The sequence below is a fragment of the Ambystoma mexicanum genome, chromosome 8 (assembly GCF_040938575.1).
Source record: "Ambystoma mexicanum isolate Mex_15411 chromosome 8, UKY_AmexF1_1, whole genome shotgun sequence".
NCBI lineage: Eukaryota > Metazoa > Chordata > Amphibia > Caudata > Ambystomatidae > Ambystoma > Ambystoma mexicanum.
This window is the reverse complement of record NC_090929.1, coordinates 1,239,643,836-1,239,912,157: the sequence shown is the minus strand read 5'-3', so window position 1 is coordinate 1,239,912,157 and position 268,322 is coordinate 1,239,643,836. Positions and strand designations below refer to the sequence as shown.

The following is a 268,322-nucleotide window of genomic DNA, read 5'->3' as shown; positions in this document are numbered from 1 at the left end:
AGACACATCTGAGAAATCATTGTCCAGGAAGGAATATCGACCACATAAAGAGCCCTATAGGAAATCGAACGAAAGAGTTGAGGCGGCGGTGGAGCGCCAACTCACATATCGGGAAAAAAATCAAAGCCTCAGAAACTTCAAACTGGAGCAAACTGGAAAAAGTAGAGGTGGAACAGTTTTAAATAGGAAAAACGTGATGATATTGATCAACTTTATTCCTGACCTCCGCCAAGTCTGCACAGATGATATAAAGATTGTGGAGTTTGGACTTAGAGGGAGAACGAACTGTGTATACCTCCATATACCTTTGCCAGTGGTCAGGATGATGTTTGCAAAAGCCACAGAGAGCTTCCAAATGTTAGGCTTTGACCTAACAGAATATATCTTGAACGATACAGGATCAAAAGAACAAAGTCAAATTGACCACAGAGGCCCCGAAAGAAGAGGTTCTTCTACAAAATCAATTTCTAAACTTACTCAACCAAAGGAAAATAGGGACAGGAGTCCAACGGCTGGGAAAAAGGAGACTCAGGTTGAGAACCATAGAAAAAATAAACAAAAGGACAGAAAATGGAGGCTCTGGAAGAGGAAACAAAGCCTATCCATGTTGATCTCAAGATACAGTTTTATCAACAAAATGAAGACCTCAAATCTTATCAAGATCCGCTGAATATAGGACGCAAACCACAAGGCCCGCTTTCAAATCTAACAATCTCTGTCAAAACAGACAAACCATCTGTGGAAAAAGAAAATCGCAGGAAAAGTGTAACACAAACTCAAGTGCAAGAGATGTGGGCCTGGGTACCTGAAGCTTTAGCCACCACGTCTCGAAGATAGCAACCCACCGACTTGAAAGACAGACAAGGGCCCCAGCAGGTAGTGTCATGTACAACAAAATCAACTGATGTACTAATGCTGGGCTCATGGAATACAAGAGGTTTCACACACCTCTTAGCTCCAAGTGATGTAAACTTCGGAGAATTCGATATTTTATGTCTCCAGGAGAAAAAGACGTGCATGGATGGATATGAGATCTTTATTTCACCAACTGCAAAAGGTATCGCCGGTCGGCCATTTTCGGGACTCTTGACTCTGATACGCTCTGGCAGTGAGATCCACTATAAACAAACGTTGACATCAAGCCCATTTCTTCAAGTATTACACCTGAAGTGGGGTCAAGCGAAATCCACAAACACTGAGTCTGAGGGAGACGATATTGTATTATTTAACACCTACTGGAATCCGTTGGCAGTGAGTAACAAAGATTTCCTGGAACTGGTCGAGTCAACAATGGATGATGGTCTGGCGAACTTACAACCAAAGTATGTGATAATGTGTGGAGATCTGAACTTAACTTATCCGAAAGTCAGCAAAGTTGGTAGAAACCAAAATCAAGAATCGGTGTCACACCAAAGGGGAAAACCTTGGAAAGTGCTAATGACCCTGAGAGACCTGTTAAATCTCCATCTGAAAGTTAAAACTACAGAAGACCCTATTCCAACCTGGGAAAGAGATGGGAATTCGGCCATCATAGACCTTATATTTGTTTCAAGAGAGCTTCTTAAACACATCACAACATTTGCCACGCTGCAAACAACATATAGCGATCACAATTTATTGGTGATGAAATGGAATAAGAGATGTGTAGCAAAAGAGAAGATGGAAGCCACAACAGAACAATGTGGAGAAAGAACAGGTCTGAGGTTATCACCAACTGCAGTCAAAAATGTAACATCAACATACACCCCCACTGCCTTATTGAACGACGTTGGCGACGCCAAAAGGATTGATTATGAGCCCCATTTAAACATCTATCGAGTGAAAGGGAGGAACACGAGACACGATCAAGGGTACTCAAATTGACATTTATACGACAAAAAGGTCATCGTTGAAAAAAGAAGATTAAGAGCCTTGAAACGGCTCGCAAAAAAATTCTAAGACAACAGAGGCTTTAAAAAAGGCAGAAACGGCGCAACGAAAATACAAAACCTGGGTAAGATCATATCGCTAAAAACTATACCAAGCCGATGCAGATGCGATGCTGAAAGTGATCTGTGGGAGAAAACAGAGAGAATTCTGGTCACTTATTAAGTTAACATTGAAGGGGACAAAAAACGTCTTGCAAAATAGTGTGGGAGAAAATGTCTGGATAAAATATTTTACAGCTCTGTTTCAAAAACCCCCAGCTATTGGCCCAAAGCCCTCAGACAACATGCAGGAAAATGATTTGTCCCAACTTAACACAAAATGGGATATTTCCAGCGACAAAGAACTAATACTAGATAAAATCCGAAAGCTCAATACATCAAGGGCCCTGGGCCCAGACGGCCTGACAAATGCCCATCTGAAAGAAAATCCTACAGAAAGGGCCGCGTTCATCTCAGAGGTGGTTAAATAATCAATGAAATAAGAACCATACCAGCATCATAGAGAACAGCAACAGGGGTACCAATATTTAAGAACGGCCCAAGAGATAACCCAGTGAACTATCGACCAATAGCGTTGCTGGACGTTATTGGCTAGATTGTTAGTTCCCTGTTGCTGGAACGCTTTCAAGCATGGGCAAAGCTGAAAATTTGGCGGACCCGTTCCAATCTGGCTTTGTCAAAAATGCAGGCACTTCAGTATACATCATGTTCTTAAGCGCACTAAAAGATCATACAAAGACTCAGAACTCTTCTACATGGCATTTGTTGACCTGGTCCAGGCATTCGACAAGGTCAACCGGGAAACTCTCTGGAACAAGCTTGCATTAAAAAAATGCCCAAGAGAAATCTTGGAACCAATTCAATCTCTACACAAAGACACGCTTATGAAAGTAAGGCTGAACCAATAAGGAACCCTGTCTGACAAAATGTTTACTGCTACCCTCTTCTGCTCATATTTATGAGACTTTGCTGAATCAGAAGGTGATGTGAGAGCTTTTCCACCGACTATGGGAGGAACAAAAACATCCTGTCTGCTTTATGCGGACAATCTGATCTTGTTAGATCAGACTGCTATAGGTTTGCAGCGACAATTGGACAATCTAACTATATCAAGAACAACGATTTTGAGATAAACAAGAAAAAAACTAAAATCATGATTCTGGAGAAAAACCCAAGAAATAACGAGAAATCACAGTGGAATTTAGAAGGTGTAAAAATCCAGTGTGTGAAAGAATTTCAATATCTGGGGGCCATGCTGGGCAACAGTACAAAAGAAACTAACATGCAAGAGTCACTGATGGAGAAAACTAAGAAATTGATACTCCAAGCAAGAGCCATAGACAAAAAATTCTGCCGCTTCACCATGACTCCACTAATATGTTTCTACAAGGCAAAGGTAGTACCCTCCTTGACGTACGGGGCAGATGCAATGCCAAGGATCCCGGACACAACATGGCCGAAGCTAGAGGGGTCGTTCTGGCGCAGGGTGTTGAACTTGCCGACATCAACTCCACTTCCCCTGATACGCCAGGAACTGTGCACATTATCACTACAAGTTATGGTGGATAGAAGCAGTCTGATGCTTTATAGGAAAGTAATCATGACAGAACAAACATTTTTGAAATAATAAACAATGAGATGAAAGGAGGAAAAAACAGATTATTGTTGCAATGGGCCCAGAAAAGTCAAACAAAGCTGGAAGAAATAAACACTACAGAAGAAGAACTAAAGAAGAACCCAAACCAAAGTGAAATGAAACTGGAAGAAGGGGATTGGGTTGAAACTTTGGATAAAAGTGCTAAATATAAATTAACATCTCATCTTCCCCCGGCAACAAAATGATTTAATGATACTAGATCGTATTGGGGAAAATGTCGTGATAAAAACCTGTGAACAACTTTCAGGAGGGCAAGACTAAACCTCTTGCTGACGAATGAAATCAGCTTCATAAGAGGTCTGTCAAAATCTAACAAATGTCGATTGTGTACAAAGGAAAATCAAGTAGAGACTTTGAGACACTTAATCCTATCATGCGAGGGATTGAAATCAGAAAGAGACGTGTAATGAAGCAATAAAAGCACTCCCCAATGGGAAAGCTCTGTACGCAGATGGTCTGGGAGCCGAATTTTATAAAGAGTTTAGTCAAATATTAACACCTAGACTTCACGCCGTTTGGAGGGAGGCCCTGGACATAGGAGAACTCCCTGAAAGCACCAGGGAAGCAATAATAACACTCCTACGTAAGCCAGGCAAACCCCCCAGAGAGTGCCGATCGTATCGCCCATTATCATTAATAAATACCGATGCCAAGATCCTGGCAAAAATATTAGCAATAAGACTCACACCCTTTATGCCATACATGGTACATGAAGACCAGGCGGGGTTTATAATGGGTAGATCCACGGCCACAAATATAAGACGATGTCACCAGATAATGACCTCCATACCCACTACAACCCAGGGGGTAGCGGTCTCCCTAGATATGAGAAAAGCGTTTGACACAGTCTTGTGGCCCTTTCTCTTCGGAGTTCTACGAAACTATGGGTTCGGCCCGAAGTTCATAAAATGGATCCAGATATTATATACACGACCACATGCGAGGATTAGAGTGAATGGAGCCCTCACGGACATGCTGGAACTGTTGGGAGGCACCAGACAGGGGTGCCCACTCTCCCCTTTACTTTTTGCCTTGGTTGTAGAGCCATTAGCAGATATTCTCAGATCTCGGTACATCTCATTTGGGATACAGATCAAGGGCCAGCTGCAAATTATCACGCTATATGCAGACGATATTCTATTATATCCAAAAAACCCAGACCGCACGCTAGGCAAGGTCCTGGCAGAGGTGGGGAAGTTCGGTGAGTACTCAGGATTACGCCTCAACCCCCATAAATCAGAAATATTCCCACTCACGGACAACACCCCAAAGCCTCAAAATCTACATGGACTTATATGGAGTCCGATACACATTGTGTATCTGGGTGCCCACATAGCCAGAACGGCCCAATTATCCCGCGCATTGAACTACACTACGCTAGCGGAAACACTTTGTGCCAAGATGAGGAGATGGAGTGTGCTCCCGGTATCATTAGCGGGGCGGATAGCTCTAATCAAAATGGTGATACTTCCGAAGCTATTCTATCTTTTCAGCACGGTTTCGGTATGGCCAGGTCGCGCTCTATTCTCCAAAATTAACAGTGCCTGCATTGCATTTGTGTGGGGTGGACATCCTAGATTGAGCTGGAGAATATTACAGACACATATCCCAGGGGAGGGCTGATGGCACCGGACATGGAACTTTATTATTTGGCGGCGCAAGCACAACAAGCGGCTAGATGGGCCACATGCTTTCTTAACCCTGCCTCCACGATCCCAACATCGCAAGAACGGGAGGCAATGGTGGCGCTGCACAGGATAACTAGACCCGCCCGAAACAATACAACGCGATAAACCCCTCCAGGGTCACTATCACAGCATGGTCCAAAATCACTCACATATTCGGCGTCAGTAAACTTTATCATCCGAGTATGCCAATTTGGGGGGACCCACACACACCATTCAGAGCAGACAGCGAAATAGCAAAACACTGGAGCACTAGAGGCATTACACAGTGGGGTCAGCTGTTTCTAGACCAACACTTCCTTCAATGGGAGGACATTCAAGAGATGGTAGGTAATACAAACACGTACAAACAACAATATCATAGGGTAGCGGCCTACACACAACAAATCTACCCAACATTCCCAGATGAACCAGAAATAAACACTGCACTGGGCTATATATTTACAGGGGGAACCCAGAAGATTACAGCCTCTACACTCTACAAAACCATACTACAAACTCGCCCTGCTGTAACCCACACAGCTAAGGGCAAATGGGAACAAGACCTGGGACAACAGATTGAAGATCAAGAATGGAATCAGATCTGCACACTGACTAAAGGGGTATCTTGTAACTCGAGGTTTAAATTAATCCACTATAAAATAGTGCATAGGACACACTACACACCAGCAAGGCTTAAGCAGATATATCCCATGGTAGATGGAACCTGTCCGAGATGTAAATCTGAAAATGCCAATATATTTCATATGCTATGGGACTGTACGAAATTGAGACATTATTGGTCAGAGGTCTGCGGGGCTCTTGACAAAATGGCAGATCAACCGGTGATATGGACACCGTGGATCTGCATGTTAGGAGTAGTAGAAAGGAAAATTAATCCAACGTGGCGAAAACTTCTGAACCTGAGTCTACTAATAGCCAAGAGGGTCATATTAATGAGATGGAAAAATGTGCAACCCCCTACAATAGAAGACTGGAACAGAGATATGGTGTGGATTAATGATACCGAAGAAATGTATATCGATTCGGTCGTGCCACACAGTAGACCCAGAAACTTATGGGCATGATATAAGCAATATTTGACAGACTTAACCGATCCGGAAAACCAGAATTTAGAAGATAACTGAATTGTGTATACTGCATGCCTGTATAACCGAAAGTTGCTAATGTATGTGCATAACCTGTGAGCAAATATAAATAAAGTTAAAAAAAAAAAAAGAAAGAGACGTGTATATAGGCCCTCTATTCAAAAATACAAAAGCAGAACTGGAGGTCACATAAGTACAATAATATACAATAATGTACAATATTGTACAAAAATCACAAAAAGGTAAAATAATTTAATCCACACAATAACATTTTCCAAAATGTATATAAATACATGTTATATATTAAAAATGTTCTAGCAAAAATAAAAAAACTGTCTGATAGGGCACTGCTAAGTGTAATACATATAGCCACTGTGTATCTAAAACAGTGGGTAGAAGTCAGTGCAGAAGAATTATCAAAAAGTGCTAAGTGCCTACTACGAGTATCTCATTTACAAGATATCATCATGAGCATAGTTTCGACGACCAAAAACACAATCTAATGAAATACAAAAAAGGGAAAAAGAAAAAATCTGATAGTCGTCTTCATCAGGGCACCCTAATGACATAGCAGTTAATCTTTAGAAGGCCCACAACATTTTTTTTTTTTAAACTTTTCTTTGACGAGAAGTAGCAGCCGGCATAGCACAATGTACCCGCAAGATACACAATACATATTGAAGCGTGAATGACAAAACACAGGTTCTACAGAAGGTCACATGCAATCTAACAACAGTCAATTACAATATCGGCGTGTATCAAGTAGAGCGGTCCGCCCCCTGATCAGGAGAGGGAGGGGATGACAATAGCACAAGGTCCACCTTGCGGTTCAAGTAGCTACAGAACTCAGTCCATATGTTTTAGGGTGAGCATTGCTAGGCAGCAAGTTAACATAGTCCTCTTCACAGGATTGTGTCCAGGTGAAGGCCTTCAGCCACATCTCTAGGGAAGGGGGGGATCTGCGCTTCCAACATTGCAGAATGCATTTCTTGGCCACAATAGCCGCCACATTCAGAAACCTGGCTTCCCGTTTTGCTTCCGGCCCCTCCCACAGCCCAAACAGAAGAGACAGAGGTTCCGGGCCTACACAGAACCCCACTACCTCGGAGAGGGTTCCAAGCACCGCATTCCAGAACGGGGCCAGTGCCCCACAAAACCAGAACATGTGTGCGTGGTCCGCTTCAGTGGATCTACATCTTGGACAGGGGTGGGATTGATCCAGGGCAAATTTCCCAATTGCGAAGGGAGTGTAGTATAGGCGATTGAGGAGTTTGTATTGAATACATCTAGCTCGGGAGTTGAGAGAAACCTTGCGAGTATGAATACACATTTTGGACCACATAGCATCAGTAATGTCTAATCCCATATCCCGGCTCCAGGCATCACAAACCGAGCGGGGGGGTTCGGCCACGCGCGCCATCAACATTTTGTACAAGGAGGATATGATACCCCTACCACAAGCGGAATTGGCTATATAGCTGACCTCGGGGGACTCGGGGGGGTTCGTCCGGGTATGAAGGCCACATGTCTTGGATTGCCGCCCTGACACGGAAGTATTGCAGCAGCTCCAGTGGGGACCTGGAGTGCCCAGGCTTCCATGTGTCTGGGGTGATGAATTTCCCATCAGGGAACAGATCGGAGAATTATCTGTATCCCAGGTCTGACCAGTGATGCATGAGAAGCTTATCGTGTGTGGGGGTGAGGCCAGGGAAAGACCAGAGAGGAAGCCATTTGTAATACGGGGTGAGCCGGAGTCAGGCGCCAGAATCTGCCGCCAAGCCCTTATAGTGGAGGCCACTGGGTCCGCAGGGGCCTGCGATCGATACGAGTGGAAGAGGATCAATGACATGACGTTCACCTCCTCGGCGGCCAGGATTTCGAGTTTAACATGCTGGGGGGTTCCTGGTGCTGGTACCAGTACGTACCGTATTGAGCCTGGGCGGCTATCCAATACTGGGCGAGATCAGGTGCACTGAAGCCGCCTTTCTCTTAAGGCAGGGTCATATGCTGCCACTTTCTGCGCACAGCTCCTGAGTGCCAGAGGAAGCGGGCACACCCCGCATGCAAGTCCACAAAGTATTGTTTTCCGGGCCAAAGTGGAACGTTAGCGAATATGTACAGGAGTTTTGGGACTATTTTCATTTTTATTAGAGACATTCTTCCCGAGAGTGATAGGGGGAGGTTTCGCCATCTTTCCATCTTGGTGTGAGCATAATGTGCGGCAGCCCCATAGTTCTCAGACAATAAAGAGGGTCTAGAGAGGGCCACTTGGACCCCTAGGTATTTGATGCCTTCAGGTGCCCATTTGAGAGGGAACTCGCATGCAGGTTGGGGGGTTGCAAGGGTGAGGGGAAATATTTATGTTTTAGAGAAATTAATAGTGAAGCCTGAGAATGTGCCAATCTTGATAATTTCACGTCTGATCGGGTCGAAGTGAATTGAAGGGTCTCTAATATATAACAGCACGTCATCGTCGTAAAGTGAAATGATTTCGGGAGAATCCCGCAACCAAATCCCCTTGCGTATGTGGTTGTTACGTACACTGTCAGCCATGGGCTCGATGGCCATCGCGACCAACAACAAGGGAGAGAATGGGCAACCCTGTCGCGAGAGAAGGGGGCTGACAGGTTAGAGTTGACTAGGACTCTGGCTACAGGATTAGTGTATAACAATTTAATGCAGGACATCATATACGGGCCAATCCCCATCTTCTCCAGTACCGCCCATAAGTATTGCCACGAGACCATGTCGAATGCTTTTTGAGCGTCCAGCGTCACGGCCACCGCATTGGCTCGGGGGTCGATTCTAGAGATTACGTTAAAAAATCGCCGAATGTTTAAGGCAGTGGAACGGGCAGGGACAAAACCGCTCTGGTCTGGGTGGATCAAATATTTCATGATGGGGAGGAACCTATTTGCTATGATTTTGGCGAAGATTTTGGTATCAGTATTTATGAGGGAGAGGGGTCTATAAGAGCCACACTCATCTAGAGGTTTACCCGGTTTGGGAAGCACCGTAATAACGGCCTCGTGCAAGGAACAGGGGAGGGTAGTAAGACGCAGCGACTCCTCCCAGACCTCGTGCAGGCACGGGGCAAGAAGGGCAACATGTTCCTGATAGAACTCGGCGGTCAGGCCATCTGGACCAGGGGCTTTACCCTTAGGCAGGGCTGAGATGACAGCGGTAATCTCCTCAAGGGTGAAGGGAACATCAAGTTGTTCTTTGGTGGCTAGAGATATAAGGGACATTGGCATGCGGTCCAGGAGGTCATCAAGATCTTGCGGGCTGTGCTCTGGTTGCTGGGCATAAAGGGTTGTATAGAAGTCTGCAAAGGTCTCAAGAATGGGCTGGTCGGACCAATGCCTCACTCCACCACTATCTATGATGCTATCAACTCGAGCCCTGCCTCCCTCGGCCCGAGCGAGACTGGCAAGAGGACGGCCAGGCCTCTCTCCTTCACCATACTTACGGGCTGCAATGGGACGGGTGAGATATCTTATTTCGCTGTGGGCGAAGGACTCAAATGTGTCTAGTTCCTTTCTAATCTGAGCTAGCTTGGGCGGAGAGGGGGTGGCCGCATATTCACACTCTAGCTCACGGAGTCTGGACTCAGAGCGGCGCAGAGAGTTTCTAATGTCCTTCAGGACCCCAGCTTCCCTGGAGATACACATGCCCCTGATGAAAACCTTAAAGGCCTCCCACCTCACCCCATCCGTTGTATCGTGGCATTTGTTGTTATCGAAAAACGAGGTGATATCTGCAAGGATGTCAGCCTTGAAGACTATATCGTGTAGTGCGTCTGACTTAAACCGCCAGTGCGAGTGTGGAGGGAGGTTCGGGCTCAGGGTGATGTCTAACGTGATCGGGGAGTGATCGGAGAGTGTGCGAGATAGGATCTGTGTGGTATGTATTTTGCCCATGAGCCCCGCAGAGAGAAGGAAGAGATCGATCCTGGATTGACTGTCATGGACGGAGGAGTAAAATGTAAACTGTTTCGTCTTGGGGTGGAGTGCTCTCGAGGCATCCACCAGACCTGTAGTGAGCATGTGTGCATGGAGGCGGCGAGCGTGTTCTAGAGAGTGTTCTAGGTGCAACACCGGATCTGTCCAAGTCGGAGTCGAGGATGAGATTCATGTGTCCCCCCCAGATGATGGTGACCCCAACATAGCCAAGTAGAATGTCAAGGATGTGTTCGAAAAACTCGGGTACATCTGTATTAGCGAGGAAACAGTGAAGGATCACATATCTACCCTGGGCATCTACATGGCTGGTGCGAAGGGAGAACTGCAAGGATTTGTGAATCAAAGTGAGGACCCCTCTGGATTGTGATGAGAACACAGTATAATATCTGCTGGGGCCCCATGACGGGGCAAGAGAAGCCGATAGTTGTGCGAGGGCGTGAGTTTCCTGTAAGAGAAGTATTTTGACCCTGTGCCTCTGGGCGTAGGCCGTGATCCTGCGTGCCTTCGTAAAGTTGCTGAGCCCTCTGACATTCCAAGGCATCAGCCTAATAGCCATTCAGTAGCAATTTAGGGGGATCCCAGTAATGTGCGTCATATTTTGTCAAACTGGTGTCAGCAACTTGTACCGCTGCCAGATGTGTCATACCAAGCTACCACTGTCTCACCATTTTTATTGTTAAACCATCCCCCAACAACCCCACCCCCCTCCCTCACTGCCACCCCCAACATAGCAGTGCTCAAAAACCCACCCAAAGTCTCACGTCCGTTGTGCCGAGCCCAACGGGGCTGGGCCAGCCCCCAAACCAAACATGGGAGCACCCAAGGAACTAAACAAGCCAAACTCGGCGTTGCAACTGCAGCGGGGAAGCTGCTGCGTAAGCCCGATTAAGATTGTATAACGGTGAAATACACCAAATACCATACAGCGGCGGCGTAGTTAAACTTTAGAGGAGACAACACAGTAGGGCACAGTGAGCATGGGCTATAGGAATAGAGGATCCCAGTACAAGTGCAATATACCGTCAACCATACAGGAGTGACCCATGTTATGATTCATGAAATTTCTATGAGTTACAACAATAAGAGGGAGCATAAGGGGAAGAATACATGGGATTATAGGGAAGATGCAAATGACAGGTGTGGTATTAGTAACACAATAATTCAAGTAGCGCATGCAAGGCAAGTCGGCTCAACCCTCATCTACGGGGTCTCCTTCAGTGCCTGGGACAGGAATATGTGACTCGATGAACTTCACCGCTTTGTCAGGGACAGTGAAAAAGTACAGTTTGTTACGATGGGTGAGCTTCAGCCTTGCCGGGAACAACATGGCATATTCCACCTTCCTCTCCTGGAGCATTTCTTTTACGCCATTGAATTGTCTGCGCTCCATTTGGACGTTGACAGAGAAGTCAGGAAAGATGCAGATAGTTTGGGACTCAAGTCTAAGTTCCCCTTTCTCCCGGGCAAGCCGTAGGATGTGGTCACTATCTCTGAAGCTGAGAACCTTAGCTATAATTGGTCTGGGAACATCGCCCGGCTTGGGGCGTGGGGCCAGTGACCGATGTGCGCGCTCAATAGTGAAAAAAGGAGAGAGTTGAGGATCACCTAGGAGGTCTCTAAGAAGGGTCTCAACTGCCAGCTCCATTTTGCCTTTGAGGGCTCTCTCAGGAATCCCCACTATGCGGATATTATTCCTACGAGATCTGGACTCCAAATCATCGCACTTCGCCTTGACCTGCTTCATGTCACGCACCAATTCAGAGACCGTATTCTGGATCGTGGGTACCACGTCCTCAGTGGCCCCAATTCTGGTCTCGGCCTCCACCAGCCTAGTGCCATGCTGATCCAATTTGGTGCGTAGTGAGGCAACATTTGCATTTATGTCATCTAATTTTTCATGAAATGACGCAAAGTTTTTGGCCATGGATTCCATGATTGACGTAAGGTCCGGCTGAGGCGAGCATGGGGATATATCCGGGTTGTCTTGAATAAGGGCAGCCCTAGCCTGGTCTTGCTTGGCAAGCGATTTGGCAAACTTGTCCATTGCTCCAGCCTTGTTGGCCCCACGTGCTTTGCCGGACATTTTGGGGGGACTTTAAGAACCGTAGAGGGTGTATCGTTGAAAGACAGAAGCAGGAACCAGGGGGTTTATGGAGGAACTAGGTCCAACTCAACGGTGAGGCGGCATCCGCCCAGTGGGAAGGAGGTAGGAACCCCACCAACAGGCGTGTTATAGGGTGGTAAGCCCGCTCCGAGGGGCAAGCAAGGAGTCCCAGGGGCAGTGCAGTTCGGGGGGGACAGTATCTTGTGGCGCCCACCTCTGTGCCAAGAGGGTCTAGGCAGAGATGTCCAGTGTTGGAGGGCAGCGCTGACAGGGGTGCGTGATGCTCCCGGGGCGTAGCAAGAAGGTGCGCTGGCTAGGGAGAGGAGAATAGTAGACACCTACGGTGGCACCAGCACCGGGTGAGTGGTCCGGGGGGAAGCCCAGTGTGTGAGGGGGTCGCTATCCTGTGTAGAGTGGAGCAGGGACAGCCCGAGGCGCCCAGCTCCCCCAACCTCCTCACCTCGGGACTCCGCTGAGCGAAGTATGTGTAGCAGTTAGAGTAATAGCAGGTCTCCAATCAACAGCAGCGGATCCAGGCCGGAGCGGGGCTCAAGGCACCAGCCAGATCCCGGAGCCAGGAGGCCCCAGCACGGCCGCCCGCCACGGCCGTCTCACGGGACCCGCGGAGTCGGCAGCAGCGCCGCGAGGGAAGGTGCCGGGCTGATATCAGTGCGGGGGCCGCTCCGGCAGCCCCCGCCGGGTTCCAGCGTGATGTCTCCCGTCAGGGGGCGGCGCCGTCACTGCAGCGCCGGGAAGAAGTGCAGGGCAGATGTCCGTAGCAGCTGATGTCCATGCGGGGGGCCGCTCCGGCAGCCCACGCCGCACTCCTGAGTGATGCCACCTGACCGGGGGCCGCCGAGTAGAAGGAGGAGTGCTGGGCGGAATCGGTGCGGGGGCCGCTCCAGCAGCAGGAGTGCTGCCTTCTGTCAAGGGGCCGAGAGGTGGTGCGGGAAGGGCGCCGGGCTGATATCAGTGTGAGGGCCGCTCCAGCAGCCCCCACTGAGTTCCAGCGTTATGTCTCCCGTCAGGGGGCGACGCCGTCACCGCAGCGCAGGGGAAAGGTGCAAGGCAGATGTCCGTAGCACATGAGGCGGAGCGGGCCGGCAAGAGGGAACCAGCAGGCCGTGGGTGTAGCCCGGCCCCAAGGGAAGTGCGGGGGGCAGATGCCCGGGGCAAGCGGCCAGTGAGGAAGAGTCTCCGCGCCCGAGGCAGCCGCCCGCTCCGACAGCAACCCCAGACGGGGGGCGGCCGGTCGTCTCTGTACAGCAATGCACCGCAGGGGGATGGCGGGGGCAGGCCGCCGAGGAGCCGCACGGCCCGGAGGCCTCAGCCGGCAGGCGGCCTCCCCGAAGTCCAGATTCTCCCAAAAACAGTGCAGGTTGTAGCGGGGGCAATGGGCAGCAGGATGCGTGGGGTCTCGGCCTCAGTGTGTCCGTGAAACCGCTGATTGAGGCGGATATGCAGCGCTCGGGCCATGGAGCCTTAAAGCTAAGCGGCCATCTTGCTGGCTGCTCAACAGCGCCCCCAGCCCACAACATTTTTAACCTTTAATCTTAAAACAATATAATTCCCCAAGGCCTCGTGGTTCGGAATGAGCCTTGCCTTTTTATAGATGATGAAGAATATAAAACACTTTTTTCTGGTGTCGCGACTAAATGTAGCCGCGACTGTTGCTGACTATAAACACGGCTCTCAAAAAAAGTTCCGTTATAGGAGAAGATATAGACAAAGCGGAAATAGCGTTTGCTTTTGACACCACCATTATTAACATCAAGGAGAAACTTGAACTCATTGAAAAATATACTCAAGAGTTTGTCAAAATTACCACCAGCAAAAAAATTGACAAACTAAGAAAAGACATCCAAGCTTTTTCTAAAGAGGTGGCATATCCCTACCTTTCTTCATCTTATCTAGGCCCCGGCCATTGGCGGGACCCATAATATACAACAATTCAGATTTATTTTACCGCAAAAAAGAGTCACATTTTCTGATACTTCATCAGATGGCAGTGGCTCCCAACCTGGTAAAAACTTCAGGGGCCACCGAGGCCGCAATCGAAATAGGGGACATAACAGGGACAGGGGGAGACCATATTGGCATTATCAAAATTACACTCAACAACCTAATTTTGGCCTACTAAAACTGAACTTTGGCCAACAGGGGCCAAATATTGCTTCCCCCCAATCTCCCTTTTCCACCTCCAGACCAAGGGCCCCTCCAATACCCAATTACTTTGAAACTCGGAGACGGGCATACCGAAGGTAGTCAAACCTTCTGCTGTTTGTAATATCTCTAAAAGACCATTGAGTGAGAAAGAAATAACAATGTTAGAAAAGGGATTTTCTTTTGTTCCCAGAAAAAACTCCCACTAAAATGGAAGTTGAAATTGAGCTACATAGCCTCTTCCGTAAAACACGCCTAAGGGACTTTTTTGGTGATAAGGACTCTGCTGGCAGGAATGACGATCTACATACTCCATTCAAATGTAAGTCCTCGTTCACACCCACTCTTCAGATGGTTTCAGACAAAATTGCCATCTTCCAAAAAGTTGTACTCAGGGATTTTAATTCCATCTACAATGATCCCATGAATTAAGACAGGGGCCCTCATTACAACACCGGAGGTAACCAATGGCTCTAGTAGCACCATGGTTGCTGCCGGTATTGTAACGAGTCCGTCAAGGTGCAATGGGGAATTACCACCCCATTCCAAGGTTGGCGGGGCGGTAATTCCCCATGCACCATTGGCCCTTCCCCATTCCCATTTTTGCCCCATAGGGCTAAATGGGAATGGGGAAGGCGGTAATTACGGTACCGCAAATTGCGGTACCGTAATTACCTCCAAGGTCCCTTTGTGGGTCCCTACTTTAACGGCTGGTCCAGACCAGCCGTTAAGGTTGTGAGCCGCAAGGGAACCTCATAATTAGGCACTAAGGGGATAACGGCGCCGCAGCCTTTTACGGTGCCATTAACCCCTTAGCGCCAGGATCGTAATGAGGCCCAGGGACCCTGTTTTAATTTTACTAAACAAGAATGGCTTAGCTTACAAGAACTTAGACACGATCCTGCTATTGTAATCAAACAAGCTGATAAGGGGGGTGGTGTGGTTGTATTGGATCAATATGACGATGAAGTTATGCGCCAACTTAACAATGTAACATTTTACGGCAAATTAAGAGGCGACTCAACGGAAAGTACAAGGAAGGAAATTCGGTAAATTGCTTTGCGTGCCCGTGATGAAGAGGCCATTAATGAAAAGGAGTTCCTGTTTTTGAAGGCCAACGGCACCAGAACCCCTTTGATCTACATCTTGCCAAAAATTCACAAAGACTTAGCAAACCCGCCTGGACGCCCCATAGTGTCCCTTTGCAGTTCAGTGTTGGAAACCATTGGTCAATTTTTGGATTTTTTCCTTAAACCACTAGCAGCATCCACCGATACTTATCTTGCCGACACAACGGATGCCATTTCACACCTGGAAGGTCTACCTTTTGATTCCAACACAGACATTTTATTATCATTGGATGTGGAATCACTCTACTCCAATAAACCCCAGTTGCAATCCCTTCATGTCATCAAGGAATTTTTGGATCTCAGACCCGGGGGGCAACAAATTTTGAGTGACCTACTAATAGAGTTATTGGAAATAGCTTTATCTAAAAACTACTTCCGGTTTAAATCCACCTATTATTTACAAATCAAGGGTATGGCTATAGGGGCAGCTTTTGCCTCTAATTATGCCACTCTCTATATGTGGCACTTCGAAAAGCTATTTGTCCACACTGATACCAACCCTTTCAGATCTGCCATCAGACTTTACAAGCGGTACATTGATGATATCATCATTGTATAGGACACTTCCAAAGGCGACCATTTCGGGTTCCTTACATGGTTAAACACATTGAACATCAATCTTAAATTCACCATGTCTGCAAGCAATTCATCTTTACCATTCTTAGATCTTTTGGTTAAAGATGGAGGAGGACATATTATTATGGATCTGTATCGAAAAGAGACTGACAGCAACACTATTATTCAGTTTCCACCCTCAATTTCTGTGCGAAAGTATACCATATGGCCAGTTCTTGAGGGCCAGGAGAAATTGCTCCAGGACAGAAGACTATACCACACAGTCAGATATTATTCAAGACAGGCTATGTGCACGTGGATACCCTTCCCATCTACTGAGACAATCTTGCAAAAGGGCCAAATATCAACATCGGGAAACCCTTTTGTCTAAACCTAATCTAGATAACATTACCAAGGACAGAATAGTATGTGCTATGACATTCAATACGCATCATCATAAAATCAAGATAATTTCGAAACATTGGCACCTCCTTCAAATGAACATTCCCACAATGCCCCCTTTATGCATTTAAAAAGGACAAAAACTTAAAAAACGGGCTCACTAGAGCAGATAGAGCATGCATCGCTCCTACACAGAATACCCTGACAAGTTTATGGGGGGCCACTCCCGTCAGGGGCCACTTTCCATGTGATTCCTGTAACCAATGTACATATACTTCAGCTTGTTCTACTCTTACCATAAATGGCAAAATTTGGCATTTGAAGCAACATAGCACATGCAACACAAAAAATGTTATCTATGTTATATTTTGCCCTTGTCAAAAAACATATATTGGGAAAACATCGAGACCTATTAAGCTGAGGATCGGAGAACATAAATCAAAAATACAGACCAAGACTCTCACAGTTCCTTTAGTGACGCACTTCCTAGAGAATAATCACAGCTGTAACAATCTGACATGGTCGGTTCTTGAAAAAGTGTCAGGCGTAGATGCCACCAATACAGCATCCAGATTAGCACAACGCGAACAGTGGTGGATGTATAATACCCACAGTTATGATCTAGGCCTAAACCGTCAAGAAGAGAGGCTACATTGTATTCCATGAGAACCTCCATCACACCCCCAGCCAGGCTAGGTGATCAGGCTCATCTATCTACCTTAGTTCGAGCCTCTGGAATTGTAACATCCATTTTTTGCCAGTGAGACAATTATAACATCGATGCCTTCTGGCTCAGTTATGTATATGTATAAATTCTTCTCTTATTTCATCAATTTCTTTTAATTTTTTCTATCATCTCATTTGTTGGTTGTTCCATACAATTTATTTATTTTTTATTTATGTTTTCTTCTTTTTCTCTTATCTCAATTGTTGGTTGCTTTATATAACTTTCCTCTATTTATCATTTATATTTCTTCTGGATTGTAATTTCATCTTATTTACACTTATTGGCCACTACTCTCGATTATTGGCTGTAGATGCCATAGTCCTTTGTTTACCTTTATTACCAAGTTGAGGATTTTATGACCAGTCCTCTCTCTATGCTCACTATCTCGTGCTCATTGAAACGAAGCACGTACATCTTACGAGCTCGGGTTTCATTGAATGCAGACGGCTGAGAGCACACTCACCAACGCTGTTGAACACGTCCTCCATTTTGCGTTCCGTCCATGAGTTAAATACACGCTTTTCTCTCTGCCGTACGGTAAGCTCCTTTTCTAAGCATTTATGATGTTACTGGCTTCCATACGAATACCGTTTGCTTCGGATTCGGAATGTTTGACCCATCTCTCTGTTTTATATTGCAAGCCGGCACTCGCGTGACTCATTACTGCTTTCATTTTGGACTTGCCTTGTCTTTGGTATGAGCCGGCAATTGTAAGTCCAATTGAGAGTCATGTCCATACTTACGAGCCAAGCTAACGTAACCGCAAAAGGGCTTACACTATGTTACTTTACCGGGGCTGTCCCCTTTTTGATTTTAATTTTTGTTTGGATGGCTGTCGTTCACATCCATTGTGATGTTGCTCCCACACAATTGGAACATTTGGTTACTTTTCTTTCCATCTCGCTCCCCATTTGGGTTATGGGTCATTCCCCGCTTGACATGTGATGGCCATTCAAGATTAATATCGTAATAACTGCTCCGTTTGTTTGCCTGGTTTTCTATTACGGCTTTTTTACATGTACTTGCCTTTATTTAAAATAAATGTTGTTTATTTTAGAGGCAGTACCTGCGGCCGTACATTTCCACTATCGCGTGGACAGTGACTCCCTTGAGTTATTTGCACGAATTTGAACTTCACGAACTTGGCATAACTGACGGATATATGTTTGATCTTGTGACTTATGGACTCCATCCATTTTTACAAGGTTAGTGTGGGGTTTATAGATGCAGCCTTTTGCACTTTTCTTGTCAGTTGCTTAGTACAATTAGGTCAGGAATACAGGATTGTTTTCAAGTCTCCTTTTCTCTGCTTTTTGTCTCTACAGATGAATAACTACCGATTATCATCAGTATATTTTTGGGCAGCGTGAATGAAATAATTACTTTCTGCACCCCCTATGGACCCTTCAAGGTGAATTTGGTGAACTTGAATTTGGCAGTCCTATAAATTGAACTCTAATGGGTGATGGGTGTATGTAGAGTCATGGTCAGGCTTAGTCAAATGTATAAAAAAAAATGTTTCAATAAGAGGTTTGTTTACCTATTTTTTGTTTTTTGCAGCAGCATTTTACTAGAGGTCCAGATCTTCAATCAAAATTGAAAAACAATGTATCAACTATTAAGTGACCGTCTGGTGTATTGCTATTTTTTATGTTAAAAATGTTGTGGATTGTCTAAAGATTAACTGCTATGTCATTAGTGTTCCCTTTTTTTGTATTTAATTAGATTGTTTTTTTGAAAAGATCCAGAATGCCTGAACCGCATGGCCATCATAATATTGCAATTTATGAACAACCTACACTTCGGAATCAATTTATGAGACTTTTAGTGCAGAAGAGAGTACAGCTGAGAAATATTCCCTTATCTTGGCAATCGGCTTTATTGGTTCCCATTTTTAAAAAACGGCATTTGAAGTGACCCTAGTAACTTCAGGCTAATAGCGTTGCTCGATGCAAAGAGTACAATGTTTTATGAATACTATTAAAGAGATTAAAAACCTAGGGGGCAAGTAGCAACTTTTCTAACAAGGTAACAAAAATGTTTTTGGGAAAACTGTACCACAACTCATACTCTATTGATCTTTTATTGTTCAATTAAAAATGCTATGATGAAGGATCATCCACCCTTTTTCACTGCCTTCATGGATTTTACAGCGGTTTTTGATACAGTCTGCTTATGGAAAAAAATGGGAGAATGGGGTTTGAATCCAGACCTACTAGATTTAGTGAAATCTCTTTATGAGACCACTTCATTAAGAGGTGGGAAAAGATTATAATGGTGGTCTGACTGATAATTTGAAAACGGATGTTTAGTTAATGATTTCAAAGGTAAAGCCAGATCATGGGACTGGAGTAGGAAAATGGTGATTCTAGCAACTTAAAACATGACCACTCAATATTGTAGATTCCCTCTTAAATTCCAATATATATAACAGTATGTACACTGTTGTCCAGACTGATTGATGTGACACAGTTTCCTTAAATTTAGACTGAATCTTCTGGAAACCTTGGAGGTGTTGGGCCCTAATAAAACATCAATAGATAGAACAGAACATGTGAATTGTGTAAGAACTCTGGGATCATTGAGACTTTCAAGCATTTGTATATTTACTGCTTGACATTAGATGATATTAGAACAGATTGTTTTAGGTGAATCAGATAGGCATGGACGGGTATTAACTTGACCCCTAAAATGTGACTCTAACATAACAATCAATCGCTCAAGTTTATTTTGGATTGTTAATAGGGTGAAAACTAACCCCTTGTCTTGAAAGAGGGATGATAAATCCTGATTTACGGAAGTACCTTCCGAATTGTACAGAACCTCGAAGTGTCTCACTCGAACCTCCTCCAATGTGTGAACTTCATGGGCTGTCACAGATCCTGTGTCCAGCCCTTCACTGTTTCTTGCCACAAATTTCCAAAAGGCTTTTGATTCTGACATAGCTGCGGCATCACATAGTGATACCCAATGTATAATGGCAAGCTCTGTCATCTTTAACAACAAAGCCATTTGGCACTCATGGTGCTTGAGCTGGATTTCCTCTAGGTCCATTATTGGTCACTTTAAAGCCTTCAGGAGTGGGCGGTTCCTAGCCTTCCTGTCAACTGACAGCTATGAACGAGACATAGAATGCTCCTTACTGCTGGCTGAGAAAGTATTCCTAAAAATATTCTTGAAGATCATAATACATTTCTGAAAGGCAATTAAGGTAACTGACGAGTCTAGCCGGTAGTTTAGGCAGGCCATCGGCTTAGGTAGTGTGGCAACCACAATGTTTGACCTGAGTGAATTCCTGGTATTCCATGCAGAGCAATCCATCTCCGGACCCCCTAACAGTTGAAAATGAATATTCAGGAGAATGCTTATTCATACTCCAGTCCAAGGCCCAGGTAAGAGATAAGGGGTTGTGATCACTTTCTGACCTCCTAATGACTTCAAAATCCAATACAATCACTCTAATATAACACCTATTACGATGGTTAGAGACTCCCATAGTTCACTACATGCTGATATGCTGTTATCAATGACTGTTTCGTGTACTATTATCAGTCTCTATACACTTTCACCTTACATGCTAACTCACATTCTAGCCAGGAAAATCTGGAAGATATCACAATGCTGTGGCAAGAGAATAGTCATAGGGTTGACTGGGCAGGTCTCTAAACACTTGAAGAGGATGTTTGAGATTAATGTTGAGTTTGCCCCTGGCAAAACCCCTGGACTAGATGACCATACTTTGGATTTTATCATTTTTATTCACATCTCATTGCATATCAATTGCTGCAACTCTACAAACCCTCATTGCTGATAATGGTTTTGCCCTGCACAAATAAAAAAAACAATATGATTGTATTTTTTGTGCCTGATAAAGATGAGTTGTGTTCTTCACACAAACCACTGTCTTTGTTAAACATGCACAAAACAAATCTATCCAAAATCTTTCCATGCTCATAACATATGTGGTAAGTCGGACATAGGTGACAGACAAGAAGACATGTTTCAAATTGTCTCTGTTTTATTAAAGTAAAGAAATGCCTCATCTATCTCTATTTCTATGATGGGGCTGGTCAGGTCGTCTTACACAAATAAACCTTGTCCTCTGTTTATACCTATTCTATACTACTGACTGACCCTGCCACTAAAGATAAGGCAAAACATAACTTAGCCTAGAGAAGTGTTCTTATCCCCTTGGTTGGTACTGGTTGTTGCTTGCCACTACCTCAATTGTCTCTCAAATTCTCCTCTTGTTCGTTCAGGCCTCAGCCTGCTCGTACAGTTCAAAACACGTTTCTTTATTTTCTGTACCAGAAGGGACTTCTGACCCTTTTACCAAAGTATTGCTCAACTTAGAAAGTCTGTTTCCTAAATACAACACTTGGAATTGTAAGCTATTCCAATTTGCAACGTATGTCTCTTGCTCAGCTCTCCAGGGTGTTTCAATTTCTTTTGGGCAAAGGATTTTCTTGGTCCAGCATGGAACTTCTGGCTCTACTGCCAGTCTCAGTTTATTCTGATTTTCTACCCTCTGCGAGTGGCTTGGTTTCTCAGCCCAGCCTGGGCTCGCTGTTCCTTCAGACCTTTTGATTCTCTGGTGGCTATTACCCTCTCATGGGGTCTTTGTTTCGGTTCACCCTTCCAGGGTGCTGGTTTCTCAGCCCACATTTGGCTTTCTGGTCCTTTAGACCTTTTGATTCTCTGGTGACTATTACCCCCTCTCTGGGTCTTTGTTTCTGGTTCACTCTTCCCACGTGTTTATATTTCTATGAGGTCTCTAGTAGCCCCACATGGGCTCTCTTGCTCTTTAGTCTGTCTCAGTTTCTCGCTATTTAACAAGATAGCTGAAGGGTTTACCAAGCATAAAGCTTTGTGTTGTATATATCACATATCGTCTCTTTTTGCAAAGAGTTTCAAGGTTCTTGATCAGATCTCGTTCATTGGCCTTCCCTTTTAATTTTCCAAAATGGGAGGGTAATGCCAGATGTTCTGTTAACGGGAAGACCCACCCAATGATCTGGAGAAATGATGTAACCATCAGCTCCAGTACAGGTAGAGCTAGATTGCTATGATGTATGCTTAAATCAGTGCTGATGATCTATGAGGGTGTTAACTGATTCCTTCCCTTGGCTACACTTGAAATACAATTTACAACATTGCACTCTCCAAAGTGTAAATTGCAAGGTAATTTCCAGTTTGCATCTTATTGCTGCTATAGGTACCGACCTGCGAATCCTTAGGACACCCCTCCATAACTCAAGTTTATCTAACCATACAACATATTTCTCGTCTAAAACCTTTAGTCCATATAATATTGTAGGTATCACATTCTGTTTATAGATTTTAAAGAATCCTTCTAAGGAGTACCAACCCTTCCTCCCCATGAAATTCTTAATAATATTCCATTCACGTATTGCTTTATTCTGAAAGGCATTTTCATAGAAGGCTCTAGTCGGGAAATTAATAATGGGTACACCTAAGTAGAGACACATTTTAACCATTTCCAATTGGACGCCATTCAGTTCCCATTTAAACATATTTCTTTTATAGGTTTTCTCACCAACGACCATAAATTTGGTCTTACTAATGTTAATCTGAAGGTTATTTTTATTAGATTAGCATACTCATGTAAAGCATAACGTGATCTCTGAAGGACTATTGGAGTAAGATCAAGTAGCACAGAAAACTTACCTTGTGGTGTGGCGCAGCTCCATTATTTCTGAAGTCTGTTTTCTATGTTGATGATCGCAAAGTCATCAACAAGGAAATGGACTTCAGAAACTACGATGTGGCGACACGGCGCTTCGCAAGGTGAGTTTTCTTTTCTTTACATCAAACACTCTTATCGTCCTCGCATGAACTAGGCAGGTGCTAAGATGTGAGAGGGAACGAGGAAACCACCTTACCACCAATTGCGATCCTGTGGTAAAGCCACAGGACCAAGTGGCAGTAACGGTAACTGAGTTTGGCAGTAATTCAGAGCGATTTCTGGCTTAAAAAATGGAGGATTTACCTCCAGCATGATGCTGGAAGTAAATCCTCCACTTTAAGGCCAAACTTGGGATTTGGCAGAGTGGTAAAAACAGCTGTAATTCTGTTCCCGTCAAAACAAGTGGCAGCAACAGAATTGCCAACGCTTATTTACTGCTCCGCCAAACTCACCATGAGGCCCTTATTACTTTCTATGTCCTCATTGGGGATGACTGTGATAAGGGAGGGGTCCTGAAGTAATGTTCTACATTACTTCCAGTAATCATCAATATGCTGGACCTCATCTCAAGGATCTACATGATTTGTCCGCGGGTAAATTACCTGCGACGGAAATGTTTGCATCTGTGAAAGGTACAGTGAAAGGTACAGTGAGCAAAAAGTGTGTGCTGCAAACTCTCATCTCAGAACAGGTTATCATGCCATGTTCTTTCTGGAGAGGAGCGCCTGCTACCTTTTTTTAAATAAATGGCAAACTAAGTTTGTTTGTTTATTTATTTATTGTGCGCGCCGGACCCAGTGGTATCAGGGAAAAGGTGAAAAGAGTACTTACAGCTTAGTTACAGATGTTACGGAGCAAAGGTAAAAACAGTTTCCTCTGCGTTACAGGATGAGGGTAAAACAGTATAGTACATGTATAGAGGCATGCATATGTAGACAACATGTCATAATTAACGAACATTTACATATTAGCAAATCTATAAAAAGAAATACATTACATGCAGGCAAGGGCTAAGTTAGTGCAGTAGGAGAGTGTGGGTTACATATCTTTCTCTATGAGCCATTTAATTGTGTTCTTTCTGAATTTGATAAACGTTTGGTCAGATCTGAGTGTGTGTGGTAAGGAGTTCCACAGTTGTGCTGCCCTAACTGGGAAACTGGACCCTCCAATTGTGGACATTTTAAATATTGGCACTTGAAGACAATTGGGGTTGGCTATTCTTGGCGGACTGATGGGGTTTTTCTGATAAATCGTTCTGTTAGGTAACAAGGGGTTTTGTTATTTAAGCATTTGTGGATGAGGGAAGCCGATTTGAGATTAATTATTTCTTGGGTGGAGAGCCATTTGTGTTTCCTTCTTATTTCAGATATGTGTACTCTTCTAGGGATGCTTAAGGCAGCCCTAAGAGCATTATTTTAGAGCACTTGTATTCTGTTGATGGTTTGTTTGTTTGCCCCTATGTAGAGAGCATTACAATAATCAAGTTTTGATAGGATGAAGGCTCTAGATAGGATTAAGCAACTGTCAACTGACAGGAATTGATTTCCGGGACGTATTAATTTACATGTGTAGGCCGTAGAGGAAGCCAGTGAATTTACCTGTTTGGTAAAAGATAAGGTAGAGCAGGTCTGGCGACCTTGATAGTATTCCCATCAATAATGAATGCTGAGTAGTTAAGGTTGAGTTTTGAGATGCGAGCTGAGGTACCCAGGATGATGAGCTCTGTTTTGTCATTGTTCAGACACAGGCCATGGTTGGCCATCCATGCCTGAACGATGCTATATACTCTGTTCACCATAGCCAGATCTTCCCCATAATCCCCAGTAAGTGGTAGGAGAATCTGAGTATCGTCTGCGTAGTTGGTATAAGTGATACCCAGATTGTCAAGATCGTCAAAGAGTGGCTTGGTGAAGATATTGTAGAGTGTTGGCGAGACGCATGATCCCTAGGGCACTCCACAGGTATCGGGTCTGCTGCGGCTGATGGGGAGAAGACCCTCATAGTCCTGTCACTAAGGAAAGACTGTATCCAGACTATAGCTTCCTTTGAGAAGTGGGCTGCTGAGTCCAAGTGACTACACAGGACTTTATGGTCCACCAGGTCGAAGGCAGCTCAGAGGTCTAGTAGGAGGTGAAGTGCTAATTTTCCCTCATCTCTTAATGAATCTATTTGGGCCTTTAAATCGATAAGGGCTGTCTCTGTGCCATTTTATGGTCGAAAACCAGATTGGCGAGCGCCTAACAGTAGGTTCACCTCAAGGAAGTTTTGAATTTGGGTATATGCTATCTTATCTAAGATTTTTAGGAGAAATGGCACCGTGGTGATGGGCCTGTAGTTGGTGGGTATGTTAAAGTCCAGTGTTTGTTTTTTCAGGAGAGGGAGTACCCAGGATTCCTTTAGATTACGCGGGATGGTTGCAGTATTGAAGGAGGCGTTGATGAGTTTGGTGATGAAAGGGGCTAGATCTCTAGCAGCGTCTTTGATCAGTTGTGCTGGGCATTGGTCACCTTTGCAATTGGATGGTTTAAGCGCAAGAATTGTTTTCTCTACCTCAATAACTGAGACCTTAAAGAAGTTAAATTGAATATGTTCTTTGGGTTTAGACTTCGGTGTTTTGTTTGGGAAGTTTGAGTTTGAGCTGATAGTAAAGCTTTATTTAGAGCTATTTTGTTTTGGAGATTGCCCACTTTATTAGTTAGTGCAAACTGGATGTCAGTACACCAAGTTTTATCTTTAATAGAGTCATCCTGTACTGCAGTTGGGGTTTCCAATTCTTTTAGAATAGAGAAGAGCTCCTTCATGCTAGAGTTAGCTTGTGTAATCCTGTTGTTATACATTTCTTGTTTGGCCATGATGACATGCTTTTTGTATTGAGTTGAGATACTTATTAGATTGGTTTTATTTTCTATAGTGGGATGTAGATTCCATGCCGTTTCACATTTTCTTTTCTGTAATCTTAGGTTTTTTAGGTGGGGTGTTTTGATGGGTGGTCTCCAAGAAAGATTTGTCTTGGGCTTTTGGGGGGGGGCCTCTAAGATTGCATCTGCAAAATGAGACATCGGGACTGTGCTTTTAAAGAAATGTCTATAATGGAGCCGGTAAGATAGTTCAGTGGACTGAGCGCTCTTTCCGAGTTTGTTAAATGAGTACCTACTTCGGTTGGGTAATAATTGTATGTAAATATGTCCCATGTACAGAGCTACATAAATGACAAGTCATTATCATTAATGAAACTGACTGAACTACATATGTTCCTGTGTATTCTTCTTTATCAATAATTGGCTGCTCACACTGAAATCCATTTCTGCTTGGTTCAAATAGTTCTAATGAGATATTTACTTACGATGAACCTTTTTCACAATAGAGTACATGGTCATTTGAGCAAACTGGTCTCCACAAATGTCTTATTATTCGCAGACAGTGTCTTGACTCTTAAGCGCCTAGCGAAGGATATTCTGCAAACGATATTATTGCCTGCTAACTTCAAGGAAGGGTAATGCTGCCAGGCAACAAGCGAGGCCGGGTAACCCGTGCCCCATGGCAGCTAAATTAGGGAGAGGGGCGAGCAGCAGCCCAACAAACGGTACACGCTCCCCCTCTCCCCCACCACTGCCACAAGGCGACATGCAGTCGCCAGCCGGGATGACAAAAAGGAAGGGCGAGGTGTCAAACAACACCTTGCCCTTCCTTCCAAATAAGGTGCATAGCGCCCAGGATGTGCGGGAAGCAGGGAGGCAGGGCCACAACAAAGAGAAGCACCCCGGGTGCTGAGACAGTCGGCGCCTGCTTGTCTGGGGGCTGGCATCACAGCCCCCACACAAAACACAACAAGGACCCAGGGACAGCCCCTGGGTCCAATATAAGGAGCTGCTGTTGCAGCAGAAAACCAGAATCAGTTTGTGGTCCCTGCACGGGGACCCAAGCGATCCAGTTTGGGTCCCTGCACGGGGACCCAAACAAGAGAGTACTTTGCGTACGCAGAGTCTCTTCATTTTTCTTGAACATTGCTCTGTTCAAAGTTTATTTTCCCTGGCTGGAGTTTTCACTTACTCTGTCGTTAGAGGGGCAGCTGATATTGCAGAACCGAAGTGTTGCTGGGCACATCTACCCCAAAGCTATTTGGAGCTGAGCATGGTGTCGGAGGCCGAAAAGCAGAAAGAATCTGGCCGCATCTTCAAACGACTACAGCGCGGTCACTCCAACCAGCCCGAAGCAGGGAAATCCATTCCGAAGTCTTTATTGCCCGGCAGCGGTCCAGGGAGCTACACAAAACTGAGATACTGCAGCGCGACTTCGTGAAGGCGCCAGTGACCGTAGGTGGAGAAATTCTAGCTACATTGTAGCTGTTATGAAAACCCTGGTTGGGGTTACCGTGGCAACATTCTTGCACATCGCGGAAAAGAACGTTGGAAGCAGGAACACACAGAGTTTCTCTGTGGGAGAACTTTACAAGAAATCGCTACGATTGTAACATATTGATAAGGAATTTGTCTTGCTGGTGAAATGGGTAATTCAGGTGGGGCACATCGAAACAGTCAAAAACAAAGCCTTAACCAGAGCCCTATTTTTGAAACAATTTAAAGTGCAAGCAATACAAGCACGGGCAGTGTTTTATTTTTCCCTTACAAAATTGGCACAGCACGAGACAGCAAGCACAAAATAACAAGCAGAAGTCTAAATATTTTCCTGATCAGCACAAGGAAAATTGTGCAGCGCCACAAAGGTGCCTTGTTGCCGAGGTTATAGGAGCTGAATTACGCTAACCTGAAGGAACCTGTGGAAATCCACAGAGTGCTTCTAAATCCCACACATTTTTCAGGAGCCGCAACACTGGAGGGCCGGAGGAAGCCTGCGCAGCAGCGAAGGACTGGCAGCATAGGGGGAAAGTGAGCCGACAGCGAGTTCCAGCCGAAGAGAAACCACACAACCTTTTCAGGAGCCATTTGAACACCGGGGGACCAGGGAAAGCCTGCGCAGCAGCAAAAGGTGCTGGTAGCCTAAGCGTGGAGTGATCGACGAGCAATTTCCAGCTGAAGAGAGGCGGGGGATTTTGCATCCGCATTGTAACAGTTGCGAAGCCCCAGCCAGGGTAGCCAGGCTACGTGCGCACATAGCGGGGAGATCCCCATTGGACACCCCCACCTCCTTTGGTCAGTACAATAACACACTGAAATGAATACACAGACAACTTTTTTTTTTAAAGTTCTTTGGAAAACACAAGGTCACAGTTTATTAGGAGCAAGACAACTTGGGACGGTCCCAGCCACATCACAAAACAGTCAGACACGGGTGAACCAGGTCACCTCTTTAGCCACTGGCCAAACAGTCAGATGCGGGTGAACCATGTCACCTCTTTAGCCACTGGCCAAACAGTCAGATATGGGCGAACCATGTCACCTCTTTAGCCACTGGTCAAACTGACAAAACTGCTGGTTAATACCCAGCTACACTGGTACAACCAGCGGGACACTCAGGGGCACTGACCAGGAAGATTGTTGGCCCAGAGCCCTAAGGAAGTGAGTCAGTGCCCGTCGAGGGATCGGCTCGAGCCCGGCCAATCCCGAGCCGCTGCAGCTGCAGCGTGAAGTTCCTCATTGGCTAGGACCGCCCCGATACTCCGCCTGTAACAAGAGAAGAGAAATTAGGAACAAATCATACAACACACTAAACTTATTTTATCAATACTTCTACTATGTGCACCTTACTACTTATATTGATGATGCGAAAGCCTCACCCTGATCCTACTCTTACTACCGGTCTGCACGTATTAACTCCAACTCAGAATCTTACCGACCTTCAACTTGTTCGCCCCATTACTTTACTTATCAGGCGTGGGTGGGTGGGGATTCACACAAGGCGGGAGCTGCTGGGCAATGAGACTGATGGCTCGCAGCTCCCGCCCTTATAAATGTCCCCTAGGGAGACCCGACTGGAAGCCAGGTCCCCGGGGACGCCTCTTCCGCCTCGCTGGGGGGGGGGAAGAAGAGAGGCATGACCAGCAACCGGAAGGGGGTGGCCAGAGGGGACAGCCCGCTATGTAGGCCGTCCCTCTAGCGCCCCCTGCGGGGGCCGGTCAGCCTCTTAGCGGGGAGATCCCCATTGGACACCCCCACCTCCTTTGGTCAGTACAATAACACACTGAAATGAATACACAGACAACTTTTTTTTTTTAAAGTTCTTTGGAAAACACAAGGTCACAGTTTATTAGGAGCAAGACAACTTGGGACGGTCCCAGCCACATCACAAAACAGTCAGATACGGGTGAACCAGGTCACCTCTTTAGCCACTGGCCAAACAGTCAGATACGGGTGAACCATGTCACCTCTTTAGCCACTGGCCAAAGAGTCAGATACGGGTGAACCATGTCACCTCTTTAGCCACTGGCCAAACTGACAAAACTGCTGGTTAATACCCAGCTACACTGGTACAACCAGCGGGACACTCAGGGGCACTGACCAGGAAGATTGTTGGCCCAGAGCCCTAAGGAAATGAGTCAGTGCCCGTCGAGGGATCGGCTCGAGCCCGGCCAATCCCGAGCCGCTGCAGCTGCAGCGTGAAGTTCCGCATTGGCTAGGACCGCCCCGATACTCCGCCACGCTTTGATGGTGGCTCACGCTGCCATCAATGCCCCCAAACCTTCCGGCCTTACTTCTCTCTAAAAACTTTCCCTTAGCATCCACATTGTTGCCATACTCACCATTGGTTATCTGCAACCAGCCCTCCTTAGCTCATCAAGTGTAGCCGTCAGAAAAACATTGTTGCCTTTGTCAGATAGGTGGACCCCGTCTGCATCAAAATGGGAAGGCAAGGAGCTTAAGCAGCAATGCCCTACATACCCCAGGCCCTCTGCCTTGGTGAATTTCGCAACACTTCTGTTGAGGTGCTTCCTGTATTTTTCCATGCCGGCTCATGCTGCCATCAATGCCCCCAAACCTTCCGGCCTTACTTCTCTCTAAAAACTTTCACTTAGCATCCACATTGTTACCATACTCACCTTTGGTTATTTGCAACCAGCCCTCCTTAGCTCATCAAGTGTAGCCGTCAGAAAAACATTGTTGCCTTTGTCAGATAGGTGGACCCCGTCTGCATCAAAATGGGAAGGCAAGGAGCTTAAGCAGCAATGCCCTACATACCCCAGGCCCTCTGCCTTGGTGAATTTCGCAACACTTCTGTTGAGGCGCTTCCTGTATTTTTCCATGCCGGCTCACGCTGCCATCAATGCCCCCAAACCTTCCGGCCTTACTTCTCTCTAAAAACTTTCACTTAGCATCCACATTGTTACCATACTCACCATTGGTTATTTCCAACCAGCCCTCCTTAGCTCATCAAGTGTAGCCGTCAGAAAAACATTGTTGCCTTTGTCAGATAGGTGGACCCCGTCTGCATCAAAATGGGAACGCAAGGAGCTTAAGCAGCAATGCCCTGCATACCCCAGGCCCTCTGCCTTGGTGACTTTCGCAACACTTCTGTTCAGGCGCATCCTGGATTTTTCCATGCCGGGCAACATTCCGCAAGGGGGGGGCCTCATGTAAGCTATGTTATAACCTTTTCCTTGCTGGTCCGCTTTGTTTTTCCTTAACCATCTACTGACCCCTTCACCTGAGTTTTGTGGAACAGGGATACATCACCCAAAGCAATGGCCCTCCCAGATGTGTCTTTCTTGGATGCAGAAACTAGCTCACTAATCCTAAAGGCCCCAAAAAAGGCCCATGCGAACGCCAACCTGAATAGAGCCGTTTCGTATTCGCCGAAGCATATGCTAGGTAATATGGCCAACAACCTCACCAATAACCCAAAGTCAATTGGTTTGCGCACGTCCTCAGACCTTGGCTCCGAACGGGCCCAGCCTTTCAATGCCGAGCGCACCAAAAACCCCTTTGTGGGATCACCCCTTCCCTCCAACTTGGAGTGGAAGGCAACCGCCGCCAGGTGCGACGCCGCCCAATTCTTTGACAATCCTTCTGAGTGCGCCCAAACCACAAAAGTGGGTACCTGTTCCTCCGCGGTTTGTTTTTCGCACTGTAGATAAGAAATCACGCTCTTGAACTTACCATAACCTTGCTGGTATTTGCATCTTACTCCGGGCGTGAGTGAGCGCTCACTCAACTCTGCGAGTGCCCTGTCCACACCACCAACTGCCACCATTCCTTTTTGAACTGTGCTCCCTCAAGCTTGCCCTCCGGGTGGGCATTCCGGAACTTGGACCACTGAAAGCTAGAAAGAGCGTCAGCAGCAACATTTGCAGTGCCCGGCACATGTCGAGCCCTAAATTCAATGTTATGATATAAACATACTTCCACTAGTTTTCTGAGCAAGCTCAACATTGCTGGGCAAGAAGCAGACTGTAAGTTAATGGCTTGGACTACCGCATTGTTGACGGACCAAAAACGAATCCTCTTGTTGGCCAGAATCCTAGGTCACAACAACAATGCGACTACAATGGGGAACATCTCTAGGACCATTATGTTTTTTGTTCTGCCCTTCTTGTGCCATTGCTGCGGCCACTTCTGAGCACACCACTCAGGCCCTAGGATCACACCGAAACCTTCGCTTCCTGCAGCATCCGAAAACATCTGTAGCTCAGCGCTGGTTTCCCACGGGGTTCGCCATAACTGAACCCCATTGAAGCTATCTAAGAATCTGCACCACATCTTCAAGTCCTCTTTGAGGGCAGCGCTTAATCTAATGTGGTGCTGCTTCTGAGCCACACCAGCTGTTGCCTTGGCTAGCCTTCGTGCAAAGACCCTCCCTGCCGGGATGACTTTGGATGGTTTTGGCTTCATGAACATACACAAAAACAAATCAACAGTGACTGCCGCACAAGGTTGTGAACCTCGGTGCTGCACCAAATGGTCCCGAAAATCTGTGCCGCACCATTAACCACTGTGGCTGCAACCCTCAAAATAAATTAATTTAGCATTTATACAGCGCTACAAACCCTCCGGTATCTGAGCGCTGCTTATTATTGCCCAGTGTGTGGTGCTCATTTATCGACCTCGGAAGGATAAAAAGGATGAGTTTGTCCCTGCCGGGATCCATTGTCTTTCAGCCTTGAAGCCTGAAACCGTATTATCCCACAAAAGGTTCCTAATCTTTGACCTTAAACTTATGCTTTATGGCGGCAGCTCTGAGATCCCTCCGTTCCACCTTACATTATAAATTCCACTTCCATCTCTTTTGAAAGCTGAGGCTACGGCCGAAAGTAAAACGAAGGAAAGTAAAAACGAAGGAAGGAACCCTCTAGCGCCCCCTTCAGGGGCCGGTCAGCCTCTAAACTGAAAAAGCACATTGGAAACGGGACAACACGGAGCGTCTCCTTGAGAACTCTATAAAAGTACATTACGAGCATTTTAAATAATTTATCAAAAGCTGATACGTTAGGAGGGTTTATAACATCACGGGAGGGGAATATTGAGGCAGTCTGCGAAAATGAACGCTAAGCAGAAACAGCTCAAAGCGTTTGTGAATCTAAAGCAATACAAACGAGGCCAGCTCCTCTCACCACTAAAAAAAAAAAAACGGTTTCTTCACGAAACGAAAACAGCAAGCCCGCATAGCAAGACAAAAGACCAGATATTAAATGTTATTGCAGTATGCAAGACGACAAGGAGCTTTTGACATGAAAACTTTGCAAAAACAAAAGTTTACTCATTGGGGCAGACCAATAAATAGCAGCACATCTGGACAGACAGGGAAAGCAAAGCCTGAGACAACGTCCCAAACTGAATAAAAGTAATGTGGCGAAACTTGTCGATGCTAGTCTTAAGGTGCAGATGAGTTTATTCTGTCAGTTACATAACAAGGATCGGACTGGCAACGGGCATCAGGAGGTCCATAGGCCCCAATCTGATATTCCACCCTCCATAGGCTGAAAGACTAAGCCTGGAACAGAGCTCCGCCACACAGGAGTTATGAACTCAAAACCAGGAAAAAACTCAAGCACAAGTCAAATTAGTGAACAGCACAATTAGTACCCCGAACTAGGACAAATGTAACTACAGAGAAATCTATCCTGAGAAGGACGGACGAGCATGCCGGGGGCTAGAAGCAGCATTCAGATGCCAGAGGTTGCTGTAGCATTTTGCGGAAAAAATGTATATCGCGGAATGCAACAAAAAGAAGGGGGGTGGTCGACCATTGAGGCAGCAAACTGCACAAGCCAAGGGGCACCAGTCACCTGCTACAGCAGCATGTGTTATGCCATTCAACTAGAAGATATGCAGCAATAATGTGCACAAAGCAGCTACAACAACCGCAGCAAGAAGCTAAGCACGTTGAAATGCTTCTCCAGTTATCTAAGTGAAGCGGAAGCATTAACTTTTATCAGCCAGTCAACTAAGACGGCTAATAAAGGGAGAAACCCATCCACACAGCTATCCGAAGGGAGCATGGCAAACTATTTCTGTATACGCAGAATAAACAGAACCTTGAAAAAGGGTTTGGGAAACATAGCATACTATTTCTGTGAACGCAGAATGAACAACAGAACCCTGAAAACGGGGTTTGAATCACGGCATGTCCCACAACATAAGGAGAACCCGTACACGGGGGACCCATGTTACGGCATCCCTCCATAAGGAGGCAGCAGAATTAGGTTGCAAGCACAGAATGGGATGACACCAATCCGGCAAAGTTGCCCAGAAACAGACGGAACATGGCAGCAAACGGTTAGGAGCCATGAGAAGAAGGGGAGACGGCACCGAAACACAGAGGACAAGGTAAGCAAGAGGACACTCAAGGGGGAAATAGAAGGCACACAATGTGCAAAATGCCGACGTCGCCATAACCAGCAAGGGGCGCAAAAAATCACTCACTCAGGCAGGCAATAACCAGACCAGAAACAAATAACGAGAACGATTTTGACAACTAATCTGTCAAATAGCACAACAAGCAGAGCGTTCGTTTTTAACATCCGCTCAGAGACTGCAGATCCAGATTCCTGTCCGGCAGTACCAAACACAGCCCACCAGCCTTACAAGATTAAGGTATTCTCTGTCACATATTTTAAACCTGCACAGAAATACAGAACCGATCGATAGCACAGCGAGTAAAGCGCTTGTTTTGACATCTGTGTTGAACCTTCTGATGCAGGTTCGATTCCCAGCAAGGCCAAACCTAAGGTACAGAGCTCAGCCAGGTAGGACCAAACATCAACACACAGCTCAATCCCAAATATTTTAAAAATAAAACCCACGCATGGGCGGGTCACCCTAGGACAATAGGTAAATAAAAGTTTTAGCAGAGCCAGGACGGAGTATTTTCCCAGGGTGCAAGCACCAGCTGCACACATAACAAAGTGAGAGAGGAAAGATTAGAACAAACCCAAAACAAGGATGTCACAGAATTGAGAAGCGTTCCAGACAGTGGGAGTTCCCGCAGCATGCAGCAGGTAGTACATGGGATGGTGGCTAGTTTTTTCCAGCTTTTAGAGCGCGACAGACCACAGCAAGGGTTCAGAACAGGTTTGAGCCACTCAAGGAAGTACAGAAGCACGGTTTTCCTGTCAGCTGATTAAAACAGAGTGCCAGATACGAGTGTATCCAGTCGACGGGGTAAGAAGCAGCATCAACACAAGAAAGCAGGACAAACGAGCAAGAATCGGGCCAGAATAAAAGCCCAGGTTTGCCACAATGGGCAGCCAAAGTAACAGACATGGTGAGATATCTCTAAACAAAGACACCAATCCCGCCAAACTGTACAGAACAGAAAAGAGGGGGTAAACAGAAGGGGTGAAGGAACACTAAAAAGAATAAAGGTGTAAGTTTAAGCACAAAGATGGGCCATAGCCTATGCGCAACCCATCAACCTACCGCACTCAACGCACCATGCAGATTTAAAACAAACACTTGCGAAAGAGAAAAATCACAAGTCTTGCAGGTAGTACACAGGATGCTAGAGAATAGGGCGACACAGCCCACAAGGCAGCAAAAATACTCAGAGGAAATACGAGTAAGAAATAAAGCAAAAGGTCAATGCCCGAGGGCTGGGGCCAGAGAGCTGCAAGTAGCACTGCACCTGAAAACGGGTTCTACAAAATAATAATCAGTGGGAAAAATACCACGCAGCACAATATAACAGGCCAACGCCCGAGGGCCGGGTAGCACTGAACCTGAAAACAGGTTCTAAAAAATAATAAATTGTGGAAAACAGGGGTGGACTACCTCCACACCCTGGGTCTTTTGGGGGAGGTAAGCTAGTTTTCATAGGAAAAGGTTTGGGCTTGCTGAAAATATGTACCATGGGCCACTCTGAACAATTATTTCCAGGGCCCCCTTTTTGGTTCCCAGTCCACCGCTGATGGTAAAACACCAATCTGTTAAGGATTTCAATCAGGCAATACACCCGGGTCTCCGCCTAGCATGCAATGCACAAATGAAATACTTATTTATTGTGTCTATAGGTTCAATATTCTGAGTTATATACCAGTCATATCACACCCCTTCTCAAAATACCCCCAGGTCACAATGGACCAGGTATCAGGCTGGTTAGTAAAGGTAATATTTATTTATTTAAAATTCAAATCAAACATAGGTTTTAATATATGGGGCTGCAATCACCAATGTGGTGACAATACAAATCAGAAAGTAGGTAAGGCAGTTGAATTCACTTTTGAATAGAACAGAAGATAAAACACAGAGAAAAGAACAGTTTTGGCTTGTTGAAAAGATAGCGCTTAAGTTAAGATTTCCCCCTTGCAAATGTTTCAACTCACAAGGAATCAATCCTACACAGGTGTAAGTAAGCAGCAGGTATTCAGGGATATAGAACAATGTATAGGGTTTGAATACAATCTTCCCTCCCCAAACAAGAGAGAAAAACGTTTTTGGAAATTTTACACTTTTAAAATTCCTATGGAAGCAACATTGAAAAGATCCTAACAAACATAAACTATAATATGAGCAACAGTGCACACTTTGAATCAGAATGGAAGTTTGGAAATACTTCGGTTTTTATGTGTGGATGTAGCTAAAGGTCTTAGGTTTAAGTCAGAGTTGAAATTAAGTATCTAGCTTTTAAATTGAGGAAGTTATACAAGTTTGAATGAGAGGTGTTTTTAGAAAATATAACAGAGAAAAGCAGAAAATCGGTTTAAAATGACCGGTTGATTTTACTTAAACTAGATTAATGGCTAAGAAACAGAGAATGCCACCCATGTATCTCCACAGTTACGCACGGCCGCTTGTAAACCTTCATGTGGTGGATTCCCCTTTGTTCTTTATGGGAATTACTTTATTTAATCCAAATCTCTAATGATTAATGTTCAAGAAAAACAGAAATGAGAAAATAGACGCTAACACTAAGAATCACAGACACAGTTGCAAGAATGGTTCTGACAATATTATAGGTTTTTAAGTTACAGAGGGGATAGGTTCTAGATTGGGATAGGACAAGGCAAGGCAAATATAGTACGGGTTACTATGATCCCTATTGATACTTACAGTCCGCTTTAATTTAAGATTGGACCGTCAAGGGCTCTGGTCATCACGGATCGGGTCTACAGGCAGCAGGGCACTTCTGGCAGGATCGGTCATCTGGGCGGTTCTGGTCAATGGACTGGCACCTCAGACTGGACTGGATTGGATTGGCCCTTCTGGTTGCTGGACACTGTAGATCAGTGGGATGGTGAGTTTCAGCAAGCAAGCATTAATGGTATCAAGCCAAACTGGATCAAAATGATTTCCCTCAAGTTTTGGGATGGTTTCAGGGTTTGGGCCAGGCTGAAAAAGAGTTCAACAATACTGAGGCCTTGGCTTTTCTAAGAAATCTGGATCAGGAACAAGATGGAGAATTCAGGAACAGGGCGCCACAAGGAAATTGGGATGGAGTCAGGAATCAGTGTGTGTGTGTTGTGAGGTTCCCTTATTTATCCTGCCAAATGACATCACTAAGCTTATGGTAGGGGCAGACTTACAACCCACACACACAAGGCTGTGATTGGTCAAAGGCACAGTTCCCGCCTTGCTTTTTGCTGGTTGGATGACAGAAATGTTTGTCATGTTTTATGATGTGAACTGGAAACCTCCCATAGTTATTGGGACCAAAATGTAACTTTCCCACAAATACACATTCATATACGTATGCCCTCTAATAAAATCGGACACATAAATTACATATTTTGTGGGTTACATTTATATCCAACTCCCAAGTCGGTGAGACCTGGCTTTGTCTTTCTGTGGAATACTGTCACTTTTAATCATAAAGGTTTAGCCTAACAATTCCTAATTCGGTAGATATATGTACAATCACCCCTAGAACATGGGTACACAATATTAGATTCACAGCATTAATAGTTTCTGCGCAATTAGTCTTTTTGCATAACTTCAGTTCCTTACGCAGTAAGAAATCCTACCAAGTCTTCACATGTCTATCATAAATTCAATGTATGTACTTTTCATTCCTTTACTTATTTTTGCTGCCAAGTTAAATGTCTTGAAGCTCAGTGGCAAATAAGCAATTTAAATCCAAAATCACAAGTCTGTTTTTTTTGTTCTTTCCTTCCCAAGTGGGAGCAGATGGCCAGTCCTTTGAAGTTCACTGAGAACCCTCTCCCAGCATCCTGCCCCTCCCCTGGAAGGATGAGTGTCCAAGCCTTCTATTGTCTTTGCCTGGGGTAAAGACGAATGTCTAATGAGGTCCTTTGTTCTGAGTATGCGAGGCCCCCCACAGCAATTAGGCCTCCCTGCCAGCAGTGAAGTGTCAACCTTTCCCAGGGTGAGGAGTGTCAAGCAGAATTGTTTTTTTTAAATGGTTAATTAACTCTAAACTGGGTTACTTTAAGTTTCACCTAAATCTTTCATTAAAACATATAAAATGAACACAGTTTATAGGTGCATTTTTACATTAGAAATCCTTTGACATTTCTTAAAGAATTAGGCCTTTCAACAAAAACATGCTTTCAAAACAGGCGATTTTGCACTTTCTTCATGGAAAAACACATTAAACTGAGTTCTTTTTAATACGATTTTCCTATGCAGCACATGTATATTTTATTCATCATTCTTTCTTCCCTTGAGTGCTGGGATTGTTTGCAACCTGGATACATGTATCCAGCCTTTGTTTTGAGTTTCTGTCTATACAGCTGATTGTGTTATATGTTGCAATTTAGCTGCGTTTTTCCCCGTGGAACTGAAAACAAATGCTCCTGGGCTGCTTTTTCCTTAGATACATTTCATAAAGCTGTCAGTCAATGAGGCCCGGTTCCTCTGAGCCACACTGGATGATCCATGCATTGCAGTACCCTTTTAATTTCAATGATTCAATTGAAATAAAAGGATCTAGTGCCAAAAACAGCACTTTTGAAGGTTGCAAAGCTAACATTTTAAAAGGCATTTTCGGTTTTTAGCACAACTCTGCTGCTTTGCTCCATGTTGAATGTGGCATGCTCCTGCAGTGAGAACTCTATTTTTCACCCAACTAACTGTGTGTGGTGAGGTGTCCAAACAACTCTGGTTGTGACCCAACGCAGTTTTCAAGATTTTGGCGCGCACAGGAGTCAGCGCATCAATTTCCGGCTGTTTCTTTCCACATTTGTACAGTAAAGCAGTGGGGCACATCGGAGTGGGCCTAAATATCCCACAACGCAGCACAATATAACAGGCCAACGCTGCAAGGGCCGGTGCCATGAAAGCATAAAAAAGCATGATAACCGAAAACGGGTTGAAGTATGAGTAATACTGGGAAACGGGTAGCACGGGGGCTCCCCAGGAACAGGTGCAAACACTAGCCCAATGCGACAACCAAGCTAAGCCAGCCCCGCAGCGAATACAGTTTTAAAAAACCTACAGGCACAGCTGATGGGCCAGAAGGCCCCTCTGAGCACTGCTATATGTAAGTACTGCAGCAAGTAGATGAAATAGAAGGGGCCTCAGAACCAGTAAAACCGGAAGCGGTCAGAGCAAGAGCCACGCCATCCAAGGGGTAGACAAGGTTTAATTTTTCGTAAACAAACTACAGTTATTGGTTTACTAAAAAGAAACAAGATAGGCAGCCATGCAAGGGGAAATAAGAGGCCAACACATGCAGTAGGACCACACATAACTACAAGCAAGCAAAGAGCTGGCAAATAGCAGGGGCACATTTACAGCATTAATGCACCCCGTTAAGCATAAGAACAGGTAATGACAAAACCCTCACAGGGTCGAGTACCAGGCACGGTCAAGGGGCGAGCCCCAACTTAATGGACAGACAATCCAGTTAGGGGAAGAGAGGAGGAGCAACTTTTGGGGGAACCTGGACAGCCGGTAACCCATCCAGGTTGTGACGGCACGGGCAAGAGGGGGTAACCTCGGGACCTGATGCCCAAAAGTACAGCACATTATGGTTACTGTAATTATGATTTGTTTTGTTATGACCATAATTGTGCAATAAAATCTCACAGCCTTTTATTGCCAACACTCACCCAATGCTCTTGTGTACTACCTGGGGGGTAAGGGTATTGGTTTGTTACTCCCAGGTAATGTTATCAGTCTGCCTGAATATGGGCCCACTGGTTATGGGCAATGCTGCCAGGCACCAAGCGAGGCGGCGTAACCCGTGACCCATGGCAGCCAGGCTCGGGAGAGGGGCGAGCAGCAGCCCAACAAACAGGGTCGCGCGCCCCATCTCCCCCCCCCCCCCACTGCCACAAGGCGACTGGCAGTCGCCGGCCGGGATGACAAGAAGGAAGGGCGAGGTGTGAAACAACACCTCGCTCCACCTTCCAAATTAGGTGCAAAGCGCACAGGATACGCAGGAAGCAGGGAGGCAGGGCCACAACAAAGAGAAGCACCCCCGGGTGCTGAGACAGTCTGTGCCTGCCGGCCTGGGGGCTGGCACCACAGCCCCCACACACAACACAAGGACCCAGGGACAGCCCCTGAGTCCAATATAAGGAGCTGCTGTTGCAGCAGAAAACCAGAATCAGTTTGTGGTCCCTGCACGGGGACCCAAGCGATCCTGTTTGGGCCCCTCCACGGGGACCCAAACAAGAGAGTACTTTGCGTACGCAGAGTCTCTTCTTTTTCCCAGAACCCTCACACCCTAGAAAAAGGGCGAGGAGAAAGAGGAAGAAGACAGGTTACTGTGCGGTGACCACACACTGTCGTGGGACAAGAAGGGCAGCACGGGCCAGAGGGGGTAACCTCGGGACTTGATGCCCAAAAGTACAGCATATTATGGTTACTGTAATTATGATTATGTTTTGTTATGACCATAATTTTGCAATAAAATCTGACGGCCTTTTATTGGCAACACTCACTCAATGCTCTTGTGTACTACCTGGGGGGTAAGGGTATTGGTTTCTTACTCCCAGGTTATGTTATCAGTCTGCCTGCATATTGGTCCACTAGTTATTGCAAAAATGGGTGGGTGCGCGCATTTTCATCTTTGCAGGTTAGTCAGGGAGGGGATGGGGCGTTTGCTGTAATGCTGCAGATGGCCTTGCATTGATTTCGCTTGATGTCGGATGCTGACTCCGTAGTCCTGTTTCGCTTCCCCCTGCCTCGCGTAATGTGTAAGCAGGCACAAATCCCGAAGGACTGCAGGTTAAAGGGCTCCAGTGGAAAACACCGGCCCCCAACACAGTCTCCCCTCCCAGTCCCTGCACGGCATAACGTTGTTCTATTTTTGGTTGCACGGCGCAGGGGCCTCCCCCTGAAAGCAGCCAGCAGTGCGCTTTCTCAGTTACATCACAACTCAATCTACACTCCGTGTTCGGTGTTTATGTGGCGAGGCAAGTCTCCCCGCCGTGGTGTTTTTTTCATTCCTGTGAGCCTGTTGGATTTCCCCGCTCTTTGAAATCAACGCGCAGGTCTCTGAGGGGAGCTGCATGAGTGCATACACCCAGCTGCAGGTTCCTGTCAGCAGCTGAGGCAGAGCTCCAGGCGGCGGAGGAAGACCCCCGGCACCGTCACAGGCGAGGAAGCAGTGAGGGGGCGCACCGGCGGCGAGGAAGACACCCAGCGCCAGCAGCAGCCCCGTTCATGTGTGGTGACACTCCCGCCACTGGCCTGCAGCAGAGCGCACCGGCGGCATGGGGAAGGCGGGCAGCCCCTCCACCAGACTGGCCTACCACCTCCTCTGCCTCGCGCTCCTCCTGCTGCTGACTGACGGGAAGAGGCCGAAATGCCCCAGCGGCTGCACTTGCACCAAAGACAATGCCTTGTGCGAAAAGGCCAAATCCATCCCGACCAGCTTCCTCCCCGACATCATTTCTCTGTAAGGGCTGCGAGCGCGGGGTGGCTGAGCGGTGCGCGTGCGGTGGAAGCGAGCGGCTGCTGCCTGTGGCGCATTTAACATGCAGACCCAGGGAGGATGCTAACGGCAGCGTCTCGCGGGCCTATGCAGCCCGGGTACGGATGGGAGCGCTGCCTGCTGTGCGAGCCCGTGTGCTGTGAGATGGTGCGCTACGGTGTGGCGCTCTCCACACCACAGAGCTCTCTCCTCCATTGTCAGAATATGTCTCTTTCTTCCCTTCTTTTTAGATCCTTTGTGAGGTCGGGCTTTACTGAGATCCCAGAGGGCAGTTTTTTACACATCCCGTCTCTGCAGCTCCTGTAAGAAACCTTTTTCTCTAGAATTGTGTTCTGAGCTTGCGGGCACGGACGTGGGCTCCGGTGCCCATTTTAATGCATGCTGGCGTGTGCACGGCATGATGGACGCTCCCGTGTTTTGTGGCAGGCGTGCAGTGAGGTCCGTGCTCAGGTGCTGTGTTTGTGTGCCCATGTGTGATGTACTGTGTAATTTGATTTAATGGCACCATTTGGGGGAGAGGCTGTACACATTGCGGCTCGCCATCCCCGGGGGAGGATGCTACGCCCTGAGCATTGCAGCAACCCGTGCCAATGCACGACTGCTGCTGCACCTCCATGTGAGACATCATTCTCACTGCACACGAGTCTGTCCCGAATGAAGTGTTTTGGGCTCTCTCAGTGGATAGCGACAGGGTATTTTTCAGGAAATAATCACCTTTAGCCCACTGCTTTCGTCGCACATGTGTTTTTGGAAAGCTAGTCTTGCATATATCAAACGCTGCAATAATAACATCGATTATAATCATTATAATGTTTTGTATAGGCTTCACGCCGGATCCTCCGACTTCCAAGCGCTATGATAGGTGTCATAAGTAGCCATTGGAATGGCACAACATCATTTTGTGGTGGATGCTAACAGAAACCATTGTTTGACAGTGTGGGTGGCGAATAATATTATTTTCTAAGACCATTGAATGTCCAGATAGATGGGTATTGCTGCTTGAGTTGCGGTTACTTGCTACTGTATCTCGTCTGGGCCCCTGTTTCTTTTCAGCATCCAACAGTATTAGTTTTAAGAATTTCAGATAATCGACGCCCATAAGGGCACGTTGAAACTACAGCATTTTAATCAAATGTGAGTCTGTATCACAATACTCTCGTTGGCTATATTACTTTTGTAGTGGACCATTCTCCTGCAATTCCATGGTTCCATGGCACTTGCAGAATGCCTTTGGTCTTCATGATTAATGTGATTTCAACCCATGGCCACCACCTGCGGGGTGCGAACAAGTTCCGCAGGTGTTTGCATGGGGCTAGAACTCCCAATGGTGGCCTGAATTGCCAGCCGCAGGTCCAAACTTGCAGTGTGGTGCCTTCGTTTACCAGTCAGTGCACTTACTGTAAACTATACATGCCTGACCATAAAGCCAGGGTCACCTCTAGCCAGCCTGCCCAGAAGCATTGGCCCTCGTTAGATGCTGAGCTCCTGATTGTGGCATTAAGGGTTATCTGCTTCAGATTTTGTGATGCTGAACTTCAAGGGCTGGCAGCATTTGTACATGAAGAATTTGCATTTCCAGGCCAGGGTTTCAGGAAACTGCTTTTTGGATGTTTGAGTGTGGACAATGATCACCTTTTAGCAGATTATGTAAATGTTAGGTGGCTTTACTCCCAGGTTTTGAAAGCGTAGGCCTGAACAGTTTTAAAGATGATATTAATTTATATAAATGCACATTTCACAGGATTCTACACTATTTGTGGGGGATGGTCTCCATGCCATAAAACCCCAGAACTAAGGAAAGAGCACTTTGATATCGACGTCAAAAGAAAGAAAACTGAAATATCGAATTTCTTTTCAATACATTGATGGAAAATACCACCCATAGTGATTCCATTGGTGCTCTATGCATAAAATGGACGTTTGCCTTTTGCCCAATATGTGTACATACCACCCCTTTTCCGGGGGCTGTCTGCTCCCACCCCACTGCTGCACCACCACCCAAGCTAATTCCTTGTTTTGTGCACACTTTATTGTGGCATGCGGTACTTGATATTGTGCACGCTTTGTTTTTTCACTTTATTTTAGCATACAATACTCGATATTTTGCACTCTTTGTTTTTGACTCAATTTTTTTGATATTTACTGTGGGCTTCATCATATTTAGTGATGAATAAGCCTCAGACAGAAGCATCCCAGGCAGTATTATTAGTAATATAATGGCCTAGCTTTGTCATAATGCATTGTTATTAAAGGGATGCCGAATATTACCCGGGTGTATTCTGACATAACCTGATGATAAAACATCTCCCCCAAAACATTGTTGCTCCAAATGCACACTAGGGTGCGAGAAATCCAGCATTAGAGGGGAAATACAATGCCCAGCTGGATGCGGAGATGGGTAGAATAGTGGCTGGGTTCGTACGTTGTACCTCTTTCTGACCAGCCCTGGGCATTAGACAAATAGGTGTTTTGTCTTTTTCATTTAAAAAGTCTAAAAAGTCTTGGTGAAGCGAAGAAAAGTCCAAAGCTGCCTCACGGGACCCAGAGAATAACTTCTAAATGACTTTTTAAAGTGTGAGGTTTTGATTTGATGGCTGCTTCTGCTACAGTGTGCTCGCGGTCCAACGGAGGCAGTGCCCGTTTTGATGCAGCATAAGCACTGAGCTGCACTGCACCGCACCCTATGTGGATGCACTCGTCTGTCGGACGTGCCTGACTTAAAGATTCGGCGTGATGTTTGACAGAATAGATCCAGAATTTTCTAAATGGTCAATATTGTCTGAAAAGGCATTGAGAAGGTTGCATTACCTAGAAGTTAATCTCTGCGAAAGGCAAAAATTCCTGGCCCCGGCCCCCCACTCTCTCAGTTCGTGAACAACTGAACACACACGCCCCATCTTCAATGCTTTTGCTTAATAACCGCAAAACCACAAAAGCACCCCAATTGTGTTAAAGAAACAGGTCGACCATTTTGTAAACTTCTGTGAGAATAGAGGTTTAGAAGTAAACGTTGCAAATCTAAGCGATGTGTGAATTTGCGGGGCTGTCGCTCTGTCATGGCCCTGGATATCAAAGGCGAGACTGTTGAAGAAGTGAACAACTTGATTGTTTGGCCATCACAGTTTCTAATGATGCGAGATGGATTAAACATGTGACTCGGGCTGACGAACAATGAGTAGAAAGTGTAATGGCATCTTGCAACTAGTTAATAAAGCAAGACGTAACTGTGAAGCCAGCCGTAGAAGTGTGTAGAGCACAGGTATTGTCAGGGTCCCCATATGGATCAGAGATTTGGGGTACTGTAAATCTGGTGCTCTTGTGACCACAGAAAACAACTTTTAAAGCGTCTCCTACGCCTTCTGGGCCATTCTCCAAATATCCCTGTCCATGTGCAACTAGGGTCTCTTTTGTATCCAAGATTCCATTAGCATTAAACCTCTTGCTGTGGATTCACATCTGGTCCGGTGTAAATCATATGAAGCTTAGGGATGCACTAAAAGATCTACTGTCCTATAAAAATGTGTGCTCGCTTGAATGGTTTAGATATGTCAAGTCTCGTAACCAATTTAGGCATGGAGGATTTGTGGACCCAACCAGAGAATATTGATGGAAGGTGAAAAACCACCTTTGTGGACACCTATACTGAGTGTGTCTGGGGCGATTATGCAGAAAGGTGTCTAACCCTAACCATGGGATATGACTGTCATATGTGCAAAAGCTCTTACAAGATAGAGGATTATTTGATATTGATAAAAAAAATGAGACCCAAGCCTCCGTTTGTTGTTGAGTAACAGTGCAAGAGGTCTGTGTTGTATCCTACCCTCCACTGGCCACCATGCGCTGTTCTCCTTCTACAATATGGACCTCTGGGCAGCATCCATCCTCATTCTGTCCATTCTGCAGCCTCCCTGAGATTGAGTCTCTAAATCACTTGCTTGTACTATGCCCAGCCTTACTAAGTGTACGGATTGATTCCTAGGGAAATTTATCACTAGTCTTGCCTGTGTGAAATCTGCTTTTTTTGCACCCGTATCTTTTCGGCCTCTTTAACAGTCGAGGTTTTGCATTTCTTAAAGCATGTTAAGCATATTGACCATATAGGCTTTTATACAAACGGGGTATTGATATTTCAAATTTTAATGTAATAGAATGTTAAATTTAGTATTGTTATTTTTTATCATTTATTTCTTAATGATTCATGGTAAAATCATATTTTGTGGTATGTTGTATTTTATGGATGTTTACATGTATTTTTGAAAGGTTTAAATAAACCCAAAAAAATATATATATTGATAGACGATCCGAGGAAAAGGTCTTTTATGCAAAAATGAGACCTGCTCTTTTGCCCCTTGAAACTGTTAAAGCTAGGTGGTACCCAGATGTCTCTCCTATCTGCATGAATTACTGTATGAATACTAGAGAGAATCTGCAACATTTACTTTTTTACTGTCTGTTATATGGTATAATAAGGAAAATTAATGCAAAGCATTGCATTAATAATTGGGGAGTGAGGACAATAGACCTTGCTGAACAGCTATGCAAACAGGCAATAGCAATTGATGTAATTTTTGCTGTTTCAACATATCTAATATGCGCCTGGAAAAAAAGGGTTGACTTTATGAGATTTGTGCAATAACTTGTCACTTTTTGCTGTATTGATTTTTACTTGTGGGATTTTAATAATTTTTATTGTGATGGTCACTTTTATGTATTGTATTCTGGTTTGTAATATTTATGGAAGTAGTAATTTCCTAAATTAAAGTTGAACAACAAATATATATATATATATACACACACACACATTTTATTGACTGACTGATATGTAGTTGCTCCAAAAAAGACAAATTGATACCTTATTTAGGCTAACAAAGTCATTTATTTGCAAGCTTTTGTAATCTTTAGGTTACTTCATCAGGCATAGGAAGAATGAGGCTTTTGGACAAGCTGGGCAGCTCCAGGATTCACCTCTGGAATGTCTTATCTGTTTGTATCTGTTTCTGATTGGTTTCCTTCTTGAGGAGCCCTACACTTCAGAATTAACACCCCCCCCACGTATTCCAGTCAAAAAGATTTAAGTGGCGCACTGAACAACAACATACAAGCAGGCAAGAGAAAACGAAACAGTGCTGGGCTGCTCTCAGAGAGGCTTGAAGGAATGGGGTACTGTCAGACATAGCATGTGCATACCTACTGAATGCCGATAGACAGTCCACTGTGTGTCCATCTCCACTAAGCCAGCTGCCCACCATGCCCAGCCACGCCGAAGACTGGGACTGGAAACACAGTCACCCACTGGAAAAATGCATCTAGAAAATTATTCAGGCTATTCGTCACATGCTCAGCTTTGTGCTCCTACAAGGTCAATTAGTCATTTCATGTTTTGGCCCTTTGCCTTGTGAAGGCATGTGTGAAAAGGATACTGCCATATTGAGAATGTGTTTCTCTACATCTGGATAGGGGACAAAAAAACAAAACAGTTTGGCTTGGAACAGGAGCACTAACCAGCCTCTGGAAAGCTTGTGGAGCAGGGCTTTTCAAGAGCTGGGAGGGCTTGGACAGAAGTGAGTCCAGCAACATAATATTGCTTCAGAGAAGCAGATGGGATGGCAATGGGTCAGACAAGTGTCAGTAAAGAGCCATAGAAAATGTTATAGGAAAAATCAGGTCTATCTGTCTTGACCTCTGGTTCTTTATGGATGCAAATAATGGGAATTTGGTTTTTGGGCTAGTGACTCATGAATCCACAATGTCTAAACAATTTTCAGGTGTATTGAAAATCTCCATGCATTTGTATTCATATGTTTTTCACGCATTTCTTGTCTGAAAGTTCCCTTTCAGTTCTGCAATTTCGAAGTCATTGAGTGTGGGATTTGGTTCCAAAAAGGGCTGCCTGATAGCTGTGCCCTTCATCGCTTAAAGTTTGGTCTGTGTAAATTCATCTGCTTATGTAGTTGTGGGCCAGTTTTCCCAATATAGTAGCCTCTCAGGGGACATCTCATACACATAATCAAATACACAACATATCTGGATCCACATGTGAAACTTCCTGTAAATGTGTAATCCTGCACTATGTGTTGTATCTTGATTGTACCTGAACTATAGATATGTGGATGTATTGCTCTTCCCCAAAAAGTGCACGGAACAACCATAAATCACCAATGCAATTATAGAGCAAATACTTCAAACCATTAACAGACAGACACAATAACTCACAGCCACGCACTCTTTAGAAGATAATCATCTCTTTACGGCTATTTATTCAAAGATTAAAAGTACATAGAAATAACTCACAAAAATAATAAGGACATAGATCACAGAAGAAGTCAAAAAGAAATACATCACCGTGAGCGTAACAGAATTCCTCATCTCGTCCAGAAGTGGCTGGAAGACCCCAGAAACAGCCAGGCCGAGAGTACCACAGCTCACAGGAAGGCCAGACGTAAGCGTCCTTCTCTGGCTGAAGTCTCACCTGACCCCCTCGGGACTTCCGCATATATACACACTCCACAAAGGGGAATTAATTCTCAAACCTTCTGGAAATTGCACTTGCGCAGTTGAGGAACAGCCGTCGGTTGCCAGCTGGGTCAATCAAGAGCTCCCCCCAAGAAGCGCAGTGCCTCCCTTCTCTAAAAACACGCTCCACAGAGAACAGCAGCAAGCCATAACAACGTTAGCATTCCCAGCAGAAATGGCCTTGACCGCATATCAGGTTTGGAAAAGCATGTTTGTTTCAGCACTGTGAATCTAACACTCAGCAAAATGTGTGCAGCGTTTCACTGCGGTATGAAGTAAATATCCAACATGGCTCCGAGTGCTCCCAGAATGTATTGCGCACCCGCGCCATTTTGGATCAAGCATAAATCAAGCATAACAATTCCACCCTTTGGATATTTACCTTCCATATCCCGGTGGCACAGGAACCGGTCTCTGAAACCTACGAAAGGTTAGTACTAAATTGGGAATACATTGAATGCAACAACAACAAGCAATTATAATAGACAATATAATAAAAATGCAAGCAAAAATGTAACGTAGTGTACCCCCAATATCAGGTATCCATGAAAATAACCAATCTCACCAATTTCTATTACGATCTTGAGACACTTGAGAAATGAGATCCCTCAAACCTCGAATATGACTTTCAATAGCTCGTGAGTGGTCATTTAAATTGAAACAACACAAACCTTCAGAGTCATTACACCCTAAATTATGTTTTAGCAATAGGTAATCAACAGCAGCTCTGTTCTGCAAAGTTGCTTTTCTAATAACTTGACTATCAAGGAGTAATTCTTCTAAAGCCTGCGAAGTATGATTAAGACTTTTAACTACTAAACACGCTAATTTCATCAAAGATTTGTAACCTCCAGCAGCTAAACCCCAAACACCTACTAATGAAAGGGTTAATGCTAGAACCTCAGCTTCTGATAACAAATGTACCTGTGAATCACAGTCAGGAGATAGCCCTACAGATTTGAAAGTTGACCTTTCACCTCGAGTTATCGCTGAGTGTAAAGGAAACATCATTAGTCCTAATCGAGTTAAAGCACATGGACCTCCAGAAATGTTAGCTGGAATATAAGTATATGTAATGTTACCACATGAAAAGAGCCATCCTGTTGGAAGATTCACATGATTCAAATGACTAGCAGTTATCACTGTATGATTGCAGGACATAGTATTATTTACACTGGTGCATTTGCGTGACATTAGTGAACATAGTCGCCTCTTGAACATGGTGTTATTGTACTGATTGGTCAACTCTATTTGTCGGCATTTGCCAATTTCTTGTGCTTTGCACGTCATAATGTAACACACATCACCTTTAGTTATATTGTAAGTGATAACACGTGTCAAATTTCTCCATTTCCTGTCAGTCTCTTGGCAGAACCGACATTATTCGTAAACTGAAAATGATTGTCTAATGTCTGAGTCTTGAACTAAAGAATCATTATGTGTGACGCCGAAGATATGCTTTAAAACTGGAACAGGCGTCGGCACCACTACTAAACACGTAGCCAATAAAGCCTCAGCATTGGGCACATCAGTAAGACAAAAGTGTGATATGTTCAGTACTTGCTGTGCCAGATAAATCCAAATATTCTCCTCTTGGGTAATCATAGGAGAGTGTTTCCGTCTTCCTACGATTGCGGCTGGCACGGCTGGCATCATGGTTGTTTTCAATTGCTCTTGATGTGTTTGTCGCATTTCATGAATCCATGTCTTCGGTCTGGCGGGCTTTTCGGCACTGGCATAGGGCTGCTTGGGGACAACATTATTCATCACTATCAGTATCCCCTTGATCACTGGCACAGATGTGACATTTTTCGGTTGTAACAGCAGATCGTTTAATTTGCCCAAATGGAGTCCATTTAGTTCCACCAACCAGACCCAGGATCTACAAAGCAAACCCAGAAAAGAGATATCAGTGTTGCACATCACTCTCTCAGGTAACATTTGTCTGCAGGTACATATTGCCATTTCTTTCTACCAGGCTCCATAACTAAAACAACTTCATCTTTGCCTGATGCAATGACATCTGCGGGCACTGGTGGGCCACTCGGCTTTTCCACCCACACCTTTGCACCCGGTACCATACTGTCTGAAGAGCCAAAATCGCGATCCCCACGGGTAGTTAACACTGGAGGAGGCTCCCCTTTCTTAATCATGGACAATTTAATGGGAATGACTATCAATTGGGCCACTCAATCATCCTTGTGGATTGATAACAATTGATCCCCACTATTCATTAGGATGACTTTAATCTCGCCTTGGTAATCAGCATCAATTACCCCTCCCAACACTTGACTCCTGCTCCAACTCCTGCTGACTCTGGAGCTGCTCGATAGGGAGCTAAAGAACCTGGAGTGATTTCCCAGTATAATAGTGTTTCTCTGACTGAATTGGGTTGAACCTGCAAAGTAGGAGTCATTAATTGCATCAAAGGAGTTTCATGTTCATACACAGGCCTATTGTTTATCACTTGCACCGCATCAAACACACGATCACGCCAGCCTGCCAAACTGCCGTCTCCAGATTTGCGCAACTGTTCTTTCAGTAACCCATTCATTCGTTCAATTAACCCTGCCGCAGCTGAATGGTAGGGCACGTGGTAGATCCACTGAATGCTCTTTTCCTGACAAAATTCTTGGATTAATTTGCTTTGGAAATATGACCCATTGTCACTTTGAATCTGCAAAGCCACTCCATAATGTAATATGATCTGATCCAACAACCTGATGGTGTTCAATTGGGTTGCACGTTTGCACGGCAAAACCATCAAATATCCCGAGTAGGTATCCACAATAGTGCATGCATACTGACAACCTCTGCTGATTGGCATAGGACCGATATAATCAATCTGCCAAATTTGACCTGGTAATTTTCCCCTTCTCAATGTTCCTCGAACAATTTGAGGTATCGGTCTATGTAATTGGTGTTGGCACACGGGAAATTGCAAAATAATGGTTTTCACTACTTCTAAAGGAAGACTGATGTCTCGAGCTTGTGCCCACCTGATAGTAGCCTTTTCTCCAAGGTGCCCACATTTCTGATGGGCCCATTTGGCCAAACCCTCCATATCGTCTTCCCGACCCTCTGCATCCACTGAGGAAATCTTGGTGTGTTCATCTGCAACAGAATTAAACCAACGTTCTAATGAATCTGTGGCACAATGCGCGTCCACATGATATACAGTGACTTCACTTTGTAACAACATTTCTGCAATATCTTTCCACAGTTCTTTTCCCCACAACTCTTTTGAATGAATCTTCCATCCATTCTTTTGCCAAGTTGGCAACCACACTGCCAATCCATTCGCCACTGACCATGAATCTGTGTACACATAACATTGACCAGGGGTCTCTTGTTTTAACGCTTGGTAAACTGCATAAAGTTCTGCAAACTGACTACTCTTCCCTTTCCCTGTCGTTGTCAACATCTTTTTTGTTTTGGGATTGTACGACACTGCTTTCCAGTACCGCTCAGTTCCCACGTTTCGGGCTGAACCATCCGTGAACCAAGCATGCTCTGTTTGCTCCACGGTCAAATCACTGTAAGGGACTCCCCATTTCACGGGAGACTCACGTTTTTCAGGCACCTCCGGTGGTATGTAATCTGAGGGCGGTATGTTGGCTACTTGCTCATGTAATTTTGCCACTCCACCCTTTCCAGATTTGGCTCTGTCTTGAATATACCATTTCCACTTAATTATGCTGGCTTCTTGAGCATGTCCTATACGATGCATTTTAGGAGAGCTCAGTACCCACTGCATGATTGGTATTTCAGGTCGCATAAATACATCATGACCCACCGTCATCAACTCGGTATCAACAAGAGCCCAATAACATGCCAGAAATTGCTTCTCAAACGGAGTATATGAGTTACCAGCATCGGGCAACTTACGACTCCAAAACCCTAATGGCACACGTTTCCTGTCTTGTTTCTGCCACACACTCCAGTTAGCATAATTGTCTTGCACAGACACATTTAATTCCATTTCGCCTTCCTTCAAGGGCCATAAATCAAGCACCTGCTGCATGGTGTCTTTCGCCATCTCAAAGGCTCCCTGCTGCTCTTCCTCCCACTGAAACTCATATTTCTTTCATGTCACTTTGAAGAGGGGGGCCAATATCTGCCCTAAATGCGGAATGTGCTGTCTCCAAAAGCCAAACAGTCCTATAAACTGCTGAGCTTGCTTTTTGTTCGTTGGAGTAGTGAATTCAAGTATTTTCTGTCAAGCTTTTGGCACCATTTCTCGATGCCCATGATGGCAATGAATCCCTAGAAATATTGTTTCAGCTGGACCTTGAATTTTACTCGGATTAATCTCCCACCCTTCCTTTTTTAATCCTTCCATAAGGACATCTAGATGACTTTGCACACTGTGCTCATCCTTGCCTTGGATCAAAATATCATCAATGTAATGAGAGATTTGTATGTCAGGTTTGCACAATATCTTGTCTAAGTGCTCTGCCACCAGCCGGTGACAAATAGTCGGGCTGTGCATGTACCCCATGGGTAGTCTCGTGAAAGTGTACTGACGTCCACCCCACGTGAATGCAAACTGTTGCAATTGGCATGGAGAAAAATGCATTAGGTAAATAGATTACTGCATACCAAGTCCCCTCAAACATATGGACATTTTCGATCAATGTAATAGCATCTGGGACTGCGGGTAGTAGGGGAGGAGTATGTTTATTCAACTCCCTGTAATCCACCGTCATCCTCCACAACCCATCTCCCTTTTTAATAGGCCAGAGCGGATTGTTCCATGAGGTGGTAATAGGGCGTAATACACCCGCCTCCACATACTCTTTAATGGTGTCTGAGATTTCCTTGTGCTCCCCCAGGAATGCGGTATTGTTTCATTGCTACCCGCTTGGTTGCCACTGGCACTTGCACTGGGGGCATCTTCAATTTGCCTACGGTAATGGGTGTACAAATTAATGCACTCACCCCAAACTGGTACGTTTTACCACCAAGTCCCAAGGTTAGTCCTTCCAAAATGTCAAAGCCAATTATTCAGGTATCGGGACAATCAACACTTGGTATTTCTGCCTCTTTAAATTGCCTATTTTCATCTCCACTCGCGTTTGTACTGCGGGGGTCTCCTTTCCCCCTAAACCTGTAATCGTAAACTGTTTGCCTTTAAATCGTGTCCGTGACCATGAATCAAAGAGGCCTCCGCCCCGGTGTCTATCAATGCTCGCACCCCTTGTGTATTTCCTGGCCCCCAAAAAAATCTTAACATCAACATGAGGCCGCCTATCCACTTTTATGCGGGCAGACGCTGCCGGAGCTTGGCCGAAGCCCTAGTCAAACTTCGAATGAGTGTGACTCTACCCCGCCTCTAACATCGCACTCACCACCTTTCTCAAATCAGCGTATGTTGGCTAATACGGGGAAGGTGTCCCCATAGACCCTTTGTCTTGTTCTTCCACAGTGGGAGCTGAAGGTGAGGTGTCCCTCTGTGGCGTGGTGACTACTTGCTTCTTAACCTGTTTATAGCGCTCTTTGGCGGCAAGCCCTCGTTTTTTGTATAATTCATACATTACTCTGGTTTCAATGCCATCAATGTCTTTGTGTGGCACGCCATCTTTTAGCAACGCCAAAAACATGTCTTTTCGGGACACTCGGGAGTCTCTGCTATCTTGCCGCCTGCCTTCAGTTCTTCTCTCACTACGCCCCTCTCTCTCCCGCGGCTTGTTATCACTCTTACCCCACTCTCCGAAATCTGCAAGTTGCCGAATGGCATCTGCTACATCATCTGTAGCCTTGCCCGTCATACCTACAAGCAAAGTCATAATGACACTTTTGTATGCGGGTGGCGCAGTTCTAATCACCATGTTGCGAGTTGAAACTGAGAGCGGCACGGCTCCCATGTGATCAGGAGCATCTATGTGAATCGCCTCTTTCATAGCATGCTCTCTGACCTTTTGAATTGCTTCTCTCAACGTATACCACTTTGTTTCTTCACTGGGCCAATCTGTGGTAATAGGGTATTTACGGTTACATGCTTGGGCTACCAGGTGCAACAAAGACACCTGCGTATCTTGAGCATTTGCATCAGGGGGTGGTCCTGCTCTTAAAACCTCCTGTACATTGGTGTCAATTGACAGGGGTAAAACATGCGGTGAATCAGTAGAATCTACCAACAACCCTGCAGCACCCCCCATCTAGCAATCTCAGCATCCATGTCACTAAAGCTTCCCCTGATTTTTGCCTCAAACGGGTAATAATTTCCCCAACCTCCTGTTGTGTGTAATCCTCCAGCGTGGTTAAATCCACCATTCCGCCAGCAGGATTCTGCGGGTGTGGTCTGGCTCGCCGTATTCTAACAGGCTTCGCCGCCACCATTTTCTGTTTCGCCTCTGGTTTGGGGTCAGACTCTTCTGCGGAACTACTTTCTAGACTGGTCGAATCAAAAATATCACCATCCCACTTGTCCGGATCCCAGTCTACTCCAGCGGTAGCGATTACAGTTGCCACCTTTCTTTTGTTGACCCCTCCCTGTCTTTTCCTATACTTATACCGGGCTACTCGTACTGCTGCCCTCTCGGCCACTGCCTGATATGTGTCGGCCTTATCTTTAAACAGTTTAATTTGAATCTGCTGCATTAATGCAGTCTGCCGTTCTGCAGCTAGCTCTCTCTCTAATCGCAAAACCTAATTTTTCATTTCCACTTTCATTTGATGTATTTTCCTATAAGCATGCAAAAGAACCCAACCTCGCCTACCTAATGCCGCACATTCTTTGCCACATTCTACTGGAACTTGTTGCAAGCATGCAATTACATCAGTCGGATCGGCATCTCCCAATCCTTGATCCCAAGTTTCACTTAAACCGGCACCACATGCCCACGCTTGAGCCAATTTATCATATGGACTCTTAGTCCAACCTGGGATAACAACATCATAACAGTCACCAGCAGCGGTAACATTCTTTTTCTTGAACAATATATTCATTATCGCAAACAAAACAAAACCTCGTTGAACCTATATATTTTCTTCTCCACACTACAATCACTCCCACAGGCACTCAAACACTTAAACAAGGAGAAAAAAACGTCACTATTCAAAAACTTCACTCACATGACCACCAAATCCTCTCTACGTTTCAACAGAATACTCGGAACAACTCATCACGAGCAATCCTGTTCGTGATGCCAAAAATGTATTGCTCTTCCCCAAAAAGTGCACAGAACATCCATAAATCACCAATGCAATTATAGAGTAAATAATTAAAACCATAAACAGACAGACACAATAACTCTCAGCCACGCACTCTTTAGAAGATAATCAGCTCTTTACGGCTATTTATTCAAAGATTACAAGCACATAGAAATAACTCACAAAAATAATGACATAGATCACAGAAGAAGTCAAAAAGAAATACATCACCGTGAGCGGAACAGAATTCCTCATCTCGTCCAGAAGCGGCTTGAAGACCCTGGGAACAGCCAGGCCGAGAGTACCACAGCTCACAGGAAGGCCATACGTAAGCATCCTTCTCTGGCTGAAGTCTCACCTCACCCCCTCCGGGCTTCCGCATATATACACACTCCACAAAGGGGAGTTAATTCTCAAACCTTCTGGAAATTGCACTTGTGCAGTTGAGGAACAGCCGTCGGTTGCCAGCTGGGTCAATCGAGAGCTCCCCCCAAGAAGCGCAGTGCCTCCCTTCTCTAAAAACAAGCTCCACGGAGAACAGTAGCAAGCCATAACTACATTAGCTTTCCCAGCAGAAATGGCCTTGACCGCATACCAGGTTTGGAAAAGCATGTTTGTTTCAGCACTGTGAATCTAACACTCAGCAAAATGTGTGCAGCGTTTCACTGCAGTATGAAGTAAATATCCAACATGGCTCTGAGCGCTCCCAGAATGCATTGCGCACCCACGCCATTTTGGATCAAGCATAAATCAAGCATAACAGTGGACAGCTCAGGCATCTTTGCTCATTTCATGGCTTTGTTCGATTTTGTGTCCAATGTGGATGTAACTTGCTTCTTATCATTTCTTTGAGATTGGCTGGCTGTCTGAAAGGAAGGAGGGGCATTTCAGCGAAACAAAATATATATATATATATATGCATATATATATATATATATGATATATATATATATATATATATTTATATATATATTTATATTTATAGAACTGGAGGTGAACTTCCAGCAATGGTAAAAAGGTGGCGTTGTGGAATGTGTGACTTGGCTCACATGGACTTTCCTATTTTCTAATTTCAGGTTAAAGGTTTTTTCAAACCTTTTTAAACCCACCATTACTTTCTTGGTGTTGTGTGTGCATATTTATTTATTTATTTATTGCATTTATTATACGCCCAAACACGTGGGTGTCACAGCATAGTTACAGACAACTTAGGCTAAGTAGTACTGTTACAATCAACAACATTTACACATGAAGGTAGTAGATACAGTTAAGGCAATACATTTACAGTATCACCAAATGGCTCGCAGTACGTCACGACAGGTAGTGGGAAGAAGCTGCAGCCTAGTATTTATTAAATAACCAGGTTTTCAGCGACTTCTTGAAGCATTGGTGGAAAGGCTCATTTCTGGTGAGTTATGGGAGGGTATTCCACATTTCTGGGGCCATTACTGGAAAGCTGCTTCCCGTGGCTCTGGAACATTTGTAACGTGGGACAGCAAGGTGGATATGTTTATTTGATATGAGTACTCTTGCTGTCTTATTGATAGAAACAGTGTTATTGAGGTATGAAGGTGCCTTCTTGGCGATGCATTTGTGGGTGATGCAGAGTGATTTGAATATGATCCCGGCTTTGATGGTTAACCAGTGGGCGTCACGCCTTGTAGCGGAGATGTGGTCTGATTTTTTCAATCCAATTGCTGCTCGAAGGGCTTTGTTTTGCAACAATTGTAATTTGGCCAGGTTAGTGTTTGAGGTGACTAGTAGTAGGACTTTACAATAGTCTAACTTCGATAAGATGAGAGCTCGGGCTAGAGTGCTGCAGTTCTGTGGTGTCAGGAATTGACGGCTTAGAGCGATCAATTTGTCTGTGTAGGAGGTGGCTGAAGATAGTGAATTAACATTTTTGGACATATTAATATTAGCATCCCAATGTTTTGATCTGTTTTAAGACTGGAATAGGGGTTCCATCAATGTTAATTACTGAGTTGTCAGCGTGGAGGGCATTCATTCTAGCTGGGGAGTCTACGATGAGTATCTCTGTTTTATCATCATTGAGGCAGAGGCTGTTAAATGCCATCCAGTTTTGGATTATTGCGTAGATTTTATTGATCAGAACTGTGTCCTGGTCGTAGTTTCCAGTGATGGGGATGAGGATCTGGGTGTCATCAGCGAAAATCATATAGATGCCACTCAGGGCATCTAGTGCTGCGAATAATAGCTTAGTGTACGCATTGTATAGCGTGGGCGACAGGCACGGACCTTGTGGGACCGATATTGGTACTGGGATGGGTTCTGCAGCCTCCTTGCCGATGGAGACACGGGAGGTTCGACGCAAGCGGTGGCTTCTTGTGAGAACTGGAAATCCTTAGCTAATGTTGCGCATCGTTGTCATGGTCGACTAGGTCGAATGCAGGAGACAAATGTAATAGAAGAATAATGCATAGTTTACCGGCATCTCTTATGGAATCCAACTGGATTTAAAGATCCTGGAGAGCTGTTTCGGTGCTGTGATTGGGTCAAAACCCAGATTGTTGGGCTCCTAGGAGGATGTTTTGTTCAAGGCGAGATTGAATTTGTACACAGACTATTTTATCAATTATTTTGAGTAAAAAGGGGACAGTTGTTATGGGGCGATAGTTTGTGAGGACTGTCACATTTAGTGATATTTTTTTAGGAGTGGGGCAACCCAGGCTTCCTTGATGCTGGTGGGGACAGTATTTGTGCTGAAGGAGGCATTCACAAATTTGGTAATGATGGGTGTGAGGGTGGGAGCTCACAGTTTGACAAGATGAGCTGGAAGGCTGTCTCCTTTACAATTGGAAGGTTTTAATTTGGAGATGGTGTCTAACACTTGTGCTTGGTTGACTGGAGAGAATTTAAATTGGGTGTTGGTTTTGTCATTAGATCTGTGAATAGGAGGTGTTGGTGAATTTTTGTTGGTCAGTGAGTTTCTTTTGGTGGCGATTTTATCTTGAAGCACTTGTATTTTAGAGGCTAGAGCATCCTGACTGGTTGTACACCATGATTTGCTTGAGTTGATCTGCGTAGAGGGGGGATGGGATTTTCTAAGTCTCTAAGTATTGTAAAGAGCTCTTTGGAGTTTGAAGCAGCATTATTGATACGTGTGTTCAGGACATTAGCTTTATGAGTTATGATGGCTGCTTTGTAGATTTGGGTGGCTTTTAACAGTGCGTTTGAGTTTTTTTTTTTTTTATCGATACGTTCCATGGACCTTTTGTTGTGCCTGAGTGCTACGAGTTTGTCATTAAACTAGAAGTTCTAGCGTTTATCAGGGCGTCTTGTTTTGGAAGAAAGTGGGGCTAGGGAGTCAATGGTGGTTGCTAGGCATTTATGGTAGATATCAGCTAGGCCGTTTAGGATAATCGCTTGGGAGAATGTTCGAGGACAGGGCTTCCTCTAGGATGGGGTGAGGCTATCTAGTGTCAATTTACGGATATTTCTTGTCTCAACTGTGCCCAATTTGGTAGCTGAAGGGTGGAGAGAGTGAATCTTATAAGGTAGTGGTCTGTCCATTCGACTGGTACAATGGAATCTATTGAGACAGAGGTATTTAGCATGAGTATCCAGTCTAGTACTCTGTCCTTATTGTGAGTAGGGGCGTTGACTAACTGGGAAAAGTTCATGTCTGTGAGTGAGGCGAAGAGGACGTTGGCTTTATGGTCCAGTTTGTCATTTAAGCCTAAATTCATATTGCCAAGGATTATGAACTTGGTGTTGGGTTTGTTGAAGGGAGTGAGGAGAAGAGGGATGTCTTATTCAGGGTGGGAGCTGTTCTTGGGAGCTCTATAGATGACTGGTATGTTAATGGTGGTTTTGGGGTTCGAGGTGAATTTGAGGAGGAGAAGTTCATATCCTTCTATCAGGTCTAGTGGGCAAGAGCTGAGTTGTAGGTTGGATTTGGTGATTATGGCCACTCCACCTCCCATTGCGTTGAGCCTATCGGTCCTAATAATATTGAATCCTGGTGGTATGGCTAGTTCTAGTAAGGGGCCTGAGGCTTGGTGTGGCCAAGTTTCAGTTACGACTAATAGATCCAACTGTTGATCTAAGATAAGGTCATGGGTATCGATGGCGTGAGCTCCAAGAGATCTACATTGATGAGAGCGCCTTTAAAGCTGTGAGGTGGCTCTGGAAGGGGTGGGGGAGGGACTGTGGGCTGGGGCAGCGGGGTCATGGGTAGGGTGTGCCGTTCGGGTGCCACATTGAATTGTGTTGTTGATTTATTAAGTGGTAGTATGGGGTTTGTCTGAGTTATTTCTCTTTTGATAGGGCTGGGAAAGTTGGAATAGGGCATTTGTGTGTGGCAGAAGATCTTTCAGCTAATACTGGCAATGTTTTGATGGGAGGTACGTGCTGGTAGTGTGTTATGTGTGGCGGGGCCCCGAATGGGGTACGTGATAATGAGGTAGGCTGACAAGGGACTGGGGTTGGGTGTTGCGTAGTGGTCGTAGGATTTTTTGGGATTGGTGTCGTAGACTACATCAGGCAGGGTTGTGTTGGTGGTGGCTGCAGTTATCCCTGAGTTAGTGCTTCTATTGGTGTCCTGAAGGTTCCATTTGGCCATGGTGGCTTGAAATGGTGAGGTCTTGGGTAGCAATGGAGTGGGGCAGGGGATGGGATGGTGACGTGGACACCCCCATCTGGCAAGGCCATTATTCAGTGGGATGAAAACTCCTTGTGAGCATAGCATGGCGTTGTCTACAAGTTGGAAAGGGCTCATAATTGTGGGGCTAGGTGTATCCATCACTAGAAAAAATGCAATGGAAATTGAGGTGAACAGTACACATTAACACCCTGCAGTAGGTGGCACTTTAGGCAGGCTTGCTAGTACAGGCAGACACTGATTCTATAATGAGGACAGTATAGCTGGAGCACAATGACATAAATCCGACAAGGCTAAATAGTCCTGGTACAGAATAATGATTATCTAGGCATAGTGGCTAAGCATAGTAGGGTCCATCACTAGAGGAAATGCAGTGGAAAAGGGCCGCGGACAGTATACGTTAACAACCTGCATTTGGTGGAACTTTGAGCAGACTTGCTAAAACAGGAAGACACTGATTCTGTAATGGGGACAGTGTAGCTGGGGCACAATGAAATAATTCTGACAAGGCTAAATAGTCCTGGTACAGAATAACGATTATCTAGGCAAAGTGGCTAAACATAGTAGGGTCCGTCACTAGAGGAAATGCAGTGGAAATGGTAGGGAACAGTATACTTTAACCCCACGCAATTGGTGGCACTTTAACCGGCTTTCTAGAACATACAGGCACTGCTCTATGATGGGAACAGTAAAGCTGGGACACAATGGCACAGTTCCGGCTAAGCAGAATGGACGTAGAGCAGAGTAAGGGGTATCTAGGCAGAGTAACTAAACAAACTAGGTACTAGCATGTATAAGCATGGTGCCAAACAGCTTCTAACAATATGAGATACCGAACATTTCAGAGTAGGCATAGAGTAAAGTCAACAAGTTTCAATTAACATTGGAGAGGTCTGCGGTAGCTCTTAGCACAAAGCGGAGTGGGGACAATTAACATACGTTATTATAATTGATGCCGTTGGCAATTTGCTAAGCTATGTACAGATCGAGTTAGGAGAACAAGCGGTTGTTAGCCATGTTTAAAGTTGTGGGAACAGTTTAGACATTTTCGAGTGACCGCAGTTGAGGTAAATGAACAACATGCAGCAGTGGAGTGGGCAAGCCGGTCCTCCGTAAAAGGTCTAATAAAGGGTGGCGGCATAAGCGTATCCTGAATAAGTAAGACGGGTTACACATGGGTCTTACTAACATTGATAGTGGGGTAATGAGTCAGGACAACCAGTCTTATGTGGGGCGAGTAAGGAACTTGTGAATTACTGTGTCTAAGTGACAATATGTTCCGATCCTCATTTAGTAAGTCCGGAGCCGGATACACAACAGCAAAGGCAGTTTCTGGTACACCCCTATGGCCCTCCCGGTTCCGACAGGCTCGGGACAGGAGCCTTGGGTCATGTGCCTTGGGAGTGGGCCGGCGCCCGGCTGCTGGCGATGCGGGATTGGCTGAAGAGTGCCAATAGAGCCAATCAGCTTGCAGGCTCAGGCCAGCTGATGACTACTGGTGCAGGGCCTGCAGATCATGTGGCGGACATCTTGGGCTGGAAACCTCCTCTTGGCTGGCAATGATGGATGCTGCAAAAACGAACAAAAGTGGCATGCAGCTTTGTTCTTGTCGACTGAAGTAATGCTCTATATTTATATAGAGCATTACTTCAGTCGACAAGATAGATATATATATATATATATAGAGAGAGAGAGAGAGAGAGAGGTGTAGCCTAATACATCCATTGGAGACAAGTCATACATGCCTCAGCATCTCGCTGGAAGTTCACCTCTTGTTCAGAGCCACATTATCAAGGCATTGTGGGTATGTACATTATCCAAAATGCAAGCCTTTCGCTCCAGAAAATTCTTTTTGTTTTACAGGGCACTGCTACTTTATACATAGCTTCATCAACCCAAGAAATACATTTCTCAAGGCAGCAGACAACTACATCCCTGGTTTCTATCTTTTTAGGGCCCACTAGTGTAGTATAGTCTTGACACCCTTGTGGTTGGAGCATTGGGGCATATTTACCAAACACCAGCAAAGTTATGGTTGGGCTTGAAAAAACGGTTTCACCTGAAATGTGAAAGTAGAATAATCCCTTTGAGCCAAGTCACACATGCCACAGCCCCACCTAGTAACCACCAGTGGAAGTTCCCCTCCAGTACATAGCCACATCAGTAAGGCATTGCAGGTATGCATTGCTGATGTGGCTCTGGGGGTGAACATCCAGCAATGGCTACTAGGTGGCACTGGGGCATGTGTGACATGGCTCAAATGGATTATCCATTTCAGGTGAAAGATTTGTTTATGCCTTTTTAAACGCACCATAAATTTGGTGATATGATAAGTCATTTATACTGAGCCTGTTCACAAGTGTTTCTAGGCGCAACAAGACTAGGAGGGGGAAACAGAAGGAGGACAAACAACGATCTTACTTGGCCTTGTGTCACTCAGATCGTGCAAGTGCAGGGAAGAGGGGAGGGGAGAAATGCCAAGGGGGCTTGGGGTAGAGGAGAAGTGCAGGTGACTAAGTGCTGCCAGAGGGTGGCTCTTAAGTTCAAAGAGAAGGGACCGTGGGGTTACAGATACAGACCCTTAAGTGCTGAGGGAGCCCAAAGGCAGTGCAACGGCAACTGAACATGCAGGAGCCTGGGCCCGAGTTCAGGGGTGGCCAGGTGAACAGTGTGTGGAGCTATCAGGGATATTAGCACAGGAGAGGAAGAGAGAAAGCGGAAGCGTAAAGAAGGTCTTGAGTTGCTTCCGAAACCGGAGGCGGTTCTGCTCAAGTTTTAGAGAGGCAGGGAGGCTGTTCCAGAGGGAGACCCCAGCTGAGGAAAGAGATCTGCCCCCCACATTCTCTGCTTGGAAAAGCATCTAACCATCAGAGAATTGGAGGTGGATGAGTGGAGAGCTCGAGAAGGAAGATGTTTCGGAAGAGAATGTTGGAGGTAGTGCGGTCCCAGGCCCCAGAAAGTGTTGTGGACGATGCAAAGGGTCTTGAATTTGATCCTTGCAGCCACAGGGAGCCAGTGCAGAGATACAATCCTTGGGCTTGAGGCCAAGGACAAGTCTCGTAGTCCTGTTCTGGATGAGTTGTAAAGGTCGAAAAGTAGAGAGTCTCAGATTTAGAAAGTGGCTGTTGCAATAGTCCTGCCTGGAGAGCACCAGGGCTCTAGAGACAGTGAGCTTCTGGGCGAAGTGAGAAAAGGCAGAATACCTCTGAGTAGGTGCAGCTGAAAGTATGACTTCTTAGAGATGTCAGAGATGTGAGGAGAGGAGAGGGTGGAGTCGAAGATGACACAAAGGTTCTTAGCCTAACAGGAAGAGGGCCCAGGGTGGGCGGCCGTGGAGAGAGAGAGCGAGAAAAGGAGCGAGCAGGTGTCCCAATGAGGAGGATCTCGGTCTTATTGGCATTAAGGCAGAAATCATTGGCAGCACACCATTCCTGAATTGCGGTCAGACAGTCTGGTACCAGAGAAGGAGCAGAAGTGGCTGAGGGGACCATGAAGGAGAGCTGGGTGTCATTCGCATAACACTGAAAGTTAGAACATAATGTAGCAATGCGGTGGGCCAAAGGTGCCAGGTAGTGGTTGAATAGCCAGGGATAAGGGTTAGACCCCTGGGGAACACCACAAGCAGAGAGAGAGGTAGAAGTGAGGAAAGACCCCAGTTTGACTTGGGAGGGTCAGTCAGTGAGAAAGGAGGTCAACCAGGACAGGGCCTGACCAATGATATCCAGGTTGTCACAGAGGCGATTGAGCAGGATGGCATGGATGACGTGTCAAAAGCAGAGGATAAATAGAGGAGAATGAGGACAGAAGGACGATTAGAGTCAAAATTAGAGAGCAAGTCTTCACGGGTGTTCAGGAGACCAGCTTCTGTGCTTCGCGCAGGTCTGAAGCCAGACTGGTGGTCGTGGAGACAACCAACAGATTCAGTATGCAGATTAAACTGGGAGATGGCCAGCATTTCCAGGAGTTTGCCAAGGAAAGGAGTGATGGAGATCGGGTGATAGTTAGCCGGAGAGGAAGGATAAGCAGAGGGCCTGTTAAGAAGGGGGTGCACAAACGAGTGCTTAAGGGGGAGAGGAAGGTTCCAGTGGTAAAGGAGTGATTGCAGAAATTGGCCAAGGCTGGAGCCAGGATGTCAATGTAGTCCTTGATGGCTCTGGATGAGCAGGGGAGAACCTGCTTTGACAAGACTTTCATAGATCAGACTTGTCTAGAAACATTGTCAGTGGTGAACAGGGGAAAGGAGGAGAAAGGAGGAGGGGAAGCGGCCGAATACGGCCCGGGGGTGGCAGAGGAGGAGTAAGAGGAGGTAGAGGAAGAGAGTGTGGATAGGATGTCCTGAGTTTTAGTGGTGAAATGAGAAGCCAGGGCCGTGTAGAGGGCCTGGGAATGAAAAGGAGAGGCAGAGACTGCAGCAGGATTGGCCAGCTCCTTAAAGATTTTGAAAGGTTTGGTCGAGTTGTTAGATGCTGTGAGACGCAGGCTTGGATGTAGGATCTCTTCTTAGAGAGAACAGTCTGTACTAGCCTTGGAGCAGTCGGCAGGCCAGTTTGTCAGAGGGTGTGCCTGATGCCCTCCACTTCCTCTCAGCTGCCCTACACTTGTGTTTAAGGGTGGCGAGGTCAGAATCGTACTAAGAGTTGCACTTGGAAGTGGGCTTCAAGCAGATCCTCATGACAGGGGCAAGGATGTCAAGAGTGTTGGAGATAGAGAGATGAAGGTTAGATAGGGCTGTGTCAAAGTGTGAGTCAGCGAAAGGAGTAGGAGGAGGAGAGAAAGTAGCAGTAAAAGCCTCCAGCGACACACGCTTCATGGGTCGGATGACCAAAAGGTAGGTGTCAGTGCTGGGGACGGCTTGACCTGAGGGGTAGAGAGAAAGAGGTGGGAGGATAGGAGGAGTGGTGACTCCAAGAGAGATGAGCGGTGAGAGGGTTAGAGAGTTGGAGGTCTGAGGAGATCAGAGCATCCAGGTGGTGCCCTGCAGAGTGTGTCTGGCCAGAGGGAAGAGAGAGAGAGAGTTGCAGAGGTTGCAGAAAAGCCCAGAAGAGGGTTGGTGGCATCCAGGTGAATTTTCAGGTCTCCGAGGAGGAGAAGTTGAGAGGTAGAGACGAGGAAGGAGTAGGAAAGGTCAGCCCACTCAGTGAGGAAGAGGGCAGCCTGTAGATAGTGGTCACAGTGAGAGAGAGGCCAGGAGCGATATAGAGCTTGCAGACCAGGCATTCAAAGGAGGAGGAGTCCTGCATAAGATGGACTAAAGCAGGGATCAACCCTGGGAAAATCAAGGCTACAACCCTTGCCGGGAAGCTTAGGTCTCGGTTCGGAGAGGATCTTGTAGCCATCAGGAAGGAGAGTGTCAAAACTTGTCACAGAGCTGGCCGTTAGCCAAATCTCAGTGAGACCGAGTACATCCAAATCAAGCTCTTCCAGGAGACGGCAGATGTCAGAGGAGTGTTTGACAGCAGAGCGAGAGTTGAGAGTAGCGATGTGGAACAGGTTGCCACCTTTGAAGGACTTCCGTGGAGGGGTACAGGCCAGAGTTACACCCTGCGGAAGTGTTGGAGGTGCCCGAGGATGGGCAGAGGAGGAAGGGGTTGTTTGTTATATAAACACAGACTCACAAACAGTTGAGGTTGCAGCTGCACTCGAGTGGTATTTCCCAAAAATGGAATACTGATTCCCATTAGGTTGTGGAAAAATAGTCTTTTATTAATGTCTCGGAGGAAAACAACGCGTTTCACGCTACACGGGCTTTGTCAAGTTTAGTGTAACACTGCCTGTGAGCCACATTTACATTGTTTTTATAGTCCCTCCTTGATGTTGTGTACTCAGGAACGCTGAAATGCTTGATACATTGCAATCTGCCACACAGTTGGCTGACATATTGAAATATTCAAGGCACTTTAAAATGGTATTAAGTATGATAACTACAGTTGATTAAGGACATAGCACATTAGTGCTCATGTTTAAATATAAGACATTGCAATAAGGTTGATCCCAACAATATAGTGCAAATGCATATTTAGTATTAAAACCAAGATCAAGGTAAAAATAAATCTGTCCTTGTAATACACAATATTATATCACTGATGAACTCAAATATACAGATCCATGTCTATGTAGTGTGTGATTTCAACAGTTTGACTATTCATTTGTTTCATATAAATAATAAACGTGAGTATATAAAATTGTATGAAAAACCATGTAAGCACAATATCATTGTCATTACAACCTTGCTTCTTAATCATTCTATTTATCTAGTTTAAATATAGAGCTCTATGTGGTACACATTAAAACGTAGTAAAGTGCATAGTGCTTTACATTTTTAGCATTCTCATAGCCAATTGTAAAACACTATATTATCCACACTATGTAGTAATAAAGTGCGTAGTGATGTAAACAGATGGCCTGCTGATTGCCGGTTGTAATAAGGTGCCAATATAAAGTGCTAATGCGTGCAACATTTTCTATGGACCCTGAACAGCCAGGATGACCAAATACATTCAAATAATTGTGGTTCTGTACACACTACGTAGTGATAAAGGGCATGGTGCTGTAAACAGATGGCCTGCTGGTTGCCAGTTGTTATAAAGTGCTAATACACTCTAATAAATGTGGTTGTGACAACAGTGTATATAAAATGCAAATGTGTGTGATTAAAAAGTTAGAAAAAAAATTCAAAATTGAAAATAAATCATAAGCAATTATCATTCCTATCTACTGATAGGTGAATTCAAATAAAAATAAGCCTTTGTCATCACCAGACGAAAATATTAATTTATAGAAAGAGACAATGGGCATAACATTATGCATCAAAGTTCACTGCATAGCAGATCTCAATTATATATCTTTTTGTATATGTATTTGTTTCTTTCTATAAGAAGCTGGATATGCAATATCTCAGACTCATTAATAACCCACAAAGGTATATAATTCCTCGTTCTTGTTATGGCCATTTGGTGATTTGGTATTGTAATCCACAATATAACGGCATTCTGTTTGTCTCAATTTGACTTGCCTATTGCCTCCTCTCAGATGTACATTGATATTGTCAATAACAAAATATTTAAAAGATGAGATATTCCCATGATGTATTTCTTCAAAGTGTTTTGCTAATGGGTATGCCATGTCTTTGTTCTTTTTTGCTCTAAGATGTTGCAAAATTTGGAGCTTGACGTCTAATATGGTGCTACCAATGTACCATAGATTGCAATCACAGGTGATTGTGTAAATAACAAATTTGGTTGAACAGGTAATTTTATTCTTGATGACAATGTCTTTGCCAGTCTGTGGATGTTTATATTCTTTCAGTTTGGTACCATACCGACAGGCTTTGCATTTTAAGAAAGTATAAAACCCTGGCTTTTGATTCATCAACCAATTGGTGTTGGAGAGGCTTTGTTTGATTGGTATAAACTTGGGGACAATTTAGATTGCATAGTTGCCGATTTTCTGAAGGTAATGCTTGCATTAGAATGTATACAGTCACTTATATCTTTATCTCTTTTGAGAATGTGCCAGTGTTTATGTAGCATTTTCCTTACTTCCAAAGCTCCTTCATTGAAAGTCGTGATAAACCTGATGTAGTTTGGGTTTTCCTTATTTTCTAAGGTATGGATGGTATTTCTGCTTAAAATTGAATTCCTGTTTTTACTGGAACATTTGTCATAGGCCCTACTGATAGTCGCCGTGCAATAGCCTCTACCTCGGTATCTTGTAACTGCTACTTTTGTATTGGCTTCAAATACCTCTGTCTCACTACAACTGCGTTTGATATGCAGAAATTCACCATATGGTATACTGTCTTTTAAACACTTCGGGTGAGCACTGTTTGCATGAGGTACGGAATTAGTACTGGTCGCTTTACGATAGAGTTCAGTGGTAATGGATCCTTGGTCCACCTTGACCTTGTTATCCAGATAAACGATTTCTGTTCTATTAAGATGTTCCGTGAATTTTAAGTTGATTCCCTTGATGTTGAGGATCTGGAAAAATTGTAACCATTCTGCATGGTACCATCCCATAAAATAAACAAGTCATCAATGTACCTCTGCCAAGTGACTACTTTGTCGGCATCGAAATTCATTTGGCCGCAGGCAAAGAGTTGCTCCTCCCATGCGCCCATCAATACATTTGCATAAGTAGGTGCAACTGCTGTGCCCATGGCGGTACCACAGATTTGGTTGTAAAAAGTTCCATCAAACATAAATGAATTATCTGTTCGAGATCTGGTTGAAAGGTATCTCTTAACTGCTTCCATACCTTGATGGTGGGAAATACATGTATAAAGTGATACTGCATCAAGGGTGACCAAAAGGTAGTTTTCTTTCCAGGGAATTTGATCAATGTGTCGAAGTAAAGCAGTGGTGTCCTTAATATAAGAAGGTAATGTTTCTACAAATGGGAACAAGAACTTGTCAATAAACATGTATGTATTTTCTAACAAACAGTCAATAGAGGCTACAATAGGACGGCCATCTGGTCTTGTCTTGGACTTAGGGGATGAAATTAATGATTGGCGTGGTCGGAACATTCTTTCGTTAAGTATACTTTTTCATCCCAGTCTATGAGTCCCCTCTCAAACCAGTCTGACAAACTGAGGTCATACTCGATTTTATATTCCGGATAAGGGTTTGAAACTTATCTTTCATAGCTATGACCATCTTTCAATTGCCGCGTGGCTTCCGCTTCATAATCTTTGGAATTAAGAATCACCACTTTACCTCCTTTGTCATAAGCCCTAATTACTATTGATGAATCAGTTCTAAGATTTTCCATGGCTTGCCATTGTGCACTTGTTAAGTTTCCCTTTTTATTTTTATTATTAGCTGCTCTTGGTCTGGCTGCTTAAGTTTTCAATTAATCCGTGATTAGGTCTTCAAAAAGATCAGTAGTTGGACTGTTGGTATTAGGAGGATTGAATCTCGATTTGCTTTTTAGTTTGCTTTGTATTGGAATGGCAGTGTTGATGTTATCTGGTGGGATCAAATCCCATTCATATTCATCTCCTCGTGCTTCGTCAAAGGATGGATCTTGATTATGCAGTGAGTCCAATATGCATAGTGTTGTTATATCTTGAATACTCAATAATGATGGCTTGTCTTGAACTTGTTGGTATTTCTGTTTGAAGTCATTATTGGTGTAATATTTAGCCAGTCTCAGTTTTCTTACAAAGCAATGGAGGCCAATCCTGGACTGTGGGTAGTTAAAGTTGGTATTGAGGCAGTATTATAAGCCTTTTTTCAATACTTGGGTTTCTATGTCACTTAGTATTCTGTCTGAGAGGTTAATTATTTGCATTGCTCCTTCCAAGACTAAATCGTTCTGCCCTTGCCAGAGCGCATCTGACAGCCTCCCGATTGATCCCTTCATTTTGTTTTGCGTTTTTTCCTCTGCGTCCCCTTGTGTTCTTCCTCTTGATGTTCAGTTGGACCCCAACGGATTGCCTCTGTTTTGATTTTTCCCTTGAGTTGATTTTCCTACCTGGTGCAAGAGTCTCATTTCCTCTATATCATATATATATATATATATATATATATATATATATATATATATATATACATATAGACTCAATTTACCTATAAGGCGGCGACTGCCGCCCTATTTTATATGTGTGTATATATATATATATATATATATATATATATATATAATAGGGCGGCAGTCGCCGCCTTATAGGTAAATTGAGTCGGATTTACATAGAAAATCATAAAAATGAATTGCTGATCATTTTTGACTTGTGTGACCGATTTGTCTGAAATTCTTCAGAAAACTATGTATGTTTGCACCCACCAACTGCTGCCCTGACCCAATTTGGAAAAGATTCTTTAAAAAATTAAAAAGTTATTAAGAAAATTAAAAAGGGTCAATTTTTGCTCTACCGCACAGACGAAACCACTGGACAGATTTGGACCAGGTTAGAAATAAGTTGGGCACGAAGCATTGACTCGCAATTCTTTTGTGGTTTGGGGGTTATTCTGTCTAGTACTTTTGAAATTATTTGACGGAGAAAGGGGTGCCCATTTCACAAAAATAAATAGCTATATCTGCCCAGATACATTAAGTATCTGTGTGTTTATAAATGATACAGGCGCCTTTTTTTTTCTTAATGCGAGTGATAGCCACCGTTATATCACTGGTTATACCCCAGGGTATTGGAAAATAAAATGTACAAAAAAGCCATTTGCAGGTAAAACAACACGCAAATGCTATCAGGCTAGAGGTGGGGGGTGTCAAGAGCACACCAAGTGAAATTAGGGAGCTGGAGGGGGGCTAGAGACCAAGTTTGAAACACAAGAGTGGGGGGAGCAGGCACACATGAGGGGGCTACTTGGTGATGGTCTGGGAGGTCTGGAAGCATTTTTCTCCACTGTTTTTCCCGATAAAGGTGGGTATAATGATGACAAATAACCAAGGCTTTAATCAAGGGTATCTGTAGTTCATTGTTATGTACACACGGTTATAGATTAAAAATATATATATTAGTATTTTACAGCTACAGTGACCTCAGGGGTGAAAAAGTACTGGCCACAAGTCATGGGCAGAGGGTTGGTAGTGTTTTAAACGGCTGAAGGCCTGCTAGTGATGTCAAATATAAAGTGGGCATGGCCAAAGGCCTGTTAGTGTTGAAAAAATAGAGAGTAGGCATGGCCTAAGGCTGTAGTGTTAAAATAAAGTGACAGTGGGCCTGACTGAAGGCATTGGCCACTCGCCATGGCCAAAGGCCATGGCTACTGAGCAGTGAGTGAATAGAAAATACAGTGGGCATGGCCAAAGGCCATGGTTAGTGGCCAGTTAGTTTTTTTAAATGTACAATGGGCACAGCCAAAGGCCTTGGCCACTGGCTTTGGCAGACAGCCATGCCGAATGTGCCACTGTCCATGATGAAAGGCCTTGGCCAGTGACACTGAGAAATATACAGTGGCCGTGGCCACTGGCCATGGACAGTGGCAGAGAAAAATGTACAGTGGGCACGGCATGAAAAAAAAAATGGTATAACAAAACCCTTGAAATTCAAGCGAAAAATATAGCTGAAGTGCAGTTAAGGTGAGTAAACTTAAAGCAATAAAAATACTTGCAATTCTGCGCATTGTGAAACTCAGGACTGGCTTAAATCAGCACGTTCCTGTTCCAAAGCCCAAGAGCACATATAGAGTAGGAATTCACAATGCCATACGAAATGGCATTATGGGGGAACGTGCCAAGTTAAGCCGGTCCTTCGTTTGCCAATGTGCAGAATTGTAAGAGTTTTGTTGCATATAGTTAATCACCTTAACTGCACTTCAATTAAAGTTGTTTTCGTATATATATATATATATATATATATATATATATGTTTTTTTTCACTTGAAATGTGAAAGAAAATCCATTTGAGTCAAGTCACACACTCCACAGCACCCAGAGTGTATGTAGTTGTCCTGACAGCCTTGCAAAATGTCTGTCTTAGGTTGATAAAGCTTTTATGAAATAGCACTGCCCTCTTAGACAAAGACAATTTCCTGTAGAATAGGTTTGCATTTGGGCTGATTTGCATACCCACAATGCCTTGCTGTGGTGGCTCAGAACTGGAAGTGAACTTCCAGCGATGGCTACTAGGGGCGTTGTTGAGTGTGTGACTTGACTCAAATGGATTTTCCTATATATATATATATATATATACATATATATATTTTTATATTTTAGTGCAGCGTTAATTTAAAACCAATTTGCATTGTCATTCCTGAAAATCCCTTTATTATGCATTTTATTGTGATATATAGTGTGCACTGCTGCTATTGTCATGGTCTCCAAGTGCTCTGGCAGATTTGAAAAGGAAGAAGACTTGGAAAGGTTCGTTAGTGGGATAGAGAGGGAGAGATTTGCTGTGCTGCTGGTTTCTTCAGTTTGTAATAACTGGTCAATGTGTGTTGCGTGACTGGCTGTTTCTCCTCAATGGTATTTCCTGTTTAGCCTGAGGAGTTGAAATGGCATGTTTTAGTAATTTTCAGAATTTCTGGTGTTCTTCTGTTGTCTGTATTTCCTTGGAGAGTGCGTTCCAAGGTTTTCCCGAGGTGCATGAGAATGCTGATCCACCAAATTTCAACTTTGAATATTGCTTTGGTTCAAGACGAATGTCATTGCTGGACCTCAATGTTCAGTTAGGTTTGTAGATGGCGATTATTTCATGTATCAATTCCGCTCCTTGGCTGTGGATTGCTCTGTGGGTTATGCAGAAAGTTTTGAAGAATTTTTCTTTTTTTTTACTGGAGCCAGTGGAGCATTCTCAGTGCAGGTGTGATGTATTCTCCCTTAGTGAGTCTGAGGAGTAGTCTTGCTGCTGCGTTCTGTATTCGCTAAAGCTTTTTTATGAGGTAGTTGGCAGTCCAAGATAGATGCTGTTGGCGTAGTCTACTATTGACATGACGAGGGATATGATGGCGAGTGTTCTGTGTGGGAAGGTAAGGGAGGTAGTATCCATTTGATTGTCCATGGGCGAAAAAAGCATTTCTTCACTACTGCATTGGCTTGTGGTTCGAGTGTTAAGTCATTATCCATTAATATTACAAGGTTTTTAACTACTTTGGAAGGCTCTGGCTGATTTCCCATTTTGGTAGGTCATGGAAGTGGTGTTGGTTTGACAGGTTGTTGAGTGTGATCATGATTTCTGTTGTGTCCATGTTACGTTTAAGGCTGTTGGTGCTCATCCATTTGTTTATTTCTGTGAGGCAGTTAAAATGGGTTTGGTCTGGTTCTCTAGCAGTGTAGATTCTGTAGATATTGATATTGATATTTTATTTCTATCGTGCTCATACACAAGTGTTTCAGAGCGCGACAAGGCAAGGGAAGGGGAACAAGGGAGAAACAAAAACAACGATCTGCCCAGTGACATTGAGAACGCGCAAGTGCATGGTAGAGGAGGAGAGGGAGAAGTGCATGGAAGGGGAACAAACGGAGAGTGCGGAGCAAGGAGGAAAAAAACATAAATAATAATAAATTAATAAATAAAAAGGCAACAAACAGAGGGAGGGCAGCCAGCAAGTGGCAAGTGCTGGGTTTAAGGCAGCAGGCTGGGTAGGTCTGATAAGTGCAGAAGAAAAAAAAAGTGGGGTGGGGGCTGTATGGGTACAGATACAGACCCTGTGCAAGGGGTGGCCCGGAGGCAGTGCGCGCAGGTGGCAAGAGGAGCAGATACCTGGACCCGGAGGAAAGAGGGTGGCCAGGTGCATGGTGCCAAGGGAGAGTAGAATCAGCAGGTGAGAGGGGGGCAAAGGCAGAAGCAAAGAGGAAGGTCTTGAGGTGCTTCCGGAACCGGAGATGGTTCTCCTCAGGTTTTAGCGTGGCAGGGAGGCTGTTCCAGAGGGAGGCCCTAGCCGAAGACAGAGACCTACCCCCAGCTCGTTTCTTTGAGAAACAACAGACCCAGAGGGAGTTAGAGGTAGAGGAGTGGAGTGCTCGAGATGGGAGGTATTTGCGGGGGGATAGCTGAAGGTTTGTTGGACCCAGGCCCCAGAAAGCCTTGTGGACAATGCAGAGGGTTTTGAATTTAATCCTTGCATCCACTGGGAGCCAATGGCGAGATTTCAGAGCTGGGGAGATACGATCCCAGGGCTTGAGGCCAAGAACAAGTCTCGCAGTCCTGTTCTGGATAAGTTGCAAAGGGCGGAGAGTAGAGGTAGGTAGATTAAGAAAGAGGCTGTTGCAATAGTCCAACTTGGAGAGAACCAGAGCTTGGGAGACAGTGAGCTTCTGGGGGAATGAGAGGAAAGGAAGAGTACCTCTGAGGAGGTGCAGTAGGAAGTTTTACTTTTTTGATACATCAGCGATGTGGACGGAGAAGGAGAGTGTGGAATCAAAGGTGACACCAAGGTTCTTGGCCTCGCAGGTGGGGATAGGAGGAGGGCCAAGGGAGGCCGGACAGAGAGGGAGAGGAAAGGAAGGTGATGGTGTGCCGATGAGGAGGATCTCAGTATTGCTGGCATTCAGACAAAGATCGTTGGCGGCACACCAATCTTGAATGGCAGTTAGGCAATCCGTGATGAGAGAAGTGGAGGAGGTGGCCGAGGGCAGCCTGAAAATGAGTTGAGTGTCATCTGCGTAGCACTGGAAGTTTGAGCGGAAAATGGCAATATAGCGGGCGAGAGTTGCTAGGTATTGGTTGAAAACAAGAGGTTAGACCACTGGGGAACACGACAGGTGGAGAGGAAGATAGATGATAGGAAGGACACAATTTGGACCTGGGAGGGTCGATCAGAGAGAAAAGAGGTCAGCCAGGCCAGAGCCTGATCGGTGATGCCTAGTTTATCACAGAGACGGTTGAGCAGGATGGTATGGTTGACTGTGTCGAAGGCAGAGGAGAGATAGAGTAGGATGAGGACAGAGGGAATGCTAGAGTCAAGGTTGGAAAGCAGATGTTCACGGATGTTCAGGAGAGCAGTTTCCGTGCTTCTGCCGGATCTAAAGCCAGACTGATGGTCATGGAGACAGCCAACAGAGTCAGAATGAAGGATTAGCTGAGAGATGGCCAGCCTTTCAAGGAGTTTGCCCAAGAAGGGGGTAATGGAAACTGGGCGATAGTTGGCCGGACAAGAGGGATCAGCTGTGGGTTTTTTGAGGCGAGGATGCACAAGGGAGTGTTTAAGAGGGGAAGGGAAGGATCCTGAGGCAAAGGAGTGGTTGCAGAAATCTGCAAGGGCCAGAGCGAGGGTATCAATGTGGTCCTTGATAGTTTTAGAGGAACAGGGATGAACCTGTTTTGACAAGGCTTTCATAGATCGGACTTGTCTATCGACCTCATCAGGGAAGAAAAGAGGACAGGAAGAGAAGGAGGGACGGGGGATGGCTGGAGGAGGGTCAGTGAGTACAGACGGAGAGGGAAGAGGAGAAGGAGTGGAGGAGAGGGTGGGCAAGATGTCCTGGGTTCTTGAGATAAAGTGAGAGGCCAGGGCATTGCAAAGAGCCCGAAAGGCACATGGAGGGGTAGAGACTGCAGCAGGGTTGGCCAGCTCCTTGCAGATTTGAAAGAGTTTGGCTAAGCTGTTAGATGCTGCAGAGACACAGGCTTGAATATGGGCTCTCTTCTTGGTACGGACAGAGAGACGGTCTTGCCTTTGGAGTAGGAGACAGGCCAGGTGGGGATAGGAGGAGGGCCAAGGGAGGCCGGACAGAGAGGGAGAGGAAAGGAAGGTGATGGTGTGCCGATGAGGAGGATCTCAGTATTGCTGGCATTCAGACAAAGATCGTTGGCGGCACACCAATCTTGAATGGCAGTTAGGCAATCCGTGATGAGAGAAGTGGAGGAGGTGGCCGAGGGCAGCCTGAAAATGAGTTGAGTGTCATCTGCGTAGCACTGGAAGTTTGAGCGGAAAATGGCAATATAGCGGGCGAGAGTTGCTAGGTATTGGTTGAAAACAAGAGGTTAGACCACTGGGGAACACGACAGGTGGAGAGGAAGATAGATGATAGGAAGGACACAATTTGGACCTGGGAGGGTCGATCAGAGAGAAAAGAGGTCAGCCAGGCCAGAGCCTGATCGGTGATGCCTAGTTTATCACAGAGACGGTTGAGCAGGATGGTATGGTTGACTGTGTCGAAGGCAGAGGAGAGATAGAGTAGGATGAGGACAGAGGGAATGCTAGAGTCAAGGTTGGAAAGCAGATGTTCACGGATGTTCAGGAGAGCAGTTTCCGTGCTTCTGCCGGATCTAAAGCCAGACTGATGGTCATGGAGACAGCCAACAGAGTCAGAATGAAGGATTAGCTGAGAGATGGCCAGCTTTTCAAGGAGTTTGCCCAAGAAGGGGGTAATGGAAACTGGGCGATAGTTGGCCGGACAAGAGGGATCAGCTGTGGGTTTTTTGAGGCGAGGATGCACAAGGGAGTGTTTAAGAGGGGAAGGGAAGGATCCTGAGGCAAAGGAGTGGTTGCAGAAATCTGCAAGGGCCAGAGCGAGGGTATCAATGTGGTCCTTGATAGTTTTAGAGGAACAGGGATGAACCTGTTTTGACAAGGCTTTCATAGATCGGACTTGTCTATCGACCTCATCAGGGAAGAAAAGAGGACAGGAAGAGAAGGAGGGACGGGGGATGGCTGGAGGAGGGTCAGTGAGTACAGACGGAGAGGGAAGAGGAGAAGGAGTGGAGGAGAGGGTGGGCAAGATGTCCTGGGTTCTTGAGATAAAGTGAGAGGCCAGGGCATTGCAAAGAGCCCGAAAGGCACATGGAGGGGTAGAGACTGCAGCAGGGTTGGCCAGCTCCTTGCAGATTTGAAAGAGTTTGGCTAAGCTGTTAGATGCTGCAGAGACACAGGCTTGAATATGGGCTCTCTTCTTGGTACGGACAGAGAGACGGTCTTGCCTTTGGAGTAGGAGACAGGCCAGTTTGTCAGAGGATGAACAGGAATCCCTCCATTTTCTCTCAGCTGCCCTACACGTACGTTTAAGTGTAGCTAGGTCGGAGTCATACCAGGAATTGCACTTGGCTTTGGATTTCAGGCGGATCCTCATGACAGGGGCAAGAACTTCAAGAGTATCAGAAATAGAAGAATAGAGAAAAGACAGGGCTGTATCAGGGTGTGAGTCAGCCAGAGGATGTGGGGGGGTGAGAGAAGATGGCAGCAAAAGCCTCGACTGACACACGCTTCATGGGCCGGATATCCAGGAAGGTATGATATGATACGATATGATTGTTTATTTATAAAGCACCTATACACAATGTGTTTCAAAGCCCTTCAAGGCAAGGGAGGGAACAAGGGAAAATACAACCGCATTCTTACAGGCCATGAACAGTAAGGATGTGAAATTAACTATCGTACTCTGCCTGACTACATTTCAGATAGTGCAAGAGCTAAGACATAGATAAGGAAGGGAGGGGGAGAGTGGGAGGGAAATGTGTGGCAGTATTGGGATAGGCTTGGCTTGGGGGGAAGAGAGAGAGAGATAAGAGGAGAGGAAGTAGTGGTCACTCCAACAGAGGGGAGTGGAGATAGGGATAGAGAGGGGGAGGCTAGAGGAGATCAAGATATCAAGTTTGTGCCCTGCAGAGTGCGTTGGGCCAGAGGGGAGGATAGGGAGGGAGAGGGAATCGCAGAGGTTGCGAAAGAGCAAAGCAGAGGGACAAGGAGAATCAAGGTGAATGTTGAGGTCACCAAGGAGGAGGAGTTGAGTGGTTGAGGCCAGGAGAGAGGAGGAGAGGACAGCCCACTCAGAGAGAAAAGAGGTGATTTGACCAGGGGGCCGGTAGAGAGTGGCAACAGTAAGAGAGTGGCTAGGAGAGAGTGAGATCCTGCAGGCGAGGCATTCGAAAGAGGAGTAGATCTGAGTGGGAATGATAGTGGCAGGAATCCACTCTAGAAAGATCAAGGCTACACCCCCTCCGGGCCGAGTGGACCCGGGTGCGGAGAGGATCTTGTAGCCATCAGGGAGGAGAGTGTCAAAGCTTGTGACAGTGCTGGCTGTGAACCATGTCTCTGTAAGAGCAAGGACATCAAGGTCAAGTTCTTCAAGGAGGTGGCAGATGTCAGAGGAGTGTTTGACAGCAGAGCGAGAGTTGAGAGTGGCAAGATGGAGAAGGTTGCCGGCCTTAAAGACCTTCCGGGGAGGGGTACAAATCAGAGGTATGCCCTGCGGAGTTGTGGAGGTAGCCAGAAGAGGGGCAGAGAAGGGAAGAGTGGGCAAGGTAGCCAAGGAATGAGAGGAGGGGACAGCCAGAGAAGAAAGGAAGTTGATGAGGCGAGGGAACTGCCTATTAAAGAGGAGGAGATTGGCCTGGGGACATTGGACCATGACAGTGCCAGATGATTTGTGTGTTGACTAGATGGTTGACTAGATGTTGACTAGATAGTTCACTAGATAGTTGTAGCAGGTGAGCCCATGTCTTTTGATGAGATCGATGAGTGGGGCCATGCAGATGAGTAGTGGCGACAGTGATGAGCCTTGTGAAACTCTGCCAGTTATTGTGCGTGGTGCTGAGGAGAATAGGGTTAGCCACATTGTCTCTGTTCTTTCTTCAGGGAGGATGTTAACCATAGTAGTGCTGTGTTCCTGTTTCCTTTATCTCAGAGTGTTTTGATGAGGGGTTTGTGGCATTATGTGTTGAAGGCCGCTGATATGTCTAGTAGTATTTGTGCTGAGGTGGTGTTGGAGTTAGCGTTAGTTTTTAGGTCATTCCAGATGGTTAGCAGTGCTGTTTCCATTCCTCTCATGGATCTGTTCTAGTACCCGATTACTTTCTACATGTTCCAAGATTTGCTTATATATGTAGCTTTTTAGGAGTTTCGCTCGGTACTGATGTTTGAGATTGGTCAGTAGTTGGATAAGTCTTCTGTGTTTCCGCATGGGTTTTTAAAGAGAGGTTTACTGTATGCTGATTTGAATCTTTTAGGTACACTTCCTGTTGCCAGTGAATGGTTAAAGAGGTTGCAAACATATTCTGCAGGTGTTTTTGGATGAGGAAGTCTTGCACATGTCTGGTGGGCAAGCGTATGCTGGTGCACCTGCTCTATTGCTTTGATTCATTAGGCTGGCCAATATTTCTATCAAAATTGGGGAGAATTAGTTAAGTCTTTTGGTCTGTTCTGGAGTTGCCTGGTTTGAGGTGTTCTTGGGCATAGTCTTGATGATTTGATCTTGTTTTTTAAATGGTTTCCAAAGTTGTCACACAGTTTTGTGAGGGTGTTGGTGTTTTGCTGCAGGCAGTAGGATTTCTCATCTCGTAAATGATGCTGAATATCTCTTTTTGGGTGTTGCTTAAATTTACGATATGTTAGGTGTAGTATTTTCTTTATGCTTCGAGGATTCTGGCTTTGTATAATTGTATCTGTCTTTAGTATGTGATGTTTTTCTGCTGATCGTAGTTTTTCCTCCATTCTTGTTCCGGTTTTCTGTTTGCTTTTTCATTGCGATTTTATCTAGTGTTTTTGTAATCCATTTTGGGATTGTCTCGTTGTCTCGTTTTGTTTCTTCAATGTCAGATGAATCCAAGACAGTAGTCAATGGTCTTGTGAATTCCAGTCTGGTGTCTTTTGTTTGTCGATTGAGAAATTTGGCTGTAATATTCTGGAAATAAGTGCATGGGATGGGCCCCTCCAAACCAGATACTCGGGGCAAAACCCGTTACGCAGTTTAAAAGTCATTAAGAAAAGTAAAATAGCAGTTTTCGGCGTTGTCCCATTCATTTTCTCATACAGGAAAAAGGTGCTTCCATTGAACAACAACGGTAGCAGGTTTCATATGCAAAAGGAGGGCCCCCGTGGGACTCAAAACACGTTTATATCTCTCGCACTGCATTGCTGTACAGAGGCCTTTCAGAAATTAAATGTATATATATACATAATCCACACACATACTAAGGGCACCTAAACGGTTAATTAAGTGTTCAGTTTTACATTGAAAACATACATTTAAGTCGGTTTATTCTTTTTAAACAATATAAATAAAATAGTAACTATGCAACTGCAAGATCATCAATTGTTATGGCATTAAGTAAACAACGTCTCATCAATCAATCGATGCATGTGCAGGAGAGAGTAGTGCTGAAGGCACAGCCGGATTCACTCTCATCAGAGAATTCACTCTTAGAAAATGCAAGCTTGCAAATGCATTGCATCCATTATAGCCTGGTTATTAAAGTTCCAGAGATCAATTCTGTCAAGCATAACATCGAACCAGCAATAATGCAAGCCAGATCAATCTCTGAAAAAGCCTGCCAATCATAAAAGTCCATCCACCTGGGGTACCTACCCTGCAAAATGCTGATTGTCTCTAGCAGCCCTCTATTCATCTGCAATAGAAGCAGCTTGCAAGCGGAAGTCCTGCACTTTCAGAGCAGAAGGCTGTATCAATCCGTCTTCATTTGCACCATCACAGCACAGGGCACCCTCCCTTTGACTCTTGGTTTCACGCTACCAGTGGAGCAGACAGTGATCAAAGTAACTGCATAGAAACCGTGTGTGTGTGTGTGTCTCTGCCTGTGGGCAATGAAGTGACATATTATTGACCAGTGACCCGGGAAGATTCCTACCCCTTCTGGTCCCAACTACCCCCTCTGGCTAAAAAATCCTGCCTCCTCCTTTGCATCTATGGACCATTGTACCCTCACCTTGATGCTGTTTTTGTCACCGCGTGATGTCTGATTTGTAGCACTAATGTTTTTGAATCAGCTTTTCATCAGGCAACATGTTTTTTTGTACAACCGTTCAGTCCTACAACAAATTGACAATACCTAGATGACATTTTGTAGAGCAAAAGAAATCAGGGCTGTATGTCAACAAACAGTTCTGAATATTTCTTATTCACCTGACTGGCTCAGGCATTGGAGTGCTGTACAAACACACACAATGGCTCAATGTGAAACATTTATGCGAAATCATTTTTACAAAACGTGGATATCTTTACATCGATTTACTTAATCCAATGTTTTGTTGTTGCAAGGGTTCTTTCTTCTTTCTTCAACTCCTATACTTTTAACGAGTGCGTGCCTTTTCTGCGTCATGGTTTGAAAGTGCAAGCTTTTACAGGTTTACCGTCTCTTTGCAGGTTCACTTTCAGATTGTGTAAGTGCAAGCTTCAACGGGTTTAACCTCTCTGCTCAGGTTTACCCTCTCCTATCTCACTCACTTTTCACATTCAGTTGATCTTTTGCAATATAATTTGGTGCACAAGTGAGGCTAAACAACATTATTTCTTAAAAGTGTACTTTGCTAAGCTCAGAGCAGTAATACACTTGCATTGTATTGTTTCTTTAAGGCTGTAAATACATATGTGAAGTCTGCAACTATTATGGTCCCTTAGCAGCGTGTGATTGTTACATATCTCAATTATTCATACAAATCGATGCTGTGTGTGTGTGTGTTTCTAGAGCACAATCCTGTTTCAAGCACTCACTTTCAAACTCAGTGGGCCTCATTACGAGCATGGCGGTAGCCATGCCTATATGGCAGGCACGGCCACTGCCATGCTCGCTACCCGCGATTGGGCAATTACGAGTTGAATGGGCCGGTAATTGCCCATTCGCGGGTGTCAGTATTGCCGGGCTCCCGATCCCCATTCTGCCCGATAGGGTAGAATGGGGTTGGGGAGCATGGATGCGCCGGCACTGTTGATAACGGTGCCGGCACAATTACGAGTTATGCTCGCGGGTGCCGCACAGCCCGCCAGGTAAGATCTGGCGGGCTGTCAGGCATCCGCGCGCATAACTCGTAATTCGGCGGGGCGGTATGAACGGTGCTGGCGCCTTACCGGCACCGTTCTTACCGTCACCGCCCGCATCATAATGAGGCCCAGTTTGTTCTGCTCCCGAAAGAAATGCGCACTTTTCAGTACCAGCTATTACTGTTCGATTTTTTTCCCTACAATTCTTTCCAATAACTACGTATTTTTCGAGGGTGAAAGACCCTTGCCTCAATTAGAAAGACGGGGGAATGACTTAGTGCAGGGAAATGGGAAAGAAACATTGGTAAATATAAAAATCTGTAAAAGTATGTCGAATTTGGAAAGTTTGTGTATTATTTACTTTTTTATGAAGTTTTATTTTTGTAGTCAATATGTGTCTAACATAATTTCGTTTACCACAGTGTAAGTACCATATAAAGCAGTTTTTTTGTAATAAAAATGAGCAATCTACATTTTTGTCACTTTTACAATGGTAGTAAGACATGTGGCAGAAGGTGCATCGTGGGATAACTGCTTCTCCAGTGATTTCTTCGCTGAACATATCATTTAACATTGCACGTTTTGCCGTTATTGATATACACGAGCCCACACGCCATCCTTCACTGTTTGAAATTCTGTTACAAACGTACAGGCTTAATATTTCCGTTTGCTAATTGTGTTTCTCTAAACCCTATTCAGCTTTAACCCCCTAACACCTCATTATGCTCTAAACTGCACATCCTTTAGTTGCAAACATAAAAACGGAGTACCAGAGCTCTGGTATGTCAGAATGACGTCGCTCTGGACCTTCTCTGACAAGTGTGTGTTGTTCAGAATTGATTTGAAAGCATGGGCATTCGCAACAGTGCTTCTTTTATCGAATTATCCATGCTATTGCCTCCCTCCGGCATGTGGTGAATGCCATAGAAATAGGCGGTCAGAAGAATAAACTTACTGTTACCAAGGATCAGCATTTGTATAATTGTAGGGTCAGTCTAGGCAGTGACTGACCACCAGGAACGTTTTCAAGTAATGTCCATGAAAGCTGGTTCAGTGTCTAAAACAATGTCTACTTCTGTAGTCTCTTGCTCATAAGCCAAAAGTCAAATGACAGAGAAGGGTCAGCAGATCATGATAAAGCAGAACAAATGCAAACTGTGACAAAATTACTTTTGCCTTGCAGGGGTATAGGGATGAGTAGTTAATAAACCACCTACTCATCCCTCACACTTCTACAAACCACTCATAAATGTTATGTTATGTTATGTTATTTTGCATTTGTATAGCGCCTTATGTACCATTGGTATGATCTCAATGCGCTGGTAGGTTGAACACCCTCGGAAACCGCAGTTCAAGTCAGTTGAGAGAGAGAGAGTCGTAAAGTGAGTGGGCGCACCAGGTATATGTGCAGCCGGTGTGGTTGTTGCATGATAGCTGCTTCTTAGCTGTAGGTGTGGTGCTGAGGAGATCAGCTGAATGTGTTCAGTCTGGAGGGTTGACAACCAGACTGAGTTATGGCTGCATTAGGCCTGAGGAGACAACCAAGCTCGCCGGTGTGTGCTAGCTAGCTGTGTTTTATTAGGATGATGGGTGGTTTGATGGGTCATGTTAGTATGAGAACAGCTTTACCGAATGTGTCATAGTACTGCTGTGTTCTAGTTGAATGTTGGTGTATAGGAGAGTGTAAGCGTAGTAGTGTGATATTGTGGTATCAGTGAAGTGCATGCAAGTAGGCACAATCTACCTACTAAATTTAACTTTTAACACAGTGACGCTATTAGGGTAGATTCAATGTTGTTGGTGATACTATCTTAATTCAACTCTAATACAGTGACTCTAATATGGGATGCTTCTAGGTTGAACTTTAACACAGTGACACTAATGGCGCACACTCAATGATGTTGGGAATACCGTCTAGGTTCAACATTAACACAGAGATGCTACAAGGGCACACTTTCTAAATTCAACTTTAACACAGGGACGCTATTAGGTACACTTTCTAGATTCAACTTTAAGATAATGACGCTACTAGGGCACAGACAATGATGTTGGGAATATCTTCTAGATGTAACATTGACACAGTGACGCTAATTAGGGTACACTTTCTAAGTTCAGCTCTAACACAGTGACGCTAATTAGGGTACACTTTCTAAGTTCAGCTCTAACACAGTGACGCTATTAGGGCGGGCACACTCTCTAGATATCATTCACAAGTCTATCTAAGTGCTGGATATGCTATCATTCACAATTCCTTTCAGGTGTGGCACATGCCATAGTTTGCAATTCTATCTATCATTTACAGTATCAACTAAGTGAGCTATATGCTACCAGTCATAATTCTGTCTAGATGAGGTACATGCTATCAATTACAATTCCATCTAAGTGTGGCTCTTGGTAACATTGTTGCGCCTGTCTTAGTGTGAGGCTGGTTAATCTTCATCATTGTCTCTGGGAGTGGCACAAGTTAACATTGGTAAGTATCTTAGTATGTTATGCAGGACATCATTTACAGTCCAGCCTTGAATGGATTTAGCTTGGTGGTCCAATGTGTGCATGGTGTGAGTCTATGGCAGTTTACGTTAAGGAAAGATAAGGTAGAGTGGCAGGGGCTTTCTGGAGTAGAGTGATTGCTCTACACCCCACCCATGCCACACTTACAGTTTTGTTGGTGTCTGTTCACTGCTGGCTTCACTTGCTTCCCCTACGGACACCTGCAGACACTTTCTGGAGCTGCCCTTTGCCTTGGGGTCCTTAGCCGCAGGGGCTGCCGGGCAGAGGGCTGCCCTGGGAAGGTCAGTTATGACCAGGTGAATGTACAAATCAGGGCAGGTTGGAGGGGCGAGGTTGGGACTGGGAAAAGGCCAGACATAAACAAAGGACTACACCCCCCAGACTGCACCCTTTGGATGCAGCCCAGACCAGAAAAACGACCTCAGAAGCCAAAACAAATACTAGACAGACACCAGATTAGCACACAGTGCTCACTCACAATTAACCAAGGTAAAACAGACAACTAAGAGATATACCTCCTTTGCCTTTTGTGGTAACATGGGCCGATGGAAGGCTATACTCGCAATGTGATTCAGTAGTGACCCAAACAGCAAAGCATAACAGCTCAAAATAAAGGGATTGTCCAATCAAGGCACTGTAAAAATATTTATATTATATATATATATATATATATATATATATATATATATATATATGTATATATATATATATATATATATATATATACATACACTTTAATTAAACACACCATCTCCAAGAAAACTAAATACAAAACTGTACAAAAACCCAAACCTATGGAAAGAACCGAGAATATGCAGAAATGAGAGAGTGCAGCAATCTGGGCAAGGCATTGTCAATGACCACAGTGGGCTTTCAAATTGATATCTCTTGTGGTAAAAGGTGCACTAGTCACCTAATCAGTCTCTAGGGCCCAAAATGGAACAAGGGACAGTTATTGGCTAATAGTACCTCTTTGGCGGTTCAACTATGATAAACCAAGCTTTTTGATGCTGTTCGTGCAGTTCGAGGCTGTTCGAGTCCAGCAGTCTCATTGTTCTAGGTGACGAGTGGTGTCAAGCAGGGGTCAAACAGGAGCTCATTGCGGTTCGAAGTCGATGCCTGAAGAAGGGTTGTTTTGGAGGGCCACAAGGATCGTCTCCATGGTCAGTTTGACTGTGAAGATGCTAGTTACTGGATGCGCTAGTCTGCTGGATCGGTTCAAAGAAGTGCTCAAGGGATTGCAGATCGTGAGGGCCGCCAGGGTTGGTTGGACGGTCGAGTAGATGGCAAAGACACTGTCAACTAGATGGGAAGTTTGGTTCAAGTGGTTCTATGCAACCTCTGATGGTCGGGGCTCGAAGATCCACCAGGATCGGTTTGACTGGTGATGACAATTGGCAGAGCAGATACTGGTGGGGTGAGCGGCATTTTGAAGGCATTAGATGCAACAAAGAGCTGGTAATTTTAGCCGAGGCAACCAAGTGCTCAGCTATCATGGTGCGGCAGCAAACAGGTTCGAACGAGCAGCTTGAGTTCAAAGACCTTGGGAAGTGCCAAAGCATCTCTGAAGAGTCCTCTTAGTTCGAGATGGGGTGAACCTGGATGCAATGAAATACAGGGCTCTTGCCTGTCTTGGCTCTCAGGAGGCTGTGAGTCCCACTTTGGGGTCCCAGGGACAAGTTTCAGTCCTCATTCACAGGCTCCCAGCAAGGGAGGCTGGTGCACACTTTCAGGGGTCCTTTACCATGATGAGAACCTGGGCAGCAGTGTGACAGGCAGAGATGGAGGTCTTGTTCCAGCAGCAGGTTCACTCCCAATGTGCCCTGGGGATGGGTAGGGAACAGAGCTCACCTCTGCTTTGGACACTCAGCCTTCGCCTCACTGGTGGTGGGGTTTGCTAAGTCAACTCTCTCAACAGAAGGCCACGGAAATTCTTCTTAGGTGTTTGTTCCAAAGTGAATCTGAGAAGTGGTGGGAGACCCGTTCTCTTAAAGGCAATAGTCCACCGGTGATTGGTCCTTGGACTAAGTGGACCTTTCCTTCTGACATCACCCCCAAAGTGCTTTGTGCTACAGGAAGTGGAGGAGACAGGAAGGAAAGATAGAGACAGTAAGAAACTAGATGGTGGAATCTTCCTCCAGCTGTAAGGCATTCCCTCTGTCTGCACTAATCCCTCCCCCTCTCCTCTCCCCCTCCCCTTCTAATGCCCTCCTCTGCTGCATTGTCTGGCTGCCTGGTCCCTTCAGAGTCCTACAGGGCACCAAACCCTCCACACCCAGTCTACCCCAGCACCCCAGTCTCCCTGACCGCCCCCAAACCTGCACGTGACCTTCTGGGCCCCGCTCCCCTGAAAGGGTGTGCATTTCTACTAAGCCTGGTCCACGACCCGTCCTTGCACTTAGCATGTGGACTCCTTTAGCACTTGCCTAGCTCTATGGACCCTCCTCTTCCCCTCCTTGTCTCCCCTGAACTTGTATACCTCCACCCTGCCTGCACTCCCCTCCCTCCCTAGCATTATCCCTTCTGTCACGACTGGCACACCCCACACTCCTCTCCCCCCTCGACTTCTTGTTACTGCACTTGCACTATCCGAATGACACAAGGCCTAGTAGGACTGTTATTATTGTTTTCTTACACCTCTCCCCTTTTTTGTCTTGTGGTGCCATGAAACACCATTTTCTGTATAGGCGCTTTATATATAACCAATAAATAAATACATCAAAGCCCCTTTTGGTATGAAGCACCCTGGTGTGAGAATACCCTTCTGTGTCAGTGATCCTTCACTAGCAGGACCTTAGAACAAAGGTCTTCAATTTGTTCAGTGAGATAAAATCTCTCTGCGCAAATGGGTCATATGTGGAAAAAAATCTGCTTCAGATCATGAAATGACAAGAGGCAGGATGATTTCATGGAAACATGAGGGGGAGAGGGAATTAAGTAGGAGCTGCTAGCGAGAATTAATAGAGAAGGATTAGTGAATTACAATTGGAAAAGAGAATTAGGCCTGTTGACAAGGCAAACAAGCTACGTTTTAGATCACCTATAACTCAAAAGTAGTTTTCATTTTCTCATGGATGAGAGAGCTTTCATGAAGACGTGAGCATGGGACCTGTAAAGTATTGTTTTTGAAAACCTGGTGCAGTTAGCAGGATGGATTTTGAGGTTCAGAGGGTTCCCGAGAGTGTTCCTGAGGTTCCTTGTGTCTCAATCAAGCTTAAATAAAGTTGTGCCCCCATATAGGAAGGATCTCCAACCCCACGGAAAAAGGCACTCTGCTTCACTCTTTAAAGGGACTGCTGAACCTCATTTCCTAAAATGCCCTCCCTCTGCCCATGCGTGCAACTAGACTACAGCTTTGGGGGCTAGTGGGCGCGCGGGGTTGGGGGGACGGGTGTTGGTAACCATCCAACTTTTGGGAGAGGGGCTAACTGCAGAGACTGTAGGGGAGTGGCAACCATAATTGTGTGGGAGCAACTAACTTATCTACATATTCTAATGATACTATTTTAGTGCAACTTCAATGTTACAAGCAGTTAAGTGTCTCCTTCACGTCTGAAAACAGACAAGTTGGGACTTTTGCGAGAATGGGCAGTCTCCTGTCCCCCCTAACCTTCACTCCGTTGACATCCAAGTACTAAAACGCCACCACACCAGTTCCTCTCCATCATCATAGTCCTACTCTTCCCCTTTGTTCCAATCCACCTCCTTCTTTCTCCTAGTCCTCTTCCTTTCACTACTCCTTCATCTATCAGTCTTATTAATCATATTCCTTCTCGCTCATCCATTGCATTCTGCTCATTAATTCATGGCCTCCTTCTTCCCAGCTCTCCTTCATCCCAGTCCTTCATCTCTGTTGTGGCAGGCCTTCTCTTTTGTTCCAGTCCTTCTTCTCCTTTGTGCCATTTCTTCTCCTCAATCCCAGAATTTCTCCTTCGGCATAGACCGCCTCCTCCTCTGTCCCAATACTTTTCTGTTGCTCCTTTGTCCCAGTCCTTCTTTTCATTCATGTCAGTTCTCCTTCCAGGAGCCAGAGATGTGGCTACAGTTCCGGCAGGGCTAGAAAATGGGAAAAAAACACTTGATTCTCTGCCTCAGCATGAATGGAATGAAAGAGGGCCCTGCTATCCATGCTGCTTGTGGGGCTGTGTTCCTTTGAAGATAGAGGTAGACATTTACTTTTTTGAAAAATGTTTCAGATGTGCCTTTTGAAGTCTCAATATATGGGCCTTTGCCGTGAAGAGAGCAAAGAAGAGGCTACATGGCAGGTGTACAGTCATATGAGAAGCAATGACTTGTGGCAAAACCAAACGCGAGGAGGGACTAGACGCTCTGAATGTTGAGCAAGTTTTAATTGGCAGTCAGTTGTTCTAAGACACTCATTTCATTCCCTCATTGAAATGACGTTTTCAAAACTGTTGTTTTAGTGAATGCAGCTCACAGGACTCTATAGATCGCATTTGTGCCTCTTGAATAATCTACTTCTAATATTCACATGCTGGTCTCCTCTGCTCCAGTCACTGCGATCTCAAAAATGGACTCAGATTTACAAATGCTTTTTCCATGAATATTGAGTGAGAGGTAATGTGACATAACGTTTTCACATGTTGCCAGATCTGTTGGCGAGCTGGGCAGAACCAGTGTGCGCCCTCTGGGGGATCTGCAACTAGGCTACTAGGCGATCAGTCTTGAAGTGGCACTGTTCCCACCATGAAATGCAAACCAAATATAACGTAAGTGTGGGTGAATGATTATGTGATCTCTCCACAAGGTAGGACCAGGTTTTTATGAGAGCACCTACCTCATCCAGGGCACAAGCCTTAAAAAGCAATGTATTGGTGGGTGGCAAATTAGCCTAAGGAATGCACAAAACCAGAGGAAATATCAGAGGCCACTGCATGGCAAAACCAGGCCCTTTTTGGTTTTGGTTTGTTTCTGGCCCTTTGGTGGCGTAAGCCACCTACTTGCTAAAACATTGTAATAGAAATGTTTAAAAAAAAGGAGAAAGGGGAGTTGGCATGGCAACTTGCCTACCTTTGCCGATTAAATCGCCTAAGCATCATTTCGCCCTTCATCCTCTCGCTAACGTTTGGAGACCTACTGCTGTTGTTGTGGAAGCTGTGCAGCTCCGAAGTGGGAGCAAAATGACTGCACTTTAAAATATGTCGTTTTTTCCCTTATTATTTGTCACCAATACTTTTTTTGCCTTAAACTCCTGTGCACTATATTTTTTTTTCAAATTTCAGTTTTATTAGCTTTCAAAAGGTAGAACTTTGGCAATCATTTACAAGCATTTTCCTCCAACAAGACAGAAGAAAATTATTACAAAAAGAGCAACCGTGTATAAAACATATAAAGTCTTTGCAGAACACATACATTTCCAATAGCAACGTCCAAACCAATTGCCTACACCCCACCCCCTCCCCCTATTCTCATATCACCGTCTGACGGGCTAGAAGAAACCAGCTGTTACATTAGAACCATTTTCATATACATAACATAGGACACATGAGCACAAAATGACCTGTGAATTCGACATAGCAGACAACGTGAACCGTCGCATAGATTGTCTCTGAGTGTAGTAACGCTTTGCACACATTCTGTTTATGTGACATATTTAGCACGAAATTCAGACCATGCATTCTCAACTGTGGTGCGATCCTTCATGTAGGGCCGCAGTCAGATTGTCCATTCTGTATATGTTCAGTTCAACACCCAACCACTCAGTTTTGCTAGGGAGCTTGGGTCTCTTCCAAGCCATGGTGAGACAGGCTCTTGTGGCCATAAGAAGGCCTTGTATCATTTTGGGTACTTTCAAGGTTGTGTCGTCCGTTTCAACCAGGCCGAACAGAATCAGCAGTGGCTGTTTCTCCCATACATCCTCATCTAATTCCTTGATCCAGCTGAGAACCTCTGACCAGTAGGCTTGGACCACCTCACATCCCCACCACATATGCCAATAGTCCGCTCGCTTCCCACAACCCCTCCAGCAGTGTGGGCTTACCCCTTGATACATTTTAGCCAGCCGGATCGGATCATACTGCCATCTATACATCAACTTGACGGCATGCAATTTGTATTGGCAGGATATAGATGATTTCGCCGTTCGTCTACAAATTTGTAGCCATAAGTTTTGTGAGATCTGCCTGCCCATATCTGATTACCATCGGTTCTTGAGTGTGAGGGATGGTGTAATCAATGCCAAGTACATTGCACTTATTAAACCTCTAGAGGTCGTACAGGTGTAGAGAATTCTCTCGAACGGGGTGAGGTCCCTTTGTAGCTGATCCTTCCATATCGCCCTTGTCATCACCCCCTTGAGTCTAAGGTAGAGGAAGACCGATAGCGGGCCTATGCCAAGTGCCTCCTGAAGCTCCTGAATAGTAATGAAGTTGCCATTCCTCCAGAGTTCACCAGCCTTCTCCAATTCCGCGTCATACCAGGTCTCAAAGCTCCCTGGGTCCGGGATTGCATCCCGGATCCCTGGCGACCAGAGGTGTCCCAACGGGGAGGGCCATGTCGTAACTCCCACCATTCTCTTGCCTGGATTCCATATTGCCCATATTGTTCCAATAATGGGGTGATTTTTGACACTATTACGTAGCTGGGGACCGGGAACCCACAGCCATTCACCCAGAATGAAAGGGCAGAGATTTTAATTGTCAAAGGATATTCATTGTGGTTCTGACTGTTGCCTGACATGCGGAACAAGGACACGCAGCTGGGCTGCCCTATAATATGTTTCTATGTCCTGGAGGCCTACCCCTGCGTTGTCTTTTCGAAGCTGGAGCAAAGATCTGGGGACTCTTGGCTTTTGATTTTGCCACAGGAAGGTTAAAAAGGGACTTCCTAGTATCCATAAAGTATTCTTGGGGCATTTTGATGGGGAGCATTTGGAACAGGTAGAGTATTTTGGGGAGAATCACCATTTTTATTGCATTTAAACGGCCCAGTCAGGAGATGGTGAGTCTGGACCACCTTTGGATATCATTTTAGAGGACAAGTGATAGAGGGGGAAGTTTCCCTCGTACAGGGAATCCAAGTTGCGAGAGACATTGATGCCTAGGTATCGGAGTGTGGAGAGGCTGACCTTTACTCCTAGAGGGGCAAAGCGGTCCGTCTCAGAGTCTCGACTTTTATCAATTGGGAGGAGGATAGACTTTCCAGTGTTGATTTTCAGGCCGGCCAGTTTGCCATATTCTTCGATTATATCGTTCGCAGCTGGGACAGAATTTAGGGGATCAGTTAGATGTAGTACGATGTCGTCAGCATAGAGGCCTAGTTTATACTAACGATCGCCCACTATGATTCCCTTAACTTTACAATCATTCCTTAACCTCTGAGCCAGCGGCTCAAGGGACAGTACAAATAGTATTGCCAACAGTGGGCAGCCTTGCCTTGTTCCCCTTTCCCAGGGAAACCAGCGCAAGTAGCCTCAGTTCACTGCCACTGACGTTGTGGGGGATGTGTACAGTGCTTTGATGGCACGGCAGAGCTTCGGCCCGAGCCTGTTCCAGACCAAAACCCTTTCTAAGAAGTCCCATGACACCCTATCAAAGGCCTTCTCGGCATCCAATGACAGAAGAGACAGATCCCCTCCCATTCCCTGTGCTTCATTAATTAAATGAAGTGTTTTCCTCATGGTATCCGCACCCTGCCTCCCAATAACGAAGCCAACTTGATCAAAGTGTATTAGCCGAGGTAAGTGCAATTCAAGCCGGGCCGCAATGACTCTAGCATATACCTTAGCATCAATGTTGAGAAGAGAGACGGCGTGATAGGAGCTACAATATTTGGGGTCTCTACCTTCTTTTGGAATGACAGCAAGCTGGGCCTGAGAGAAGGATGGGGGGCGTGGCCTGTGTCAGAGATGTGATTGAACAAGGATGCAAGGAAGGGGGCGATGAATGCGGAGAATGTCTTATAAAAACCAGGCGTGAAACCATCATCCCCATGGGCTTTTCCCGTCTTCGGGCGTTTTATGGCTTCCGTGACTTCCTCTTCTGTGACTGGTGTGTCTAAGGATTCGGCCTCCATGGATGTGAGCGTAGGGATCTGCACTTCTTTGAGGTATGTGTCAATACTCTCGGGAGGGGGGGTCACATGTATATTAGTCTTCATAAAAGAAGGCAAATGCTTCTTGTATGCCTTCAGGGATGTTACTATCGTGTCTGTGAGGGTGCCTGAGCTGTTTTGCCCACGATAAGTATTTTCAGCTCCTCTCTGAGCTGTTTAGCTTCGGCAAGATACTTGGGTCTCTCACATGGGGAGGACTATGCCAACCTTTGGGCTGTAGAGAGCTTCTCCCTAATATTTTTTTCTATCAGGGCACATTCTCTTTTTTTTATCGGGCCCCTTTCCTAATGAGCACCCCCCTCCAAGTGGCCTTGGCTGCTTCCCATACGGATGTCTTCCCAATCTCTCCCGTGTCATTAGTGGCAAAGATTTGTTCGATCTCAGTTTCAAGAGTTTCTTTGAAAACCGAGTCAGCCCATAAGGAGTCAATACATCTCCATTTAGTATTCCGGGGGGCCAGGTCGTTCCAGCATATATCCACCGTAACCATGTCGTGATCCGACCATGCCGTGGGGTGTATATTCGCGGCGCGAAGTATTCGCTGGAGGCCATAGGAGAGGAAAATGTAGTCAATACGTGTGAGCATATCATGAGGGAGGGAGTGAAAAGTGAAGCCTCTATCCGCTGGGTGCAAATGGCGCCAACTGTCAGTGAAGCCATATAGGTCCAGGGTTAATTTGATTTCAGCTTCATCTCAAGAGGTGGGTGGGTCGTGTGTATCGGATCTAGTCTGTCTATCCACAGAACTGTCCATCAATGTATTGAAATATCCACCTAGAGCTATGTGTCCCTTGGCCATGCTAAAAACCTTCTCAGTGATTTTGCGGAGGAACCTATTCTGCCCTTGGTTAGGTGCATAGAGCGTGGCATGGGTGACAATTGTGCCTCGAATGTTTCCCACAACCACAAGAGCCCTCCCTTCCTTGTCTGACTAAGTCTCAAGAGTCGACATCCAGAGGCCTCTGCGAATTAGGATCCCCACTCCCTCCTTTTTTGAGATACCGGAGCTCCATTAGGAACGGCCTACCTCATGTGATGGAATCACCCTCTCCTCTCCCCTTTGGTATCGGTCTCCTGCAGAAAAAGAATATCTACGTTTGACCTCTTGAATTCTCTGGCCACCATGGATCGTTTCGTGGGGGAGTTTAATCCTTTCACATTAAGTGTGCATATGCGTAGTGTGTCGTTAGAGAATATAGGTGACATCTTGAGCGTCGTGTGAGTGTTTAAGCGACCATGTCGTCTGCATCATGGTCCGTGTCGTATTCGATAATGCAATGTATGGTTCATTTCTCACGAGTCTGGTCTCCGCGAGTCCTGAAGAGGCCAAGGAATGACCCTTCCAATTTGCGCTTTGACCCTTCATGGTCCCATTTTGTGTTCTTCTGCCCCCCAGGTCCGTCTTCTTATGGATCATATGTCTTCTTCCCAGCCCACCCTTTCCTCCCTCCCTTCCCCCCCCCAACATTCAGCGTCCGACCCGTCCAGGTTGACATCACCCAGTCGGTCTCGGACCACCAATGGAAACCACGAAACAAGCGGTCCTATCCTAATGTAAACATATTTAACAGTGAGCCCCCAACCGTGTATTCTCAACCCTGCAAAAGCAACTTACAAGTATTAATTTTGACCCCCTTCTTAGGCATCGTTCCAGTGTCCATTTTACCCCACATTTCCACCAAGGTACCCTAAACATGCAAGCCCCAGTTTGTCGATGGTGTAACAGAAATGAAACAATTAGGTCTAAAGTCTGACCCTGGGGTCGGGTGCACCGTTGGCGCATGCTGAGCGTGAGCTCCCCCATCCGTCATACCAAAAACCCTCCACTTTCTCGCAGGCGGCGCCCGAGCGCTCAGCTTCATCCATACCACTCACCCCACTGTTCCTTTGCCACGTGTGGCTTAATGTGACAGCCTGGAATCCGGGTTAATGTTCCATGTCTTGTGAATTATTCATTCTCTGGAATTTTCTGGATCCCTGAATCCTCCTGCGCCGCGGGCCCTTAGTGTGCCACTCACCCTCCCCTCCTTTCGATTCAGCAAGGGAGGATCCTTCTCCCTGGGGACCCAACAGGTCCGCTATACAGTCCGCAATGTCCTTTTCCGAAACAAGTTTCATTGTCAAGGCCTCCCACTCAAAGGTGAGTGAGAACGGATAGCTCCACTGGTACCTGATACTTTTGTCCTTCAGCATCCTTGTAATTGGGGAGCATTTCTTCCTCATTGCCAACATGAGCGATGATAAGTCTTGGTAGATTGAAATGTTCGCTTCGCCCAGTGAAAGTTGTGGTGCGTGTCTGGCCTTTTCTAGGATCCTAACTCTGTCCGCATAATTGTGAAAACGAGCCAGTACTGATCTCGGGCCTCCTGGTCTGCCTCCAGCGCTATGGATGCGGTCAATTTTGGGTTCATCCACTGATTAATCCCTAAATAGGAGCTTCAGAATGGCGTGTAGGGTCTGTTTTAGGTCAAGGTTGGTTTCGCCTTCCTTTTCGGGCACGCCGAACACACAAATGTTGTTACGCCGCTCCCTGTTTTCAAGGTCATCCACCTTTAGGCGTATTTCCTCTTCCCTGTGTTCTATTTCTGCAATGTGGTCGTCCATTTTGTCCATTCTTTTTGTGATTTTATCAATTTTGCTGCCTATATCTGCTTGCATGCTTCTCATCTCGGTAAGCAGGTCAGCAACATCTGCCTTGGTAGCAGCGGCGTCAGATCCTGCAGTCGACATCTTGGACTCGGCGGGTGGCCTCAGGGATTCGTGGGTTGGTGTAAACCTATATTTCGCCAATTTACCCTTAAGGTCCATGGGTGGCGGGACCTCAGTGGTGAGGTGTGTGGGTCTCAGTTATACACAGATAGCCCGCCCCGCCAGAATGGTCTATTGAGAAGTATACGCCTGTGTATATGGGCTTTGTCCTCCGGCGGCGAAGCGTGACGGGGGGATGTTATTAAAAGCTCTGATAACAGATGGCCTCTCTTATGTGATTAATTGCCCTCCGGTTCTTCCTGTTCCTGCTTTATCCAACTGGGGGAGCTTCCCGTGGTGTAGGACATCACAAGGCTCCGGGACAGTTCCCAAGGAAGAGAGATATCAGTTTGAGGCCTGCGCAGCCCAGGTGGGGTGCCGGGGTACTGTTCCTGGGTCTGGTAGGTTCAGGAGTATGCGTGGGTTCCAAGGAGGGCACACGCCCTGACAGACAGGGGCCCAACCCTCAAACATTTGTGGCCTGGTTAAGATCTTCTAGCGCCCTTATAGGACCTGAGGCGCATTGGCTTGCTCATTCTCTCCGGGGTCCAGGTGCTCCGTGCAGCCCTCCAGCCAAGTTGCAACTCAGGAGAGGGTCCGCCGCCTTCCCTGTTCTTGATGCAGGAGGAGAGTCCACACGTGAAGGGCCGCCGGGACAACTCGAGCGGATGGAGCCGGTCGTGTCCTTCTAAAGTGACCGGGGCGCGCGCTTGTATATGAAGCGACAGCGGAGACCGCGTAAACCAGGGCCTGCTCCACAGCTTTCCTCCCACGGGCGCACCCGGTGCCCGATCGGGCCCCCTCCGGGTCCCCGACTCACAGATGTGGGAGAGTGCGTACCTGTGTGCTTGTACCTGTCGGTGGGCCCCGGCAGCGGTGTGCGTCGCTGAATTCCCCCTCGTTCCGCGCGTATCACGGCTCTGCGATCCATGGCGGGCGCGGCGGGATCTCGCAGGCCTGCTCTGCCTTCGCGCGCCCAATCTTGCAGAGGGGGTTTCTCCATGAAAAAAGCTCTGTTTCAGTCTGGGTTTTCTCCCAGTATGTCCTGAACACTTCTGACGCTAATTTCCGTCGAAATTGTAGCCGGGGGGGGTCTCATGGTGGGGGCTCAATCCACTTTTCGGGACCCTTGCGCGGAGCCTACACGGAAAGTAATCCCATCCGTGCGCCCCCAGGTGGCCGATCGCGCACTATGTTTAAGGCAATGTGATCTCGTTTCGCGCCAAAGCTGCAACCATTTGCAGCCTGGCTCTGCTGCCGGCATCACCGGCGTGCGCATAAAATTTATGGAGGTCTGCGATGTGCTCGTTTTCTCGTGATTGTGCTGTTTTTAATTACTGTAATTGATGCATTCTTGCATTGCTGTATCTGTAAAACAATTAACCTAATGTACTGTTTTTTTATTTTAAAGGTAGCAAGCGCCCCTCTCTAGAAAGAACATGGCATGATAACCTGTTCTGTGGTTTTTTCCCACTTTGAGAGTCCGCAGCCATCGTTTTTTGCTCACTGTACCTTTCACAGATGGGAAATGCATATCAGTCTTTGTCCCACCCACATGGGCAGGCCAGCACCGAAATGCTATGGCAATTCCCTTCTGAACAAGAGTATCTACAGCAACCCCATACACGTGTTTCAGCCTTGTTGGGCCTCATCAGTGAGGTGGAGTTGTGCCTCTCTGAGCACAGTGAGCAGGGGGTCGACCTCTGGGTTCTCATAACTCATAATGCTTGAAGTGAGTTGTATTTAACTTCAATTGAGCGAATATCATTAAATGTGGAAACCTGGTGTGTTTCCACCCATTTCACACAAAGTCGTCTCATAACCCCAAGAATATGCCCAAAGGCAGCACATGAAAATATCTTTTGCCCATCATGGTGGCTGACAGTAAAAACGGTTAATTAAACCTAGACTTGGTGAGCTGCCACAGCCAGTTTGGACTTAGGAAAATGAATACAATAGCTTTCAATGTATTCATTCAGAAATCAGTCTATTGTGTACATTCAGACGCTGTTGCTTGTGAGTAAGGGGCCTGTTGGCCACCTCTACGCACATTTTCTTTATAACCACTGAAGTGCTGGCGTCTGCAGGGGCTTCAATGATTTCCTATGAAATTATAGGTGCAAGAGAAATTATAAGTGTGAGAGTGTGACTATCACGATGTACTTGATAATTTGTCGCGGTTTATTACACTCAACTCGGAGAGTTCCTTTTCGCCAATAAATGTGGCACACAATAAAGCACTATTATTTTTATTTGGTTCAATTTGGTAAGGACTCCAACCCGTCTCGCACACAATCCCAACAAATACCTGGTGCCACAATGGACTAAAAACCAAGCCGGTGTGTCGTGAGAATATATATATATTTATTAATTTATTCAAACCAAATTTGACAAATAGATTAACATCAGCCACCAGTTCTGTAGCAACACAAGAACAAAAATGACTTTGGTAAAGGCACCAACACAGAGATAACACTGAGATATGCAGTCACAATTATTTCTTTTTAAATCACCCACCAAAACAGAAAAAGAACAATTCAAGACACACAGTGATTGCTGATTTAGTAAACAGCAACCCCTAACCCCGCACATGAATTAGGCTTGACCTCTCTGAATGGAAGGCCTGTGACAGAGAGTGGGAACACAATGGGAAAATCGATTTTGGTTTTCAAATCACAGATGGAATAGAAGGGACAGAAAAGCAATGGGGAATGCGTTTTGCCACACCTAAAAAGAACAGGCAGGGCTTTGTGGTTTTGGTCAGAGCACAATGGGAACAAGGGGGCAATTTCGTTTGGCACCCTGCACATGCATAGGCACTGCCAGGCATCACACTTCTGATTTAAATTGAAGGGGATCGATGGGGAATGTCGTTTTGCACCTTTGGACGAATCTTGGTCTATACCGGCTCAAAACAGACTGGGAAGAACTTGATGGTTTCAAAAGTCAACAAACAGATCCCGTGATTTCAATAGGGGAATTAATTGATTTACTTTAATTAAATAAGTTAGGGATCTACACCAACAAACAGGATATTTTATTATGGGGAAATAATTAGAACAATACTTGAAAAATAATGCGGGCCTACACAATCTATGGCTTCGGGGATAGTCTTACTTACAGGAGAGGCCTTGAAATGGGCATCAGCGAACAGCAGGGCACCGTTGGGGCAACAAGGGGTTTGTCAAGGATCTCCTCTGAGTCCTCCAAGAGGTCCCATCCAGCTTCTATGTCTCCTGGTTCCTATCTCCAATGCAAGATTTGGGCCTCTCTGCTGGGAGGTTTCTTGCCACATTTCAGCAGCAGGTTGCATGCCGGAATAAGTGGAAAAGGTGCAGTTCTAATGCAAACTCATCTACTTATAGGGCAAATTACATCACCAACTTGTAATGATTCCCGCGAAAAGGGATTGGTTGATCTTCTCCCACCTGTGTGCTAATAGGACAAGGAGATGAGGGGAATGTGTTTAGGACTGCTGTGGGAGGAGAAAGCTTCATCATCCCAATTTGACAGTGAGTTTGGCATGTTTAAAACTCAAAAATCTCTCAACATGGCAAGTACCCTAAATTTTCAAATCTTTACATGTATGAATATATTTTTAAGAACTACATTTTAAGGCGAATCAGATGATGCCAGTCTGAAGTCGGCACACCCTTCCTATGCAGGGATCAGGTTTTTCTTAATTTACTCAGGAGTCATATCAGTGAAAAATGGGCCACTTTATAGTACTCATGTTAATTACTTTCCTCACGATCATACCAACTTTCAAATCTCTCGGAACCAAGGGAAGGCCCAAATGACATTCTCATTAATAACTTGAGTTATGTTCATCACACAAACATTGTTTTAGCATGGTTACAGGGGCGTTACTATCACCTTTAATAAAAGTCTGGAATTATCATTTTTATGCAATAATATGTGTTTTTCCATTCACTTAAACTGCAGTTTTTTCTTTATTCGCTTTCAGTTCCATTTTCATTTAAACGTGTGACTAGGCAGAGCCTGGTTTATGTACGCTTCCCCCCTGCAGGCCTGTGAGGCCCTGATAGAAACTCTTAATGGATACCTTTATGGGAATTGTGACCTCAAGGTCACTTCTGCTGAAAGAACAGACATGGGCTTATCAGTCCTTACCATGGTTTACATCAAAGTAGTGTATTTCTTATATTTTTTAGTAATGACTGTGATTGGTGATTACAACTAGACCCATGTCTTCAGGGCAACAGAGGGAATGTCCTGGAGGTTCAGAAATGGCCAGCTGAAGTACCCTGCAAACAAATGGCTTTTAAACTGACACACAACTGTATTTTACACTGCATTTTATAAGGCACCTGGGCCTTATCCATATGTAATGTTTTACTTTCACAGTTTCAAAATATATGAGCATCACTTCGGGATTGTCCATATGAATGGGATAGTTACATGAGAAACCCATGTTCAAACTTTGAAAGTCTACCAAGCACTTCTCTCTGCAGACTGTCATTTGGATGAGGGAAAACCAAACAGAAAAATCTTTTATTTCTTGCACATGCAAGGAGCTTGGTTTCACTTTAGTTGCTTGTCGCACAATCTAGTATTACATTGAAGATAACGTCCGCACTGCTGTTTCTTTATGTATAAGTGCAGCTCTCCATGGATTGAGTGAAATGGCATTGTCAGTTAAATGTCCTTCGTTTCCTTGCTGAAATGCATTGCGCATATCTTCGCACTTTTGATTTAGGCCCACTTTCTTTCCTTTATATTTGAGGCCTCATGCCTGACATCACCATTTCTGTGCTGGCCCTGACTTCAATTGGCATTTAAAAATCACTCTGGTCTCTTTATTTCTGGCCTTCAGGGGCTATAGTTCACACCACACATTCATACGAGGGATGATCGCTCCTCCCAACAAACACCTTATGCTGGGTGGCTATTCAAAGATGACAGTGTGTTGGAAAAATAATTGTGTTTAAGAAAAATTCGGATGACAAATCAAGTGACCTTTTGTTTATAAGTTAGCACCAGCCCTTTGCATGTTCTATGTAACAGATGCAAACTGCAGAGGCGATTTGAGCAATTTTCTGCATCCACCACCACATCTGCTGTGATCTGGAGCTCAGCAAGCATGTATGGCACAGAGTGGTAATGTTATGCAGACAGATAATTGCTAACAAGTTGATTATCAATATTGAACAATAAGAGAGATGGCGTACATATGACATGCTTTGCTCTAAGTCGGTTTAAGGAGGAGAGAAGGCTTCTTTAAACCTATGTGCCTTACACTGTACAAATGCAGCCCAGAAGTCAAATTCTCTGCAAGCATATTCGTTTTTATTGGTTTTCTTGGTGATTTCCTAGGTTGCAACATGCTGCATGCAGAATTCTCCAGGGAGGTGGGAGTTTTAGGGGGTAATCCGCTGTGAAGAAAATAAAGAGTAAAGGAGACAGGCATTACTCATGCAGTGAACTCATAATCTATCGTTTGCTTCCAGGTGGCTCTCAATTCTGAGTTAGTTTCCAAAGGCTTGCCAGAGCAGCTTGTTTTTCAGATCCTCCTTGAACCTAAAATGGTCCTGTTGTAACGTCACTGAGTTCAGCTTGTTACACACTTCAGGGAAGAGTGCTCCCAAACTTCTGGCTCTAAATTGTATGTAGCAGAATGTGGTTAGTGTGGTTCAGCGCACTGTGGTGGTCTTTAATTTTCCAGTCCATCTGAGGTGTTTCATTAGTTTAATTATTTGGGGCACCAAACGCGATAGACCTTCTAATCAAACCATGTATTTAAACAATGCACCATGTTTCACCTGAAAGTAATTCCTGGTCTTCAGGACAGTTGTTTTGTTTGTTACGGACCTAGGGTGTTCCTAGCCCCTCCATGTTGCATGCGTTTCAGATGTGTCAGAGGATTTGTTTGAGAGCTCTTTTTACATGTTCTACAATAATGTTGGTGCGACGGCACTTCTGCTTCAACAAGACCTTCCTTGTGTCTGAAGGTCAACGCTAGTTATATGAGCATGTGCAAGTAGCAGTGTGCACTCTTCAGAGCATTTCATAGTGATCTATCAAGCATGACCTCAGTTTACTGGTGATCTTGCGGGTCACAGACATATCTTTAGTGTGTCCTCTAGGCACACCTTACTGAGCAGGGTGGGTGAACTGCTTTACAGGAAGTTGAATTGCCACTTTCCACATTTAGATTCCACACTGCCTGTGCAACAGAATTACCAGAACTCTGTTCTACTTTTGGGGTGGCCGTTTGGTGCAGAGGTGGAGAGAGAGGTGTCGGAAATGGACAGTGTACAATGATAACTGGACACGTGAATGGCTGGAACACAGGGCATTTTGGCCAAGTACGGCATATGCAATATTTCCGTATCATAATATGCAAAAATGTTCATGCACCGTGATCGACTGAGCCAACTATATGCCTCAAGGTGCATAAAAATCAATCCTGTCTGTCAAATCTGTGGAGCCGGTGAGGGAGGGGGCGGGCGGGGTTGCTCAAATTTCATATCCCCAAGCTGAATGGCCAGATAGGGAAAAAATTGACCCCACATTACTCCATCCATTCTGGGCAGATTTTACATCCAAACCCAGTGCTTAATTTGTTGGGGTGTTTACCAGGGCTGAGCCTCTGGACTTATTTCTGAGTACCTACACTTATTGTCTGAGTCTGAGTTCAATTATGATGTGGTATTTTGACAACTTTATTTTTTTAACTGTCGGTTAGTCTTAGTCACACAGCAAACAACTACAGAGTGAGCCACGCGGTTTCTGCTATGCTAGATGTCCATTTTCACCAACAACAAAGGTCAATGATGCACACTGCGGTAGTCAGTCTTTATGACATTGTTGCTGCTAATGTAATAATTGGCAGTACTGCTCTGGCAGGGTGAATAGCTAAGGCGTTTGTGGCAGGCAGCAGCCAGGCTACCAGATGCAGCTCACTAGTTCAGCAGGCAGTTGGGCTCCCATATCTACATGTGTATATGTACCAGTGTCGGTATTACTCTGGCTTTGCTGTGCCTCTATAGGTGGGGACACTTAGCGGGCACATGCAGAAGGCATATTAAACTGGAAACATCCCCTTTTTCTTTTGGTATTCAGCCAGAAAGAAGTTCACCAATATGAAGGCATGAGCCAGGCCAACAACTCACGGAGTCTTAAACCAACACTGGTACATGACTGCAATTGGTGCTGCAAAGCCATTAGTGGCGTTGAGGGGCATTCAGCACAGAGAGACCAACAACAACACAATGGCCAACCAATAGCACCATCAGAGGGGCAAAAGATGGGAAAATCCATAGGCAAAGAGGAGTGCCTTGCTGAGTGCCGACCCAGAGAAGAAAATCTGTCTATCGTATTTCACAGGCAACTTCATCGGTTCAGTGATGATTTCGTCTGCTTTGCTATTATAATAAGAAAGCAGTTTTACTCTCTTTTCTGTGGTTAGAAAGTCAAAATATTCACTTGCCACCTACAGAATCAGAGGAAAATGATAATGGGTATATGGCTAAAGAAGCAGTTAAACATTTGACTTCTCATTTCAAGACACAACTACTGTTATGTTATTTTGGTATTTGTAAATCACACATCTGTCATGGGTGGGGCACACATCATCCTCTCAACGAGCCAGTGGGATTTTCAACTGAAACCCCAAATATGTTGTTATTGTGGCGAGCAGCAGAGGGTGTGGGAGCAACAGTAGATGGAAAACTACAGCCCTGATGTGGTACAACTGTGATAGAAAATATTTGGGCTCTGGCTCTTATTTATTTTTAACCTAAGCACTGTCCAACCCCATTGCTCAGTGCCGCGTTTATGTAGTGGAGGCCGCTCATTCACTCTTCAATATTGGGCAGCTATTTATGAACTAATGGTGGGGTCAATATCCCTTTCAAATGCAACGTAGTATCTTTGTGTCTTCTGCTTATGTTTGAAAGAGCACTTTATAGTGTTCAGTAATGTTGACCAGTGGGAACATGTAACATTGAATATTCTGAACCTTAGAGAATCTTGAATTTTGATCTCTTCAGTACATAAGAGGAGATTCCCTATTTTTAGTTGTGGGGATTGGGTGAGGTTCTTACTGCTGCCTGTAAGTCAACGCCATTAGTATGGGAAGTGCAGATTGGATGGAGTGCAGGGTTTGAAATTGAGATTCATTGAGTAGGAGCTAAAACCAGCTCCTGAGTGTTGGGCATCACCCAGTTAGCAGGAGCTACCGCTGGGGAACCAGGAGCTACCAGAGATGCTCCTTTTCTTTTTTGGTCCATTTTATATGAACCATTGTGTTTAAATGTGTATTACATGTGTTCCAATTCTTCTTTATTGACATTCTCAAATACTCAAAGTTAATGTTACATTTACATGTTTGGAAGAAACCAGTTGGCCCTAGGAGCTGAAAAGTAGCTTGTGGCAGCTGTTTGTTTCAAGCTAACCAGACTCTACTATGCTAGAAGCAGGAGCTAAATAGCTCTCAGCTCCCCTCAATTTCGGACTCTGGAGTAGGATGTGAGGGGGCATGCTGCCTCATTTTGTTGTTTGGCTTTTTACCCACCCAGTGACTGCCCATGGCCATGCTAGTCCCTATGGCAATTACCAACCACTACCTTTCCCTCCCCACACAAAAATAAACATGCCAGGGAATCTTATTGAGCGAGCTCATTGCTTGTAAGGGGACGTCAATGCGATTTATACGCAGTCTTTGAACGTTAATGACTGTTAAAAACAAGCATTGCCAAAGCCAACAGATTTGCCTCTTGCATAGGCATTTGATAGACAATTGCCTTGCGCTACCATATCATACATGCACATGTACTAACACCATTTGCTAGTTGTTGCCATCTTTCAGCCAGGTACCACTCTGCTACCCATGAAAGTGCTTGTTATACGTAGTAAGGTAGGTCAGTGAGTTAAACGCCCACTGCTGCGATGTGTGTGTGATCTGCAGGTTGCAGGTTTGAATGTAGACAAGGTCGGCTCAGCCTTTCATTCTTCTGAGGATGATAAAATGAGTACCAGTTTTGATTGGGTAATGATTGTATATAAAATATATTCCATGTTAAGTGCTTTGATAAAAGCGCTAAATAAATAACAGGCTATTGTTATTATCCCTTTCCTACACATAAGCCAAAACTGTTGGCTTTGCCAATGCTCGTTATTATTTTTGTATTAAGCATATTTGGAGATAGGCTGCTACTCTTCATAGTGCAATGTGAAGCTACATTTCACGCGCTGGGCTATTAGATACCGGGAACATGGTGCAAATACTGGGCCCTGAACTTCAGAAGCCCCATATGCCACAGTAATCCTTTGGCCTTGTCCTCTGTGCTGCTGAGTCTTACTGCTGAGACATTATACGAACAACGAAGCAATGTTTTCCTGTGTCCCATTCTCATTTGGAAACTGGATAGAACAATACAAATATATTAACAATAGCTTCTTATTTACCAACATATGATATGAAAGCAACAAATAGTTAATTTTCGTAATTTGGAGTAATCCGAACAAAACGTCGACCCTTTTATTTCACAGGTCAGAGTTCAGTTCCTTCCGCTTTGTTCATTAGATTATAAGTTATAAGTGTGACAGAAAAAGGTCAAGAAATATGTATATCTGAAGCGGGATCATCTCTACTGTGTGCCACCTGCATAAATGCACATTGTACAAGGTGGCGCATGTTGGCATTACAGGAGGTTCCACATCTGTAATACCAAATGCAGATTGCTGACCGCGTGGGCTCGCATTCAACTGAGATGTTGCCTCATTTGCCCGGCAACGGTCACCTTGCAAATGAGGGAATCGCTGTTATCTGTGAATGCTTTGTGTTAGCAATGTAACGGGTGGGCAATTAGGCCATGGTGGTTTGCCCAGTTTCCGGTAGCAGACCGCACCCAAGGGACCATTTCCAAAGGAGTGTCAGGGTTGTCACTGTTAGAAAAGACACACCAGGTGCAGCAAATATGCTACACCTTTGCGATTGCGCTCTGGAAATTAGGAGCATTATTTGTTGACATCTATCACAGCAGGGCAGTCTGTAATAAGGCGGCAATGGTTTGGTCACCCCAGTGATCCTGCTCTGAGCTGACCTAGAAGAATAATGGAAGCATGCAGCCATCTCCAACCCTCCTTCCTCCCATGGACTGCTTGATTCTGGAGTCCAGGGAGTTAACACGCTCCAAAATGGCCTCTCTATTGGATAAAGAGGCTAATATCCGAGAAACTGATGTGGCAATTAGGGACGCATAGAGGCCAGGTTATCTTAAAGAATGACCGTCACTTCTATTCCCAGAGTATTCTTCCCTGCTATCCAGAGTCCACTTCACTTTCAATCAACCAGAAGTGTGGCTCCAAAGGTAACTCCACAAAAATTAAGAAAGCTGAAAATAAAGGGATAGAAATAACCTTTACTAAAAGTAACTAACCGGAACAGAAGAACAAAGGGCAAGAGTCAGAATGGAATACATACTGAAACAAATAAAAAAACATAAAGAAAAAACTTCTGGGCATGAGCAAATTGATGCGTAGAGCTGATGAGGAGGGCAATGAAGGGTTTGAAGGGCGCTTAAGATACAGGCGATTCCCCTGCCCCCCTTTTGAAAGTATTGCTTTGTGGATGGAAAAAGGTTAATGCAAGAAGGGGTGTTAGGTCGATCTTTGGGGTACACTGAGCTTCATGCCTACTACAACATCAATAGCATGTTTTTTTAATAAACAGAATGCATACATTTGGAAAGAACGTCCTTTTTTTTTTAGAACGGATAGTAATATTTTTACTTTATTCATTTAAAATGTGCTTTTACACTCTTTTTATTGCTTAGATTGTCAACTTTTTTTTATTTTTTCCTTGTCTTTACAGGTTCAGGTTATTGCTTCTAGATTTGAATAATAAAAAAAAAACTCTTCTGATACAAGCCCATAAAAACAAAGGAGCAGGTTCACAAAGAAGGACTTTTTGTCAACTCATTTTGTAAAATAATCTTATGTCTGGTTGTGTTTTCACCTCAAATCTGTACTCAATAAGAAATCTGGCTTTTTAAACTTTGTTTTGAAAATGAATACTAATTACACCGGACTCGTCAATGAAGGCCAAGTTACCGCAAGGATAGAGACTATGGCATGTATTGAGTTGCTCTTGTTTTATTTACTGCATGTGAGAAAGACAAAAGTATGATTTGACAAAAACATTTATCAACATTTTTCTCCAACTACTTATGTCAATTTATTCCACACATCCCACACATTTACATAAATGTCACAAATGGTGTTAATAACTCGAGAACTTGCTGTGGAGTTTAGGTATTTTATTATATATGTCACAGATTTCATGGTGCAATGAGAGTAGGCAGGCTAGACTAATGGGGCCCTAATCTCACCCTCGTCCTTCCCGTGGTCACCCTCCGGCCCCAGCAGTGGCATCCCTATTCCCCGACAGGATGTGGTGCACAACTAGGGATAGGTAACCCCTACTTTATGTTTCGCACCTAGTCTTGTAGTGATGGCCTAAAGGCTGTATGTAGCCTTCTCTAGCTTCCTCTCTCTGGTCCTTCTTAATGACCCCCGCAGACAGATTTCAAGGATAATTGGATGATATTTTTCTAATTCTCGCACTCTGTCTCCTTCTGCTCCTTCACTCTCTATCTCTCTGATATGCTCTCGTTCCTCGCCCTCTGTTTCTCTCTCTCTCTCTTCCTGCCCCTCCGATCTTCCTAGGTCCTCTATTTCCCTCTATCTCATCTCTCTTCCTAAATGCCTTTTACTCCTTCCCTCTCCCTCCCTACTCCATCCTTTCTCTCTCTCTCTTCAGATTTGTTCACACTCTTTCCTTACTCCCCTCACCATTTCTCTCTCATCCCCTACACACCTACTCCCTTTCTCCTACTACTCGCGCCTCTCTCATGTACTCTCACTCTCCCCCTCTCTTTCACTCTGCACCACTCTTAACTACCACTATCTACATCTCAGGGTGATAGAACTCACCGAGGATGGAGATGAGTGGCCAAGCATGGACCACAAACCCTCCTCATCAGAGAACTACCTTTTCTGTCAGCATGACATCACTCAGTCACAGAGGGTGTAATAATCAGTCCTGAGTGGTAGTGGCCTTTCAACCTCTATGATCTCCAGACTGTTATGCAACAGAGCTTGCAAAGGATAGCTCTAAATCCTAATGAAAATGAGTAAAGCAGCCCACCTAGATAAGCCATATGTCCCTTCTGTCCATGAGGCACCCAAAGCTCTGATCAAGCATTTCATAAGCTCCCTTAAGCTTGAACTTGGGAAGTGTGAGTACCCTTTAACCAGATGTCACTCTGCTAAGCACTCCGGTTAGGTGCCTTCGGATGCTCCTCCCTACCCTTGCAGTGCTGGAGCAGAGGGGGTCTTTGTATCCTCCCTTTCTACCTCTGTGCTGTACCTGGGAAGTTTGAAATTTAGTTGGGCAGGTCCCTCACCTTCCATCTTGCCCTGGCCATGGGTGTACCACATCCGTAGGGAGCTGCACCAGCGATATCCTGTGGCTGCAAACAGTGAGTTGTCTGAGTCTCACTGACACAGCCTCAACCTCTCAAGGCCATGGCCACATGTGCACCATTCTCCATCCTGGTACAAGATGTACGAAATGCTTCTGGCAGCCTTCCAAACTCTGTTGGCCTTCTTGTTGCTGCCCAATCTGATCACAATGGAAAAGTTAACCGACAAAAGCCCGGACAGGGTGCCCGCCACAAATAATGACTGACTTGGATAGCAAGTCTAAGGGTGTTTATGTCTCCGTTGTACAGACAGAATGACTTTGGGTCTAAAATTGGGCTATTTGGGCTCTACTGGCATTTTGGAGGATTTTGGTGCTAGGGCCGTCCCTTTCTCTCCCAACTTCCCCAGTCTTCCCCTCCTCCCTAACTAAGGCGACCGTAACAGGGTGTTTGTTGCTATTGCCAGCTAAGACCTACCTATCTGATCTTCTAGATGGGACTAAAGGTGTTTATCCTAATACGATGGCTAACTGGCTCACTAGGGGCCTTCTAGCTGATTACTGTTCCTGAAGAGTTCTTAGGGATGGTGCCCCCTTTCACCCGGGATAACTCTCTCATCTCTCATACACAGTCTTACCTGATCCTTCTCTACACCCGCTTTAAGATGTTCTCCTCCCACAGTACTACTGTCCCTCTGATGTCACACTCTGCCTTCCTCCCGCCCCCCTTTGATGTTACCACCCCTTCTCCTTCCCAATTCCTCCACTCACTACTTTCAATACTGTCTGCTACCTCCGGTGTATCATCGCCTCCTTCCTCTTTCCTCTTTCCTCCTCCTTGCTTCTGCTTGTACTATTACCTCTTTGTTCTTTCCCCTCATTTTTGATCCACTACTCCCCTTCTCTACTACCACTCCTACCTGTCACTACCGTTTTTCCCACTCTACCACTACTGCCACCTCATTACTATAACTACTGCTCTACTACCTCCTCTATCTCCAATCTTATTCCTCATGCCTCAACTACTACTTACCTCCTCTCCCTGCTGCTCTGCTACTCCCACTACGTCTACCTATACTTCCTACAGCTACTACCTCCACTCCCAACTACCACTCCCACCCCTCTGTTTATGTTCTCTCACTAATGCACTCACTCACAAACACTCTACAGATGCCCTCTCCCCAATATCCTCGCAGTTCTGTCGCTCTCCTCCTCTGGTCTCTCAAACGTCCTCCTCCACTGCCTGTCCTCACCCAACTGCAGCCCACAGTACACAACTCTCAAACTCCTTCTTAAATACCTCTCCCTTTCTCAGGTTTGTACAACTTATCCTACCAATGGCTTACCTTTCTCTCAGGGCTGTGACAGGGAAGGACTTGGCAGACTTGATAAGGTGTTTAAGCCCCACCCCCTTTTCTACCCAGGCCTGTGTTAATGTGTTCCTCCTGATGCACAGGGTCTTCTCCTTTGCTGGTCCACTGTCTTTGTTGCTGTGAGGTCTTGCAGTGCGACTGCTTCAGCGGGCACTTTTCCTCTGCGCCTCTTTGCAGCCGGTCACGGTCACCCTCTTCTCTATTGCATCCTGCCACAGTGCCATCCTAGCAGGTAAGGAGGTGCTAGAAGGGGTTCTGCCTGCACATTCTCTGGCACCCGGGGGTGCTGTGGCCTGGTCCCTCCCATCCCTGACAGGGCTGGAGAAGCGTCCCTCTCACAAAGAGTACTTGCGAAAAGTCGTGGATCCACTTTTTGGCCCCTATTACGATGCTGCGCTCTGATTTCATGCATTAAATGTGTAGAATAATTGAATATATGTAGATATATTGTTACATTTCATGGTGATGTTATTCAACATGTACACATATTGATGAAAAGGAAGGTATAAGCCGGAGACTGCACCAATGTGCTAAGATGAAAAACGTGGCAGAAACGTCGACTCAGCAGACCGAGGCGATGTGCTGCTTGGCAGTATGTAAGAGATCCAGGCTGACCACAAGAGACTCCGTTAAAAGGCTGTTGGCGCCACAATCAAACCTTTACTCGTCCCCAGGGTAAAAAAGCGATGTCTTCTTACAGTCCAGCAAAAAGACTTTTAGATGATAAGAGATATCACTTATCAAATGTAATTAGTTATGGTTTACTAGTAACACATGGACCGCTGTGTGCTCTCCGGAAGGTTGTGTTCTTGGGAGCTGTGTATAGGAATGTGATGCCCCCTGAGCTTTGCGGTTTTATAAAATTCAGACTGATACTCAATTGTATCATTTGTGTATAAGTTACACACGCTTTGGTACATGAGTGGCAGTCCAACGACTTAATCCTTTTATATTGCTATGGTGAGGTCTTGTCACTCATATTTTCTCTGTGGGAATTTTCCCTCATACAGTGACGGAGGGAGACGCACAGAACCCTCTGTTCTTATGAAGCATTAAACAGTTTTTTTAAAACAATACTTTGGTGTTCAGTAAAAGGGAATTGAGAGATAGATCATTCTTAGGTAACTAAGCCAGGCATTACCTCCATGTCCCGCTACCTCATCGCAGCACTTTTGTATGAGGCAAAGTGCCTCATACACAAGTACTGGGGCGAGGAAGAATGGGGATACGAGTAATGGAGATTACCAGTAAGTAATCATGGCATTAAACACAAGCAGTGGCACAACACCATTGATCTGACTGGGCCTAAGTTCTCTCCCCCACTCCCTGAAATTTTGGGCTATGCTGACTCGAAATGACTGACCTAAAAAGCCGTTGCCGAACAGAACAGGACACAGATGTTAAATGGCGTCTGTGTGTCCTCGTTAACAAAGGCCCGGCAATTACTAATGTAAAGCTTTTCAATGATAGTTTTTAGGCAGTTGAAATCAATCGTGATGTGGGTTTAGTACTTGTATGCCAGGGGAGTGATTGGAAGGGTAGAGAGGGGACAGGGGACTGCTCATTCTCACAGCAGTCCATAAGTGGGTGCTTTCAGACGGAAAGGAGAGAGTTAACTGCTTGTAACATTGAAGCTGCACAATGCGTAAAGAAGTTAGATGCCCCCACAAAAATAAGTTTGCTCCTCCCACAAGCCAGTGAAGTTAATGCCTCTCCCAAAATTTGAAGGGTTAGCCCCCCGAAATGTAGGTTTTGTTGAGCCCCTGAACAGAAGTAAATGCCACATTCACCATACACATACACACATGCACACCCAGCCACCCATACATTTAAGTGTGCACCCTTTCACCATACAGGCTCACCCAAGCAGCCACCCATACATTTAAGTGTGCCCCTTTTCACCATACACATGCACTCCCAGCCACCCATACATTTGAGTGTGCACCCTTTCACCATACACTCACACAGGCATTCCCATGCCACATCATGCACTCACTCATTAATGCACATTACATTATGTACATATATATTATATATATGTATATATAATATATATATATAGACATATATATAAAGACACAATTACATGCACGCACACACATTTAAATAAAATACATTACTTTAATCCGTTGATCCAGGGAACGAGACGTTCAGCTCCCTGCAGCAGCAAGGAATGCTTATTCCCGTAATCTGCAGAGGATCTGGAGCCCTCCATGTCTTGGGGTGGAGGGGAGCCCCATTACTTCAAAAAGAAATGTTTTCTTTTTTAAGTCACTCTGACTTCATAAAGAAATTATTTCTGTTAAAGGACCGAACCGGAACAGAAATAATTTCTTTATGAAGGCAGAGTGATTTCAAACATAAACAATTTCTTTTTGAAGTCATAGGTCTCCTCCACCCCATGACATGGAGGCCTCCAGCATGGGGTGGGGAAGCCCTCCGACTTCATAAAGAAATTGTATATTTTTCTAGTCACTCTGACTTTATAAAGAAATGGTTTCTGTTACGCTATAACAGAAATAATTTCTTTATGAAGGCAGAGTGACTTAAAAAAGAAAAATAAAATTCTGTTTTTTAATTTGAAAATATATAGATGTATATTTTTTTTTAGTCTGAGTGTGCATGATGTTCTGTTATATATGGCCAATGTACCATTGGCAGTTCCTGTGCTTTTACAATGTATTGGAGCATATAGGACCAAACCAGGATATACGGTCAATGTAGCTAAATCAGAAATTCTCCCAGTACATAGAGTAGTAGGTTTTTCAGGCAATATTGTGGGACCATTGCAGGTGGTTGCTGATATGGTTAAGTATCTCATGATTTGGATCACCTATAGTTTGGGGGATTTGTGTAGGACCTATAAGTCACAGAGTTTCAATAAGTCACCGGAACTTTGCAGTCAGCTGTGATGGTAATTTTCAGAAAGAAACTTGAAAACAGGTCTCCCAGGGATGTTGAAAAATGAGGAGTGTTTTCCTTCCAATGACAGAAAATTGGGACCATCAGAAAGAGGTACATGCTTTAAACTGTATTGAATAGCACTTAGTTAAGAGGGAGAAAGAAAAGAAATGTATTGATAAATAGCCAGTGCAAGCGCCCCAGATTCCAGGACTGTGCCTTTTGTTTGTATAGGCTGAGGATGGTGAATGGTTTATTAAACATTCTTTCTTGCAATACTTTAAAAAAAAGTATGTTATCGGGGCGTGCCTCTTGTGCAAATGAAGAATACTTATTTGTGGCACAATATTACTTTCAGCAATCTACTGTTACAATCAGCAAGTTATTTAAGTTATGAAATTCTCTGCACTCTTCGGAAAGTGAAAAACCTCATTGACGCAATATTTGTACATTCATTTCCATTTCTTTTAAGAGTTACGCCAGTGAACTGTGTGTTACCAATTGTAGATAATTAGTAATTCAACTCAGGAGAGTTCTGTAACACTTTGGCAACAAGTATGAATTGGACCGGGTTGGGATTTTATTGGAGGCAACGCTTTTCTCTGTACTTGGCTCTTTGATCTGTGGCTCTTTGACGCTGGCATGGGCCTCACTTGCTTCCGTTGTCTCTCCCAAGCATTCAGTGCTGAGTGGGGTCTCCTATCCAACCTTGCCACGGGGCTTGCTATAGCAGCATAGGTGTTGATGCTGAAGGCTCCTTAGACAATAGTTTATTTATCTGTATACTTGGTGGGATTTATGCGAGCAATTAAAATACAGTCTATCGCCTCACACCTTTTTCTTTTTAATTCTTTTCATGATTTTGAAATCCTTTAATTTTATCGGACAGGACCATTTTTATTTTCATTCTTTTCATGATTGTGAAATCGTTTGATTTTATCATAACAGGACCTAGTAAACCGTGCCTGGATATTATTTTTCAGTGCGTTCCAGGCCTCTCTTGCAGTACATTTTGACACTTTTATTTAAATAAGATTTCTGTGATGAAATTCTTGAGTTAGTTCTGTTTTTTCGCAGATGTAGCTATCTCGCCTTTGGTGATTCTACAGGGTTGCCCCGGTGGTACTTTCTGTATGTGCTTCATCGTGGTAACTTCTTTGTGGAGTTTGAGGTATTTGCCCTTTTGTTTCTCTAGGGATTGATGAGGGATCGGGTTGTGAGGCTATGGTGTGGGTTTTGGGTGAAAGGCATCCACATTTTGCTTTTGTGATGTGGGTGACAGCAGTTGGGACTCATGAGGTATCTTGCTTGGCCTCACCCTAAACATAAGGGGCAGCAGACTGTTGAGCTCCTTATCTGCTGCTCTGAAGGATAAGGGACGTCTCTTGTCTGCTGATACTTGTTGTAGACTCTGGCGATTTGCTGAAGTCCTCTAGTAGCTTATTGATTGACAACAATCGTTGCTACTTCACTACTCTGTCAGTCTATATTTATGTCCTGGCTACGAAGTGTCAGCAGGTCCGCTCGGGTAATAACATTAAAATTGGTTGTCTGTGCCCTGTGTTGACGACTCTTGGTCTGATCAGACATGCCCAAGTGAAGTGACGGCCATTAACGAGGGAGGTAGAACGCCCCATTTGGTATAGCAGCCATTTCTGGCATTATTGCCATTAGCAACTCAGGAACATGTCTGGAGTGCTAATGTTTTTTGTGAGGAACAAGACGTGCAGCATGTTGAAATCTTTTTCTCTCCACATAAAACCTACTCAGAAAGATCTGTGAGGGAGCTTTTGGATGAGCCCCTTTTCGATTTCCTGAGTGTACAATATGTGACTTAAGCAGCCAGGGAAGGGTAACATATCAGTGGAGTTGAGAGGTCGTCAAATCAGTCTACATTTGCATTTTTATACATGCTGGGGCTTAGTAGGGATGCACAGGAAGGCGGGCAGCGAGCAGAGTGAGCCTCAGCAACCTAAAGCTTTTTCCGAATGCTTGCGTATGTCATTGGATATATCAAACATTTCGAGCAACCCGATTGGCTTGGCCTGCCCATGTGCTTATAATTTCTTCATCCCAAGGAAATTGCGGGTCGTTTTGGTTTCTCTACTTGATCCCAGCACAGGGAATGAGACTGCCATTGATGACGAGAGTAAGAAAGGTATAGCGTGTTATTCTGGGGTTTTGGGCTGTCCTTACTCTCGTCTCCAGTGTCTGAACTGATGCTTTATGGATGATCAGGAGTTGAAATCTCTAGGACGAATACCAGTAATCTTACAACACGTTTTCAGTCAATAGGTTACCTTAACAGATGTCACCTTGACCATCTTATAAGCTCCACTACATAGCCCTGAAGGTGTGTGGGGGGAATGGGCACCTTGTATGCGACCTGGAGGCCAGGACAGCATGGAGAGGACCCTCCTACCCCACAACACAGTTTATTACTGGCTCTTTAAATAATTGTCTAAGTCTAGAGGCAGAGTCCGGTGGAAATTGTGCAGTAATTCGAAAACGTCACGGTTCACCCATGTGTGTCCTCAGCAGGATTTCTCCCCACAAATAGGACTTGGAGCAGTTGCCAGTCCGCTGTTTCCCATTCTATGATTGTGCGTTTCACCGCACCCACACAAGTGGGAAGGTTCCAAGATGGCAGACTGGCCTACTTATGGCTCGATCTGTGGAACAGATTGTCTGGCTGGGGAATCACTGCTTAAATTGACACACAGTGGCAGATCATAGACCGAACTAGAACCAGGGAGAAGGAACAAGGCCCTATGTCCTGGGAGGATAGCTCAGCGGCAACATGTTTGCCATAGAAGCAAGACGGCACGAAGCAGCACGGGTTCGATCCCTGGGTCCACTTAGAAACCTCTGGGTATTTAAGCACATTATAAATACGCAACTAAGTCAAAAAATAATTACGCAACAAAAAAGCAATTACTGTAACGGTAGGCTGTGTGAGCGCTTTAAAAATGCAAAAAATAAAAATAAAATAAAAACCCAGGCGGCGATATGGAAGGTGTGGGTGCAGCAGTCCTGGCGCATTGAGAGGTGGAGGGGCAGAGAGAGAGGAAGGGGCAGAAGGAGGTGGAGCTGAAAGAGAAGAGGGAGGTGGAATTACAGTGAGGGCTGAAGGATGTAGCATAAATAGTGCATTATTCTTATCATTATCAAGGAGAAAGAGAGAGTATAGAAGATTGGATCAGGAGAACATTAAGGGATAGCAGAGAGAACAGTGGAGGGTGTAAGCTAAAAAGGAGAGTAAGAGGTAGAGAGAAAGACAGAAAGAATACAGAGAGGAAGAATGGAGGAGAACAGGCAATGAGGAAGCCCGTAGTGTGGACATTTGAAAAGGAGCGGCGTGCAAAACAAGTGGATGGTGGCTAGCTGCCTTTAGGCACATGACTAGTGACTGACAGACAGTGAGACAACAATTGAGCCATTGTCTTGGAGAAGTGGTAGGAAGAGTAAGCCTGTGATGCATCAGCAAGGAGGTTAGCCGACAGCAAGTTTGAGTATCAGAGTTGAGACTTAGACAGAGGTCCCTAGGCATGAGTGAGCATTAGTTGAGTGAGGAAACCAGTAAAGATGGGCTTTGACAGTAGGATCAGGCCCCTCGGAGAGGAGAGCCTATTAGGAATTGACCATTCAGTGGAGACCATCCGACCCTACCTTACTCTTGGGACACATTGTGGACCTCGCTGCAACCGAGCTTAGAACTTGAACAGGAGTTTCTTCATTACCTGGTAGGCATCACTAAAACCCGGGGACCTGCAGGCACAGGCCCAACAGAACCAGAAGTGCATTCCAGAGCCCACGTGTTTCTAAAGACTGTGAGTGACACCAGGAAGGGACGGAGAAACGTTTGTGGAAACCGTCCTGACGAAAGAAGACTTTTTGTTTGCCTTTCTGTCCCCACCTTAGAGTTGCCTAATTTGTACACAGCCAGAATAATGACAATTCGAACCAGATGCACGAGTTGCATTCTCTGTGGCGTCCACTTGGTTTGTGAAAATGTGGTCTGGGCAAGTGTTACATTAATACCTTAAAATAACCAACCATTAAAGAAGTTAATAACCATATTTTGATTCAGACGATACAGATCTGCATGTCAAGGCAGTGAAAGGGATGGGCCTCTGCTTACCGTTTTTCATACATCCTGATAATAGTGTGGACTATGCACATTCGTCTCCTCCACTCCTTTTTGGAATTTAACTAGGGTTTAAAAACGCATCTTTCTCTGTAGCTGATTCCTAAACCCCACATCTTTCCATTCTCTGTTTCTGTTCAGGATGATCATTTCATTATGATTCAAGTTTTAGTTTACACTATCAGAAAGTACCCGTATTTCATAGTGGTTCTGTAGACAGACCTGAGAACACTCTCATCAATTGTTGAAAATCAATGATCCTGTAGGTCGCTGTTCTGAGTCGCTTATCGCTTGATGTGCGTTGCACTCTGAAGTAAACTGCACTGAGAATGGGCGTGTGTGGCTAGCTGACATACACAGAGCAGACGTTGAGGGGAGGCGAGAGTTGGCGTGCTGCAGCATACTTGGGCCTTCTTTGCGCTCTCCCCAGCTGTCGCTTCACCCTGGCGCTGTGCTGTGCACTGTGGTGCAAACATCTCGGTAACGATGCGTCCTAGGTCCTTGAAACATGGTTTTTGAGCCTTTGAGTTGTGTTCTTCACGTAGGGACGCTGAAAATGAGCTTTGTCCAGTCCTTCTGTGGCCACATTGATGTTTCGTGGATTTCAGGCAACCGTCTCATGTGTGAAAGGGCTGAAATCCTGGCAAAGGGGTGGGCTGTCTAGATGTTATGTAAACAGTAATGTCTGCAGGGTCCTAAAAGGTAACTGCGAAATTTAGTGCAGATTGGTGAAAAAGTGTGGAATTGTATAAGGAATAACCCAACACATTTTTTTGCTTGATATACATATAGAGATTATTATTTAAAAAAAATCAAATGTTTTCTTTTTGGTCTTGTGCAGGACTCCCTTACCTTTTGCTTTGGGTTATCCCTGTAACATTTCTAAACATATAAAAAATAAAAAATAAACCAGTTCAGTATCAGAGCAAAAAGTGTTCAGCTCCTGAGGATTGATCTGCATTTTTCCAAGTGATTTTTTGATCAGTTTGGGTTTACTCAAGGTGCCACTACTGGCCTAGAAGCAATCTAAGAAGATTAAATTGCGATGTAGACCCTTGAGTAGATTGCAATCTGCAGTTAAACAATTCCATTGCTCCAGGGATGGATGATATGCTGATTGCAATACAGTGCGCAAACAAGTGCGCAAACATATTCTTTAGATTTCATGACTTTTTCTTTCTCTGCTGGGTATGAAGTACTACAGGGAAGTCAAAAGAGACAACGTTCTTTGAAAGCCACATATTGAGATTTTCTGATAAGATTGGGAGATGCTGTTTGCGTCGAATGAGACAGACTTTCTTCTTTCATGGGTATTAACTGCTCACAGTATTGTTCAGTGCAACTCTGGTAAAGTGCAGTCTCTGACAGTACTGTAGTAACAATTTTGTCTGGTTGGCAGGATTTCAAAAGGAGATAGTGTCAAAGGCAATCTATAGACAGAGGTAAGCAGCGAGTGTAACGAGGAACAATCAGAAAAGCCCTTCTGCTGTGTTGAAATTCAAGGGAAGGTTTTGTTACCAGTGTTGATGGCCGCCCATCAGGATTCTGAGGTCAATGAAATGGTCTTTCAGTGGAGGGGCATGAAAGTATGCATCTAAGGCATTCAATAAGATAAGAAATCACAGTCCCCACTTCTCATTGCTGCCACGATGACGCCAAGGGTCCCCATCTTGACTGCATGAATGAAGAGGTATCATATCAGCCTGCAGAGATCTGAGATGGACCTCATTCCTCTTGTCTCCTTGGCGATAGAAAAATGCTGATGAAAGAAACCACATGTTGCTACACTTGTCTCGGGCCTGCCCTGGCTCTATTTTGTCCAGTAAGATAAGTGTTTAGACACTGGGGGAGTTGTGGTTGGTCCCTGTGTTATTGTGGCATGATACAGTTAAGTTTCCAGAGCCCAACTACTATATGCTTATTTTGTGTTTCTCATCAAATAACAAAGATTGTACCAAGACAGTACTGTGTATGCATGTCTCCCCCTCCCTCTAGCAAAGTCACCCCTTGACATTATGCTGCATATCTTAAAACAGGAGTCTTCAACCTTTGGCTCTGCAGATGTTTTGGACTACAACTCCCTTCATATTTAGCTACTATAGTCAATGGTGACGGATCACGAAAGTTGTAGCGCAAAACATCTGTAGAGCTGCAGGTTGCAGACCCCTGCCCTACAAAGATCATATGTTGGCAGACTGGGAAAAGCGTAGTGGCCTCTCTAACTGCTATTATCAGGCATAGAGGCAGGCGTCACCAGCTTTTTGTTTCTGTTTTTTAAGTACCTGCTTGCTCGGGGTCTTTATACCACATGGAGAAAACACAAATTATAAGGACACCTCTTGAAGAAAATAATAACCATTGTCAATGACTGCTGAGTGTGTTCAGGCAATGAATCGCTTGTTTGATTCCAAACAATGCTTGGATCCAACCAGCACGAGCTTTGCCAGAGTTTACAGTCATTTAGTCTTGAACCTACACAGTGTTTGTTGATTGTGATGTCTAATCTAACTTTAGTAGACTCCAGATGGTGACCTCTAATTTTCTTACAATTAGGCTTTACTACAAAATGCATTAAATGATATAGATTAATGTATCCGACCCTTCATTATTATGACAGTGAAACTCACAGAAGAGTTCAGTGCCATATAAACTACAAATCCCAAGGGACAGTACTTTATACAAGCACAGAATTTACTCTTACTTACTTGCTTACTTATTTACATTCTTACTCTGCATCTATTCACCAGCATAACACCTTGTGCCTCTAACATGATCAGGACAGTCTGTGCTACATAGGATGCAGATGAAAGCTCAGCTGATTTCTCTCCTTATGCCATGGGTGCACAACCCCTGTCCTCAAGAGCTGCAAATAGGTCGGGTCTCCTGCTTATCCAATATGAACTTCCATGAGATACATTTGCAGCCAATTGATTTCAATTAATATTTTCTGGTCATCCTGAAAATACAGTGGTTTCTGAAGGCAGAGTGCCAGAATTCTGCCCCCCCACCCGCCATAGGCTTTTGTAGCCTGTCATAGTACCTTCGCCTGACTCATGCCTCACTAAAAAGGGAAATAAGACTTCTATGTCTGTTATTTCACCCCATCAGAGGATGGTCACTTCATTGTAATGTTCTTCCACAGCATTCAGGATTCAAATCTCAGGGATCCAGTTTGAAATGAAATAGCTGGGATCCTTTCCCTTTGCTCTGGAAGAACCCACAACTGGTAATTGGTTTATTGTAGTATATAGTATATTTCTCCAAATGGGCTATTCCCTCTGCCAGGGTCCTGTTTTCCTTGACTCGTGACTCCATTTCGGCTTCTATGCTTTTATTTTTAGTGAGATAGCTTGCAAAGCCTCGCTGTCCATCTCCTGCATCTTTCCCTTCAAAGCTCTAGTTCTTCCTTCCAGCTGTGTTACCTTCTCATTGAGCTTATCAAATGTTTCCGGCAGTTAGGAAATTCTCTCCAATCCTACAAAGTGGTTTCCCAGCAGACTTCCCAGAAGACTAGGAGGCCCTAGTTCCAGTGGAACACGGTTTGATATTAGAATTCCTTGGTTTTAAAAATATCCTCCTCCTCCTCACAGCCTTTCCTCCTGTTTTTCCTGCTTCCATTTTCTGCCTCCGTCCCTCACCCGCCCTGACAATTGCCCTAATTACAGGTTTGGCGGTCTAGAAATAAAGGTGCCAGTAGTAATGTACTGGCACACTTTAAGGACTATAAGTATGCTGGTAGGGGCACTGAATTATTGGCAGGGTTGACCTGCCGGGAGTTCAGGCCCATACCAGTATGTTTTTCACTGAAGCACCAGCACTGTTAGGTTTCCCATTCCCATGGAGTCTTCTAGGACTCTGTGGGAATGGGAAATATCCATACCGCCGCATGTGATATCCTGGTAGCATCCGCAGGTTTAACCATCAAACATCGTAATGAGGCCCAATGGCTGCCTCCTGTACTTGGAGGTCACCCTGTTGTATTCTCCCCTTTGCTTACTCCTTTTTCCTCTACTTATCCCTTGCCTATCACAGGGTCTGTTCTGCCTTGTTAAATATCGGGTTGTTCTTTGAGTTTAGGACTCTTCACTCTCAGAGTCAGGCAAAAACACTGGACCTCAAAACAGTGAATTGTAACCTGATATAGAAATTGCCTCCAGAAAGTGTTTTGACATCCCGAGGTGGTGGAGCACTTCTAACCAATCAATGACAGTTGCTGCTACACTGATGAGTCTGCTACGAATCATCCTCCCTGTCACTCCAAATAGAGTATGCACCGCATGAACACTGCTGCACTTCTCTTGAACTCTGTCTGAAATTTGGCAGAGGTAAAATGTGGCATTCAGTCCTAGTAGACAGGAACAGTATGGGCCTCCTAGCGGTGCTCAAGATAATAGTGCTGGCAGGATCTGCATGATGTCCAAAGGGGAGGGCCTCAGGGGCCACCACACAGATTGATGTCTGCAGTGGGCAAAGGGCATCCCCAGCAGCTGCTACACACCTCAGGATCTGCCACCAGTCACTCCAACAGGTAGAGGGCCTGCATTGCTTTACTTTCTCACATTCTCACGCTTCATTGGAAAGGGATAAGTACACCCACACATGGGAGAGATTACTTTATTTGCCCCTTCTCCACATAAGCACAGTCCTTATGAAGAACGTGTTTTAGGCCATCCAGAGAGGGAAGGGGAAAAGGAGTCTCAGCATACAGCAGCCATTTTGTAGGACACCACTACAAACCCTCATTTTGACATATGGTTGTGTTCCTCTGGTTAGGCCTGATGGATATCAGTGAATAATTCATAGATGTTAAAAAAAGGATGGGTGTTGTGTCCAGGCCTGGCGTAGTGTGGGACTGGGCCTGCATGCGGTGAGGACCTGTGCGTAGGCCTCAGTGGCGCAGCTTTAGCAGGAGAGGTTAATGAGGGACACACGCGTATGTTGCGGTCTGCCCCGGAACTGCCTCCCATGCTCGGGGGCGGGGTCTTTATTCATACGCCCTGCGTCACCATGTAGCGGGACGCCGGGCGGAAACACAACATTCCTCTTTTATTCTAAAATGAACAAAACAACATTGCATCAATGACTCGATATCAACCATGTGTTAACACATTTACTGCTAACAGGGTGCCTCCCGTCTGTTCTAGTCCTTGGGAGCCCAAACCGAACATACATAGTCTTTCAACCGAGCTGGTGGCCGGGTGGCGCCTCTCAGAGTATAACCCCCACCCTGTGACCTGGCTCCCAATGTCTCACGGGGTGCCTCACCTTCAGTGTCCTGCTCACCCATTTCAGGTTCACTCCACAACTCCCACGCTCCGTCACATGCTCTTTCCTCTTCATGCCGAGATACAGCTTTGTCACAGTCCAGTATGGAGGTGTCATCTTCTCTGGGGCATTCACCATCTGTCCATAGGTTAGATGGCACAGCTTTGAACCATGCCACATTGCGTGTCACGCGTTGGTGTCCTTTTTGTGCTGTTAACATGGTTCCTTGTTTTTCACTGATGATCCATGGGGCTGGCTCATATCGGGAGTTCAGTTTGGATTTAGTAGGATTGCGCAGCATGACCACTTGGTCACCCACTTGAAGATTCAACGATTTCGCTCTTCTCCTGGTGCTCATATACTCATTAGTGTCTGTTCTCCGTTTTTCTATTCGTTCATCGTCAATTCTGTCCGGCTTCTGTTAGGGATGTGCGGTATGGAAGATTGCAGTAACGTGCCAAACATTAGGTCTGCTGGGGGAATACCAGTTGTGCTGTGTGGTGTCACTCTATAATTTCGCAGGAAACGGTATAAGTCGAGTTTCCATGGGCTAGCACTTGCTATCGATATTCTCAGTACTTTATTTAGTGTCCTCATAAATCGTTCCACATCTCCATTTGCTTGTGGCCAATGTGGCATAATGTGGTGGTATCATATGTTTAGATCTTGCAGGTAATGTTTGAATTCTTCGCCTTGAAATGGAGGGCCATTGTCGCTGTTTATTCTTGTGGGCAAACCATGTGTTGCAAACATTTTTTCAATCTCAGGGATTACCACTTCCACTGCCGTGGAGTTTACGATCTCTACTTCGGGGTAGCGTGAGTAGTCATCAATAGCCAGTAAGAGATATAAACCTTCCTGCAGCTTGCAAAAATCAATACTGATGGCTTCCCATCTGCCACATCCTCTCACTGGTGACTGGAACGGCTCTGGGTTTGGTGGTGCACCAGTGATTTGGCAGGGTAAACAAGTGTTGATGAGTTTTTCGACCTTGGCATCTATTTGTGGAAACCACACTCGATACCTGATGCAGGCTTTTGTCCATGCCATGCCTTGATGGCCCTCATGGGCTAGCGCCACTATTCTTTCCTGAAGACTCACAGGGATAATAATGCGGTCTCCTCTGAGGATTAAACCCTGTTCTGTAAGGGAGAGATCTTGCCGTACAGTGAACATTCCCTCAAGAAATGCTTTTGCTTCTTGTGTTTTGTTGTGGATATTTTTCATGAATGAGTTCCATTCTCCTGACAAAATTGTGTTTTTCACCAAATTGCAACATTGGTCTTTTCGTGTTTCCTCCGCAATCTCTTCACTGCTGACAGCTTTCGGTCTCATTTCACATACCACTTGGCAGATATGTTGTTCTGTGTCTGCTGCCACTTGGACTTCCTGTGTGGTCGCCTCTCTAGGATGTCTTGAAAGGAAATCCACTGGGTTTTCATTTCCTGGTTGATATTTCAGCTCGAAATCATATTGTTGGAGATGCAACAGCCATTTGGCAATTCTGGCCGGTAGGAGGGAGGAGGTGCCCATGAATATGGGTAGTAGAGGCTTGTGATCAGTAAATGTTGTAAACTTTCTGCCATACAGGTAGATATGAAAATGTTGACATCCCCACAACACGGCTATCGCTTCCTTCTCAATGTGAGAATATCGTTGTTCGGTCACAGTGAGTGCTCGTGAGGCATACGCAATCGTTCTTTGTATCCCCTCTGTTGTCACCTGTGTGAGTATGGCTCCTAAACCCACTGGACTGGCATCTACGTACAGTTCTGTGGGGAGCGTGGTGTCATAGTATGCCATTTTGGTGTCACTTTACAGTGAATCCTTGATGTTTTCAAATGCTTCTTGACACACTGTTCCCCATTCCCATTTTGTGTTGGTTTTGGTGAGCTCTCGTAATGGCTCCGATATCGTAGCTAGATTCCTGATGAATCTCCCACAGTACGTGGCCATGCCTAAAAAACTGCGTACCTCTGTCGGCGTTGTGGGGGGGCTGGCAGTTTGAATGTCAGCGACCTTTTGTGGGTCCGGTGAGATGCCTGTATTGCTGAATGTGTAACCAAAAAAGACAACTCTGTTTTGAAAAATTCACATTTTTCCTTGTGGATGGTTAATCCAGCGCTTTCTAATCGGCCAAGGAGCATGTGCAGTCTTTTCAGGTGTTCCTCTCTGTCAGCTGCATGAATTAAAATATCATCGCTCACATTTAGTACTCCAGGAATGTCCCTTATGAGCTCTTGAATAGTCTGTTGAAAAACTTCAGCTGCGGAGGAAATCCCGAAACTTAAACGTTTATATCTTCGTAGCCCAATGTGTGTTGAGAACGTTGTTATGTATCGGGATTCCTTATGTAGTTGTAGTTGGTGATATCCGGCCTTTAGGTCTATTTTTGAAAATATCTTTGACCCCATGAGATCAGCCACAATCTCATCAAGTGTTGGCGTTATGTGTCGCTCTCGCTTGATAGCGGCATTGGGTAATCGCATGTCTATGCAGATTCGGACCTTCCCCGGCTGCTTTGGTTTTTTTGTGACAACCATCGGGGAAACCCAGGGTGTTGGTCCTGTTACCTCTTCTATTATTCCAGCCTTCTCTAGCGTTCTCAGTTCTTTTTCCACTTGTTCGCGCATGTGAAATGGTGTTCTTCGGTGTCTAACAGCTTTCGGTTGTATGGACTCATCTATGTGGAGTTTGATTGATTTACCTTTTAAACATCCTATTCCTTTCAACAGGTTGGGGTATGTTTCCAGGAGTTTCTCCACTTCTTGTGCTTCATTTACTTTGCAGATGAAATTCACCAAACCCAAATCTTCTGCCGCATCGCCACTCAGAAGGCATTCAATGCCAGCATTCACCACATAAATTTTGGAAGGTAAACTGTTTTCCCCATGGCTGAGAGTGGTACGGAATCTGCTTACTAAAGGTAAGGGTTTCATACAACCATATGCGAATAGCAATGTGTCCGTGTTTTTAAGGTTTGGCTGAGGCTGTAGTGACCGAAATGTGCTTATGGGCATCACATTGACAGATGCTCCGGTGTCGATGGTCATCCATATTTGCTGATCTTGGATCGTGATTTGGCATTTCCGCCTCCTACGGCCTTTCCTTGGCGTGTTGGTGATGGAGAGTTGAGACCATGTATATTTTTCTTCCTTTTCCCCATTTTTCCTTGATCGGTTCTTGTAGGGTTCCATTCATGTCGTCTCCTTCATCCTCCGTAGATGAGTTTGTGTCCTCCACTTGTTGGGCTCCAGCTTGTTTCTTTTTCTTGTTCCCACTTTTCTCATTAGCGTTTCGTGTGTTGGGTAGTGAAAGCGGGGCTCCTGACGACCGACACACCTTGGCATAGTGGTCCCTCCTGCCACAGGCACTGCATGTGGTTCCTTGTGCTGGGCAGTTTTGTTGTCCATGTCGTGGTCCACCACACCATCCGCATTCCGTGGGACCCGGGATTCGTGGCTGCCATTGGGTATGTGCAACATTTTCTCTAACCTCTTCTTTTGTTGATTGACGGTGATTTACATGGGCTACGGTGGCCGCCGTGACGGCGGGCTGTAGTTTGTGTAGCATGGTGCCCATGTGGGCTGCCCTAGCATGTGCTAACTCTCGTTGGTGGCCCAATTCCAGAATTCGTGTTAGCGAAATGTCTCTTTCACTCAAAACCATTCTTCTTCATTTTTCCGATTGCATGCCATTTATTATTTGCCTAACATGAAATGGCTAATTTCCTGAGTCGGGTGTGATATGCATCAAGAGTCTCCTCTTCTGCTTGAATTGTGGTGCAGAATATGAAAATCTCATAATCCGGATTCAGTTGTGGGAGAAAATGGGCAGTCAGGGCATCCTTGGCCTGTCGATAGACGTCTAGGCCATCATCAATGGTTAGTGCGTTGAAAATGCGCAGCACTTCATCCCCCACATTTAACAATAAATGAGATCTCAGTTTCCTGTCAGTAGTGATGTCTTTGCATTCCATAGCCATTTCAAATTTTTGAATCCACAATTGCCATCGGGGGCCAACCGAAGATGGATCTGTGAAGGGGTCAAAAGGCTGTATCATTATTGATGAGCCACCTTGTGGACGGGCTTGAGGTGTTGATACCGACAAATTTGCGGCAAGTCTGGATGGTGTGCTTGACCTGGGGGTAGACGTGCCCGTTGCCATGGTGTAAACTCCCTTTTTCCCTGGCAGGGATTACCTCCTCCCCTTATTGTGTAGAGAAAAAGGCTTCTGTGTGATGTCCAGCACTTCTGGAGGCCAGTTGCTGTTGTATGACGTGCTCCCCTTTGTGTAGGTGCATTTACAGCCTCCTGCGGTGTGTGATTTGACTCATGGACGTTCCTGTTGACATGGGCGTCTCCCAACTTCAGGATTTCCATTCACCACATCATAGGCGCCCTTTTAAAATTCGCGCATGGATAATTGATGTGTGAGGAAAAAAAAAATGTTGGCGGTGGGGTTTTATTATGTGCCCCCCCCCCCACCGGGTGTCCAAAAATTGCTTTTATCGCCATTGCGATGCGCGCCTTAATGTGCTATTCACACGTATTCCGGATGTATCCCATCCTCGTCGCCAGTGTTGTGTCCAGGCCTGGCGTAGTGTGGGCCTGGGCCTGCATGCAGTGAGGACCTGTGCGTAGGCCTCAGTGGCGCAGCTTTAGCACGAGAGGTTAATGAGGGACACACGCGTATGTTGCGGTCTGCCCCGGAACTGCCTCCCATGCTCGGGGGCGGTGCCTTTATTCATACGCCCCGCATTTCAGACACAGTGATTGCCACTGTGACAAGTGCAGCCCCAGAGACAAATTGTTTTTACAGTTAAAAATATATACTGCATGTTTGATTCTAGAACTAAGAACCATCTGTTGAAAAGTCAGGTGTCAGATTACAGGTGTCAGAGAATTAGAGGATATGAAATCGTAGACATCCCAAGGGTCTGAGGACAGGTATTCAACCTCTCTTAGTGAATGCATGCATTAAATGAAATGTTTCTTGAAAGGCGGTCTTTGACAAACCAATCAGAGATATGACCTGTGAGAAGAAGATTATCCTGATTTAACACTATATCCACGCATCATCAGACGAAAAAGAATCTACAAAGCTTCTGAGGCTTTCGACAAATAGTAGCAGTGAGTGGGAGTAAAAGTAATTTCCTTCAGATTTCTCAGTTTGAAACAAAACAAAATTAAACATTCTTAAAATGTAGCACTTGGAAATCGTGCAGGTAATAAATACATTTCCTCATATCTTATAGTACACATTCAAATGCATTGCCTCCTACATACACCAGGATGGAGTAGGTAGGGGTTTGCGCCATCTTTACTTTCTGGCAGAAAGACATGCAATACAACTGTCCCACATAGTTCTTATTAGATCTCTCAGTAGGAATAGATGTCATTCTCAGCACAAGTGGCACAAATTACACCATATCATCTTGCAGGCTACTTCATAACTTGTTTCTCATAACCAGTGTTTCTCCTCTCTATTACATACCATTGTGGCCAGCTCTGTTGGCGGATAATCAAACAATCATAAATGATCTGCACAGTAAAATCTGTTTTAATTATAGGGTTGCTTATCAAAGAAGGATACCATGATTCATTTAGGAATCTTGCTTCTGATCTATTTCTCCTTAAAGCTTTGCCTACAGTTAATGTTTTTCTACCAAATGGCATGAAATATCCCAGTAGAACTGATTAGTGTGCTGTAATGAGCACCAATATTGCAGGTCCTAGCAACAAACTAAGACTGTTGATCACATTTGTAATTCAGGCAAGACACAATAACACCCAAAGATTGCATTTATATGGCATTTCAGCTCCTGCTCCTAGAGTCTTGCATTTGTACCAGCAGTCAAGTTAAGACAGACGTGGTGAGTTGCTCGAAGTGTTCACCTTCAGCCTTAGGGTTCCCACTGAAAATTCAGTACAATTGAACTTTAGATATCCTTTCATATCAACCACTTTGCTAAACTCGAGGTCTCTTTGGCTTCCACAATGTTGTGTGTTTCCTTCTCCCACTTGATAAGCCACTTATATGTGGATGTGAACTCTTTCTTACATACACTCCGTAACAACTCCTGAGTAAAACAGTTTTAAATAATTAAGATCCAAAATTGAAGATCATACAGTACTGTACTGTATCATATGTGTGTCCTACAATTGGGATGAACTTGGCCATGTTTATTCTTACATTTTCTATGTTTTATAAAGCACTGGTACACCCAAAGGCTGACAATGAAAAACAGAAATAAAAGTTAAGTAGAGAAACGCCAGGTTTTCATTACCTTCCTTAGTGACAGCTGCTCAGGGAGAGCTCTAAAGGCAGTAGGGTGATTTCAAAAGTCAGGGGGTCAAATATAAAATAAGCTGTCTCATGTTTCATTTTCCTGCGGAATGGTTTAGCAATGTGGTACCTGATCACAGAGATGAAGTTGGGGAACACTGGTACAATTTAATTACAATATAAGGGGTGGGACTGAACTATAAAAGTCTACATGCACAACACAATGAGCCTCAACAATGACGGAATTCTGCACTGTTAACTAGTGGAGATATTGAAGCAAAGGAGGGCATGGTCACGTCTCTGTTTACCTGTGAGAAGACGAGAGAGAAGCATTCTGGATCACCTGAAGATGCATGTTCAGTAAAGCTGGGCTTCCCAGATAGAGGCAGTTGTTATAAGCAGCCAAGAGGAATCTGGAAGCCATGATCACGGAGGCTTGGTAAGCGGCAGAGAGAAAAGCTAGTATCATGCACAGGGAAAGAAGCAGGGGCTAAATTCGGCTCTAAGCAAATGACCAAGTGAAAGACTTGCATCTAATTTAAAGCTTAGTTCTTTCGCCCAATGGACTGTGGAAGGGCACAGGCCCATGCTGGAGGACCAGTATCTGCCACCCCAAACATCCTGAGTACCCCCCACTATTAAGATTGTTATCTTATCTGATTTAAGCTTCAGCCATTTATTACTCACCCACTCACTAATGGCCATCAGACCAGCATGGAAATTATCAGAAGTAGATATCCTACTCCCATCGTTTGCATGGTTTAGTTTTTTGTCAGACATGTTGTATTTATGCTAAATGTAAATGAAAAACAGGAGTAAAATCTGTGCAAAATAAAGAGCCTTCAATAATAGGGATATTATTTTTAGCAGGCACCCTCCCCCGCAGAGTTAAGGGATGCAACCAATAGTTAGAGGAGTTCTTGTGAACTCTCAGCAGACAAATCTCTGTGCATAGCAATTATGCCCTTTACCTTCAATAATTTGGCACAGCCCTAAGACTTCAAGAACTTGATTGTTTGCTATCCGTTGTGATGATGACACTTCCAATCTCAGAATGAACAGCTGCACATAATCAATGGCGGAAGCAGATAAGTAGTTATCCGGAGTGAACTATTCTGAGCTAAACACATGATCTTTGGTGATATCTACATCGCGGGTGCCAACACATAGCAGGTTTATCCTAAAAATATCCCTTCAATTTTTGTAAAGGAAATACTGTTTTTAGGCCCCAACAGTGAAGCTGCTGAAGCTTATGTTATGTTGCATACTCTTTTCACCCTGCGTGTGCGGAAAAGCTCCCTGCCATAGGATTCAATGGTAAAATCACTGTAGCCAGTGAATTCTATACACTGGGGAATCTCATTTGTGAGGAGGCAGTGATCCAGCTGGGGGGAAGATGTAGGACCTGCTGCGTGACCTCGACATGTATACAGGGATCAGTAAGTGGCATGCAGGGCATGGGGGGTGAGTGTAGTGTATGCAAGTTAGGGTTTGAAGACTATTAGATTAAGAAGGTGTAGTAAAAAATACCTCCTTTCACTGTGGGGAATTGACCTCTTTTTCCTGTGCCTTTGCTTAGTGTAATAATTTGCAAATTCTAACTTGCACACATTTTAACGCATCCAAAGGTATTTACTAATTATGGGGCATTATTTAAGTACTATTTGTCAATTTACAGCACATTGTGACATAGTGATGTCAGGAAAAACAAATAGCTGTTAAGATTATATAACAGGAAAAGAATGCAGCGGTTTAAGATTTGGAAATTTCGAGTTTTTGTTAAAGAAGATGAAAGCAAATCTTGCATTAACATAAAGGTAGACTACAGCTCAGTGCTTTATTTGCAAACAAATAAGTGTCGGGGCCAAAATATTTTCGAGCATGCCTGTTACACCTCGGGGTGCGCTGCTCCCAGTCCACTGTTGCCGCCACCCATGTGCTGTTCTCCACAATGTCAATATATCTGTGGTTAAAGCTGTAACTCTCACCGGCTCATCGGGGTTGATGGATACCCAAGGCATACGTGCGATTTACAGATATCAATCAACCTAATAAAAAATAACTCATCATGCTAGTTGTGTCCTGAAGTAAGAAAATATCTAAGTGTTTTTTAAAACACATAGTTGTTAACATGTGGCTCTTATCCTATAAGTGGAACATGTTGACCCTCTGTCCACAGAAAAAGAGCAAATGTGCTTTCCTCCTATAGATAATTGATGAGCAAGTTCAGGAAAAATCATAACTGTACTAATGAACTTCCCTGCAGCTAGAACTTTCTGTATAGGTTGGCATTGATGACAGGCACTGCTTTTGGGCATTGACCTTTTCCCTGTCCTTTGCCGTGTGTTGGTGCTGCTGGCATGGTCACTGGCCTGTCCACAAGCACAGAGCATTGACTGCCATCTTCCAACTCATTGTTCACACTGAAAACTGATAACTAGCATTGCCCTGCTCACCTGAACCATCAGGTTCATGAATAACTATGAGATGGCCTAGGATGCAGAAACCCTAGCCATTGCACACTGTAGTTGCTAGATGTTTGACTACAACGACTGACAATTGGAACAATAAAGTTGCCAAAACACCACATCATAATCAAACGGAGTCTGAGCCAATAAGTGCCAGGGCTCAAAAGTAAGTGCCGGGGATGAGCCCTGCAAACACCCCCACAAATGAAGCACTGTTACAGCAATGAGGATAGGCGCGAATATATGGGCCAGATGCAACAAACAGTAAATGGCACTATCATGGCTGTGCATTAAGGCCCATGATAACTGGGCTCAGCAGAGAGTGGAGGCAGTGGTAAATGGTAAATGGGGAGAGAATGATGAGGGAGAGGGTTTATTTTGCAAGCAGGCAGGTATGTAAAGTTATAATGGTAGGCAGAATTTGGCTAGGCTGTCATTGCTATTCGTCCCCCAGAAAGCAGGACGGGGCTTGTGTGCAAGGGGTGATAAGGAATGGGGGTCTATGTTAGTCTAGCATGGCGCTTCATCACTGAATGAACTAGATGGTGTGATTGGTAGGGAGATGGCCAGGTCAGGAAGCAAGAAGGAAGGCATAAAAAGAGAAGTGATGTCAGGAACTTGAGAATTTTATAGCTGTGATGGTGGACTGCATGTGATGCTGAAGCCGGTAAGGGGGCAGCGGAAAACAGTATGGCCAAGAATTCCATAGGAGGTAAACACCCCAATCACAGTTCTTTACTGGGAAACTTATTGGAAGCTATGAAAACAATAATTTTTTCTATGACATGTTTGAGGGAATGCAACGTGCAGCTTTATAAGTCAGGCATGACATTTTAAACACACATTGTGCTTCTACCGGAAGCCAATGGAGTGACATGTGGACTCGGGTGATGTGACTGCATTTTCTGGTGGCAGGAATGAACCTGCTTGCTGCATGGCTTTTATAAGTGCTTGTCTCTTTTGCTTTATACCAGGTAAGAAGGAGTTTCCAGAGTCAAGTCTGTAAAGAACAAGAGCTTGTGCCACAGAAAGTAGGTCAAGTCCATGGGCGGATATGCAGCTGGAATTGTGCTCTTTCGGTCAAGGATTTGATGTTTTGGTCCATGTGTAGTTTGCTTTCCTACACAAAGCCTAATGCTTTGGCATTGAATACGAATAATGTTGACACTGCTATGATTTTTAGAGCTGGCATCCATTGTTTGATCACTTCATGATGCAAAAGAGAAATAAAGCAATCCGTTTTATTGGGTTATCTTCCGGTTGTTCACTAACATCAAGTTCTGGTTGTGCCAGGCAATTGGCAAAGTGTAGGATGTCTTGTTTAACAATATCTCTGAGGTACAACATGGTGTTGTCTATATTAATGTATGGAAATTCCAGAGCTTCTGATCAAGTGTACAAGAGACTCCTTTGCCAAGAATATATTGAGCTGGGGGGTGCGCGCGAGCTCCCGACCAAGATGGCCGCAGTTTCATGAGCTCTGCGATTGGACTGACTGAGGAGCAGGACGTATTCTGGAAGCACCGTCGACTGCTTGGAACTAATGCCAATTTATGGTGTGGAAACCTGTGCAGCACATTCAGTCTGGTTTCTGTGTATGATGGCGTGTGGATTGGCCATGACATGAGGAGGCCTTGACATCTGGAGCTGTCAAGGCTCATTAATGCTTGACCTAGGCGGGCTTGGAGAGAAGCCTCGGCGGCGATGGACGGCCCAATTTGCTGTTGGTGGATGGTCCCTTACGCTCCCGGAGGCTGAAGTGAATGAATGTGTGCAGGTTGGAGAGAGGAGCTCTGGCCCACTGTGATTAGCTGCCGGACTCGGTGGTGCGCCTTGTGGCAGGAGTGCGGTCTGTCAGCACTGTGATTGTTTGCTTGCCATTGGAGAGCGGCGCCAGTGATCGCATACCTCTACAGCGGCTGATCCATATTGGGAACTGCTTCCCCATCGCAGTGGGATGCTGGACTGCCTGCGGTGGTCCAGGCCTGTGCTGAAAGGTCGGCTGTTGTGAGAGGCTCTCTCGGATTTGTGCGGATGGCCTATGGTACATTGGGAGTCTGGAGTGCACGGCTGTCTGCGAGCAGGCGGTAGGTGCTGTGGCCAGCTGCAGCATGCTATTGGGCTGACTGTGGTACCTTGTATTGGGGTGCAGCAGCTGCTGGGATCACTTGCTGGCCTCTGAGTGGCGGTAGTGATATCATACCATGGTGTGAGTGATCCTCACTGAGAACTCCATCCCTGGTGAAGCAGATGCCTGACTGTCAGCAGTGATCTGGGACTGGAAGTGTTGGATTATATGCTGTGTGTGCCCTGAGTGCACCCTGCCTCGATGCTAAGAATTGAAGGTGTTGCCTGGGGCGATCTGGCCTTTTAACGAAATATAGGTGGGTGCGGGAAGCACTAGCTTGTAATGAGGTTCAAGAGTAAAAAACATAAACTGTAGTACATAGATTTAGAGTTCAGTAAAATAATTTCTGGTGCAATAGGGTAATGTCTCGAGGCCATTTTAGACACGGGACTACTACACAAAAACAAAAGCCGAATGTTGCCAAACGGTGGCCATATAATGCACTCCTTGGAGGACAAAGAGTCCCTGAAAATGTAATGGCTTTTGAAAATAACTGGTGAAATGAACACTGTAAAGGGATATGAAGAAGTGTTTGTTATGCATCATCACTTTCTCTCCGTGATTATATAAAAAAAAGACTCTTGTTTCACCCGAATTGATGAAATGTAATTTCTTTTGAAGAACTTTGTTACTTGAAGTTTACCTTTGAAGTTGAAATTTGCATAATGATATGCGATCTCCAAAAAAATTAGTCTGTATTTTGACATGTTGAATCAGAAACTCATACTTACCATACTGGTAAACCTTGGATTTACCCACTTTGGGTGCTCCACTACTGAGACCATTACATTTTCAGGGACTCTGTCCTCCAACGGTGCATTGTAGGGCCACCGTTTGGCAACAATCAGCTTTTGTTTTTGTGCGATCTGGCCTTTTGGCATGGCAATGTGACCAGACTATCTCCACGAGTGCAGCGCTGAAGGGGGCCACGGTACTTTGGTGGTTCTCCTGGTTCAACCTGGTTTAATGCATGAGTGATTCCAGGTTCTAGTTGGAAGTGCCCTGAAATGGTCCCTAAAGTTGTTTGCAGCTCACTGCACCTGGGTGCGCTTGTGATTGATGTGCTTACCTTATTTCCACATCATACAAGAGTCTGAAACTTGTTGTGTTGTTGTGTACCCTTTATCCTGCGCTAAGAGATTTACACATGGCCAAGGGCAACAAACGTCAATCCCATCCGTCATTTCTACATAAGGACAGTCCGACATCGAGTAAACCCACTTTGTCTGCACCTGGGACTGCGTCAGTCACGGTTCTTATAGAGGAAAAGGTGTCTCCTGGTAGGTTGGTGCAGGGGGCTGCTTAATGCAGCTTCTCACCTCCTTTAGCTATTGTTTTGGCCCAGATGAAAGCAGGGTTCACCTCAGTGAACACCAAACTGGATGGTCAAGTATATAAGGTAGACGATATGCAGGAGCGTGTATAGAATGAACGTGGGTGCATTTTTTGATACTGAGCACAGGGTCTGAGTTCTAAAAGACACAAATGCAGAGGTGTACCAGACCCTTCGTTTACTACAACAGGACGGGAAAACTATTAAGGAGAAGAACGAGGAAGGGGGCGTGGCTAGCCAGCCATGTGGGAGGCTGAAAGACCTGGGAGCTCCTGCAGATCCGTCCGTATATATTGGAAATGCCCGCCGGCAAATAACATGAAAAGGCCATCTAAACGAAGTTCCAGGTATAGGAAGACAAGCTGCATACATTGGGCCACGTCATGTTGAGACTCGACCTCCAGGAGTAAAGAAAATTGCAAGCCTGCAGATACGAGACCCCGGAGGCATTCCACCCAAAATGGCCGCTCCGAAGAACAAAGGAGATAGAAGAAACGAAACTCAGGCGAGCAGCAGTCAAGAAGGAAAATGGGAAGACTCCCCTGCTGCCGAGAAAGATATTAGTACATGCCTGTGTAGTGAAACGTGACACACAGACGAGATCCGCGCGGCCGGAAGACGAGAGTAACACAGATTTATGTGTTGAAAGCTCAGGCTATGGAAGAAAGAAGGTATGGGAGATTGCCGCTTGACTAACCCATTTGCTGCTGGCAGGAATGTGAAGAAAGCGAGAAGCGCAGCCAGCCGTGGCCCATCGTCACTGCGCAACGGAGCACAAGCGACCCCCCCACGATCTGGGTCACCGAGAGAATGATGCGACATGGATTGGTGTGCTGACAGCTGGAGCTGCAGTAGGAAAAAGGTCTAACAGACCCCCGCCTGATCCACCCTCCAGCTGATGGTGGGGATGTGGTAGAGACCACGGGAGCCGCAGGCCCCAGGCCACCGCTGATACGCAGCGGGTTATGACGGCCCGTAGAGACACTGGAAATGAGCAGCTGTGTGGACAGGAGACGGTAGTGTGAACTGGGAAATAAAAACCCTAAGCAGCGCAGCGATACAGTGCGCCAGGCGCAGAACGAACCTTGCAGCAGGGAACATACATCCGGTGAGGGACATAACGATCCGATGTGCCAGCCCAAGAAGCCCGGGAGCAGCGAAGTACAACAATAGAAACTGCACCAAGCCACTAAACGGTGCAGCCAACAACCAATGTGAGCCCAGGAAGGGCTGGCTAATAGAACAACATTGGGAAAGGCTAAGTGGATAAAAACAACAGAGGTGCCCTAAAAGAGAAAGTGCAGAAAATAAGTGCCATACCCCGTGGTAAAAGAAACCGGCCAGATACCAGAATCCAGACTTGGCACACCAACGCAGCGCAACCAGAAAACACATTACAATTCGGCCCATATAGCAGCGCTGCAACCAAGAAAGGGCATTGCAACAAAAAGAGTGACCCCGCTCTCAGGACAAGCACACAAGACCACAGAAAGTGGTTATTCATGATCCCCAGGAGAAGAGGAAACGGCTCACTACAGGTCAGGCGTCACAAAGAGGACCTGCCAGGGGAGAAAACGGCACCCCGTTCCCAACTCCAGAAGTAAGACCAAGAGTCAAACACCCCTCTTGGCACTGGGCTGCCCATGTTAGCTAGCTGCAAGATTGCATGCAGGCGGAGGACCCGCTGCCCAACTGGGTAAGGGACAATAAGAATAAAATAACATATAAAGAAGCACCCAAGAACAGACGTTGCCCCACTGCGAGGGCGTGCGCAAAAGCGGACAGGAGACCAACAAAAGGCCCCACGGTGCGAGTGCCAATGTAACAATACCACAATATTAGTTAGTAAAGCATTGGACCCTGACCAAATGAAACAACATAACAGATAATCCAAGGCCAAGCACAACAAACTGCGCCAAACATAATACCTGAGATACAGGGCGAACCAGAGAAGCCAACACAGAAGAGCCCAGGGCTCTGAGCGCCTAGGACACACACCCAAACAAACGCAGAGATGGCGTCAAAGTTCCCTAAATTGAAAGGGAAACAGTCCGCCATAGAGGAATATACCAACACGCCACAACCAACAGAAGGCGCAAGAATGAAAGAGAAAAACCCACAGATGGACAAAGAAGCAACAAGCAGCGAAAGACACATACTAGAAGCAAAAGCAGACCTAAAGGTCACGTGGGAGACCAAGCTAGAAACAGCCATGGCAAACCTCAAAACTTCACTTGAATTCAAAATTGACGCAGTGCAAGTGGATGTCACCCTCCTAAGGCAAGGCGTCGGAGCGATTGCAGAATGCACAGGGGTGTTGGAGAAAGACAAGTAACAATTGGCAGTAAAAGTCAATAATATCCACAGCGCTTGTACGTTAACTTTTAGTAAGCAAGAAGGCAGCGGGTGTCTAGGGGATGTGGGTGGACTGCCAATTCAATCCCACATTAATTGGATACAGACAAGGAAATGCCAAGACACACTGCGCCAAAAATGCACATTTTTGAAAAACAAAAGTGTATTGATTGATGTAGAATGGTCAGCCTGAGACGTGTTTCGAGCCAAACCCAGCTCTTCATCTGAGGCTTATTGAAGGAGGAAGGGTACAAAACGTAGAGGCATAAATTGCCAATGTACTCTAAAGCTTTGCAATTGCGGCAAAGAAAACTGGCCGTATACAGAAGGACAAGAAAAAATGGCTCAGAATACATTGGCAATTTATGCCTCTACGTTTTGTACCCTTCCTCCTTCAATAGGCCTCAGATGAAGAGCCGGGTTTGGCTCGAAACACGTGTCAGGCTGACCATTCTGCATTAATAAATACACTTTTGTTTTTCAAAAATGTGCATTTTTGGCGCAGTGTGTCTTGGCATTTCCTTGTCTGTGTTGGAGAAAGAGGTTCAATCAAATACCGCCACCTGTAAAGCCAATGTCACTGAGATCCATACGCTCCGTCAACAAGTAAATAACTTGGAAAATAGAGCAGAATAGGCCGAAGGACGGGCCCGAAGAAATAATGTACGCATTATAGGTCTTCCGGAAGGCGAAGAAGGCACAAACCCCACCGAATAAATTGAAACTATGTTGCTGCAAGAAATCAAGGGAGGGGCACTCACCCAAGGATTCGCAGTGGAGAGAGCCACCAAGCACTGACACGCAGACCGGCGCCGGGTGCCCCGCCAAGGCCCATCATTGCCAAAATATTAAACTACCAGGACAGAGAGAGAATCCTAAAATATTTTCGCAAAGGGGGCACGATAAAGAGAGCAACTGCAACAATAACAGCATATCCGGATTACACACTTCAAGTACAGAGACGCTGACTAAACTTTGGAACTGTAAAGAGGAGACTACGAGAGGCGAACTACAAATACATGCTTATGTACCCAGCGAAGCTGAAAGTCTTCCACAAAAATAAGGCACTGTTCTTTGAAACCCCAGAAGAAGCAATGGACTGGCTGGACACACAGAATGGCCCACAAGAAACAGAAGGAAGTGGTAGAGGGCAAAGACGGAAGATGAAGCATCGGTCTCCGACTCTGAGGTGCTGTATACACAATGACATTGGGACTTGAATATAGTATTGTAAAGAAGGGCTAATAGTAAGGCAAACAAGAGGCGGGCAAATAACATGATAAATTTGATGTGGGGGACACAGAAACCCCAACTTGCACCCTATTAGGTAGACAGTTAGGTTGCCAGTAGTGAGGCAACCACCTGCGGGGTTTAGCGCCGAGGAAATCAGGGCAGGACTAGATGCGGGAAGGCCTGAGATCCAGGGAAGGAGCAGGGCTACAGTTGGGGACTAAAAGGGAGGGGGGATGGGGGGGACTCTTGGGGAGTTTGTAGAAAGGTTAATAAGGGGGTTGATGTTGGGACGGGGGAAAGTGGGAGGGGAGTTGGGAACTTAAGTTGGGGAACGAGCTTACTTAAACGAGCGGCAGCACTCTACTTAGAAGCTGCAGAGATACAAAGTGGGAGAGGAACGTGGCCAGAATATGGGAGACCTTAAAGTAATCTCTTGGAATGTCAGAAGGCTTAATAGTTATCTAAAAAGGAACAAGGTCATGATGTATTTAAAAAGGCAGAAAATAGATGTTGCCCTGATACAGGAGACCCATCTCACGAAAAGGAAACTCGAGGTGATCCAGAAAAAGTGGTATGGGACGGTAATTGGTGCAACATACTCGGCATATTCCAGAGGGGGGATTACCTGGGTAGCGCCACATGTTCCATTTCAGTTAACACAGTCCATGGTTGAAGAAGACGGGAGGATGCTGGTAATGCGAGGGTTGGTGGAAAATAAAGAAATATGTATTGTAAATACATACGCCCCAAATCATGACACAGTGACATACTTTAAGACTCTGTACAAAAAATGTAGTGTATATCTGGTAGGAGCGGTGATCTAAGGCGGAGACTTTAACTGTACACTGAACCCAAAGATAGACAGGTCAGATGATAACTAGATAGGCCCACCCCCACTGCTAAGGCCTTGCAGACCTTGGTGACAGATTCCAGGTTAGTGGATACGTGGAGAGAGCAACACCCACAAGAAAGACAATATTCACATTAATCTGCACCACAAAATGTGTATACTAGACTAGACTATATGTTTGCCACACAGGAGGTGATGACAGAAATAGTACAGACTGAATATAAAGTGAGGGTCCCCTCGGACCACTCGCCTCTGATTTCAACATGGCAATACCGACTTCCAAGGGCCAGGATTCCAACGTGGCGACTCAGAGTTGAAGCACTGAAAGACACAATGTTCAGGGAAGACCTAAGAGAAGAAATTATAAGCTACTTTGAGTTCAATACTGGGAGTGTCGGGTCAGCCGGTACACTGTCGGAAGCCTTCAAAGTGGTAGTGAGAGGATAGCTATAGTTAAGTCTAAAGGGCTACAAGGAGGAATATTAAAGGAATTGCAGGATGCAGAAACCAAGCTAGAGACAGTCCTGGGTAGGGGTAGTAACACCAAAGAGGATGCTGAGATGATAAGACAACTACAACAAGAGTGTGCAGAACACTGGGGAAGTTTATATAATCTGAACTATAAAAAATATGTAGAAAGGCAACATGCGGGTGGTGAAAAGCCTGGAAGGATGCTAGCATGGTTGTACAAAAGCCTGTGATTAGAGTAATGATGAGGGAGGATGGGCAAATAATAGACACCCAAGAAGGTGTGAACCGAGAGTTTCTAGAATACTACCAAAAATTGTATGCGGATGAAGGTGGAAGCGATAGTGGGGAGTTGATGGACATATTGGAGGACATAGGCATGCCACAAATAAGTGCTGAGGAGTGGTAGGACCTAGAGGCCCCGATCACTCTAGATGAACTGGAAGAGGTGGTTACACAACTACCCACGAGCAAGACCCCAGGGGGGGTGGACTCCCTAGTGAGTTTTATAAAATGTACAAAACAGAGGTGCTTCCCCCGCTGCTAGACATGTTGAATGAGGCATTCGAAACAGGGCAACTACCAGAATGCCTGAGAGAAGCAATAATTATTCCACTCCCCAAACCCAATAAGTCAGGAAAGGACTGCGGATTGTTCAGACCACTATCGATGCCTAACCAAGATAGTAAAATACTTACGGCAGTATTGGCAAACAGAATGAAATGGGTCATTAACAAATTGATACACCAAGATCAAAGAGGATATGTCCCGCACAGGAACATATCCGATAACCTCAGAAGACTACACAGGGTGATAGAATACACGAAAGGGGATGCGAGCGAGATGGCAATTGTATCATTGGATGCAATAAAAGCCTTGGATTCTGTTAAATGGCCCTGGCTGACTGCAGCCTTGACCAAATATGGAATAGGGCCGGAGTACCTTAAATGGGTTAAACTACTGTATAGTGCACTGCAAGCTAGGGTCAAAACGGGGGCAGTTATCTCAGAGCGGTGGCAATTAAGCAGGGTCACTAGACAGGGATGCCTGTGGTCCCCGATGCTGTACATTCTGGCATTGGAGCCCCAGGCGATATACTTGAGGCAGCAATATGAGGTAATAGGGATTAGCATGAAAGGGGAACCGCATTTGGTCTCAATTTACGCGGACGATATGCTGTTATATTTACGATATCCGGAAGAAAACCTCCATTACATCCTGGAAGTGCTTGAGCGATTTGCGTTGCTATCTGGTATAGCAGTGAACCCCCGAAAGTCATGCATATTTCCACTGGGGAGACATATAGGGATCCCACGGGACGACTTACCAATTCTGCAAATACCATGGGAAACAAGCATATTCAGATACCTGGGGATAGACATTTACCATACGGTAGAAGCAGAAAACCAACACAACACGGAGAAAGTAATTAAAAATATTGAAAACAGTATGAGGGTCTGGACCAAGCTCCCCTTGGCGATGATGGGAAGAGGGGTGCTATTGAAGATGGTAGTATTGCTGAGATTATTACACTTTTTCGGGAATATACCATACTTGATACCAAGGAGGTTCTTTGTTAAACTACAGAGCATTTGCAGGGAATTTCTATGGCATGTGACCAGGAACAGAAATGGCCTTTGGAAGTTGCAAAACACGTATTATAAAGGGGGGATACAACTGTTAAACTATGGAATCTACTACTTAGCTAGCCAGATTGTTGAGAATGGAGTGTGCGCCATACTATCTGAAAGAGGTAATATGGCTGCCCAAACTAGAGGTGAAAAAGCGCTCGAAGATGCTGGCATTGGGGTGGGAGATATGGCAAAGGACTTGCCAGGCCATGGAGAACCAAACCCTGTGTTCTCCACAAGTACTGCTGGTAGTATTGACTGGAGGGGACAGTCAACTAATGAAAACGATTAGGAGATACTGGGAACCGGTGGCAATTGTAACAATAGGAGACATATGGCAAGAAGGAGAGATTAATGCATTTGAGATGTTGATGGAGGAGACAGGGTTGCATGCTGGGCAAAATATGGCATATAACAGATTGGTGCAGCGAATCAGAGAGATATGGTTGGAAATAACACTGGGAGAGCCACCTGACGCTACCATAGAAATCATATATGATGTAGCAGAAGGAGGACACGAGATAGCCAGACTATATGAACTACTGATGTCCAAGGTGGGGAAGGAAGTGGCACAACTAAGATATGACTGGGAAGAAGAGGCGGGGGTACCCATTAGTGACAAGATGTGGGGGAGGGCCCAAGGATACCATAAGAAAGTATCCAGGAATGCAAGGCTACAACAAATCCAGCTATATATAACCCACAGAGCATACATGACACCCCAAAGGTTAGCCAAATTTAAAAACGCAAAAAGACAGGTATGCCCCAAATGTTGTGAAGAAAACATGGGGATGATGCAAATGTTTTGGGCATGCCCCGTAATTGGGAAATTCTGGGAAGAAGTAGCCCGGTGGTTAAAGTAGAAAGGGATAAGGATAGATTTTGAATCAGTGTGGGCATGCTTGATAGGGGGATTCCCAAGGCCACGCCAATTGACACATGTAAGTAAATTGAAAGACTTGACTTACATACTTGCCAAGCGTAGAATTGCCATGGGTTGAAAGGCATGTAACAGACCTAGGATAGAAGTCTGGAAGGCAGACCTACAGAAATGGATTGAAGCTGAAACAGCAGTCTGGCAAGAAGCGGCTAATAGAGGTGGAGAAGAAGAGGCAGAAACGCTGATAGCATGGAAACACTTAGTAGCCACATTATACGGATCATCCCAGAATGGGTCGAGCTACCAAGAATCTAGCGAGGACATGAGAAACGGAACTCCGGCAGAAGAAGAAGTTGTGAATCGCGAAGTGGAGTAGGCTTGAACGGGGGGGGTTAAGGGGAAGCAGTAGACAGAATATGACATACACAATGATTTTTTTTAAAAGTGTTATTATGAATACTGCAAGTTTGGTTGTAAGTTGTTTTTGTTGATAAAATTAATAAAATTGTTTTTTTTTAAAAAAAGGTGAAGAACTAGGACCTTGAAGCGAGGTCACGTGGAAAAAATATTAGAATGGTGGTGATTCCAGAATCAGTACCATCGCAGAACATGGAACTGTTTTTGGAGGACTTTAGACAAGAGGTGCTGGCGGACCACCTCACTCTCATCCCAATTCCTAGTTGAAAGAGCTCATTGTGTTTCTCCCCAGATACCCAAATTGGTCAGAACCCATGCGCTGTGATTGCATGCCTTTTAAATTACATGGACCGTGACATGGTTCTACAAAGGGCCCGGAAACTGCTAGACCTTCAAAATAAGGAAGCAAAAATCTCTTCCTACCCTGATTTCACTCCTTCGGTACAGAGGGCTCATCTCTCCTTAACAGCAAAACCGTTTTGCTCCACGAGCGAGGCCCACAGTATGCTATGCTATATCCCTCTGTGCTGAGTGATTTACAATAAGACACACCTTTCTTTTCAGACCTGGCTGAAGTACAGGACTTCTTGGAGTCTCTGCCTAAGGGGTGATGCCCTTTATAGTATAAAGACTCCTGTGTCTAGGCAGTCGACAAGTGGCTAATGTTCCTCTTATCTGTTTGTTTGTCTTGCTAATGGTTGGTGGCTTTTGGTCATTTTGGACTAATTACTCTGCAGTATGGTTATCTGTGTGGTTATCCATGTTGGATTATAATAGGCCTTAACTGCCAGGCTATTATGCAAGTCTATGTAAAAAGGACGAGCATACTCGACCTTGGCACTTAAGGGGTTAAGGACTATTTAATTTTTATGATATTGGCCAGTGCAGCTACAGTCAAGTATGTAACACTGCAGTCCATTTGCTGTGGTAACATGTTGTTCCTCATTGCCAGGTCGCTGAGTTCGACGTGCTAGGTTGTTGCCCTTGCTGATGTGGTGGGGGAAGATATTTTGGGGTGGATTTTTCACTGCAGGTTGGGGTTTGGCAGTGTGGGTGGTGGAGGTTCTTGACTTCTGTGGGAAGGTTGGGATTTAATTCAAAACTGGTTCACGTCTGGTCTTACTGTAGTGTTGGTTACGGGATCTGAGTCCGATAGAGCATATGCCTGCCGGGGTGTTTCATCTACTCCTGGGTTTGGTGGTGCTACACATTGTTATCTCTTTCAATTATTTCCCCCTGTTTTAGAGTATGGCAATCTGTAGCATTCTGAGTTGGAATGTGAGGGTGTTGAAAAGATCCTAGGAAGGTGGTGAATTACTGTGAGAGACACAGGGCCAAAATTGTGCTCGGAAACCCATTTGGTAGGAGCTTCCAATGAGTTGATGGCCGAAGCTTGGGGGGCAGACCTATATTATCCTTTGTTCTCAACCTAAACCCAGGGAGTGATTATTTTGATTCATAAATGTTTGGAATTCCGGGTCCTAGACCGGTACATTGATCCGGGTAGATTTGTTTTGGCTTCGGGGATCTTGGCTCATAAACAGGTAACAATCCTTAACATTTATGGACCTAATGTGGATGGCCCCAACTTTTATGAGGCCTATGATGCAGCCCGTATGTTCACACTGATCTTATTTGGGCTGGGGACTTTAATGTTGCGTCTGACACAATTAGGGATAGATCTGGTGGCGTCCCTAGGCCTACTACGCACTCTGCTCGTATGGCTCTTTGTTGTATGGATGAATTGGAGCTGGTTGATATGTGTCGTACATTGAATCGTAATGGTAGGGAATATTCATACTACGTAACAGTTCATGATATGCAATCTTGCATCGACTATGCTCTCGCAGGATCGGCATTAGTATGTGTTTTATGTTTATGTTCATTGAGTTTATATAGCGCTTTACTCCAGAGCTCTTTACAGTATAACAACAAGGTACATTAATAAAAGAAGCATTTTTAAAAACATGAGACAAACCAATGGAACAGTATGCAGAACAATTTACTCAAAAGGAGGGGAAGTTGGGGGGGAGAGGAGGTAGATGAAGGGGGTTTCAAAGTCAGATTTGAGTTCAGGGGGAGTGGGAGGAAGGGGAGGAGGAAAGGGGGGTGGGGCCCCGGGTGACCAGGGATTAGTACATATGACCAGGGATTGTAAAATTCACCCGTGGACACTTTGTAACCATTCTCTGATTCAATGGATGATTTGCGTACATCCTGGTGTTGTAGTGCTATCATTTTGGCATGTCAAGTCCCTGGTCCTGCAGGACGTGGCATTCCGTGCTGCGGTTGGTGAGATTGTGTCAACGTTATTTACCAATAACATAAGTTCTGTTCCCAGCATGGTTGTGGTTTGGGAAAATGTTCAAGTATTTACTGGGGCATTGTATAGGCCTCGAATGCGGGTTTGTTAGGACCATCAGACGGCAATTGGGAGACTTGGAGGTTAAACTGAAACATTTAGAACTCCACTTGGGCTGCCCACAAGGAATCGCAGTTCTTGCTTCACTTAAGCCCACGTTGGATGAATTTCAAGCTACTGCTGATAGGGAGGCTAAGTATACGGCACCACCTGCTCTGGCTCGGAGATTTGGTGAGACAGGGCAGGCCAGGTCGAAATCCAGCACCGATGCTTTGGTGTGAGGGGGGCTCCTCTGATATTGCAGCAATAAGGGTGACTAGTGGGCAGGTTGTGCTGGACCCTGACCAAATACTGGAGACCCTCCGGGAATACTATCATTGCTTGTATGCAGCTAGAGAACATTATTTACTAGGTGTACTGTCTGGGTACTTGGAGGAATCGTTGATGGCAGTATTAGATTGCGACGCCTGTGAGACGCTGGCTGCACCTGTCACCCTGGAGGAGATATTTGTTGCTATTAAAGCGCCAAGTTCCTCTAAGGCCCCTGGTTCAGATTGCATAACTGCTGAATTTTATAAGGAATTTGGGCTTGCAGTGTCCAAATACATGCTGCAGGTTTTGCAAGATTCATTGCAGTTAGGGACTCTGCCTCCTGCACAGTTTGAGGTGGTTGTGTGATTTATATTGAAACCCAAAAAAGACCAGTTTGAGTGTGCATCTTACTGCCCGATCTCGTTATTGAACCAAGATAGGAAAATATTTGCTAACCTCCTGGCAGACCAACTATTGCCCCACTTCTCCAAAAGTATTCATCCGGATCAGTCCGGCTTTATGCCCGGGAGGCCCACTTCACTTAATGTGAGGCATTTGTTTGTAATTATTGCCCCCATTGATCATGCGGTACAGGCGGTAGCTGCCCTTTTAGATGGCCAAAAGGCATTCGATTCTGTGGCCTTATTTTTTTCAAGCAGTCAGGCTGCTTTATGTAGGGGCCAGCTTTCGTAGGAGTTAGGGCCCTTTCACCCTGGGTCGAGGGACACGACAAGGGTGCCTTTTGTCACTGTTGCTTTTTGCGATTGTGATAGAGCCTCTGGCCAGACATCTTCACAGGTGTTGCCTCAATCGAGTCCTGTCAATGGGAGTGACGCTGAGCTAGTTTTGCTCTATGCGGATGACATTGTTTTATACTTAAAAGATCCTGTAATTAACCTGGCCCAGCTGACGTGGGAGGTAGACCCCTTTGGTGATGTGTTGGGGATAAGGATCTACTGGGCTAAAGCGTATTTCTGCTGAACGAAAGTATGAAACCAACTCCTGATATGGGTTTGTACAGTTAGGAACAATCTTCAGTGCAGTATCTTAGAATTAGGGTCAGTAGAGACCATCTCTCCCTTTTGCTTGATAACCACTGCACATATCTTCAAACACTCCATGGTAAGATTAGCCGCTGGTGTACCCTTCCTCTTTCGGCCTTGGGTCATATTGCCATCGCTAAAAAGGGTGATTCTGCCGAAATGATTGTACTATTTTCAGAATATACCATACTGGCCGGGGGTGGGATTCTTTATCGAGATCAAATCACTACTGGTGAAGCTGACTTGTCTTGTAAGGCTCCCCGGTTGGGTTGGGAGACTCTGGAGCCCCCGATATGGAGCTATATTATTTCACCTTGCACGTTCAATTCATCACCTACTGGATGCCATGCTCTATTTACTCACTGCACGTACGGATCGATAGAGACTCAGTTCACCCTCTTTCCCTTCAGGGATGCCTTGTATCTCTTCAGATATCAGACAAATGCTGTTTTGATCCAGTGGCTTGCGCTGTCCATGCCTGGCGTAGGCTGTTGCGCCGCATGTCTGTGTAATTTCCTTACGCACCGGGACTTTCGGCCTGGAGGATTGGGACTTTTAAACATTCCTCTGATGAGACCATTGTGACATAGAAGGTGAGACTGAGTATTCGATTAATGTATGACTTGTACCCGGAGTGACATTTGTTACGCAAGAACAATTTGTTGGTAAAACAGGGGTAGGTTTTGGTCATTTATGTCAATATTGTGGAGTCTGGGCGGCTTTTCCTGTGTGGTTCCTGGTCTTCCCTCTGGAACCGTCGACTACAGCTCTCCCGCAGATCCTCCTCATTAATGCGGTTGGCAGTAGTAACATGGTCTCCTCTATATACTGTATGGCTCAACAGGAGGCACCAAGGACAGTTCTATTGCCTAGAGGCAAATGGGAGGAGGATGTGGCAGCGAAGTAAGTGATAAACAATGGGACCACTTATGTCAGATTACACGCACGTGTGCTAGCAGCACTAGCTTTAAGCTGATCCAATTTACAACTTTGCACTGGGCACATCGTGACCCTCCTCGGCACCAGCTTTTTGAATCTAGGATGGATGGCACGTCTCCTCTGTGTCGCATGCATGCTGCACATTTTATACATATGATTTGGTCCTGTCCTGTGATTCTTTTGTTTTGGGACTGCGTGGTGACAATGGCTATACTGTGCTGCATGAACTGTTGTGTTGCATGTGTGGATGGTTACCTGGTCTGCCTAAGAGCTATAGGAAACGTCTTTTGCTTGGCATGATTGTATCACACAGATGTATTTTACTGAAATGGACAAGCGTTACACCTCCTACCTACAAAGCCTGGGTGGTAGTAATGACATCGTGCTGTGATATTGAACGTGATTGTTATGCCATGATTACAGTGACCGCTAGACCCTGAGATGTTTGGGCGCCTTTCTTCTTGCCCAGGATTGTGATGCACTACCTGATGTGGTTGGAACCCAGATTGTTAATGTAGAGTGTAATTGGTGTGATTCCTCTGCTATGAAATTGTCACACCTGAAGAAGACTTTGCAGAGAAGGTTCTGTCTGCCAAAAGTAAATGTGTGGCATGATTTGTTGGCTGAAAGCCTGGTGCATTGCTACTCTACATTCTCTGTATGTCAATACTATTTGCGTATCTCCCGTATTGTTAAATGCACTATACGATGTGCTTGTAAACCTAATAAATAATGTGTTTATAAAAAAAGAAAAAGAATATATTGAGGTGGATCAGAACCATACACAAAGGAGAATAGTGGAACGTATAAACAATAGTGGGATTCATGTCACTGTGTGAGCAGCTCTAGCTATGCTCCTCTCAAGTAAAGAAGGATTCCTGTGCTTTGAGGGTTTCCTCGTTCTTCCTCTCCGCAAAGACCTGTGCATTTTTACAAGCCCTATCAGAGCCCCATAAGGCATTGGAAGCCCCCACCAGCCAATATTAGAAAGTTTCAGTCGGTTTGCTGGTTGGTTTTCTTGTTCCGGCATTTTGAAACCCAGTTCAGTGTCATATTGCTTCCCAGAGCGAGGTGGGCCTAAACCAAAGTTTATTATGATTGATTGATATTTTATTTCTATCGCGCTCGTGCACAAGTGTTTCAGAGCGCGAAAAGTTTGGGGACAGTGGATCAGACTGACAGCCAGTCAGTACAGAATCCAATATAGATTCCATAATGGGGTTCTGCATGTTTAATTATACAGTTTGAAGCAATGTTTTCCTTTTTCGGCCGCACAGTTTTCCTGTCAAGTGCTTATTGACTAATTCCTCCCTTCATTGTTAATAAAATGCACATTTACTACTTTGTCATGCTGGTACATTTTCTTTTCATGGCATAATGTAAATACAGAGTTCTAGCTGTATTTGGCATATCATTCGCCAACCTAGCTCGCTCTCTCTCTCTCTCTCTCTCTCTCTCTCACTCTCTCTCTCTCTCTCTCTCTCTCTCTCTCTCTCTCTGTTTCTATCCCCATTTTTTCTCTTTCCGTGCACTCTGTCAATCTCTGCCTCTCTCTTCCCCTCTCTCTCTATCTCACTCTTATGTTTTTGGTGGTGTTGGGCGTGTTTTAAAGCCACCCCAGCTGTTGTTGACAGCAGTGCAATGAGAACAGAAACACAAAGCCCTCGATGAGGAAAGAGGGTGCCCTGTTCGTTCAAGTTAAACATAGAATTAGAACAGAAATGGCATATGCATCCCCCGAGATGGGGACCCGCCTGTTATTTGGAGGCTGCCCCCATGCATTTCCTGCAGCAATGTCACCATCACCCAGTGGCACATTGTCCATACAGGGGCTGTCACGGGAGATGTGTATAGGCTCTGCTAAGGTTTCTGGGGTTCTGATGGACCAATTACAAGGGTCCAGAAGTCCAGGCTGTAGGCTTTACTGCTGTGTATGTTATTTTCTATTTTTGTTCGTTATTCGTGTTTGTGCACACTGTAATAGTTGGCTTAGTGGTCAAGCCCCGACAACTCACAAGAACTCTTGAGCACATCTCAAGGCCATCACACATCCATAACTCGATTTTTTTAAATAATACCAACACCACATTGTGCTGCTAGCTGACAGGATATGTGAATTGGCCAACAGGGACAGTTCTTGATTCTTTTCATGGCCTCTTTTGGGCTATACCCATACCACTATACATCCATCCTAGCAATCACCATCACTCATCCTTATGTTATCTTTCCCTTTTTGTTGTGACCTATGTCTGTCTGTTTTGTTTCCAGACTTTCTCCCTTTTTGAAATATCATATGCACCTTTTCCCCATTCACAGTCCGATTTGCACCTTGGGCATGGATCACAGTTTTCCCAAACGGACATGGCTTCCGGACTTTAAGACAACTACAGTGGTTAGGTGTGCAGTATAAAAGACAGTTAAATAACTTAACAAAACATTTTAAAAAAACTGATCATTGGTTTTAACCTGTTTATGAGCCTTTGCAAGAAAAGACATTCTGAGAGACAAAATGGTGAGAATTCAGAGCAAAAGGAGATAGTTTGAAAAAAGGAAATTATTTAATTATGCTAGCATTGTAAACTGACTATTTTTAAAAATGTACAAATCTCATTTATAATAGTCACTTCGAGTATATAATGTAGTCCTAATCAGAACAGTACATGTTTTTTACTGAGCAAAGCACATTATTGAAACATAGAATAACCAAATAAATGATAGGTTACCACTCCAACTGGCACACTCCAGTTGTACTCTTTTGAAATGCCGCCTGACAAAGGAGAAGGGAACACATAACATCAATGAAGGCTCCTGGCTGGCTGGTATGACTTCAAAGTGCATTTTAAGAACATAAGAATGACTGCAGATATTTATATTTGACAAAAATATCTGATAAAAGGATTGTATGCTTAAATCACTAAGTACATAGTGCACAATGGGCTTGGCTCTCATTCCATTTTTCACAACAATCACCCTACCATTAGCATACTTGCAACTCTGAACTATATATAGTTATTCAGACAGCACTGGGATCTGGATGTGAGGATGAATGGCCTGAGACACCTGACTCTCCATTGGGGTCCAATGGCTATCCTTGGTCTAATTTCCAGCCATGATGTTTCCTCTCCACAAAAAAGGAAGCTCCGTAAAACTTGAGGTGTGCACACCCACTCACAATACACAGACATCATTAGAGAATTCATATAGTATTGATGAAAACTTCAAGTTAAACTTAAAGTTTGTTGTTCTATACTTTTCCTGGTTGGAACTATAGCTAAACAAAAAATAATGTGATCAAACAGATTTTTCTGCTTTTTATTGGACTGTCGTAAACTAATAATAGACAACTTTAACAAATAAAATGAGCCTTGGTCAGCCCTCCGTTTTGCTGCCTATAGTAGATGTGGCAAGTGGAGGCTTGGGATAATCCAGAACGTAATGATTTCTGCACACTTACACTTTGATGCGATCCTTCATAGTGGTGACAGCAGCCCCCTGGTATTTTCTCCTAGGTGATCTACATTCAATTCCTGGACACTTAATTTTGTGAAAAATCCTGAATCTAATTTATTTGACTTGTACTTGTTTGGCTAATATGTATTGATGATTACCTGCTTATGTATTTGTTTTCTTTTATATGTTTGGATAGGTTTAAAATGTTATGGTTTTACTTCAGTGTTCGGAACCCAGTTCTTTATTGGAAATAAAAATCCACTACTTTAAGTTGGGCTGTTTCTCAGTGGGAGCACTAAATGAGTGGGGCTGGAGAGTTTAGAAGGAATGACACATCTTAACAAAGGCTGTGACATCCTTCACAGAAAAGTACAAATGTTCTAGAGCCTGGGGAATGTTACTCTGTGCTGCCAGCAATGAGTGTGTTCCAGGAATTGAATATTGGAGAAGAAGGTTCACTGTGTTCCTTGTGTTTGTTCAATGCAGGTTGTTTACTTCTAATACGTTTGATGCTATTGGCGACGATGCCTTTACCGGCCTTCCCCATCTAGAATATTTGTAAGTACTAATGGTTCATGCTGGGAAGAGGTAAAGAGCAGTTTCCATGAACACTGTCAAACTAATGATGTATTTTATTAATTGCAGATTTATAGAGAACAACAAGATCAAATCTCTTTCAAGAAATGCTTTCCGGGGACTAAAAACTTTGATTCATCTGTAAGTACAGCCATGTTTGTTTGTTTATTTATTTGTAATGCGCGCCTAACCCAAGGGTAGCAGGGCGCAAAAGCAACAAGAGGATTGTAGAGCTTAGGTTACATTTGGCGAAATGGATGGAGCCCATATATGGTTACAGTACTGGACACATCTGCATCATTGAAAACAGTTACGTTAAAACAAATTTACAGACAGTGCAATGTACAGAATTTCCAAGGTATAGCTGAGCATGTAGGGTAATGGATGATAAAAGCAAGTATGTTAGTTGTCATGTTCTTTAATCCAGTGGATAAGGTTGGATCTAAATTGGGTATAAGGAAGGTCTTCCCTTAGGGGTGGCAGCAGAGAGTTCCAATGTTGTGCAGCTTTAACGGGAAAGCTACTACCGCCCGGTCGTGGTGCGTTTGAATCTCGGCACCAAAAGGAGTTTAGAATTGACCTTTCTGGAGGGGCGGCAAGAGGTTTGTCTAGTAAATCTCTTTGTCAGGTAAAGAGGGGCAGAGTGGTGGAGACATTTATGGATCAAAGAGACAGATTTAAGGAAGATCTTGTCTGTTGTGGAGAGCCAGTTGACAGATCTTCTAATATCTGAAATGTGGGCTTTCTTTGGGAGACTGAGGGCTGCTCTTAAGGCATTATTCTGCAAGATTTGAATCTTGTTTATGATGTATTTGTTACTGCCTACGTATAGGCCATTACAATAGTCCAACTTGGACAGGATCAAAGCTCTAGCTAGGGTAATGCAATTATTGGAAGAGAGGAAAGGTTTGGCAGCTCTGATGAGTTTGCAAGTTTAGGATGTGGCGGAGGCCATAGCGTTTATTTGTCTTTTGAAAGTAAGTGTGGAGCCCAGGGTTTAACCTCCTTAGCCACGGCAATGGTATTATTATCAATTTCAAATGCAGAGTAATTCTGGCCAAGTTTGTACAGGTTAGCTGTTGTGCCCAGGATGAGGAGTTCTGTTTTTATCATCATTCAGGCATAGACCGTGGGAGACCATCCATGGTTGGATGATGAGGTACACCCTGTTTACAAAGGCCAAATCCTTGTCATAATCCCCCGTCAGCGGGATGAGGATCTGGGTATCATCGGCATAGTTTGTGTAGGTGATAAGCAGACCGTCAAGATCATCGAAAAGGGGCTTTGTAAAGATGTTGTATAGAGTGGGCGAGACACAAGAGCCCTGTGGCACACTGCAAGTTATAGGTATTGGGTCTGCAGCAGCTAACGGGCAGAAGACTTGCATTGTTCTGTTATTGAGAAAAGGCTGGATCCAATCGATTGCTTCTTGGGAGAAATGGGCTGCCGTCTCTAGGTGCTTGCAGAGGATCTCATGGTCGACCACATCGAAAGCTACTGAGAGATCAAGGAGTAGCAGTAGTGCCGTCTTGCCTTCGTCTCTCAACTCATCAATTTGTGCCTTATGGTCTACAAGCGCAGTCTCAGTACCATGTTGAGGTCTGAAGCCAGACTGTCGGACTCCTCGGAGGTTGTTGTAATCGAGGTAATGTTGGATTTGTAGGTATGCTATTTTATCAAGGATTTTAAGTAGGAATGGTACTGTGGTGATAGGGCGGTAATTGGTAGGGATGCAAGGATCTAGATTTTGTTTTTTGAGGAGTGGGAGGACCCAGGATTGTTTCAAGTTATTAGGTATGGTGCCTGAGGTGAAGGATGCATTTATAAGTTTGGTAATGAAAGGGGAAGGTTCACGAGCTGCATCTTTTATAAGTTGCGCTGGGCATAAGTCACCATGGCAGTTTGAAGGCTTAAGAGTAAGGATGACTTTTTCAACCTCTATAGTGGATACTTTGCGAAAGTTGAAATGGGGGCTGGCTACATAAGGTGGAGCGAAAATAGGTAACAGTGCTGTAGTATTAGTGTTGTTAGATTTTGAGGTGGTAAGAAGAGTGTCTTTTTTTATTATTGATCTTAGTTTGTAGGGTTGAGATTTTATTGGCTAGAGCGTTTTGTATGCCCGTGCACCAATTTTTGACCTTGAGGCAGGAGTCTGGAATTTGGATAGGGGATTCTACCTCTTTCAGAATAGCAAAAATCTCTTTGGTGTTAGATTTAGCTTGGGAGATGCAGAGGTTGTAGGATGTTTGTTTAACAAGGATAATTTCTTTTTTATAGAGGGTAGCTTGTTTGCTCAAGTTATTCTTATTAGTCTCGGATGGGTCTTGTCTCCATATTTTTTCGCAGCAACGTTTCTCTTGTCTAATTACGTTTAGGTGTGGAGTGAACCATGTATTCACATGTTTACGAGGTTTGCTCTTTCTCATTTTTAGTGGTGCTATGTCATCAAGGGTTGATAACATCACTTTGTTGTACATATCTACCATAGTAAGGGGATCAGTATGGTCTGGGATAGAGTTGAGAGTGGGTAATATCAAAGGGAGGAGGTTTTCTTTGGTAATGTTTCTTTTATTTCTAGTGGGGACCGCTGGTGCTATACTGAGGGTAAGCAGCGTAGCTGATGCCTCTAGTGAGATTGTAATCAAATGGTGGTTGAACCAGGGCTGGGGCATGATGGAGGTGACCGTGATTGGGCAGTTGTGCTCGCCAATCAAGTCGGGGGTTCTGCCTTTGGTATGGGTGGAAGCTGTAATCTTTTGGGTAAAACCTAGTTCCTCTAAGGAGTTGTTGATTAAGGTTGCATTAGGGTCTAGGGGGTCGCTGAAGCCAAGGTTGAAATCACCTAGTATGATACTTTGAGAGAAGTTTTTAAGCCATAATCTTATTTTGTTAGATATCTAATGCTGAAGGGGTGAGGGTGTTAAACCACTTAAGAACGCACAGCCAAGGGTGAATATTAGTTTTCTGAAATGAAAAAATACACTGTATTTCTTTCTCAATAGGCAATGGTTCCCCACTTAATTGGGTAAATATTCATTTGCATGTTCAATTAGAGTGTTTACTCTTATAAAAATGATGCTTGTTGCAGCAAAGTTATTGATGCTGCTTAGGAATTGTGTGCTTGGCTTGCATATGTTACGGGGAAGACAATCTTCATTAAACAGAAACTATGCATCCAAAGCAGATCTATGTAGCCACAAGAGCATCTGCACATGCCAAATTCATGACACAAATGCCTGAACCATTTTGTTACTAGTAATCCTCAAGTATGGAGCCGAACCACTGACAAGAAAACATACTTCATACGTTGACCCTACACTCCATCCACTTCTTGAGTTACCACAGGAAGTCCTCCTCTGATCTTCCACACAATTGGTTGGTACCCTGACAAACCTGCCTCTTTCTCTTGGCACAACATTACGCTCTGAAAATGCAAATCAGCATTGTCCACCATGTTATTGCCATACTTTTAAAAATTGCATTCACAATGCGCTGTTGCGAAGGTTGGCTTATGACTGCCTGAACACTCATAAACTCCTCAAACACATGGGTCTGCATCTGTCATGGATTGGGTCCCAGGTGAACTAATGACCTTCGAACCAACGGATCAGCCATAGAGGAATAAAACACCACTCTACTGGCCAACCAATTGGGCAAAAGGGTAACAGGATCAAAGACGCCCGCCACATAACCTCCGCAGCTGAAAGGGAAAAGGGCAGGCATCAGATACAAGCCTGCAGGTGCTGTCCCTGAGCCCTTCCCCCTAAATAACAAAGGGTACCTGTAGTCTCCAGATGTGTGCAGGAAAGGAGGGGAGTCAGAGACAGGACACTACCCAAGCAGTTCTAGGGCTCAATGGCTAGGGATAGGGGGAGATCTTGCCCGTGCGGCACAAAGACACAAAAGGCTAGGGAAAGGGGGAGAAGGAAGGTAACCAGGTTACAGTACTTGAAGTTCAAAGCAGAATCCTTAAGTAGGAGAACAAATCCAGGGGTTTACCAAGTCAATGTCCAAAATCTATTAAAAAAAAACAGGTTACGAACCAGTAGTCACGTAGTCTAGATCCTTCAATATGCAAAACAGAGGGGAAATCCAAAGAGCAGAGTCCATGCAGAGTTGGCAAGATCCAAAAAGCCAAAAAGAAAACCAAACCGAGGCAAAAGATGTCACTCGCAGAAGAAAACAGCAGAGATGCGCGGGAGCCAGAAGACGCTGTGTCTTTAGCTCTTCCAGCATCATGGCGTGGTTCACGTGCATGCATGGTGTTTTGTCACAGTTAAATGTCTGGGAATGAAGATGTGGCTGAAACTTTCCCACCCACGTAGGTCTCTTATAAAAAAAAAAGCATTACTTTGCTTATAAGCCTTACTATCTCTCCAAAGCGCTGTTGGCCAGTCGGCCTCAGCAGGAAAGGTGTGAGTTCAGAGAATATTTTGCTGTGTGCCGACAGGGGCAGAACGCCCTGTATTTTACAGTGTTGTGGGGTGGGGTGTCGAAGAGTGAGAGGCATAGAGAAAGCCGTAGGGTCTTGCCTCATCTACTATGGTGGAAAGGAGGAGTGATAGAGGGACATGGCCTAACATATGGTGTAATCCGATACTATCCAAGATGTGAGTCGAATGTCAAATTTTGTGGCCTGTGATTGGCCCTGCTCCTAACTTATCAGTCGTTCTGAGGAACCTTGCTATCCAGTAGTGTCTCTATCACTGCAGGGAAGTGTGACCCAAGCATTAAGAAATGAGAGTTAAAGGAATAATGCGCTCAAAAATATTATTGTCCCAACAGATGGGCAATAATGAAAAACATGCATTAAACATAATTTTAATGAAAGTTCCTATGTAAACTTTTGAGCAAACGAGGCTCAAAGCGTTTACATGGGATCATCCATTTTGCCATTTCAGGCAGCTTCATCAGTTCATGTTAAGCTCTGCCCTTGCGGCACTAAACAAGCTGCAAAAGCCCCCTACTGGGACCTTTTGCTTACTGCAGCCAGAGCAGAGCTGTACATGAGATTGGGAAGCTGCCTTCACTTTCATTTTACGTATTCGGTGCTCCTCAAGCCCAGGGAAGCACAGAAAATGTAAGGCAAAAAGCAAAGGCGCAACAATTATAAATACAACAATGTTGTATTTCTGACTGCAGTGGCTGTCGCTTTGAGTCACCTGGGCTCAAAGTGAAAGCTGCCGCAGTCAGAAACACAACGTTGTTGTATTTCTAAATGCTGCGGTTTTCTTTCTATGCTTCACGGGCTCTGGGAAACGTTGAAAGAAAACCGCAGCATTTTTAACCCGGGGGAGTCCAGGAGACTCAAAGTCAAAGCTGCTGCAGTCAGAAATACAACGTTGTTATATTTTTAAATGCTGTTTTCTTTCTACGTTTCTAGGGCTCCGGGAAACGTAGAAAGAAAACTGCAGCATATTTAAATACAACAACGTTGTATTTATGTTTGCTGTGGCTTCAGCTTTGACTCTCCTGGGCTCTCCCGACCTGGGTCGTGGGAGCCCAGGAGACTCAAAGCTGAAGCCGCAGCAAACACAAATACAACGTTATAAATGCTGCGGTTTTCTTTCTAAGTTTGAAAAAAAACTGTAGCATTTATTTTGCAGTGCTTTTAAAAAAGGACATTTAAAACACTTACCAGATTGTGTTAATCTCTGCTCTCTGGCAATAATGAAGCAAAAGCCACCTGCTGGTAGCTTTTGTTCATTACAGCTGGCTGGCTTTTGCTTCATTGCTTCATTAGTGCCGCAAGAGCAGAAATTAACACAAGCACAGGAGGCTCATCCATTTCACAAAATGGATGCCTCCTAGTGCTTTAAATCTGTGACTTTGAGCCTCATTTTCTCAAGAGTTTACTTTCTTAATTAATATTTTTGATGATGGGCCATCCTTTGAGCCAATGACATTTTTGATGGCACTATTCCTTTAAGTGCTCCGCCTGTGATGTCCAACAGCCCAGCATTTGGTTCCCAGATGTGCAGACTGTTCCAATGGCACAACTGTGATCAGCCCAGTCCTTTGCCCTTTTTGCAATGTGCGAATCATGTGCTGGGCAAAGGGGCAATGAGTGTCAGGTGATTACTGATGAAGCAGCGGGTGCAGGTACACCACATTGCAGACAGTAGTGATCACATGGATGAGGTCTGCAGGGATAGCAGGCCTCCCTTAACCTAGGATTTGCATTCACAATGCAACTTTCTTGGCAACTCCCGTCCAAACGGGCATGGGTCACAGCGCATACAAAGGAGCTGTATTGTGAATAGGACTTCGGGGTGTAGATAGTGGTCTTGAGGAGCCGCTGCTGCTAGATGCTGTTCCATGCATAGCAGAAGTAGTCATGCAGAGACAGCTTCCCCTCAGAGGCGTGTCACCTCTTTCTTTGGTCAGACAGCTGCCATTTAATGCTATGAGAGGGCTTGGGCAGCAGGAAATTGATGCATTTCAATTTTCAATGCAAACTGCCAGGAAGGAGCAACGCGTCATTTCTATTTGAAATAGATTGCCATACGTGTGACACTGAATGGCTGTTGCAAATCGCAATGCCCACATTGTTCACAGCAACCTCGCCTTTTGCATTTGCAAAGCCTGGCACTTTCAGCAGCACTGGCTTTGCAAAAGTAACATTGTTTCATACATCTGGCCCTTATTTTCTGGGAATCAAATATTTTCTGACGTCGTTTGCTTTTAATAAGCATGATGTGTTGATGAAAATACAGAGAAGTGAATAATATGGCATCACATTTACAAAACCACGTTCCTTATTTATTTATTTTTTTGATTTTCAAGTTTTGAACATGGTTCAATAAAAAAGCCAACTATTTTTGTTCATGTTTGTCCTCGGCTGATTCAGCTGTGCCTAGTGGTGTACTGTGTATTCATCTGCCCTAATTCCGAATTTAGCTTTGCCCAGTGGCTGCATTGTGCTTAATATGTCTTGCTGTCCTTTATTTCTCCATCTCTTCTGCTTGCATCCCCACCCCTGTTTTCTCCCCTTGTGTCCCCACCCCTTCCATTCTTCCTTCATTCCTAAGCCTCCATCTCTCCTCTTCCCCCCTTCCACATCCCTATGGTGCTCTCTGTTTCTCCTATCTTCTCCAACTGTTTCTCTATCGACTAGCCTTCCCTTCTCACTAAGTCTGGTAGGAAGAAGTTCAAAATGGATATCCCGGTCTCCAACCCAGGCCTCCCCATTGCCGTCACCTACACCAGCGCTTCCTTCAGACAGACCCTCACCAACATCCTCATTGTCGTTCCTTCGCCAGACCTATGAACTCCTCATATGGTCTCTGTGCTCTCTCCTTACTCCTCCTCTCCCATTAATGGTGGCACCCTTCCTCTCCTCTAAGGTCATCATAAATGTTTACCTCAGTGGTATTGTCTTGGTCCAAGGACCTCAGGCCAACCTCCTCCTCTTTCCACTGTCCTCTTCTGCTGTCCCTTCTCTACCTTCTTCGGCTCCCTTGCCTCTTCCCTCTGCCACTACTTTGGTGCCTTCCTCCTCGGCTACCTTGCCCTCCCCTCCTACCTTCACTGCCCTCCCTTGTGCTCCTTTTACACCTCTGCAGGGAGTACCTGATTTGTTCCCCTCCCCGGAAGTCTTTCAAGAATGGCAACCTTCTCCATCTCGCCACTCTGAACTCTCGCTCAGCTGTCAAACACTCCTCTGACATCTGCCGTCTCCTTGAAGAACTCGACCTCGATGTCCTTGGTCTCACGGAAAATTGGTTCATGGCCAGCTCTGTCACGAGCTTTAACACTCTACTTCCTGATGGCTACAAGGTCCTCTCAGCGCCCAGATCCAACCGTTCCGGTGGGGGTGTAGCCTTGATCTTCCTGGAGTGGAGTCCTTCCTCTATCATTCCTATGCAGGCCTACTCTTCCTTTGAATGCCTGGTCTGTACGCTTTCTCCCTCTCCTGCCCACTTTCTCACCGTTGCTAATATCTACCGGCCACCTGGTCTGATCACCTCCTTCCTCTCTGAGTGGGCTGACCTCTCTTCCTCCCTCCTGGCCTCAACCACTCAACTCCTCCTCCTTGGAGACTTCAACATCCATCTGGATGCTTCATGTCCCCCCACAGGACTCACCCGTGACCTTTGCGACTCCCTCTCTCTCTCCAGTCTTCTCTGTGGCCCAATCACTCTGACGGGCAGACCCTTGATATTTGATCTCCTCAGACCTCTCCCTCTCTAACTCTCTCACCACTCCTCTCTCTTGGAATGACCACTTTCTCCTCTCCTCTCATCTCTCTCTCTCTCTACCCCTCAGGCCAACCCTACCCCCACACTGCGACCCACCCTCTCAGGCATTCGACCCAAGAAGCATGTGTCAGCTGAGGCTTTCACTGCATCCTTCTCTCCCCATCCTGCACCTCTGTCTGACGTACATCCTGTCACAGCCCTTTCCACGCTCCACTCTGCTATCTCTAATACCCTCGATGTACTTGCATCTGTTATAAGGATCCGCATGAAGCCAAAAATCAAGTGCAACTCTTGGTACAACTTTAACCTCATCACCCTTAAACGCAAGTGTAGGGTGGCTGAGAGGAAATGGTTGGCATCTTGTATACCCTCTGACAAACTGGCCTGTCGCCTGCGCCAAAGACAATACCGATTCTCTGTCCTCACCAAGAAGAGAGCTCACATCCAAGCCTGCGTTTCTGCGACATCTAACAACTCAGCCGAACTCTTTAAAAACTGCAAGGAGCTGCCAATCCTGCTGCAATCTCTACCTCTCCTGTCCCCTCCCAGCCCTCTGTATGGCGCTGGCTTCTCAATTCATCTCTAAAACTCAGGACATCCTGTGCACCCTTGCTGCATCTCCTGCTTCTCCCCACAAGCTCTCATCTCCCTCCGACCCCCCTGCAGCCTCCCTTCCTCCCTTCTCTGCCTTTCCTCCTTTCTCCCCTGATGAGGTATCTAGACAAGTCCGATCTATGAAAACCTCATCTAAACAAGTTCTTCCCTGTTCTTCCAAAACCATCAAGGACCACATCGACACCCTTGCCCCAGCCTTGGCTGACTTCTGCAACCACTCCTTCACCTCCGGTACCTTCTCCTCCCCCTTGAAGCATTCTCCTGTGCACCCACTTCTCAAGAAGCCCTCAACCGACCCCTCCCTTCTGCCCAATTATCACCCAATCTCTATTACTCCTTTCCTGGGCAAACTCCTGGAAAAACTGGCCATCTCCCAGCTTAATCTTCACACTGAATCTGTTGGCTGTCTCCATCGCCATCAATCTGGTTTCAGAGCAGCCAGAAGCACGCAAACTGATCTCCTGAACATCCATGAAGACCTGCTCTCTAACCTGGATTCTAATCTCCCCTCTGTCCTCGTCCTAGTCGATCTCTCCTCTGCCTTTGACACAGTTAACCATGACATCCTGCTCAACCGGCTCCGTGATAAGCTGGGTATCACTGACCAGGCTCTGCCTGGTTAGCCTCTTTCCTCTTGGATCGACCCTCCCAGGTCCAACTTGGGTCCTTCCTCTCTTCTATCTCTCTCTCATCCTGCAGTGTTCCCCAGGGGTCTAACCTCTCTCCCTGGTTGTTCAACCAATACCTGGCACCTCTCGCCCACCGCATTGCTGCTTTCTGCCCCAGCTTCCAATGCTATGGGGGTGACATTGAGCTCTTTTTCAGGCTCCCCACTGCTGCCTCTGCTCCTTCTCTCATCCCGGATTGTCTCTCTGCAATCCAAGAGTGGTGCTCCGCTAATGATCTCTGCCTGAATGCCAGCAAGACAGAGATCCTCCTCATTGGCACACCAGCACCCTTCTTTCCCCTCACTCTCTGGCCGGCCTCCCTTGGCCCTCCCTCTGCTCCCACCTGCGAGGCTAAGAACTGCTGTGTTAGCTTTGACTCCACACTCTCCTTCTCTCCTCACATCTCTGACATCTGTAAGAAGTCAAACTACCAACTGCACCTCTTCAGGGGTATTCTCACTCTCCTCTCCTTCCCCCAGAAGCTCACTGTCTCTGGAACCCTGGTTCTCTATAGGCTTGACTATTGTAATAGCCTCTTTTTAAATCTGCCTGTTTCTACGCTATGCCCTCTGCAACTCATCCAGAACAGGACTGCAAGACTTGCCTGTGGCCTCAAACCCACGGATCGTATCTCTCCAGCACTGAAATCTCTCCATTGGCTCCCATCGGCTGCAAGAATCAAATTCAAGACCATTTGCATTGTCCTCAAGGCCTTCTGGGGCCTGGGACCAAAATATCTCCAGATTTCTCTTCTGAAGTATCTTCCTACTCGAGCCCTTCGCTCCTCCACCTCCCAATCCTTGAGCATCAGGTGTTTTCCCAAGAAACTAGCTGGAGGCAGACCTCTCTCTTCTGCGGACTCCTCCCTCTGGAACAGCCTCGCTGCCTCTCTGAAACCTGAGCAGATCCATCTCCGGTTCCGGAAGGACATCAAGTCCTTCCTCTTTGCTTCTGCCTTCTCTCTTCGTCTCCTGTCTGATACTTGGACTGGTCACCTGGCTACCCTCTGAATTCGGGCCCAGGTCCCTGCCCGTCCAGCTGCACACCCACACTGCCTCCTGGCACTCCTGCATTTGTGGCCTGTATCTGTAACCCTACAGTCCCCTGCACTTATTAGGCGCCTGTTGTCTGCACTTTTAACACTCGCAGTTGCCAAGTGCTGGCTGCACTACTTGTTGTGTTGATTTTTTGTCCTGCACTTGTCCATCCTCCCACCCCCAACCCCCTGGCACTTCTCCCTTCCCCGCTCCCCTGCACTTGCACAATCTCAATGTCACTTGGCCTGGTAAGATCGGTGTTCTTTGTCCTCCCTCTGTTTCCCCTCCTTTACCTTATCGCGCCTTGAAACACTTGTGTATAGGCACGTTATAAATGCCATATCATATCACCCTGCGCTTGACAAAGCCTTTTGTCCTGTAAATGAAGGGATGGGCTATTGCAGTGGTATGCAACCTGAAGCTCTCCAGATGTTTTGGACTGCGACTGCGACAACCCCTCAACCTCCACTATGCTAGCAAGGACTGGTGGGAGTTGCAGTTTAAAGCATTTGCAGATCCCTAGGTTGAAGACCCTTGGCTACTATATGACCGTCACTAGAGGACCAAAATGATGCAGGAATTTGCAAAGTGGCGGAAAATATTACCTTATAGGATGCTCACGTTTTCATCTCCTTTCTTTTGTGTATGGAGATACACAATTTGCAGAAGGCTTATGCCTGACCTTTATGCATATTTTTTCTCAATGGCGCATCAGTATTGTGAACAGCTGGTCTCACATATGCATTTCCATGCTACAAATAGAAACCACAATGGACTAAAAAAACACATTTCAATGCAACTTAATAACTATTATTTTTTATTAAGATATTTTATTTAATTAACAAGATAATGTGCCCTGCAAATAGATCAACATATTGCATTCATTAGCCTCCACAATACACATGAACCGATATAATTTTAAACCACGTGTAAGATGTTCTTATTTGCTTACTTCAAAACCTCCTAATTGTATTAAAATCCCCTTTTTTGACTATCAAGTAAAGTGCGTTGAATGTGACGGTACAGCTTTACTCTTAAATCGCTGGTCCTCATTACATGAGAATTACTATCCACCTAGGCCATAGCAGGGCAACAGTTATTCTTTCTGCTTGGTTGAAAAACCTAATCAGAGTGGGATTTAAAATAGCAATTCCAATCCACCTGAACAGGCATGAAAATGCCCATCCCCACCCGCTATTTCCTCCCATTGGCCACAGGATGGAGGAGAAGCAGGAACTCTATCTGATGTCTGCCCAACTCCATAAAAGTTGGCATTTGTGCTCCCTCCCTGCTTGTGGTTGTAGGGTCCCATGTGACACAGGTTTCACCTAAACCTGTTCGTGGCCCCTAGAAAAAACATCCAGTTGCAGAAGAGCAAAGAGTTGCTCTAAAATCGGGTGTTTCACCACAGGTCCACAGCCTCTGTAATACCAAATGTAATACCAAATGGACATTGGGAGCTGGTGCACTCAGGCCATATTTGCAGGATGGCTTTCCCCATTCCACTGCAGCCGGCCTGCTCTCCTTCCACCATTTGTTTTTCCCTGCAGTAGGAGCCTTCACCCTGTACCACCAGTAATACCCAACATGCAGCACAGATCACCCTGTGGTAACACCTACTGCTGGATGCTCCATACCCCCCATTTCGGTGATGAAGAATGCTATACCTTGCGCATTGGTATACTACTAGCTCTGCACTCATTTTTCACTGTATTGCACAATTTCATACACATTAATTATATGGAATTTCAGCTCATAAATCTCTCTCACAATGCAGGTCTACCTGGCTCTTTTTTATCTTAACCTTCAAAAACGTAACTTAGAAAGATAGGAGGAAACGTTTGATTTTAAGACTACATTCAGTGAATTGCTACATGGAAAGTATGTCTTTCATAAACAATTAGGAACAACTGATACTTGGGATTCTGGATCTTTAACAGAAAGTGGCCACAAATCTGTTACAGTACTCCGAAGGCATGAACCTTCAGTGCTAAAACACTGATTGGAAATTGTCCAACTCCTGCAGACATAAACCAGATAGCAAATCTTTATGTCAAATCCAGACCTCACAGCAAAGTTTGGTCCAGCTGGATGATGCTTCTCTGCAAACAAATTGTTTCGAACGTTTGCAATACTCAAATGTGAAACGGCTGAATGTTGCTTCACTTCACAGGCCTTTCGTGAATGATTTAATGCATCTCTTTTAATGGGGCAGCGACAGGCATAGGAATCATATGAGGGTGGAAAGCATAAGAGCAAATAACGCGGTGAAAGGGTGGACAAAGCACTGAAATTATTGTACATACACTCAAAAAGACAGAGCCAACGCGCTAACATCTTTTGAGGCTGAGCAAAAAACATTGCAAGTACTGTTCCAAGGTCCTATTTATACATTTATTTATTTATTATTGATTTGTATCTCGCACACCGAAGACTGAATTGTCGCTTCGTGCTACCAAGATTTGACCTTGGAAGAGAAAGGAAGGAAGAGTGGGAATGGATAGGGAGGGCAGCGAGGCAGAGGAGGAGCATGCAATCAAGTGGAAAGGAGGGCATGCAAATTAGAAGAGGAAGGTTGTAATTGCAGCTCTGAATTACATGAGCGAGTCTATGGCTCTGAGATGAGACAAGAACCAAAAACTGAGACGCACCAATCGCCCTTAGACTTGCAATGGGAGGAGGGAGTTGATAGGAGGCTGGAGTCCAATGAGTGGGAGATATTTTTGGCTGGTAGTGGTAGATTTTGTTTTTTACGTGGTGTCGGGCAGCGTTCTTGAAAGCTTTTGTAGTTAAGACACAGCATCTTGAATATGATCCTGGATATTACTAGGTGTGGGTGGAGATTTCTGAGGTGATTAGTAGGTGATTGATGCCCATTCAGCCCAATGATCATGCAAACAAATTAATTTTTGAGCTTTTGGAGGTGAAGAAAGTGGTAAAATGGGAAGCTAGAATCCAGAGTGTTTCAATAATCCAGCCTTGAGTTGATGAAAGCACTGACTACCATGGTATGGTTTTCCTGGGGAATGTAGGCTAGCCTTGTATGGTAGTGTCAAATGGGAACATACATTTTTGACCACAGTGCTGATTTGGCAATTCAGGCTCATATTGACACGCCACATACTACTGAGGTTTTGAAAAGAAGATTTAATGGTGAAAGGTTGACCAAAGAAGCTGGGAGTTGAGCATAAGGTTTTAATTTGCTTGAGAAGGTGTAGAGATCCCCTTGCCAGAATTTCAGTCATAAATCTACCTAGATTCAGGAAATTAGCATCCAGGATTCAATGCTCTGAATTCATTTGGAGAGGGCAGTGAGTTGATCCTTTTCTCCACATTGCACAGGTAATCTAAATGTCATCTGTTTAGGATTGAGAAACGGACGTTGCATGATCTGATGATGTCCATTAGAGGTTTAACAAAGTTGTTGAAAAGTAAAGATGATGAGAGGAAGTGGCCTTGAGTTACGTTGCAGGGTTTAGGGCTTTGGGCGTAAAAATATGCCTACTTTCACACTCTGCTCTCTGTTTTCAATTAATCAATGGTCTTGTTAGAGACCCCTGTAAATGACTGAAGTCTTTGCAGAAAGGGATTGACAATGGTATCAAAGGAAGAATAAATATTGAGCAGGGTTAACATCATTAAGTTGCCAGGGTCAGCCAGCAGAAGAGCTTCATCCCAAACCAATAGCAAATGTGATTCTGCGCTGTAATGGGGGATAATCCAGATGCTTTAGGAGAGCGTTTTCTAGCATATTTTTGGACCTGGGCATAGATTACTTTTTTGAGAATATTGGCCCGCAAAGGAACACTAGAGATCAGTCAGACATTTGCAAGATTTACATGTAATTCAAAGTGAGCAATTGGTGGTCAAGAGAAGGAGAAGGGCTGCAACTATTGGGGATGGTAAATAAGTAGTCATTTGGATTGTTGGATGGTAGGCAGAAGGCTATAGCTTCTCTGATTTTCCTAATCTTTTGGATAAAGAAACAGGGGTGGTTGTGGCAGTGGTCCTGAGTTTGTGGAACTAATGAGGCAGTGCAAACAGGGGAGATGAATGAACAGACTTGAAGATCTCTTGAAGAAAGTTCACAGCCTATCTCACTTTAGAAGAGAAATAGTCCCTTTTGGCCATAAAAATGGCATTGTTATAGGCAGTGCGACTATCAAACACAGCGTTTCTACTAGGTGGGTCTTGGTTTTTATGCCAAAATGGAGTGTTTTTGGTACATTTCAGTGAAACGTTGAACCAGCTTTTGGAGGGTGGTCTACATGAACCTTTCTTGCAGAAGGCACAAGAGGATGTGGTCTGAATCATGGCAGAAAGAGAGTGAAGTCATTGCACAGTGGATGGAGATCAAATTCGATATAAGAATTTCCACAAAGAGGTGTTTAAATGTTTGAATTTAACTGATGTAGGGCAGTATCACAGGGGTATTCATAGCCAGGGGTGTTGCTAGGTCTGGAAAAGTCCCAGGGCTACACTGATGTCGGAACTGTTGGGACTGGGGGCTAGCTAGCCTTTTGGCTGTAGCTCCTGAGATTCTATCCGGGGCTACAACCAAAAGACCAGGGGCTATAGCCTCCTTAGCCCCCCCTAGCAACGCCTCTGTTCATAGCTCCTTCAGCTGAGAGAGTGATACATTTGGAAGAACATGAATTACTTGCAACTTAATTACTTGCTGCTGGCAGAACAAAATATAGCATCTGCTCTTCGACGTATGCTATTCACCTATAATACCTATGTTATACCCCCTAAACATTTGACCTTTGCTATTCACCCTCTCAGTCTGTCGAGCACATCACTCTTGGATTGTTAAATTTCTTGGGCCACAACCCCTTTCACTGCCAGAAACCCTTCCCAAAAATGGTAAAAAAATTCAGAGCAATCACTGAGGTTAAGTCCATGTGAACAAACCACACTGGCAACTCAAATGCTGAAGCTATTTTAGGAAGAGAATAAAAGAGGAACCAACACCCGGCTGGCGGTTGCATTACCAGGAACTGACTTACCTTGAAAACAAACCGAATGCTGTTGTACATACCCCATATCCACCTTTCTCCTCAGAGGCCACCAAAAGTGTTGTCTAACTATCTCTGTGGTGCACTTAATTACGCAGCGAGCATCTAAAGAGCTATCATGACAGCAGGATAAATCCAAAAAAGCAAAACTGGAGAGAGAATTGAAAAGTTCACAGGCATGCCAAAAAATGTCATCTCTGGTCAAAAACATAAGGGAAGGCCCTCTTAGGATAAACCCAAATGTGTCATGTAATTTCTCAATAAAAAGTTTGTTTCCCTTATTTCTGCATATATAGTTTTTAACATACAAACCACTGCACTCTTATGTTTGATTAATAAACATAAAATCTCTTCTGCACACTATAGAACTGCTGTCAAAGGTCTGCTTGGGTTCCTATGACATCATTTGGAACATGTTTCAATGATTTAGTACATTGCACAGTGAAAAACAGGCAGGCAGAAATGATAGCCCAAGCCCTTATGCTCAAATATTACTAATACAGACCACTTATGTACATATTTCAATGACCTAGGATAGGGGCGACTAAAACCTTTCTATTTTGTTATGTGGATCATGGAACCATTAACCCTGCTTTCTCCATCTGTGTCTCGTCCTGTGACTGATCTTTAAAAAACACATATGTCTCTCTTCTAGTCATTGTATACCAGCATATATTTATATATCGCTGCATTACAGTTTATATCAAAAACCTACTTTTAGGAAACAGATACAAATCTAATATACTTTCACTTCTGCACTTAATGAAGAGTAACAGTGGTGCATATACGCGAAAAGAGACAAATAACCAAATCAGTCAAGCCAACATTATTTCGACCCAGGGAACTTTCCAGAGTCATCAAAGAACACCTGATTGCTTAGAAACATTTCTCTTATGTACATGTGAATCATAAACATCATACCAGAGGCGTAATTACATGGTTCATTACTATTGTCTTTCCTTGAGGCTTCACATGGGCTGTTTTTATAGTATCCCTCTTCCTCCAGATCAAAACTACTCTATTCCTATGCTACAAAGGGCTGTCACAGCTTTGCTACGTAAACATTTGTTTATGGATGAACTACTTAAGACATTTTATTTAACTGTATAAGTGCTCCCAAAATCAATCCAATGAAACAAAATAATGGAGTGCACCAACTGCAAGGAAAATTCAGTTTTATTTACTTTTTTTGCAAAAGTAACAGCTGAGAGAAAATCCAAGTAACTCTCTCAACCCACCCACATTGTGCCATGAAATATAAGGCGAGAAACCACAGGATTTACATAAATACAAAAAACAACATTTCATAAAATTCTAACATAGTCATTGGCCACTCTAATTAAAACCCTATAAAACCATGTACATTGGAATCTACCATTGACTAATACACTATCTCCAGAACCACCCAAGTCCAACCCATCAACTATAATGTCATCACCATGAACATCATTAACTAACTGTTATATTGGTTTGTAGGATTCATGCTGATAGTGATAAAAAGTCTTTATGCCATTGGTTGGCACTTGTTAGGATGGCCTTGGATGTTGCATCCCTCTGAGACAACCCAGTTTGCAATTAAAGTGAACAGAGAAATTGAAACTTGGCTTCAAGAAAAAACAAATACTCCCATCTCACTTCCCATGTTCGGGCCCCAATGATCCCAGACCGGTCCTTAACCTTGAATAGCTCATTCTTCAACTGTCATCACGATAAATGTTGCCAAAGCAGGTGCACAGTCTTCTAATTATGTCATGGGATGAATAGCTGTTTTAGAAACAAAATGTTGAGGGCCCTGTGTGTAGAATTATTTTTCGTTTTTATTGGTCTCACCAATACAATCTACCATGGGTGCAGTGACACTAACCTGTCGTTGGGAGCACTGTACATGCAGCATTGTATCTTTGGCAATGTTACTACATGTATCCTTGTGCACCTGGCAATCAAAGCTCTGTGTATTCATCTAGTTATCATCTCAAAGCAAAATAATTGTTGCATATCTTGTTCCGAGTACTGCAAACAGTCGATTCTCCCAGCTTCGGCTAAGACCATCCTATCCTCCCTTCTTTCCTGACCTTAGCTGTCTGGTATTTTCCGAACAGAAGTGAAAAGGAACATTTTTTAATAAAACAAATAAGTTGTGCAGCTTCGAATGCGGGCCTTGTCTCAAAATGGCAATATCGTTGCTCAATGTTTTAAACAATATTTAACAAAACTAATGTTCTAATATATGCCCTGTTCAGCTATTCATGCAACCCTTCATTGTTTTCTATATCATCTGTGTATACAGCAACCTAAAGCTCTCTGAAGTGCAGCAAAGCTAGTTCCACGAAGTGTGGCAAAACTAATCCTATTCTACTTGTGTCCATACTCTACAAAACAAGGCAGCTGTTCAAACAACAAAAGGCCTAAACACCTTTAGTAAAAGAATCTTCTTATTTTATATTTCGGCTCTTCTTGCGTGGTCTGTGAGGCGGTGTATGCTGCTGCATCTGCCCTGCTTGCATGATCACAATCCCCCATCTGGTTAATCTGTTAGCCAATAAACCTTCAGCCACCCTTCTTTAATTAACATCTTTTGGCACCCATGCTCTTCACATTACCTTCAAGCTTTCTCCACCTGCTACATACTCCTCCAGTGTGCGGGTCATAAAACAACACTCCCCATCTGCATCACAATCTATCCAATGCAGTGTATAATTCTCAGGGTCCCGGGGGAGGGCTAAAATGTGTGCCAGGGTCCCAATCAGGCATTCAATTGGGACTATTCGGTATTCCTTTTCACCATTCCATGGATCTGTCTATGTATGAACATGTATCGAGAGGGGAGTTGTCTCAAAAGAGCCAAGTGTAAATGACAACATTTATGCTTTTCTCTTCCCAACCCCTTTACAATACCCCAAAACAATGTGCAGGATGTAGAGACTTATGAGTAATACGAGGATAGGAACCAACACCTTAACGATGTTGCCCAACCAGGCAGGCACCCAAGAGAACATCATATGATACCAATCTTCATCTACCACCAGACCACTCTTCGTTTCTATAGTAGTGTGCAAAGTAGAGAAGACAGTTATTGCGTCAGTCAAGCTGTGATTTTGAGAGTCATTTGCCAGCGTGAACGTGCAACAACTTGTGCCTAATTTTACACACACAGCCCCATCCATAGCAGTAAGGAGGTCGAGAACATAACTATTTTGGAGAGTGGTCAATCTAACAGCCCTGAGCTCCTCCTTGATGGAATGTAATCCTTTCTCAGTGGCATTTGCCAGTTGCAGCAGCTCCAATCTTGTGATCTTGACCCATTTCAAATTTGCTGTGGCTTGTATACCAGGTGCAAGAAGAGAAGTGAAAAAAATGGCAGCTTTGCCAAAGAGCCGGTACTTTGTGGGAACTTTCACCAATCTATTAGAGTATTCCTATAAGAAATAATTCTTACGCTTGTTTCTTTGTAAAGTCAAAGAGCGATGGGTCCGTATCTTAAACTTCACTTCATTAATGGGAGGAAGTTCAGTAATCGATACAACATGACTTTGTGGCACCATGAGTGCTGATGAGTGTAAAGTAGTTAAGGAACATGAAACGCTCCAGTTCAGTGGGAGCTGCATATAAGTACGGTGCCAGAGGACCAATAGTGGTCCATCAGTGCTGTTGTTCCTAGTTGCAATCCTGACAGTTCCATTGTATGCCTACACCCTGTATTCTTGCCCCTGTTCACTGTTCTGTTATATCTGAAACATAAAGAAGGGTGTGTAATTCTCTGGTATGGTTCTTTCCTTTCATCAATAAGTAATTTGGCATACTTTCTCCACTCAACAAGACAAATGTTATTAAGTTGAACAACCATTTATTTTGCCAGTCTTACCATTGCTTCTGCTCTGCACCCCATTTTACCCTCTTCCCATCTCCCTTGGTGCAAAACCTCCCCTATTATATGCAATTGCAGCCTCATCCAACACCAAGGCAGCATCTTTGCTTCTGAATTTTGGAATGTTTAATGTTCTGTATCCTAAAAGTCACCTTTCACCTATGTGAACCCTGTAGTTCAGAGTGCATTGCAATATGTTTTATCCTAATCAATCTGCCATTATTTTAAGTTTTATAAAACCATCAATGAAAACTGAATCAGCCTTTTCCACCGTGAAGGCATCATGAAATAGATACAGACAACTGAATACGATTTTGAGTAAAAAACATGTATTAACTAAAGGTTGAGGGTTGGAAAATGCCCTAACTTGCCTTATCTTAAGGTGGGATTTCCGTACCTAAATGAAACTAATGATAGTCTGTGTCAGGAAGTCCAAAGCAAATGTCTGTGTCCAAATCCTTTACTTGTTCTTACATCTAATTGTATGCAATGTGTAGGGCTGTCAGCATCAAATAAGAAGTGGTCAAATGAAAGTTGACCACTTCAGCTTCTTCCAGTTTTTGGATGGTAAATGGTTTTCTGTTCCCCAAGGTTTAAACAGTTCACTTTGCAAAAGAGGGGTTCCCTTGCCCAAGCGTTCAAGTCTGTCACAGTTCCAAAATGACACAATTCTTCAGGATATTTAATATTCCAAAATAAGACAATTCCTCAGTTTCAACTTGCACAGGCTTTTTCCTTTATTCAATCACAAAGTGGCTTGTCCTTAGGCGGGTGAATTCGGTCTAGGCGCAGTTGTTGGACCACATGGTCCACCCATTACAGGTCATGCAACCGGCACGCTTTTCTTGCATCTGGTTCATATGTATTTTGCCACTGTTCGAGCTTCATAGAAATGCTTGATATATTCCTTTCACTTGCCCTTGAAGGTTTATTATTTCTTCTTTTATCACCACTCACTGGTTTAGTACCTTTCAAATGCAGTGATCAACACAAGCTTCCCAGTACACTCTCCTGCTAAGAAGCTCAGTTTAAAGTCCTTTCCCACAAGCCATCATACGCTTCCCAGTACACTCTCTTGATAGGAAACTTATTTTAAAGTTCTTTCCCACAAACCAACATAAGCTTACCAGTACAGTATACTGCCAAGAAACCTATTCACTGTTTTAACCATCCATTTCTTTCAGCAATATGCAGTAATATCTAATTGACTCTTCCAATGCTTGCTTGACTCTTGGCAACACTCCCTTGACTCTTGGCAATGCTTTCTTGACTCCTGGCAGTGTTCACCCCAAACGTCCACTTATGCTTGCTTACATGACTATTTGGCCTTACTTATTAGCATTACTTTCTTGTCAGTTTATCACTAACTCACTTTACTGGTATCAATATTTTCTCAGGCTTTCTCACAGTATATCACTTCACTGTTGTGCTTATTCTGTATTTCTCCCAAAATTGCTAAAATGAGGGATTTCATGTGATTACAGTCTTTCGTTTAGCTGCTTGTCATATATAGCAAATATCCCATTTAAGCCTGTGTGGGTACGCCCCGGGCTCCCAGCGCTCCTGGGCAGACTCACCAGTGTTGCTTGGTATGTCCGACCAGTGGTATGGGGCTGCAGCACTTGTCGTGTCTCTGGGAAGCGTTCCCACCCCTGCTGTTCCTTCCACAGCATCAGGGACAGCTAATCTCTTGTCCGCTGGTATAGCCTATGCACCTCACTACCTCTGTGTCACCACCAGCACCTTCTATGCTGTGGTTCATTTGTCGGTGCTCCTCTGACTCTCACCCAGCCTCTCCAGCTGCTTCTCAGGTTCAGAGGGAAGCACAGCTTTCCTCTGCAGAGCCTGCTTTCCACCTGTGTGCAGGATAATGTAATTGCTCAAGGGCAATTGTATGCAGTTCTAATGGCATAACAGGCTTTCCTGTAACATTCTTTCTCCAAATCAAATCTGTGGGTGATAAAGAACACCCCTTTTCATCCATAATTCTTGCCCTTAATGAGGTGCACGTGCCTGTAGTTCTATTATCTGTGTCACGGTAAGGCATTTTAGTGTTGAGTCATTTGCATTTGTTGATGTGTGATATTACTAGATTTTGCTACTATCTCCAATCTGTTCAGTGAATATGCTGCTTCTTTGGCTGCTGTGTCTGCTACATCATTATCACGTCCTATCATGTCTGTTGCATTGGTATGGGTGGCACACTATACCACAGCCACTGCTGAAGTGATCAATAATGCTTCAATTAATTTAAATAACAATTGGGCATGCTATACTGGTGAGCCATCAGACCCCTAAAAAAACTTCTCCTCTTCCAGCGAGATAGTCCTGAATGTACTATGGAGTTATTGTATGCAGTCAGATTACATAGTTACAGGGTGGTCTTCTTACATCTCTAATGCTGATATTAGTGCTATGAGCTCTGCTGCTGTTTGTGCAGAATTTCAGTGAGTGCAATCTTACTTTTGCTATCACTTCATACCCCCCATCCTCACAATGTACCACTGCTGCTCTTGTATCTCTCAATCCTGTGCTCTGATGGATCGTTGATGACCCGTCATCAAACAAGTTCTCTCCCCCCTCTAATGGATCCTCCTCAACATGGGGTATGTCCTCATAGATGTCAGTGTATGTGGAGCAATCATGTATCTAATCACCTTTCTGCAATAAAAGTAGCAGGATTACGAACGTGGCACTTCACAATTTTAATCAAGGAATTTGAAAGAATCACAGCCTGGCACACGTAAGTGTAGATTTTGAAGTGTAGATTTTGACTTTTCCAGAATCAAAAAAGGGCATGCTCTATCTACATAAAGAGTCATTGAACAGCGCATGGTCATTTTTGATGATTTCTCCATTGCGAAGGCTGCTGCGAAAGCCTGTTCACATGGGAAATGTCCTTGTATTACTGGATGCAGAAGGCCACTATAGTAGGCCAGCAGTTTGTGCCCCATTGGATGCTTCTGAGTGAGGACAGCCATCATCACATACCCATTAGCATGGCAAAATAAGAAAAACTCCTTTTTGTAATTTGGCGCAGCCAGAACCGGGGCAGTGCTAATCACCTTTGTAAGTTCATGGAATGATTCAATCATCTCTACTGACCAAATAAGGGGACCTTCCTCTGTTTGCGCTTTTTTTAGACCCTGTAAAAGGGGTCTAGTACAGGTGGTGTAATCACAGACCCAGGATCGGCAATAGTTATACGGTTTCAGAAATTGCAGCATTTCTTTTAAAGTGGTTGGCTGTGGTACAGTGTATTTTTCCTCTGCTCTGTCTAGTGTTACCCTCCTTTTTCTGGTGATATTTTTGTCTTAAATACATTACTCCTTTCTGCAGTACTGCAGTTTGTCCTTGTCGACCTGATACCACTTTTCTGCTAATAGTGTCAAAAGCATCACTGAGTCTTGTCTGCATGTCTCTTCGCTGGTGCTGCACACTAAAAGGTCTTCGACTGGTTGTTTTACTACACTATGGGCCTCATTACACGGAATGCGGTAAACCATGGTGCTGTTAGCACCATGGTTGCCGCCGGTACCATACCGGTACCACCATGGAGGAAAGGGGAATTACCACCCCATTCCAAGGTTGGTGGGGCGGTAATTCCCCCTTTATCCATGGCCCTTCCCCATTCCCATTTTTGCTCCATAGGGCGCAATGGGAATGGGGAAGGAGCTAATTACGGTAACGCAAATTGCGGTACCGTAATTAGCACCAAGGTCCCTTTGCGGGTCCCAACTTTAACGGCTGGTCTACACCAGCCGTTGAGGTCGGGTCCCGCAAAGGGACCTCGTAGTAAGGCGGTAAGGGTTTACCGGTACCAGTGCCCTTACCGGTACTGGTAAACCCTTACCGCATTTTGTGTAATGGGGCCCTATGTGTCTGTAAGATTCCCAAGTCCATTTGTAACACTCTATTAAAATCACTGAGTGATTCACAGTACCTTTGTGGTAGACGAGTGTGTTGAAATCTCTGACCGTGGTATGTAAACGCAGTGAGATATTGGGAATTTGGGTGAAATATTATTGAAAAGAAAGCATTCTTAAGATCAATCACTGTGAAGTGGGTGGCTTCTGTAGGGATACTACACAAAATTATGGCTGGGTTAGGTACCACTGGAAACTCTGCTTCTGCTATATTGTTTAAAGGGTGGAGGTCTTGCACACATCTCTAAGACACCCCCTCTGCTTTCTTCACAGGGTACAAGCCATATAACATGGAGATTCTGACAGCTGTATAATGCCCTGTTGCCATAACGTGACAATGGTGCATGTATTCCCTCATCTGCTTCCCTTGGTAATGTTACCCCAGGTGGTACTGTCTCACTCGAAGTAACATTGCCCCTTGTTTTAGTTTAATTCTGACCGTTCCTACTCCATTGAAAAGACCTACATTGTGGGGGTTACTAGTTCATAGCTCTTTAGGCACTTTATTCAAATCTTCCTCAAAATGTGATAATAATTTGACCAATAATACCTTCTGGGGGACCTCTCTTTGCTGTATTATCAACCGGTAGGGTATGCATATGTCAAAAATAATCTCCCCATTGGTATTATCATCTTGAAAAAAGCACTTTGTCAGTCAAATCAGTGAAGCACAGTGTTGGATCAATGCACAGAATGGGGTGCCACTCAATGCCGTCCTCATCTGTCCCGTGTAATATTACTCTGTCTTCCTTTGTTATAGCTGCTTGTAAATGTAATATGATGATTGTTCCAGGTGTAATATCTCTAGAAACTGTTGGTCTAAATACAAATTCTGTAGGCAAATGCAATATTTTATCTTCATTTCTCATTGCCCAACCTAATAGTACCTGTGCTCCATAGAGAAATAAATCTGGGTGAAGTGTCACTCCTCGCAAAATGCTATTGCCACAAAATACCTGCATCACTGCCCTTGCTTGTGCATAGTGTATACCTGGAGTAGAGCACACTATACCCTTTTCAATTAGTGAAATGGTTATATTAGTGAAAGGGACTCATAATGTCCCTGCCCAATATGTTCACTGGTGTGTTTCGTAATACAACAAAGGCACTGTTATTTCTTGTGTACCTATCGTGATCTGCAAATCTACTGTGAAAGGAACCTTAACCATAGCCCCAGAGAATCACTGCATGTCCATCATGAAGTCTGACAAAGGAAACCTTCCCTCCTTGATACAGGATTGGGTAGCCCCTGTGTCTGCTAGAAAGGAAAATGTCCTGTCTCCTATCTTAACTCCCACCTGTGGTTCCTCTTCTGGTTCATGGGTCAATGACAGTATTGGGCACGTCAGAGCACTCTGTGGGCTGTCCTATTGTGGGTGCAAGATTAGCGTTAGGAAAGATCCTGTCATGATGCCTGCCCCCGGGAAACCAGGGGGCAGGCATCATGACATGTCCTATTGTGGGTGCAAGATTAGCGTTAGGAAAGATCCTGTCATGATGCCTGCCCCCGGAAACCAGACCAGGCCCAGCAACCCCGGAAGCAGGCATCACGCCATTTGGAGCATGCCCAAAAGCCCCAGTTAGGGGCTGTTTGGGTGCAGTCCTGGCGCCTTTGGCGCCAGGCTCATAAGAACAAAGTCAGTCCTGGCGCCATAGGCACCAGGCTCATTTATGAGAACTTACCTAAAGCAGACCATGCTGCTTACTCACCTGATGCAGACCATGCTGCAGGAAGACCTAAGCCAAATGAGGCCTAGGAGGGACTATTTTAATGCAGGGACTATTTTCTTATCTGGGTGGGGCAGTGGAAGAATACTTACCTGGGACTTCTTCCAAAGCTATTTAAGCCACGTCCGGACAGCCACACGTGCTTCGCGTTATTCTGCAGTAGCAGCGTAACGCTCACCATACCTGCAGCAGCTTCCAGTCTTCTGCCACGCCCGTCTACACTCCGGAGCTCCTGAACCCTGCAAGGAAAAACAGAAGGAAAAGTTAGAGCAAGAGTTTATTCATACTCACCTGAATACTGCATCTTCCCGACTTGGACCTGGAAGAAAGAATCCATTAGTCGCTCTTGCTGCGCCTCCTGCAATGCTGCACTGAACTCACCTGTTGCCATTTTCAGCATACCATCACGCTCTTCTCAGTCCGCGGCCACTCTTCATCACCTATGGACATAAAAACAATAAGGTGAGCAACAGAGAGTTATCTAAGGCAACAAAGGCAAATATTAAGACTTACTTGAGATCACCGGGGATACTCACCTAATTTCGGGTCGGCGCGACCTTTTCCGCATATCCGCCGCACCCCGGCCCCTATGGGGAAACATTCCGCTACAGACTTACCCGGTTGCGGTAAACGCTTCAATCCACGGATCTTCCTCCGAATGGATGCCTGAAAAGGAAAAAGACCACAGATTAGAGCAAGCTTCCCTCTTTATTCCGAACAGCTTTTATAAACACTTACCTGCGCATCTCTGGTTGCCACGTGAACTCCTTCCAAATCCATAAGGGCAACCTAGGGGAATTGGACAGAGTGAATTCCAGACGTTGTGAACTCTTATAACTATTACCTCTACGGAGTCAACTCTGTCTGCAACTCGCCAACTTCCCACACCAGTGAGGCAACTGGTCATCTACGCGCCCCTGCACTTGAAGCAGGATGGAGAGTTCATCTTTCCAGATTATCAGGTGAGAATCTAAAGGAGTCCCAAAGTAATTCATGGGGAGAAGGTGGGGTTAAGCTTAAACCTCACAGGTGGTTAATTCCCCTTTCTGCATTACAGAAGAGTATTCATACGAGCCACACAGACCAAGCTGGGTGGCCCGGTCCACTCCGTCATCTCGGCGCTCCGAGTATCACTGGAAGAAGTAACATCAGGCCGGTCCAGATCAACGCCCCCGTGGACACCAGGTGAGCGTAACAGATCCAGTTTCTGGGAACACCACTCTCAGGGATCATATAGCAGAAAGAAGAGCAACAGAGGGAGGTGGTGACCCTATGCCCTTGGAACTTCAGTCAGGTCAATAATGTGCCTATCATTGGGGAAAATTACCCCAGAACACTTGTTTAGACTTATGGTAAAAAGAGGGGGCTTGACAATACAAGTGGCACCAAATTTCACTCAAAAAACATTTGTCAAGATATATTGTGGTGCATACTGGTACCTGGTAATGAAAAATGATTACCCCCACCACGCTCAGCCTGCCAAAGTGCAGTAAAATGCCCTGTGATATCAAATTCTTGTCCCACTGCTGTGTTGATTGCAGCGTATGTGCTTGGAGGGGGTTCAGTGGTTGTTGAATCTGGGGCTACAGTGTTGTGTTCGGTGGTGTCTGGGTATGGTACTGAACCTGCTGCTGCTGTGTCAAATCGAGTGTGTTCGCTGTGGGCTATTGTATCTGTTGAGGCTGCAATGTATTCTGCACATTCGCAAAGTGATAATGCATCTGTTGCTGCATGGGGTTCTGAATGTTAGGGGTGTGCTGCATTTGATACTGGTGGTGATAAGTAAGTGTATGATATGCAGGGACACTCCATTGGCCATAGGGTCCCAAACCAGAAGGTGCTGCTGCTCTACTCCTACATGTTCGTGCAAAGTGTTCCTTCTTCAACATATCCGATACTGTCCTCGAAACCTTCCAAATTCACCAAATCCTGGTCCTGCTCCATTAAGTCCTCCTCCAAATCTACCTGCCCTACCTCTCTGAAAGCTCCCTCTCCCTCTGGGGTAACACATCGTCTCTCCCCTCCCTGCGATATATCCCACTGGTCATACTTGAGAATAGCCCCATTCATACCGGCGCTCAACAGGGTTAGTAATTACTGCCCTTCTACTGTAAACTTAGCTAATTTCTTCAGCACCCGTTTTGCTTCTTCCTTCTCTCTTTGTTCCACTTTGTTCTTCTCTCTCTTCTGTTTTAATCTACAATTATGAACTATATGTGATTGTATCTCGGGCCACCCCCTCATCTCTATGCCCACTATTTTGCACAAGTCCACTTGTACTTCAGCGTGGAGACCTTGACAAAATATGTGATAAAAAATGGGATATTCTTGTCCCATTGTTCCTTCATTTCTAAACACCACTTCTCGTTCATTTCCTGAATTTATTGTGCATGGTTTTCATCTATCTTCATTTGCTGTGTCATTATAATGCCCATATCAGATATGTCATGGTATTGTACCCTTAATGCTTTCCATACATTTGTTCGGCAGTTATTAAAATGCGAGCCATCATGTGCCTTGTTATTCAATGTTGATATTGATATTTTATTTGTATCGCGCTCGTACACAAGTGTTTCAGAGTGCGACGAGGCAAGCGAGGGTAACAAGGGAGAACAAAACAATGATCTTACTAGGCCCATTGACATTAAGAACGTGCAAGTGCATGGGAGAGGGAAAGGGGACAGTGCATGGGAGGGGGAGAAGTGGAAAGTGCTGAGCAAAGGAATAAAAATAAGAAATAAATAAATAATTAAAAAAGAAACCAGTGGTAGTGCAGCCAGCAAGTGGCAAGTGCTAGGTTTAAGGCAACAGACATGGTGTGCCTGATGAGTGCAGAAAAAGAGGGGTCAGGGGCTGTATGGCTACAGATACAGACCCCAGTGCAAGGGATTGCCAGGAGGCAGTGCGGGTGGGTGGCAGGATCAGCAGGCACCTGGGCCCAAAAGTCAGAAGGTTACCAGGTGCACAATGCCAAGACAGACCAGATCAGCAGGGGAGGGGAGGGGCAAAGGCAGAAGCAAAGAGGAAGGTCTTGAGGTGCTTCCAGAGCCCGAGATGGTTCTCCTCAAGTTTCAGAGTGGCAGGGACAGAGTGGCATGGAGGCTGTTCCAGAGAGAGGCCCCAGCCCGAAGATCTACCCCAGCTCATTTCTTTGAAAAGCGACTGACCCTGAGGGAGGTGGAGGAGCAAAGAGCTCGGGAGGAAAGGTATTTACGAGAGACAGCTGAAGGTATTTCCGACCCAAGTCCCAGAAAGCCTTGTGGACAATGCAAAGGGTCTTGAATTTAATTCTTGCAGCCACTGGGAGCCAATGGAGAGATTTCAGGGCTGGAGAGATACAATCCCAGGGCTTGAGGCCAAGGACAAGTCTTGCAGTCCTGTTCTGGATGAGTTGCAAAAGGCGCAGAGTAGAAACAGGTAGATTTAAAAAGAGGCTGTTGCAATAATCCAACCTAGAGAGAACCAGGGATCGAGAGACTGTGAGCTTCTGGGAGAAGGAGAGGAAAGGCAGAATACCTCTGGGGAGGTGCAGTAGGAAGTGTGTCTTTTTTGAGACATCAGAGGTGTGGGCAGAGAAGGAAAGCGTGGAGTCAAAGATGACCCGAGTTTCTTAGCCTCACAGGTGGGGGTAGGAAGACGGCCAAGTGTGGCTGGCCAGAGAGTGACAGGAAAGGAGGTTGAAGGTGTGCTGATAAGGTGGATCTCCGTCTTGCTGGCATTCAGGCAGAGATCGTTGGCGGCACACCAATCCTGAATGCCAGATCGGTAATCAGAGATGAGAGAAGGAGAAGAGGTGGCCGAGGGAATTCTGTAGTTACTCCTGTGTACACTGCCCTCTTCCAAAGATCGTCTGCTTGTTCCCTCAATAAGGAGACAAACAAGCTCTTCATGTCTCATATAGCTAAAGTAATTACCTCAGTTCTTTTTTTCATTTTCAATTCATAAATCCATTTGCCAGCCCCTGCTGTGAGAGACAGCAAGTTATTCATTACATTTTCTTTATCAATGTGAGGCTACGGCACTTACTGTAAAATCCATAGGCCCTTCTGTAATAGGTGCTGCTTATGCAATAATGAGTTCCCCTTTATCCTTCCTGTTGCTAAAGCCAATCGTCCTGGTAATCTTTTAAGTCTGTTCCTATACGGTGTTCCTCTCCTGTCCTCCCTTGATGGTTCATTCATTGGGGGTTCATCCATTGGGGGTTCGTCGCCTCTGCTCTCGGTTTCCCAATCTTCCTTGTCATCACCAAATTCTGACTCATAGCCAATACAATTTCAGGTCACTTCCTCCTCTAGTGAAGTCCCTCTTTTCCCCCATGACTGCTTATCACTAACCTGCAATCGTACTTGGGGGCCCCAAACCGTTTTGCTATCAATCTTAAAAATAATCTGTCCTGCCTTCCACTTGTCTGGAGTTATCGCTACGCTCTGTCCTTCTCCTTACGTCTGATTTCCTCTCGACCGCTCCTCCTGTGCCTTTTGTAATTCTGCTTCTAAATTTCACCACACATCATTTTCTACCTATAAACCAAGCAGATCTATGGTAGCATCTATTAGGGGTTCTGTCGCTGTTTACTGTCTTCACCTGGGGGTGTGTAACATGGATTCATTTAGCCTACAGCAGGCTTTAAGGGGTAGTGTCCAGGCACAGTCTGTGGAGGAATGGAACGATAGAGGGGAGGGGTAGTGGGCGGTGTGCGTGGCTCATTATTTCTCTCTGTTATATGATCAGTTTTGTTGCTCTACTCCTCCTCAAACATCTTCCACAGCTCAAGAATACTTCATCTTCTCTTTACCTTTTTGCCTGTACATGTAGCCTAGATTTTAACTTTTTACCAGTGGTCTCCTGAACCCACTCGCAGTGGTACTTAATAATTTTTTTCCAATATCACAAGAGTGCCTTACATACATGGGCTAATGGGTTATCCATAATGTTGTCACTTTTTACTTTGTTTATTAGTTAGCCTGCAGACTTTGTACCAGCAGTGTGTTGCAAAATACCCTTTTCCTCTTAAAAAACCAAATCCCCTCAATCCAATTACTCTCCCATTTCTATTTGTATACCCTGAAAGCAGTTTCACTCACACAACAATTTCAAATATTCATTGTCAAAGGCTATCACAACAACGGACCTCCTTCAGCCTCAAAAATAAAAACACAATATATACTAATTTCCACAAAAATAAACTACTATACACAACATCAATCATCAATAAAAAGACCCACATTTATTTACAAATGTTACTAAGGTTCGTCCAGGGCGGGATAAAACCTTCCCTAATCTGCACACCCTTTAATCTACCCAGCTCTGCCATTCCCCATATAAGTGGAGTACCCACTCTTCAATTCACCTCACCCACTCTTCAATTCACCTCCGTGTTTCACCATAAACACCTATTAGTACCACCACATGGTCTTTCTCATATACTGGGAGTACTCTCCTTTTTCTCAACCTGTTAAATCTGTGTTTTTTCATGCACAGTACACTCACATAGTAGGTATCCCCGAGGTCCACCAATGCTGTGCCTCCTCGCTCAACTGCCTGCACCACCCAGCGCAGTGGGCCACCCTTGGGAACGGGCAGACTTTTGTGGAACTAGGCCCTTGCTCACCTCCTTGTTTGTGCGCACTGGAACGGGTCTCGGCAAGCCGATACTACTGCCCAAGAGAGCCCTCTACCTCTCAAGGATGCTGGAGATCTCGCTGGGCCCTCCAAATGTATAAGTGCTACCAAAACCAATCTATCGCAACAAAATAATGGAGTGCACCAATTGCAAGGAAAACCCCACTTTATTTTGCAAAAGCAATGGCCGGGAGAAAAAACAAGTAACTCTCTCAACCTACACACATCGGGCTGTGGAATATAAGGCGAGAAAGCACAGGATGTGCATAATTACCAAAAACAATATTTCATAAAATTCTAACATAGTCATTGGCTACTCTAATCAAAAGCCTATAGCACCCTGTACATTGGACTCTACCATTGGCTAATCCACTATCTCCAGAACCACCCAAGTCCAACCCATCAACTATAACGTCATCACCATGAACATCATTAACTCACTGTTTTATTTTTTGGTAGGCTTCATGCCGACAGTGTTAAAAAAAAGTCTTTATGCCATTGGTTGGTACTTTTTAGGTTGGCCTTGGATGTTGCATCCCTCCGAGACAACCCAATTAGCAATGAATGTGAACAGTGAGATCGAAATTTGGCTTCAATAAAAAACAAATACTCCCATCTCACTTCCCATGCTCGGGCCCCAATGATCCCAGCCTGTTCGTTAACCTTGAAAAGCTCCTTCTACAACTCTTGTCTCGATACATGTTGCCAACGTAGGTGCACAGTCTTCTAATTAGTCCATGGGATGAATAGCTGTTTTAGAAAAAACCTGCTGAGTGCCCTGTGTGTAGAAAATTATTTCTCGTATTTATTGGTCTCACCAATACATTCTACCACAGGTGTAATGGCACTAATGTGTCATTGGGGGCACTGTGTATGGAGCTTGATTTGGGTTAGAACTCTTAAATTAAGCACCAACCCTATTTTACAGTTTCACTATTTTTAATTCTTTTTGCACATAAATGTCATCCACCATCTTAGGTTGCCCTTCTGATAACACGTGTTTCGGCATGGGTGCATTTTTCAAATCTGGGCATTATTACAGATCTATCCTCCTTTCAGGTATCTCTCTTATTGCTCGCACCATGTTACTGGGAAGATCTCACATATCCCACGAAACTTCCCATTCATTCTGCCATGGGCTCCAGCACAAGGCTATGCACAGCCTTCCAACGAAGTAAATGATGTAACTCAATATGCGCATTTAGCGGATCTTGCAGAACCCTCTTGGCTGCTCCTGCTGTGAGCCCAAAGCTTTGCACACTTCTCCAGAGCTTCTGCTCTCACTGCCTAATAACTTAGCCTCTGTTCTCGGCACCATCTTTATATCTCTAAGCTGCTGATCAAAATTGTAGCCTTCAGGTTGCAATTGTTCAAGGTTTAGCCTCTAAGTCATGTGACCTCATTGTTCTGCTCTCCCCGAGGTACTTCCCTGCACACAATAGCTACCAGCATGCAAAGGAAAGACAGAGCACACTCACCACTGGCCACCCCACCTTGGTTTTGCTTTTTTAGGCAAATTGCAAAGAATCTGCATAGGATATCCACTTTGGACCCTTCTAAGAGCAGTTCTCCATTGATTGAGTGAATTACTTAAATTACCTTAAGGCAAGATTTCGGCATAAATCAGCCCTTAAACCAGTTCAGGATTTACTTGAATGCAGTTCTTCTGCAAGTGTGTACATAAAACAGTTGAGAGTACAACTTTGAAGTCAGTTGAATTATGTAGAGAGCAGGGTGAACATAGTGTGCAATAGCATCCATGTCGTCTTTGCCATGTCCAAATGTGTAGGATTAGGGGGATCCTCGGAATACAAGTATCCCTATCCCAACATGGGTTTTTGGGCACCACAATCAATGTTTCCAATGGTGTTAAACACCTCAGACACATTAAACATGCAAGGGCTATCACCATTAGTTGCTAATATTTCTGCTGATGACTAGCAGAGTTACTTTTTCAATTGGTCGATGGTTTAGCAAAAGGGCATCATTTGTAACTAACATAATGAAAGCCAAATCCAGTGATGGCTTCGTTCTGGATAAGAAGAGGAAGGTAATGATAGCATGTAATTGTGACCATAGCGAGAGAATGAACCTATCAGCCCAAACCTTGTGCACAATCATATAGCGTAGACCATCCCTGGAGATTCAGTACTTTCCAGTTCACAATGTATGGAATCCTTACTATCTTGACATCATAATTTATCTGCATATTTAGAATTGGGCAGGAGTACAACCATTTGCACTGTGCCATATATTTATTAAGCCCTTTAAATGTTAAGGATGGTTCAAATGTGTTCTGCCAGTGAGGATTTGGTGGGCAGAATGTTAGAGCACTATTGTTCCTGCACTGCAAACTCCGTTTTTAAATCCGTTTTAGGTAGGAGCTTAATGGGGATGGTGGCCTACACTATTCATTGGAATGTATCACTTTCTGTCATATTACTGGCACATGTGCAATGATTCGGGAATTCATGGATTAAGTCATTTTCCAAAGTTTTTAGTATTTGTTCTTTTATGTTATTTTTGTTGGAGACATCACCATCTGTGTTTTGCAGATGGACTCTCCTTTTGCCAAGGAACATCTTGAAGGCATCATTAAGTAAGACTTCAAACGACAGGCACTTGGCATTCAAACAATGGAACTGGTTTTAATCAACAGCACTGCGAGGAGTTCTCTCAAACCAGATATTTTCTCATAATTCACTCACTCCAGAATTAATTTACTTTTACTTTGCATGTATTTTCCTGACTTTTCACAGTGCACAGCAAATGAATGCAAGGTGAGAAAGTGACTAGTTTGACAAAAGTGAGCATTTTGCCACAGTGCTAGTAACATGCTAAATTGAATTTGAACCAGTGCAAAGATGTCTGTAATACGGCTCAGGATAAGTACCTTCAGAATACCAGTATAAACTATCATGGAGGATTGGAATTACATATATTTGAAGAAGAAAAGTAAACACCCCACACAGTGCCCGGAAGCATTTCATTAGTAAAATGGTTCACCATGGAGTCCAGAAATAAGTTGTTTGTTTAGGTTGTATGTGATTTTATCGTTCTGGAAACACTGTTCGCGACAATCGGTGAACAAAAGGTCAAGAAAAATATTGCTCTCCATTAGTTCCTAAAATAAATGTCGGTTTCATTCCCCAGTGTTCTCTCTGCGTTCGCTGGCCTCTGCTTTCTCCAATCCTCAGCTACATTTCTGCCTACTACTTACTGGGCCAAACCATAAACCGCTTTTGGAGAGTGTCTTCCTTATTTGGAGTAACAATTTTACATTTATAATGGAGTGACACTACCTCTCCACCCCCATACCACCATGCTGTAAATGTAAGCCTCAACATCACTCCTGCCACCTTCTTTCCAGTTTCTCTGCCCTCCTCGGGAAGTTCGATGCAGCCTCAAGAATCCCCTGCACTCCCACTCAATTGCTGGTGCCAGTTCTCTCCTGGGTACTGGGATGCCGGCTTTCCAGGAGTGCCACCTGCAGGCATAGGAGGGAATCTCCCCCACCATGACAGCCCTGCTGCAGCACTGTGCTGGCGACACACATCTGCCCGATTCCGAGTTACTCACCAACTCCAATGTAACTTCCCAATGTTAGGATTTCTTCACGCATTACCAAAGTAACATATGTGCCCCTCACCTTCCCAACAATATTATTTCTGCAATGTAAATCCAAATGATATTTCCTTTGCCACTAATATGACTGGCTACCCATTATTTATAGGCTGAGCCTCTATATTACGCCATTGTCAAGGTCATGGATTTCCACATGTTATCTGTGAGTTGGCAAACCATAGTATGGAAGTTGGAAAGATGGGGACTGTCGTGGATGGCACAATCAGCATCAGACCCAAACCTTTATGTGGGGCCCATCAGGGAAACTGGTATCCTGAGGGCCAGCTGGACTTACAAAATACCCTGTTGGATTTGGAGAAAAAAGCTGTGTGATCCAGGCTGAGGATTGAGAATGTCCCCCCTCCAGTGTTCCTGCAAGTCTGTTTGTGGACAGCCCAACCGAAGCACTGCATAACTTCACAAATGTGCCCGAAATGTCTTTCATTTCCATTGCAGAAATGTACTAGCATGGGTTTCAGGTTACATGAACATGCGGGGTTTAACCTGCAGAGGCACCACCAACTTAATTATGACTTCCTTTTCTAGTGAAGTAAAGTGATGGCCATCATGCTGTTGCATTCCTTTAACCAAGATCAAATCATAATCCATCATCATGAGACTATCGGCAAAGAGTGTGATGTATGCAATGCCTGTGTACTTAACATCTTCCAGGGCCAACAGTAACTCCCAATTGAGGATAAGGAGCCCCATTCGGCAGCCATTGCAGCAAAGTAATATTCAGCCAATAAACTGGTTAAAGAGAATGTTTTTACTCTTAAAGTAATTTCTGCTCGTAACAGCTCTAAAGAGCTTTTCTCAGTGGTTAAATCTTTCTCTTCCTCATCGTGATTTCTTCCTACAGTTCCATGCTCCCAGCTACGTTGCAATGCCACGGCTAACTTCTTTCTCACTAAAACTGAAAATATCCACCAAAATATTCTGTTGGATCAGTGTGCTACTTCTGCAACAGTGCAGCACACAGACACCAGGTCCAGTGCTGAATGGTCTACATTCCCAGTTTTTTCAGAAGACGCTGTTTCGTCAGCTGCGCTTCAGCTAGATTTGACCGCTTCTAGTCAGGATTCCGGCCAGGCATGGGCACCGAGAGTGTCCAAGTATCAGTGATGGATGTTCCTACCAGGCTAGCTGATGGTGGTGGCATCGGGGCCTTCATTCTGCTTGGCTTGTCAGGAGCATTTGACACAGTGAACCATGCCATCCTCCTTGCTTGCCTGTCCCTGGCAGGACTCAAAGGACTCGTGCTGGCCTGGTTTACGTCTTTCCTGGCAAATAGGAACCAAACCCTTTTTTACCTACTTTTTGCTCTGCCTCCTTTCCTCTGCCATGAGGCGTGCCTCAGGGCTCGGCCTTGTCCCCTCTGCTATTTAACATTTACATCCAGCCACCGGCTAGACTTATCCATTCCCACAGGTTCAGCTGCTACTCCTCTGCGGAAGACACGCAGATCCTGGTTTGTTTAGATCATGACCAGACTGGACTGTTTGTTCACCTGAGGGACTGCGTGAGCACCATTAGGGAGTGGATCTTGGAACTGTTCCCATCCCTGTGACCGTTGTGAAGAATCTAGGAGTTTACCTTTCTTCTTCTTTGTCTATGGCTCCTCAGGAAAGTGTTACGAAAAATTCTCCCATTTCACCCAGCTCACATTCATCCTATTGTCATGTCTTCTCTGGTCACGAGTCAGCTCAACTACTGTAATTCGCTCTATCTTGTACAGCCTAAGGGCCTTATCCATTGGCTCCAGCTGTTTCAGAATCTAGCAGCTAGAGTTGCTACAGCTACCCCTTATGGGTCCCACATTATCCCATTTCTCAGAGCTCTTCGTTGTCTTGCTGTGGAGAAAAGGATTGCCTTTAAATCACTTTTCTTGGTGCATCGTGCGTATAATGGGGTTGGTGCTAGCTTTCTCCAGGGGAAGCTATCCTGTATGTTCCTGCTAGATCTTTATGCTCAGAGAATAACTGTCTAATAGTGGTGCCCAAAACCTGGCTATTCAGCGTTCGAGGCTGTGCCTTCTCGGTTGCTGCTAGTAAACTTAGGAACTCTATCCCTGTCCACTTCAGGCATACATCTGATCATCTTCTCTTTCGTCGCCTTCTTAAAACCTGGTTATTTTAACTCATAGTTTAGTTGCTTTTGTGTTATCAGTATATTACTCGCGCCAAGATACCTTTGGTAAACGTGCACACTAAAAGTACAAATAACATAACAAATAATATTGTGCATGTATCAGTGGCTTCGTAGCAGCAGGCATAAATAGTCTGAGAGAAGGCAGGAATTGAAGGCTCAGGATCTGAAATACATGGGAATACTGACCACATATTCTATTATTTGAGCTTGCTGATACCTAACAGGTGTTCTAGGTGCAACACCCAACTCATGTAGGAATAGCTTGGTTTGTAATGAAAAGCAGGAACAAAACATGTGTGAAAGGTCAGACCTTTGTGGTGACTCTACCCACTGAGAAGGGTAGAGAGAATCTGCAATTACTACAATGTAGGCTGTGGTTAAGGAATACAGTACGGATGCTAATTTGGGGGGTAAAATCCCCAAATTGTGCTGCAAGAAGAAGGCTGTTGAATGACTTTTTGTTGTCCAGTGAGACAGCCCCAACTCAGACACAACATAGTAATCCTTTATTGTTCGAGGAGCATGGGCCTTTAAAGGAACTACACCTGTCTTTTCTTCTTTAAGCTTGTCCAGGCAGATGGAAAAGATCCTGGGGAAGACTTGGTAATAGAGAAAGGCATAGAAATAGAGATGATTCTGCAGATTTGAGCCAGGAGCAGTGCATGGCCTTGCTTGGGCAGCAAGTGGCCATGGCTGTTACAAAGGTGTCATTGCCTCCTAATCTTTCATGAACAGAGAATACTGTATGAGAGCTCCACCAAGATGACTAGCCTGTCCCTCACTTCTCCTAAAACTGGGAAGCCAGAGAAAATAAGGTTGAACTTAAATGTCTCCAAATCACTGAGAGTTGCCTCCACTTTTAATAGGTGCAACATATAAGCTTAGTGACATTTTGTATCTTAAATGTTTATTTACCAAAGATTACAACATACTCTCTCACTTCCTATTTTCCATATGTATAACCATTGTTCCAATACATGGAAAGGGGTGATAGTCACGATTGATGTTCAGTGCAGAAAAGAGTGTAGGACTCAGTTGTGCATATATCAGGTTTTCATCCATACTCCTTTTTTACCCAACTTTGATTAGTTCTATGTTTTACTTGTTTCGATCTTACCCACCTTATTATCCTTAATGTGATCAGTAGAACTTGAAAGATTGGATTCTAGCTTTCAGCCCCTCAGCGGAGGACTGACATGCCATGTAACGCCACACCAGCCTTTTCCAAGGTAGGCCTGAGCGAAGCATGGACCTCGGCAAGAGCTGTGGGCCGTTACCGGCCATGTCAGCCTCCCGCCAATGGGCTGAAAGCTATTTGCATCCCAGGATTTACCAAGGTGAAGATGTTTTTTGCTTTTATTTGTCCAACGGGAGATCAGCTCAGCGTGAGCCCATCCCCCTCTCAGAGAAGAAAGAAATGGCCACCGCCATTAAAATAGAAAATGGGCTAGGTCCCTTTTCGGATGACAGCGGCCACACAAAACATGTTCCAAAATGGCTGCCGTTATTCCAAAAGGGACCTAGTCCCTTTACTATTTTATGCTGCCGGTGGTAAAAAGCACAATCGCGCCCGGGAAAGGCAGATTGTGATTGGTCAAACTGTCTTTTTCAGTTGCAACATTAACTTTCAATTATGAGTTTCCCATGTGACTGCCAGGCCTTTCTCACTCGGCCTATGGTTTCTTTCAACCTCCATGATGATCCCCTATGTCATTCTTGAAAAATGAAGAAGACTTCCCTTTCACAGCACAGCCTTCAAGGCTCCACAACAACACATGGGGACTTGGAAATAGGATGACTTGTGTTTGCTTTGTCAAATTGTAATCACGGTAAACTGATGGCTGTCAGTCATTTTAACTCTTCTAGCAGATCCCAGTTTGACCATTGCTGGATAGGATACTTGAAGCAGGGTCCACCTGCACACCTAGGGCTCTGCTTGTGGGCAGGTGGGAGTAAGTGTGGGTCCCCTGGGATTATTGGGAGATTCCATATTGCACACAGCGCTACAGGATTCATCATGCATAGTTAGAATGCCTACATGCCTATCGTGTATGTCTGTAGGGCTTGCAGCCTCCCCATTCTGGATCTGATGTTTCACATGCAGGGTATTTCTAGCCTCAGGTTTACTGGTGGTGCACACTGTAGTCTTGGAATTCACGTGCAGCTCATTAGGAGAAGGCAAACTGAGATGACTAAAAAACCTAGTGTGCCTGGCATGGTCCAATATGAGCCGCATCGCATCCCTAGTCTGTAGACCAATGTCACCCCTCTTTGTCTTGAGCCTGTATCAAAAGGATTTATTTGTCCGTTTTGCACCCTTTTCATCCCAGACCATGTATTTTATAAGGAGTATAATTCTGTTGCTGTTATCAAGCAATTACCTTTGATTATTTAATGACTATGACACAATCATTATTATTGTATTTGCCATGATTAAGACGTATTCGTTGCTTTATTCAGTTATTGTTTGTTAAATGTATTATAAGGTAATATTGTAGATATCATGTATATAATGAATATCAATTGTATTATTTATGTCTTCATATATTTTGACTCATTTATTTATTCTGTTCTGATTCATTTGTTTCTATTGTTTACATTCACCTTGTATCTGTATCAAATGTACTGCTGAATGTTGTCCACACACGCTTATCAACACCACAGTTGTTGTTTTGCTATGAGTGTGCACCCTGCAGCATAATCACACCGGCTCTTTGCTTCTGGTTATTTCATTTGGTGCTTCAGCGGTAGCACTCGTGCCATCTGATTTCAGTAGCCTCACTGCAGAAGCATATGCTCTTCAACTCCTACCCCATTCCTCTATGATACCCATGGGCTGCTGAAGTGAAATTGTGGCTAGCCACTGCTCATGTGTCTCCTCCATCACACTGTGGAATTCACAGTGTGAATAATATCAAGGCACTAATCAGAGGCGCATGTCTGGGCTTTCATTTCTTCATCAACAGCATTCTCAGAGATGTAGTCTTGGTTTGCTTTAATCGAATATCTTGGACTAAAGTCAGACTGGTGTATGTGTGAGCCACAGCCTAATAACCATCTTCACGAACCTTAGCTCGGAGCCAAGCTCCTGCATCAAGCAAGAATCATAGAAGGGGAAGTGTGACCACGCACAGGGAATGACATCACAGCACTGCCAAGGTAGGGGAGCTCACAAAGCGGGCAAAATGCTGGCATGGTTGGAGAGGAGGGATGAGGGTCTCAGACATGTCAGGGCAATCAGAATACAAGACGACGCACCAATAACAGCAGACCGGGACCTATTATGCTGAACTCTGTAAAACACCAACCTCCCCCATAGACACTTCAATCCTAACAGGAATCACCCTCCCCACCCTTAAACCCGACCAGATATCTCTCTTAGAAAAAGATATCACAGAAGATGAACTAACCACAGCTATAGCGGACCTCCAATCCGGGAGAACACCGCACCCAATGGCCTCCCAGTAGAAGTGTAGAGAAAAATAGGCCCAAATGCGATAACGCCACACCTATTGAGGATGTACGAAGCCTCACGCAGCGAGGGATGTCTCCCACAGGATCTTAGGAAAGCCACTATAGTAGTATTGCCCAAGGCAAACAAACCTCCAGACAGATGTATTTCTTACAGACCCATCTCTCTCATTAATACCGAAACCAAAATTCTAGCAAAAACACTAGCTAACCGACTACAGCAGATCATATCCTCCTTGATCCACCCGGAGCAATGTGGATTCATGCCGCAAAGATCCACGCGCATGAATATACAGGGGTTACACACAGCATTGGAGAAAGCGACCACTATTCAGGGCCCATTAGCTTTACTGGCATTGGATTTTGAAAAAGCGTTTGATTCAGTCAACTGGGAAGCAATCTGGGAAATAATGCAGAGAATGGGATTCGGGCCGCAATTCATAAGCTGGGTCAAACTACTGTATAAATCACCGGTAGCAGTAACAATAGTGAACGGCTATGTATCTAACCCCTTTGAATTAGGAAAAGGGACAAGACAGGGATGCCCCCTATCAGCTATGATCTTCGCGATAGCGATCGAACCCCTGGCGATAGTATTAAGAGACACAGGGACATAGAACGGCGTCCGCTGGTCGGAAAACTGGGAAGACAAAGTGTCCCAGTGTGACACAGACGACCTGCTTATATACTTAAAAGACCCAGTAAGATCCTGCCCCATAGTAACCACTGTGCTGCAGAGATAAGGCTTGTTTAACGGCCTATGCGTTAACTGGGCCAAATCCATACTGTTCCCATTAGGACAGGAAGAAGAAACAATACCATCCCACTGCCCCTACCAAGTGGAGAGGGAACAATTCAATCAATGGGCATACAAATCACGAACAACTTGAACGACTACATTCCTAAGAACTTACACCCGGTAATGACAAAATTTGCGGAAGATGTCCGACACTGGTCAACCCTTCCATTAACACTATTAGGCAGAGCGACCCTCTTCAAAATGATGGCCCTGTCCCGTTTCCTATATATATTACAAAATGCCCTGTTACATGTCCCATCAAGTTTTTTATGAGCCACAAAAATCCTCTTTTTAGGGGCTGTGTGGGTGAGGATAATGAAACACAAAATCAAGAGAATCCCACAAATCAGCTTCCTTCCCTTACCGCTCAGAGTGAGCCACCCCAGATGTATGTATACTTAATCCTTTGCATTCCTTAACCCAAACAACGGGCACATAACCATGTAGTTGTCAAAAAAATGATACATATTTTAATATTTATCTCAACATGTCATAAATCACAATATACAATATTAAAACAACACATCAATTTGTTCCAAACACATTCTCCCCACTCCTGTTTAACCTATACCTTAGGTTTCTCTGTATTGTCCTCGATAACATCAGCACGTTCTTTACCAATTACGCTGATGAGACTCAGCTGGTAATTGAACTAAGTGGAGACCATCAAAAGGACAACAAAAATCTAAGCCTAGTTTATAAAGTGGTAGAGCAATGGATGGACCAAAATTGGATGTGCCTAAATGGTAACAAAACAGAGCTCATGGTCTTTGGTTCCAATCTAGTTAGATCTAAGCTCCATCCCGCATACAACACCTTCACCATCAAAAATACTCAAATTAAGGTCCTAAAGAAGGTCAAGACCTTGGGGATGATGCTAGAAGCATCCCTGGGATCAGATGCCCAAACACTCTACATTAAAAAAACGTGCTCTTACCACCTCCGCTTACTGAAAGCCATAAGACCCTACCTATCTGAAGGAAACAGCGCCACGGTCGCAAGAGCTACCATCATATCTCACCTAGACTATGGCAACGCCTTAATACTAGGATCTAACAAAAATTGCTACCACAGCTACCAAGTCCTGCAAAACAATGCAGTGAGAATCATTAAGCAAAAAACTAGGAATCAGCACATCAGCGAAGCCAGGAAAGAACTTCACTGGCTAAAAATTGAAGAGAGAGTCCAATTTAAGTCCCTCACGCTCACACATAGATGTATTTTTGGTAAAGCTCCTGCATATCTATAAACTAAAATCATTCCATACAAGCCCGCCAGAGAGCTAAGATCAGCCGAACAAGGACTGATTGTGGCAGCTCCTTTCAGACTAAAAAACAAGGCGGGTAAATCCTTCCCGATAACCATAGCAGGCCTTTGGAACAACCTCCCTGCCAGATAAGGATGGAAGCCAACTACCAACGCTTTCGTAAACAACTGAAAACCCACATCTTTAAGTAACATACATAACACAACCTGACCAGTTAAATATGCAGCTGTAATGTCTTGTGCTACGTGTATTTTGTTTGTCATCTGTCTTTCGTGTTCTTGTCTCTGCGCCCTGTAGCTCGAGAGCTACTGGCACAATACAAATAAATTAAATGAAATAAACTAAAATAAATAAATTAGGTTTCTCAGCATTCACATCAGGTCTCTCCCAGACCTCGGGTTTCTCAGCATTCTCATCAGGTCTCTTCCATACTTTCAGTTGCTCAGCATTCTCATCAGGTCTCCCTTGGACTTTGGATTTCTCAGCATTCTCATCAGGTATCTTCCAGGTCTTGAGTTGCTCAACATTCTTATCAGGTCTCCCTTGGACTTCAGATTTCTCAGCATTCTCAACAGGTCTCTCACAGACCTTGGGTGTATCAGCATTCACATCAGGTTTCTTCCAGACCTTGAGTTGCTGAGCATGGTCATCAGGTCTCCCTTGGACTTCGAATTTCTCAGCATGCTCATCAGGTCTCTCCCAGACCTTGGGTTCCTCAGCATTCTCATCAGGTCTGTTCCAGACCTTGTGTTCCTCAGCATTCTCATCAGGTCTTCCTTGGACTTCAGATTTCTCATCATTCTCATCAGGTCTCTCCCAGACCTTGGGTATATCAGCATTCACATCAGGTCTCTTCCAGACCTTGAGTTGCTCAGCATTCTCATCAGGTCTCCGTTGGACTTTGGATTTCTCAGCATTCTCATCAGGTCTCTCCCAGACCTTGGGTTTCTCAGCAGTCTCATCAGGTCTCTCCCAGACCTTGGGTTCCTCAGCATTCTCATCAGGTCTCTTCCAGACCTTGAGTTCCTCAGCATTCTCATCAGGTCTCCCTTGGACTTCGGATTTGTCATCATTCTCATCAGGTCTCTCCTAGACCTTGGGTCTATCAGCATTCACGTCAGGTCTCTTCCAGACCTTGAGTTGCTCAGCATTCTCATCAGGTCTCCCTTGGGCTTCGGATTTCTCAGCATTCTAATCAGGTCCCTCCCAGACCGCAGGTTTCTCAGCATTCTCATCAGGTCTCTCCCAGACCTTGTGTTTCTCAGCATTCTCATCAGGTCTCCCCTAGACCCAAATGGGTGTTTACCCTCCCAGTAATCCAGGGTCACTTCCAGGCAGACAATATTATCTTTCCCGCCTGCCAGAGATATTCCTTCTGTGGTCCTTCAAGAAATGAGCCAACTCTCAGGCGTTTCTTTAGGGCTATTCTCTGTTTTCCTGTTCCTTTCTCCAGGTACCTTTCCCAAAGTACCACTTTGCCCAGAGATAAGATTCTGTAACCGAAGGATTTGCAGCCTCCAGAATCTTAGAGACCTCTGCCCTGATAATGGTTTCCTTGTGCAGGCAGTGATTATTTACGAGCATGTCTGCTTCTTCCCAGTCTTCATCCCCCCACCCCAGCCCACTCTATGAGGCTTTACCTCTTTTATAATTCTGGACCGGGAAGGTGTTCGTGAGCAGGTCCTTGATTCGTTTTTAACATTACTGTGCTCTGATTGGATTGAGGTTTCTGGTTCAAGTTGTAAATTATAATAGCATATTTTTTTCAGACTGGTTTTTAGATTGTAATTGGTGAGCTGCTGGCCTAATGGTCATTTCCAAACCTTCGAGGCGCACTCTGGTGTTGAAGTGGATATTGAACTACATTCGGGCTCAGACATGGCTCTGTGGCATTCCACATTTCTCTGTGGATGAGGAATCATCAGAGCCCACTGAGGTTCTTCTCTGTGAGTGGTCTGCTCTTCCTGTGCTAGGTTAGAACTTGTTCTGGTCTCCGAGTCTGTGTTTGATGGACCCCGGCCTTCCGCGGGTGAAAGTTTCTCTAGATATCAAACTGGAATAAAGTTTTGGTTTATCCCGTGAATCAGAACCGCGTGCGTTATTATTTTGTGGGTTATTTGCAGAGGGATCTCATTGGATGGATGACTTTACACTTGCTTGCTCCAGTATATATTAACAATATGTTCTACTAATGCTTGCTAGGAATTGTAGTTAGGGTTTACTTTTTCTGGGACTGACTTGCTTGACTGGGTCGAGGAAATACTGCATCACTGTGAAGGTGATAAACCAGTAGAATCCCGCTCCATCCACCCTGTAGGAGACACATTGGGTAGCGTCTAGACCATCCCAGTGCCCTGCGGTTTGCCTCTCATGCCATACGAGTTCTGTCAAATCACCACAGCACACAGAGCACTGTAGGTGTAATTTGTGTGTGCAACTGCATGCACATTATGTGCAAATTATAAAAGAATAAGATAGGTACCATGCACAAAATGTACCTATTACACTTTGGCGTTCCAATTGCTCTGATTCAATAAAGGAAATGCACATCACCATACAGAAGTTTCAAGAAGTAACCTTGACACGGGAAGGTAAAAAGTAACCTTGACACAGGAAGGGAGTCGGTCGCAGAGTCTTTGGGTCTGCACTAGAGAAGGTTTACTTTTTTTCTTTGGCTGCTGCTGCTGACTGCATTCACTGGACTGCCTACAGTCCTCTTTCTACTGCAACTACCTAACCACCTAAGAACTTAAAATCCCGAGAACACCGTGGAGCAGCCGCGGAGTCGGTCGCAGAGTCTTTGGGTCTTCAGGCTCTTCGGGCTCTGCTGTCTCCGACCCGCCCGCCCGCTCTTCCATGACATCTGGAGCGACACCTTAACCTTCCTTATTCATCCCTATTCATACCCTGTTTGCGTGATTTGCAGAAATTGACCATATCCCTACAGCTGCCAGCTATCAGCCTCAACCCCCCCTCCCTGCACCTCCAAGAAGTCGCGACCAGTCCCACCCCCATACCCTTCACATCCACCACAAGTCCCAAAAGAGTCTGCGAGTACCCCGCGAGTACCCCGTCCCCTCCACTGAATCTCCTACACAGAATACTGGGTAGCACCGGCCCCCCACGGCCCGACTCCCAACCAATTGCTGATCACGTACATCCCCACTCATCACCCCCAGCACCCTCCCGATTACCCACCCCTGCACAGCGGGAACTTAAGAGAGAGCAGACCCTTACCTTTGGATTTCAGCCAGACCGCCAGCCGGCGACCCCCCTTCGCGGAACCTCCCGCGACTGCTCTAACTTGCGAGACACTGCTCCAGCACCATCAGGCGGCGTCCACCACTGCACTCCAGCAGACGCAGCCCATCAGATCAACGTGGGTTTCCGCGACGCCCCCCTCGTCCCCAAGGGGGCCCGCGACTCCCCTCGTCGGCGCCGGCAGCCCAGATTACATACTTCGAGCGGAGAAACGCGGGCCTACGACGGCGTCTCCTTTGCTTTTTTGGAGAAGCCTGCAGCTCATGGCATCGCTGCCTCCGGGACATCAGTCAGAGCTGCGCGGCGCAGCCCGCCACCGCCCTCGCAGAAGCTTCCTCGGCCCTGAGAGGGGCCAGCGGCCCCCAACGCCAGTGCCCTCACATCGGAGCACACACGCCAGCAGAGAGCCATGTTCGCTCTGTTCACTTCCTGGAGGAGCCCGCAACTCCCGACGTCATCACTGCCAAGACATCAACGAGACCGAGGATTTCCTGAACTGCACAGCGCCCCCCTTCACCCTGTCAGCTAATTGCGGACCACGAGACAACTGCATGAACAGCCTGTGGTCTCCCGTGGAGTCCTGAACAGCCAGGAAGATGCTGAACAGGCATATATATACTTTAGTCGTGACACGAGCAAACAGTAGTCACATCACAGCGACATATAAGAAGTGACAGAGGAGTGGCATTGCAGTGCTGTTAACTAACACATCCCCACTGGACTCCCATTACGACACCAAAGGAACTCTTTTATCAATCTTGCTTTTTCCCTACCATCATATCTACAGGAATCCATACAATCTGAGAAGAAAATCACTGGACTCCTATTACGAAACCAAAGGATTTTTTTGCTTAGTTCTGCGCTTTCCTTACCATCATATCTACAGGAATCCTTACAACCTGTGAAGAAAATCACGTACAGAATGACCTATACTTTCTAACCATACATCTCTATATAGAACAAAAAATGTAAAAACAAGCTTAAAAAAATCGATTCACAACGGAATCAAGAAGCACATCCCTTGTGCACCTCCATCATTGGTTCATTGTGTGTGCTTCTGCAAACAGGCACAAATCAACGTAATATCTCTGGCTTGGGAGACCGAAAGGACTTGATCCTTGGATCCCAAAAAATAAGTTCTAAAAGCATACTATACTCTTCTCGCAGACACTAGCGCCAGCAACACACAGGAGACCGAAAGAGCACGTCCCTTGGATCCCACGTCGCACATACATCTCAACAGAAAATTCAATATCAAAAAGAGACAGAAAAGACTTGTCCCTTAGTTCTCAATAAGGAAGACACATTAATCAACGTTCCAGTTATATTAGAGACTTGGTTCTACCACCGCTAAGGAGACCGAAAGGGCACGTCCCTTGGATCCTGAATACTATACCAAGCACAACTTAACTTCAAGCACTGCTAGGAGACCGAAAGGGCTCGTCCCTTTGATCCTATCAGGAAATACCAGTTGTATTAGAGACTTGGTTCCACCTACGCTAAGGAGGCCGAAAGGGCACGTCCCTTGGATCCTGAATACTATACCAAGCACAACTTAACTTCAAGCACTGCTAGGAGACCGAAAGGGCTTGTCCCTTGGATCCTATCAGGAAATACTCTAAACCACAAAGAATGTCAACAAATCGAATCATCAAACAACAAAGCATTCAACAGCCAAAAACTAGACAAAGAACTAAACTTGTCACTGCTGGATCTTCCGATCAAGACTTGTCACAACTAACCATGGAACAATCCTTCCAAAGAGCACCAAATCCCAAAGGAAATCCGAATGTTCTACCAAAGAACCCCAAAGTCAAACGAGAAGCCCACCTCATAACAGAAGACCCTCCCAATATTGGCACCACTCTCCACGAAAACCTTCAATCTGACTCTGAGAAACAAAATACTGAGGAACCAATACTTACGCAAATCAAAGCACAAGTTCACAATCCTTGTACTGTAAACCAACAAGAAGATTTATCACTTCCAACCATTTGCACTCCTCTGTCACCACACAGCAAGCAGGATATTGATATTCTCGCCCAATCCACTGAAAACGATCGATCCACAAAGATCAGTCCTCAGTGTAACAAAACACAAGACACAACATCAATACCTCCATTCAGCAATCAAGAACCCAGAGCAACAACATCTGACCACATAGAGCCTCTAAACAACAACTTGAATTGCTCTAGCGATAACATCAAGACAGTAAAAAAAGAAGCTCAAACGACAAGTGATCAAAGAAACACTCCATCTTCCATACCTAGCCCCGCAACACAAGAAACCACTAACAAATTGACAACAAAAGACCAAACTAACCACATTCCTGGCAAAGACACCCCAAAACACCCACCAAGCGAACCCAGAGACGATCTACACCCTCAAAAACCACCATGGACTTCTTCGCAACAAATAAAGAAAGAAAAAGCAAGGCTAGCGAAACTCACATGGCTACAAACTCACAACTCCATCAAACTCGCACAACCATCAGACGCTGCTGGTAACAAAACAAAAACCAAAGCAGCAAGATTATCAATGGACATTACTGAAATCAAGTCAATAATGACAAGCATCGAAAAAAGAAAGGACATTTTTGGTAACCGACCAGAAATACATCAACTCCAACTAACATTGACTCCGTGCATCACACACGATACCCAAAAACTACCTGTGAAAACAGAACCTCAATCTGACTATACGAATAAACAAACTATCCCAACACGCTTCAATTACGATTCAGACGACTCCTACTACACGCCAGATCCTACAACTAAGAACTTAAAACCAACCACTTTACAACATAAAAACACCAATACCACACCAAAAGACGATTACCATGAAGAAAATAACAATCTGAGAATTCCGACCACGATGATAGATCTACAAAACATGCTTATAGCAATACTCTCTCAAGCGATGATTCCGTTCCTCAAACTACATGAAAGTATGAAAGTCAGCATCAAAGACCAAGCAACTCTCTTGGCGCTGATACACTCAAAACAAATATACATGGAGAACTTTGTCTCGTCACTCGAATCCCGCCTGACTGCTGAAGCGGAAGAATCACATTGTTGGCAACAAAGATTAGCCGAAATAGCGAGAGGGGATCGCCAAGAAAAAACAAAGCTAACAACAGAACTTCTGCAGTTGCTTAATCAACAGCAACCAGTCCTGCAACCCAAAATATCAACTCAAAAAGGAACACCAACCCTCCTTCCTGACAATTTACTTCAACAACCAACGGCCGCTACCCCGACTGATGAACATCATGTGCTGAAAGAAACACCTGGAAATATCACAACTTCACAATTTGATGTTATGGAACCCGAAAAGGCAAATAAGAACCCCACTGAAGCATACCAGATCTTCGCAAAAGAAAAAAACTCAAAGGACCCAAAACCTACACAATCAAAAACCAACAAAAAATGACAAACGGGCTCGAGAGCATTCCTAAGAACCGTGAATTCAACCGACAAACTTCTCACAGCTACAAAAAGTAAAACTCAAACTCTACTGACATTACCAACTACCGAAAATCAGGAAAAGCAAAACCCAGACTCAGCCTCAAGTGCCACGAAGACCACCAGCTAAATCATCTATAGATGAAGAACTACTCAATTTATCTACCCATGAAGACCAAATACTAGACAACATACTGCCACCAATCCAACCAACAAGTCATGCGAGTTTCATAATAATTGATGAATATCTTGTAGAACATGAACAACCAACAACTAACAACCAAGAAGAAATCTCAGACCTCTCTATAGAAGAAATCTCAGATGTATCCCTAGAAAGTGACATAATCGATGAAATAACAAATGAAACCTACGAACAAATCTCATCGGAGTCACTCACGACAAGCCAACATGATCTCACTGAACACAGCTTTATCTTTCCATCATTTATCAATCCGCTACGACAAAATGAAATTTACGAAATTCACATTGAAAACGAAACCAACAGATTGGAACCTTTAATTCTAAACAGAAACAACATTCTACGCCTTTTTGGAGCAATATCGCAATTGAACAAAATAACATCAAAATACATTTCTTGACAACCAGGAACTGATCTCATCAAGTCGTGCCCAGCTACAGAAACTTGGTTTCATCTGTTGGGCTGCTACCACCACAAGAATACCTAATAAACAGAAATACAGAGTCACTTCAGACAGAGACCGGCAACATCAATCAAGACCACAAACGACCAACTCCTCTGCCGACCACACCGGAGCTGACAGAAAGTGGAGTCAATCATCACAAACACAAAAATCATGCACAGATGAACGACCAACCCAAAGAACCTATAATTCAGAAACTTCTTTCACAGAAACTGCATCTTTAGAAGACTCAACGATCTCCCGCTCATAACAATCAATGAACCTGGGATACACGTGGTCACTTTGCTCTTGGAACACCAGAGGAAACTTACATCTCTTCACAAATCCGTCCAAAGACCTAGAACAATACCAAATCATATGCCTCCAGGAAACTTGGCTCAGCGAATCTCCGACATGTGATGGCTTCCTCACCTTTCTCAACCCTGCTATTGTCAAAAATCAAGGAAGACCGGCATCAGGGCTCCTGACCCTAATCAAGATAAACCCCTCCTGCACAGTAATGAGCACTGAAAACATCAATCCATGGATCCAACTAACAAAACTAATGTGTACCACGATCCACTCAAACGGTGAAAAAATAAATGACACAACAGTTATAATCTTAAACTTGTATTGGAACCCTGCAGCAATATCAAAGGAAGCATTCATCGATGGTGTGTTCCTGGCAATCGACAAGGCTGTGACAAACCATAAGCTACCAGAAATAATAATCTGTGGAGATCTGAATATCAAGCTATACAACCAAAATGGATCCCTCCGAATTCAACCACATCTCTCTTTGAAAGCAAGCAACTGGATGAATGAAATTACTACTCGCAATCTCATCCTTCTGAACCATGCAAGGAACAACTCTGCAGCTTACACGCCAACCTGGACTAGAGGATCATCAAATGCAATCATTGATTACATATTTCTATCATACAACCTACATGAATCTGTCCCAATCGCACAAACGATAATAACTGACAAAAGTGATCATAATCAACTCACTGTTCACTCCCGGCCAACAACTCAGCAAAGGGAACCAGTATCAAAAGTCTCTCTGGAACTCGACGGCACAACATCAAGACTAAGGATTCCACAACCAGCCATGGCAAACTTATCGAAGAAACTCCATGATGCCATTCTAACAGATTCCGAGAAACTCAACTATGAGTGGATTCTACTCCTTTTCTGGCAAACTCTCAAAAACCGCCCACACATAGATCATCCCCACACATACAACCAAGAAATAGCTGATAGGAAAAAATGCCTAAATCGATCAATATGATATCTAAAGAAAACAACATCTGCAGAAAACAGGAAACAGATCAAAAATCTGAAACAGAAATATGCAAACTGGAGAAAATCACAACAAAAAATCATCCAACAAGCAGATGCAGAAAACATAAGGAAACCATACAAGACACACAATACGAGAGAGCTCTGGAACTTGCTCAATGACAACCTCCAAAAACAGCACAAACTAATAGCTAACGTCCCGCAGGAAATCTTGATCGCGCATTTTTCGACCATTTACAGAGCGCGAAAAACACAACCTCAAAATCAAACGCCCACAAACAAACTGAAATGGTATGTAAATGCAGAATTTGAAGACTTCATGCAGCTCATCAAAAACCTGAACAAGTCTAGAGCGCCTGGTTCTGATGGACTTTCTAATGCTGTCATCAAGCAGGACCCGTCCGCCTGGGCATACTTCATGTGCCATATCACAACTTTGGTAAACACACTCAACCGAATACCAAACTCTTGGAGGTCGGCAATAATTGTTCCAATTCATAAGCAAGGACCAAGAGAAGACCCACAAAACTTTGGTCCAATTGCCTTACTGGACCCGCTTGGGAAGCTATTCGCCTCAATACTTCAGAAACAACTAACTGCATGGGCACTCGAAAACAACAAATTCTCGGTCAGGCAAACAGGTTTTACTGCCAATGTCGGAACAAATCTTAATCTCATACTACTCCAACTAATAAAGCATGAAGCCATCAATTCTCGCACTACAATACATGCAGCATTCATCGATTTAAAGATGGCCTTCGATGCGATTTCACGCCATAAACTATGGTCAAAACTCAGAGCATGGAACTGTCCACCGAATATCCTTGAGCCAATCATTCTCCTCTACTCAGAAACCACCATAAAAGTGAGATTATCAAAACAAGGAGCCACCACCAGTGCAATTTCAACAGCAAATGGCCTAAAGCAAGGCTGCCCCTTGGCAGCAACTCTTTACAACCTGTTCACGGCGGACATTGAGGAACATCTAAGATCCAACAAAACTAATCCACCAAAAATAAACTCTACACCAGTTCCTGCGATGGCATATATATGCAGATGACATTGTTTTGTTGGACAAAACACCCACTGGATTACAAGCATCTCTGACAGCTCTGAGTAGCTATGTGGACAAAAATGGACTAACGATCAACATCGGAAAAACGAAGACAATGACCTTAACCAAATCATTCACAAAAAACCATATCAATCGACCTTCAATATCAACGGGAACCACATAGAAAATGTGACAACTTTTAAATATCTTGGTGTCCTAATTAACCAATCAAAATCGGAGGAACAATGGATTGACAAAATCGAACAAACCGCACAAACCCTAGCAAAACAAGGATATATACTTCACAGGAAATACGGCCAGTTTTCATTTAAACCCATCATTGCCTACTACAGACAGAAGTACATCCCGATACTAACATATGGAACAGAAGCAATGCTGAACACCCGCACAATAAATTGGATGAAATTTGAAACAATTATCTGGCGTAAAATTCTCCACTTACCACAGTCATATCCTATGCCAAGAATTCGATATGAAATGGCAACGCAGTTAATTGAATCCATTGTACTATGGAAAAGACTCAATATTTTCCGGAAAATGCTTACTGACCAAAATCCCCAGCTATCCAAATCCTGAGAGCCCAAGCTAATACTCTCAGATTTAGTCTGTTCAGTAATGTTTGGTTCCCCAAAACCCTCCTCACCTGAATCTGTAGGGAAGGCGGATGAATCGTCAGAATCGTCTAATGCGATCCCCTTTCGTCCCTGTTTCCAGGTTTCGCTGGGTTTCTTCTTGTGAGTCCTCTCTTTCGGTTTGAAGTATTGGGTATTGGCTCCACCGGAAGCCACTTTGCCAGAAAGCTGTTTGCCTGGCAGTGGGGAACCCAAGGAGCCCACCCCAGACCAGGGAAAAGCCTTGCCGAAAAACCCTGGCAGGTGTATTGAAAAGTTCCAGCTGAAGACTACTACCACCAGAATGCAATGCGGTGCAGAGGCGTGACTCCAGAGAAGAGGTCCATGTAGTGTACCAGCAGGAGATGAGAGGAGTAGCAGTGGCTCCTTAGATGACTGAGTAGAGGTGGCTCCGTACGGGAGAGAACAGAACCGGGCAGAGGAACACAGAGTATGGAGCAAAGGGGGGTGGCCAAGGAAATAGAGTGAGCACCAGAATCGTGCTGCACGAGAAAGCGAGTAAGCAGGGAGACAAGGGAAAACAGGAGGAAGCAAGCAGGGAAGCAATGGGCAGGCCAAGAGGGAAACTTGTCGGGGTGGGCAGGCCAAGAGGGAAACTCGTCGGGGAGCGGGAGGTAGCAAAACACCCCGGAGCGCTGGCAGTAAACTTCCCGAAAACACTGGAAGTTGCAACGCATGCGCGTTAGCAACTTCCGGGTTCATAAAGGCTGGGAAGACTAGAGCTTGCATGACGTTACCGAGGGCAATAGTCCTTTTACCCTTTCTTCCACCTTCTCCACAGCTTCCAGGGTCGGCGAACCATGACAGTATGACCCCTTCTCAATGCTCTTGCCCCCGGCTTTCCGGGATGGAGATGATGGAACTTTTGTAAAAGACGAGGAGCAGAGATGTTTCTAATAGGTTCCCAAGTGCACTCTGTCCTCGGGTAACCTTTCCAAAAGACCAGGTATTGTAAAATTCCTTTCTTGTATCTGGAATCCAAAATACTGGAAACCTTGTATTCCTCGTTAGTATCTGTAGTCTTCTGAGGAGGTTTTCTTATCTTCTGAGAATGAGGGTCCTTCGTATAGGTCTTTAGGAGCGATGTATGAAAGACTGGATGGACCTTTTTTAAGCTTAACGGAAGATTCAGTCTGCAGGCCACTGGGTTGATTTTGGCTGTGATGCGAAAAGGACCAAGAAACCTGGGTGCAAACTTTCCCGGATGAGCCCATCTGGGTAAGTATCTAGTAGACAGCCATACTCGGCTACCAACTTCCCACTGAGGGTTAGGGCTCCTCTTTAGATCTGCCCATTTCTTGCAATCTTGTCGGGCCTTTTTGAGATTGGATGATGAATCACGATGCAATCTTTGAATTGTGTCCAACAGGTGATCCACCGCAGGTGTATTCGTAGATGGTAAACCAGAGAGCGGAATATGCCTCGGATGGTACCCGTAGGTGCATTTGAAAGGACTCATACCAATGGATGGATGTCTCGTGTTGTTATATGAAAATTCTGCCATGGGCATAAGATGGAACCAGTTGCTTTGTTCTTGATTACAAAAACACTGTATATTTTGTTCAAGGGTGGCGTTTAAGCGTTCCGTTTGTCCATTGCTCTCTGGGTGGAATCCTGAAGAAAGTGATCTTTTGATTCCTAGCATTTTACATAGAGCGGTCCAGAACTTGGACGTAAATTGTGAGCCCCTGTCTGAGAGAATATTGGTAGGGATTCCATGAAGCCTCACTATGTCTTTCAAGAACACTTCTGCAGTGATACTGGCAGTAGGGAGTCCTTTTAGAGGAGAAAAGTGAGCCAAGTTACTAAAAGAATCGATTGTGACCATTATGGCAGTATACCCACATGATTCCGGTAGATCCACAATGAAATCCGTGGATATATGTTGCCAAGGACCGCCGGGAAGTGCTTCTTGTTGAAGGAGTCCCAAAGGTTTGTGGTAGGTATATTTGTTTTGGGCGCACACAGGGCATGATGCTACATATCTTTTAACGTCTTTAATCAGAGAAGGCCACCAAAATTGATGTGATGTTAGTTCGATCGTGGCTCACTGACCTTTGTGTCCTGCTGACGGAATATCATGGCACCAGGAAATAGCCTGTTCTTGTAGGCCTCGGGTTGGCAAAAACAGGGTATTCTTTTTAAAGAGAAGACCGCCTTTCTCGTTGAGGCTTGTTACTGTGTTCTGGTTCCTTTGTTGTACAGCCTGTACCTGTTGTAAAAAAGTGTTGAGAGTGTTGATGAATGTTTTTCATGCCAGTACAAGTTCAGGTTCTAGTGGCCCTTCTGTTTCTTTGCAAATACTGCGGGAAAGGGCATCGGCCAGAGTGTTCTCCTTTCCTGGAAGATAGGTGATCACAAAATCAAACTGTGAGAAGAAATAAGCCCATCTGGCGTGTCTCAAATTGCGACACTCCATCTGTTGCAATACCTTGAGGTTTTGATGATCCGTGCAAACCAAAAAAGGGACTACAGAGCCTTGGAGGAGATGTCTCCATTCTTTGCATGCTTGTCGAATGGCTAGGAGTTCCTTTCCAAAACGGAGTAGTTTCGTTCGCCTGGACTTAATGTACGTGAGTAATAGGACACGGGATGTTCAAGGCCATCTTCCTCCTTCTGCAATAGAGCAGCCCCAATGGTGCCTTGGGAAGCATCTGTTTCAACTATGAATGGTTTTGTTTGGTCCGGTTGTCTTAGTACAGGAGCTGATACAAAAGTCCTTTTTAGTAATTGGAAGGCTTGTTCAGTGCTGGTATCCCAAAAGAATTTAACTCCTTTTTTTAATAGGTTAGTGATGGGTAAGATGATCTCCGAGAAATTAGGGATGAACTTTCTATAAAAGTTAGCAAGGCCTAAGAACCTTTGTACTTCCCTGATGGTGGAGGGTACATGCCACTTGGTAACAGCATTAGTCTTGGCTGGGTCCATCTGTATGTTGTCAGCAGATAGAATAAAACCTAAATAAGGTACTGTGGTTGCTTCAAAGATGCATTTTTCGGGCTTGGCTAGCAGACTGTGTCTTCTTAATCTGTGTAAGACTTCTGTGACCAAGATGCGATGTTCGACTAGATGGGTCGAATAAATGAGAATATCATCTAGATAAACCACTACCGAAGAAAAGAGCAAGTCTGCAAAAATATTGTCCATAAACCGCTGAAACTGTGCAGGTGCATTGACTAAACCAAAAGGCATGACCCTGTATTCATAATGACCCAGTGGTGTCCGGAAGGCCGTCTTCCACTCATCCCCTTCACGTATTCTTAGGAGGTGGTAAGCTCCTCTCAGGTCTAGCTTGGTGAAAACCCGAGCTCCTTGGACCGCTTCTATGATGTCCTTCATTAAGGGCATAGGATACCTGTCTTGTACTGTTAGACTGTTTAGGCCTCTATAATGTATAAAGGGTCGTAGTTCAGTAGTCCCTTTTTTTAAATGGAAAAGAGAGAAGCACTTGCTGACGAAGACGATTCCCTGATGAGACCATTCTTTAGATTGGTAGCAAGGTACTCCCTCAGGGATTCTTTTTCGGGAAGAGACAATGGAAACATTCTTCCAAAGGGAATGACCGCATCCGGAATCAGATCGATTCTGAAATCTTCTTTGCGATGTGGTGGCAAAAGACGAGGTTGTGTGTCTGTGAACACATCTTCGAACCCCTGGTATGGAACTGGAACCGTGTTGACACTGTGAGACGGATGCAATGCTGCTTGTATACTCTGGGGGTTGTCCGTAATCAAACAATGCTGATCACAAAACTGAGATCTGAAGTCTACTGTATTCAAACTCCAATCAATGTGGGGGTTGTGTTTTCTCAACCAGGGCATTCCTAAAATTACTGGGAAATGTGCTGCCCTGATTAGATCAAAGGTGAGGTATTCCTGGTGATTAGCCATCTTAATTTTTAAATCCTGTGTTTCATGGCTGATGGGTCCGGAGGTCAATGGGGTTTCCATCAACCCCTTCTACAGGTATGGGCCGTATCTTGGGACGTCTAGGAATCTGCTGGTCCTGGGCCCACTTGTCATCCACGAAATTGCCGGCTGCTCCGCAATCCAACATGGCTAGGCACTCCACTGCATTATGTTTATCCCACTCAACCTGGATCTTGATTACCATCAAACAGCTGTCATTCAAGACTCGGGACTGTGCTAGGCAACAGGGATTTACGTTGCTCACCCCTTCCTTTTCCCTGTTCAAGGTTGGGGTCTTTCGTTTCCCTGCTTTCTGGGAGGTACTTCCGGACAGTTCCGAAGCAGGTGGCCGTTAGAGCCGCAGTACATACATAACCCTAGGTCGTTCCGTCTTTTGTGTTCACTGGTGGAGAGGGGTCCTCTTGCAGTACCTATCTGCATTGGTTCATCCGTCGATCCTCTGTCCGGTATAGAAGGAGGGTTAGGAACTGACACGAAGGTACGTGGCCTTCTTCTTTCTGGCTTCCTTTCAGCCATTCAATATTCTATCTGTAGAACTAAAGATACCAGTTCTTGAAAAGTATTTGGTCTGGCTATTCTTGCCAGTTCATCTTTGATATCCTCATGGAGTCCTCTTCGGAAGATAGTCTGTTGGGCTGTCTCAGGCCATCCGGCTTCTGCCGCTATCCTTTGGAACCCTGTGACATATGTCTGAACATCAGAAGAACCTTGACGGATATCCAGTAGGTTTTCGAAAGTGGAATACATTACTTCTGGCCTTTCGAATCTGTCCCTGAATCTTTGGACAAAAGTGGCATAGTTTGTAAGAACTGGATCTGAACTTGTCACCAGAGGAGTTGCCCATGCAAGAGCATTTCCTATCAGATTGGAAATTAAGAAGCCTACCTTTGTTCTATCCAAGTCGTAGGTTCTAGGACAAAAGCTAAACTGGATGGTACAAGCATCCAAAAATTCCTTCATTCTTTTTGGATTCCCATCATTCTTCCCACATGGAAATGGGATGGGTGGCAACTCTCCTCGGTTGTCATCCCGCTGTTGGACTTGTTGTCCCATCTGTTGGATCTGTTGTACTTGCTGCCTGAGTGCAGTGTTATCTGCTCTTAGAGACTGTACTTCCGTGGTTAAAGCCTGAATGGCATTTACCATTTCTTGATATTGTTCCAGAGAGGCCATCTTTTGGCGTTGCAATCTCTCAGATTTAGTCTGTTCAGTAATGTTTGGTTCCCCAAACCCCTCCTCACCGGAATCTGTAGGGAAGGCGGATGAATCGTCAGAATCGTCTAATGCGATCCCCTTTCTTCCCTGTTTCCAGGTTTCGCTGGGTTTCTTCTTGTGAGTCCTCTCTTTCGGTTTGAAGTATTGGGTATGGGCTCCACCGGAAGCCACTTTGCCAGAAAGCTGTTTGCCTGGCAGTGGGGACCCCAGGGAGCCCACCCCGGACCAGGGAAAAGCCTTGCCGAAAAACCCTGGCAGGTGTATTGAAAAGTTCCAGCTGAAGACTACTACCACCAGAATGCAATGCGGTGCAGAGGCGTGACTCCAGAGAAGAGGTGCATGTAGTGTACCAGCAGGAGATGAGACGAGTAGCGGTGGCTCCTTAGATGACTGAGTAGAGGTGGCTCCGTACAGGAGAGAACAGAACCGGGCAGAGGAACACAGAGTACGGAGCAAAGGGGCGTGGCCAAGGAAATAGAGCGAGCACCAGAATCGTGCTGCACGAGGAAGCAAGTAAGCAGGGAGACAAGGGAAAACAGGAGGAAGCAAGCAGGGAAGCAATGGGCAGGCCAAGAGGGAAACTCGTCGGGGAGCGGGAGGTAGCAAAACACCCCGGAGCGCTGGCAGTAAACATCCCGAAAACACTGGAAGTTGCAACGCATGCGCGTTAGCAACTTCCGGGTTCATAAAGGCTGGGAAGACTAGAGCGCGCATGTTACCGAGGGCAATAGTCCTTTTACCCTTTCTTCCACCTTCTCCAAAGCTTCCAGGGTCGGCGAACCATGACAAATACCTTCAACAACACGGTATTGCAAAAATGGAAACATTCAATGAGGAAGGAAATGGAAAATGAAGACATCACAGAAGAACTACTAACTCTTCGCCCACAACATGCAAAAATAAAAGTTCTGCAGAACGACTGGATAAAAACTATTCAAAAGAAGAACGTCTACAAACAGAATCTCCAATGCACAAAAGACAACAGGAAAATTCATGAACTACCACAATTTTTCTTTTTAGAAGACACTTATGTGGAATGTGCTTCAGGTAAAAACAATATACGTCACATCAACAAGATTACTTCTTAAGTGATATTTTATTTTTTACATTAGTATCATGTAATTTCCTTTTTCATTCATTAATTCACATACTGATATTTATTTCCTCTCAACACGTGTTTCCCCACGTTTTGTGCACGTGGTTCATCAGGAGAGATACTGAATAGAAAGAGAATATGAAAGAGAATAAGAAAAAAATTATAAGTACATTTTTGTTGTGTTATGTATATTTAAATCATAAATAGTGGTGGTGAAATGCGGTGGGCAATTATGATTACATTGCTTATTAGTTATACTCACCTAGATTCTTCATTAAGCACTTATATCTCTAATTTAGTATTCCTTTTTCATTTTTGTCTCTCTCATTTGAGAAGATATTGTTTAGTAAGTTTTCTGTAAATAATGAAAGAAGGTATCATAAGTTTAGCCCAAAACTCTATTGTAGTTTCCCAGACTTTATTTTAAACCTTCTTTAAGGTATCTTTCCGGCCCAGAGTCTATTACTTGCTTTCCCTATTCAAAAGAAAATTACCTTAAGTTCAACTCGGTACGATTGCCTCCAGTGTGCCAGGATCCGCGCTGCCTTTCTACTAAATTTTCTGTTCTTTATAAAGACTGCAATCACGTGATGCATGACGTCACCGCGTCACGTTACGCGATGATGTCACGCGTCACGCCATAGCGTCAAGCGGCCATTTTAATTGACTGTTTTTGCCGTGAAACCAGGCTAATTCATCGATTTTTATTTATTACAAAATTCTGATAGAGCTATAATAAATGTATGTTCTTTTAGTATGTGCCTTATTTTAGTGTATCCTTCCTTTGAGGCCTCATATATATGGATCAAAGATTTATATAGGACCAGCCAGATGCAGCTTTACAGGTAGAAGGTAAGGAACAAAAAGAAAGTGAGAAAAGGAAAGATGGATAAATCAGTCCATTAAAAGAAAGCCTTTTAGCATACATAATCACCAATCTATACTATCTTAATGCATTCCATAATATTGATACACAGCAAAGGAATAAGCAATTATACTAAAAATCAATAATTATTGACATAAAGCATGGCAATAATAGGAAAAGAAATGATATATATGTGCTAAGACATGATAGTGTTTGAGAATGTAGATGCAATTTGAAAAGTCTAGCACTCTATTTTATTTTCAAAATTAGCTTTCTATAGCCAGTAAGCCATCTCATGCTCAGAGTTCAGGCCAGAGTGACACGTATCCAGGGTAAATATCCATTTGGCTTCTCTTCTTCTTAACTGAAGTTCTCTATTTCCTCCTCTTTCCATTGTGTCAACTCTTTCAATGCCTAGAAATTTGATTTCTTTAATTTCAGTTATTTGATGTTCTTGATTGTAGTGCACTGCCATAGGGTATCTCATATCATTATTCTTAATAGCTCTTATGTGTTCTTGAAGTCTGATCTTTAGTGTTCTTTTTTTTTTTTAAACTTTGTTTATTGAGGGAACAATTCACAGCAAAACAGTTCTCGTAAACAGTGCAGAATAGCATATGTATAATATCGACAATGGCATACATCTGTGGCAATAATACAGGTATCGTCACCTAGGGCGACGGACTAGGTGTTACATCGGCATCAGACATCAAATCACATAAATACAAACGTAGTAGCAACCATATATCTTTAGGACGACAGGGCGTCGGGACTGATAAAACAAAGAGTTCCTTGTCATCGTTCACCATACACAAGTCTTTCAGGAAATTGGATCGGGTAGGCCCTGCAGTGGATTTCCAACATTTAAGGATGCAGCGTTTGGCAATAATACATGAGATGTTAAATAATCTTCTCGTGGTCTCCTTCACCTTCCCAATGTCACCAAGCAGGTATTTTAGGGGGGACAAAGCGGCTGGGATCGCCGTTTTCTCCTCAAGGAGCTCAGCCACTTCTCGCCAAAAGTTCGCGATAACAGGGCACGACCAGTACATATGATACGCCCCAGCATCAGGAGCGCCACATTTCAAACATGTCCCTGTGCAACCCACCACAAACGTAGCTAGTCTGGCCGGGGAGTAATGTAGCTGGTTCAGGATTTTAAATTGGATCAGCTGGAGTCCAGAGTTCAAGGAGACCGATTTGGTGAGTTGACAATATCGGGCCCATCTCACGTCATCGATCTGGGTACCCACATCCCGCTCCCAGGTTTCTCTGATAGTGTTTCGTGAGGGGGAGTGTGATTGCACCAGGGTGTATAGCGACGAGATTCCCTTACCATGACCGTCCGTCGTCACGATGGCTCTGATACACTCATGTGCTTGGGGTTCTACCGGGAAGGAAGGCCATTTGGCAGCAAAAGCGGTTCTCATACAATAATATTGAAGACGCTCAAGCTGACCCCCCACCCCCCCACCGCCCCCGTGAAATCTGCAAGTTCACAAAACATGCCATCAGCGAACATATCTCGTAACCTGAAGAGTTTATTCGGGTACCAGGTTCGCTGAAGGGCCCTGTCGAAGTTCGGGGAAACACTGGAGAAGTTCCACAGGGGTATATCTGGGTCTTACGGGACCTCCAGGCCAATCCTTTTATAGACCCTGGACAATGCTCGTGTGGTGACGTATACCTGGTCGAAAGGTCAGTCGTTACTATAGGTGGGGTTCAAAAGGACCGATCGTATATCATTAGGGCGGACTGCGTGCTTTTCGAGAAGAATGTGTGGGGCTATGTCTTCGGGGTCAAACCAATGCTTTACAAATTGTGCCTGTGCTGCTATGCAACTAAACAGAAGAATGTACCCTTGCTACTATTTATTTTCATATTTTTTCTTTAAAAGTTAATTATTTATTTTTACGAGGTTTCCGGATTGCGGAAATCCTGAGGTGAGGTCAACCGCTGTTCTCATGTGTCCACCCAAGTAGTGAAATTGCTCTATGTTTCAAAAGACAAATACTACAGGGATGCTTCCAGTGTTTGAGAAAGAGGGAATAGATAACCAATATGATTTGGGAAGAACAAAAGACAATCACTTCCTACTTCCAAGAAGAAGGTCAAAATCATATATTTTTAGGAAAACACAACACATAACCGGAAATCAACAAGGTTATAATCTCAACCAAGGGTAGAACAAAACATAAGTACATCCACATGGTACATTGAGAAAACAACGTTTTTTGGGGGGAAAGATTACATTATATATAGGTATTTTAACACAATTATATTCACAGAACAAAAACAAGAAACACAAAGGCAATTGGGTTTAGTTCATTTTGTTTCACTAAAATGACTGAATCAAGGGGTAAAGTGCAAAAAGGACATATGCATGATACTGGTTCAATAGATAGACAGTATCATTGCCCAATCTGTGGATTCTGTTCAGTGGTAGTCCCTTTTGCTATTGTTAATTTCAAGCAATTAATGCTGCAGGGTCTTTGATACAAGATATCTTTTTTATCCTGTGCTGCTATGCAATACAATTCAAAATCAGGGGCCGCAATACCGCCCTGTGAGTATAGCTCCACCATTTTATCCCACCCCAACCGAGCAGTTTTTCCGTTCCAAATAAAGGAAGATGCCAATGACCTAAGTTTCACAAAAAAGGGTTTACCGGGCCAGATCTGGATGTTATTGAAGAGATACAGGAGTTTGGGTAGTACTACCATTTTAAGTAGGGCCACTCGGCCGTATAGAGACAGAGGGAGATTAGCCCATAGGTGGAGCTTGGTTGAAAGGGTGAGAAGTAATTCGCCGTGATTATGTGAGTGCAGCAGCTGTCTATCTCTAGCCACCATTATTCCCAGGTATCTCACCAGCGTGGGGGCAGGCTTAAACCATGTGATGCATGATAGGTCACCCGTATTAGGGGTCAAAGGAAAGATTTCAGATTTGGGGACATTAATTTTATATCCCGAGTATTCCGAGAACTTGTGTATGTCAGCCATAATGTGTTGCACATTCTCATGTGGGTCCTGGACATACAACAGCGTATCGTCCGCATACAGAGATATCATTTGGGGAGGGCCAGTCATCCTGAGTCCTCTGTGCGAGTGGTGTTGACGAATATATTCTGCCATTGGTTCAATAGTGAGGGCAAACAGAATGGGCGAGAATGGGCAGCCCTGTCTGGTCCCCCTGTGCAGATGGAAAGAAGGGGACAGGGTGTTATTGGTTAGGACCTTGGCGGATGGTTGGGTATATAGCAGCCGAACGCATTTAATAAAATATGGTCCAAGTCCAAACCTCTCGAGTACCAGGAAGAGGTATGTCCAGGAGACGGAATCAAAGGCCTTTTCGGCATCGAGGGCCACTACGTCCGCCTTTGCCTCCGGTCTATTTGTGCCAGCACATTGAACAGTCGTTGCAGGTTTAAAACCGTGGATCTAGTTGGTATAAGGCCAGCTTGATCAGGGTGGACCAGGATTGGCATGTACGGAAGGAGTCTGGTGGCCAGTACTTTAGCGAAGATTTTCACATCAGTATTGATAAGGGAGAGGGGCCTGTAGGAGGCCATTTCCTGTGCTGGTCTTCGTGGCTTCAGAAGGACCGTAATAACTGCTTCAAGCATCGAGTCTGGAAGGACACCACAATTCATGGCCTCCTCCCATACTAGGAGAGAAAATAAAGGGCGCCTGGCGGGGTCCTGATATGCCCGGGTGGGTACATGTATTGATAACACAAATAATCAGGATGAGAGATCCTCACAAAAATCCACAGTTTTTGGACATATTTATTTCAATCTAAAAAACCAGTGTCTTAAATTATTACAAACTTTCACTAAGCACGAAAGCGATACCGGACAAATTTCAATAAAAACATAGGGAAGTGCAGTTGTGCACCCTCATCGGGATGTAGAGGATGAGTACCCTAGTGACAAGCACATATGAGTATACAAAGTAGGTGACACAAGTAACTCAGATCAGTGCTGCCCGAGGCTGTTCTTCAACCAGGGTGTGGTTTCAAACAAAAAAAGTGTACACAACACAAAATTAGAAACATACAACAAAGGGTATTTTCACAGTTGTGCCACAAGTGATCGACACAGTCCGACCGGAGTGAGGCGGTATGCTGTCAAAAGACCTGATTAGCAATGGATCTGATTCACATTCTTTTAGTTCTTGCTGGGTTCACGGCAGTTTTTTTAATCAATATAAGGACCATATGTATTAATCAATATTAATCAATAGGATTTGCCGTCCCACCACCTCCCCCATACTAACACGTATCTACCCAGACGGTCTATCTTACTAGAAAGATACCTGAAGCACAGCTTGGGGTGTATAAGCGTCAGGACTCCCCTGGATTGTGTTGAATATTCTGTGAAGTACCTATGAGGGCCCTATCGTGGAAGGAATTTATTGTTGATACTTCCCATCGAATGCGTCTCCTGTATCAGAAGGATATGGGGATCATGGTGTGTAATGTATGCAGCAATTTTCCTTGCCTTGACTGGGTTGTTGAGACCCCGAATGTTCCAAGAAAGTAGTCGAATGTTCAACCCACCCTTAGCCTGCGCCATAAATGTCTATCAAAGGGGGCATTTGCCAAGTATGTCGCCACCGTCTCAAGTATTGGAAGAGTCTGGCTGAAGAACAGTCCCCTGATTTTAACTTTATAACATCCCCAACCATGCCTGGCAGAACACCAGGACAAACTCTTACCCGCTTCCCCTTCCAACCCCCACCCGCATCATCAACCCCAACCCGATGATGTATCCCATCAACCATAACTTGGGAAGTCTCCTGGGGGTGTGAGCTGTACTCACGTGACCGAAAACCATGTGGGGGGCTCACGGCCCTACAACAATATATGGTGGGCAGGGCTACATCGCCGCCGACGGGTTATTGAACTTGTGGTAAGGCAGTGTAGAGAAAGTCCCTTCAGCCAGCATGGTCCTCCGGTTCCGGCACCCGCTGGGGCGGCAGGTTACGGTTAGCTTCCCGGTTCCCCGGGGGAGGGGGGATTGAGGCCTCGACATACATCATGGCCTCCGTAGGATTGTCGAAAAAGTGTGCGCGGCCTCTGTGTTTTAGCCAGGAAGACAAGCGCATATGGGATCTGGCGTAATCTCAGCTGTCTCTTGACCGGTTCATAGGATCTTCTCAGTGTTTGCACATTGGTCGAAAAGTCCGGATATATGTGTATCCTGTTTTCTTCATAATGCAGGGATTCTTTTTCTCTGGAAAGCCTCAGGATAGCGTCTCTATCTCTATAATTCAGAAGTCGGGCAATGATCGTGCGGGACGGCGCTCCAGGCTTAGGAGGGGGGGCCAAGGTGCGATGGGCCTGCTCCACAAGGAAATGTTGGGAGAAAGCATCGGGGTCCAGGAGAGATTTCAGGAGATTTCAGGAGGTTTTCCACCTGGCGCTCCATGGAGCCCTTACCAAAGGATTCGGCTACTCCAACCAGGCGGATATTGTTTCTCCTGGAGCGAGATTCCAAGTCCTTGCATTTGTTCAGGGTTTTCTGCAAGTCTCCCTTCAACTGGGCGATATCACGGCTATGTTGTGCTATCGAGTCCTCATTAACTCCAATCCTGTTCTCCGCCTCCGTAGTGCGTGCACTTTCCTTATCAACCCTTGCCTTCAGAGAGCTGATCGTGGCCCTTATGTCGTCCAGTTTGCTGTTCACCGCCAGGAATCCACTTTGGACCACTTTGGACCATCGTCAGTAGTTTGTCCACTCTCACATCCATTGGAGACTCCGGCTGGTTGCCCGAGGGCTCAGCGGATATCTCGGCAGGCCCATGTGGATGGGAGCTGGCAAAGGAGTCCATCGGACCAGTTTTCTTGGAGCCCATACTTTTTTTCTCGCTGCGGCCCATGTGTTAACTCTGTTGGGTTGCGTTGCATCTACCCGCGCTCCGGCGCCCAGTGATAGGTAGTGGTTATCGATCGTTGGCACTTAGGAGTGTGGCGTACACCGCTTATGAGTATATAAGAGAAAAGCACCAGGGCGACCTGGGACATGACAGGGCGCCTACCTTATGATGTTAACGGCAGGTCCCAGCAAGTGAACACAACCAGCCCGCCGCCGTCGATAAGGCCCGACCCAGTGGTCAGTCAAGGATCAATCCGTGGGGCAGTAATGGCACAAGGAGCGGGTCGGTACTCCCGTTGAAAAGAGCAATGTTCCGTCCGGACCAGGTGTGCGGTGTATACCCAGGAGAAGGATCGAGGGCCAACAGGATATATTCACCGGCAGCTCAGAAAGGCGTGGAGTGCGGCCCCTCCCCCTTCCGGCCTGCGCACGAGCCAACACCTCCGGCCGTTGCGTGGTTTCTCCTGGAGCCGTGGGCCAGATACGCTGCCGCCGCATTCACGGTTTAGGTTTGCAGTCCGATTTCTCAGGATTGAACTGGCGTTTCTACATCGGTGGAGTGATGCTGCAGGCTCTCCACTGCCAATTGCTGATGTTTATTGGCGTGTAGGCGGCCCCGAACAGGATTAATTTTATAATAGGATATGTTATGGGCCGGAGCTCCCCCTCAGGCGCCCATCTCCGTCGTGCGCATCAGCGCCCCGAGATCTTTAGTGTTCTGATAGTACTTCCCACATATCTTTTTTTGCAAATACACGTAATTGCATAGATCACATATTTTGTGTTACAATTAATATATTGTTTTATCTTTTCATATCTTCCATTTGGTAATCTTATTTCTTTAATTCTATTTTTCATTTGATTACATGTTACACAATTTCCACAGCTGTAAGTTCCTGTTGGTGCCGGCTCTTTTAGAAATTGACTGAGAATCTCAGTTCTATCTTCTTTTAGATGACTTGGGCTGACTTTTTGTTTCAATGTTGGAGCTCTTCGATAAATTATCCTTGGTTTAGCTTCTATATTGTATTTGACCGTATCATCACTTTGTAGAATATTCCAATGTTTTTTCAGAATTTTCTTTAGAATGTATGCTTCACTATTATAAGTAGTAATGAAGTCTACCTTTGTTTCTTTATTTTTCAACTTTGGTTTGTCTTTCAGCAATTCAGTTCTGGGTATTTTGTCAGCTCTTCTTATGGCTCTTTCTACTTCCTCAGTTTTATAGCCTCTCTTTATAAACCTTTCTTTGAGAAGTAGGACATGTTCTTCATATTTTTCTTTTGAGCTGCAATTTCGTTTTGTTCTTAGAATTTCACCATAAGGTATATTTTTAATTGTGTGCTTCACATGGTTACTTTCTGCATGTAACACTTTGTTTACTGCTGTAGGTTTTGTATATAGATCAGTCAAGATCTTATCTCCATCTGTGTAAATTTGTAAATCCAAGAATTCTATGCTCTCTGGGCTTGTTTTGTCTGTGAATTTAATGTTGTAATCATTTGTGTTCAGATAACTGATGTATTCATGTAGTTTCCTTGTGTCTCCATTCCATATCATTAATATGTCATCAATATAGCGTCCCAGTAAACGATATATCTTTCTGTGAATGCTGGATGTTGCCATGCGTGATTGATCTCAAAATGTCCCATGAACAGGTTTGCGTATGAGGGTGAAAACTTGGCCCCCATCGCCGTACCCTGCTCTTGTCTTTATATTGTTTTGCTGAACATGAAAAATGTTATTGAACTACCACAATACCTTCAAATTTTCCCAGATCAGAGCATTAGAACAACATTCTTAAGAGTGCGTCTGAACATTCTACCTACAAACTCATACCTATCAACAACAAGACAGATCGACGTCACAAACAACTACTGTTGATTCTGCAAGGATCAAGCGATCCCAGAAACCATATTCCATCTTGGTATGGAATGCCAAGCACTTTCTTCCCAATGCAAACAATTTGGAGCGTTCTTCCAACTCTCAGAACAACAAATGAACACTCAAGAAAGATGGGCCGCCCTACTTAGTGGACAGAACAATAAATACACCTATACAATCACTCTTTTCCTAAGCACCATTTTGGAACTGAAGAAAAGATTACCATGAGATTCATTCTAAATCATTAGCTCTTATCATTTACAGATCACAAAGAAAATGATGAAAAAGTTTATAAATAAACTAAATCATCATATAATAAAAAAAAATAAAAAAAGTATGAACACATATTTCATCCTTTTTTCTTAAAATTGGTTTCAAAATGTAAGGCAAGTGATCCACTTTCAGGGAAACTGTTTAAAACAGTCTAGTTTGTTCCCGCTGGTTTGCTCACCTCCCAAATGATTGTCAATCAGGTCGCTCTGTCAGCTTGCGTAGATTTGTCGCCCCCCCTGCCTCACCACTCCCTCAGACATGCCTATTGTGCACATGTAAAGTGGTTGCTACTGGAGCTGCACGGCTCTCCTGCTTATAAAGCCAAAGGACAATTTACACTCACAGATAGTGACTGATCAGTCGCAAATGGCCTGTTTTGCAAATCAGGCACAATTTGTCTTGCTATATTTTTCAGCAGAAAATCCACTCGTAGAGAAAAAGGTCTTCTGACTGGGCCTCTTGGAGAATAATTATGCTTTTGAAACTTTTAACAAAGAGGGAATGCGAGAAAGAGTTCAAGGACATTAGTCTGTTCATTGGAGCCAGCGGCGACCAGAGTGCATCAGAGCGTTTACCTACAGGTACCGTGAAGCTCATTTTCATCAGTGGCGTAACGTGAATGAAAGGCGTGTAAGACTTTTATGCCTTGCATTCACACCACACCACATTTTCAATCATTTGTATGGCATAGAGGAGAGGCGAACGCAACTTGCATGCCTGCCGCCTTCCTTCCTTCCACTGCCATACAAATGCTCTAGTATTTGCGCCGCCATGGATTTTCATGCCAGCGCAAATGCTGGAGATCCCCACGGGGTCCGCCTGCTTTATGTACTAGCATTTAGGGGTTATTTACAAGCAAGTTGGTAAGTATACAGGAATGAGCGCCAAACTCGATTTTCGTTACTGACCTTTTTCATTGGGCAAAATCCTCCTGATTACAAGGGCAGAGCTCTGGTGATGATCAACATTTTTGGTGTCCATAGGACTCCATGAGGATTTTAATGGAATTAGTATAGGTGGTAATTTTGCCATGTTAAATCCTCCAGTTTTTGACACTAATGTGAAATAAATACCTCCAGTCAAGTGCTGAAGTTATCTCCTTCACATTAGCACCAATCTCATAGTATGGTAGTGTGGTAAAAGAAGCAGTAATTCCATATCGCCACTTTTTTTTATCATACAACCTTAAGACTAATGAGCCTGTTAGAACTTTCTTAAGATCTATGATTTTGCACTTTAAATCTGAGTTACAATGCTACTCTAAAGCCTCAAATAAGTTGATGAGTACACTTTATTTTTTCAGTTTTTCATTGCATGTGTATTTGCACATTGCTTGCACATCTTTACCAGTTTACATTATGCCTAGTTAGCACATCATAACCAGTTTAATGTATTCACAGTCATCAGATTACCTTATTTCCACTTAGAAATGACAGAGTACTCAAACCCCCCACACTCACTACCAACCTTAAACTCTCACTCAGTCACTCACTCTATCACCACTCTCTCACATTCACACCCACTCTCACAGTCACTCGTTTTCTCAATTAGAGTCATGCTCACACTTGCACTCACAATCACTTTAACACTCAATCAGCCATACACTTGTCGTGAATCTCACATTAACTCACACCCACTCTCTCTCTTAAACTCACTTTCATACTCACTCTCTCAAGCACTGTCATATGTTCTCCCATAGTCTTGCGCACTCTCTGTCATGATATGACAAGTCATGATGTGTCATGTAATGCCTTAGCATGGAATGGCATGTCCTTGCTGGTAATCTTCACACTAAGCTTGCAGGTTAACATTCCCACTATGTTCTCTGTTTGGAATTCCCAGTGACCTCACAGGTTGGAATTCCCAATGGTCTCCCAGTTTGGAATTCCCAGTAAACTCCTTGGTGTTCCCAGTAAACACCCAGTATGATACTCCCAGTAAGATGCCAATTTACAATTCATAGTGATCTCCTAGTTTACACAATTCCAATAAACTGAACCGAAACTTTCCAAATTAGCCACAAATAGTATTGCACAGATGCTTCCATTGCCGAAACCCTACTTATGCAGCTCAACATAACATTACATAAAACATTTAGACCTTTAGACCAATGACAGTGATACCTTGTGGAATGTATTTGATTTATTTTGATTCTATGTTGAATAACTGTTAAAGCTCAATGGAAATGTATTGCTGACTGCAGTGAAGGAAATAACATGCTTGGTGAAACAGAAAGCAGTACCTTCTATAGTACAACATGAAAACATATATACACAAAAATGTTTTTGCAGATCTTCTATTTTATAAAATGGATACTTAACTGATAAAAATTATTCTTTCTTGTAGGAGTTTGGCAAACAATAATCTTCAAACACTTCCAAGAGATGTTTTCAAAGGCCTGGACTCTTTAACAAACGTGTAAGTCATCTATTAATTTGCACTTGTGAATTGTGGGGGTGCAAAACACTTGACTGACTGGAGTTGTTATTGGTTGGTGTCAGGAAATGAGTTGCATTGCCGAAGTCAGCACGGTTCTGTATGTCTCCCACTGTGTTTGACTGGTATAGGACTGAGGCTTGTAAAATAAAAGGATGGCAGACATGCATTAGCATCTGCAGACCAAAGCTAAGGCTGCAAAACTGAATAGCATTTCATCAAAAGAAATACGCATTTTCGCTGCTCTAGAGATATTTTGGAAGGCAAATATAGTTTTAGAATTAGACTGAGGCTAAACAAAAGGCCCAGACAGCATTTGATTTAAGATGTAATGCAACGGGCATTTGTATAGCGCCTTTCACTATTGGTATGGTATCAATGCGCTGTAGGTTTAACGCCCTTATGGACCGAAGTCCAAGTATGGGACATTTGTCAGAGAGTTAGAATATATTTGGGCATTTCAGCCATAACGAAGGTACGTAGGGGTGGCCAAGTTCTTGTAAGTGACCCATGTTGAGCTAGCAAGTGGGTGGGTGCACATAGGTGGGTGCACATAGGTGGTGTGGAGAGTGTAGGTATGTGTACAGCTAGACCGAATTATATAGTGGGGGATAGCTGCATTCTGATGGCAGAGGTGGGAGTTTTGGGAGCTTACCACCACCCAACTTCCTGCCAGGACCACACACAAACTCATGACATTACTGTCATTGCCATCAGACTACTAAAAGTTAAGAGTTCCTGAGTCTGAATACCCAACCACCCTACCTGACAGCTGAGAATAAGAGACGTTCCACTCTGATATTTATACATCACCCACTGCACCCAGAGTGGTAATAGATGGGAAGGACGTATAGATAACGCACTCACACTACCATGACCTCTCACCCCATCCACCCCACAGACCCACCATCACAACTCAATACATCAGCAACCAGATAAGACTCCCATGTGTTTGTGTAAATGGCAGAGGTGACACGAAATTACAAGATACGAGGAATATGTGCACTTCCCTAGCTGCAACCTCTCTTCGTAGTCTCCAACCTATAACTGTGCTGCAATGCATAGGGGCCTGTACACGCACCAGCTGTCATGTGTTGAACCAGCAAAGCTGGCATTGACCTGCAAGAGGATTGCCCTGGCATTAACGACGGCTCACACATTCATGAAATGCAAGAGCTTCCAATCATGGAACAGGTCTTTAGTCTGGAAGGCTGGCTGCAGTGCCACATCCAGTGGTCCAAGCAGGCAGGGGCAGAGTGCAAAAGCAGAGGACTGATGTGCCACCCACTGTCTGTCAGGCACTGTGTGCAGCATGTGGATATATTCCTGCGCCTGGCTGTTGGAGCACTGCAGCTCCTACTGTAAGCTGCCTGGCGGGCTGCACTTGGGAATGCCAAATGTGATAGAAGTGGTGTACTGGATTGACCCACTGGCAAGGAAATGCAATGATGCAACCACTCTCACATGCAGAGACCATGCGTGTCAGTGGCCTACTGGTGAGCTTAACGCAGTCTCCCACACCATATCCAAGATAACTTTGAGCTATCTCCCCACCACTTCTACTTCAGGCATCGCAAAAGTTGTGTTTCTGCTGAAAGATGGCCTCCCTCGTTCTCCTCCAGCACATGAGTGTTATAGCCAGGGTCACAATAGTAGGTTCTGACATTTTGCACCAATGAGCATCGGTGTGATTTCTTCTTTTCAATTGTGCCAATATTTTGGGTATATGTCAGTTGAGACAGGTGCATTTACCTCCAACGGGTAGACACCTTTTGTGAATCAGCACAGACTCAGTCAAATGTTTGCCTTTGTGGATGTTAAACTTTCATTACATAGCATTTTCGATGCCACTTCCTGGAAACTCCCCTGAAAATTCCCTTGGCATACGTGGGTCAGGCAATTGACATGGTCACTTCCACACGTGTATATTAAAGACGTTAATAGAGCTGTTGAAAACACTAACTAGTGCTACACCATTGCTACCCCGTTTTCCTCACTGACACTCAGGCCAAGTAGGCACCGGCCTAGGGACCTCACCCCATTTAGGGGCCCTGCAACAATGGATCAAAATAAAGCGGTGCAGAAAATGAAAAACGTATTTGGAGATAATTTGCCGCGGGGCAGGGGGGGTGATATTTCGACTTCCTTGGGGGCTTCACAGGGTTTAATCCGGCACTGCTGACACTTCTCACCTGACACACCACCTGGGTGATCCCACATGTGAGCACTCATTTCCCTTTCCACCTCCGCAAACCCAGGACTGGTAACCCACAGGCATAATATGTACTTCAAACAAGCCTTGGTGCCGTGGTCTACTGTGTTAACAAATGTTTCTAAAAAAACTTTACATTTTCGTAAAAACATGTAAACTAACAATTTTGGGAGTGTGTACCATTCTTACATACTCTTAGCACACTCATAGGTTCCCTACACTCCTGTGGGAATGGCCACAATTGAAGTTCTGGTAGCATGCGTAAGTTATAGACTGTGTCTAACACATGCCAGGCCTTATTGAAATCCGCCAATAGTACATTCTATTGTGAATCCGTTGTACATCCTTTTGTGTATTAGTCATAAATGACACATTCAAAAGTTACTACTTTTTCTAGGATTAAGTGACAATCCTGAAAAAGTCTTTATGAGCTGGCACCCAAGAGTAGTGCATGGGGCATGGTTGGTCGAAATTTGAGTGGAGGGCAGGGAGTTTAAGGAGCAGGTGTTGAGGGCACACAGATGACGGCAATATGTGCATAACTCAGGGTCTTGTTTCTTTTGTACACGCTGTGTGTGTGTAAGGTACATGGTTAGCTTGCATATTTTTCTTACTCTTTAGTGCCATGAGTTGATTTAAGGAACACAAGGTTGGCTGAGTTTTGTACAAAGGGTGTATTCATGCGTTTATTGGTTCCTTTCATTTCGAAAATTGGTTGTGTGCCAATGGATGATATCGTTGAAGCCATCAGTGATCTCATTGGCAATGTAATGGCACATAAATGAAAACAGTTGAGCACAACACCAAATACTGGAAGAGGATACAGGCCAAAGTTATCTCTATGACTCCACTGCAGTGTTACCATGTAACTTCCCAAGATCATCTAATTTGCTGCGACTGGACTCTGAATTTGATCCCCATCGTGCATTCGTTTACAAGCTAACACGACTATGGACCTCATTACAAGGCTGCCATTAGTACCGGCAGTCTACCGGCAACCTCGACTTACCGTTTTCACCGCCAGATATCCCGGCAGTCCCTATAGGACTCCATGGGAATGGGAACACTGAAGCACTAGTGCTTCAGTCATTTATCTACTGCTAGGGCCTGAACTTTAAGTCAGGTCTGCCAGTAGTTCACAGCCCCTACCGGCAAACCCAGAGTGAGCCAGTCCAGAAAAGGTGTCAGTAAGGTTTTACCGGCACCTTAATTCCGGACCCCCTCACTTGTAATGAAGCCCTATGACTCACTTATTTAGCTCAGAAGACGATGCTGCTATCACTTAGCTCAGGAGAAGAAATGGAATGGCTGATTCTGAGCACTTCTGAAATGTGGCTTAGAAAGCCGACAAGTTCTTTGCTAATATTCAGCACCATCATTCTGCGGTGGATAAAAGAAGCGGCAGGGAGTTGTCATGCTTTCCATGCTTTGAAGAGGAGGAAAATCTTTGCAGCAGGCATAGCTGGCGCAACAGCTAGCAGAAACACTTCTGATTCACCAAAAGTGTCTTTGAGCATGTTGGCTTTCGGTAAATCAGAATACAGATCTTTAGTTAAGCATGTTTTGGTCCGATTCCTGAGGTGCACCCGAAATTATGAGAGCGTTGTACATGAAGCTCTACCTGGGTATATTACTGGTGGCCAGGGCTAAGCAACAAGTGGGATGCAACATCAGCCCCATGTGCCCCTTCTGCCCGACCCAGGTAGAGCGCCCCACTCATTTTGTCCTAATATGCCTGTGTTAAATCTTAGGAGGAAATACCTGAAGATCCTCTTCAGAGAGAGGTGTATAAGAGCTATGGGCGAGGCTATGATGTTATGCAGCCTCTCATCTGCCACACTAGCAGGTCCTTCTTCTGCAGACGGGACCTGGAAAAGAAGGCCGGCTAAAGTACGATCTAAATTGCGCATTCAGAATTATATTCTGCAATGGTGATGAAAAAGTACATGATAACTGTATTAGCACTTGCACTTTAAATGAATTATGTACGATTCCTTTAACAGATAGCGTGCCTATGCCAACTTATCTATCATTTGAATGGGCCAATGCTTGATGTTTTTATTTTTCATTATGTAGAGATTTAAGAAATGTTTTAATGTTGTTTATTAAATGTAGGGCAAGTATTGAACATAGCCAAGATAGTATTTTGAGATAGTTACACTTCTGTTAACAGGAAATGTGATACAGCATTGATTTATGAATTTTACTGAATTGTTGAATTGTGCCTTTTATGGTACTGGATACTGAAATAAAGCTATACTGAACTGTTTTGGTCCAAATCATTCAAGGACTCATTCAACAGCATTTTTGATGACTGCTGTAGTGCCCACCATATTGTATGCTATAAAAACATTGTAGCAGCCCCTTTATTCAAGTTGTTGTAGGGGCTTGAGGCCAGAGACTTGCCCACAAAGTCAAGGGGAGAAAAGTGCACAGAGACAAGAGTGGACGGAATCCTGCAGACAAGAAAGGATAGGCAAGTTTTTTTTTTTTTTTTTATTTAAAAGAATTTTTTATATATAGTTTTACAAAAGAAAACTTTTATAAACAATTATTGTGTAAATTTGAAAAGGAAAACATTTTCAAACCAAAAATATATATAGGTTTACAAAAGAAAACCGCTACAAACAGAAATTATGTAATACATGAACTTTGTGAATTGTAAACATGATGATTAAAATTTCAGTCGACAGGAGTTAAAAAAATATTGGGTTCCTTAACCTTTTCTTTAAACAAACTTTGCTCCATTACAATCAACAAAACTTAGATTATAGATTGAATTCATCACCCATTTCTTTGCTCAATCTTTTCGTTTACCAGCATCATAATTTAAACTACCAAGAAATCGTACCTGAAAGATTGTTTATACATCATTTTGGGAGAAAGATGTTCAGCTAGAGTTGTTTATATTGTCATTTAAGCTTCCCAATATAGTTTCGATTTTACTCAGCAAACGCACTAATGAAATAATAAGTGCCATACTCCCACCATACATACAGCTATCCCAAAACGAAGATTTCGAAATATCTGTGTCCTTTGGGGCAAATATCCCCAGATAGTTTTTTCTCTCATGTTCAAAGAAGGTGCAGTCAACTACTAGATGTTTTAAGGTTTCAATAAACCCACTATCGCAAAGGCGACAAAGCTGATTAGTGGATACACCTGTACATTTACACCAATGATGAATTCTCTCAAGTGTGTGATATTGATTCAATTTGAACCTTAGATAGGCTTGACGAGTCTTACTTGATGGGCATAGCTCCAGATAGGGAGATCTCAACACTCTTTTACGTGGCCATCTAGCATATTCCAAATACAATTTGTATGAATTATTACAATCCAAGGTTGCTGACCAGTCACGATCGTAGAGATTCCTTTTGACTTTAGGAAGCTGCATAACTAGATCTTGAATCGTGCAGTCGCAATCGTCTAAGATGAGATTCATTTCATTAGCAAATATGCTGATAGATTTTATTTTTGTCAAAGCAAATAAACCATTTAGATCCACATATAGGGAGTTACTATGAGGCACCATAATATCTGCATATCGTGATAGTTTTCTCCAAGACCATCTGGCAGCTAGAGAGGATAAACCAAGTTCATGTCTGATAATAGAGTTAGGGATTGATTTAGATAACCCCAACACACTTTTCCATACATTTCCCTGTATTTGATTTAGTATGCCGCCCACGTCAAGAAGACACATATCCAAACCATATAGAAGGATTGGTTCAACTTTCAACATATAGAAATTAATCAACGGTAGCAGCGAAAACTCACAGATAGTTCTTAACAATACCTTCATCATAGATATTAGCGGACGTACCTTCGTCTTTAGATATGATTGCCAAAATTTAAGAGAATACTGAACATTTAAGGGATACCCAAGATAGCGAATTGCGTTTTCACATACAATGATGTTACCATTTAGTTGCCAGTTATATGATTTGATTTTTCTAAAATTGCGAAAAACGACAATTTGTGATTTCAGACAGTTTGGTGTTAGGTTATGAGATGCAGCAAAATTAGAGAATCTATCCAATTTTTGTTGTAATCCACTTGGAGTTCGGTCAAACAATAAAATATCGTCTGCAAAACATAACCATGATATTTTCAAATCCCCTAATTTCACGGGATACATGCCACTTCCATTCCAAATCATATCCATATCACAGATGTATAAGTTAAATAGTGTAGCGGCCATATTACATCCTTGTTTGACTCCTGTCTTGGTCATAATAGGTACTGTAAGGACACCGTCTCTATTTATTCTTATTTGATACGTTGTGTGATTATGCAACATTGCAATTAGTTGGACCATTCTTTTTGGGAAACCAAGTTGTATGAGTTTAGTCCATAATATTTCTCTTATTACTGAGTCGAAAGCACTACTCATGTCCAAGGCTGCCATATAGACAGCCCCGTAATCTGGAATTTTGGTTTGTGCATAAATGTGTGATATAATGAGAGCATTTAACGAGGTCCCCATATACTTTCGAAACCCCGTTTGGAACTTTGAGAATATACTCTTTGTTTCTATGAAATTTTGTAAACGCTGTAGTAAAAGTATGGAAAAAACCTTTTCTGAAGCATCCATCAGTGCAATTGGCCTGAAGTTCTCAGGCAATTTGGGATTCCCCTTTTTGTACAAGGGAATAATTATGGCATTAAGTTATGATTTAGGGATAGAATTAGTCGAAAGAATATAGGCAAACTTTGTATAAAGAATGGCGCCCCAAAAATATGGATCGTCTTTTAAAATACAGGCAGGCAAACCATCCGGCCCAGCCGCCTTGGAATAGTTAAGATGATTAATTGCATCAACAATTTCATTCAGGGAAAAAAATAAATGTTCTTTACAATCGAAATCAAGAATTCCTGAATTATATGTTGAGAATTTCAATGGCAGACTATATTTACGTTCAAAGTATTCAATCCAAGTGGACGAGGCAATTGGTGAGGCCATATCATGCAGCGACACCCCCTTTTTGTTATTTAAAACTGCCCAGATGTCCCTGGTGTCATGTGTAATGAGATATTTCATCATTTGTTGATTCGCAACAAGCTTCATTTGGAATTTTATGGATTTTAGTTTGTGCCTGTAGTGGTTCCTAATCTTGTTTTTGGCAACATAATAGTCTATGTGTTTTTCGTGATTCTTCTTTAAAGCACGCAGACAGCGATTTTTTTCCCTCTTAGCCATTGCTATTCCAGAATTGTAACCACTTTCGACGGATAAGTTTAGGGCTGTCGCTTTTAGGGCAAGATGTTCAATATGATCTTTGATTATAATCGAATTCCATTCTTCTCTTCTGCGTGCATTAATGAATAAATCTGCGGTATTAGACACACGAATTACATCTCTCTGGACCAGAAACGATAGCTCTCTGCACATTTTCGGATGCCATCCTACAGAGGTCTGTGCTCTTTCAGGGGTCACCAATCCCAGAGCAACATCTTTATTCAAGGATGCCAAATCGCATTTTACACTTGTACTTATCGGGTAGTGATCGCTCTGGGTCTGTGTGTGGATTGAGACATTGGTTACCAAGGGCATACAATTGGAGGAGACGAAGAAATAGTCAATGTAGGAGGATTGAGACCCCCTCTTCCAAGTCCCCTTATGATCACCGCTCTCATATTCCAACAATTGAATGTTCCATTGTTTGAAATAGGAGACCCAACCCTTTCCCAGAGTCACTGAGGTACTTGATAAGGACTTACACCTATCAACTGGCTTAGAAATTGGGGGTACACAAACCGCATTTAAATCGCCCCCAATAACAATCATGTAATTCGAGTTTCTGATCGTTGCCTCCTCAAGTAGTTCATCCATATTATCGAATGCGGCCTCAATCGGGACATTTGTCGGATTGTAGTACAGGCATACAATTAAAAATGCACAGGTCGATACACCAATGAGGATGCACTCAATTGCCAACATTCCATGTTTAGCAAAAATAACCTTCGACTTGTGGTTTATGGCATTATTTATAAGTATAGCAATACCCCCATACGGCCGACCTGTTGCACCTCTTATAGCTGGTAAGCAGTAATTGGAAAATCCCTCCATATTCAATTCATTAACACACATAGTTTCCTGTAAAAGTGTTATCGTGGGAGATCCCATAATTAAAAAATTGGAGGCCCAATTTTCTAAATTCCTTTTCCCGCAACAATTCCAAGACAATATTTTGAGACACTGAGCATTTAATGCTGAAGTGTTTTTTGCCTATGGTTTGCTTTGCTTATTAGAGAATTCAAGAATAGATGTCATCAGAGGAGCAAGCCAAGGAATATTAGATGTGGCACCCACCAGTTCTGATATTTTAGAAATTAATTCAACAGTTTGTGCAGAACCGGCTGATAAGGTGGCGTGAGTGGCCCCCATTTCTGCCTCCTGTTTTAAGACCTCGTTTAGGAATTCCTCAGCCTCTTCAATAGTCCTAAACAGGTGTAGCGTCAACCCACGGGCGTTAAAGTCATCTCTATGATCCCACAATAGCCTGAGTATCATTGGTGAGTGTGGTGCACAGATCATTCTCAGATTATTGTGGTTTGCCAGTCTCAGCCACTCAATGTCGTCCATGTGGAGTGTTCTCAATTGAGGACTATCCTTAAATATGTTAAACAAAAAAGATCTGTTTATCCTTTGTTTGCCATTGATTGCCTGATCACTGGACCATCCCAGATAATACCTTGTATCTCTATTGAAGACATATTTAGTTTCCTCTTTTTCATCACTACCTCGGGAAGGAGATTTGCTCTCAACAGATACTCTGACTTCTGTAGCTTCCCTTACCTCAGTAATGGAATCCCCCTCACAATCAATTGAAGCCACCAGATTTTCTAGAGGTGGAGTGTGACTTTCAAAGTCCTCAGAGGATTGAATGTTGTTCATATTCCTAGAGGAGTTGGTTTTTATCTTTGCGTCACATGCCTTTTTTTGTTTAGGAACTGCGTCTGGGTTAATATCAGGATTTAGATCCTTTATCTGTCCTAACACCGTGGTTTTTTTTTCAATAAGAGGATAAAATGTCGATAGGCGTCCTTGAGACAACTGTCCAGAGTCACCCTTCTCCATATTATCTGTCGGTTTCCTCATGAGGGGTCCCTTTTTTTTTGTTTGTGGGGGGGAGCCAACTGATGGAACCACACTTAAGACCACCTTTGATTCTTCATTCAGTTGTGTTAGGTCAATTTTTGATTCATTTGCAGATCCTGAAAGAGAGTTGGATGGTAGCGTCTCAACCTCATCATCAGCAATTTTCATTCTTTTCTTATTTTTATTGGAGTTTTTACTGTTATCCTGTTTCATTTTTTTTGTGACCACAGATATTTGATCATTAGTTAACTTTTTTTTCTGTTTATTTTCTCTTTTTATTGCCCTAACGTGAGCACGCTTCATTTTACGTGACATAAAGATCTGGTTTCCCTCAGATTCGTTGTCTTCACGATCACTGCTTGCAGCACCTCCTTTTTCTCTTAATTTGTCCAGATTCACAGCGATAATAAAGTCGCTTCTAATTTGTTCTGCTTCAGCTTCGTTAATTATATTCACTAAAGGTGACGGGCTATTAAGTGCAATCTCTTGTGGCAGAGGCATTGAACTAGTTACATCAACGAACTCCTCAGGTCTCCCCCCCCCAAATTTTAAATCCAGGTGCTGTCTTGTTAGTAGACGAGATAACTCTTCCAATTTACATGAGTTTTGCTTAACTTTGTCTAGTATAATAGATGACACAGGGCGTTCCATAGGAGAGTTTTCCTCCTTGGGGCCATCCACAACAGCTCTCGCATAGGTACGATGCTCTGATATCACAATGTGGGTAGATGCAGTAGTTTGGGTAGATTGATTTGTACACGTCTGAACATTAGCTGACAGAGCTTTCAATAGGCATGCGTCAACAAGTGCTTGTTTCTCTGAATGAGCAACAGATTGGGAAAGCAACATACCCTCAATTTTGGATACTTTGTTGGTTAAGTCCAACACCACTTCTTTTAGTGAATTAATATGCATGTGCGTTAGATCATGGCCTTTATCTAATAAATTTAAAAGGGAAGAGATCACTGGAAAATTGCTTAGACCATCTTCATTGTTTGGGCCTTGAGATTTGGATTGAATGTTTTTGTCTGGAGTGGGACACGCCCCTACCTCGTAACACATTTCTTCATCGAATGTTTCGTTCATCATTTGTGTCGGTGCTGGGAGAGACCCTTGGCCATTAGATATTTTGCAGAGTATAGGAGAACTACAAGAAGGTCTCTGCTTTCGTTCATGATGGTAGGGTTCAGTACTAGCGCAGGAGTGCATAGAGTGGCCCTCCTGAATATTATGCAAGCAAATCCGTTCAACTTCCGATGGTAAGAATACTACCGGAGAATTCGGAGTGAATGAAATTCTGCATCGTTTCTCCCATTCACCAATTAGTGCAGGAGCCAGGAAGGAGACATCAGAAATGATTTTCGGTACCACACAGGTTTTATCATCTAGCTTTGCAAATGCCGCATTCCCAAGTGACTCTATTTCTTTGTTTTTTTGAGTTACTACAGCCAAAGCTTTTGCCTTTGTGGAAGTTTTAATAGAATCTTCATCGGCAGTTATTATATTAGGTGTGCAAAGAGGAAGATGTTTGTTTGTGTCATCATTAGGTTCTATTGCCATTGATTGCAAGCTATATGGAATGTTGTTATTGTCATTTAAACCAGCATCTGATGGTGGTAAGTGAGGAGCAATTATATTGGATTCTAGGTCAGAGTCATGTAATAATACCGGATTTGTGGCATTCATCCCTATATGAGAATTCCCTTCAGCTAGGCTCTTGCTGCTACGTAGACTGACCACCATTTTGCTATTTAAGGCCTGGCAGATGCCTGCAGTGGTATTTATTGAATTAACCACCTCTAGTTAGCTACTGTGTGCTTATGAGTAGTAGACTTGAAAAAATAATATGGTAATATAAATGTAATAGTATCAGGTTGAAATGCAAGCACAAGGTTAGTTTTACAGCAGAACGTACCGTAGATTCAAACGAGAGCAGAAGGTACAATCTGTAATAAAAGGTTCACTGAGTTTAGTACTCAAGAGAACCTCAAATCCAGTTCGAAGGTATTTCCTTCAAGAATTTATTACCTTCCAGGCTTTTTCCTGTCACCCTGCCGACCCGCCGAACAGCCAAACAGCCCAGCACACTTAGACACACTTCGGTGCGCGCGCGGTGCGCGTACCAGTGTGTTTTGAAGCGGGTGTGCTCCAATCGTACGGGGCGTGGGCGGGGCCTTCGGCGGGATCAGACAGAGGCTGAAGTCAAGTCCAGTTCACTAGTGAAATTAATTCCTCGAGCGTGGTGCGACGAAATGCAATCTTCTCCTTGCCGACTACTTGTCGGAGAGCAGCGAGTACAGCCAAACAGCCCAGCACACTTAGACACACTTCGGATAGGCAAGTACTACATACAGGCAACAAAAGCAGTGAAAAGAAAGGATCAGGGAGTACGAATAAGACAAACACTTTATTTAGGTTCCAACCTGAGGTGTACATAGAAGAGGGAAAAGGTTTCCCACAGAGTTAGGGGGAACTCTAGTCTTCTGATCCGGTTACTGTTACAAGGCCCCACTGAATACTTGTGGAAAGGAGCAGCAGGAGTGGGTGTCTGTTTCTGGACCCTAAGGCACAAACAAGGAAACAGTACTCACAAGACTGAAGCCTGCAGGGGTCCAGCAGGATCTGAACAATGACTGCCTCCTGAAGCAGGAACCTTTACACTGTAAGCAAAATGATACAAGGTACAATACTGAAACACGACAAAGGAACGGGGCAGAGATTGTCTGCTTGGAAATCCAGCAGCAAAGCTCTGAACAAAGGAATGACACAAACACAAGTGAGGACATGAACAGTAACAGACATATCCAGGAAAGAATAGGAAGTCAAAGTAAGCAAGGTTCAAGACAGAGACCAGGAATGAAAGAGGAAAAACAATAAGAAAAGAATCTAAAGTGCAATTGTACAGGAGACTGGAACTGCAGACTAGAAACTAAGGACCGGAATCAAGGAACAGCAGACTGACCTATAGACCAGGAACAAGAAAACTCAGGACTGACCGTCTGGACTTTGAAACAAGGACTGAACTGCAGAATGGTAACAAGGAATTCAAGGAACTGTAACTCTGGACAGGAATAACAAGGGCAGGATTGCAGACAGATAACAAGAAATCTCAGGAATAGAATCAAGGAAGCTAAAGCCAGGTAGCACAGACTATGGGCACAGAACAAGGAACTGCAGGCACGGAACAACATAATAGGTGGTAGAGAGCAAGGGCCTCTGCAGACAGGGAACAGAAGACTGCACGCAGGGGAGCAGGGCTGCAGTGTAGGAAGCAGAGGTGCAGGGCAGAAGTCAGAGGAGCGCAGGCAGAGAAGCAGGGCCTCAAGGCATGGAGCACAGGGCACTGGAACAGGAGCAGGATCTGGAAGCAATAGGAAACAGCATAAATCAAAGGGTCAAAGCAAACTCAATGCAAGATCCCTGTGCTCCTGCAGACAGCTTCTTAAATACTGACCTGCCCTGTGGTGAGGCAGGCTCATTAGCAACATCTGGAGCAGCACGCCTGAAGGAAATTTGCCTCCTCCCTCTCTTATCCCAGGAGAGTGAAAGCAGCACTGATCTCTAAGGCTTCTGGGGATTGTAATTCTAAGACTCCTGCTGAGGAATAGCCAGGCAATGAGAACTTCCACAAGGTGCATTATGGGATATATTGTTTGTGAAATTAAGCAATGAAGTACCAAAGTATTGCAAACGGAAAGTAAAGACAAAATTATGAATAGGTATTGTCCGGGAGGATTATGGAGATGAATGAGTCCCAAATAGCCCACACTGGTGGCATATTGGTGCTCCAGTGGCACAGTCGTGACAGTTGTACAGCAACGAGGAAAGCATCAGGTTATGTTTTTATTTAATAGTCCTTAGTGGTAAGACAGCTCAAATAGTGCTGTGCTTTCATGAGTGAATGAAGAGGTGTTCGAAAAGACAACGAGGGATCAGAATAGCCTTTCACTGCAGGTGTTTCATTTTCACGGCCATTGCTATGCCATCAGCTAAGGCTGCCATATAATTAAGCAAAGTGGCTGGAAAGCAGAAATCATGTGCAAATTCGAAAAGTGTTGTTGCAACAAGGAAGAACACTTTTCTTATTTTGCACATGCATCAGCATTGGACACAGTGTCTTAGAAAAACGAACATGAAGAAGGAAATGTTAGGAACTTGCAGTCTACAAGCAAAGGGAGAGTCCCTACCACAGACAAAAATAAGCTAATCTGTTAATCATTTTTAGCTATTTCCAAAATAAGTAAAATAAAAGATTTACTATTTAACATTTCCAACATCCTAATCATAAATGTAGACTGTTTCTCATGGAAGGCATTCCCAAGTGTATCCCTGGTCGTATTTGCCCCGGCCTGGTCTGTGCACATGCCTGCCCCCAGGCCAGGGTGGGACCACTTGCCACTTCTCTGTCACAGACCAGCTTCAAAGACTAGGCAACCTGTAACTGGAAAGTGATGTTACTCTTAATCCTATACAATACCAGGGTGGAGTTTATAGTCCCCAACGGGAACCTCTTTTTTTTTTTAATTAAACAATAACAGCAAAAAACAGTAAACATTCTTACTGCCTAAAAACCTAATCCCTGTTGTGAACCTGCTCTGCCAGATAACCCACCCTGAAAGTGGTCATGGGGGGACCTCCAAGGGTGACCTGGCTGGACAGTCCTGCGCCACCCAGATGATGGTTCCAGTGAGTGGCCCCTCTCCCAAGATGTCCTCCAGCAGGCTGCCATCAAAGCTAACCTTTCCGTGCTAGGCAACATACCTCCCCTCCTTATCAATATATACACCACTACTACTATGATATGGTGTGGCATTTATAACGCGCCTGTACACAAGTGTTTCTAGGCACGACAATCCCTACTATACACCTATTTACATATATAAACAAAAATGTGAATAAATATATGTCTACCTATACATACATAATGAATTAAATGTATACATTTATAATAAATATATACATACAAAACGGGGGGTATGGCTGCTGCAGTCGGCAACACCCAATGTCTCTCTAGTTCTTTATTGGTCTTTTACTATTAAACAGTACCTTGGAGTTACTGATGCGGATGGGTCCTGCCCCTCTCTGCTACCTCTAAAGGGCTTGCCTGTCCCAGGTGCTGTTGTCTGTTCAGGTGACACCCCATTCACCTGTGGAGCGCTACTGTAACCACTACAGGTCCAGGAGATGGTTTTTGCCTTCAGCAGCAGACTATACCCGTGTGGGACGCTGCATTCACTGCTTCACACCCCAGGACAATTTCATCCTTGCAGCACCCGGTTGCCCACCAAGGAGAATGAGCACGGTTCTACGCGGTCACCTTCACCTTCCACTATTGCAAACATTCAGAATAATTTCAAGTTACTTCTTTCCACCCCACTTCTCTTCACACAGGGCATGGTGGTTCCAGTGTCAATGAACAGTTAATTGCTGACTCAACATTTCAGTCTCTAAAGAGCAGAACACTGTAGGATGAATGCCCCTTCAGGAGCTAAAACTGAAAGTAGGTGCTGTAATTATGCACTGGAATTATGCTACTACACAATGTTATGCCTTCACAGGGACTCTGCAATGGACACTCTGCAATTGAACAAAGTTGACAATTATGTGTCTACAAAGACACATCATAGAGGCAATGTAATCAATGGATTAAACTTAAATACTGTTCTTATACCGCGCATGCCTCTTATTCCATCTGATACAAATATGTCTTTCAAATTCAAGAGAAGACAGTTTTATATATGTTTAGTCTTTTCAATGACCATTAATAAGTCATGGGGACCTACGCCCCCTTCCTGGAAGCGATCAATGGACATTCCGATATTAATGTGGGGGACAGAAGTGACTCTATGAATTACTGACTGATATTGACCTTTAAGATATGCAAGAACAGCGTCTGTTATGCCGGGAATGGCTAGTTAATCAAGATTCTTCATGGCAACTGTAACAGATCTTCCTAGAAGCAATACTGTGTACACTCTATTCACTAATGTAGCTAGCAGTGCAAATGCAGAGGCCCAGGTTTCACAAGATGTCACTTCCTTTCCAAGAAGTAGGTCATTTTAGAATACACCAAGACTTGCACTGGAGGGCATGATCTATAGCATTGCCCCTTTAATTGGTGTAAGGCCATTGCATAACTATCAAAAGATCTGCCAGTATAATGTCCTTGCAGTGACATATTTTATTGTCATCTATGGCCTTGTGCTGCTAGCAGAGGCGTTCCAACATTGAGGGCATTGGCTTTGTAACAAAGTGCACTTGATATCCGCCCCGTACTCACTGCATGTGCAGCGTAACAGCCTTTTATTCAGACCTCGTCATGACAATGTCATGAGGGTTCTTAAAGGCACATGCCTACACTCCTCCTTTTTCATAACGAAAACAAGAAACAATCATGAACAATAGCAAACCGACCATCATATACAGAAATGGGCACATTCTAGTCCATGGCCACTTGACTAACTATCCAGCACATAGTCTTGTAAGTACGCTGGGCGTCCCCGGGACTCACAAAGAGGTTACCTGCGTGAACTATCTGTCGTTTCCTCCTCTTCGACTCTTAGATCAGGGGGACGTTTTTCTTCCTCCCTGGGATCATCACTGAGGTCTTCTCATGTCACATCTCCCCACTCTCCAGCAGGACGATCTTCCAAAGATTGATCTTCTGCACTTCCTGCCAGTGTGGGACTTCTCAAAGAAACACACATTTCTGATTACAGAATTTCGCTCATCCGATGCAGTCACCATTGACCCTTTGTCATTTACCAACTGCATAGGTTGAAAGTCATATGTCAGGACTAGCTTGCTGGCTATGTTCTTTATTCTCACTAGCACTTCATCTCCCACTTCTAGCCAGTGGTCGCTGAGCCTCCTTCTTGTGTTCTCATACTCAATCTCCCTCCTCCTCTCCTGGCCCACCTTTTCATTGTCAATCACTCCTGGGTTGCGATCATGTCCTTCAGGGATCAGCCCACACAGGCACCTCTGGAACAGCGCTTCACCTGCTGGCACTCCTGCAGAGAGGTGGGACGTGGCTCTGTATTCCATCAGGAATTGGTACAGGGCCTTCCATAGGCATGTGCCCTGGTCGTGTGCGATACGGAATACGTTATTAAGTGTTAACATCAGTCTTTCCGCATCCCCATTGGCCCTTGGAGATATAGGCATGATCTTTCTATGCTGGAACCCATACCTCTCCATCAGCTTTGCGAGGTTCTCGCTCTGGAGCGGTGGTTCATTGTCAGAACAAACAACCTTGTTACACTTTAGTCTTCGCCGATCCTTGTTGGCCATGGCGCCCCATTCAGTAACTTTCAGGGCCATTTGAGTGGGGTGACTGTTCGGGATCCTCTCATCAACAGTCCTCAACTTGCTCTGCACCCACCACAGCTGTTCCACTGTTCCAGTGACTTCTTCACAGAGTCTTTGTGACTTTCCAGCTGCGACAGCACCCACCTCCATTCACCTTGAGTGGTTGCTTCCTGCATGATGCGTAAACATTCATCGTCTGTTGACACCGTGGTGATTTCCTCTATGGACATTGGAGTTGGGAATGTTCCCCTCTGTGACTGTCGGGAGATCTTCGGTTGCACCCTTTTTTGTCCATTCCGCGAGAGATAGTCTGCGGCGTTGTCATTGCCAGGCCTTTATGTTAGCATAATCTTATACTCTTTAGCGTTAACATCCATCTTTCAGTTATGGCTGGGGGCTTCCCTGCGAACTAGACAGCATCGTGAGTAGTGGTTTGTGGTCAGTGACCATGCCACAGCCTTTCCATAGAAGTATAAGTGAAAATGGTGGCAATTCCATACTTCGGCCAACAATCTGTGAATATCTCTGCTCAGTGCAGAGTAAGCCCTGCTCGCATAGTTGGAAGGGAAAATCTCTCCCTGGTGATTCCGTTGAGCCAGAACTGCTCCCAGTCCGAACGGGCTGGCGCCAAAGACCAGCTCACAAGGAACTTGAGGGTCAAAAAATGCCATTGTCTCTCCCGCCGTCAGCACCTCCTTCAGGCTATCAAAGGCAGCCTGCTCCAGCGGTGTCTACTGCCATGTTGTATCTTTCTCAGTTAGGTTCCTTAGCAGTTCCGAAAGTGTGGCTAGACCATTGATAAAGCGTCCACAGTAAGTTACCATGCCTAGGAAGCTGCAGACTTCCGACACAGTTTTGGGGGCTTCTCTGACTTAATGTCCTGTACCTTGGCAGGCTTTGCTGAAACTCCACCTACCTGGAAGACAGCCAGTAAATTGAATCATCGTCTGGAGAAAATTGCACTTCTCCTTGTGGTAGCGTGAGCCCTGACAAGTTTATTCTGTTATGCACTTTTCCCAATCGTTCCATGTGCTCAGCTTCTGTTCGCACAAAGATCAAGATGTCATGATTGACATTAATCGCACCCTGGATCCTTGCCAATGCACCCCTCACCACATTCTGAAACACTTGAGCAGCATATGAGATGCTGAAGTTCAGGCACTTGTAGCGGTATACGCCTCTGTGGGTTGTTATATACCGGGAATCCGGATGTAGGACTAACTGGCGATAGCCCGCCCTTAGGTCGAGCTTCATAAAGAAAGTTGAGCCATGTAAGTCTGCTACAATATCATCTGCCGTTCTCGCTTAATAGCCTTGTTTGGTAATCGCATGTCCACACAGATGCACAAGGCATCTGACTGTTTAAGCTTCCAAGCCACCACGATGGTTGAAACTCATAGGTTGGGCCCTTCCACAGGCTCGATAATGTCCAGCTCCTTGAGTTTGTCCAGTTTGCGCTCCACTTGACCTCTAATGTGGGAAGGGATGCAATGATGTTTCAGAACCATGGGTTGCACAGTGTCATCAATGTGGAGCCACACTGGCTCACCCTTCACCTTTCCCATGCCCTCAAACACCTCATGAAAACATTCCAGAAGTAGTTGAAGGTCTTTGACGTAGACGCCAAATGCAAATTGTACAATGTGCAGGGCCTGCGCAGCTGCGCACCCAAGGATTGTGACTTCACGTACTTATGTGACGAAGAATCATGCATTGATACTGTTTTTGTTGTGGGTCGCACTGTCACAAATACACCGTCCAGTGGTTGTGGGGTTTACCCCCCAAAAATGAAAATGCCTGCCACTGACTTGGGCAGAGTGGAAGGGTTCTGTAGACTTTCATCGTGGGCAGATGCCATAATGTTTACGGATGCCCCGGTGTCTACCAGGACCGGAATGTCATGTCCTAGGATGTGGACATTGCACTTCGGTTGGCGCTTGTATCTCTTCACTACTTTCAGTATGCAGGACACAAAGAAAACATCTTTGTCGTCACTTAGCTCATCTGGTTCCATACTTTCTTAATGCGCTGGTTCAATTTGTGCAATAGCTCTGTTATGTCTCTGCCCTTGGGGCTCCGGCTTCATCTGCTCCCTGGATGAGGTAGTGGGTGTTGCCGCTCTGCACATCCTAACAAAATGGTTTGCGATGCAGCATTTTCCACATGTGTGACCTTTTGCTGGGCAGCCACCGATATACGGTAGGTCATACCCACACTGCGGGCAACTTGATGTGCGATCCGCTCGGGGCTCCTTCCTCGGCCATGAGCTTCTCTTGCCGAACTTGTTCATATGCTGCCTTCGAAATACACATACGGCCTCCAGTTTCACAGTTTTCATGGTGGCATCCATAGCTGATGTCCTCATGTCAACAAGCTTGTGGGACCACCCAAGTTCTAGGATCCTGGCCAGAGTTATTCCTGGCTCTCTCAATATTTGCCGTCACATTTTAGCTGAGCGGCACCCCTGGATAATTTATTGGCACACTTGCTCATCCTCATCTCTCAGCACGCAAGACATTGCTAGATGGCGCAGTCTCCCATGGAACGCGTCCAGTGACTCACCTTCTTTTTGTTTTGCTGAGCACATAACAAATCTTTCATAATCAATGTTCACCGTGGGTGTGAAGTATTCCATGAGAATAGCAGTAGCTGCAGCATAGGAATTGTCAACAGGTTGTAGGGTTTTGAACAGTTTCTGTACCGCTGGGCCTGCAGAATTTAGAAGTGTAGACTTTTTTTGCATAGCCATTCATCTCGCCCACAGCACTTAAATACATGTCAAGATTTTTTATCCAGGTGCTCCAACGTGGCCCTAAGCTTGAAACGGACCCAGAAATGTCAAATTTGACTAGCCGGGCTAGCTAACCTTGTTGGCGAGGCATTCCACCACCCATCGGCACTTGCACAGCTATGTCAGCCATTTGGATGAAACTGTAAATAAGAGCCTGATAGAGTCCTGCACCTCAGGTGCACTCCTGCGTGATATGGAGAGTATACCACCAGCCCAGGACCCAAAGCTTGGCACCAAGCCCCTATTCCTCCTTCACTGCACAAAAGACAGGGTTTGCAATATGATGAGGTGAAAAAGTTATAGACAAAGATCCGTGGACCTTTTTTAAAAAAAACATTTTTTAATGTTGCTCTCCCCTCCTCAGAATGGCCAGAATGCAGGGCATGGCGCACAAGCACTCCCTAATGGAGCTGCAATCTTCAATCACAATGGGCAGTACCTGCCAGCTGCACGGCAAACAGAACACTGCTCTGGATGGGGTCCTGACACACCGCACATGTGCAGGTGCAGCCACTGGATCCTAGCAGCAGCCACTGTCATCACACGCTTTGAGCATGAGGGAAAGAGCTGCACACTCCGATTTTCGTTGAGCTCTGCACACGGCAGGCCGGCATGAGGGCAGCGGCAGTCCTCTCTCTCTCTCTCTCTCCAGTCGTCGGGATCCATCTAAGATGTCCGCCTGGGCCGATGGTCTGACACAGTGGTATTGTGCGGTAATTACCAGCACACCTGCTTTGTTGCCATTGTTAGAGTGATGCTACCATGATCACACGGGGCCCGCTCGATGTAGGTAAGACAAAGACACAGGATTCTGGTCCACTTGACATCCGGCAGGGTACTGACTGCACGTGCAGCATAATGCCCATTTATTCGACCTCATCAAAAAGGCACATGGCTACAGTGGCTGGCTTTGAAGATAGTTGCTGGGTCTGATAAAATTAGGGGTTTATTTGGAGAGTGCTGTGACAAGAGAATAATTGTTCTGGGCCTGTTGTTTAATAGGTGTTTTTAAAGTCAGAAAAACTGGTCCGGAAAGGAAAGGACAAACTTCGACAGAAATTCGACAGAAAGGGTAAACTAGCTGGGCACGGAGAGAGATTGCAAGTAATGGGGATAGTGAGACAGGTAGTGTTGGCTATACTGTGGTCACGTGCTAACTTATTTAAACAGTGAGTCCTTAGACATAATGGAATATCTTGGCCCTAGTGTGAATGCTGATTCTGGAAATTGGGTGATTGAATCAGTCAGTTCTAAGGCTAAAAAGCAGTGCAGAGGATAGAAGAAAGGCCAATGTATAGAGTTAGCCTCTAGGGGTGATAGTGAGACAGAGTGTTAGGAATAGATAAAGGGAAGCATTGATAGAAACAGGGCATGGGCGGAGATTAGTGTGAGTGAAATATATTGCAAATAGTGTGAATTTGATAGCATGCAGATTTTGACTGCGAAAGGGAGAGAGAAGGAGGCTTGAGATTCAAGAGAGATTTCTCGGGTTCGAGAGTGTCAAACAGAGAGGGAGTTTGTGTTATGTAGAGATGCTTAGTATGGGTTGCAGTGCTTAGAAGGTAGAGGGTTGTGATGTCAAGGGGCATTCTGCCATCAGAATGTGCATTGGAATATTTATGCTTAAGGTTGGTCAGTTGGCCCTGAGAGACTTGAAGGGAAGGTTGGGGGTCTCAAGTGTGCATCTCATTTAAGTAAATAAAGTCTGCTGTGTTACATGACTTGCCTTGGATTGGATCTTTATATTGGTGATGAGGATCCTGAAGAGTCTGAGACCCCCGGCCTTGGTGCCGCATGTTTAATCTCCCTCTGCATTTTCCAGATGAATATGCACACGAATGTGCATCACAGATAACGCTCCGCTGTGTATCGTTTCCCCCTCGAAATACGTCGGGTGCGATCGGAGAGGAGAAGTATCTCGATAAATCCAGGCCTGGAATTTGTTTGCTTAACTTGGCCACTTGGGTAAGCCGCGTCCTCATCAGCGTTGCCCACGGTACAGAGGACATTACACATGGCCTGCATGGGGAGGTTCAGCTGGATCCGCAAAGCTGCAGTCAGGTCAGTTAGAGGACCAGCAGTGTTGCGCACAGCCTTCTGTTGCGCCGCACCCCTGCCACCGTTATATGCAGTGCAGAGAACGTACGTCAGACACGGCCTGTGGGGAGAGGATTGCCTGGATCTGAAACGCTGTGACGGTCGAGTAAAGGACCCACCGCGTTACGCGAGTCACCTGACCGCATCATCCGGAAACAGTCATGCAGAGGAAGACACTTAGTTTCCTTCAATTACTTGCTTTGCAATTGTGAAACCACACTGCCCAGGGCCCACAAGGGAAGGCAGCTACTGCAGGGAGGAGGCATATCGCGCAGGCCCCATTTGGGGAGGCGAGCAGGCAAGAAGCAATTGTTCTATACGTTTTTCAACACTGCCCAATACAGCATGATGTGTGATTCGGGCACATCAATTTGGGGACTGGCTGGCATAATATACTGAAGACAGAGTTGTAAATCGCCTATAAACAATCTGTACTGCACACATCATGGCAATGGCTGGTGTTCCAGGTCCACAAATGTTTATGCCCACCTCTGGACATCCTAAGATTAAACAGGGTCCCTGGAAGAAAGGTTTTGTACACTACATGAAAGCAGCATGCAGTAATGGCATGTCCACGGAGCTCAAAGTATCTATGCTGATGCACTTTATAGGTTATGAGGGTCAGAGAATCTTTGAAACATTGCCAGATGCTGCAGAACTAGATGTGGAGGGTGGTGGTAATTATTTTGACATGGCTTTGAGAAAACTAGATAAGCATTTTGAAACAAAGATTAGTACGGTTCTAGAACAATATCATTTTTGTATGAGGGGACAGCAGGAAGGGGAAACTGTTGAAGAATTTATCACAGCTTTGAGACATTTGTCACTAAATTGTAAGTTTGGTGTGAAGTTAAATGAGCACATACGGGATCAGTTTATGCTGCACTGTTCCAACGATAAAATCAGCGAGGGGATATGGTTAAAGGATGACCCGGATCTAGAAGAGGTCATAGGTATTGCTAAAAGAATAGAACATACCTTACAATGTGTTGCCAAGTTAACAGTCAAAGAAGTAAAACCAACACTGGTAGGTAAGGTGTTGAGAGTGGTAGACCAGAGAAAATATGCCCATAAAAATAAGAAGAAATGGAGAGATAAAGGTGTGAAAGGCAATGATACTGGCCAGGAAAGGGGTGGTGGTAATAATAAAAATAATACACAAATGCAAAAAGAAGTGGGTGTAAAAGTTACAGGGAGGGATGAGCGCTTATGCTTTCAATGTGGTAGCGCAAGACATTTTCCACTTCTCCGATATGCCCAGGGAAGAGAACGATTTGTGGAAAATGTAAAAAGTGGGGACATTTTGAGAATTGCTGTAGGAACTATACAATTGGTGATGGCAAAAGAGTGATGTATCTGGAGGAAAGTAACAGAGCTTCGTCTGATGAGGACGGTGAGGGAGAAGTTGAGATAGTTACAGTACACAAGGTGAAATGCAGCAAGGAAGATGATTGTGAACATCCTGTTGCATGGGTTGATGTGAATGGGCGATCAGTAAGGATGCTGGCAGACTCTTGCTCGAAAATTACATTGATGTCCCGAACTGTTTATGAAAATGTTGTGGGTGGCTAAGTTGAAGATCTGATGCCATCCGATAAAAACCCAGGTGGATATAACGGTGGAAGAATAGAGGTGTTAGGATGTTGTGTGGCTAGTTTTGAGTTCAAGCACAGAGCAATCAGCGGGAAGATATATGTCACTAAAAGGGGAGAAACACTGTTGGGATTGAGGGAGCAAAGAGGCTTGGGTATAAGGTTGGACCCTAATTTGGAGGAGAAAGTTCTGAATGTTTGCAATACAAACAGTTTGAGTGAGAAGTTTCCCGAAGTGTTTACCAACAAAGTTGGTTGCCTTAAAGATATGGTTCACAAAATTGTTCTAAAAGACAAAAGTGTGCCTGTGTTTGCTAAACTAAGATCAGTCCCGATTTCAATGCGGAAAGCTGCACATGAAGAGCTTGAAAAGTTAAAAAGTGTTGGGATAATTGAGCCAGCAAAAGCAGTGCAATGAGTTTCGCCGTTGGTCGTAGTGAAGAAGCCAAGTGGTGAGTTAAGGGTGTGTGTGGATTTAAGAGAGCTTAACAAGTGTGTGATAGCTGATCAACATCCATTACCCAACATGAAGGAATTGTTAAATCGGATTGGAAATGCCAAATTCTTTACCAAATTAGATATGGCAAGTGCATACCATCAGGTTGACCTTGATCAGGAATAAAGGAAACTCACGGTTGTATTACATACAATTTATATATTATTGGTATATTCCAATTCCGTCGCATGCCATTTGTTTTGATATCTGCTTCATCGGTATTTCAAAAAGTAATGGACAAAATATTAAAGGGAATGGATAACGTCTGGAGTTTCCAAGATGATGTGTTAATATGTGGAGCACGCGAGGAGGAGTTGGAAAAGAATGTGGAAAGAGTGCTGCGGGTTTTCAAGGAACGTGGCATAACGCTACGTGGAGAGAAGTGTGTATTTGCTACCAAAGTTGTGGAATATTTGGGTCATGAAATATCGGAGGAAGGTTTGAGACCTAAAAGGGAGTTGGTTGATGGAATTAAAAGAATGCAGTCTCCGAGAAATAAAGCAGAACTAAGGTCCTTTTTGGGGACAATAGAGTTCGACCACAGGTTTGTAGAAAATTATGCCGATGGAGTGACGAGATTGAGGTCACTGCTGAAGAAGGGTGTAGATTTTGAATGGGATGATGAATGCAAAAAAGAATTTGGTGAGGTTAAAAGAAAAATTGACATGTATAAGGCGTTAGCCATGTTTGATACAAGGAAAGAAACCATTTTGTCCGTAGATGCTAGTGAGGCTGGTATAGGTGTTGTGTTATCGCAAGTAAGTAGTGATGGAAGTGAAGTTGTGGTGACCCATGCATCTAGGATCTTAAGGGGCGCAGAACAGAATTATTCAGTTCTTGAGAAAGAGGCCTTTGCTTGTCATTGGGGCATTGAGAAATTAAGACATTTTTTGTGGGGTAAAGAGTTTATACTTCAAACTGATCACAGACCACTTAAAGCCATATTTGAAAATAAAGGTCTGGACAAAGTATCGAGGAGGGTTGCTTGCTGGGTGACTAGATTACAATGTCACAAATTAAAAATTGAAGTGATACCCGGTAAAAACAATGTTCAGGCTGATTGTGTGTCAAGGTTAAGGGTAAATGACGAAACAAATGACATAGATAGGACAAGTGAAAATACAGTGGATATGGTATTTGTCACGAAGGAAGGTGTGATATCCAAGGAGGAATGGGTAAGGGCATTGGAGGATGATGAAAGGTGGAGGTGAATTGTTCGGTTCGTGAGGGATGGGTGGCCTGAGAAAAGGTTGTTGAGTGGTGAAGAGAGGACATTGTGGTAAGTGAGAATGGAGCTGAGCTAGAAGGAAGGATTTATCGCTGGGATCGTTTGGTTGTACCCAATGGACTGAGAAGTAAGTTAATTGAAATAGGACATCAAGGACATATTGGTATATATAATACCAAGGAAATGATAAAGGTGGATTACTGGTGGCCAGGATTTGATCGAGATGTGGAAAGGGCTGTTGGAAGGTGTGGAGAGTGTACTAGGTCTGGGAAAAATGTTCAGGCTACAGTGCAGCCGGTTAATAAAGTGGGGGTACCTGGTGGTATATGGCAAGAATTGCCATTGGATATTCTTGGTCCATTGGATATGGGGTGTGGACGTGGAAGATTTATTGTTGTCTTGATAGACACTTTTTCATGATGGAGTGAGTTTAAGGTCTTGAGGGATGTGACGGGTCAAAGTATGGTAAGATTTCTCCAGGAAATATTTGAAAGGGAGGGTTTGCCCAGAAGCATACTTACTGACAATGGTCCGCAGTTTGCGGGAGGTTTGTTTAGAGAATATTTAGAGAAGTGTGATATAAAACACAAGCTCACAGCATTGTATTACCCTCAGAGTAATGGGATGGTTGAGAGATTGAATCGCAGTATTATCGAAGCTGTCAGGTTAGCTGGTGCGTGTGGTGGCGACAGGAAGGTTGCTGTTAAGGAGCACTTCTTAGCCCTGCGTATGGCTCGTAATGTGGAAACGGGTGTCAGTGCTTTCGAACTTATGAGGGGTAGGAAAGCTAATACGCTGTGGTGTCGCCCACATGGTTGGGAAGGGCAAGAGAAACTGATGGTGTTGTGGATGAGATCAGGAAAAGAATGGATGAGCTAAAAGTGAGGTGGGTAACGAAGACAAATGACAAATTTCCAAGGAAAAGGAATATGGTGGAAATTGGTGATTTGATACGAGTGAAAAAGGGTGTGGTATCAATAAAGGGAGATCTGTTGTATTCAGAACCGTGAGGGTTGCACAAGTTCTTAAGGGAGCTATTAGATTGGAAAGTGGACAGGTGTGGAACATGTCAAGGATTGCCAAAGCGAAGATGTAAATGCTAGTGGTGTGTAAATGATGAGTGTTTTGAGCAAAATGGCGATAGCAAGACAACAGTTATCAGTGATGAGTTATATTGTAAAATGTGTGTATAGTAATGTATATAATATGTTGTTATGATAATCTCTTACTGGTTCATTCGTTTAGCATGTGTAATACTGTTAGAACTTCACACAACCTTACTGTGTGTCAAGAATTGTATGTTTTATTGTGTTAAGGGAATGGGATGTGTTATGTAGAGATGATTAGTATGGGTTGCAATGCTCTACCTCTAGAAGGTAGAGGGTTGTGATGTCAAGGGGCATTCTGCCATTAGAATGTGCATTGGAATGTTTATGCTTAAGGTTGGTCAGTTGGCCCTGAGAGACTTGAAGGGAAGGTTGGGGGTCCCAATTATGCTTAAGGTTGGTCATTGGCCCTGAGAGACTTGAAGGGAAAGTTGGGGGTCTCAAGTGTGCATCTCATTTAAGAAAATATAGTCTGCTGTATTACATGACTTGCCTTGGATTGGATCTTTATATCCAACAGAGAAGGAGGCTTGAGATTCGAGAGAGATTTCTCGGGTTCGAGAGTGTCAAACAGAGAGGGGGTTTGGGCTGAGTTTGAATACTGCAGCCACTGGTAGACAGTGCCGATCCATCAAAAGTTGGGCTCTCACTACAAGTTTGCTGGTATAAAATAGAAATACTGGCATGCCGGTGCTACTGAGTCTGTGTAGCACTGCTGCCGGAATTGTTAGGGAGAATTCTCATTCATGGCTAATTTCCCTTACTTATAGAGTCCCCCAGCAGCTTTGCTGGATTTGAAGGGTTTGTTTTTTTCTCCTGCTAAGAGTGTGACTCTTATGCCCACTCTTAGGCATATTTGCTATGTGTGTTCTAGGCTATTTTGTGTGTTTAAAGTCTATGGGGTGTATCTCACCTCCAAATGAACCATCTTTATCCACATGTGTTACACAGCACCCTCCGTGCAGTGACACAGGGGTGTCGTAGCGACCCCCAAACATAGACTCCATACCCTGGGACTGACTACTGTCTCCCAAGGCATGTAAAGTCCCCATTGACTTTACTAGTCAATCTTTATGAACAAAAACAGTACAACCCATCTTACTATGGAGGTACTGCAAGGGTTAATAGTTTTTCCCTTATGTTCATTTTCGAGAGGGTACCGTACAGTCCCTCTCTCAAAAGTTTCTGGCTGGTGGCAGTGGTTACTACCAAAAATATTCGACCGCGAATATTTCCCTATGGAATTTTCCCATTGTTCAAGGCTACCACATTTACTGACAGCCTCTAACATACTGCTGGTTTATTTTTATATTAACTTTACTCCGGTAGGTTTCATTTGCCAGAACTTTTATATAAATTCTTTCTCATGTCTTTCTCTAAACTCCTAACCCAGGTCGGGGATCCTTTGTTCGTCCTTTTGGGGGGCTTCTGCCAAGAAGCCCTCCTTTCGGCACCACTGAGTCTGGGGTGGATCCATTGTGTGGGAGGGGGAGTAGGACCCCTGGACAGGGTTGCCTCAGCAACCCATGTCGCACTCTGCCCTGATAGGCTGGAGGTTCTCCCGCCAGGATGACTACTCCACTGTGTGAGTGACAGCTAGGCTGTATGAATGGGGATCTTTTTGCATAAAAGCAGAGCCCTGAGGACTGGAAAAGCAAGGCGTCGCCACTGGAACTAAGAAGCCGAAGAGGAGAGAAGCCAAAGACATCTGCAACGACTGAACCACCGGTGAAGCCCTGCTGCAGCGTCTCATCACTTTTCTCCACACGACGAGAGAAGATCTTCATCTGCAAGAGCCTTCTTCCCTTGAGCTGGTGGGGCCAACCAGTTTGCCATTCGCCTTCCTGGACCTGCCTTGGTCGATAGCCAGGCACCAGTCCACCCGGACCGCGATTTAAAGGAGCGTACCTTTTATTAGTTTGGCAGCACCGCGGCTGGTTTCATCCCTGGGCAGTGCAGTAACTCGAACCTTCCTCCATGACGAGAGTCTCTCTTCCTCTGCTGAATCTCCCGAACTGCAGGAACTGCAAGGAACAACCGCCACCGTAGGAGCCTCTCCTACATTTCAAGGTACTTTGTTCCACCAGGCCTCCCTTTTCGCGTGGTAGTGCTAAAGGTGTTTTAAATCCTTTACCTACCTGTTGGGTTGGCCGCCCCTATCCTCTAACATTGTCTTTCACCTTCTGCATCCACCTTTTCAAATCGTTTAACAAAGACTTGACTGCAGTACAAGAACATTTTTGCGCCTGGGCTATTTGCCCAGTACCACTGACTCTGACACAGGCCTATTGACGGTTTATAGTGATAATTTCGACAACAAAAATGTCGAAAGTCAAAATTTCGAAAAAAAAATGTCGAAAAAAAAAATGTCAACTTTTATTTTCAATGCATTTTTTTTTTAAATGGGGGGGTTCCCCCAACCCCCCTTTTTTAAATTTTTTTTTAAATTTTTCCCTTTTTTTTAACTCCTGAACCCCTAAAATAAATATATAATTAAAAAAAACCAAAGTCGACATTTTTTTTTTCAACATTTTTTTGTCGACATTTTTGTCTGTCGACATTTTTTTTCGAAATTATGACTGCCCACCCCTATTGACTCAGGCTGAATTTGTTAGAACTGCCTTCTCTAGATTGCTTCTCAACTAGAACTGTGTTGATGCACCCAATTCTTATAACCACCTTTTCCTTCCCACTTTTACAACTTGTGAAGTGCCATTTAGCTCGGTTTTCATTTAAGTATGGTACATGCTAAAGTACTGCCTTGCCTAACTTGTTCACAAACTTATGGGAAGTGTTGCTAGGGTGCCTAAGAATATATTCCTGCATAACTTGTGCTTTCCCTCCCTTGTGAGAAATTGCTAGAATGCCATTTGTGTTTGGTTTTCACTGTGCCGTTTTGCTCAGTTTTCACTCTTGCTCAAACTTGTCTACAATTTAACTAGGGAGTTGTGTATACTTTTCTTGACTGATTTTAACTTGCTTTAATAACTGTGATTAATGTGTTAACTTAGAAGTGTGTAAAATAAATATATATATTATTTTTTATACAAAGCTTTGATCAGTGTTTCCTTGTACCATAGTATTATGGCCCTATTGTGTAAACTCTGAATACTGCTCATCTCCCTCTTGAGATAAGTCTGACTGCTTAGCCACAGCTACCAACTAAATCTTTGTGGTACAGACTGATACCAAAGGGGATGTATTGCTCATAGCTGTAGTCTTAATCTTCTGTAGTGCTCCCTAAGGGAACTGCACAGGATTCTGCCTAACAGGAATCAACGGTTGATTCCGAGTCAGCGTGCACGCGCATCCCGGCATGCCGGAAACGGTAGCACCGGCATGCTTGTAACAGCACCAAAAAACCACATACTGGCATTCTCGCTGATGCTGACTCTGATTCCGGCTTTGCGCATACCGCTGTTACCGGTACCGGTATTACCGGCACCGGAAATAACGTCATCGCCGGAACAGGAAATGTACCGGCAGCCATTTTAAAAACACAATCCATTGCAATCCTCTTTACACAGGAGTGTGAGGCAAAACATGAGGTACGACTTAAATTGATAGACATGTTTACAAGACAACCTGCTGTCCGTTAGCACAAGCCTAGGTTCAGTGAACCTGAACTGAACATGCTTGCGGACACACTTGTTGAACACTATGCCGAAGTGTTCTGCACTGATCTACAGTGCCAAACACAGACCCTGAAGAAGGCTATCTAGGAGGATGTTGTCCGGAAGGTGTCAGCGGTTGGGACAATACCCAGGACAGTGCGGGACTGTAAAAAGAGGTGGGACGATCTACGTCTCCGTGTGCGCAACATCCTTGCTGCACAGCGCTCGCAGGGCACGGCCACAGGAGGGGGACCACCATCCCTTATTAAACTGCAGCCATGGGAGGAAACGTGCAGCAGTTTCATGCACATGGAGGTGATAGAGGGAGTCGGAGATACAGAGGTTGGAGATGTGTCATCCAATGATGCCGGTGAGTCCTCGTAAGGCCAAAGTCACATCAAGCACCTTGTAACCCCAATGAAAATGGCTAGGTCAATATGTCAATTATGTTGAATCCGAGGCCCTGCTGGCTTTCCACCCACCATCAACCTCAATGCACATTGCACTTGCCTTCAACCCACACACCACTCACACATCACACAGGTCCCCTGTATTGCCCCCACTAATTCCATCTGCATGCACTCAGACACACATCCCCCAGACAATGCACTACTGCTGTTGTCATCGATGTGCTACCACATGGCCAAAGTCACGTCAGTGTCAAGTACCCCATCACCAGCATATGACAAGATGCACACATCAATGACACATGTGGCACACATGTCCCACCCACCATGTCCCATCCTGCTAAATCACCATCAATGCAGCAACCTCCATAGGCAGCAGTTACATGTTAAACACATCCGTTTGACAATCAGACACATTTCACAGAGCTTTTGTGGCACGCCCATAACACCCAAACCGGTAAACACCAGTACCCCAGGCAACAGACACTGCTCACACCATGTCCCCACACATGCAACCACATTGCATTAGCATTGATGTCTGTCTGATGGATTCCCACCCATCACTGATGCCCTGCCTTACTCTACCCCACAGGCGCATCATCTGGCACTGATGGTGAACAGCAGACCACATCCAGGGGCACCAGGGCACAGCCCGCCGCAGGACAACCAAAAATCTTCTTTTCAGTGTACCCCAAGGGAATTTAGTCAGGATGCGTCTGGGGGTCAGGGGGTGTAGTGCAATTGCCTTCACATTGACCATTCACAGTGAACTTGGCCTCTGCAATCTCCGTACGACTGACACCAATTGATGTGAAATCCATTAATGTTTTACAAATGAAGGTGGACTGTCCCTGTAGAACGGTACATTTGACAGTTACATGATTAGCATTTGTGTTTTAATGGTATACATGGTATGCAGTCTCTATTTGCAATCCTTCATATAGACATCCTTGAATATGGTAACCAATTTCACAAGAACACATATCTTTCGATTGTATGTGTGAGGGGTTAAGGGTGACATAATAACAATAAGGGTGACATAATAACAATAAGGGTGGGTGAGTGTATTCATGCATGAGAAATGCTGAATTAGGTGAGGCCGCAAAATTTGGATCAGTTATTATCGGTAGTAGAGGCATTTCCATTTCGTACAATCTGGTCTGAACGCATTCTACTTAAAGGTGTTCCTTAAGAAGACATGAGAATGGAACTAACACGTAGTGTACCTGTGAAATGTGTGTGTGCAGTGACAAAATAATTCAGTGCCGCAGCTATAGAAATCTCAGGCTGAGCATCATTTTTTTTCTTGACTGTGGTGTTGCTACTCATTTATGGTCACTATGGTGTGGTGCATTCTGGTACATGTGGTTTCAGTTTTATGCTGGCCAAAATTACATGTCGTTGTGTACGCACTGTATGTTTAACATGCATGGAGACACGGCTGTGAAGGCATTGCGCTTTGGCATGCTATCACTGTGTTGCACGTTCAATTACACCTATGCACTACCAAATTTCATGCACTCACAACGCTGTCTATGTTCATGTCCTGTTCTGGGTTTGAGGTTTGTTAATGTGCAAGTTGCGGGTAGTAAGGAACCTTGGTCTTATTCCTCATCTACCTTTGCCTTTTGATGGCCTATCCAGCCTCTGTGAACTTTCACAGATGTTTGGTAGAGGTTACTGAATATTGCAGTCGGGGAAATGAAGGATTGTTGCATGCAGTCTGCACATCTGCTGGTGATGCATCTCATGCTGGGCCTATTTTGACACTCCACGTGGCCTTTTAGTAAGACTCACCCAGCAGCCAGGTTGGCTTTGCTGATTACTGCCCCCCCCCCACCCAATTCAACAGTTCCCATGGCCTTGTTGTTAGACTCATCCAGCAGCCAGGTGCGATGTCCAGCATGCCGTGCCATGTAGCAGGGCAGCGTGGAGTTGTGCAACACCATGGAGTCATTTGTAGGGAATCTTGCACAGCAATGTGTGATTACGTACTGGGTGAGGTACGTGGGACAGAAGTGCATCTAGCACCTGGAAGAGGACACAGGAGAAGCAGGGTTGGGAGATTCCATGCAGCTGCCCCACTGTGTGCTGATATGTGCATGTGGCTAGGAAGTGTAGCACAGACACTACCTTCAGCGGGGGGGATTGGCTGTCCGGATATCAATTAGGCTCACCAGGTCATCATGCATCAGTTTTACTATAGTGGTGATGGTGTCCCTGTCTAGAGGGTGTGGATCTGAGCGGGGGTGAGATTGAATGTGGTGGCCCTGAGGCGAGGGATTGTTGGCTGCCTGCAGGGTATAACCTGCTGCACATTAGGGATTTGCTGGGCCATGATGGCCCTCCTTCTCCTCATGCGCCTCCACCTCACTGCCTCTTCAATCAGAGGCTCTGCAGGCATGTCCTCCAGCTCCTGTACTGCTCAAGCTAATGGTAGTATAACGGTTTTGGAAGGGGTGTGGGAGTGGTCCTTTTGTGATGTTGCACAGCCCATTGTCCCCACCTGTGCTCATTTTGTGCACCTGTGGCATGTTTGGAAACACCTGTATCCACTTAACGTCTGGTCCGCAATTCCATGCCGGTCGTTGCGTTACTGTGCACCTCTGAATGTGACCTTACTTACGACATTCCGGTATCACTGGCACGGCTGCTGCGTGTCACCGCAGATACCGGCAACGCTGTTGCCGGGCGCTGCGGGTCCCTGAGGATTCCCGGTAATACCGGCATCGCAACCTGGACTACGGCGGTCTGGAAAAAGGTGCCGGTGCGGATATACCGGCAATGCTATTTCCAGACCGGCATACTTGTATTGATTGCCTAGGTCTGGAATTAAGGAGAGTTCTAAGGATACATTGGCAGTGTTTTCGGCGTTAGCTGGCAAAATTGAAGGTGCATACTTGAGAGCGGGTGATGCGTGAGTAAAAAAATACTGTTGTGAGCAAAAGGCAGAGAGAGAGTGGCAAGAGCGAGATAGCTGAAATGAGTGTGACAGTGAGTGAAGGCTTAGCTAAAATCAGAGCAGAGTAAAAAAGAACGGCTAGAATTAGCTTGAGAGCGAGATAAAGGAGCGAGGAGGTGAGAAGGAACTAGAGAAAAAGATGTTGAAAGAAAGGCAGCAAAATAGTGCGAGACAGAGAGATAGAATATGGTCGTGTGTGCTGCTAAACGTTGGATCCGAGCAAAGAGAGAGAGAGCGCCTGGGGTGAGTGAGCACCCTGAGTTCTAAATAGAGCGGTCAGATCATACAGGCACTATATGAACCTGCCACCATATAAAATAACTCTATATGAGGAGTAAAGCCAGAGTTTGGTGTGGGACCAGGCAATCAGAGTTTTTTTATTACTCTTTGTATCCCTGAACGTGTAGTTGGATTGGCCCTGGACTGTCTTTTCCTCCTCTGGAATTAAGCCAACATTCCCTGCTCCCGATGCCTCCCTTGCATGCACAAAGCCTCATGAGTCAGAGGCTACTGGAGGGCTGAATTCAGCGAAATTATTCCTCAGTTGGTTGTCATTATTTAAAATAATAGCACATTTTAGCTCTCCCGCTGCTAGGCACTGTAATAATTTGTGTTATTACTCAATTTACTAGTACCCAATTTATCAAGCTTGTCAGTTGAAGGTTGAGTTAGGCCTACTGAGATTCGAACCTGGGAACTGCAGGTAACACAGACCTTGGGTGACACGACTATGCCATTGCTTTTGAACATCCTAATCTAGGGTGATTATTTCATGCTCCTTCTTTTCAACCCCATTCTGTCAACAACAAACCACACTGTAATCTAGATGCCACCACATCTATCTTAGCCTACCCTGCTTCTTCAGTTTGTGCGCAATACACCAAGGAAGTGAGAATGTAGGCCAGGTTGAAGCAAGCCTACCAACACAAACCTGCACCAAAGTCCTCCCCCCCAATCCCAAGGCCCCACCAAATGTGCTGCAAACTCAAATCCGAGAATTTAGGGCCTGTAGACTCAACTGAGAGTCTTGGGTTGATTTGGTCAAAAGCATTTCCTTGTAAGAGATCTTGTCGATTTTTTTGTCAGGTGCATTTTGCTGCATATGTATGCAGGGGGGGAAGACACCCAGTGGCTCACTTCATTCTGCAACTTAATTATTCCTCTAAACCCACCTCCCACATGTATATGCAGCAAAATGCATCATGAAAAATGCGACAAATTCTCATGCGAGATAATGTATTGCACAGTAATCTACCAACACCAGCCAAGATACTCTCATTTCGAGGCAATGTCAACACCCACTCTGATCCTTGTTTGCAAACATGCCAACATCAGCTAACCACGATAATTGCCTAAAATATAATTGCCTTGTATTCTTCTCTGGCCCATCTTTAAGGGCCAGAGAAGAATAGAAGTATACCACCTTCTCACAGTAATCTTAGACCCTCGCCACAGAGCACTACTCCAACTCTAATAAACACAAACGCCAAACAGACTTCTCTCATACCTCAGGCCCACTACTTTGGGAACGAGCACTCATTATGTCTTCCCCCCCATCTCCCACTTAAAAGAGAACCTGGAGACTCAAGTAAGGCATGGTCAAACTTGCAGTGTTTTCCCTAAATGTGTACAACAAAAGCAAGGTGATGCTTCAAGCAAAGCATAACAATCGACTTGTTTTTGATCTTAAACTCATAATCCTCATGCTTTCCTCTGGGTAAAGGCTGCACTTCAACTGCACTTCAACTCTCAGCAACAAACAACTCCACCTAGCCCCTTAATTCCATCAATTTCTAGGCTAGCATGCCACTCACAACCCACAGATCACCCACCATCAGTCACCCAACATTTTTTGACATACTTTTTTCTCGGGAAGTTCCCTGTAAAATCGGTTCCATGTGTTTATAACAACAAAAATAACGACATACTTTTTCAGTGACACATTAATAAGGAATTAAAAAAAATGTATTGGGGGGGCCCATGCCGCCATTGCTACAGTTTTTTATCTCCCCGCCCACTACCGCCACCCCTTTTAATCCCTTACCCCACCGCTCATATATACTTTTAGTAAAGAATTCGACTTTTTCGTCGTTATTCAGGTGTCACTGAAAAACTGTGTTGTTATTTATTTTTCGTTATTAACACTGAATACCGTAAATTCTCTAAGTCCTACATTCTTCATCACTAGCCATTGAAACCACTCTCCACTATCCTCAGCTATGCTCCAAGAATGCCAGGCTTTATTAGCCCTTGAATCCAATGTCGAACGCAGAGAAACCAAAACCCTGCCATCTATTCTTCTTCTGTCATGTCATGGGGATAGGGTTCCATAGGGATACAGATCCAAGCCTGGCAACGATCAATTCCTGCTCTACTGGGTGCTACTTGCTCAGACCCTCCCGAGCCACCAACATGTTTGTGTGCCCCACCGTAATGTTAGTTCTGTTGACAAATGTGTCTTCCAATATGCACATACACATCAAGGAAAGTTCTGTAAATTGATGTGGCCCCCACAGGGACCTGATTGACATACACAGCGATGCCCACACTCACTCCCCTACCTTCTGCTTGCCAGAACTCGAGCAATCAGGGGCTGATGCGAGTCTGTCACTAGATTTAGTTAACTTCTCTGTTTGCCCCATCTGTATTTTATGTGAATTGTTTCATGCATACAAGTCTAAGATGGACACGTTCCCAAAAATAATACAATTTACCCAGGCTCCTTAAATGATGATATATAGATGATTCCTGCACCCATCGCATCTTTCCCTGAACAATCCCCATTATAGCTGCATTATTTCCCCCAAAGCCCTGGCGAAGTGGCCCTCACAATATACAAATATGCGTTCAAGTGATCCATAGCAACATTTTGGGATTGTTGAAGTTGAACAAGATTGCTACGTCCGTAAGCGTGTGCAGTTAACTAGCTAAGAGTGTCACTTATTCTAAATGTCACAGGTGCTTGCCAGTTACACCCGTTAAATGTCAGTCGTGTTATACTGTATATGTGCATAGTTGGTGTGTCTAAATGAAGCTGCGCCTTGTTTTGCAGGGATTTACGGGGAAATTCATTTCACTGTGACTGCAAAATGAAATGGTTGGTGGAGTGGTTGGAGAGTACCAATGCAACGGTTGAACAGATCTACTGTGAAAGCCCACCCGAGTATAAAGGCCGTAAAATCAACAGCCTCTCACCAAAGGATTTTGACTGTATTACAACAGGTAACGATTGCATGGACTATTCTTTAACACAATATTAAACCTTAGTAATGACTATATTCGAGATTTTGATAAACCTATATTTTATTGTTTCTTGTATAATATCCAATTTGTAAATGTTCATAATATTTAATGTGAGTTGCCACCTCATTGGCATTTTGATGATATGGCTGCTGCTTTCTGATACACGCTGAAGAAAATATTGAAAAGGTGACTATACATTACTTTTTTATTATAATTAAAATGAATACACATGAATTAATTTTGGAAAAGGCTTTATGTTTGTTTTTGTGTTTTAAAGAACAGCGTAACTCTCTGCCAGAACAGATAAATACACCATTTCGGTGTTTCTTGTCAAGTTTTGCAGGTATGCACTATAATTGCCACATTGCCACAAAGAGCATATTTGCAGTACATCTTTGTTAACAAAATTAAAGCAATGCATGTAGGCTACCAAAAGTGTGAGAGCCCCTCTTATGAAAATGAAGAAGGCAAAATGACCAGTCCTCTTGCATGGTATCTACTCGGGAGGGTCTACAATCGTATTGTAGCTCATTGTACCTTACCAGAATAAAAAGATGCACTTGTATATCAGTCTGGTCCAACCCACAAGGACAGCACAGCACCAGAATGTCAGGGGATTCTGCTGAGAAACTCTACCAATAGCAAACCTAGACACGTGTTTTGACCTTGTTGGTTGTTGGTTGTTATCTGTGAGTACATGCTGTGGTGCTGCGTCTCCCTAGGCAGAGTGGTCAAGAGGACCATATCTGGGTTACAGCTACTGACTTCAGGTGAACCCACAAGTATTTCATTTAAAAATGTGGCAAGAATATGATAGCTCCTCTGCTTAGAATGATCAATGCTAAATAACATGGCCTGTAACATGGCACACACTCATGAGGATGTAGCTTCCTGTGCTTATCTGAAGAGAAATATACATTTACATGTCTGTCTGTTTGGGTAAATGGATATCTCTCCTCTGGTAACGGCAGTTTGAGTAAAACACTTGATTATAGACCTCTGTGTGTGGGCACCATCCCATTGACCAAGTATTTTGACCTTGTCCATTCCCAGTAAAGGTGCAGTCCCAATTTTGGCAAATTCTGAATGTAACATATAAACAATTTCTTCTGCTAAAATCATTTTGGTTTTTAATGTTTTAATGTCTGATTTAGGAAGGGTGATACATTGTGCAGAGTTTCAACATTTTCTGTATTTTTGCAGAATTTGCTGTTTATCAGTCCCTGCCATATCAGTCTCTGTCAGTGGATACATTCTCTTACATGAACGACGAGTATGTGGTAATTGCCCAGCCTTTTACAGGAAAATGCATATTTCTTGAATGGGACCATGTGGAGATGATTTTCAGGAACTATGATAATATAACAGGTATGGAAAATGTGAGAAAAATTACATCACTCAGTATTATTTCCAAACTGCATCCCTAATCATTCACATCTTTTTTCGTCCTGCAGGAACTTCAACGGTTGTTTGCAAACCCTTGGTTATCGATAAGCAACTCTATGTTATAGTTGCTCAGCTGTTTGGGGGATCCCATATTTATAAAAGAGACAAACTAGCTAATAAATTTATAAAAATCCAAGATATTGAAATCCTCAAAATCCGAAAGCCAAATGACATTGAAACCTTTCGCATTGAAGATGAGTGGTATTTCATTGTTGCGGACAGTTCAAAAGCTGGCTTCACCACTATTTATAAATGGAATGGAAATGGATTTTATTCCCAACAATCTTTGCATGCATGGTTTAGAGACACTGATGCAGAATTTGTGGAAATTCTCAATAAGCCTCATCTCATCTTGTCGAGCAGCTCACAGCGGCCAGTGATATACCAGTGGAACAAGGGAGGCAATGATTTCATGAAAAGCATGGAAATTCCTGAAATGGAGGATGTCTATGCAGTAAAACACTTCAAGGTCAAAGAAGACGTCTACGTTTGCCTGACACGGTTCATTGGTGATTCAAGGGTAATGAAGTGGGAAGGGTCAATGTTTTTGGATGTACAAAGAATGCCATCCCGTGGCTCGATGGTATTCCAACCTCTTGAAATAAACAGCCATAAATATGCAATTCTTGGGAGCGATTATTCGTTTACACAAGTTTACAAGTGGGATGTAGAAAAAGGAAAATTTGTGAAATTCCAAGAATTGAACATCCAGGCGCCAAGGTCGTTCACACATGTTTCAATCGACAAGCGTGATTTTCTCTTTGCTTCAAGTTTCAAGGGTACTACCCAAATTTACAAACATGTAATAATTGACCTAAGCGCATGACCTACAACAAATTGCATCTCCTCAAACAAAAGACATGCTAATGTAAACGGACATGAACTAAATGCATGATGTCTCGCCCTCTTATCATACGTTTGGATGAATGCCTTTAAAAGAGCAACACATTTCTAATATCTTCATATTAAATTATCGAATCTAGTGGATTTCAAGATTCGAATTTTTAAAACTTCAATTGTTAACTGGTCTCTGCATCTACAATCTGTAAATATGTGCGTTATTATTTCTCTTATTATGGGAAGAAAAATATAAAGGTGTACTTTTCCATTTCTGTACTCACCTGTTTAAAAATAACTGCCAAATAAAATGTTTACATTTTCTGTCTTTCCTGATGCACATATTCAAAAGTTATTTTGTAAAGTTTGCATGAATGGCTTACTAAAATTGCAGTATAATTACCTTTATACTATCATGTACTGGAAAATATAACAAATACACTACCCTCTCCTCCACTTCATGTTCTACCAATCCATAATAGTCAAACCGTGACTTTTTTCACAACTTATTTTTTTGTTCATATTGCTGTGTACTGACAACTCCAAGCTTTTTTTCTTAAAAAACATATGTAAATTCATTTCTATTATTTTTCAACATATATACAGTTCTGCTAATTCATTATTTCTAAAAACCACATAACATTCAATCATACAATTTTTGTGCAAAAAGGGGTTAGTAAACAGTGCTTACTTTTGTAATACAGAAAAGAAAATTCCTGCTTGCTGTGGTAAGCCTATATAAGGGGGTGTGATATTGTCAAATGTTGACTTTACATATTCTTATAGACATCTGCTTTTGAAGGTAAAGGTTTAGATTCAGAGTCTCCCTGGTGTTTAATCTTTCAGTGCAATACGCCATTTTCATTGGTGTAAATCTGACATATGTATCTTATTTGTAACCGGTAGAACATGATTCATTGCTTGTTAAATTCTTATTAAGTTTTCCAGGTCCTGTGGTCAGCATCTCTCACTGAACTACATCCTTTCCTTATCAGGAATTGTCTTGTAGAGTTCATTTTGCTATTACTGAGGTATACAAGGCAATACAATGTCACGTTGGTGAGCGCTGTGTTAGAGTGTGAAGACCTAGTGCTGTCATGGGGAGCAGAAATGCATCACACTCATTGTAGTTGTTCATAATCCCGCAACTCAAGATCTACCTTTATTGAAACCTTTCCTCCTTTATCTCCTCCCGTCTTTCCCATGCAAACAAAACAATCATCCCTGGTGATTTCAGTTTTTGGTTTGATAACCTTGTTTGTGTCCAAGGCTCCAACCTTATTACCTTTTTGTCCCTACTGGGGTTCCAATAATTGGTGCACAGCTCAATCCATACTAAGGCTGAAATTGCTAACTCATTTTCACACATTTCTTCTATTTACATTGAGAATTCCAATATCCACAAACGGTTCTGTATGGTTTAATCTCCACTATTGTTAAACTGTGTTGTTTGATCATTGGGATTTCACTGGTGTTTTATAATAATGTTCTTCTTTCTTTAAAAGAGTTGCTTCCCCGATATCTGCCTTCCCACTGGAATCACATTCCCGCTTACCTGGCCCCAGCATAGCTTCTCTCCATAGCTATACATATTTGTATGAGACTGCAGTGACCAATTTGCCAAAGTCAAACAGTGCACTTTAACTATTGTGGGGATGAAACCACTGCAGACCTCCACAAAGATTGCCACTGCACCCAAACCATCCTCCTCACCGTCAGATGCATGGTTCTCATCTTTCATTCAGTAACACACATTGACCCCTTTGCCGTCAAGCTCATTAACTCCTCCTTTTCCACTGGTTCTCTTCCATGTGGCCTTAAATCTGCCAATATCACCCTGCTCTCCACAAAGCCAGGCCTCAATACACTAAACCTCTCAAACTCTATTGCTTACCTCCCTGCTTTGGCCAAGATTATTGAGAAATGTCTGACTGCTCACCTCCAGAACCACCAGGAATCACATCATATTTTGGATTATGGACAATCTGGTTGTCACCCTGCAAGAGACAAATGAACCACACTTGTGTGTGTCTTTGATGTTCTTCTTATTATAATAATAATAATAATAATTTATTGTGTTTTAGTCCAAAATTAGAACTTTACACAAAACTTAATATTTCAGATTCCAAAATCCAAATTAAAAATTGGTCAGAACATCTTTTTCCACAATCATACAGAAATACATTGTGAGTCATCAAACAAAAACAGAAACAGAATTAAATGACATAAGATGTCTCTTAAATTAGATGAGCAAATACATGCATAAGGAAGTACATAAATCAAAACAGTACCAGAAATACAATATAAATCGATACCAGCAGTTAAAGAACAGTGATTCTGTAACGTTGTTGTCAAATCAGTAACCATGACTTAAGTTGGTAGCAGTAGATTTCTAACATGTGACCACACTCTAAACAGGGCAAGTTGAGATGATATTGTGTATGTGTTGAGACAATAATCCCAAAATGAAGCAAACTCATATATAGTGGGCCCAATTTAGGGCAAAAGGTGAGCACATGTCTGGCAGTTTCCAGAGGTTCTGGTCTCTTACAAATACGTCAGGACCTGTCACTTGAAGCCAAACCCTGATGTGAGCCTGTAATGGCAAGGACCTGCAATTGATTAGTTTGCAACCTTAGCAGGAAATCCCTCACTGCCAGGTCAGGGCAGAGCAGCAAGTAAGGCTGTGTCCTCCTGTATCTATGTATTACATGGGCCACAGCCTCGTACCCTTTCAGCTTTTCAAGATAGGAGTAATTTTCACACCAATCCCAATGGTTTAATTTGTGATCAAATGATTTTTTCAGATGGATAAATGGTCGGGTTTTCTTTGCGGCGTGAATGCAACCAATCTCTAGAAAGAGCGATTCATTGAGATTTTTAAAATTACCTCCCCGCAGAACCTTCTCAGTATCATGATTGTTTCCCACTACCGCAAGGAGCTTACCTATCGGTGCGGTACATGATTTTAGATAAAAAAAACTCCCCGGGCACGCAGGGCCATACCTCTCAAAGAAGTTAGGCCGAGCTCGAGCCTCAGATATTGCATAGAACAAGATGGCCCCAATTCTATACTGCCCGCCAGAAATGGCCCTCTAGAATATTGAGCCAATTTAGGTCCTGCATAGCCAGTGCTTCCAGGCCGTAGATATGGCTGGGACAAAGCACTGCTGGTATAATTTTACAATACCTGCCAGGCTGTACCGCGCGTTCCCTCGTGAAAATGTGCAGGCCTGTAGTGTCAGTAGTTTGGCTCGTCTTTTTTTATGTGCAATTATCCGATTATAATTAGAGGATATATCAAATTCCAGGCCCTAGTAAGAATAGGAATCAGCAAACTCGATCAGGCCCAGTCTGGATTCAATTCCCAGACGGGTAGGACCCTTTCTACTGCTCAACATTATCTTCGTCTTCCTTAAGTTGATAGAAAGACCCAGCTCGGAAGAATACAATGAGAGTTCCTCCAGCATGCTCTTGATGCCCGATAATGTTCTGTCGAACAGTATCAGGTGATCTGCGTACAGCATACCTTATATAGGAGTAGTCCCTAACTTGGGAGGGCAGTTAGACTTTAATCCCATACGTTGGAGTAAGTCAGAGGTGTAAAGATTATATAGCGTGGGAGCCGCCACACATCCCTGCTTTACTCCCATGTTAATACTTATGGGTTTGGTCACTGTACCTTAATTGTTAAGTCTAACCTTGGCACTATTCTCGCTGTGCAATGTTTTTAGAATCTGGCTCAACCAGCTGGGACAATTGAGGCTAGTCAGCTTAGAACAGAGTTTCTCTCTCACTACCTGGTCAAAAGCGCTAGTGAAGTTTACAAAGACGATGTATAGAGTAGCTTCTTTGTTACTCAATGTGGAATTTATCAATGAATCCAGCACTCATGTTATGAGGAGTGCTAGATCCTGGTCTAAATCCAGTCTGTGTGAGATTAAACACTTAGTTGGCAACTACCCAGGCCTCCAGCTCTCTAAGTACCAGCGTTGCGAAAATCTTGCCCGTAACGTCCAGCATGGACAAAAGACGGTAGTTGGTTACCTCCTTCCGGTCTCCTTTATTATGGACAGGTATTAGAACCGATCCTTGCCATGTCGGAGGTACAAAGCAGGATCGGCAAACCCGGGCGAAGAGAGTCAGAAGAACCTGGGCCCAGTTATCTGGGTCTTTTTTCAAGACAGAGTTTGCCAAATCATTCGGGCCGGGTGCGTTAGACCTTTTAGAATTTATGATAGCTTGCTTTACAATTTTAAAGTTCATGGCAAGCGGCCAAGGTTCAAGAGTATTCAGTGTTACAGTAGGAAGGGGCCCTAGAATTATGGAACTTGTTCTTAACATATTGTACCCACTGATCAGCCGAGATGGGGTTTATTATTTTCTGGGACAGGTCACCTCCTGTTCCAGAAAGAGTTTGCAAATTTTCCGTGTATCTCTACTGCTAAGGATCTGGATACATTTTTCCCATTGCCCTCTTTGTTGTGTTTTGCGATAATGGTAAAGCCAAGTGTGGTACTGTCGTTTAAAGAGCTTTATACGCACAGCTATCCTATAAAAGTTGCCCAAAAGATAGCCTTCACCTCTACAGGCTCTACGTTCACATCTCATTTGTCGTTTGCGGTCCTGAATATTTATGTCAAATGCCGGTCTTCCCTTACTCCCCCATTTAATCGTTGGAGCCGTTTTACCCCTGGCAAGCATCAAAGACAGTCCCCCTATCCAGTCTTCAATGGCCTCAGGTTTTTTGACCCAAAGAACCTGCTTTAAGCTGCAGCTCATTGGGAAAGCGAGTAAATTCATCCTCTCAATATTGTTTTCAGACCAGCAAACCCTGTTCCCTGCCTGATTATCAACCACATCACTGAAGGGGCACAGTTCCCCCTGACCAACAGTACCAGACATAGCTAAAACAACCAGAGCATGGTCGCTATACGTATTTGGTAACATTTATAATCGCAGGACATGTTCTAATAGGGAGTCAGAGGTAGCCATAAAGTCTAAAGTTGCCATCTTGCAGCCAGAGTCCCTCGTCCTCTCTCCAGAGTGGTCACCCTCTGTGCGCCCATTTAGCACTGTACAGTTCGACTCCTTAAGCAGAACTAGCCACAACTTTCCTTTCTATTGGATTTTTTATGTGGGATACTACAGTAATCCAAGACATGTTGATAACCCCTGCATCCACCTTCATCAACCACACTTGCATTCCAATCCCCACCAACAATAAATGCCCGGTCATTAGGGGAGCCCTGCCAGGCAGTATATATAAGATCAAGTTGGTCAATGATTGACTCTGTATTAGCTTCCCCTGGAGGATCATAGACACAAACTATTAAAATATCCCAGCAATTACCCAATCCCCCAGGTGGTGACACTTGCACTGCCAATATGCTGCCCCCAGGAGCAGCTTGGTAAACTAGTCTTGGGTTGAGCGAGGATCTGGCGCCAATCAGTAAGCCGCCACTCGGGTACCTCCGTTCCCCCTTAGTGGCTGCAACCTGATAAGTAGTATACCCGTCAAACTCAATATCAATATCAAAGGTGCACCATGTCTCTTGCAACATAAACACATCCTGAATGGACAGCAATTCCAAAAAAGTGTCACCTTTTAACCAGTGTCTGAAACCTCTGGTATTTCAGCTAGATAACATCCAATTTCAGTCCGAAACAGTTTTCAGCGCAATCATAGCCTTCAACCACTCCCACCCCTGAGCATCACTGCAAGTTGCCTTAGATAGAAGGCTGTTTTGGAATGACGTCTTCTTGATGTGCTACCTGGCCACAGTTACATTTAGCACAACCACTTTTGGCCGCTTCCTCAGCAGTGGGTAAATCCAGCGCATAGCCCAGGTGTTCTAATGAGTCTTTGTGTAGTCTAATGAGGGCTATGGTCTCAGGTAGACTGCAATGTAACTTAGTAGCTAATACCCCAGCAGCACGTAGAGGTCGAAGAAAGTAAAAGTCATTGGAATTCAGGATTCTGAGGGAAGATATTTTGTTAAGCAGAGCCAGCAGAGAGGGTTGATTTAATCGGCAGGTGCCTTTAGATCCCTGCACTAGTACAATAGTTAAGGATTTAGGGTCCAGAATTGTAGCGGCAGGGATCTTAGGCTTAAGTGTAGTTGGACAGGGTGCAGTATCTGCGGAGAGGTGAATACCTACAGTGGTGGACTGCACCCCCGACCTCACCTCAGAACCTAAGATAGATCTATTTGAGTTCAGGGCAGGAGGTGTGGGAATCTGAGGTTCCTCCTCAATCAGCCAGCTGGTAAGAGTGCCTACTGACTGAGCTGATCACCTTTTTCTCCTTGCTACACGTTATCTTTGTTTTTTTTGACATATTAGAGCTACAGGGCCGCAGTGTGGAATTCAAAGATTGGTCCGGGCCCGGTGGCTTATCCCCCAACGAAGGTAAGTCAGAGGGTATAAATACTGTCTTCCTCTTTATGTGTTTCTCCTGGCATCTGGAGAGCGTTACTTGTCCCTTCCCTGCGTTTGCCCTAGCAGGCAAAACAGTCGTCACTGCTTTAGGGATTTCCAAGGAGTCCGGGATCACATTAACAGATGCTTCATGGCTGGGCAGCGGTAATCTGTTTAGGTTTTCTCTCTGAGGATCCAATATTGGCTTCACCAATGATTTTTCAAGAGAAATCAGATGGCTGTGTAGTGCTGCAATAGCTGATCCTTGCAATTTCAGATCTTCGTGAATAGTGCCACATAGTTTTAACAGAATTTTTACAGCAAAGTTCAGTATTCTCCAGCATGGGGTCTGGCATGGATTCACATGCTCATGAATATTCCCCGTCGTCAGGCTGGGAATCCTCGGTAAAGAAAAAATCAGTATCAGTTTCGTTTCTGATCTGTCTTTCTTAGTAGTAACCAATCACTGATCTCTGGGTCATACTGCCCCCAGCCAATGACTGCCCTCTCCCTAAGCCTCGCCTCTGGCAGCCATCCTCAGATTTTTACAGCACGCTCAAGTGTTGGGAGTCCTCGTGTTTAGCTCTCGAGTTTTTTTGCTGCGTTTTCACGCTTTTTCAGGAGATTTTCTCATTTTTCCGGTTTAATCGAGCCTCAAGCTCCACCGTTTCTACTTCCGACAACGGGGACCCGTTTCGGAATTCTTCTACACCCCTCAAGGGTGACGTTTTTGTCGAGTTTACACTTCTTGGAGGATTCCGGAAGATCTGCGGCCTACCTCAACGGACATGGCCCAGGACAAGGGAAGCTCGACGCCCGGATCCAAGCTGTTCAGGTGCTGCCCTGGATGCGGATTACAGAACGTTTTCAAGTAGGACGAGCATTCGCGATGTCTCTACTGCCTTCATGAGGACAAGACGCACGTGGAGAAAGACTGTGCGTTCTGCAAGAACCTTTCAGAACGGACCAAACAAGATCGTCGTTCCCGCCTCGCCGCCTGGCTGGAGAAGGGCACAGCAGGTGAGAAGGCAAAGAAGAAGAAGAGTCCGCGGGCACCGGGAGCGCCGAAAGGTCGGGCTCTTCGGCTGTCAAACAGGGCGCTACTTCCACGGCACGTTCGACCACGAGCCAGCGTTCTGGTTCGGGGAAGAGGAAGTCTGAGAACCCGGGTAGGCCGATGGAGCGGACCCGGTCGATCTCGAAGGGGGAGCGAGGCGCTGACCCCCCCCCTAAGGTGAAGGCCCAGGACGCACCTAAGATGGTGAGGGCTTTGATCCACCCGGCAAAGGCCTCTACCGAAGTGGTCGCTGCGACCCTGGCGAAGCCGGCTGAGACTACGCCTGTGGAAACGCCCTCTGGGCCCAGAGTATCCCTGCCACCGCAGAGGAAATCCTCTTTCCAACCCATCGTTAAGACCCCCGTGAAGTCCCCGGTGGAAAAAGCGGGGGGGGGGCGGTGCCCATTACAGACTCGGAATCAGCCTCTGAGGAGGAACTGGTGGAAACCGAGAAGGGCCTCAACGAGAGGTTCATAGGCCTCAACGAGAGGTTCGAGAAGGTTCTATCCCAGGGGACGGTCCCTGCTGACGTGATCGAAGATAGCGTTGATGACGACGAACAGGGCCATCCTGTCTGTCGCAGCCATTACCCGAGCCCCAGGATAGCTCGGCTGCCATTTTGTTGGCAATCCGATCCTTATATACCGAGATAAGGACGAGAATTCCACGGACCCCGACGGAGGATCCAGAACCAGGCCCGTCGGTAAGCCCTCCGAACAAGCGGAGGAGAGTCCACCCCGCTCCGTCCTTCGTGCCTGCGAGACCGGTGGACCCCTCATCCCCCTTTCGGGACCCTAGAGAGGATACAGCAATGGATACAGCGACGGGGACAGACGATGACGGCGGCGATGACACAGCAGACATCCCGTCGTCACCCCCCCGCGGGTGTCTCCAGCCGACGAAATTGGCTCTTTCCACTCCATGATAACCAGGGCATCTGAGCTCTTCAAGCTCTGCCCTGAAGAACAGAAAAAGGAGGGGTTTCTGTACCAACGACGAGAGGCCAAGAAGAAGACGGTCCTTGCGGTGCCTTTACTCAACGACATCTGGGACGAGGGGCTTGCTGTCCTCAAGAACCCTTCCACGACACCCGCCGAGAGGGACAGGTACGAGAAGAAGTACAGAGTCCCCGATGCCGCCCCCTTGTGCCTCAGGGCCCAGCCCACGCCGGACTCTGTCGTCTCGGCAGCGGCTAAGAAGAAGGCAGCGGGTGTGGCGGCTTCAACTTCTACTTCCCCGCCGGACAGCAAGGGCAAGAAGTTGGACTCTATGGGACGACGAGTCATCTCGTCGGCGGCAACGACGATTAAGGCGGCCAATGCCTTAGCGATCGTGGCCCGCTACAACAGGGAGCTCTGGTTCAAGATGGCTCCCCTGCTAGGCTTCCTACCTGATGACAAAAGGGTGGAGGCCCTAGAAATTCTGCAGGAAGGCGAGGTGGCGTCGGATCATGCCATAACGGTGGCAACAGACATTGCCGATACCGGATTTCCCCAACTGGGCAACAGAGTTTGCCTCCGACGACGAGGATGGCTCAAGGCGACAGACTTTCGCCAGGACGTCCAGACCAGAGGGTTGGATACGCCGTTCGACGGCAACAACCTTTTTGGTAAGGCGGTGGATGAGTCTCTACAGGCCATCGAGACCGATTCGGAGATGGCCCAGGCCCTAGGGGTGCTTCAACAGCGACGGCCCTTTCAGAGCTCCGGAGGCAGACAGGGTGCCTCCAAAAGATCCAGCGGTGGCTCCTCCACTTACCGCCAGGCGGCCCGCTCCTCTTCCCATGAGGCCTACAGAGGTCGCGGCAAGCAAGGGGGATCCCGCCGTCGTCGCCAAGGAGGCCAAGGCGGCAAGGCCTCCTCCAAGCAAGACTGACCAGGCCGGGTTGTCGGGCCCCCACCGAAGCACCCCGGTGGGAGGCCGGCTGACGAAGTTCGTCAGCGTGTGGGAGTCCATCTCCACCGATTGTTGGGTGTTGGACACCCTGGCCAACGGGCATTCGCTGGAATTCCAAAAGAAGTGCCCTCGCATTCCTCCTGTGGCCAGGAAGGAGAATCATGTCCCTCAACTACTGTTGGAGGTAAAGGCGATGCTCAAGAAAGGTGCAATCGAGCTCGTCCCCAGGAGGCTCCGGGGCTCCGGAGTGTACTCAAAGTACTTCCTCGTCAGAAAGAAGACAGGCGGTTGGCGCCCCATCCTGGACCTGCCTCGGTTAAACAAATACATCAAGGCGCAGAAATTCAGGATGGTCACCCTCCAGCACGTGCAGGGACAGCTGGAGGAAGGCGACTTCCTATCGCCGTTGGACCTGGAGGATGCTTACTTTCACATCCCCATTCTAAAAAGGCACAGGAAGTTCCTCAGGTTTGTGGTTCAGGGACGTCACTACCAGTTCAGAGCCCTACCATTCGGATTAAAGTCAGCACCCAGGGTTTTCACCAAGTGCCTGGCACCAGTGGCGGCGCGGCTGCGCCTGCAGGGGATCCACGTCTACCGCTACCTGGACGACTGGCTAATCCGGGCAAGGGCAAGGGAACTCGCCGTCGAACATACGGAGAGGACCGTCTGGTTACTCACGGAGCTGGGGTTCGCCATCAACTACCCCAAATCCCACCTGGTTCCATCGCAAGTAGCACTGTTTCTGGGAGCGAAGCTCGATACAGTGGGGCAATTGGCCTCCCCTTCAGAGGAGAGGACCAAGATCATCCTGGGCAAGGTGCGGCGCCTGTTGGCCACGGACGTGGCCAGGGTGAGGTCCATCAAGTCCCTTCTCGGGATGATGTCCTCATGCATCTACCTTGTACCCCTTTGCAGACTTCGGATGCGTCTGCTACAGGAGTTCCTCGACGCCCTCTGGTTTCAGGTGACGGGCTGCTTCGAGGACAGGATCCCTCTCGATGAGGAGTTCCGTCGGGCGATCCTATGGTGGGGCACCTGGGCTCACCTCACTACTGGCACGGACTTTCAAACCCCGGCGTTTCAGGAGACGGTGACGACGGACGCCTCTCTGGAGGGTTGGGGGGCCCACACCGGAGATCTCCACGAAGAGGCCTTTGGCTCCCGGAGGAGAAGTCTCTCCACATCAACATCCTGGAGCTCCGAGCAGTGTTCTGGGCGCTCAAGTCGTTCCTTCTGTCCCTCAAGGACAAAGTGGTGAGGATCTTCACCGACAACACCACCACGATGTTCTACATACGGAAGCAGGGGGGCACCAGATCCCCAGCCCTATCGAAGGAGGCCCAGGATCTGTGGCACTGGGCCGTCACCCAGGGGATGTTTCTGGTTCCCTTCCACTTGGCAGGAATAAAAAACACCATCGCCGACTCACTCAGCAGGGAGCTGCGCTTGTGCCATGAGTGGGAACTGCGACAGGATCAAGTGGATCGGCTCTTCCAACGATGGGGCAAACCCCAGATCGACCTGTTTGCGACGGTGACGAACTCCAAGTGCCAGAGGTTCGCCAGCAGGTTCCCACACCCGAGGAGCATGGGCGATGCTTTCTCG

General features: G+C 44.8%; 1 protein-coding gene across 2 annotated transcripts; it reads left to right on the top strand.

Annotated features, from left to right (window-relative positions):
• Positions 1 to 40,788: 40,788 nt before the first annotated feature.
• LGI1 (leucine rich glioma inactivated 1) lies at positions 40,789 to 257,669 on the top strand. Of its 2 annotated transcripts, XM_069611347.1 has the most exons (8): positions 40,789 to 41,303; positions 41,570 to 41,641; positions 148,862 to 148,933; positions 149,021 to 149,092; positions 218,805 to 218,876; positions 254,868 to 255,037; positions 256,262 to 256,426; positions 256,513 to 257,669. In XM_069611347.1, the coding sequence occupies exons 1-8, from the start codon at positions 41,119 to 41,121 to the stop codon at positions 257,328 to 257,330; spliced, it is 1,626 nt and encodes a 541-aa protein (XP_069467448.1). In that variant the 5' UTR covers positions 40,789 to 41,118; the 3' UTR covers positions 257,331 to 257,669. The 2 variants fall into 2 exon arrangements, with proteins under 2 accessions (XP_069467448.1, XP_069467449.1); XM_069611348.1 differs by lacking the exon at positions 41,570 to 41,641 and having other exon boundaries at positions 40,978 to 41,303.
• Positions 257,670 to 268,322: the final 10,653 nt, after the last annotated feature.

Coding starts and splice junctions, on each gene's coding strand:
- LGI1 (XM_069611347.1), top strand. CDS start 41,119: ATGGGGAAGGCGGGCAGCCCCTCCACCAGACTGGCCTACCACCTCCTC. Junction 149,093..218,804: donor CTAAAAACTTTGATTCATCT/GTAAGTACAGCC, acceptor TCTTTCTTGTAG/GAGTTTGGCAAACAATAATC. Junction 256,427..256,512: donor GAACTATGATAATATAACAG/GTATGGAAAATG, acceptor TTCGTCCTGCAG/GAACTTCAACGGTTGTTTGC.